The sequence below is a fragment of the Macaca thibetana genome, chromosome 4, assembly GCF_024542745.1.
Source record: "Macaca thibetana thibetana isolate TM-01 chromosome 4, ASM2454274v1, whole genome shotgun sequence".
Taxonomy (NCBI): Eukaryota; Metazoa; Chordata; class Mammalia; order Primates; family Cercopithecidae; genus Macaca; species Macaca thibetana.
Window position 1 is genome coordinate 14,837,488 of NC_065581.1, and position 288,358 is coordinate 15,125,845.

Here is a 288,358-nt window from a genome sequence, read left to right on the forward strand (position 1 = left end):
TCATGGGGAAGAAATTCCGAGTTCTCTAAATAAGTTAATCAAGGAACACATGTTTTCAACTGTTTTATAGCCTCACATGGGTTATTATTCAACACCCCAGGCCTCTCCACTATACCATGTTTTTTTTTTTTTTTTGTTTTGTTTTTTTTTTTTTGAGATGGAGTTTTGCCCTTATTGCCCAGGCTAGAGTGCAATGGCACAATCTCGGCTCACCACAACCTCCGCCTCCCGGGTTCAAGCGATTCTCCGGCCTCAGCCTCCTGAGTAGCTGGGATTACAGGCATACACCACCGCTAATTTTGTATTTGTAGTAGAAACAGGGTTTCTCCATGTTGTTCGGGCTGGTCTCGAACTCCCAACTTCAGGTGACCCACCCACCTTGGCCTCCCAAAGTGCTGGGATTACAGGCGTGAGCCACCACACCTGGTGCTTTTTTGGCTTCTTATCTACATTACACCAACATCTACATTACACTCATAACCTGCAATCTGTATCACATCAGTAACTTACTGCTGGACCTCTGTAACTGTTGGCTTCATCCTAATGTTTAATAATTCAGGTATGGTCTGCTTGCTGTGTTTGGTTTTGAGGGCTACCATAATAAAATACCGCAGACTGGTGGCCGGACACAGAAATGTATTCTCTCACAGTTCTGGAAGCTGGAAGTCCAAGAGGTGTCAGCAGAGTTGGTGTCTCCCAGGGCCTCCCTCCTTGGCTTGCAGATGGCGGCTTCCACTGTGAGTCTTCCCTCCGTGAGTGTCTGTGTCCTCATCTCCCCTTTTTACATGAACACAGTCATGGTGGATTACGGATCACCCATAGGACTTCATTTTAACTTAACTACCTCTTTAAAGATGAAATACAGCTCACGCCTGTAATCCCAGCACTTTGGGAGGCCAAGGCGGGTAGATCACCTGAGGTCAGGAGCTCAAGACCAACCTGACCAACATGGCGAAACCCCATCTCTAGTAAAAATACAAAAATTAGCCAGGCACAGTGGTAGGCACCTGTGATCCCAGCTACTCGGGAGGCTGAGACATGAGAATAACTTGAAACCAGGAGGCAGAGGTTGCAGTGAGCCGAGATTGCGCCATTGCACTCTCACCTGGGCAACAGAGCAAGACTCCGTATCAAAAAAAAAAAAAAAATAATAATAATACAGTCACATTCTGAGGAACTGGAGGTTAGTTAGGGCTTTAACATATGAATTTAGCAGGGGACAAAATTCAGCTCAGAACCTGCTTTTCCTGTAGCATCACCAGGTCAACATTTACATACATGAGTGTGCGCACACATACACGTGCACACACACTTTACATTATTCTCTGACTTGCTAAGAATTTCCAATTCCAACTACTGTGTCGGAGCCAGGGAGGGAAGAACTCCGTATGTCATGGCTCAGAACAGTCTCTCTGGTGTAACCCAATTTCTCCCAGTAAGTGCCCAGTTTTGCAGGGTGTCTCCTCTCTCTCCAGGACTCAGCCAACTCCCTTTCTGTAGGTGTAGAGGGAAGCATGGCGTCCTGGCAGCAGTGGCAGGAAGGCCTCAGGCCTCGCTCTCGCTCCTTGCTGTGTCCCCTGCCTGCACCTGGGCGTCGGCCTCTGTCCTCACTGCTGTTGTTGCTGAAGCACCAAGGCCAGTGTGATTCTGCGTGTCTTCTCTGAGTGAGTTATCACCCACTTATTGCTCCAGGGACCTTGGCCTTCCCTCCTGCTGACCGCCTGGTCCACGTGAGCTCTCCCTAGCCCCACAGGTGCCACAGGGTCAGGCTTCATCTCCCTATTGATGCCAACTCCAGCAGCCACCTTCTAGCCTCACATGCAGGAAGACTCTGCCCTTCCCCTATGAAGTCCCTCAGTGGGCTCACCCAGCCCACATCTCAGCTACCGTCCCACCAAACAGTATGGCAGCAGCGTGGAACCACCGCACAAGGCTCTCCTCACTGACACATCACGTCCTCTTTTCTTCTCTGTGGGGCAGCCTCGCCTCAGCCTGGGGACACCATCAGTGGTGTGTGTGGGGGGGTCTCCTTTCATTCTCTGAATGTGGAGTGGGAGCACGGCCCCTCAGCGTCAACTTCCTGCAGCTTACCCGAAATGTGTTACCCGCATCTCACACGTCCCCCCACCGGCGCCACTCTGCAACCCCCACCAGCGCCCACCTTCAGCAAGAGACTGGAACTCTGAGGAAGAAACGAAGAACATACCTATTCCCTTTCTCTCTCTCTCCTCAGTCCTTCCTCTCTCAACTAGAACGGTTTTCCATGTCCAGCGGTACAGAGGACTTCCTCATGTCGGATTCTCCGTTCTGCACATCATGGTGTAAGATAATAACACACAGTGCTCAGACCTCCAGGGTCTGCTTTTCACAGGCAGATGGAAACTTATTGGAATTGGGGAAATACTTTTCTTTCTTAGCAAAGCATGGACTGGAAGATTCTCTCACTTTGCACATAACAATTCTAACATGACACCCAAAGCTTAGCCAGGATTTTCTTCTGAGTAGCCGCCTCCTTCTCCCCCGCTGAATTGATGGATTCAGCTCCAGGACAACCTGATACAAAAGTACACAAATACACTGTATGATTCCTGTTGCACAAGCAACTGTGAAACAAATATTCCAGTACATGGCTGGGCCTGGGGGCTCATGCCTGTAATCCCAGCACTTTGGGAGGCCAAGGCGGGCAGATGACGAGGTCAGGAGTTTGAGACCAGCCTGGCCAACATAGCGAAACCCCGTCTCTACTAAAAACACAAAAAATTAGCTGGGCGTGGTGGCAGGTGCCTGTAATCCCAGCTACTTGGGAGGCTGACGCAGGAGAATCGCTTGAAGCCGGGAGGCAGAGGTTGCAGATTGCGTGACTGTACTCCAGCCCAGGAGACAGTGTGACACTCTGTCTAAAACAAAAAAAAAAATTCCAGTATATCCCCCAGAGTAGGTCAGTTTGTAAAAGGGCATTTAATTTATCTGGCTAGCACTATTTTCCTTAGGCAATTGGGGAGGCAATGGAGAAAAATATCAAATGCATTCATTAATAATTCATTGGTAGGAGTCTTTCTCTGGTTCCTAACCAGAAACCTTTCGTATCCAAAGAGCAAAGGCAATGACAATGACAGCCGTTATCTTCCCAGGAACATGAGGGCACCCACCATCCTTACTGTTGACTTATATATCTCATTTGGGATCTCATCACTAAGGGTTGTGAAAACTGGCAGAAGAAAACTCTCAGAAAACTTTCAGTATAAGAGGATTGAATTGGCTGGTTCCCTGACTCATTACAGCAGAACGCAAAACGTGAATTCAAAGCAATAGAAATGGTGGCTCAGATGGAAACTAGAGTCAGGCTGCTTGACTGCCTGTCTCGACTCTCCCTCTTCCTTTGTAACTCCAACCAAGTCGCTAAATCTCCCTGTGTCTTGTTTCCCCATCTATACAATGGGAGTTATAAAAGGGCACAGTGGTGTTGGGAAACGAACAAGAATTTATTCACATAAAGTGCTAGACCTGTGTGACACATAGTAAGTAGACTCTTAGTAAATATTAGCTGTTATTATTACTATCAGGTTGTAGGAAAGTAGTTACTATGAGTAATATTAATAGCTAAGATTTATGGAGTGCTTAGCTAGGCAATGTTATAAGTTCCTTACATATGTAACAGCGGCAAAAAATTACTATTAGAAAAATATTTGTAAAGCCTTTTTTTCCATCCCCTCTTATGTCTGCTTACCTCCACTTCCACTAGTAAAATTCTGACTTGATTCCCTTGGCATTTTCCCATATCCTCAGTTCACAGGCCTTAATTCACAGACTGGGGAAAAATACTGTAAGCCTGAGAGGCAAGATATATATTTGCAATGGAGAGAACCTCTGGCAGAAACAAACAAACAAAAATAGCTCCAAGAAAGCATGGCAGGTGAGCGTAAGAAGTCTGCTGTTGGGATGAAGAGTGAGTGCACTGAGGAGAGTTTTTCAAGTATACTCTGTTAGAAGTGAGGGGTGGGCGAGTTGAAGCCAAGAAATTTTCTAAAGCTTAGTATTTCTTAGGCATATGCTATTGAAATTTTCTTAAGAAACCACAGTAGGCCAGGTGCAGTGGCTCACGCCTGTAATCCCAGCACTTTGGGAGGCTGAGGCAGGTGGATGGCCTGAGGTCAGGAGTTCGAGACCAGCCTGGCCAAAATAGTGAAACCCCGTCTTTACTAAAAATACAAAAATTAGCTAGGCATGGTGGTGGGCACCTGTAATCCCAGCTACTAGGGAGGCTGAGGCAAGAGAATCTCTTGAACCCGGGAGGCAGAGCTTGCAATGAGCCGTGATCCGCCATTGCACTCCAGCGAGGGCAACAAGAGCGAAACTCTGTCTCAAAAAAAAAAAAAAAAAAAAAAAAAAGAAACCACAGTAAACACTTGAATTACTTTCCACTAAGCTTCCTTGTGAATTTGTTCTTTTCTCTGGAAGTGACTTTAAGCTAAGACGGGACCACATGGGACCTGACTTTATGCAGGTTATACATCCATTCTTTCATTTTTTCCCACCACAATCCTAGGCGTTGGAAACTATTATTATCCCTCATTTGATGAGAAAACTGAAGCTCAGGGTGATAACTTGCCCACAGTCACACAGAAAGTACCGAGCCCGAATGTGAATCTAAGTAGTCTGACCTGGGAACCTGCACACTGACCACTGTGCTAACCCTTTCTGCCTACTTCTTAATAATCCATGCTTCCGAAATTCTCCTTAGTAATTATTGTCTGAGGAAACTAATGCCACGTTTCCTCCCAAGTCATTAAAAGGTCTCCTTTCAATAAAAATAAAAATCAAGCTAAGTGCAAGTGGCACACACCTGTAATCCCAGGTACTGAGGAGGCTGAAGCAGGAGGATCCTTGAGCCCTGAGAGTTTGAGGCTGTGATGCACTGGGATCACAACTGTGAATATCCACTGCACTCCAGCCTAGGTAATACATCAAGACCACCATTGCTAAAACAAATACACAAATAAAAAGACAAATCCAAGTGTATACATTAGTTTGTTGTGTGTATATAACTTTAATTTAATTAAACATTTACATTGTTTAAAATTCAAAAGGTACAAATACTATATATCAAAGTCTCCTACCTAACCTTGTCCCTCCAACCATCTGGTTCTCTTTCCCAGAGGCAAACAATGTTATCAGCTTCTATTATATATTTTCAGATAAAAGCGTTACAAGCAAATGCATTATTGCTCTCTCCTTTTTAAAATGCTAACGTTACATACTCAATATTGTCCACTTTGGTTGTTTTCATTTATCAGCATCTTGGAAATCACTTCATGTTGGCATGTAAGAAGTGTCCTCATTTTTTCTGTATAGCTAAAAAAATTCATTAAGATGCAGCAGCATTTATTTAACAAGTTCCCTAATTGTTGGACAATTAGAATATTTCTAACTTTACCCTATTATAAGTGATATGATGATAAATACTCTTGTACCTAATGTCATTTTGCATATGCTAGTATATCCATAATATAAATTCCTAGAAACAGAAGTGCTGGGTCAAAGGCCATGCACATATGTATTTTTAAATAGATGCTCCCAAATTGCCCTACATAGATTATTTTAAACAAAATACACTCCTAGTGGCAATGTATGAGGTTGTGTATTTTCTCACAGCCTCTCCAACATAAGGGATTATTAAACTTTTTGGTCTTTGCCCATCTGACAGATGAAAATAGAAAATCCATTACTTCTCTTTCTCAAGACATGTGAGTTTGAACTACAGCTTGCTGTCCACAAACCTCTTTATTCATTCATTTAAATAGTACAAGGCATTTGCCACATACAAGGCTCAGTCCTAGGCATCCCTTTGCCCTATAAAGCAGAAACTTTGTCCAAAATCATACGTGGCTTAAGATTCCTTCAGATGGCTGGGATTTGAGTAACTCCTGATCTCTTCACTGTGGAATAAGAGAATATTCTTACTGGGGTTTTAGAAGAACAAATAATATTCCTGTCCTAATTCTCTTCCCAGCCCCCACTCAGCTTCAAGTAGGACCAATTAAAAGACTCAGAATCAGACAGATGGAGATCAAAATATCTGCTTTATTTCTGATAAAGCCGATTGGAGTCTGAAGCTTAGAGCTGGAAACGGATGGGTTTTCTAATATCTGCCCCCACCATGAAAGGAAACCATGATTAAACTCACATACCAGTCACAGAAGGCCTAGTCAAGTGCAAGCTCCTCTGAAGCCAGGGCCACTTACTGTAGGGCCACAGAGGGGACTTGGTTTCCTGAGGACAGCCACACCCAGCAGGAACCTGCAGGAGGGAAACCCTCGGTCCGCCCAACCAGAGCAGCCGCTGGGGAGATGCCGACAAAAGGCCAGGAAAGTATCTTCCCCATAGCTTTCCCCTCCCCAAGCAAGGAGGCTCCCACCCCTCTATGCAAATGTAAGGAGAGGGGGATAAGAATGTTCTACTGAGCTGGGCCCGGTGGCTCAAGCCTGTAATCTCAGCACTTTGGGAGGCCGAGGTGTGCAGATCACTTGAGGCCAGGAGTTTGAGACGCCAGGCCAATATGGTGAAACTCCATCTCTACTAAAATACAAAAAATTAGCTGGGTATGATGGCAGGCACCTGTAATCCTAGCTACTTGGGAGGCTGAGTCAGGAGAATCACTTGAACCTGGGAGGCGGAGGTTGCAGTGAGTCGAGATCATGCCACTGCACTCCAGCCTGGGCAACGAGAGTGAAACTCCACTTCACACACAAAAAAAGAACACTGAGGTCTGCCTTTGAAGGATAAAGTTATAAAGAAAATGGGATATTTCTGGAAGGAAAAAAATGTTAATCTAAGAAGAATAAAGAATTTATTCATTCATAAGCTTCCACCATATCTGTACAAAACTCTAGAAAATAAAAGTATCATAATTGATTTAACCATTCTCCAACTGTTGGGCAAATATATTTTCAGAGCTACTATTTAAATAATTCTATAAGAAACAAGGCCGGGCGCGGTGGCGCAAGCCTGTAATCCCAGCACTTTGGGAGGCCGAGACGGGCGGATCACGAGGTCAGGAGATTGAGACCATCCTGGCTAACCTGGTGAAACCCCGTCTCTACTAAAAAATACAAAAACCTAGCCAGGCGTGGTGGCGGGCGCCTGTAGTTCCAGCTACTCGGGAGGCTGAGGCAGGAGAATGGCATGAACCCGAGAGGCAGAGCTTGCAGTGAGCTGAGATCCAGCCACTGCACTCCAGCCCGGGCAAGAGAGTGAGACTCCGTCTCAAAAACAAAAAAAAAAAGAAACATCTTTATTTTGTTCTAATATGTTGAGTGATTTTCTAGGAAGGATTCTCAGAAGTGGAATTATTGAATTAAACAATAGGAATACATTTATTTATTTATTTACTCATTTATTTTTCTAGATAGATCTCACTTTGTAGCCCAGGCTTCAGTGCAGTGGTACAATCATGGCTCACTGCAGCCTTGACTTCCTGGGCTCAGGTGATCCTCCCACCTCAGTCTTCCGAGTAGCTGAGACTACAGGTGTGCACCACCATGTCTGGCTAGTTTTTATGGGTTTTTTTTTGTTTGTTTTAGAGATGGGTTCTTGCTATGTTGCCCAGGTTGGTCTCAAATTCCTGAGCTCAAGCAACCAGCCTGCCTAGGCCTCCCAAAGTGCTGGAATTACAGGCATGAGCCACCATGCCTGGCAAATACTTTCATTTAAAAAAAAAAAAAAAAGAATTCATTCATTCATTCAACAAACAGAGATTAAGGATTTACTTCATGCCAGGCTCTGTGCTAGGATCCGGATAAATAAAACTCAGATCTCCCCTTGCATAGAATTGATATTGTAGACGAGAGATAACCACATTAAATAAGCCATCCTTAAGCTCTAACAGAACCCTGGAAAGAAGGCAGAGAAGACTTCGCAGGGAGGGGGCCTTAAGTGCTGCTCGGAAGGATGAGTGGGGCAGGGCAGGGGGTCCCCTTGTGCAGAATGTTATTTTGCAGACAGGGTTCGCAGGCAGGGCATGAGGGGAAAACCAGATTGGGGAGAAAATCAGCTGCAAAAGTAGGGAAGGGAGCCAGGCTGTGCTTGGGGCATGGGAAATATTTCTGCGTGGATGGAGACCTGTGCAAAGGGGAGGAAGGAGCACAGGTAATGTGAGATGAGGCTGGGAAGATATTCTGAGCCCGATGAGAAGCTTGATCCTTAGGCCATGAGTTGGGGTGCCTGAATGCTTTTTAAGCAAAATTGACATGATCTGATTTGCTTCAGAAAGATCATCCTGGCAGCAAATGAGGAGGATAGATTGGAAAGACAGAAACAGAGAGAAATTGAAGGCAAGAGTTAACATGCTGGCCCAGGAGAAAGCAGTGAAGGGACAAAATTAGCACCAGGGAAAGAAAAAGCTAAGAGATTCAGCAGACTTTTTTTTTTTTTTTTTTTTTTTTTTGACACGGAGTTTCGCTCCTGTGGCCCAGGCTGGAGTGCAATAGCTCGATCTCGGCTCGCTGTAACCCCTGCCTCCTGGGCTCAAGAGACTCTCCTGCCTCACTCTCCCGAGTAGCTGGGATTACAGGCATGTACCACCACGTCCGGCTAATTTTGTATTTTTAGCAGAGACGGGTTTCACCATGTTGGTCAGGCCGGTCTCAAACTCCTGACCTCAGGTGATCCGCCTGCCTCGGCCTCCCAAAGTGTTGAGATTACAGGCGTGAGCCACTGTGCCCGGCATCAACAGACATTTTGCAGGTAGAATGAATGGTCCAGGTGCAGTGATTGACTAGATGTAGAGGGTGAGTGCGAGATAGGCAAGGGCAAACGGTGTTCTGTCTGAAGGTGGGGTTAAAACTGAGACTGGGAAGAAAACGGCAGGCAGATTTGGAGGGAGAAGAAAATGAATTCAGTTTGGGGCACGTTGTGATACAGTTGCCTGAGAGATGCCTAATAGGATGTGTCCAGCAGGTGCCTGGAAGTAAGAGTGTGAGCTCCGGAGACAAGTCAGGGTGCAATCAGCTTGGTGGTTATCGGGATAGGACTGTAGGGGCAGCCTTGGGGATACTGTAAACACAGTTTGCTGCGAAAGCAATGAACCATTGCAGAGAAATGGAATAGTGCAGGAGAGCCAAACAGGCAATGAGTCTCTGGAACAAACATGAGCTTGAAGCAGGAAATTTCAACGGCAGGGGTGAGAGGGCATGGGAGCCAAGGAAGAGGAAGAACCCTTCAGCTAACCATGGATGGGATAAAATTCTCCCCACTCCTCAACGCCATGCTGCACCCTTAGAATGTTTAGGCAGTTCTCTCCCCTGTGCTTGCTTGTCCTATGATATTCACCTCCGCTGCAACTGATAATCACTCAGGAGAGAGCTCCAGCTTCCTCCTGCTTATGTGTCTGGAAGAAATTTCTCCTCCTTTGCCATAGAAAGAGGAGCAAGAGAGCAGGATATGTGTTTGGGAACACACTTTCCCCCAAAACCTTGCAAAAATCTCCACATTTATTAGCATCATAGGGAAATCTAATCTTTTAGTCTACGGGTTTCTCTCTCGCTCTATCTATCAGCAACCCCTGCCAGGATCCTTCTTGCCCATGCCATCTGCTCCCATCAACAGCCTGGCCACCCTCTATGTTCACCTTTCTTTAGCCATCAGATCTTGGCACAAGCTAATCCACATGCCTGGAACATCATCGTTCCTTTCCATAAAATTTCTATTGATTTCTTCAAAATCTTGTTTATGTCTTACCCAGTGTCTGATGTTTTCCTTCATTCTCCGAGTATGAACTCAACACATGGCTCACATCCACCGTCCGTCGACAATAGATGCGTTATCTCTCTTTTTTTTTTAAATAGAAATCATATCGTTTGTCATAATTATTCAGAAAAATAAGCAGATTTTTCTAGATAACCATCTGCCTGTAAGCATCAATATTTTATTTAATTCATTCAACTGACCGATATTTATGGAGCATTGACTTGTTATGTATGTCCCATGACAGAGAATATTAAAAAATGAAAGTCAATAAAGAGAAAGCATTCATTACATGGGCCAAGAAACTAACTCGGGCCTCCTTTAGGGGATACAGAATTTATATGTGAACAACTCCCACTGCTTTGCTTGATAGATCTGGCTAAAGTAGATTAGCCCCTCCCTTGCCTTCTCTCCTGTACAGAAAGGAATGAACAAAGTCTAAAATATTGTGTTGGACTTGACAGCATCATTTTGGACATTCTGGTTTAAAATAATTACTCTTTCCCCCTCCCCTGCTTTTTTTAAATGAGAAGAGCCATATGTTTCTTGTGAAAAGTTGGGAGAAAATATTTCTAATCGCCATGGTCATACCATCCAAAAACCAACCACCGCTAACATGTGTGTATCTCTTTCCAGGCTTTTACCCAGCCAGTTTTAGGGAGTTTTGCCTTAATAAAAATGTATTCTATTGAACATAAAATTTTATAGCATGCTCTTTTACAAGTTAATATGATCGTATAAACATTTTTTTAGTGAGCATTCTTTGTGGAACAATGACTCTGTGCCAGGGTGACCTGGGACTTTTTTCTTCCCATCTGCCTCCCAATCCTCCACCATATCTCTACAGTCAAAGGAGAAATCACGGGCCCCCAGTCTTTCCTCACTTCTTTGGCCCCTCCCACCCCATGCAGGGGAGCAGAGGAGCTCACATCATCCCCTGCTGTGACCACAGAAGCTTGAAAGAGCTAAAACGTGGTAGATCCTCAGCAAATGACTGGGGCTGTTAAATTTTTAGGGCTGAAGAATGGATGAAGGGACAAGAACACCCTTATTTCATAGAAAGGAGTTCAAGGGAGCAGAGTATGGCAACAGGAAGTTTTAGACACTGAAACAGGAAGAAATAAAGAAGTTGTGGAAAGTGAAAAGAAATGTCCACTGATGTGGAGGGCATTGATGTGTAACATCCTCTGACTAGCGAGGGGTGTCCATTTCCCTCCCTGGTCACATGCAAAAGGTGGCAAGAGTCTCTTGTAGCCCACACTGTACAAAGTGAAAAGGAACACCTCTCTGAAGGCTATAAGCCAAGGGAAGACAGCTATACTATGCTCCATCTCAAAGGCCCACAAGTTTCCAGTTTCCATTTCCAGAGAATCCTTGGAGACAGATTCTGTGCGACAGAAAAGGGCCCTTTGGTGTGGGTTGTATTTGTAATGCAGTGATACCTCCCAGGACTCCCAGTGATAGCGGAGGAAAACACATCCCTGCTGCCTGTTCAGGGTGTTGTCTCACCTTCATGCACCTAAGGAAGGTACAGGCTGCTTTTTTGGAAGGGTGAAAGGTGGCCGGGCACAGTGGCTCATGCCTGAAATCCCAGCACTTTGGGAGACCCAGGCAGGCGGATCACCTGAGGTCAGGAGTTCAAGATCAGCCTGGCTAACATGGTGAAACCCTATCTCTACTAAAAACACAAAAATTAGCCGGGCGTGATGATACATGCCTGTAATCCCAGCTACTCAGGAGGCTGAGGCAGGAGAATGGATTGAATCTGGGAGACGGAGGTTGCAGTGAGCCAAGATCACCCCTGCACTCCAGCCTGGGTGACAGAGCAAGACTCCATCTCAAAAACAAAAAACAAACAACAACAACAACAACAACAACAACAAAAAACCACGAAAGGTGAAGAGTACTTGCCCTGATACAAAATGGCAATGGCTGTAGAATACTACAAAATGGCCACAGAATACTACATAGTGAAACATCCGCTTGTTCTTCCTTAACCTCCGATGCAATGACTCCCTATCTTGTCTGTGCATTGGAATCACCTGAGTAGCTTCCAAAACTACCAATGCCTGTGTGTCCTCCACCCACCCAACCCCCAGCTCACCCCACCTCCCCACCTCACCCCACTCCCATGTCCAAGGATTATTATTTAATCCATTTTGTGAGTGGCCTGAGTTTAAAAATTAATGAAAGATGTCTGGAGGATGCTAATATATGTCAGAAAAGTATGGGAACCACTGCTTTAATGTCAGGTCCTCAGAAATTACTTCTCCTTATAGGCAGTCTATTGCCATTGCCTGGGCCAGCTCAGCTCCACAATGTTAATCTGGTATGTTCTGGAAAAGCTTTCTAGAATATATCCAAAATAAGGGAAAATGAATTCAGAACAATGCAAGCAAAGTTCATGAACTGTAGAATCCTTTTTTTTTTTTTTTTAAATAAAAAGCTCCAAGATCTCAATAGCTCTGATTCCCAGATAAGTGAAGTTTCATATTTTTATAACTGTGATGGATAATGTGTGTTTATATATGCATATGCTTCTAGATATTTAGCCAAAAACTGATGCATTCAAACAAGAGTGTTGCCTGTTTCCCCAGGGCAGACATCATCATATCTTGAATCTGTCACCATGTGACATCTTAAAGAGAAACTTTACATCCCTTGAGTTCCCAGTAAATGTTCAGAGCGTTCTTAACACTCTTGATGTAGCTAATGGGCCAAGGAGCAGTCACAGCTCCTCTGTGACAGGGCACTGCTTGTGGAAGCAGAGCCTGGGGTCATTCTTGGAGATACCAAGTGAAATCTCTTCCCAATTAAATTGTTTAAGATGAGGATTGTTGCCTGTTCCCCAGGGAGTGCTGTGACTATTAGAGACCTGAAAGCAATGAATTCGTCGCTCAACAGTCATTTAGATAAGAAAACAATTATTTTCATCATTCTAAGCAGGAAGCTGCCCAGAACCAGAACAGGTTCTCTGAGCATCCTTGAGAGACCTGGACCAGGGAGAGAGCTGGTCCTCACGGCTCCTGGCTGATGCAATCTGAGGACATTCCCCAGAAAACATACTCCTCACTTCTCAGTTTAAAAAAATAAAAGTTAAGAAAACATCATCCTACTTTGACTTAAGAGACGCAAGACAGATCCAGCTCATGATACCTCAGCTCAGCATGCGGCAAAGGCCAGAGGCCCTGAGCGCATGGGTCCCACCATTGGAGAAGGATATTCTGTTGGTACCACTGCCACAGCACACAAGGAAAACCAAAGCATTCTTGCCCTATGCTTTGTCTTTTTTTTTTTTTTTAACCTTCTTTAAAAGCCTTTTTCCTCGTCTATCAGAGTCCTTCATAGAGACTCTTGAGTGATGTATTTAATGAACAGAGCACAGAATCCAGTCTCAGTTGGGTTTCACTTCAGTATGCTACAAGGGATCCCCCAAAACTCTTTATCAAGAAATAACTTGGCTGGGCACAGTGGCTCCTGCCTGTAATCCTAGCACTTTGGGAGGCTGAGGTGGGCGGATCACTTGAGGTCAGGAGTTTGAGACTAGTCTGATCAACATGGAGAAACCCCATCTCTACTAAAAATACAAAATTAGCTGGGCATGGTGGCACATGCCTGTAATCCCAGCTACTTGGGAGAGGCAGGAGAATAGCTTGAAACCAGGAGGCTGAGGTTGTGGTGAGTGGAGATCGCACCATTGCACTCCAGCCTGGGCAACAAGAGCAAAGCTCCACTTCAAAAAAAAAAAAAAAAAAAAAAAAAAGAACTTAAAACAAACATTTAATGCATGTGCATTCATTTTGATCTTAAAAGAAATATATCATTGAAGAGATAGATAAGTTGATGGGAGAGAGAATTGTATTAAAAAAGGAACCAATAACAGGGTATTACAAGACTCCAGAGAATCACAAGTGTAGTGGCATCATGACACACATTGCACCTGTGGCCTACCTTCTGTGTATAGATGGTTCTGAGTCTTTTTTGTAGAAAGAAGCAGTCCTCTGGCCATTTTCCTTCCTGACCCCACTATCCCAAAGTCCTTTCTTATTGTGGCATTAAAGACCACTGTGTCCTCTGAATGTCCTTGATGTCCAGGACAGTGCCCTCTCCCCAGCTCCTTGGATGTTTCTCTCCTGTCCTGCTCAGGGCTGCTTCATTCTCCAGTGCTGGGCTCCCTGGACTCTGCCCTTGGCCCTTTTCTCAGACGCCTTCCCTAGGGACCTCATACACTTCCATTGTGTCAACTGTTCTCTGTCAATTGATGGTTTCCAGGTGCATTTCTCTCGCCTAGGTGCACATCCCATTGTTTCCTGGACGCAGACTAGCCATCGTAGAGATTCCTCAGACTCAACATGTACAAAACAAAATCCCCCATCCTGGCCCCTAAATCTCCCTTACGTTCCGTGTCTTGCAACTGTCATCTATCCTTTCAGCCAAGCCATAAACGTGTCCCTTCTCAAATCCTTCAGCTCACTCCCTACATTCAAGATGGTTATTACCAAGTTCCAGGCAGAAAGAAAAAGAGGGACGAGGCAATTAAGGCACCTCCAGATGAGTAAGCCCCCTTTAAAAGTTTCCAGAAGCCCAGCACGTCATTTAGGCCATATCTCATTAGCCCCTTTGCAAGGGTGTCTGGAAAACTTAGGGTTTTGGCTGGGCCCTTTAATCCCTCCAATAACACATAAGGTCTATCCACAAAGAGAAAGGAGCCACCATATGCCATTCTAGTGACTATTAGAAAGGCAAGATAGAAATCAGGGGCACCCATTCTACTTTCTTAATAATTTTTAAGTTCATCTCCTAACGTACTTGGTTCAGGCTGTCATTATTTTTCTGATGGGTTACTTCAGTCACCTCTTTATTAAACATCTTGTCCATCACCTGTGCCCCTCAGCTGTTCTCCATGCTGCTGCTCCATTCTGCCATCATTATATTTTGTAAATGTGAAAATGGTCCGGCCAGTCCTTTCCTAAAATCTTTCAGAGGTTCTCCTTTTGCCTTCAAGAAAAAGACCAGACTGCTTTGCAGGGCTTTGAGCCCTTCCCGATCTGGCTCAAAAGCACTTCTGAGCCCTCTCTCTCCTCTCCTCTCCCAAGCTCCAGGTACTCTGATCACTCTTGTATCCCAGAACATCTCAGTCCTCTCGGTGCCACCCCATCTTCATAAGTGCTGTCTCTCTGTCTGCAATTCAGACATTTTCATGTGTAATCAACAATTTAAGATTCAAGGAAGTGCCCCACAGCAAGACCACCTGTTCATAGAGTGAGAAATAGTCAGCAAAATATGTTCTTTGTTACTCATGTATAAATATCGCTCTTTAAAACACAACAGACCTGCCTCCTCTGTCTCCAGAAATAACCTCAAGATACATATTGTGGGAAACCAAAATATGCCACCCCAGACTATGAAGCATTGTTGCGCTGAAGGCAATTTAAAAACTGATACAGGAAATCTCTCTGCTCTCCCTGTATTTACCAAAATGCAAAAGATATACTGCACCCTCTCCTATCAGGGAGAAGGCAACTTTGGGCCCTTATTGGCCTGGAGAGGAATCTACATTAACAAGCTTTACTAGTGAGCCTTTATCTGACAGTTACTGCCCTCCTCCAATTTGCCACCAGCCTCTAGAGACTCAAAGTTCTTTTCTTTGTCTTGTTTTTAAAATTTTACTGTTTATTGTTGAAGATGCTATACAAGCTGGAATCCAAAGCCATCTCTTTAAGAGCTACTCATTTTCTGGGTATGTGAAATACACATGTTAATAAGCTGTTTGGTTTTCACTTGTTAATCTGTCTTTTGTAACAGGGGTCCATTCCAACTAAGCAGCTCTGAGGATTGGAGAAAAAATTATTTTTCTCCCTCTACACTATCAAGGAAGAAAGGTGTGTGAGACTTTTACCCATCACTTCCTCAATAGTATAATTAGTCCTATGAGCCCAAACTTCCACATGTCTCATAAAAGAAGAGAGAAAATACAATCTCTCACTTGAGAAGTCCACCTTGTCAGCCAAGGCACCCCTAGGTAGATGAAAGCAGACCAAGGAAAAAGTGAAGAATGATGAAATAAAAAGTGAATAATGATGAAAGAGAAGCGGTACCCTAGTTGCATATCATCTCCTACAAAATGTATTCACCAGCCTAGATTCCAACCTCACACGTGGGGCTGGTGGGCAAGAACAGAGAGAATCAAGAAAAAACAAAAGGAGAGCTGAAGCCGAGGTGATGATGCTCTTCCTAGATTTTTCCAAATGAAGCAGCTAACCTGCAAACACAATTAAAAAAAAAAAAAAAAAATCACAGGGTTACCGCTGGGTAGACACGGATGAAGGTAACACAGGTGATATGTTTATAATGCCCTGAGCACAGATCCTCTGGCTATTTGGAGACCCCTGTGGGAAAAGGTACCCTGAGTCTCTTTTGCCATCTGTCGACTAGCTCCTTCCTGGGAGCCTTCCGTGGGCCTTGTTCATGACACTTCAATGTTGTCCTCTTCACTCTAAATAAATGCTACTGGCAGGGAGTTGGCCTATCACCCGACCTGGTACTAACACTTGGCTGCATCTTTCAGCACACGCGTCACCAGGAATGAGGTTGGTAAATGTGTCAAGTGTCCTAGAGAGAGAAATATAATAATCACCAAGGCTGTCCAATGAATGAAACTGCTAAGAACACACATCAGCTGTCTGTCAATTTATGTTACTGTTGCTCTGCAGGAAAATTCTTTTTAGAGATGTTAGCAGGAAAAAAAGAAAAAAACTATGCCTTTGGGGATCTGGGTTTTCTAGTGACACTTCCCCTTGACCAGTTACTGATTCTTCACTCCATACCTTTACACACACACACACACACACACACACAAAATCCATATTTTAGGCACAAATTGTTAAAGAGCAATATAAGACAAGTCAGGAAAATTCTAAAATTCTTCTCCACTGCAACCCAAAGCAATTTTTTGTGAGAGAGATTGGATCTATTAGGAAGGGAAAATAAAATAAGGATTTGAAGAAAAAGGAGGCTGAGTCACACAAAGCGCCAGCATTTTAACCATCCCTGATGTTTGTACAGCCTTTGCAGTCATGGATGGCAGTAGTCATCTGGAGCACCTAAGAAACTGGCCATCAAGACTACAATAATTGGAAAAATCTGGGATAAGGGTTATCCTCCAAACACCGCCCAGCAGAGACCACGGATACGTTGGTGCAGCCCCAGAGCTGCCCATCCCTTTGTACCAATTATTAAAGCCCAGTGATAGCTTGAAGCTGGCCAGCTTCAATTGGCCAAAGGTACTGGCTGTGTTGCTGGCTTTCCATCCCTCTTTTCTTCTATCACCGTTAGTTCTCCAATGTTCATGGATATATAACACGGCAGAGAAGTCCAGCATCTTTGAGAGCACTAGTGGGCCACTGCATTGTAGGGGAAAAAATATTTCTTTGGTCACCCTTCACTGGGTTGATGACTGAGACCCCTGTACCAAAAGACAGATAAACAAAAGAAAAGCAGATAAATGTATGTATAGGTTTTACATGACATGGGAGCCTTCATAAGGAAATGAAGGTCCAAAGAAGCAAGGAAACCTGGTATTTATTATGCTAGGTTTAAGAAAGAAATGGATAGTTATGGAGAAGTATGATTGAACAAAGGGGGTCTGACCTCATGGTAATAACTGTGGGGAAGTTAGGAAGGCCTGTTTGTTCAGAGTCTTCCTGTGTCCCTGTCTTCAGAGATAAGGACATTCCTTTCCTCCAGGTACAGGGAGGGCACCTCTCAAATAAGGAGGGTCTTATGACCTGCTTAGGTGAAGGTCAGAGAATCCCTCACAGGTTTTAGGACCTGCTTCAGGGGAGAAGGGCAGTGGGAAAGGTGAGAGTGACTTTCCTGCTTCTGCTGTTTTCTCAAATGCAAAGGTACCATGTTTTGTAGTAGTGTGTCCTGAACCTCAGCATTATCTAGCACACAATTGGCTCATTTGTCATCTCTTTAATTGTAATGATGCGTTTATGCCTACAAAGGTAACTCTTCAGTCCACTATTATTTGCTTGGAGGCTTTTTGCTTAGTAGTAAGGACTTGGATCCATCTTCATTAATCTTTGGATATGGCAAGGCTGTGGATGAAACTACCAATGAAGAGAACCTGGAGTAAGTTACACCGCAGTCAGTGGCAGAGTTAATTATGCATGCAGTTAACAGCAATTTTGGAACAAAACCAGGTATAAATCAATAAAATACAATAGATCTTGAATTTTTTCTCTCCTCTGCAAGCTATTCTCTGCTGCTTAGAGAGGAATTTTTATAGAAATGAAGTTCTCTAGAGATTGCGTATATTTGGGAGAAAAATATGAAGAAAAAGAGAAAAGCTATCACAGTTAGGTGTTTCTTAATTTTCAAGTTTCACTTTTGTGTCTCACACACTTTTAACCCAATAAAGGTGAATTAGATGAATGCCACCATGCTGGGGTCCTGCCTGTGTCTGTTCTGAAGCTGAGGCACCTGTTGAGGCACCTGTGGAAGACCACCATCTCTTGATTCCTAGCTTAAAGCAGGCAGCCCAGTGGTGAGTGAAAGGCAGGGTAGGGGAAGACTAGACCCCATAAGTTCTTGGTTGGAAAGGACCCCTCTTACAAAAGACAAGAGAAAAACAAACAGAAGTTTATTACCATGTATATGTCACATATTACCATGTATATTTCACAAATACCCAGAAAATGAGTAATTCTCAAAGAGGTGGCTTTGAATTCCAGCTTATATAGCATTTTCACAACAAATAGTGAACTTTTTTTGTTTCTTTTTTGAGACAGTGTCTTGCTCTGTCACTCAGGCTGGAGTACAGTGGCACAATCATAGCTCACTGCTCTCAGCCTCCTGAACTCAAGCGATCCTCTCTCCTCAGCCTCCTGAGTAGCTGAGGCTACTGGCATGCACCCACCCTGATAGATGTTTTTTATTTTTTAGGGATGGGGTCTTGCTATATTGCACAAGCCAGTATTGAACCCTGGGTTCAGGCAATCCCCCCACCTTAGCCTCCTGAGTAACTGGGTGTGACTACAGGTGTGAACCACCATGCCTGCCTAATTTGTTTTTTTTGAGACAGGGTCTTGCTGTGTTGCCCAGGCGAGTCCCAAACTCCTGACCTGAAGCCATACTCCCACCTGAGCCTCCCAAACTGTTGGGATTACAGACATGAGCCACCGTGCCTGGCTACAAAATTTGTAAAGAAGTGGCAAGACAAAAGCAAAGGACTTTGAATCTCGATTGGGTGGTAACTTGGAGAGGGGCAAATAACTACCAGTTAAAGGCTCATTTGTAAAGCTTGTTAATGTAGATTCCTCTGGTTACATCTCCAGGCCAATAAGAGTACAAAGTTGTCTTCAGTGGTTAACCTTTGTTCTCTTTGGGAGGAGGGGTGGCCAGGATACCTTTTGTCTTTGTAAATCTATGTCCTGCTTTTAGGCAAACAGAGGGAAGATAGAGAGCTTTCCTGCATTTGCTTCTTACTGCCTTCAGCTCAACAATCCTTCAGATATTGGAGAAGCATAATCCAGTCCCCTACAGCAGCTAACTGGAAGCAGAGAAAGTGGCTTGAATCATAATTTTTCTCCCTTTTTCCTACTCAGTGGCAAGCAACTGACTATTCTCTTAATCTCTGTGTCTCTCAGAAAGGTGATAATCTGCTCACTAAAACCTGTGGTTTTAGCTGTTGCTTTAAAGCAAATATTTCGTGGATGAAGGAAAAATGTGGAATTATGTTCACCACACATTGTCCTTGATTTTCCTCTGAAATTATGGGAAGGAGAGTAGATATGGCATTGCATCTACATCATTTAAGAACTTTATATATCTATTTGTTTTCTAGTGTGAGCTGCACAAACTTCCCCAGGGAGCCATTTATTAATACTTCATTCACCACAGAGAATACAAACAAAGCAGGCCAAAGTTTTCATATCTGATGCAACTTCTTTTAGGGTTGGACCAAGCGCTGATGTGTACCTCCAGGGAGTCTCACAGTTAAAACCACTGAGGAGGACCCAGTGAGGAGAAAGCCCTTCCTTTTTGCCTCCAGCCTTATATCTTTCCTTTGAAATCCCTGGGTCTTTCTTTCATTCGGCTGGCTGCTACTCATCACACTTAAATTAGAAAACCAAAGGAGAAGGGAGGGTATGGAACTTTTGTGCAGAAGGACCTACAACACTTGGGGGACAGATGGATGTTGGAAGAAAATAATCACATGCCTTTTTTTTTTTCTTCTTGAAATCAAGTCTCGCTTGGCCGCCCAGGCTGGAGGGGAGTGGTGCAACCACAGCTCACTGCAGCCTTGACCTCCAAGGTACAGGTGATCCTCCCTGAGTAGCTGGGGATACAGGCGTGCACAACCACACCCAACTAATTTTTGCATTTTTCATTAAGATGGAGTTTTGCCATGTTGCCCAGGCTGGTCTGGAACTGAGGATGGGGAAAGAAGACTCAGGGACCATACTCAGGAACAGTAGTCTTAGCTCTTTGGAAATTGCCAGAGCTGATTTGCTTACTTGCACAATCCAAAGAGAAGCATTTGATGCGTTTATATCCCCATCTCCTCTGACATGACTGTGAGAAGTTACATAAAGACTTCTGAGATGACTGGACACCGATTACGGTGCTACCAATGTTTTCCACAAAAGCATTGGGTTTGGCCGTAGTTATTCTGATAAAAAAGCTGAGACATGGAGAAATATCACCACTGTACAAAAGGTCATTTTATCCTTGACGTCCCCAGTCTTCCCAGTGAGAAAGAACAGCAGTAATCATTCATAGTGAGTCTCGTTTTTACTCAGCTACATCTTACCAGGCCTTCTTGAAACTGACGTGGACTCTCAGCATGGAAAGTTCCAGACTCAGGGTTTGTTTTCAAAAGAAACCAGATCTGCAGGCTAAGTAATGAAGTGTTAGGCCACAAAATACATTACCTCCCAGGAAAGCCCCTTAAACTCGGGCAAAATTCTCTCTTTTTTTACTCACAGTATTTCACCAGAAATTGAAATTGTTAAAAAGTCTGTAACCAGTGACACCACAGGAATGGCCCTTGGTCCAGTTCTTGGTCAACCTCGGACAAACACCAGTGTGGACAGAAAAGAAAAAAAAAATGCACAAACTGCATTCACCTATCTGCCAGGCCAGGTGAATAATGGGGTTTTTGTCATTGTTTCCATGTATTTGGCAGATGGTTATACCGTCATTTCTTTTCCTTTTAAAAGCTAATTCCAAGTTTTATCTCTCTAGCATCCTGTCACCTAAGGAAGCATGAAGACTTAAGGTGGAAGAGGAATTCAGCACCGATTGGTTTTCCTTTCCAATTGGTTTATTTTAATGCAATTGATAATAACCAAAGACTTAAAAAGCCAAAAAGAAACTAATTTCTAAATGATCTCATCTTTCCACCTTGAAGACATATAACTTAATTGGAGACTCTCCAACAGCACCACACATTTGTTAACATTCCTGCATTTCCTCTATTGATTACCATAGGTCTTCCATTAATAGGAAATGGGTGAGCCAGGACATCACACTTTAATTTTTATATCATAATAGCTTGTGGTGAGGATTAAGAGGAGGCCCATTTAGGAAAGGAATCACCCTAGGAAGGGACAATTAGGAAAAGAGAAAAAAAAGAATTCTCTTGCTGACCTTATCCCTATTAATTGCGGGAAGTTCTTTCTCTTTCTCTCTCTCTTTTCAATTTTTTTTATTTTTTATTTTTTTTAGGGAGATGGGATCTTGCTATGTTGCTCAGCTGGTCTTGAACTCCTGGGCTCAAGCAATCTTCCTGCCTCAGCCTCCTAAAGTGCTGAGATTACAGGCATGAGCCACCACGGCCAGCTTCTTTCTCTGTCTCCCCCAGCCTCTCTCTCTCACTCTCTCTCTCCTCAAGAGCTAACAAAACTAGTAAACAGAAAAGCTAAAGAAACTTAAGCTGCTTGTGAATATTCACTGAGGAAGGCTCCTGTCAACAAGGCACATGACAAGAGCTGGAGGTTTCCCCTCTTCACCTAGGTTGACCAAGGGGGACATGAAGGAGCCCATGCAAGCTCAGCCTGAGCACCTACCCATGGAAGGACAGCAGCCTCCAGGGCAAGGTCAGGCAGGAGAGGCCCCAGTCAGATTTCGATATTGAGAAGTACAACCATTTTGTGCTGTTTAAAAATACGGATGTGTAAAACCAGAGCATAGTCATTCTTTGACATGCTGTGTGATTTTTTTCTACACAAATCAGAGCTTTAAAAGCCTTGGAGGGGATAAATGGAATCACAGGGCGAGTACAACAGGATACGGTGAGTCATTTCAACTTCCTGCTAAACATGAACCCTACAAAAGCTTGATGTGTCTCAGATTTTTGCTGGGGGGTTTCCTCCTCGATTCAACCTCAGATTTCTATGGCTTGCTCCTTCCTTCATTTTATTTCTTTCTATGCATCACATTTGTCCTAGATCCTTCTAGGTCTATAAATAACGTCATTGTGTCATGCTGGCCACTGGGTTTTAAATGTCAGCATTCTGCGCACAGCCTTACCCCATGAGATAACATAGTTTTTCTAACTGCATTCCTATAGCACTGAACTAACTGAGGTGTTCAGCTGCTAAAAATTTTCTTAAATGGTGACATTTTCATAACCCCAGGGTTAGGGGATGGGATTAAGTTAATGGATATAATTTTCTCAATGTTAGGCTTTTCTCCAGTAGACTTTTTTTTTTCTTCCAGGTTTGTAGCTCTTGTGACTTCTTAGATTAAACAATGAACAAAAAGAAAAATGAAAAAGGAATGTTTGTTTGTCTGTGACACAAAGAGGCAAGAATAGGATTTTTTTATAGTTCTGAATTAAATTTATTCTGCTTCTGATCCCCACCTGCCTGGCTGGTAGGAAATTCAGTCTCAATCATTATTGAGGCTTCTTTTTCCCGCCATGCCACTGTGAGTGCTATGTGGTACCAGGACTTGAATAAGCAAGGAGGGAAGGAATGTACCAGAAGGTTGAGCTGTGGGGGCTGCCACTGTGGCCAACACTCCCTCTCTCTTTGCTTCTGTTTAGCACTGGTTGTCTGGCAAGATCTGGACATCCTACTCTGAAAGAATTCAGGGAGCCCCCATGTAGTCACTGTCCACAGATACACCCATGGGACCCTCACCCTAACCCTATGGGCAACCTGCCACAATCCTCAGGAGGCACTTAGCACAAGAGGGACTGTCTGGGAGGAAAAACTTTTCCTCTACCCTCTTAGGTTCGGTGATTGGGGATGTGCAAACTAAACTGGCAAAAGATAGATTAGGACAAGAAAAAAAAACATTATAATTGTATATGTACACACTGGAATTCACAAAGACTCAAGGAGTCTCAAGGAGACAGTTAGAATTCGGGGCTTATACGCTATCCTGTTAGGGGAAGGGGAGGGGCAGAGGGGCACTTCTGGGAAAACAAATGACTTCTTAGAAGCGGAGAAGAAATGGCACTTAGGGAAAAGCAAATGACTTTTTAGAAAGATAAATGTGCCCATAGGAGAATAAAAGGGAAATATGATCTTTTTGTAACAATATCTGTTTGATTGTGGTACCAATTTCTCATTTCTAAGAAGAGAAGATTAGAATTGCTTCCAAGGAGGGGATTTATAACAACTGAGTTCTTTTGGGAGGCTCTGCTTTTAGGTAGATAAGAGATTTCATGAACTCAAATGCCTTCAGCTCAAAATAATTTTTTTATGCCACTTGGCTTATTCTAGACCCCTTCAGGGCCCAGGACCTCCCATGTTTAGAAATCCCAAAGCCAGTCCTGCCCTTAATTTCATGGACTCTCCCACTCCTCACCCACCAACCCAATTCAGTTTCTCAACTGTAAACATTTTATTTCATCCCCCTCCTTTCCTAGAAGGCCCAGTGTAATCCTACTCAAAGGGCCTTTACAACAAATATCAGGTGGAATTGTCTTCTGGGTACCAACAAGTCATGCTTTGGTCTTATAAGACAAGACTTGGTTTCTCAGGAATGGAGAAGGTGAAAATACAACAGGGAGAACAAAAATACATATCTCAATAAACTGCCTCTCAAAAATATCAATGGAATGACTTAAAAACATAATGATTCTACTTTGGATGTATGTATTTTTCTATTGTCATGTTTCATTGCATGCCCGCACATCCCTTTCAGTCTCAACCATTGTTGAGGCTTCTTTCCCACCTCCATGGCTTTGCTAGAATTGCTGGTAAAATTATTTTACATTTATGGCCAGGCACGGTGGCTCACGCCTGTAATCCCAGCACTTTGGGAGGCCAAGGCAGGCGGATCACCTGAGGTCAGGAGTTTGAGACCAGCCTGGCCAACACGGTGAAACCCCTGCCTCTACTAAAAATACAAAAATTAGCTGGGCGTGATGATGCATGCCTGTAATCCCAGCTACTCAGGAGACTGAGGGAGGAGAATTGGGAGGCAGAGGTTGCAGTGAGCCGAGATCATGCCACTGCACTCCAGCCTAGGCAACACAGTGAGACTCTGTCAAAAAAAAAAAAAAATTTACGTCTGTGATAGTCTGCCAAGAACACCTGATTTTCAAGTTCTATCCCCTGAACAAGTTGCAAACTCTGATATTGTATATGTGAAAATACCTAGGGCCCCGCCAAGCACATGGTTGGTGTAGAACAATGGCCTGTTGATTCTGAATAATACCATCTTATTCAATGGGGGGGAAGGAAAAGAGAGATTGAAATGTGCCTTGGGGAAGAGGGACCACATGCCAAGAAAAGGTGTGATCATGGCCCCCTTAAAACTGAGGTCAGAAGATTTATCAGAGGATAGAAAGATTGCCAGATGAAAAACAAGATGTCCAGTTAAATTGGAATTTCAGAGAAATAATCACATTTTAAAATATAAGTATATATTATATGATATTTGGGACATACTTACACTAAAAAACTTTCATGGTTTATTTGGTCAAATCTAACTGAGTAGCCTATATTTTCATTTGCTAAATCTGGCAACCCTAATTACAGGACCCTTCTACAGTATCAGCTTAAACCATTGATAACGTGGATACTGCGCCTGACAGACAGCACCAGATTTGAAAGGGTGCCCTCAAGTAGACACGAAAGTGGGTATGTCAAATAACATAGCACATCACGTCAATATTGCTGCTGGCTTCCAGCCCTGCATCGCTTCTCTCTGCAGCAAGCTGGAGCTGGCACTGTTTTGGTAGCAATGGTTGCCGTGCGCTGGGCAGCAGGCGGCAAGGCATCCTGCAGGACCAGGGAGTCCTTGGCTGGGAACATTCTGTTTCCTTCACAGGTTCCTCTTCAACCTCCAGTCCAAGGCCCAATCCTGGGCCCCTGCTCTCCTTTCTTCACACTTTCTCTAAGAGAACATTTTTCCAGGCTCACACTTTCTTTCAATCATCACCTCTAAGCGGGTTTAGTCTCCAGGGGTTCAGGCAGCAGCCCCACTGTTGAGCTCCACTTGGGTTTCTCATCATGTTCTTAAACTCAAACAGGCAAAAGTAAACTCATAACCCTCCCTCCAGACCAGCAGCCCCTCCTCGTGTCTTTGGGTAGCCCTAGTCTCTATTAGCCCAACCCCTGGTGGCACCTTTGACATCACTTTCTCTTCCCATAACAAATCAGTCTCCATAGTCTCAGCAGTTTTTGTTGTTATTGTTTTATTTTCATGATATTGAAAATAAACAACGCCCTCAAATCCAGGCTTTATCTCTCCAAATCTGTCTTGTTATTGTCATTCCCCTGCTGAAAAGTTTCCATGGCTTCCAGCTTCCTGCAAGGGTAAATAGAAACTTTTTTTCCTGTCTTTCATGGCCCTCCATAATAAAGGCCTGCTCTGCCTAGAAACTTCGGTTCCTACTATTTCCCAACACATTTCCTCTTCCATAGCAAAGCTCCCGACCTCTGTCTCAGGAATCCATGAATCCCATGAATTCCATTTCCATCTCCACTGCCCCTTTCCCCATGGAGAATGTGCTTGCCTCCAGCTGTCTAAATCCTTCCCATCCTTTAGAGACAAGGGCAATTTCCTTTTATATTGTGGAGATTTCCTTGTCTAATCCAGCCTGCTGGGATCTCTTTCTACAGCATTTACCTTACAACAAAGGACTGTAAGGATACAACGACGAAATTTTCTTTGTTTGATTAAGAGGATGGAAGAGGCTGCCCCCTTCACCAAGATCCTGACTTTCCTCTCTTTGCACAATATTTTTGGTATCTTCTTGGAGTGGAGCAACTGAGTCAGGAGGAAGATTTTCCAGCTCCACAGGCAAAGTCCGCTCTAGACACAGACTTCCAGTATCTCCCAGCATCTGGGTCTCCAAATGCAGTGACACATATACTCAGCAAAAGGCTTCGAGGAGCTCACGTTTCTCTCCAAAATGAAAACAATGAGAAAAATCTAAATTGTATTGCATTATGATAAAAATGTTCCCCAGTGTTAATTTAATGCATAGGCAGTGCTTACAGTTCTTCAGTGAAACTTTTTTTTTTTTTTAAGGCTACTATTGTTGTAGCCTTTGGCACTGGTCAATGCTATGAGTCAACCCTTTGAGGAAGTTGTGGCATCTTGGTTTGTGATTTATCCGGTGCTGCCTAGTTAATATCCTGACTTCTCCCAGCTTCCACCTCTGTTTGTCCAGTGGTTTCTATCAGTTCAGAAACATGAGGCACCAGGGCAGGACCGCATTCTCCAGTGAATCCATTTCAGATACCATCATTAAAGCCCATCGTGAATAAAGCCATGGTTGGCCTAAATCCAGTCTTCATTTCTGAAATTTGGTAAGGACCATCTTCTTCATAAGAGTTCTAATGCTTTCAAATTGCATAAATATCCAGATGGAACAAATAAAGACATTGATTCTAAATGGCCATTTCCCCCTTGATATTGATGGGCTAGGAATAACAAGAATGATTCATGGAATCAGATGAAATCAAATTCTGTTTGGAAGGTGGGTAAGGTAAAAACTGTATATATAAAAAATATATAAGAGGCCAATCGCCAGCAATGTCATTTTAATCATATCCTGGGACCTTGCTCTAATTAGCAAGGTAATTTCTGTATAAGGCAAACTCAGAACAGACCCTTTCCAAGGATGGTCATTGATTGAAGTAACTCCGGGTACAGGGTGGAAGGAAGCAGAGACCAGAGGAAGGAAAGCCAATTAGAAAACTATGGCAACAGTTCAGGTGAGGTCGTGAGGACCTGAAATAAAATGGTGAGAGCAGGAAGAAAAGGACATCCTTAAGAAGCATTAAGTCTGAGCATGTCTAATGAACTGAACAGTGGCTGGCAGAAGCCATTTGTTTAAGGAGATGATGCACGGCAGAAGGAAGTAAGAGAAAGAGAGGTATGCACTTACTCAATGGGGGTGATGTCTGCAAGAAGGTGCTTATTGTGTTTGTACGAGATGTTGGACCCTGACCTGGCCCCATGGATTTATGTCCAAATTCTGCTGAAACTTGGCTGAAAGAGGAGCTGTGAGACACAGGAGCCCAGACATGCTGCTTTGTGCCCAGTGATGAAATGTAACCCAGGCCGGGCGCGGTGGCTCAAGCCTGTAATCCCAGCACTTTGGGAGGCCGAGACGGGCGGATCACGAGGTCAGGAGTTCGAGACCACCCTGGCTAACACGGTGAAACCCCGTCTCTACTAAAAATACAAAAAACTAGCCAGGCGAGGTGGCGGGCGCCTGTAGTCCCGGCTACTCGGGAGGCTGAGGCAGGAGAATGGCGTAAAAACCCGGGAGGCAGAGCTTGCAGTGAGCTGAGATCCGGCCACTGCACTCCAGCCTGGGCGACACAGCGAGACTCCGTCTCAAAAAAAAAAAAAAAAAAGAAATGTAACCCAAAAGAGAGGCGAGCCATGTTCTCCCCTCTCTTCTTGCCCAGGACCGAGTGTGGCTCAGTTCAGGGATGTGAGTGAGGACTGAGGCATCAAGTGGGCCTGGGAAGCAGGAGCCAGCAGGCTTTTGGCAGAAGCCCAAGGGTCATCCCAGGGAATACAAGCAGCAGAGGAGCCCAGCAGTGGATCTGGAGGGCAGGGACAGCACAGGGGCCCGAGCCAAAGAACAGGAGCAAGACCCCAGGGACTCACAGCGATAAATGGCTGAGGTTCTGAGTGATGGGGGAGGGGCCTGGCCAGTGAAATGTGAGTTCTGACAGTGCATTTGACCTCATCTGTACCCACAAGCTGGCAATGCCTGGAAGCATTTGTGTTGCAAATAGACACACACCTGCACTGATCACATTACATTACAATCCGCAGTTTACATAACTTTCTTCCTCGCTACTCCCTGAGCCTCGCAAGCACTAAAGACACATGCCATTCATCTCTGTGTCTCAGAACAGAGCACAGGGCAGGTAGTAGGTGCTCAGTCAGTGGTGGCCTGTAAACAGATGAAATACCAAAAGGAAACTCATCACCCAGTCCCCTAATACTAAAAAGACAGCATTACTATGAAACTCCAGCATGAGAAGCAAAAATCAATAGCATGCTTCCTGTGGAAACCAGGCTTCCCAGAGTAACACTACGGCCCAGAAGACCCTGGTCTCTTCAGGTACTGCTGGCAAGTTGCTCTATTTCTCCACTCCTGGCAAAACAGAGATGCTTTTAAACTTAATAAAATAGACTTTCGGCCAAAAATAGCAAGCAAAATCAGAGAAGCCAAAAAATTAAAAATAAAACATTATTTTCCTTTCTCTAAGCAGGGGATGGCAGAGGGGGAGGGGAAGCATGTTAATTAGCTATTCTGGTGACCACATATTTAAGTAACAGCCAAACTTACATACGCGTCCAACCAGCTTCAATTCCGTGATCTGAGAGGTGCTGCTCTCCAGAACCTCTTGGGCCAGGAAGAGGTGACTAGAGATTTGATCAAAACACAGGCACTGGCCGGGCATGGTGGCTCACACCTATAATCTCAGCCTTTGGGAGGCCAAGGGATCACTTGAGGTCAGGAGTTCGACACCAGCCTGGCCAACATGGTGAAACCCCATCTGTACTAAAAATACAAACATTAGCAGGGCGTGGTGGTGTGCACCTGTAATCCCAGCTGCTCGGGAGTCTGAGGCAGGAAAATTGCTTGAACCTGGGAGGCGAAGGTTGCAGTGAGCCAAAATGGTGCCACTGTTCTCCAGCCTAAGCAACAGAGCAAGATTCCATCTCAAAAAAACTAAACTAAAATAAAACGCGGGTCCTAGAGGCAGAGGAAGGAGCTCCGATGGAAGTGCTGCTACAGAAAAGTCACCTGGAAGTCCACAGAGCCACCAATTAGATTTGCTGCCCAAACTCCACAAAAGCAAAGTTTGATGAGACAGCGAGGAGGAAATAGCCCAAAGAGGCCACTCCTTCCTGCAGAGGTCAACCAGCCGCTCTGAATTAAGAACTCTGGAGTCAGTGACACAACGCAATATGACACCTTTCCAGCTGATGGAGTGCAGAGCAATTTTAGTGTGGATTCAGAGGCTTCTCCCTGGTCGGGTTGCCCAGCAGGAGTCACAACATAGAATAATCCCATTAAGTTCCAGCGGCTGCACCCCATCCCCTGTGATTTACGGTCATGCCGGGGCCTTACCCTTACCAGTGCAACCAAATTTAAACCCACTCTTGTTGATGATTCTGCAATTCTGCATGAGTGCAACCTGGGAGTGGGAGGAAGGAAGGAGCAGCGACTTAAAGAGATGCTTGGATTTATGATCCAAGATCTGAGTTGTCCTTCCCCCTACCCTTTTTCTTCTGCCAGAGCCATTGATTTTTTTTTTTTTTTTTTCTTTTGAGACGGAGTCTCACTCTGTCACCCAGGCTGGAATGCAGTGGCCGGATCTTAGCTCACTGCAAGCTCCACCTCCCGGGTTTACGCCATTCTCCTGCCTCAGCCTCCCGAGTAGCTGGGACTACAGGCGCCCGCCACCACGCCCGCCTAGTTTTTTTGGAATTTTTTTAGTAAAGACGGGGTTTCACCGTGTTAGCCAGGATGGTCTCGATCTCCTGACCTCGTGATCCACCCGTCTCCTCCTCCCAAAGTGCTGGGATTACAGGCTTGAGCCACCACGCCCGGCCTTAACTGCTCTAAAAGACGCCCACACTTTAGAGCTCAATCCTCTTTGGCTCCTCCCACTACTGATGAGAAAGAACAGAACCACTCCCAGACCGAGGCAGGCAACTTTTCCAGCATCGCGGCCTCAGCCGCTGGCCAGGATCGGAGGGAGCTCTTTATAGCTCTGGAGAGAATTGTTTCCAAAGCCAAACATAAGGAATATCCATTATAATGTTTAAAAGAATTTCAAAACAAGTGTTTGGCATTCCAGCTTACTTTTCTAGTCTCCGCACTTGAGGAAAAAGAAAAAAAAAAATCTTGTATTTCCAAACACTAAATTATGTGGCTTTTGACTTTGAAAATGGCCTGGTGATATTTTTTCCTAGAATCTATGTGGTACAGCAAATGGTCTATCTGCCCATCACAACTACTCTAAAACATTCAAGAGTTGCTCAATATTAAGCTGAGATGAGACAAAGATAAGACATGAAAATCAATTTCAGGTCTAACAGAGACGGGCTTAATAAGACTGATATGGTATAAAAGCGTACGAATTTTTCACTCCCCTACTGAGAACATATTTTCCAACATGAATCCTGCCTTCCAGGACAATCCAGCCCAGTCTGAGATAATGCATGTGTAAAAAAGAATGGAATAGGAAACAGAGACAAGTGAAGGTGGCTATAGAAGTTGAGAATACAGGCCGGGCGCGGTGGCTCATGCCTGTAATCCCAGCACTTTCGGAGGCCGAGGGGTGGGGGCGTATCACCTGAGGTCAGAAGTTCGAGACCATCCTGACCAACATGGTGAAACCCGGTCTCTACTAAAAATACAAAAAAAAAAATCTGTGGTTGTGGATGCCTTTAATCCCAGCTACTTGGGAGGCTGAGGTAAGAAAATCGCTTGAACCCGAGAGGTGGAGGTTACAGTGAGCCGAGATCGCGCCATTGCACTCCAGCCTGGTTGACAAGAGAGAGACTTCATCTCAAAAAGAAAAAAAAAAACAAAAAACCCAGTTCAGAAGACAGACATGCTTCTTGATGGAGAGAGGGAGATGGACAGGAAGCTGCTCTATTTGCAAGAACAACTGAGAAGCTTCATGGGAAAGGGAAATGGAGCTGTCTATTTGGATACTTAGAACAACTGATGCCTTTACGAAGCTCCTCAGACAGCTGTACAGGGTCAACACCAACAGCCAGCAGAGCCCCGGATGAGAAACTTCCCAGCTAACTCCTTCTGGACCACAGCCATCTTCCTAAGAAGGGGGAGATGAGCTAAAAACCGGGTCAGTCAAAGCTCTGTCACTGTCCCAGTGCAGGCTGTGACCTGGTGTGGGGGGAAAGAATTGCAATCCCCACCCACTCACTCTAATCCACAGTCTGATGGAGAGGAACAGGATAAAAGTCACACAGGTTCCTCATTCATGAGGCCTTCTCGAGGCAGACAGAATCCCAACTATAGTAGCCAGACCAACAGTGTGGCGTCTGTTGTGGGGAGCTGTGGTGGTGCCTCCATGGCCATCACAGCCATTTTCAAACACTAAGGGACTCCCTATTGGTCCTCACCCAGAGGGAAAGCCTGGCAGGACTAGAGAGATCCAGCAGGGCTGGGGGAGAGTCAGGGGGCTGCTACGGTTCCTGCGACTGGGACAGTTTGACACAGTGGGACCAGGACGGCTTGGAGAAACCCACTACTCTACTAAGGGCTGTAAGAGGACATGGCATTCAGGCTGGGCCTCAAGGAGGAGAATGTGGACATCTGGCTGAAAGAGAGGCATGCACCAAAAGGTTTCACACAAAGGCACTCAGTGACAAAAATAAAATACAGAAGAAAAGGTGCATTTCCAGGAATGAAAACTGGATAGAGCACAGATCCACATAAGCATCCACATTGTTTTTCGCCTTCCCTCTTGCAACTTTTCCATATCTTATATCAGCTCAGGGACAGAGCCATGAGCTCCCTCCAAATTTTTTCCACATCCCAGCTCTCTGTGGTTCATTCATCGTATGTTTTTTTAAGCCATGATGTGCTTAAGATTTTAGGAATGAATGGAGCTGCACTCACCCAGCCGTGCTGACTGCTTGTTATTGCCTCTATCCTGTTCAGTGTTCTAATTCTATTTATTTTCACTTTTATTTTATTTTATTTTATTTTTTTTTGAGACGGAGTCTCGCTCTGTCACCCAGGCTGGAGTGCAGTGGCCGGATCTCAGCTCACTGCAAGCTCCGCCTCCCGGGTTCATGCCATTCTCCTGCCTCAGCCTCCCGAGTAGCTGGGACTACAGGCGCCCGCCACCTCGCCCGGCTAGCTTTTTGTATTTTTTAGTAGAGACGGGGTTTCACCCTGTTAGCCAGGATGGTCTTGATCTCCTGACCTTGTGATCCGCCCGTCTCGGCCTCCCAAAGTGCTGGGATTACAGGCTTGAGCCACCGCGCCCGGCCTCACTTTTATTTTTTTGAGACAGAGTCTCACTTTGTCACCCAGGCTGGAGTGCAGTAAGGCTCCCTGCAACCCCTGCCTCCCAGGTTCAAGTGATTCTCCTGCCTCAGCCTCCTGAGTAGCTGGGATCACAGGTGCCTGCCACCATGCCTGGCTAACTTTTTTTTTTTGTATTTTCAGTATAGAAACGGGGTTTCGCCACGTTTGCTAGGCTGGTCTCGAACTCCTGACCTCAAGTGATCTGCTCACCTTGATTGTTCTAATTTTAAATTCCCCGCCACACACACTCACGTTTCATTTCTCCCTCCTCTGACATTAGTTCGCCTGAGTTATGGAAGTCAGGGGACTTATCTCCTGACAAGGCTGGGTGGTGAGTTAGGAGAAGGAAGATCATGGGTCTTTGGCCTGAAGTAAGGGCTTCCCTCTGGGATAAGGCAGGAGTTGGAGGCCGCAGGTGCAAGGAAGGAAGCCAAGGTCAATGTCACATCTCACTATTCAGAGTGTGGTCTGGGGCCAGCAGCATCGGCATCATCTGGGGGTTTGTTAAAATGCAGCATCTCAGGCCCAGCTCTAGAGCAACCAAATAAGAATATGCATTTGAAGAACATCCTAGCAAACAGGTCTCATTGGTATTAGCTGATATCTACGATATTATCTATATTATCTAACAGATAACCGACACGTGCTGCACACTGGGGTGTCTCTCTATCTATGTCATCTCTTTTAATCCTCAGAACAACCCGACACAGACAGTCTGATCCTCCTTTTTACAGAAAAGCAACTGTGGCTCAGAGAGGTTAACTATTTGCCCAAGACCACACAGCTACCTTTCAGCAAAGCATAGAGTTTAGCCGAATCTGGCTGATTCCAAAGTCACTGTCGTTTCCACCACATGTCTGAAGTCCTGTGCTCAGTGGAGAAAAGAAAATTCTAGCAATAAGCCCTCACCACCCAGCAAGTCAGTGACGTCAGTCAGTATCCTGACTGAACATATGCATGCAGATAGGCAGTTACTTGAATATTTTTCAGCAGGTTACAAGCCCAGTGGGTTGGGAACCAGCAGTGAGGATCCATTTCTGAGGGCCACAGGAGGACTGCCATGAACCAGGCTGTACCCCTGTCCTAGGACATCTGTAACACTCAGCAGGGACCCTAGGAACAGGCAGACCTGGCCAGCCCCACACTGGGAGAAAGGCTCCAGCCCAGCAGCCAGTTCTGAACCCAATGCAGTGCACAAGTCTGGGGCTGCATGCCAGATGGCAGAGCATCAAATTGCAGTTTCTTTTTTTTTTTTTTTTTTTTTTTAGAGGGAGATGGGGTCTTACTATGTTGCCCAGCCTGGTCTTGGAATTCCTGGGCTCAAGCAATCATCCTACCTCAACCTCTCAATGTGCTGGGTTTACATGTGTGAGCCACCACACCTGGCCTAAGTTAAAGTTGTTTTTCTTTTGAAACGGAGTCTGTCTCTGTCACCCAAGCTAGAGTGCAGTGGCGTGATCTCTTCTCACTGCAAGCTCCGCCTCCTGGGTTCATGCCATTCTCCTGCCTCAGCCTCCTGAGTAGCTGGGACTACAGGCACCCGCCACCGGGCCCGGCTAATTTTTTGTATTTTTAGTAGAGACGGGGTTTCACTGTGTTAGCCAGGATGGTCTTGATCTCCTGACCTTATGATCTGCCTGCCTCAGCTTCCCAAAGTGCTGGGAATACAGGCGTGAGCCACCGCGCCCAGCCTAGTTAAAGTTTCTTAAATCCTTCCCACCTAAGGGGCCTGGGAGAAAGAAGCTGCTGTTGAGAAGACCCTCCTGAGGACAGGACACTGACTGAAGTCATTGCCTTGCTGGGTAGTGAGGGGTTTGCGATGTCATGAGTAGCTTTTGCTGTGTGGCGAGGAACTGTCCCAGCATCTGCTGTCACGGGCTGGGAAGACCAGGTAAGAGTTGACATGCCCTGCTAGGGATGAACCCAAGGTGCTGTGGGTGACCCCACCCAATATCTTCTCCATGGAATCCAAGAGCCTTGTCAAGTTCCTGCAAATACACAGTCTTAGTTTCAAATCGAGGCCTTCCATCCATATCTGCTTGTTTCAAGGAAAGGTTGCTGCCCAACTATTTCTTCATTTCTAATAGGCACCTAGAAAGCAACAGAGGGATGGTAGAAAGCCACATGACAGCCATTTGGCAAAGCTTTTCAGAATTGCTTTTCTATTTTTCTGTTTTGTAGGCTCTGGGGTTCCATTGAGACTTCCACAATCAAGCAAGGATCCCATTTCTTAACATTTTGCAAGTCTTTTTTACGAATGCCAAAAAAACACGCCTAGGGCAGAGCCACTGACTTTCTGAGCTCTGTTTACTAAAGCACAGATTGTGACAGCCCCGGAGCTGGTTGTTCCCGTCCAATCTGTCCTTCACATTGTTACCAAATCTGGCTTCTTAAATCAGGCCTGTCACCCTGTTGTTCCCTTGCTGAAGGGTTTCTATCACTGGTGGGAGCAAGTCCAACCTCGGGTTTGCATTGGCACCCTTTCATCAGGGGGCCTGCTTCACCCCTGGAGCTTGGGATGTGCTGTCCATCCCCCAGGGCAGGGAGTAGCCAAGCCCAGTTCCTTCGTGCCACTGGGCCTTCCTACCGCAGTTGTTTCCACCAACTGTGCTCCCTTAGGCAGCACGGTGGTGAAACCAAGCCAAGGCCAAAGTTATATGGCAACAGTTCCACGAACTGTGTGTCCTCTGCCCAGCTGCAGGTGTTGCATAGAGGTTAGGTGAGGTGGTGTGCTGGTAAATGTTTAACAAGTGGCTCTCTGGGAGAGAAAATGTGTACATGAGTAGATATAAACACATAGGTTTAGTCTAAACTTTACTGCTATATAATACACACAATCTGGTAAATTCTACACAGCCAATTGATTCTCATGTATGCTTTCATTGATTTTTATTTATTTTTATTTTTAAATATTATAATAACCAGAGACAGGGTCTCACTATGTTGCCCAGGCTGGTCTCGAACTCCTGACCCATCCTCCTGCCTTGGCCTCTCAGAGTGCTTTGATTACAGGCATGAGTCACCATACCCAGCTACTTCCATTGATTTTTGACAAACTCTCTTCTCTGTAGTCAACCAATGTGGCAATTGATGACCAAGTATAGTTCCGGGATGGCTGTTGGTTGCTATTTTCATTTATGCAAACAAAAGGAAAGTGAAACAACTGAGATCTGTGTCGGAATTCCACTCATTCGTCAATGATAGGAACAACTCCTTTACAGAATCAGATACCGTTGTCAAAGACTGGAGGAAGATTGTCTCAATTTTTTTTGTGTCATTCACAAGGTAATGGCTATTGATAGGCAGACTTTAAAGTTTTATCTCTATGTTTAATATTATCTCCCTCACTTCCTTAAGTCTAGACCAAGGGTTCCGTAAAATTTGACTCTTACGAGCCAGATAGTAAATACTGTTAACATTGTGAGCCATTCGGTCTCTGTCACAACTACTCAACGGGACCATTGTAGTGCCAAATCAGCCGTGGACAACACGAACACAAAAGAGTGTCCCTGCTATGTCCCAATAAAACTTTTTATGAAAGCAAGTGGGGGCCCAGATTTGGCCCACAAGCTGTAGTTCCCAACCCCTTGTCTAGACAACGGATGAGACAATAAATCCAGCCCTGATTTGTAGCGTTTGTTTACAAATCAGTTGCTGTGGTTATTTCAAGCTAACAATGCAAAGTCACTGGACGAGGAGTATGGGGAGATGATGTTCACCAGCTTGTAGATACCTAATGTCATATTTCCACCGGGGTGAGTTTCCTAGGGCTGCCATCACAAGGTGCCACAAACCAAGTGCCTTAAACAACAGAAATTCATTGTTCCATGGTTCAGGAGACTGCAAGTCCAAGACGAAGGTGTGGGCAAGGGGGGCTCCTTCTGTGAACCTCGAGGGAAAATCTGTTCCCTGCGTCTCTCCTAGCTCCTGATGGTTTGCTGCCATGTTGGGCGATTCTTGGCTTCTGCTGCATCGCCCCAATCTCCGCCTTCATCTTCACATGACATCCTCCCTGTGTGCGTATTTCTCTGTGCCCAAACTTCCTCTTTTTATAAGGACACCAGTAATATTGGACTAGGGCCCCACCCTAATGACCTCATCTAAACTAAACTAATTATATCTTCAACAATCCTCTTTCCAGATAAGGTCACGTTCTGAGATACTGGGGGTGAGGACTTCAACATATGAATTTGTGGAGGGAGGGGACACAAGTCAACCTATAAGATCACCATACAGTGACAACAGTCATAAAGAGCTTCTAGAGCATAGATAATAAAAAACAGCAAAACAGGCCGGGTGCGGTGGCTCACGCCTGTAATCCCAGCACTTTGGGAGGCTGAGGCGGGAGGCTCATGAGGTCAGGAGTTTGATACCAGCCTGGCCAACATGGTGAAATGCTGTCTGTACTAAAAATACAAAAATTAGCTGGGCATGGTGGCGGGCACCTGTAATTCCAGCTACTTGGGGAGGCTGAGGCAGGAGAATCATTTGCATCTGGAAAGCAGAGGTTGCAGTGAGTTGAGATTGCACCACTGCACTCCAGCCTGGGCAACAGGTAAGACTCTGTCTCAAAGAAAAAAAACAAAAAAGAAAGAAAGAAAAGTAAAGAAAAAAATAGCAAAACACCTGAGAAGTGATGACTTTTGAGTATTTATTATATTTATTTTAATCTAATTTATTTAGTTATAAGTTCACTTATTTAGTTTTATTATTTATTTAGTTATAAGTTCATGTTAGGCATATATATATATATTTGTTTGTTTTTTGAGATGTGTTCTCACTCTGTCACCCAGGCAGGAGTGCAGTGGTGCAGTTTTGGCACACTGCAACTTCTGCCTCCGCCTCCACCTCCCAGGGTCAAGTGATCCTCCCATCACATGTGCCTGTGACATGAACCACAGGCACATGTCACCAGGGCAGGCTAATTTTTGTATTTTTAGTAGAGATGGAGTTTCATCATGTTGCTCAGGCTCATCTCAAACTCCTGACCTCAAGTGATCCATCTGCCTCAGCCTCCCAGAGTGCTGGGATTACAAGCATGAGCCACCACACCCAGGCTATAGTTTAATTTATAATAATAGGTGTGTTTAACAACTGGCTCACAAAATTCTAATCAACTGTCTTAAGCCAAAATGCGTTGCCTTCAGCACACTCCTGGTTTAAGAGGATATGCGCTATCGCAGAGCTCCCCAGGGAAGTAGGGTCCTGATATAGTTTGGTTGTGCCCCCACCCAAATCTCAACTTGAATTGTATCTCCCAGAATCCCCACAAGTTGTGGGAAGGACCAAGGGGGAGGTCATTGAATCATGGGGGCTGGCCTTTCCCGTGCTGTTCTTGTGATAGTGAATAAGTTTCACGAAATCTGATGGGTTGATCAGGGGTTTTCTCTTTTGCTTCTTCCTCATTTTATCTTGCTGCTGCCATATATATAAGAGGTGCCTTTCACGTCCCATCATGATTCTGAGGCCTCCCCAGCCATGTGGAACTGTAAGTCCAATTAAACCTCTTTTTCTTCCCAGTATTGGGTGTGTCTTTATCAGCAGCATGAAAACAAACTAATACACGTCCCTTCCAGGGGTCGGAGACAAGAGGAATCAACCCATGGTCCTGAATTCCTCCCCTCCTGTGGGATCCCTGTGAGGCAAGATGTGTCCATCTCACCCAGTTTCCCCACCCTTCTGGCCCGCTGCAGTTACCTGAGAGCCTCCATCTCACTGGGCCAAACCTAATTCCTCTGCTCCAAAGAAAAGGGGACAATTTCTTTTTGTGCTAAGCAGGAGGATATCAGGCTTCACACTAGAGCCCATCCTTACTCATTGTTCTGTGGTTCTCAGTCTCCCTCCAAGGCCAAGTAGAACCCTTCGATCTCCTAGTATCTTCTTCAATAAAGCCAATCCACACAAGTCTATGCCTTCACTGAATGCCTATAGAATCTATTCCCATATGGCATCATATTATCCTCTAGCTGACTTCTGCATGAATCTCCTCCTTCTCTACTAAATTTATAAAATATTTGGAAAGAGAGACTGTGTTCTTTGCTATCTCTCTCTGTCCAGCCCAAAACTAGCCAGATAAAACCACGGGTTTAATAAATGCTTGTTGTTTGCATAGAGAATAGCAGATAGTAATCAAAAGCAATTTCGTCCTAGGCCCAGGTTAGAAAGAATCAGGCTTTGTTCCAGAGGAGGGCTCTGGAAAACTCAAGTAAAACTCAAGTATAGTAATCATTTCTGCTCACGAGTTTTAGCATGTCTGAAGAGGAAAGAACAGCTCAGACCAAGGAGAGGGCTCACCAAGGATGGCTTCTCCGTGTCCCCTAACTGTGCCTCATGGGGATATGTCCAAGGTGGGGACAATGGCCAGGAACCCATGAAGAATAAGGAATCCCCTGTGTGTTACTTAGGCTAATGCTGTCTGTCATAATGAGCACACTCCAAATTCTTAGGGGCTTCACAAGATACAGAGTTATTTAGTTTCGCTCACATCAATGGTAGAAACTGGTGGTTGGGGACAGAGGGAAGGAGGAGAATGGGGAAGGGAAACTCAGTTCACACAACCATGGTGAACAGAGCTGACAGAAGCTCTGCCATCTTCTACACATAGTCCCCATGCCCTGGCCCTGGGGGCTGAGGTCATTTGGCATTCCTGGAAAGAGAAAACATGTAGGAAGGTTCTGGGGCCAGGACTAGAGGTGGCATCATCATTTCTGCCCACATTCCATTGACTAGAACTCGCTTTCATGGCCCTACCTCGATCTAGATGGGCTGAGAAAGCAACAACTTTATTGTGGGAAGGGAGCACAAATCACCAATGGCAGCTGCCCTCTCTGCCACTTCTCAGGTCCAAGAAAAAAACCCAACAATGGGACTTCCTGGCTTTGATCCTCCCTCTTCTCCTCAGGAAGGTCCATGCCTGCATGCCAAAACAACCTATGCCACCATGCAAAGCAAAGATTTTGTCACTCAGTAAGCCCTGCTTCCCATGCCTAACATCCAGATTCCAGACCTTAAAATCCTTGCTATCCCTTCTCTTGTAAAGGTTCCCTTTTCTGCATCTAAGCTCCAAGCTATGTAACCTTCCTTTATCTGCACCTTCATCACAGAGCCTAGGTATTCCATATAAATGAGTCTGGCCAGGACTTCCCACAATCCCCAACAAGGTGTCTTAGTCCCTTTCCATCACTATACAGGAATATTGAGGCTGGGTAATTTAGAAAGAAAAGAGGTTTATTTGCCTCACGGTTCTGCAGACTGCACAAGAAGCATGGTGCCAGCCTCTGCTTCTGGTGAGGACCTCAGGAAGTTTCCATTTATGGCAGAAGACAAAGGGGGACTAGCAACACATGGCAAGAGACAAAGGAAGAGAGAAGGGAGGAAATGCCAGGCTTAATTTCTAACAACCAGATCTCCTGGGAACTAATAGAGCAAAAACTCACTCAATACCAGGAGGACAGCATCAAGCCATTCATGAGGGATTTGCCCCCATGACCCAACACCTTCTACCAGGCCCCATCTCCAACATCACACATCACATTTTAACTTGAGATTTGGAGGGGACAAACATCCAGATTATATTACAAGGATAAACCAAGTCAGAAGCTTAATCCACCTGCTGTGTAGAATTTGGCTTGGGCATCCAAAAAGGGTGGATAGTTAAACCCTAGCAGAGCTGTAAATCATTCACAAGAATTGTTCTAAGCCAGGGAAGAATATCACTTGGCTGGAAAAGGTCAGTCAATACATGAAAATGGACCTGATATCTCAAATTCCTTTCAGCTCCGAGGGAGTCCAGTTCCAGTTGCTAGGTCCTAGTTCTGTGTGGCTGGAACACCCTTCAGTTGCTCTGTCCAAGTGAAATGGCTGAAGTCCTACTTGTCCTGTGGTCTTCTACCTTCAAATGGTTTTCAGTTTTACTAAGCGGGAAGCAAACATCACTAAGGTTGGCAGTCATTTTTGTGTTTCAGTAGGCTCAGTCTCTAAAGAACGCTCAGGAACGGCCAGGCACAGTGGCTCATGCCTGTAATCCTAGCAGTTTGGGAGGCCAAGGTGGGTGAATCACCTGAGGTCAGGAGTTTGAGATCAGCCTGGCCAACATGTTGAAACTCAGTATCTCCTAAAAATACAAAAATTAGCCAAACATGGTGGTTGGCACCTGTAATCCCAGCTACTTGGGAGGCTGAGGCAGGAGAATCGCTTGAACCCAGGAGGTGGAGGTTGCAGTGAAATGAGATCACGCTGTTGCACTCTAGCCTGGGCAACAAGAGCAAAACTCCATCAAAAAACAAACAAAAAAAAAGAGAATACTCAGGAAACCCGTTCTACAGACTCAGAAATGCCAAAAACTATAAGATATTTAAGGGCATTCTCCAAGCTTCTGTATCTCAGAAAGGGACGCAGGGACACCCAGTTTCCATTTTCTAGACTCGGGTAGAAATTTGACTGTTTTCAGTCTGGAAATCTACCAGAAGTAGCCATTGTTTGACTGCAAAACATGTCCCACTATGAGTTACCAAAAATGCCACACTCTGAAATTTTTTATTTGTTTATGAGCCATGAAATGAGAGTTAGAAAAACAGCTAAAATGGGTGGGCACATCAATTGAGTAAGTTCCCCAAAAAATGCCAAGTTAGAAGATAAAAGACCCAGAACATAACTCAGACTGATACGTGAAATGAGAGGAGAGATAATAAAATACTAAACTTAAAGACAACATTCATATGTGGAAAGAGGTGGAGCTAAATTGAGACAACTATTGTATCATGGCCCTTGAAGGAAAACAGCAAATAAAAAGAAATATTCTCACACCACCTCAAACAAATTTACATGATGTTAAGAATGTTGGGCCCCTGTAGCCCCAGCTACTCCGGAAGCTGAGGCAGGAGAATGATGTGAACCTGGGAGGTGGAGCTTGCAGTGAGCCGAGATCGCACCACTGCACTCCGGCCTGGGCGACAAGAGCCAGACTCCGTCTCAAAAAAAGAAAAGCCGGGCACAGTGGCTCACACCTGTAATCCCAGCACTTTGGGAGGCCAAGGTGGGGGATCATGAGGTCAGGAGATCGAGACAATCCTGGCTAACATGGTGAAATCCCGTCTCTACCAAAAAATACAAAAAACTAGCCGGGCGTGGTGGCAGGCGCCTGTAGTCCCAGCTACTTGGGAGGCTGAGAGAATGGCGTGAACCCGGGAGGCAGAGCTTGCAGTGAGCCGAGATCGTGCCACTGCACGCCAGCCTGGGCCACAGGTGAGACTCCATCTCAAAAAAAAAAAAAAAAAAAAAAAAAAAAAAAAGAATGTTGGGCTTGACAAATTTTAACCCTGGGATTTAGAAACTTTAATATATTTCAACTAATTTTATAGTAGAAGGGGAAAAAGAAAATAACGGAATGAGGAAGATTTATAAGAAAAACATACCAATTTTAAAGATGTTCTATTTAGCAAAAGAAGTGATGGAATACTAACAACCAATAAAAAGTGGATGGATCATCCAGGTCCTTGGGAAAGCAGAGATGAAACATTTATTAGCTGAACAGCACGCAACAGCCTTAGATGAGACCACTGCATGGGAGACAAATGGCCTCCCTTCTGGTAGACTCTCCTCTTTCTTCCCAGGAGAATACCCAAAGTAAAACGTATGCCTCGGGCATCTGAAATGCCTCCTACTATGGCTTTAATCATGTAAAGCTCTCAAAATAAAACCTAAAGGGAAAAACACACGTCAAGCAACTTAACATTCAGCCTATGTTTAAGAAATAAAACCAAATAAAATAAGAAGTAAAACTCCATACTCCAAAGTGTGCATCTGGGACAATCTATATTGTGAAAGCGAGGTTGTAATGGAAACTGCAAATATCATTAGCTGCAGAGCTGCCAGCAGACTCTTCCCCAGCAATGGCCATGCAGCCACAACCCAGCAAGGGTCCCCTGATGGCCCATTGATGGGATTCTCACAAGACACTGAACCCTTGATTGAACTAACTAGGAATAGTTGTTCCCTTCGAAGAGGGGAGTTTAAAAAAAGATGTTTCTGCAAGCTCCGCCTCCCAGGTTCACGCCATTCTCCTGCCTAAGCATCCTGAGTAGCTGGGACTACAGGCGCCTGCCACCACGCCCAGCCAATTTTTTGTATTTTTAGTAGAGATGGGTTTTCACCATGTTAGCCAGGATGGTCTCAATCTCCTGACCTCGTGATCCGCCTGCCTCGGCCTCCTAAAGTGCTGGGATTACAGGTGTGAGCCACCGCGCCTGGCCTAGAATCTTTTCTATATTGGAGAAGGAGAGCAAGAGCACACTGCCATGGTGGTCACCCTGGATGGACTCCAATAACCTACTTCTTTTTATATTCACCACCTTGTGTAGATCCCTCCCACATTGACTCTGGACTTGGCCACATGACTTGCCTTGGCCAGTGAAACTTGACAAGAATGACACAAGAAGAGGCTTATCCTTCTGGAATGCTTGTTTTAGAGGCCTGGGCCACCAAGTGAAGAGGTCTCTCTATCCTACTGGTAAGTTCACGTGGAGTGATAAACACATAATAGCAGCTCTTCCAGCATCCTGGAGGAGGCACCAGACATTTGCTGAGTGAAACCCGTGGAACATAATAGCTAATCAGCTGTGCTCAGCCCAGATAGCAGAACTGGGAGAAATCATAATTTGTGACTGTTAAGCTACCATGTTTGAGGTAGTGTATGATGCTGAAATCGATAACAGGTTTTGTATTTACCAATAAGAGGACTTCTTGTCAAATGCTTTGACCGTGGAGATCAGTTGGACTTTAGCGCAAAACTAATAATCACTATTGACTAGGAGTGTGATTTGGGGTGGTTTATTTAACCTGTCTTCATCTTTTTAGTGATAAAGTGGGTTCCTTTCGGTTGCTCCTTCACCTTAGCATTCATGCTTTTTCCTTCTAGGGATGCCAGTTGTACCATAGCTCCAGAGGTTGGACCAAGGAACCTTAGAAAAGCCATTGTGTGTTCTATCACCTGGCCACACACACACACACACACACACACACACACACACATAATGGTTTAGGGCTAGTCTTTTTTTTGGGGGGGACGGAGTTTCACTCGTTGCTCAGGCTGGAGTGCAATGGTGCCATCTCAGCTCACCGCAGCCTCCACCTCGCAGGTTCAAGTGATTCTCCTGCCTCAGCCTCCTGAGTAGCTGGGATTACAGGCATGCACCACCACGGTGAGCTAATTTTGTTTCTGGGGTTTCTCCATGTTGGTCAAGCTGGTCTTGAACTCCTTACCTCAGGTGATCCGCCCGCCTCGGCCTCCCAAAGTGCTGGGATTACAGGCGTGAGCCACCGCGCCCAGCCATGGCTAGTCTTACGACCTAACCCAGTCTGATCAGAATGAATCTCAGGACTTCAGCTGAAACTGTAAAAGAGATTTCTTATTCTAGAAGCCAGCCTGAGGATGAAGCCAACACACACCACAAGGAATATTCAATAGAAAGAAATCAAAGGAAAAAGAACCTGAACCCGGATCCAAATGCTCCTAAGTGAGGACCTACCTTGAACTCTTTCAGTTATGTGAGCCAACAAATTGTCTTTATTGTTTAAATTAGTTCAAGGCAAGATTTGTTACCTACAACCTAAAGTATCTGAACTGAGATCAGCCTGGCCAACATGGGAAAACCCTGTCTCTACTAAAAATACAAAAAAATTAGCTGGGTGTGGTGGCATGCACCTGTAATCCCAGTTACTTGGGAGGCTGAGGCAGGAGAATCACTTGAACCCACGAGGTGGAGGCTGCGGTGAGCTGAGATGGCGCCACTGCACTCCAGCCTGGACAACAAGAGTGAAACTCCATCTCAAAAAAAATAAATAAAAAATAAAGTGAAGAGGTTGGATGAAACTTTGTCTGGAGTCCTCCCCTGGCTCTTTTCTGGGCCTGCAGCCCTCCCAGACTGCTGCTATGGTCTGAGTATTCATGTCCCCCTGAAATTCATATGTTGAAATCTTAACCCCCAAGGTGATGGTACTTTGAGGTGACACCTTTGGGAGGTGATTAGGTCAGGAGGGTAGAACCCTCATGAATGGAATTACTGCCCTTATAAAAGAGACCCAAGGGAACCCATTTGTTTCTTCTACCATGTGAGGACAAAGCAAGACGGTACCATCTATGAACCAGGAAATCGTCCCTTACCAGACACTAAATCTGCCAGCACATTGATCATGGAATTCTCAGCCTCCAGAACTGTGAGAAATACATTTCTATTATTTATAGGCAGTTTATGATATTTTGTTACAGCAGCCTGAATGAAGTAAGACAAGCCTCTGTAGCCTCCGGCAAGAATGACCGCAGCACCCACTTGGTCTACATATAACTTTGCACACCTTTCTCTTCCTTGTTATCATGCCCCATTTTTGTTAAACATAAAGATTGATTCATAAAGTTAACATCAGCTATCAGCACATGCCTAACAATATCAACATCTTCCATTTATTGGGTGCCTACTCGGTGCCAAGTTAGGTGTTTCATATATTGTTTCCAATCCTCACAACCCACATGTACCAAATGGTAGTAAAAACAAAGGCAAAGTTTCAATATCGTACTAAATGGGAAAAAGCTGAAAGCATTCTCCTTGAAAACCAGCACAATACAAGGATGCCTTCTCTTACCACTCCCATTCAACAAAGTATTCAAAGTTCTGGCCAGGGCAATCAGGCAAGACAAAGAAATAAATGATATTCAAACAGGAAGAGAGGAGGTCAAATGGTCTCTGTTTGCAGATGACATTATCCTATATCTAGAAAACCCCATCATCTCAGCTCAAAGATTTCTTAAGCTGATAAGGAATTGTGGCAAAATCTCAGGGTACAAAATCAATGTGCAAAAATCACAAGCATTCCTATACACCAACGATAGACAAGCAGAGAGTCAAATCATGAATAAACTCCTATTCACAATTGATACAAAGAGAACAAAATAAATAGGATTACAGTTAACAAGGAATGTGAAGGATCTCTTCAAGGAGAACTACAAACCACAGCTCAAGGAAGTCAGAGAAGACAAAAACAAATGGAAAAACATTCCACGCTCAAGGATAGGAAGAATCAATATCATGAAACTGGCCATACTGCCCAAAGTAATTTATGGATTCAATGCTATTCCCATTAAACTACCATTGACATTTTTCACTGAATTAGAAAAAAAACTGCTTTAAAATTCATATGGAGCCATAAAAGAGCCTATATAGCCAAGACAATCCTAAGCAAAAAGAACAAAACTAAAGACATCACACTACCCTACTTCAAACTATACTACAAGGCTACAGTAACCAAAACAGCAGGGTACTGGTACAAAAACAGATATGCAGACCAATGGAACAGAATAGAGATCTCAGAAACAATATCACACACTACAACCATCTGATTTTCGACAAGCCTGACAAAAACAAGCATTGGGGAAAAGATTCCTTATTTAGCAAGTGGTGCTGGGAGAACTGGCTAGCCATATGCAGAGAATTGAAACTGGACCCCTCCCTTACACCTTATACAAAAATTAACTCAAGATGGCTTAAAGACTTAAATGCAAAACCCAAAACTATAAAAATCCTAGAATAATATCTAGGCAATACCATTCAGGATGTAGGCATGGGCAAAGATTTCATGAGGAAAATGTCAAAAGCAATTGCAACAAAAGCAAAAATTGACAAATGGGATCTAATTAAAGAGCTTCTGCACAGCAAACTATCATCAGAGTGAACAGACAACCTACAGAATGGGAGAAATTTTTGCAATCTATCCATCTGACAAAGGTCTAATATCCAGAGTTTACAAGGAACTTAAACAAATTTATAAGAAAAAAACAACCCCATTAAAAAGTGAGCAAAGGGCTGGGCACAGTGGCTCACGCCTGTAATCCCAGCACTTTGGGAGGCTGAGGCAGGCAGATCACCTGAGGTCAGGAGTCCAAGACCAACCTGGCCAACATGGTGAAACCCCATCTCTACAAAAATACAAAAATTAGCTGGGTGTGGTGGCGGGTGCCTAAAATCCCAGCTACTCAGTAGGCTGAGGTGGGAGAATCGCTTGAACCCAGGAGGCAGAGGTTGCAGTGAGCCAAGATCACACCATTGCACTCCAGCCTGGGCAACAGAGCAAGACTTCATCTCAGAAAAAAAAAAAAAAAGTGGGCAAAGGACATGAACAGACACTTCTCAAAAGATGACATGTATGTGGCCAAAAAACATGAAAAAAACAACATCACTGGTCATTAGAGAAATGCAAATCAAAACCACAATGAGGACCCTCTCGTACCAGTCAGAATGGCAATTATTAAACAGTCAAGAAACAACAGATGCTGGTGAGGCTGTGGAGAAATAGGAACACTTTCACACTATTGGTGGGAATGCAAATTAGTTCAATAATTGTGGAAGACAGTGTGGCAATTCCTCAAAGACCTAGAACCAGAAATACCATTTGACCCAGTAATTATTATAAGTGAGAACCTGCAGTGTTTGGTTCCCATTACTGCTATTTCCATTATTGGGATAATATACCTAAAGGAATATAAATCATTCTATTATAAAGATATATGCATGTGTATGTTCATTGCAGCACTATTCACAATAGTAAACACATGGAATCAACCCAAATATTCATCAATGATAGACTGGATAAAGAAAATGTGGTACATATACACCATGGAATACTATGCAGCCATGAAAAGGAATGAGATCATGTCCTTTGCAGGGACATGGATGAAGCTTGAAGCCATCATCCACAGCAAACTGACACAGGAACAGAAAACCAAACACCACGGGTTCTCACTTATAAGTGGGAGCTGAACAATGAGAGCACATGGACACAGGGATGGAACAAAACACACTGGGGCCTGTGGGTGAGGAGCTGGGGGAGTGAGAGCTTCAAGATAAATAGCTAGTGCATGCTGGGCTTAATACCTAAGTGATGGGTTGATAGGTGCAGTAAACCACCGTGACACACGTTTACCTATGTAACAAACCTGCATATCCTGCACATATATCCTGGAACTTAAAATTAAATTAAATTAAATTAAATTAAGTAATAATAAAGGCAAATTTTGAGCCACCCCCTCCCTTTTCAGTCCTCCAGATCCTTGCCTCTGTTTTCCAGTAGTCCTCCTCTCCAAACATCTCTGAGAATCTCATGTTGTGCCTCCTAAGGCATTATGGTAAGAATTTGTTCCTAGTTCCACCGATGTGAGATTCTCAATCCTTCTCCTCTTGTGGCTTTCTATGATTCCTCAAAACTCCCAAACTGGAAACTACTCCCAATGCCCATCAGCAATAGAATACATGAAAATATTGTGGGATATTTACTCTATGGAATCCTGCGCTGCAATGAGAGTGAATGAATGATACCTACCCACAGCCACATTTGCAAAAGAAGTAAGATGCAAAAGAAAGTACAGGAATGATTCCACTTGTATAAAGATCAAAATCTGGTAAAATGTACCCAAAGCTTTTTAGATGTTAAGAAAGGGGCGACCTTGGGGAGGAATGACAGGGAGGAGGCAAAAGTAGTACTTCCGGGGTGCTGGTCACAGTTCGATACTTAACCCTGGTCAGGGATTAGGTTCAGTTTATAAATGTTTATTGAACTGGACACTTAGGGCTTGTGAGTTTTCCTGTTCTTTCTCATATTCCAATACAGAAGTCTTAAAAGGAGTAAAGGAGATGTGCCATCCTGATGTCTGGGCTGCAGTGCTTGGCTGCTGCTATCCTGAGTTCTTCTGCAGGCCCACCAGTGTCAGAATCTACAGAGCTTTCATTCCAGGGCCAACACTGCATGTGGGGGACCTATCAACCTATGTCCACAGCGGTTCTGGTATCCTGTGCCGTCTCTGCTGCTGCTACTTTCAGGAAGCCTCATGTTCCGTGCTGCTTATCTCCTGGCCTTATCTCTTTCCATCCAGTACGGAGAAGCCTTTTTTCTTTTTCCTTTTTTTTTTTTTTTTTTTTTTTTTTTTGAGACGGAGTCTCGCTCTGTCGCCCAGGCTGGAGTGCAGTGGCGCAATCTCGGCTCACTGCAAGCTCCGCCTCCCGGGTTCACACCATTTTCCTGCCTCAGCCTCCCGAGTAGCTGGGACTATAGGCACCCGCCACCCGCCCGGCTAATCTTTTTTTTTTTTTTTTTTTTTTTTTTTTTTTTTGTATTTTTAGTAGAGACGGGATTTCACCGTGTTAGCCAGGATGGTCTCCATCTCCTGACCTCGTGATCTGCCCGACTTGGCCTCCCAAAGTGCTGGGATTACAGGCGTGAGCCACGGCACCCGGCAGGTGTGCCTTTTAATCTCAGAGGCCTTTTTAATCTCAGAGGCCCAGCTCTTTTGATACAAGGGTTGGGTGAGGGTGGGGCACCTCTCACGCTACTGTAACTTCAGTTTTACTGCCCAGCTCTCTGAGAACGTATTTCCCAGGAGAGTTTATTATATTTCCAGTAATAAAGAGCTCTGTTTTCATCAGGCTTCTCCTGCCTGGGATGTGTTAGCACTCTGGCAGGGAGTTAGTTCAATGAGGGCCATATGGTATTATGGTTAGGGGCATGGCTCTGGATCACTGCCTCTCAGTCCTTGCTCTGCCACTTCCTGGCTGTGGGTGAGTTCGTTAAATTCTCTGTGTCTAAGTTTCCTAATTCAAAAAAAAAAAGAGGCCTTCTTTATAGGGATTGGAAAGATTGGGAGTATATTACATGTTAATTGCTTAGAACAGAGTCTGGCATATGGTCAGGTTTCAACCAATCTTAGCAACAGTGATTATTTGTCCCTACCTGTAACCTGCTTTTATCTCTTGTCCTGCCCTGAAGCCCATTAGCCGTGCCTGTTCATTCCCGAACCCTGGTTGAGGGCAGAGTTCGTGTTCTCGTCCAATATTCCATGCCTGTTAGAGAGGTTTTATCTATGCAAAGCACACAACCCCCATAAGTGGGCCACCTAACTCTAAATACTGGCATAGCCACGTCTTAAGTCTGAGCTGGCCAGGATACCATCAAACCCCCGGAAGCCCTGTGAAATAGGAAATGTGAGGCCCATGTTGCAAATGTGGAAACTGAAGCTCAGAGAGGTGGAGCAACTTGCCCAGACTGATGTGGCAGGTACATAGCTGAGCTGGATTCAAGGTCAGCTTTCGCTGACTCTAAAACCCAGGTCCTTCCCATTAGGCCACAGCATCCTCTCAGGCACCAGGCACTGTGGATGACAAGGAAAGAAGAGGCACTATTCACTTGACATAAATTGTAACCTAGCACAGGAGGGAAGACATAGACACAAATCAAGAGTTAAACATCGGCAAGGCCACAGATTATTAGGCCTACACAGGCCAAAGCTTTGAAGAGAGCTGCCTTCAACCAAACGACTGAGGTTAGATATTTTATTCTTTAAAATGAAGTTACCAGAGAACAATTCTTAGAGGAAACAGAACGAGCAAAGTTAGTCAATGGGTCCAAAGGGTCACAATTGGGATTACGGGGCTAGAAAGGATGGACAAGCCAAGGATCAGAAGTCAGGCAAAAGCAGAGCCAAATAGACTCTGCCAGGCACTGAGCAAAGCACTTTACACATCCATGTCTGTGTTGGAGTCCCCACAACTACCCTCAGATTCAATGATTTGCTGCAAGGACTCACAGAACTCAAAAAAGCTGTAGTAAATGTTACCATTTACTCCAGAGAAAGGACGCAGATTTAAATCATCAAAGGTAAAAGGTATAGGCCAGGTGTGGTGGCTCACACCTGTAATCCCAGCACTCTGGAAGGCCGAGGTGGGTGGATCACCTGAGGTCAGGAGTTCGAGACCAGCCTGGCCAACATGGTGAAATGGTGAAAACCCATCTCTACTAAAAATACAAAATTAGTCGGACGTGGTGGCACAATCTTGTAATCCCAGCTACCCAGGAGGCTGAGGCAGGAGAATCGCTTGAGCCTGGGAGGTGGAGGTTGCAGTGAGCCGAGATCATGCCATTGCACTCCAGTCTGGCAACAAGAGTGAAACTCCATCTCAAAAAAAAACAGAAAGAAAGAGAGAGGGAGAGAGAGAAGGGAAGGAAGGAAGGAAGGAAGGAAGGAAGGAAGGAAGGAAGGAAGGAAGGGAGGGAGGGAGGGAGGGAGGGAGGGAGGGAGGGAGGGAGGGAAGGAGGAAAAGAGAAGGAAAAAAAAGTTATACCAAAGTAAGTTTAGAGTTAGAGATCAAGCTGGTTAATGACCTACAGGACAATAAAACTATAAGCATTGAGGTTATCTTTTCTACCAATAAAAAACCATTTGTGTCTCTAATAAACAAAAATCCTGTAAGTTAACATGTAACTTCACAGCATCTGAGCCCTAATCAACAGTAAACAGAATTCAGTGAAAAGTACATTCTCTTGAAAATCAAATAATCTGTGAATGAGTTTGTTAGACAAGACCCCAGGGTGACATCAAAAGTTTTAGATAATTTTTCTTGATAATTGTTATGGTTTGAATGTCCCCCAAAATTCGTGTGTTCAAACTAATCACCAACGTGATAGTATTAAGAGGTAGGCTGATTTAGGAGATGATTAAGCCATGAGGGTACAACATTTCACGAGTGAGATTAGCAACCTTATAAAACGGCTGGAGGAACTAGCTGGGCCCTTTTTGTTCTTCCATTCCTTTCACCAGGTGAGGACACAGCATTCATCGCCTCCAGAGGTTGCAGCAACAAGGTGCTATCTTAGAAGCAGAAATTGGGTCCTCACAGGACAATGAAACTGTCCAGGACTTGATCTTGGACTTCCCAGCCTCCAGAACTATGAGACATACATTGCTGTTGTTATAAATTGCCCGGTCTCAGGTATTTTGTTATAACAGCAAATAGACTAAGACAATAATAGATAGGGTTTTTTTAATGTAAAAATAGTTGAGAGTCTTATATCAACAAATCACAATTCAATTGATATCTTCAGATTGTCCACTTTAGGTCTAAAGCAATTTGCAAGCAACTATTTTGTCATTTCCCTAGCTTACCTGATAGATTTTTGCATTACAAACAGAATTGCATATTCTGTACTATAAGAATATTGTTAAAATGCAACATATCTAAAAGGCTATTTCCAAAGCAAATAGAGGCATCAACTGCCAGGGAAAAACAGGGATTATCAAAGAATATCAGTTAAAGCTCTACCAAAAATAGAGCTCTTCAAAAATACTAATCCCCTAGTATTACGGTTAACTATTTGTTTAAACACACTTAATCCATCAAAGATACTGTTTTGATTGAGTCACTTGTCTTTATGAATAAATGGTAATGGGCTTGAATTTCCACAATACTTTTTACTCTTTAATTTAGAGTCCAATAATTGAGGTTTTTTGAAAATCCTGCAGAGGCTGTTCTGAAGTTTGTTTTTGCACTGTGCATGAAAAAAAAAATAGTTTGATAAGAATCTCAGTAGTGGCAATCAAGTTTGGAGAGCAGGCTTAGGAAAGAGTATTTTAACTACTTATTAACTTTTAAAATATTGTGAACACTTTAGAAGCATCTATTTACATAAAATCAATGCAGTAATTAGAGATTATTCTTATCTCTTCATTAAGATAAGTCTCCTGAGAATCTCTATTCATCACTTAGTGCAAGTCCCTCATCTGACTTCATCTGAAACACCTGGAAGATGCTTTAAAAATAGATTGGGATAACTCAGCCCACCCCTGAGATTCTGATGCAGCAGAGAGAGCCCAGGAACATCTACTGAAAAGCTGCCAAAGACTATGATGCACGCCAGATATGAGGACCCCTAACCAGGAGGGACACTTTCTTCTGCTGGACTATCTCATATGACAGTGCATCCTCAGGATCACTGGCTCCCAGGTCTGAAAAATAACTTCGCAAACATGTAGCTTGATATAGAAGTTCTATATGTCCTATAATTCTGACTTTTAAGTAAAGTGGACTGGACTTAGCCCCCAGATCGTTCTAACTAATGAACAATGTATTTTAACCTTGCAATTCACAGCAGGAACCCAGGTTCAGTCAACCCTGTCCAGTGCTAGAAACTGAAGCCAAAGCTAAGGGTTGGCAAGCCTTGGACAACAGGTCAAATCTATCTTTCTGCCTGTTCTTGTAAATAAAGTTTTATTGGAACACAGACATGCTTATTCATTTTGAGATTATCTATGACTGCTTATACACTACAAGGGCAAAGTTAGGTAGTTCGAAGAGAGACAATATGGCCCACAGAGCCTAAAATATTATCTGGCCGTGGCCTAAATCTTCACTTAAATGAATGAATACATTATTTTTCTTTACAATTAAATATAAAGAACTTCAATCCAAAATGCAGCTCTTACAGTTCAATAAAAAGACAGTGCAATTTTTCAAATGAGCAAAAAATTTGAAGCCAATCTTCATCAGAGAAGATATATGAATGGCAAATAAGGACATGAAAAGAAGCTCAACATCATGAGTTATCAAGAAAACATGCATTAAGACTGGGCGCAGTGGCTCATGCCTGTAATTCCAGCACTTTGGGAAGCCAAGGCAGGTAGATCACCTGAGATCAGGAGTTCGAGACCAGGCTGGCCAACACGGCAAAACCCCATCTCTACTAAAAATACAAAACAAAAAATAAAAATTTGCTGGATGTGGTGGCATGTGCCTATAATCCCAGCTACTTACGAGGCTGAGGCAGGAGAATTGCTTGAATCCAGGAGGCGGAGGTTGCAATGAGCCAAGATCATGCCATTCCACTCCAGTCTGGGCAACAGAGTGAGACTCTGTCTCAAAAAAAAAAAAAAAAAAAAAGGAAGAAAATGTGCATTAAAACTACATGCTTACTAGAATGGCCAAAAGTAAAAAGACTGATCATGCCAAACACTGAGAAGGGTGCAGGGCAACTAGGACTCCCATATATTGGTGAAGGGATTACACAATGGTACAACCACTTTTTTGTTTTTTGTGTTTTTTGAGACAGAGTCTCGCTCTGTCACCCAGGCCGGAGTGCAGTGGTATGATCTCCGCTCACTGCAACCTCTGCCTCCAGGGTTCAAGAGATTCTCCTGCCTCAGCCTCAAGTAGCTGGGATTACAGGTATGTGCCACCATGCCTGGCTAATTTTTGTATTTTTAGTAGAGAAGAGATTGAAACCATGTTGGCCAGGCTGGTCCCATACTCCTGACCTCAAATGATCTGCCCACTTCAGCCTCCCAGAGTTCTGGGACTCCTGGCGTGAGCCACCATGCCCAGCCAGTACAACCACTTTGGAAAACAGGTTATTTCTTAAAAAGTTAAACATAAATCTACTATACAACCCTGCCACTCACCATGAAATATTTACCTGTAAGAAATGAAAGTGTATGTCTATACAATGGCTTGTACACAAACATTCATAGCAGTTTTTTGTTGTTTTGTTTTGTGGGTTTTTGTTTTTGTTTGTTTTCCTGTAGAGATGGGATCTCACTATGTTGCCCAGGCTGGTCTCCATACTCCTGGGCTCAAGTGATCCTCCCACCTCAGCTTCCCAAAGTACTAGGATTATAGGCATGAGCCACCATGCCCATCCACAGCTTTATTTTTAATAAAAACTGAGAACAACCCAATGTTCATCAATAGAAGAATGGATAAACTGTGGAATATCCACACCATGGCATACTATGTGTAATAAAAATGAATGAACTATTGTATATGCAACAACATGGGTGAATCTCAAAATGATTATGCTAAGCAGAACAAGAAAATACAAAGTACATTCTAAAAAGGCAAAACTATGGAGACAAGAATCAAAGCAGCGATAGCCAGGAACTGGGAGTAGAAGAAGGAGACTGACAGTTCAGTATCAGATAACTTTCTGGGGCCATGTGTGGTGGCTCACGCCTGTAATCCCAGCACTTTGGGAGGCTGAGGTGGGTGAAACACTTGAGGTCAGGAGTTCGAGACCAGCCTGACCAACATGGTGAAATCCCGCCTCTACTAAAAATACAAAAATTAGCCAGGTGTGGTGGCACATGCCTGTAATCCCAGGTACTTGGCAGGCTGGGGCAGGAAAGCTGCTTGAACCTAGGAGGTAGAGGTTGCAGTGAGCCGAAATCACACCACTGCACTCCAGCCTGGGCAACAGAGTGAGATTGTCTCAAAAAAAAGAACTTTCTGGAGTGACAAAAATGTTCTATACCTTAACAGTGGTGGTGCTTACACAGCTGTATGTTTGTCAACATTTATCCAACTCTTCTCTTGAAAGGGATGGATTTTTCTGTATGTAAATTATACCAAAATACACCTGATTTATAAAAGCACACAAAAGCCGGTTGGAAAGGACTCCCATCAGCCAAATCTAGGACAATTTAAACATCAAAATAAATAATAACAGTAATGAATAATAAGCCACTGAGTGAAAAAACATTCTCTGAGTCCATGCTGATATAAATACAGAAAGAAAGAAAGGAGAGGAGAAAGTTCATGTTAACAGGAAATGCCAGCTGATAAATGTGAATAATAAAATTAGAAAAACAAGCATTTGGTTATTACTGTAATAATGATTAACTCATTCAAGAATCATCAAGCCAGGGCCCGGCATGGTGGCTCCCAAAGCTTTGGGAGGCCAAGGTAGGAGGATCACTTGAGCCCAGGAACTAGAGACCAGCCTGGATAACAAAGTGAGACACCATCTCTACAAAAAATATGTTTAAAAATTAGTCAGGCATGGTCGTGCACACCTGTAGTCTCAGCTACTCAAGAGGCCGATGTGAGAGGATCATCTTGTAGCTTGAGTTCAAGGCTGCAGTGAGCTACAGTGAGCCACGTTCACGCCACTGAATTCTGCTAGGTGACAGTAACAACAACAAAATATAAATGGATGCTAAAAATAATGGATAATAGTTTGCTGAGAAACAGAATACTTGCATAGTCTCAAATTATCTCCCCGCATGGTACTTATTAACTGCGAAGGGAAAAATAATTTTACAATAGAGAAACCTGGTAGACGAATATTTAACAAAGTGATCAAAATCTATCCTCTATAATGAGACAAACAGACATCATAAGTCTTCTGTATAAAACACTGAGAAGTGCTTTAAATCTTTGATATAAAACATGACCCTGGCAGGGCATAGTGGCTCATGCCTATAATCCCAGCACTCTGGAAGGCTGAGGGGGACGGATCACCTGAGGTCAGGAGTTCAAGACCAGCCTGGCCAACACAGTGAAACACTGGCTCTACTAAAAATACAAAAATTAGCTGGGTGTAGTGGCAGGTGCCTGTAATCCCAGCTACTCAGGGGGCTGAGACAGGAGAATCACCTGAACCTGGGAGGCGGAAGCTGCAGTGAACGGAGATCACGCTGCTACACTCCAGCCTAGGTAACAGAGCGAGATATCATCTCAAAAAAATAAAAGAGAATGATGATGGAGCACATGTGGTAAATTTTAATATTAGGCAATCTGAATAGAGGGTAGATAGAAATTCTTTCTACTGTTCCTACAACTGTTCTATAAACCTGAAATTAGTTCAAAATATAGATGTTTAGGAAATAAATTAACTGAACCTGATTCATGGATGTATTATGATTTTATCCTTGTATAGACCTGACACAAATTAGGTACATTCTATGGCACAGCTAATTTAGGGAAATTAAAGGGAAAAAAGTACATTCAGGAAAAGGTGAGCACAGGGATGAAGACGCCATCTCCACATCCCTCGGCTGCTTCATTAACAGCCCGTTATTTTACAGCGAGGCCAGTGACACCTTGTCTATGCTTAAGTTTTCCCCACAACACAAGCAAAGTATGATGAACAGTATGATGAGGTACTAGTTCCACAGTACCATGGGAATTAGCTAGAGATTTCTTACCTGTTCCTTCATGTAACCTTTTGGCTTTTTGTTCCTGTCCTCTATTTATGAAAGAAGTAAAATGATAAGAAAGCATGCACACTTTGTGATAGTGGATTAGCAGGTCACAAGCAGGCCTGGCTGCCCTCCTTCCAGGACATCCGAGTTTCACCTTGGAAATTACAATGATGGATCTGTCCCCTTCCCGATCTAACATTTTAATATCCTTATCTAGACTTTAGACATCAGTGTCCAGATATCCTATGAGTGGAGTCTCCAGCACCTACAGAAGTGGCTCCCTGTGTCCTTGTGGCTCCCCAAATGTCACTGCTCTTCCCCAGCAAGAATTTGGCCATGGCTTGATCCGAAGCAGCTGCTGCATGGCGCAACAGTGCAGAACAGTTTGGGACAGGAAGTGAAAGATACCACATCCTCTTGAAACTGTGGGGAAATTTTATTAGGCCTCGTATCATGGCTTCACATTGTTAGGAAGTGGCAGTTGGACTCTCCTCTTCCTCAGGAGTTTGGATGAGGCATTGGTCACTGTAGTGTCTGCCCCTTGACTTTCATCTGGAGAAGAATGCCAATGCCTACCCCAGTGATTGACCAGAAAACTCCTTAGACAATCACTCTGAAGGCTTCTAGAAAGTGATAATCGTGAACATGTATTGAAGGCTTGCTATGCCTTCTGTCTGTGCACTTAAAACACTTAGAATTTGAGAATCCTGGAGCTACTTAAAAGTGGCCTTGGAGCCTGATATGGTTTGGCTCTGCGTCTCCACCCAAATCTCACGTCGAACTATAATATCCAGTGTTGGAGGAGGGGCCTGGTGGGAGGTGACTGGATCATGGGGGTGGATTTCCCCTTTGCTGTTCTTGTGATGGTGAATTAGTTCTCACGAGGTCTGGTTGTTTAAGCATGTAGCATCTCTCCTTCTCTCTCTTCCTCCTGCTCTGGCTGTAGAAGACGTGCCTGCTTCCCTTTCCCCTTCTGCCATGACTGCAAGTTTCCTGAGGCCTCCCCAGTCATGCTCTCTGTACAACCTATGGAACCATGAGCCAATTAAACCTCTTTTCTTTATAAATTACCCAGTTTTAGGTATTTCTTCATAGCAGTGCAAGAACAGACTAATAAAGAGCCCATTTCACCCAATCAGACAATGTAGTTGCAGACAAAACATACACACTAGCAAATATCCTTGCAGTTCAAGGCCATGAATTTAAGAAGTCAGATGTACGGTAGTGATCGTAAGTGCAGGAGGCACAGGAAAAGCTGTGATTATGGAAATCTTAGGACTGCCCTCCTATACCCAAAGATAGAGGAAGCTGAGGAACCCTGTCCCCAAAACCTTAATTTCCAGAACAAGCCCTCCACCTGATGAAGCAGGAATTAACAGGCAACAAAGATAAAAGGGGAGATGGGTTCAGCGTCTTAGGGCTAGGGAAGGAGAGGAGCAGGTGGCAAGTTGAGAGGGAAGGTTTAATAACATGAGATTGCCTCGGTTCAACAAAGAAGCTCCTAATCTCGTGGCTGAGTCTCTACACATGTGAGTTTTTAATCAGAGGCCCCAAAACAGTAATCAATCTGTAGCTTCCACCAACACAAATGAGATGCATGGGAAGGAAGGAAGTAGGAAAGAAGTGTTGCTTTGTTTTTGGTTTGTTTGGGGCTTTTTTCTTTTCTCCTCTGGTCCACCTAAATCTGTTTGTGTGCTTAGCCCATTGCCTGAGGTATTGTTTGCACTGTCTTTCTCCTCTAGCCTCCCCAGCTACCATTCCCTTCATCTCACATCCAGAGCTCTGGCTTTGGGTTCGATAGGAAGATGGCAACCAACATCATGTACCCTAGATCAGACATAAGGAGTAGAGCCTGTTTGGCAAGCCACCAAGTTTGGCTCTCTCGGAGGTTCTGCAAAGGGAGATAAAAGGTGCCTTTTGCAGTGAAATGTTTGTGGACTTTGTATCAAATCCATGGTGCAGACATCTCTGCGGAGCAGCCGGACACAAAGCAGAATCCCCAGTCCAGCTTGCTGCCAAGCCCCACCTCCCACAGTGCAGCCCAGGACGGTGCAGCCCTGGCCTTCGGTACTCACCAGAGCAGAAGAGAGCTGCCAGGGGGTCGGGACATGGGAGCTGTTACCTCCCCACACACAGTGGTCAGGCAGGTGGTATGTAACAGAGGTCCACAGGCATGGCCTGCCACCATTGCCTGCAGGCCTTCCGCTTTACATTAGCCCACACGCTGGTGATTGGCCAGTCCACGCAGTTTGGGGGTCCCCTGGTTTTTAGCCTGCATTGACTTATAAAATAATCTTCCTCATTTCTGAAGTTAACAGACTCCCTCTGGAATGCCCACAGGTTCCTGCAACCACACAGTCTGGGGGTAAACCCTTCCCAAGACCAAGTCTGTAGGAAGTTCTAAGGTTAGAAGTGGGTCACTGAGAGAAAACATCAATTTCAATTACAGCTCTAGGCTCCCTGAGACCTTGTGACAAGCCACTTAAGGCAGGACTGAGTTTGACTCTGAGGCACCTCCAGTAGTGAAGCTCCTTTGCCTCAAAGACCAGCACAACATCACGCTTCCCAGTCATCTGACACTGGCTTCTCTGTCCCCTCCTGTTTCCACCCACTAACAGATCAGGCCAGGTCTAGGCAAACCCCAAAATCATTTTCCTTCCCAGTCTGTGGGTTCCTGAAGTCACCAAGATTAGACTAACTCATTCATCTTGCTCAGATGAAGACACTGTCACCCTGTTAAATTGCAAAGACTTTACCCGTTCTTGTTTTGCAAGAGTTAATTTTTCAGGAAGAGTTTACTTTTGCCCAGCAAAAACCTGAGGAAATGACAATGGGATAGGTACATTTGTTAAGGAAGCAGAGGAAAGGGAACTTTGGAAAGAGGAGTGAGGCAGGGTGATGACAGGATAACAGGGAAACAGGATAAAAGAAGAGGAAGATCAAAGCTGAATTGGGGTGAGGAGATGACACAGCTAAGGATACACTGTTTGCCTCTTACAATTTTTGCTGGAGTCAAACTTTAAAAGTTGAATAGCCTCCCGACAGCTGCTATATTTCTCTTCCCTTTGCTTGAAGTAGGATTTGGAAGGAAGTTATTCGTCTTTGTGCTCTGAATAAAGCATATTAAATAATATGTCTGTGAGTCTCAAAGACCTTGAACAACCTCAGATGGACTCTAAAGCAGCCCTTATTCCTTCCTTCTGCAGGTTCAGAATTGTAGTCACTTCCCAGGGCAAAGGTGACCCTCTGGGTGGCCTCCACCCTCATTCTAATTAGTATCAGCCAGCCTTTCGGAAGGGGAACGTGGAATAGAGAGATAAGAACCGTCGTGTATGGCAAAACCATCTGCCTTGATTAAGAAAACAATTCTATTTACAATAGCATCGAAAAGAACTGAATACTTAACCAAAGAGGCAAAAGGTTTACATACTGAAAACTACAAAATGTTGCTGAAAGAAACTAAAGAAGACAAAAATAAATGAAAAAACAACCCTTGTTAATGATTGTAAGATTTAATACTGTTAAGATGTCAATACTACCCAAAGTGATCTGTAGATTTAATGCAATCCCAATCAAAATCCCAATGGCATTTTTTGCAAACACAGAAAATTTCATCCTAAAATTTATATGGAATCTCAAGGGACCACCAATAGCCAAAACAATCTTGAAAAAGAACAAAGTTGGAGGTCTCACAAATCCTGATTTCAAAACGTATTACAATACCATAATAATAAAAAACAGCATGCTACTGGCAAAGGGACAGACCAGTAGAATAGAACAGAGAATTCAGAAATAAACCTTTGCATATACAGTTAAGTGATTTTTTGGGAAGACTGTCCAATAGGGAAAGGACAACAATGGGCACTGGGAAAACTGAATATACACGTACCATATACAAAAAAAATTAACTCAAAATGGGTCAAAGGCCTACATGTATGACCTAAAGCTGTAAAACTCTTAGAAGAAAACAAACAAAAAACCTTCAGAGTTGGATTTGGCAATGATTTCCTGAATATGACACCAACGGCAAAGGCAACAAAAGAAAAAACATACAAATAGAACTTCATCAAAATTAAGAATTTTTTTCAATCAGAAACCACTATCAACAAAGTAAAATGGTCACCCACAGAATGGGAGAAAATATTTGCAAATCACATACTGCATAAGTGTTTAATACATATCTAAAATATAGAGAGAATGCCTAAAACGCAACAATCCCAAAAAAATCTATTAAAAATGGGCAAAGGACTTGAACATTTTCCCAAAGTAGATATACAAATGTGGTCATCTCTTTATATGTTTCTGAGCTTCTGAAAAGATGCTCAACATCGTTAGTCATTAAGGAAATGCAAATCAAAACCACAATTAAATATCATCCTATACCAATTAAGATGTCTACTATAAAAGAGAAAAAAAATAAAATAAAACAGAAAATAAGTATTGGTGAGGATGTGGAGAAATTAGAACCCTAGTGTCTTGCTAGTGGGAATGTAAAATGACCAGCCTGGGCAACATGGCAAAACCCTGTCTCTACAAAAGTCACAAAAAATTAGCCAAGGCTTGTGCCTGTAATCCCAGCACTGTGGGAAGCCAAGGCAGGCAGATCATCTGAGGTCAGGAGTTTGAGACCAGCCTGGCCAACATGGTGAAAACCCATCTCTACTAAAAATACAAAAATTAGCCGGGCATGGTGGTGGGCGCCTGTAATCCCAGCTACTCAGGAGGCTGAGGTGGAAGGATCGCTTGAGCTCAGGAGGCGGAGGTTGTAGTGAGCCGAGATTGTGCCACTGCACTCCAGCCTAGGTGACCCTGTCTCAAACAAAAAAAAAAAAAAGAGAGAGAAAGAAATTTACTATAAGCAAACCCTCCAAACCTATAATAGCTCCCTTTACAGTTTTATCAACTTGACTTAATCCAAATCTCAACTCTAACTGATTTTCAACCCCTTCTACAATTCATCTCATTTTATCTTTTACTGGTCCTTAGTCAGTGCATACCCTCTGGTCCAACCAAGATGCTGTTCCCTGGGTCATTCCTCTGACTCTTCCAATTACCAGTGACACCCTCTCAACCCATTCAACCTTTCTACTCTTCCTTCGAGACCTAGCTCGTGTCCCCACCTTCTGCACACAGACTACACCAACTATTGGAACCTACGTTCTCTCCCAGTTCTCTGAGGTCCAACCATGCTATTGCCTGAACACTGTAATTTAGTGCTTTCTTTGTTGGGCTAACATCACCTGAACCCTCTTTACATGCAGAGCACCAGGCTAGAGACTAGATTAGATCCATCAAACACTGCTCTTCAGCTGACTCATTCATAAATCCTGCTCTGACTACCAGATGGTCAGTTTCTTAAGGATGAGACCGGGAATATCTTTTCATGCCTCTGCACAAGACATAGTGCTAGGGCCAATATAAAGGATTCATTGCTTTCCTTGCAAATTTAGTAACAGGGTAGATATAACAGGGGAAAAAAAAAACTTTAAAATCTTAGAATTTGAACAAAAGTTCAAGAGTTCAAGAGTTTGAGCAAAAGCATTTATTTATGCAAAATTCTTCCTGGTACTCCTCCCTCCTCCCCACCAAAAATCCCTTAAAGTAGGTAATATAAGGGGAGAAGTATGAAATTAAGATAGGTGCTTTGGAGAAAATAGTGCTTTGGAGTTTGTCATATTCCATTTGACAGTCTATCTGTAGGCAGAATGTTGACAGTTTTGGCAAAGGAAGACAGTTTGAGGACAGAAAAGATGAGCTGAGAATCCTTCCTTGCAATTTAGATCACCATACTTCAATTTCATCCCTTGCAACAGTAACTAGACATGCTGTTGTCAATCCAGCCATCCACCAACAAGCTTGCAGAAGCATCTTCACAATTCAAAAGCCACACCCCAGACCCAGTGGGCCTCTGCTTCTCCCATACTCCATTTGGGAACATTTGATTGAACTTGAGATTTCCTAGCAGACTGGTACCCTTGTGTCAGTTCCAGCGAGTTCATACATTAAGTAGAGTCTGAGTAAATATAATTATGTGTGATTTAAGATTTCTTTTTTCAGCTAGGCACAGTGGCTCATGCCTGCAATCCCAGCACTTTGGGAGGCCAAGGCTGACAGATCAACTAAGGTCAGGAGTTTGAGACCAGCCTGACCAACATGATGAAACCCTGTCTCTACTAAAAATACAAAATTAGCCAGGTGTGGTGGCGCATGCCTGTAATCCCAGCTACTGGGGAGGCTGAGGCACGAGAATCCCTTGAACTCAGTAGGCAGAGGTTGCAGTGAGTCAAGATCACGCCATTGCACTCCAGCCTGGGCAACAAGAGGGAAATTCCGTCTCAAAGAAAAAAAAAGAGAGAGATTTCTGTTTTCAAAAGGAACCAACTCATGAAAATTTCATAGAAAGGAAATATGAAATCAAGGGCAGGATGTAAAAATGTGAAGAATCATAGAAGCAAACGTGTTAAGTGGGAACTTCCTAAAGGGTTCTTACTTTCTCTGGTTATGTATTCTACTTATCACCAAAATTGAGACTAACAAGCTTCTGTTTTCCTTAGCAGATCTCCTGAACGATGAAACCAAAGGAGGCAGTGTTCAGCCAGTTCCTTCTGGAAGCTGCTCTGGGCACATTTACCTCTCTCCAACCCACCTCAAAGGACAGCAAATACTGGATCAATCCCGAAGGGTCTGGCAGCAACAAAAGGTGTTGACTACTCCAATGAAAGGGCTACTTAGCCGGAGCGCTGTGCACACAGAGGTGTTTCTCCCCCAGCTCCTGCTGGCCAGCACCCATGCTGTGTCAGACCCTTCAAACAAGCCCATTATATCCCCAGGAAAGAGGCGGGGCAGGCCCAGGTGGGAAAGAACCCATGTTTAGACATCCACAATCCATCAAGCCAAAGGGAAAGCAAAGAAAATATTTAAACGACCGCTAAACCAGGGCAGCTGGGCCAGGAGACAAACAGCTGAGGTGAGCTGAGGGCTCTGAGGGGCTTTCTACACCCCAAGAGCTGCTGGAAGATTAACTTTCCTTTTCTGTCTTCCCTCCTTCAGAGTCCTGCCTCACTGACAGGCTCTGCGAGGCCTTCTGGAAGCAGTTGTGCTGCTCATATTAGGTTTGTACAAACCTCAGAGCTGTGTGCACTGCAGAAAGGCCAATGATCTGAAGGTGAAAAACAGATTTAGGCCATTTTTACAGCAAAGCCAGCTTCCATGGCTTCTAATTTATCTTCCAGAATGAACATTCTTTCTTTTTTTTAATTAGAGACTGGGGTCTCACTATGTTGGCCAGACTAGTTTTGATCTCCCAGCCTCAAGCAATCCTCCCACCTCAGCCTCCCAAAGTCCTAGAGTGACAGGTGTGAGTCACCGTGCCCAGACACGTTCATATTTTAGTTTCTAAAGATCAGTGAACTTTTCAACCATCAAGATCCCTTTTAAGTCAAATAATATCCTCAACAATCACATGATAATAAATGTATTTTAATTTCCTTGGGTGGAGAAAGCACATGGCCACAAAAGGCCACTGTCAATTACATAATTCTTTCATCATAAATATGCACGATTTCACAACAGCCTTTACAGATATTTGAAAAACTTCGTAGAAGACATTATAATCCCAGCACTTTGGGAGGCTGAGGCGTGTGGATTACCTGACGTCAGGAGTTTGAGATCAGCCTTGCCAAGATGGTGAAACCCCATCTCTACTTAAAAATACAAAAATTGGCTGGGCGTGGTGGTGCATGCCAGTAATCTCAGTTACCGGGGAGGCTGAGGCAGGAGAATTGCTTGAATCTGGGAGGCGGAAGTTGCCATGAGGCGAGATTACGCCACTGCACTCCAGCCTGGGCGACAGAGCAAGACTCCATCTCAAAAAAAAAAGAAAAAAGGAAGACGTTATTTTTTTTGCCACCTTCCACCTTATGCCCCATCAGTGTCACTTCTCTGTCCCTTTGTCCCTCTTTGAGGATTCAATCTCACAGGTTATCCTGGGGCCAGGCCTCAGAAATCCCAAAATACATTGTCACAGCAGACAGAGGCTTAAAGGAGGGGAATATTATCTCACCCGCTACCCATCTCCACTTTCTGGATCCCTCCTCTCTTTCTAAAAGCAGAGACCAGAAGTACAGCAGACACCGGAGCTGGAAGGGTTGGAGGAGTCTGTCCAAATGCACACAGTTTCCCAATGCCCACCACAGGAGGCGACTGCTGAAAGTCCTTGGAGATGAGGTTTGGGTTTTCAATGTTATTTTCTCGAGAACAGAGTAACCAACTGAAATCTGAGATTCTCCATTTAGAAAACTAGGAATCGCTTGTGATATTTGGGGGAAAGCAGTTTGGAATCATCTACTGAAAAAACTAAAGCTTTGAGCTGGATGTGAGGCACCCTAGCAGGGTAAGGAAAGATAAAAAATAAATAAAAATTTAAAAGTTCTGGCCAGGCGCAGTGGCTCACACCTGTAATCCCAGCACTTCGGGAGGCCAAGACAGGCAGATTACTTGAGGTTAGGAGTTCAAGACCAGCCTGGCCAACATGGTGAAACCCCGTCTCTACCAAAAATTAAAAAATTAGCCGGGTGTGGTGGCATGTGCCTGTAAACTCAGCTCTTGAGAGGCTGAGGTATGAGAATCGTTTGAACCTGGGAGGCAGAGGTTGCAGTGAGTCGAGATCACACCACTGCACTCCAGGCTGGGTGACAGAGTGAGACTCCGTCTCAAAAAAAAAAAAAAAAAGTTTCTTTTTTTCTCCAAAACCAAGCAATCTTTTTTACATCTACTAAATCAAATGTCAGTTATTGCAATAAAGCGGTTGAAAATTCAGGCTTTTGTGCAGTCTTAAACAGGCAATCAATTAATATTTAAAGAATGAATGAGAAAGAAATAGCTATGGCCACTGCCCAGATGACAACATAGGGATGCCCAAGCTTCTCCCCACAGTCTGTTCCTCCCTGCGTCAGGGACACCAGGGCCTGGGACAAATTTGGTCTGGAGGTTGAGGTGCGTCAGGGCCACGCCCACGCTCACTTCCCATCTTTCACCCGGGCAGATCCCAAAGCACTTGTCGAGCCACGCTGATGGATAGGCCTCGAATGGCCTTGTTTGCCGCCAGGGTGAGGCGCAGCAGCTGTTTAACAGCCCCGTGAGTGACCCTGGTCAGCACTTTCAAGGCAGGAAGCACAGAAGAATAGAGTGTCCACTTAAAGCTACCACAAAAGCGGTGGGAGGAGGAACTTCCTTCCCTTGTAAACAGGCCAGCAGGCTGGTCACTCTAATTACACACATACAAATGAGGGAGAAGAGGGAAGGCAGGATGAATGGAAGCAAAATTGCTCTCAAACAACCCTAGCGTGGCCCCTCGTTGCCCTAGAAAGCAATTGAAACCTGCGACCCCGTGCACCTGGAACACAGGACACAGTCAGGTAAAGTCTCCACCCTGAGGCTTGTGTGACAACATCCCAGCCTTTGCTGGTTTCCAGCTTTAGGAACCTTCAAGGCTTCCTTCGGTCATCCTCAGAGGCCTCAGCAGAGCCTAAAGCCTCTCCCTAAGCCCTGCTCCTGGATGCCCTACTCATCTATGACCCTCCGCTCCATGTCACTGTTGAAAGAAGGGGAGAAAAAATGGAAGCCAAATTCAAGTGGCCTCTCACCACCTCCTTTGACAGAGCTGACGTTTGTTTGAACAGGGCTGGGGTGGAAGGGTCCTGTGCAGAAACGCAGCTTCTGGTGCACGTATTCTACTTCTCTCATTCATCTGTTCCTTAGGGCACTCCTGACCCTGGTGCCTTTTCCAAGTCGGTTTAGTGAAATCATGTAAGATACCGGCCTATCACGTGCTGTGGTTTCTGAAGCAAGTCCACATTTTGCAAGACCGGAAGCATCTACAGTTTTTAAAATGCAAAGTATTTACAAAATTGTAAATACAAATTAGTTGTGGGAACTTGAAAGGGGCCCATACAAGTGAAGGATCCCAAAGCGTGTTTCATTCGCTTCCTGGTAAATCTGCAGCTGAGCATAAGGATGTACACGAGCGCCCTTCTCCTTGAGTTTCGGCTTTCTGACAAAGGGCCAAGTAAACTGACCCAAATACAAAGTGCGTTCTAGGGAACCGCTCACACTGTAAATGAGTCAGGAGGAACCGCCCTCTGAGTATCTTTCTTCTTTATTTTGCTTCCTCCCTCCCACCTAAATGCTGCAGATATTTACTGAGTCTGAGCCAGGGACTGCAGGAAGCTATCATGGGTCTGCGTTGCCTGGTTTGCAAATGAGTGCAGCCCTGTTAATGAGCTCCTGGCTGGAGCAGGCAGCCTACTCCTGAGTCACTCCCCAGGCAGGCATCGGACAAGCCTGCATCCCATGCCCACTGAATGCGCTGCACCAGACTACAAAAGAAAAGTTAACAGCAGCAGTCATCTGCCCTTTCCTTTATATGGGAACTAAAACTCCTGACTCAGGGGCCCTGGAACTTCTCGACCCTTAGCCACACCACAGCATACTGGGGTAATTCAGGGAAAAGAGCATGGGCTTAGGCCAAAAGACTTATGTTCTCAGCGTTGGTACTAACTGTGATGTGAGCAAGTCAGGAGGTCATTCTGGGCCTGGATTGCTTCACCTGCAGAAGCCCCAGAAATGGGGCTGCAGAACTGAGCGTCTCCGAGATCTGCTCTCGCCTGTGAATTCACGAGATTCCCGTCTTGGGACTGGCCCTATTTATCTGAGCCATCACATTCTTTATACAGCTGTCAAGGCCTGTGCCTCACCAGAGCCGGCCTCCCGGGCTCCCACTGTCCGATCACCCTTCTTGCCCCAAACAAGACCCCTAGTTGATCGAGTTGCAGACAACTTTGTAAGAAAATGGAAAAACAGGTGTCAGTGCAACAATTTTTGAAAGGGCATATTGAGACATGCCAGAGAGGCAAGGATTAAAGAATAGGAAAGGAAGAAAAAAAAACAAGAACACAAGTTTTTTTGAGGAACTTGTCTTAGTGGTGCCATGATGGTAATGTACAAAAAAATAGGAACACGAATGAGTCAACACACAAAGAGGTCAGTGCCGTGGCTGAGAGGAGGTGTCCCCAGACCTGCTCGAGGGGGATTTACTTCTACCCAGCCAGAGAGGCAGGCTCCTGAGAGGCCAGGCCAGCAAGGAAAGATGCCCAGGGCCCATGCCCAGCTCCTCTCTTCTCTCCAAAAGTACACCACACTCAGGTTGTTCCCAAAGCTCTGGGGCAAGTCTCCAATTGCCCCCAGATTCATACCCATACTTAACCTCTGCCTCTTAAATCACAAAGGGAAGAAGGTAAATTTCTGTTCATTTTTGCTCTAAGACTCTGAAGTTCATCTCCCTCAGCCCTAGTCCCTTTGTATCTCTTGGTTTCCTTTCCCCTCTTCCCCTCTATACCTGAATGATTCCTTCTGCTTTATGACGCCAGTAGGATTGCGATCTTCCTTTCCCACAGCCAGGGACATGTAAAACTATCCCTGTCCCCCCTCCTCTTACATATTCTTCAATGCTTTTGGCTCTGTTCTCGGGCTCACTCCAGCTCTCCCTCTCCTCACCCCACCCACCCATCTTAATGCAATCCCTTGCAGAGGAGGCTTCTCGAGGTGTTTAATAAACAGCATAGGTCATGACCTTGTCCTGAGGCCCCTTGTGACTGAGGTTTGTACAAATCTGATTTCATGGGCTGGTATTAAGTTGAGCCATACAAAATTGCCCTTATTCAACCATGTTGACGTCCAAAAAGAATGACAGTTTTGTAAGCCTCAATCTAATAAAAGAGCCTGGTATTCAAATATTAAAAACATATTATCTGACTTCCCACCTGCTCTCCTCCTAAATAGTACATATAAATTCAGAAGTGGGGGTGGGGGAAGAGAGCAGTGTGTTTTGTTTTCTGCAAAATGCAGTGTTTTTCAATTGGGGGCAAGTTTGCCCCAGCAGGGGATGTCTGGCAATGTCTGGAAGTATTTTTGGTTTTCACAGTGGAATGGGAGTGCTACCGGCACACAGGGGATAGAGGCCAGGAATGCTGCTACACATCCTACAACGCACAGGACAGTCCCCACTGCCACCGCCATGAATTCTGTATCCCAAATGTCAACAGCACCGCTGAGGTTGAGAAATCCTAGTGTCCAGCGCTACTGGGGACACAGAGCCTTAGCTATACAATGAGTACAGCTGCATTGAAAACAGAGCTCCAGCACACATCAGGGAGGGCAGTGCGTCAGCCTCTGTCCCGAGGCAGCTCAGCGCGCCAGCTTCCTGCCCCCCAGGCCCACCTCTGTTCTAGAAACCTCCCCCCCGCATGCCCCAGACCAGCCAACTCTCAAAAGGTTCTTCCTCCAGTTCTGCTCAGGAGCCTGACATGCTGGACATTGTCTGAGTATCCCAAACCCCTGCCCAGATCCCTGAGTTAAAAACTGGGCTCCATTCCCGAAACTCCTTGCAAGGGAAGGAAGGACACTCAACCGGTTCTTGCCGTCCACCAGCATGCAAAGCTCTCCACAGGCTGCTATAGTCAGGCTCTAAAGACCAAAGCCCACCCCTCCTAACCAGAAGGGAAAGCTCCCTCTGGCCAGCTGTGGCGGGCTCACGTTGCTTCCTGGAAGGGATTGAATGTCACTGCCGGTGATGGAGCAGGGAGTTTTAGAGGCTCTGTAGCACAGTATCACTTACCCACCCCAGCTGCTGCCACTGCTCCCCGTTAGGCAAAGAGCTCATCCAAAGAGCCTGAGCAAACACAGTTCATGTTCGCTGAACATGAGCTATGTTTGCCCTTAATATGCAACTGCCTGAGCTCTTTCCAGCTCTTTCTGCTGACAGAAAGTCTGTATGAGGCTGAGGCACAGTTACATTATTTGTGAACTTGAACCCAAAACACAACCACAAAAATCACCCACTCAAAGAAATGGAAGGAATATTGGGAATCATCTAAACGAGCCCAAATTAGAATTTCCAAAAATAACAGCATCAGAATATTTAGCTTCAAAAGATTCCTAATGAAAGAGACTACTTGAACTCCTTGGAAAACTCTCCTTGGCATCACACAATCCTCAGAGGCAAAGACGTCTCCCTGCTGTCCCACCCTGTCCTGATCCAGCTGCAACTCAACACTTGGCAATAAAACCGGGGGGGGGGGGAAGGGTGTGCTTCTGAAAATAAAACAGGAGACATATGATCCTGTTCCAACGCTTAGCCTGTTCTCTGCTTTTCGGAACTTAAAACCTGCCTGCCGTCCACCAAATGACACAGAGTGCTGGCAGATGGAGAAGAGAGAGAAGGCTAAATGTATTTTAATAGGACCATTAGGATTATGTCAAAAGGTGAGAAAAAAGCATTTGCCAGCCAAGAAAATAAGCATTGGTCTCAAAGAAATATAGTGTGTTCCATCTCTCCCCCATTCACTCCCTCTTTGCTTTTTTTATGAGAATCTGATTCAATAGGAGAGTCACTAGTCATGTGTAGCAGGCAAATGCATATTTTCGTAAGTCAAGCAACGTGGGCAGAAATATATGAAGGCAGAAAAAGAGTAGCACATTGGTATCGGGTAAGCCAAATGGGATCAGTCCAACTCTCAGACTAAAGCAGATTACAGAGTTATGACCTTACTCTTGACAAACAAACCAGTCATCCATATCTTCGACGCTATTGTTAATAAATAATCTCTTCTCTATGCTTCATAATACTGCCTATTAAGCCTTGGAAGTACACATAAAAGTTCAGAGCAGAGCAGAGATTTTCATCTGAACCAGAAAATGTTCAATTTCTGGTTACTTTCTCAGACCTAACTCAACACCATTGAAGGGTAGACAGGACTTCAGTTCACTCCTGATTTTAGCAGATACTGGTGATTTAGTTCTCTATCCCAGGGAAGAAGCAGTTTGCCTGATCTTTGGCTTCTATTTGGTCTTCCTGGTGATAACAATGAAAATAACCTACACTAGAATGGCTTTTTACCATTCACCAGGCAATTTAACACACATCGTCTCATGAACTCCTCAAGGTAAGAAGAAAACCTGTTATTTAAGTAAGCTTACTATTCCCATTTCACAGATAAGGAAATTTCCCAAGAAATTGATGGAGAGAACCTATCTGTAACTGGCTGGGCTAGCAGAAGTAACCTTAGCAATTCTTGTGAAGAAACAGAGCCCCTTTGAGGAAGGCAGAGCTGCAACTAAAACATAGCCATCTGGCCAGGCATGGTGGCTCATGTCTGTTATCCCAGCACTTTGGGAGGCCAATGTGAGTGAATCACCTGAGGTCAAGGGTTCTGGACCAGCCTGACCAACATGGTGAAACCCCATCTCTACTAAAAATACAAAAATTATCCAGGCATGGTGGTGCATGCCTGTAATCCCAGCTACTCGGGAGGCTGAGACAAGACAATCACTTGAACCCGGGAGGTGGAGGCTGCAGTGATCCAAGATCACACCACTGCACTCCAGCCTGGGCAATAGAGCAAAACTTGGTCTGGAAAATAAATAAATAAAATAAAAATAAAACATAGGCATCTGCCTCTGCCCAACATTCTTCAGTTCCATAAATCTTACATTGCCTGTGTAGTGATTTGCTCTAAAATACTTCACTATTAACAATGTGATAGTGTGTGTGTGTGTGTGTGTGTGAGAACTATAATCTATGCCCTAGAAATAGTTAGCATTTGATCTTTACCAATCACAAATCTCCCAAAGGTGCCACAAGAGTGCATTAAGAAAACCCAATGGGCTGGGTGCGGTGGCTCACGCCTGTAATCCCAGCACTTTGGGAGGCCGATGCAGGTGGATCACGATGTAGGAGTTCGAAACCACCCTGGCTAACATGGTGAAACCTCGTCTCTACTAAAAATACAAAAAATTAGCCGGGCGTGGTGGTGGGCACCTGTAGTCCCAGCTACTCAGGAGGCTGAGGCAGGAGAATGGCGTGAACCTGGGAGGCGGAGCTTGCAGTGAGAGGAGATCGTGCCACTGCACTCCAACCTGGGCGACAGAGCGAGACTCCGTCTCAAAAAAACAAAACAAAACAAACAAACAAAAAACACCCAATAAAGAGGCCGGGTACAGTGGCTCACACCTGTAATCTCAGCACTTTAAGAGGCGGGCAGATCACTTGAGGTCAGGAGTTTGAGACCAGCCTGGACAACATGATGAAACCCCATCGCTATTAAAAATATAAAAATTAGCCGGGCTTGGTAGCGCGTGCCTGTAATGCCAGCTACACAGGAGGCTGAGGCATGATAATCGCTTGAACCCAGGAGGCGGAGGTTGCAGTGAGCCAAGATCACGCCACTGCACTCCTAGGTGACAGAGCAAGACTCCATCTCACAAAAGAAAGAAAGAAAGAAAGAAAATCCACACCATAGGGTTCATTATTAGCATGAAAGCTTACACTTTGTTCTTCCTTTGTGAAGTGGTTGGAGTGCAATATATGGTTGAGAGAATAATTGCTCGGGTACTACCACCCCGTATGAATAAGGCATATGAATCCTGTAAGTCTTAATCCTAACATTTTAAAAGCAACATAGTGGGCCTTCAACCCTGCTGAGGCCTATACCACCCTATGCACAGGGAATATTGTCACCTGATTCCAAGACAGGGCAACAATGTCACTTCAGAATGAACCTATGAATGCAACGTGCTTGTTCCTGTGCCTGAGGACAAAGAGTGCCACTTCACCAACCTACAGGAACCTGCACGTCAATGTTTGGTCTAAGACTTGACTTTCAACCTGACCATGAGGCTGTGGAGAATGAGCTGCGTAACCTCCACCTGTCTTTTAATTGCCAGAGCCTGCCAACATTGACCAAATGAATCTGACAACTGCTAAAATGCCACAGCGATCAGTTTACAGCCAATATTAGGGACCTCCTATGTGCTCACAATGGCATAGGCTCCATGCAAGATGCAGAGACGGGTTACACAGGACACAACTCTGTAAGGCCTGGCAATCCAGGAGGGAGTTAAGACAGTAAGCCCAGAAGTTAAGCACAGGAGCTCCACACCCCAAGTGGAAGTGCAAAATCAAACGTTACAAGTGTTCAGAAGGCCTGGCGTGGTGGCTCACACCTGTAATCCCAGCACTTTGGGAGGCTGAGGCGGGTGGATCACCTGAGGTCAGGAGTTCAAGGCCAGCCTGGCCAACATGGTGAAACCCCATCTCTACTAAAAATACAAAAAATTAACCTGGGCATGGTGGCGGACACCTGAAATCCCAGCTACTCGGGAGTCTGAGGCAGGAGAATCACTTGAATCCAGGAGGTGGAGGTTGCAGTGAGCCGAGATCATGCCATTGTACTCCAGCTTGGGCAACGAGAGCGAAGCTCCGTCTCAGGGGAAAAAAAAAAAAGAAAGTGTCAGACAAGCAGGACATATGCCTGCCTCTGCTGATATTCCTGTCCCTGTTGCTCACCTGAACACTCTATGGCAAACTAGAGAAAGAGTAGGCCTGGGCTGCAAAAGAGAGGCAATCTTAGAGCTTTGGGAGGCTGAGGCAGGAGGATTGCTTGAGGCCAGGAGTTGGAGACCAGCCTGGGCAACATAGGAAGAACCACATCTCTACAAAAAAATAAGAAATTAGCCAGGCATGGTGGGGCACACCTGTGATCCCAGCTACTTGGGAGGGTGAGGTAGGAGGATCCCTTGAGCCCAGGAGGTCGAGGCTGCAGTGAGCTATGATCTCACCACTGCACTCCAGCCTGGGTGGCAGAGGGAGACCCTGTCTTAAAAATAAAAAGTAAATAAATAAACACAACAACAGAAATCTCCCAGCAGCAGAAGTTGGTGGTGAAAAAGATAAGAACAAAAGAGAAGAAACTGACATGAAATCTCCTCAAAAAAGGAGGGGTTAATGGGCAAGAGGATACTAGAATTGGAAAAGAATGAGGAACAATGGTCATCCACATACCACCTTCAAAATGTGTGCCACATCCAATTCTACCTGCCACTTTCATCTTTAAATCAATTCACATTTTATATTTAAATATTCTGATGTTAAGTACAAATTTTGACCACTAACGGTGAAGAGAAAACCAATGTCACTTGCCATAAACACAAGGCAGCCAGAAAAAAATATACAGTGGAGAAAATGTTCTAGATTCCAGCAAGCTCCTGAAGCCTGAGAGCCTGGGAATTGCTCCCTCTTTACTTACCAAAAGAACGATGATGAGGAAGAAGAAGAGGAAGACAATAGAAAAGGAGAAGAAGAATTGGTGTTAGAGAAGTGTTCAAGACATTTCAGGGCCAAGCTGAGGCTCTCTGACCTCATCAGTGGGCATAAAAGGGAATTGAAAGATACTGCCTTCTTGCTGTGCCATTTAGTATATTATTTAATACCCTGGTGTGACCTCTTGCAACCACCTCCTACTCCTATGTTAAGAGGTTCCTAGTTTCCCCCCAAGCTGGATGCTATCAAACAGAAAGACCCCAAGCTGTCTTCCGAGGACAGGTAATCCACCCCAAGCACTTGGAAAAGAAGGATACATCCTCTTCCACAATAACCACTGCACAGTTTCATTTTCTTGTAAAATGCAAGGGCCATTTAGAAATAATGATGTGTATTCTTTGAAATAAGTACCAGCTCAACTTTTGTTTTTTGTTTTTTATTTTTTTTGAGACGGAATCTCGCTCTGTCGCCCAGGCTGGAGTGCCGTCAGGCAATCTCAGCTCACTGCAAACTCCGCCTCCTGGGTTCACGCCATTCTCCTGCCTCAGCCTCCTAATTAGCTGGGACTACAGGTGCCCACCACCACTCCCGGCTAATTTTCTGTATTTTTCATAGAGATGGGGTTTCACCGTGTTAGCCAGGATGGTCTCCATCTCCTGACCTCGTGATCTGCCTGCCTCGGCCTCCCAAAGTGCTGGTATTACAGGTGTGAGTCACCACGCCCGGCCAGTACCAGGTCAACTATTAACCCCAGAAATCTCCCTTTAAGATGATCTCCAACCCTTTGCAGCTGTAAAATCCTTTAATAATACATCAACTGATTGCGTTATCAATTGGGGCAGGATAGGAGAAAGCCCTGTTGAAGTCCCATTCTTCAAAATATCTGAAAGCAGGGATTATCTAGGAGTTGACACTGGCAGGCAGTTGAGCAGGACAAAACCATAAAGGAAAAGTCAGCAGAAGAGGATGAAAGTTTACCTTCCGGGAATGGCCAGGGGCGGAACCCATAGCAGATCAGATATAAGATTCAAATCACAGCCTCCTGGAGGTACCAAGTGGCCCCAACCCTGGAAACTTAGCACTTGGCTTTAAAGCCTTACAATTCCCTGGTGCCAATACCAGATAAGAAAAAGGCTGACTGGCCCCTGGTTGGCCCAGTGAGTGGGTTAGAAGAGACACACCTAGAGTCACAAAGTTAGGTGTGCCTGACGAATTACTAACACATTGAATAGGCATACAGCTTGGCCCCACACCCCATCTTAAATCAACAATGAAAGACCTGCACACAGAGACTCAACCCCTCCCTCCAAAATGCCCTTTCCTTTCCTCCACAACTCCATCACCTGCTCTACAGATCTCAACTGAAGCCCTGAGTGACTAATACACAAATTGGTTAGGACCACGTGCATTTAAATGCTGTCACTCAGAGTAAGATATTCTGTTATTTATTCACCAAATCTTTTTGGGTTGCTTTTTGTTCTTTAGGTTTTTGTTTTGTTTTGTTTTGTTTTGTTTTGAGACAGAGTCTCTCTCCGTCACCTAGGCTGGAGTGCAGTGGCGTGATCTCAGCTCACTACAACCTCCGCCTTCCTGGTTCAAAAAATTCTCCTGCCTCAACCTTCCGAGTAGTTGTGACTATAGGAACCACCACGGGTGCGCCCGCCACCACACCCGGCTAATTTTTGTATTTTTAGTAGAGATGGGGTTTTACTACGTTGGCCAGGCTGGTCTTGAACTCCTGACCTCAGGTGATCCACCTGCCTCAGCCTCCCAAAGTGCTGGGATTACAGGCATAAGCCACCATACCAGGCCTTACCAAATCTTTTTGGCAGGTTACTGGGAGCCAGGGGCTGTGCTCTCTGTTGTCTGGTGTTCTCAAAGACTTCCCAAGCCACAGAGAGGTCTTGGTAAGGACACAGGTTGTTGGGGAAGAAAATCTTTTTACCTCTACCCTCCTAGATGACTGACTAGTGCCCTATGAACTAAACTGATAAAAGACAGATTCACGAGAGAAAAACCAACAGGAGTTTGTGAGCCTGTGCTTCTTCCTTACACATGAGAGCACCCAGTGAGGAGCAACTCACAGGCGTGGTTAGAATTTGGGGTCTACCGACCAGGCACCGTGGCTCACACCTGTAATCCTGGTACTTTGGGAGTGCCGGGTCAGGAGTTCAAGACCAGCCTGGCCAATATGGTAAAAGCCCGTCTCTACTAAAAATACAAAAATTAGCCAGGTGTGGTGATGGGCGCCTGTAGTCCCAGCTACTCAGGAGGCTGAGGCAGGAGAATCACTTGAACCCAGGAGGTAGAGGTTGCAATGAGCCAAGATTACACCACTGCACTCCAGCCTTGTCTCAAAAAAAAAAAAAAAGAAAAAAGAATTTGGGGTCTATGTACCTAACTTACTGGAGGAAGGGTTGGTGAGAGAGGGCACTAATGGAAAAGCAAATGACTATTGGAAGGAGAAATGGGCTTCTAGGAGAATGGATGAGAAATTTGAGAGTTTGGTGACAGTGTCTGTCTGGGTGTGGTGCTAAGTTCTAGACTCTAAGAAGAGATTAATGAGTTGCTCTTGGGGAGGGGATTCATGACAATTGAGTTCTTAAGAGGCTCTGCCTTTTGGAAGGTAAAAGATTTTGGGGGTACCGAGCACAGTGGCTCACACCTGTAATCCCCGCACTTTGGGAGGCTGAGGCAGCAGGATCATTTGAGGCTAGAAATTCAAGACTAGCCCAGGCAACATAGCAAGCCCCCATCTGATTTTTGTTTTGTTTTGTTCTGTTTTGTTTGTTTGTTTGTTTTACAGACAGAGTCTCGCTTGGTCGCCCAGGCTGGAGTGCCGTCGGGCGATCTCGGCTCACTGCAAGCTCCGCCTCCTGGGTTCACGCCATTCTCCTGCCTCAGCCTCCCGAGTAGCTGGGACTACAGGCGCCTGCCACCATGCCCGGCTAATTTTTTTGTATTTTTAGTATAGACGGGGTTTCACCGTGTTAGCCAGGATGGTTTCGATCTCCTGACCTCGTGATCCGCCCATCTCGGCCTCCCAAAGTGCTGGGATTACAGGCGTGAGCCACCGTGCCCGGCCTACAAGCCCCCATCTGTTAAAAGAAAAACTAGAAGAAGAAGAATGTACTTTAAATGTTCTAAAAGACTTTTTATTTATTTTTTTTTTTTTTTTAATAGATACAAGGTCTTGCTATGTTGCCCAGGCTGGTCTCAAACTCCTGGCCTCAAGTGATCTTTCCGCCTCAGCCTCTCAAAGTGCTGGGATTACAGGTGTGAGCCACCATGCCCAACCTAAAGTTTTTTTTTTTTTCTTTCAACCCCTCCAGCTCAATTCTTCTGTCAAAGTGGCATATTTGGGGTGGCATGCCCTAGTCCTCTCTCAGGCCAGGCCTGCCCCCTCCAGCCCTCACACAAACACCTCCCAGGCGCTCCAGAGGGCCTGCCAGCCACAGCACCCCAGAGAAACTTCAGGCTCACAGACAGGGCCCCCTGTCTTGGCTAGACCGAGGCAGGGGAGGCTGTAGGTGACTTCACCGGAGCTTCATGCACAGAATGTTGAACTCCTCTTTCCCTGAGACATGGTGTTATCCATGATAGGCCAGAGGGCCACTTGGCCAGGGCCAAACAGAGAATTTCCACTCTCCAGACTGTCAGGCTAACACCTTTTGCCAGCTTGAGATTAATAGGCTTTCAAAAAGAAAAAAAGAAAAGAAAAGAAAAAAAAACCAGAAGAGGCCATATGCATGCCTCCCACCCACCCACCCTAGGAAAAATGGAAGTCTTTTATTCTCCTTATGCCAAAATTTGTTTTGCTGAGAGAAGCTTCTTTTCACCAAAGCCTCCAGGCTCTTTACCAGCCAGGGTCAAACAAAGAAGCTCAGAGAGCCATGGAACAAATAAACCAAAACAGCCCACAGAGAACAAGGAAAGGAAAGCCTCCGTTTCCAAACGGAAGCCAACTTCCATCCAGCCTGTCTGGCTGAGCCTGGCCTGGCACAGCCCCTGAGGAAGGCAGCAAGGGCTGCACTCTCCTCTCTCAGCAGCCTCCGAGAGCCTTGTGAGTGTCAGCCTAAAGAATCCATCCAGAGAACGGGTCTTCTCTCTCCACCCCCCTTAAATTATTAACATCCACTTAAAAGAAAGGAGGCGGGAGTGGGGTGCAGGGTTTGCCCTCTTTTCAAATTGCTTGAGAAGGGAGTACTGCTTATCACAACAGGTGCACTGGCCACTCACAAAAAAACAGGCAGTGCAGCGCTGAAAGGCTGAGAAATTACTTGCTCTCTTTGTAATGGCTGCTACTACAGGCCATGCAAACCCTGCCTTGGAGAGAGATTGTGTTCTTGTTTTAAGAAGAAAGAAAGACAGAAAGAAAGACGAAAGAAAGAAAGAAAAAGAGAGAGAAAGAGAGAGAGAAAGAAAAAAGAAAAGAAAGAAAGAAAGAAAGAAAGAAAGAAAGAAAGAAAGAAAGAAAGAAGGAAGGAAGGAAGGAAGGAAGGAAGGAAGGAAGGAAGGAAGGAAGGAAGGAAGGAAGGAAGGAAGGAAGGAAGAAAGAAAGAAAGAAAGAAAGAAAGAAAGAAAGAAAGAAAAGAAAGAAGAAAGAAAGAAAGAAAGAAAGAAAGAAAGAAAGAAAGAAAGAAAGAAAGAAAGAAAGAAAGAAAGAAAGAAAGAAAGAAAGAAAGAAAGAAAGAAAGAAAGAAAGAAAGAAAGAGAAAGAAAGAAGGAAGGAAAGAAAGAGAAAGAAAGAAAGAGAGAGAGAGAGTAGTGAGTGGAAAAAAGTGTAAGGTTGCCACAAGGGCTAAGAGGAGGGGAGAACAGGGCTGAGGGTGGGAAGGACCAGAGAGGGAGGGCTTGATGTTCTGAGGCAATTTAGGAAAAGCAATGGGGCCTGGTGGCTGGACTTAAAAGGTGTGTGTGTGCGTGTTTGTGTGGTTTTTTGGCTTTTTGTTTTGTTTCGTTTTTTGAGACAGAGTCTTGATCTATCACTCCCGCTGGAGTGCAGTGGTGAGATCTCAGCTCACTGCAACCTCCACCTCCTGGGTTCAAACAATTCTCCTGCCTCAGCCTCCCTAGTAGCTGGGATTACGTGTGCCTACCGCCACGCCCGATTAATTTTTGTATTTTTAATAGAGATGGGGTTTCACCATGTTGGCCAAGCTGATCTCGAACCCCTGACCTCAGGTGATCTGCCCACCTTGGCCTCCCAAAGTACTGGGATTACAGACATGCACCACCATGCCCGGCCACAAAGGGCTGTCTTGAACTTTCCAGAAAACTCTGGGGGCATATCCCAGGCCTCTTCGGCAGGATGGGAGGGATACTTACACCCAGGCTTGCAAAACACACACATCAGGGTGACCAGAGAACGGTCATAAAGAAAGGATACTCCATGTATATTTTTGAAAATTAGATGAAAATATTGCTCAGAAACTGCATTGCATACCAGGGAGGATTTCAACCCCTGGGCAGTCACTCCTTAAGTGGGAGTGTGTCTTCAAAACTATATTCCTCAAATGACTCTTCAGCCAGGCAGATCACTTTTATGGTGTTGGCCAAGTGACCTTGAGCTTCTGAGTGTCCAAACCCTCTGACATTCTCATCCTGTGCTCCCAAACCTGCAGAGGGGACCCAGCCAGCTTCATGGGGACAAAGCAGTGAGGGAGTTGCTCTCCCCCAAGCCAAGTGCAGACTGACAGGGAAGATTTGGATTTTCTTGCCCTTGAGAACGTTGCCATGAGAATCCGGGAAAGGATTATTTGTTTTGCTTTAAAGTAAAAATAAGACAGTGGAAGTCATGGCCTAAGAACCCGTCCCCTTGCCAGTTCTGTCCCAACTAAGCAATCAGAAGATAGGGCCACCAGCCACAAAGCAACTTGGACGTTGGAGTTTTGCAATGATTCTCCTATTAAAAGAAACGACCTCGACCTGGCTGTAAGACATGGAAGGGCAGCCATGATAGATTATTAAGGTCAAAGAAAAAGCAGCAGCAGTGTGGCAAGCATGAATCCATTTTTGTTTACTATATATTGATCTTTTTTCTTTTAGTCTTGCAGTGAAATCTGAGAACCAAAACCCTCTAACTAAGCATATAGCTTTGGATGCTGAGGACTAAAATGACCCCACCACACCTCCCACAAACCCCTAGCTTACATGAACATGACTTGACTGTTCCATCGTCTTCATTAGCATGATTTTCCCCATTCCTGCAGACTCTAGTGGTAACTGTCGTGATTGTCCGTGACAGGAACTTCTAGAAGGCTCATTAACTCTTCCATGGAAAACAGAAAACAGATGGTATGAGGCCTAAAATGTTTGAGCCCCTCACCTCAGAATCCTCACCTCACTGTTTCCACCAATCCTGGACAATATCATCATGATCCTTACCCAATCCTAATCAAGCCTCCACACTGCAAAGACATGCCTTAAACTAAATTTCTGCTTCTCAATCCATTTCCACCTTGCCACCCCCTCCAGAGACACTGTCAGAGCTGTGACTGAGTGGCATCTCCCTGTCTACAGTAAACACAGGCTGTGCTGGGGACATTGGGAGACCCAGCATTCCACTGAAGGGGCCCTGTGAAGAGTCTTTTTGTTTAACTTTATTTTTTCTAAACTCCCCTTATGCCTAAAAGCAGAACCTCCCAAAATAATTCATCTATCAGCCAGTCATAGTGGCTCACACCTGTAATCCAAGCACTTTGAGAGGCCCAGGCAGGTGGATCACCTGAGGTCAGGAGTTTGAGAACAGCCTGGCCAACATGGTAAAACCTCATCTCTACTAAGAATACAAACAAAATTAGCCAGGTATGGTGGCAGGCACCTGTGATTCCAGCACTTTAGGAAGCTGAGGCAAGTGGATCATCTGAGATCAGGAGTTCTAGACCAGTCTGGCCAATGTGGTGAAACCCTGTCTCTACTAAAAATAGAAAAAAAAAAATTAGCTGGGCATGGTGGTGGGCACATGTAGTCCCAGCTACTCGGAAGCCTGAGGCAGGAAAATCGCTTGAACCCAGGAGGCAGAGGTTGCAGTGAGCCAAGATCACACCACTGCACTCCAGCCTGGGTGATAGAGCAGGACTCTATCTCAAAAAAAAAAAAAAAAAAAAAGAGTAAACTTTGACATCCAAAGGGGTGTATACCCAGGTCTTCATAAATTCTCATATTCAGTTTCTCCCATGAAACTTCTCCTGTCTGTCTAAGAACAATGTTCATCACATCTCCTCACTGCATTGGCGGCACTAGTGGTTGCATTTTTTTCTAGGGCCTTTTTTTTTTTTGGCCTTTTTTCTTTTTAAATTATTAGACTTTATCTTTTTCTTTTATTATTTTTAAATATTAACATGATAATTGTACATATTTATGGAGTACAATGTGATACTAACATAATTGTACATATTTATGGAGTACAATGTGATATTTCACAAACTGTGTACAACGGGTAATGATTGAATGAGAGTAATTAGTATATCCATTACATCAAACATTTATCATCTTTTTGTGTTGGAAACATTCAAAAATCTGCTCTTCATGGTGGCTCATGCCTGTAATCCCAGCACTTTGGGAGGCCGAGGCAGGAGGACAGCTTGAGGCCAGGAGTTTGAGACTAGCCTGGATAACATAGCGAGATTCTGCCTCTTCTTTTTAGCCAAGGTGGTGTCTCACACCTGTAGTCCTAGCTACTTTGGAGGCTGAGATGGGAGGAACACTTGAGCCTAGGAGTTCAAGGTTGCAGTGAGCTGTGGTCATGCCGCTATGCTCCAGCTTGGGCAACAGACAGACATCTTGTCTCAAAAAATAATAATAATAATAATAATTTTTTAAAATCTGTCATTCTAAATATTTGAAAATATAAAATAAATTTTTGCTAATTATAATCACTCTACAGTGCTAAAGAACACTAGAACTTATTTTTCCTGTCCAGCTATAATGTTATATCCATTAACCAATCTCTGGCTACTCGCTCTTTCCCTTTACCCTTCCCTGCCTCTAGTAACCATTATTCTATTCTATTTCTATGTGATCAACTTTTTTAGCTCCCACATGTGAGTGAGAACATGTGTGGTCCTTATCTTCCTGTGCCTGGCTTATTTCACTTAATGGAATGTCCTCCAAGCTCATTGATGTTGCTGCGAATCACAGAACTTTGTTCTTTTTATGGCTACGTAGTATTCCATTGTACATTATAGCACATATTCTTTATCCATTCATATGTTGGTGGACACTTAGGTTGATTCCATATCTTGGCTATTGACAATAGTGCAGCAATAAACATGGAAGTGCAGATGACTCTCTGACATACTGATTTCGTTTCCTTTGCATATACTCCCAGGAGTGTAATTGCTGGTCATATGGTAGTTTTCTGTTTTGGGATTTTTGAGGAATCTCCATATTGTTTTCAATAATGGCTGACCTAATTTACATTCCCACCAACAGTGGAAACAAAGAGTTCCTTTTTCTATGTGTCCTTGCCAGCATTTGTTATTTTTTTGTGTTTTTTATATTAGTCATTCTAACAGCAATGAGATGATACCTCGTTGTGGTTTTGATTTGCATTTCCTTAATGATAAGTAATGCTGAGCATTTTTTCATATACCTGTTGGCTGTGTGTATGTCTTCTTTTGAGAGATGTCTAATCAGCTTATTTGCTCTTTTTTTTTTTTTTTTTTTTTTTTTTTTTTTTTTTTTTTTTTGAGATGGAGTCTGGCTCTGTCGCCCAGGCTGGAGTGCAGTGGCGGGATCTCGACTCACTGCAAGCTCCGCCTCCTGGGTTCACGCCATTCTCCTGCCTCAGCCTCCCGAGTAGCTGGGATTACAGGCGCCCGCCACCACGCCCGGCTAGTTTTTTTGTATTTTTTAGTAGAGACGGGGTTTCACCATGTTAACCAGGATGGTCTCGATCTCCTTGACCTCGTGATCCGCCCGTCTCGCCCATGTTTTTTAATTAGATTTTTTTTTTTTTGCTGTTGAGTTGTTGGAGTTCTTTGTAAAAACTGGATACCAATCCCTTGTCAGATGAATGCTTTGCAAATATTTTCTCCCATTCTACAGATTGTCTCTTCACTCTGTTGATGGTTTCCTTTGCTGTGCAGAAGCTTTTCATTTTATATAATCCATTTGTCTATTTTTGCTTTTGTTGTCTGTGCTGTTTTTTTTTTTTTTTTTTTTTTTTTTAAGACGGAGTCTTGCTCTGTCACCAGGCTGGAGTGCAGTGGCACGATCTTGGCTCTCAGCAGTCTTCGGCTCCCGGTTCCAAGCGATTCTCTTGCCTCAGCCTCCCGAGTAGCTGGGACTACAGGCGCCTGCCACCACGCCCAGCTAATTTTTGTATTTTTAGTGGAGACGAGGTTTCACCATGTTGGCCAGGATGGTCTCAATGTCTTGCCCCATGATCTGCCCACCTCAGCCTCCCAAAGTGCTGGGATTATAGGCGGGAGCCACCGTGCCTGGCCTTGTTTTGTTTTCAGCTCCAAGAATTCACCTGGATTGTTGTCTGTGCTTTGGAGGTCTTCTTTGCCCAGGCCAATATCTTAAAACATTTCACCTATGTTTTCTTCTACTAATTTCATAGATTGGGGTCTTCCATTAGACTTTATCCTTTAGGACTGTTTTATTTATAGAAAAATTGAGGACACAGTAAAGAGAATTTCATCTATCCCCCATGCCCACCACACACCCAGTTTCCCCTACTATTAACATCTTGCATTAGTATGGTACATTCATTACAACTAATGAACCAATACTGATACATTATTATTAACTAAAGTCCATACTTTATTCAGACTTCCTTAGTTTTAACCAAATGTCCTTTATGTCCTTTTTCTGTTCCAGAATCCCACATAGGAAATCATATTTAATACACACACACATACACACACATACTTTTTTTTTTTTTTTTTTTTTTTTTTTTTTTTGAGGCAGGGAGGCAGGGTCTCAGTCTATCACCCAGGCTGGACTGCATTAGTGCAATCACAGCTCACTGCAGCCTCGACCTCCCAGGCTCAAGCAATCCTCCCACCTCAGCCTCCTGAGTAGTTGGGACCACAGGCACATGCCACCACATCCGGCTCATTTCTGTATTTTTCGTAGAGACAGGGTTTTGCCATGTTGCCCAGGTTGGTCTCAAACTCCTGGACGCAAGCAGTCTTCCTGCCTCAGCCTCCCAAAGTGCTGGGATTACAGGCGTGAACCACGATGCCCAGCAACCACATTACAATTAATTGCTGTGTCTCCTTAGGCTCTTCTTGGCTGTGAAAATACATGAGACCTTCCTTGTTTCTGATGACGTTGGGATTTTTATACTGGTCGGATATTATGTAAGATGTGCCCCTGTAGGAATTTTCTGTTTTTCTCATAATTAGACTAGGGTTATGAGTTTTAAGGAGGAAGATCCCTGAGGTAAACTGCCATTTTTGTCGTACCATATTAAGGACACAGACGGTTAGCCTGATATCTCACTGCTGATGCTGATTCTGATCACCTGGCTGAAGTTATACTTGACAGATTTTTCCAAAGGTACTCTTTTTTCTGCCTTTCTATAACTGTCCTCTTTGGAAAGAAGTCACTATGAGCTGGTCACACTTAAGGAGTAGGGAGTTCAGCTCCCCCTCATTGATGGCAGGGTATGTATATAAATTATTTGGAATTTTTCTGCACAGGAGATTTGGCCCTTCATCCCCATTTATTAATTTACTTAGTTATTCATTTATGTTCATAAGGACTCATGGATATTTACTTTATATGTTGGATTATAATTCAATATTGCTTTATTTACTTTGCATCTCAAATCGCTGCAACTTTCACCACTGGGAGCTCTTTCATTTGGCCCCTGTGACCCTTTGACCTACCCCTCAATATCGTGAGGACCCAGGGAGTTTTTGGTTTTGGGTGTTTTTGGTTCTGTTTTGTTGAGCACCGCCTTACTTGCAGGCACTAAAATATGTTCCATCTCATCTTGTGTATTTCCTGCCCCAGTCATAGAATCAGTCATTTCTACAGGGAGCTCCAGGGTCATTTTTTACAAAGAATTTGAGTTTCCATCACAAAACAAAAGAGTTACAGTGCAGACAAGGCCAGTAGAAATAAAGCAGAATTGAGAGGCTGATGAAAGCTGGGTGGGTGATCCATCTGCTGGGCACCCTCATTAGGCCGACTTTTTGCTGCCCACACCCCACCCTTAGACTGGTGGCAAATGTGATTCAAGTTCATGCCTCAATTTTTTTTTTTTTTTTTTTTTTTTTTTTGAGATGAAGTTTTGCTCTTTTTGCCCAGGCTGGAGTGCAATGGCGCTATCTCGGCTCACCGCAACCTCTGCCTCCCAGGTTCAAGCGATTATCTTGCCTCAGCCTCCCGAGTAGCTGGGATTACAGGCATGCACCACCACCCCAGCTAATTTTGTGTTTTTAGAAGAGACGGGGTTTCTCCATGTCGGTCAGGCTGGTCTTGAACTGCCGACCTCAGGTGATCCGCCCGCCTCGGCGTCCCAAAGTGCTGGGATTACAGGCGTGAGTGACCACATCCGGCCATGCCTCAATTTTTATCTTGGAAGATTGTATCATTTTTCTGATTCATGCATTTGTGCAGAATTATTTTTTAAATGTATGCCTCAGTAAAATAACATGTTATATGTCATTGTCCTTCTAGAATTGTTTGGGAATAGTTAAAACCACAAATGTTAAATTCAGAGACACAAAAGAGACTCGACATCCCAGTCATGCTAGCTGACTGCACTCACCCAGCTGAAGTTCTTGTGGTACCACGCCTCTCCTATAAGCAATTCTACAAGCCCCAGCAGATATTTTCCGTTTCTCATTTATCCCATCTCCAAGTTCAAAGCTACTTTCCAGATTGGATGGGTTTTAAAATTTTTTTAGCATCAGAGACCTTTTTTTCATATGAAATCATCACATAGAGAATTTTAACACATGGAAGTGATAAAAGTGATATTTACTTAATAGGCATCTGTTTAAGAAACTTAGTGATATTTAATATAAAGTCAATAAGAACAATGGTGTTTTTGTTTTCTTTTGTTTTGTTTTTTGAGTCGGAGTCTCGCCTATGGCCCAGGCTGGAGTGCAGTGGCGCGATCTCGGCTCACTGCAAGCTCCGCCTCCTGGGTTCACGCCATTCTTGTGCCTCAGCCTCCTGAGCAGCTGGGACTACAGGCGCCCGCCACCATGCCCAGCTAATTTTTTGTATTTTTAGTAGAGATGGGGTTTCACTGTTTTAGCCAGGACGGTCTCGGTCTCCTGACCTCGTGATCCACCCGCCTGGGCCTCCCAAAGTGCTGGGATTACAGGCTTGAGCCGCTGCGCCGGGTAAGAACAATGGTGTTTCAGTGAAAATAAAAGGTTTCAACTGAGAGTTATGGAAGACAATAGCAGTCTTCTAGCAACCTTATTATCCAATTTATTTCCGTATGTTGTTTTAGTTATACAATCTCCAGAAATTTTTGACTAACAAAGATTGGACACATCATTTGCAACTGCTTCCCAGGTCATCTTACAATCTCAAGATATTTATTCTTCTATTAAACAGAGGATACAGAAGAAGCTGTATTATAAGGTCTGTACAAAAATTCATTAATCAATAGCAAATAATAAAATATTGGTAACTTCCAATTTTTTAAATATTTGGCATTGTGTATGTATCATTTTTCAGCACATATTTTTCACAGTTATTATTTTTAAATGAAACATTATAAAACACTTGTGGAAGCGCCTTCATCAGAATATAAGGTTTATAAAACATTGCTAGGATCTGGGCAATTATATTTTCCATTAAGTACCCTGTTCCAGATAAGTGAACTATTTAGCTGTACTAATATTAATTCTTCTTCCTCTTTTTTTTCTTTTTTTTGAGACAGAGTCTCTCTCTGTTGCCAGGCTGAAGTGCAGTGGTGCGATCTCAGCTCACTGCAAACTCCTCCTCCCAGGTTCAAGCCATTCTCCTGCCTCAGCCTCCCAAGTAGGCTGGGACTACAGGCAAGCGCCACCACGCCCAGCTAATTTTTGTATTTTTAGTAGAGATGGGGTTTCACCATGTTGGCCAGTATGATCTCGATCTCTTGACCTTGTGATCCACCTGCCTTGGCCTCCCAAAGTATTGGGATTACAGGTGTGAGCCACCATGCCTGGCCATATTAATTTTTTTGACTTATCATTACATAGCCCATTTCCTCTGGACTCTATTAGGGGCAACTGAATTCTTGCTAAAGAATTAATGACTGATATCCTAGAGTTGGCTTCCTAATTACATATGTATTTTAATAAAGAGCTGTGAATTTTTAAAGAAGCCCTAAGAGGAGAATTTCAGACCGTAAGGCAGTATAGTAGGAGACATTTTTTAGAAGACAGACTTTTTCCTATTGTGACGTAATATTTCACAATATTTCAGCAATAATTGTTATAATAATACAAATAATTAAGAAATATAAGACCAGGTACAGTGGCTCACACCTGTAATCCCAGCACTTTGGGAGGCTGAGGTGGGTGGATTTGTTGAGTTCAGGAGTTCAAGACTGGCCTGGGCAACATGGCAAAACCCTGTCTCTACCGGGGCGTCCCACAAAAAAAAATCTGTAGCACTTGCTTGTAGTCTCAGGTATTCGGGAGGCTGAGGTGGGAGGATCACCCAAGACGGAGTTTGAGGCTGCAGGGAGCTATGATTCGCCACTGCACTCCAGTCTGGGTGACACAGTGAGACTCTGTCTCAAAAAAGAAAAGAAATATAATACTATGAACCAGTTTCTATTGTAAATTGTTAGTGCCTCGCATATACTAACTCAGTTAATTTAATCATCATAACAAACCTATGAGGTAGATACTATTATCATCCACATTTCACAGAAATTAAAGCAACTGAGGTTCAAAGAGGTTAAAAACCTTTCCCAGGTTGCACAGCTTGTAATTGGCAAAGCTAGGCTCTAAACGTAGCCATTCTGGCTCCAAAGTCCATGCTGTTAAACAGTATACTGCCTCTGGATACCATAATTTCTATAGTCAGTAGACCTGGAGCATACTTACTATTAATTTCTACAGATATTGATTACGTATCTGTTCTTGGCCAGGTTCTATCTCAAACAGATGGTAGAGGAGTGCAGTATTGCACTGTCGCATGCGCATTCAAAGGCTCACGCTCAAAGCCCTGTACAATGTCTTCCTTTTTCAGCCTCAAACATCCTACTGCAACCCACGCGTATCAGTCACAGGGGCTTGTGGGCCATTCCTCAACATACCTTTGTGCTCTCCTGCCTCTAAGTGTTTGTTCAAGCTGCTACTAATAGGTCCCTACTACTCTGGTGAAATTCTTTCATAAGGCCCAGACCTAGTCCTACCTTCTCATAAAGTTTCCTGAGCCCCAGCCAGGCGCAGTGGCACATGCCTGTAATCCCAGCACCTTGGGAGGCTGAGGCGGGCAGATCACCTGAGGTCAGGAGTTTGAGACCAGCCTGACCAGTATGGTGAAACCCCGTCTCTACTAAAAATACAAAAATTAGGCCGGGAGTGGTGGCTCACCTTTGTAACCCTAGCACTTTGAGAGGCCGAGGCAGGTGTATTACCTGAGCTCAGGAGTTCAAGACCAGCCTGGGCAACAATGGTGAAACCCTGTCTCTACTAAAATACAAAAAATTAGCCAGGCATTGCAGCGTGCGCCTGTAGTACCAGCTACTCGGGAGGCTGAGGCAGGAGAATTGCTTGAACACAGGAGGCGGAGGTTGCAGTGAGCCGATTGTGCCACCGCATTCCAGCCCGGGCAATAGAGCGAGACTCCGTCTCAAAAAAAAAAAAAAAAAAAAAAAAAAAAAAAAAAAAAAAATTAGCCAGGCATGGTGGCAGGTGCCTGTAATCCCAGCTACTCAGGAGGCTGAGGCAGGAGAATCGCTTGAACCCAGGACATGGAGGTTGCAGTGAGCTGAGATCATGCCACTGCACTCCAACCTGAGTGACAGAGTGAGACTCCGTCTCAAAAAAAAAAAAAAAAAAAAAAAAAGTTTTCTGAGCCCCTTGATGAAATTTCTCTCTCCTTCCCTTGTACTTATATATATTGTCTCTGTACATCTATTATAGCTGCCCATGGACAATGAGCTTCTTAAAAAAAGATAGTATGTCTTTTTTATCTTCTACATCTCCAGCACTAGCACATATAACAGAACATGCTCTAATATAGTGAGAGCTCTAAAATTGTCTGCTAAGATGGATAAACAACATAAATTGGGTGCCCACTGGGAACCTAACATATCTTAGGAAGATACACTTCCACTTTTAAAGGAGATGATGGCCTAATCGAAGAGCCACAGAGAAAAGAACAAGCACAAAGTACACTGATAGGCAGCGAGATAAGGCTGTCCCGTTGCTGAAACATAGCAACCAGACACAGAAGAGCGGGGATTTAGTCCTGGCTACAGTGCAAACTGTGCACTTGAGCAAGTAGTTTTATTCTTCTGAGCCTCAGTAAAAAGAGGACCTACGGTGTGCAGGTTTTTCGCAGTTCTAATAGCTATGATGAGCCTACAGATTAGCAATTGCCAAGAATGCTTTCTGAAGAGCGTGGTAGAGTTCAGGACAGGCTACCCCAAAATATGGCACCTTGACGTTTGAGAAAATAGCAGAAGGAGGAAGGTCCCTCTCACCTTATCCCCACTGCCCTTCTCCCCTGAAGTACATCATGAGACCCTCATTCAAGAGGTATCCCTGCTGTATCCTGAAGAAAAGAACATCCTTGTCTCTGAAAACACAAGGACATGGAGAAGAATCTAACTAACAGGCCTGCCTAAGTTCCCCCCAGTTTATTACCCCTTTGTCCAATCATATTTCTGCAAGACCATCTACTTCATCTAATCTAAGCATAACAATATGCAAGATTACGTTTCTTGGAGTCTTCATTTCTAAGGTTCCTGTATCACGTAAAACTTTATTATTATTTTTTTTAAATAGAGACGGGGTCTCACCATGTTGCCCAGGCTGGTCTTCTGTTCCTGGGCTCAAGTGATCCTCCCACTTCAGCCTCCCAAAGTGCTGGGATTTCAGGCATGAGCCACTTCACCCAGGCATGTAATACTGACATCAAATAAATTTGTATGCTTTTCTCCTATTAATCTGTCTTTTATTATATTCTAAGGGCCTCAGTCATGAACCTAGCAATGGGTAAGAAAAAGAAAACTTTCCTCTACTGTGAGTACATCCTACAAGAGAGACGTGGAAAGCTCCAACTCCTGAAACGAAGGTGCCTTTGGAAGCAACTAATTATCATACAAAATGAAATCAATAAAATATGAACACATACTCTATTGGGAAAGTGTTGAAGTCACAAAGTATTATAAGGACAGATCAAGTGGAGAGGGGAAAGTCTAGATGGAGCCCAAAAGGCAAGCTGGGAAGGAAGCAATAATTAGGGTTTACCCATCCATGAACCTGGCCACAGTCACACCATCATTAGAATGACACACTCAAGCACAGAGCGCAAGTGCCAAATTTGCCCTTCGCTTAGCCTGAAGTCTCCCTAAGAGCCTCCCAGCTACTTTCACTCTGATTCCCTGAAAACTGAACAACATTCTAATTACTAGTTTTGCTTTCCAGCTTCTGGTGTAATGAGACAGAGAAAATTTTTCTTCCTTAGCAGCTGGAATAAGACTTCCTCTTAGGGACAGTCCTATATTTACCAGGAAGAAATCCACTGATTAGCCAGATGGGTTGAGGAATGAGATTCCAAGCAATAAACAATAACGCCGATCTGCTTTCTCGGGAAGTCCCAACACCTTAGGGTCTTTTATTTTGTGAGCATTTCAGTGGGTTTGAGCAGGTAAACTTCACTATGAGTATGGTCACAATTAAATTGCTCTGCATAATGAAAATGTAAAGAATTTTAAAATTACAGAAAAGGGTCAGGTGCGGTGGTTCATGCCTGTAATCCCAGCACTTTGGGAGGCTAAGGCAGGTGAATCACCTGAGGTCTAGGGTTCAAGATCAGCCTGGCCAACACGATGAAACTCTGTCTCTCCTAAAAATAAAAAAATTAGCCAGCGTGGTGGTGGGTGCCTGTAATCCCAGCTACTTGGGAGGCTAAGTCAGGAAAATCGCTTGAACCCAGGAGGAGGAGGTTGCAGTGAGCCAAGATAGTGCCATTGCACTCTAGCCTGGGCGACAAGACCAAAACTCTGTCTCAAAAAGAAACTTACAGGAAAGTCAGGAAGGGGGTGCAGAGCAGAGGGAAGGAAAAGAACAGGCAAAGAGATTAGGCACTGGGTGGAATGGAAGGGGCTTTGAAGAGAACAGAAATATTGAATGCATTTTAGGCTGTTTGCTGTTGAGATTTGATATAAGTCCCCATCTGTATCTCCCCTACACAGCACATTCACTAAAGCATCTGCTGCTCTTTTAAAGAACCTGTGGAGAGGCCAGGCGTGTTGGCACACGCCAGCACTTTGGGAGGCTGAGGTGGGTGGATCACCTGACATCAGGAGTTGGACACCAGCCTGGCCAACATGGTAAAACCCCATCTCTACTAAAAATACAAAAATCAGTTGGATGTGGTGGCACGAGCCTGTAATCCCAGCTACTCTGGAGGCTGAGGCAGGAGAATCTCTTGAACCCAGGAGGCAGAGGCTGCAGTGAGCCGAGAGCACGCCACTGCACTCCAGCCTGGGCAACAGAGCAAGACTCTGTCTCAAAAAAAAAAAAAGAAAAAGCAAAACAAGAACCTGAGGAGGTTCTAAGTTCTACATTCAGATATGGAGCCATAGAATCAGAGCAGAGGGGGACAGTTGACGTCCAGGTTTCATCAGGAGGAGAGAAGCCAAGGCAAAGATCTCCTGGGCAGTCATCATACATACAGCCCCATCATAAAATAAGACCTCAGCTTTCTGGGACATTAATCACCCTGTTGGGAGTTAGGCAAGATTGCATCAGTCCTCAGAGGATGATCACCCCTGGGAAAGTCATAAAACAAACTGAACTCACCTGGCTGGGGAGCAGGCAGAGAAACTCAAAGGCTTTATCAACAGCAGTGCAGTATCATTCTTCATCACCTAGAAGGCTCCAGCCGTCTACAAGTCCATCAACCCACCCCAGACCTCCTCAGTCACGATCTTGGTAAACTGGATTACAAGACTGACAGACGATTGCAAATGTTCAAAATTTTTATATTCCCCCAACACTATTGTTCTCATAAAACTTCTCCATCTTACTCAAAACAGGCCACGCCCTGCAGCTTTCCAACAGGTGTTAAATTGGCTGAACAATCCCCCTACTGTCAAAAATAACACAAAAGGAGGGGGATCAGACAAGAAAAATGGACAATCAGCCCCCAGAAGTCACCTGGGCATCCAAGAGCCTGCTCTCTTGTTTTGCAGGTACACAGGAACATGAGGCTGAGCACAGTGGCTCATGTCTGCAATCCTGGCACTCTGGAAGGCAAAGGCGGGTGGATCACTTGAGGTCAGGAGTTCAACACCTGCCTGGCCAACATGGCGAAACCCCATCTCTACTAAAAACACAAAAATGAGCCAGGCGTAGTAATCCCAGCTACTCAGGAGGCTGAGGCATAAGAATTGCTTGAACCCAGGAGGCAGAGGTTGCAGTGAACCAAGATCACACCACTGCACTTCAGCCTGGGAGACAGAGTGAGACTCCATCAGAAAGAAAGAAAGAAAGAAGGAAGGGAGGAAGGAAGGAAGGAAGGAAGGAAGGAAGGAAGGAAGGAAGGAAGGAAGGAAGGAAGGAAGGAAGGAAGGAAGGAAGGAAAGGGAAAGGAAAGGAAAGAGAGATAAGGAAGGAAGGAAGGGAAGGAGAGAGAGGGAGGGAGGAGAGGGAGGAAGGAGAGGGAGGGAGGGAGGAAGGAGACGGAGGGAGGAAGGAAGGAGAGGGAGGGAGGAAGGGAGGAAGGAAGGAAGGAAGGAAGGAAGGAAGGAAGGAAGGAAGGAAGGAAAGGAAAAGAAAAGAAAAGAAAAGAAAAAAGAGATCAGAGATGGAAGCCCCATCTGCTGCACATGCTCACATCCTGTCCCATCTAAATTACTAACTACTTTAAGGGATTAAGTAAAATGGCACATAGGAGGGAGGAAAGGCTAAGAGAAGACGAGGCATCTGGCTTTCTGTGTCTCCTTGGTGCGGGAAGACCACACCAATGCCAGCCAGCAGCAACAGCAGCTGTGAAGAGAGAAGCCACCTTCAAGGAAATGCAATAGGAGAGAGAGAGAAGGGAAACATAAATCAAAAAAAAAAATCCCCAGTAAGGATCAGATACCACTTTTCTGAGCATGCACACATCCTCTGCCCAAATTCCTATGAACTAATCTGAAATACAAGTCATAATAATGTAAACCAGGTGTTTTAACTTCCGACCATAATGGCTGGCAAGACCATCAATGTACAATAATAACAACAACAACAACATCTGAAGTGCATCTGTGTTTAAACACATAACAAGTATATTTTTCTTTCTTTTCCAAGTAGGTGTCTGTTCTGCATTTATATTGGGATAGTGTCAAGGAGACTAGGGACTGAGATCCTTTCTAGAAACAGCTCTTCTGGCTTTGAGAGTAACACTGGTGTTTTGTTTTTTTGTTTTAAAAAAACACACACACTGATGACAGGAGATGTTGTTTCACAGAGGGAACTGGAAGGCTTCAGTAGTAGGAGATACAAACACTCAGAGGTCACCCCAGCAAACATAAAAACTAGAAACTTGGGTCCAGGTGTGGTGTCTCACGCCTGTAATCCCAACACTTTGGGAGGCCGAGGCGGGCAGATCACCTGAGGTCAGGAGTTGGAGACCAGCCTGGCCAACATGACACAACCCTGTCTCTACTAAAAATACAAAAATTAGCCAGGCGTGGTGGCGCCTGCCAGTAGTTCCAGCTACTCAGGAGGCTGAGGCAGGAGAATCACTTGAACCCGGGAGGCAAAGGCTGTAGTGAGCCAAGATTGCACCACTGCATTCCAGCCCGGGTGATAGAGTGAGACTCCATCTCAAAAAAAAAAAAAAAAGGCCGGGTGCGGTGGCTCAAGCCTGTAATCCCAGCACTTTGGGAGGCCGAGACGGGTGGATCACGAGGTCAGGAGATCGAGACCATCCTGGCTAACACGGTGAAACCCCATCTCTACTAAAAATTACAAAAAACTAGCCGGGCGAGGTGGCGGGCGCCTGTAGTCCCAGCTACTCGGGAGGCTGAGGCAGGAGAATGGCGTAAACCCGGGAGGTGGAGCTTGCAGTGAGCTGAGATCCGGCCACTGCACCCCAGCCTGGGCGACAGAGCAAGACTCCGTCTCAAAAAAAAAAAAAAAAAAAAACGACTCACGTTATCCCACAGCCCAGGGAGAGGGAGGCTTAAGGAGGTATTTCTTGATAGGGGTGTTACTGGCATTTGGACCAGAACAATGTTTTGTCGGATGAGACTGAACTAAGCATTGTTAGCAACTCCGGCCTCAGCCTAGGAAATGTCCATCATGCACTTGGACATTGTGACATCCAAAACGAAACAAAAACACACAAAAAAAAACAGAACCATCTTCCACACATTTCCAAATGCCCTCTTGGGGAGTACCATGCCTGAAAGAGAAGTGGAACCAGATGTCCCAAGGGCAACTTTCAAGGTTGGGAATAGCTGTGCTCCAGGGTAGAAAAAAAGAGAGAGAAGGGACCAGGCACGGTGGCTCACACCTATAATCCCAGGACTTTGGGAGGTCCAGGCAGGTGGATCATGAGGTCAAGAGATCGAGACTATCCTGGCTAACATGGTGAAACCCTGTCTCTACTAAGAAGTAAATACAAGAAACTAGCCAGGCGTAGTGGCACACGCCTCTAGTCCCAGCTACTCGAGAGGCTGAGGCGGGAGAATCACTTGAACCCGGGAGGCAGAAGTTGCAGTGAGCCAAGATCGCGCCACTGCACTCCAACCTGGTGACACAGCAAGACTCCATCTCAAAAAAAAAAAAAAAAAAAAAAAAAGAGGGAAAGAGCTTTACAGACATCAAAAATAACTTAGGTTTGACCTAGGCAGAAACCTTTTGGGGGTCAGTTGTAAAACACTAAAGCAAATTGCCCAAGAAGGGATGTAGACTTTTGAGAGTTAAGAGGTGTATATGTGTTTATGTGTGTTAATAAGTAAAATAACCATCATCTCAAACAGCTTAAGCACAACTGCACTCAGACATAAGAGGGCAGATGAAATGACTGCTTGGGCTCTGGATTCTACCTGGAGAATTGGTAGTGAAGGATCTAAAGGACTAGAATTAATGTCCCATAGTCCATTAAAAAAATATCATTACTGACAGACACAATTACATATTCATCATTCAGTCTTTTTTTTTTTTTGGAGACAGAGTCTTGCTCTGTTGCCCAGGCTGGAGTGCAGTGGTGTGATCTTGGCTCACTGTAACCTCCACCTCCCAGGTTCAAGCAATTCTTATGCCTCCTGAGTAGCTGGGAGTACAGGTGTGTGCCACTACACCTGGATAATTTTTGTGGTTTTAGTAGAGACAGGGTTTTACCATGAACTCTTGGCCTCAAGTGATCCACCCGGCTCGGCGTCCCAAAGTGCTGGGATTACAGGCATGAGCCACTGTGCCCAGCCCAATTACACATTAATTTTAATGAGGCATGGTCACATGTTAATAGTAGTTATGGTCATTTTAAAATGAACACGGGCCGGGCACAGTGGCTCATGCTTGTAATCCCAGCACTTTGGGAGGCCGAGGAGGGAAGATCACCTGAGGTCAGGAGTTCAAGACCAACCTGACCAATATGGTGAAACCCCATCTCTACTAAAATACAAAAATTATCATGGCATGATGGTGGGTGCCTGTAATCCCAGATACTCAGGAGGCTGAGTCAAGAGAATCACTTAAACCCAGGAGGCGGAGGTTGCAGTGAGCCGAGATCATGCCATTGCACTCCAACCTGGGTGACTGAGCAAGATTCCATCTCCAAAAAACAGAAAAAATTGAACACGAATGCATAGACAATACGTCATTACAGCACGCAAATGGACTACAATCCTGCAAACAGACATGCAGCAGTGCTGGACCTGCCTCAGGGAATCTAGCTTTGCAGCCTGCTCCTTTGCCCACAACAGCCCTCACCTCCTATTGATTTCCTTCCACGCAGGCCAAGCCACAGTTCCCTTTGATAAGAATAACCAATAGCCTTCTAAATTTCCCCAGAAACATGGTGGGTTGAATTTTCAGTTGGATTTTCCACAGCTATAAGGAGAAAATTAATGTAGGATCCAACCCGGTCTTATTCTGCCTACTCACCCACTCCATCCCGACCTGACACTTTAATCAACTCGGTGTGTTTAAAAATAAATTTGATTGTATCAGGGAAGAGAAGTTGCTCAGAGCTCTGTGGCCACCCACAGCAGAATCTTGAAGGCATGCCTCATTTTTCAGGAGTTTGGTTGTTTCATGTGTTTTTTCTCCATTTTATTCCAGTCCCCAAAACAAAGATTTGGAGGAGGGTAAGTACCTTGGCAATGGCCAAGGGGGTTTTCTTCCTAGCTCCTTCACCACCTGCCAGTTTGTACATTTGGACCAGTGTTTACCTTTCTCAAGGTTTCTGTAATGTAGTACAATAGACATAATAAAACCTTGCTTGCTTGCTTTGTGAGGTTGTGATAAAGAGATTGAAAGAGCTTGTGTAAGGACTGGGCACGGTGGCTCATGCCTGTAATCGCAGCACTTAGGGAGGCAGAGGCAGGTGGATCACTTGAGCCTAGGAGTTCAAGACCAGCCTCAGCAACACAGTGAGACCCTGTCTCTAGGAAAACTAAAAAAATTAGGCAGGCATGGTGGCACACACCTGTAGTCCTAGCTACTCAGGGGGCTGAGGTGGGAGGATTGCTTGAGTCCAGGTAGTCAAGGCTGCAGTGAGCCATGATGTTGCCACTACACTCCAGCCTGGGCAACAGATGAGACCCTGTCTCAAAAAAGAAATTTTTTCTTTTTTTTTTTCTTTTGAGACAGAGTCTCACTCTGTCATTCAGGCTGGAGTGCAGTGGTGCGATCTCGGCTCACCGCAACCTCCGCCTCCTGTATTCAAGCAATTCTCCTGCCTCAGCCTCCTGAGTAGCTGGGATCACAGGCACCCACCACCGCGCCCGGCTAATTTTTGTATTTTTAGTAGAGATGGGGTTTCACCACATTGGTCAGGCTGGTCTCTATCTCCTGACCTCGTGATCCACCTACCTTGGCCTCCCAAAGTGCTGGGATTACAGGCATGAGACACCGCGCCTGGCCAAAAGAGAAATTTTAAAAAGAGCTCGTGTACAAGAAAGATGATGCTGCTCACTGTGAATCTGGGGCATAGCAGTGAGACGGCAGGGACACTGAGCCCCACAATTCTGCCAGGGCCCTCACCAGTAGGTGAAACCAGGTAGTGGGTTTGGGGGAGTTTGAGATCTTAGGGGCAATATACAAATTCTGATCTAAACCCTCCCACGTTTATCAAGCACCCATTACATATATTCAGCCAGAGCCAGAGCAATGATTGGGTGCAAATCTCATGCTCGCCTCTAAATATTTCCAATTTGAGGCACTCTGCCGGGTGCAATTTGGGTTGCTTAATCTGACCATTCGGGGATCCCCAGAACATCATAACACTGTTGCTTCTGGGATACTAGTTGTTCTGATCATTTCTATGACTGCACAGACTGCACTGAGGAAGGAATGCAGATTTCTCATTTTCAAGATAATAAAACTGAGGCCCAGATTAGCAAAGAATCTCATTTCTCAAATAAGAAAGCTTCCTACTGAAAGTCGCCTCCTTTATACATCCTCAAATGAGTAGGTGATATTTGAATGCCAAATGATACCACAAGACAGATTAGCATTGATTTAAATGCTGCTATCTGACAGATCTGGCCATCAGTCATCACCTGATATCTCAGGAGAGTCGTCCTTCAGAAAAGGACTGGGGAACGGCATGACCAGAATTTACAGCTGAACCAACTCTGCCTCAGAGCTGTCCTTTACACAGCTGCTTGGGCAGCATCAGAATCACCTGAAGGGTTTGCTGGGCCCATTCCTGGAGGTCCTAATGGAGTAGGTCTAAGGTGAGGAGTGAGTTTGCATTTCTAACCAGTTTTTGCTGGTGCTAAGGTTGATGCTAAAGCTGCAGATTGTCATGGAGCCAGTGCCATATTTTGAGAACTCCATGCTAAAGCAAAGAGGGGCCCTACACATTTAATTTACAGACATTTTAAGACAACTGGTCATTACAATCATAAGCCACTTATGTGGTGCTCCGGGCTGAACTGTGCATCTCTTCCCTACTCCCAAAATTCGTATGTTGAAGCCCTAACTCCCAGTATCTCCGAATGTGGCTATATTTGGAGCTAGGGTCTTTAAGAAGATAATCAAGTTAAAATTAGGTCAACAGGGATGGCCCTAATCTTATCTGACTGGTGTCCTTATGAGACGAGGAGATTAGCACTCAGACTGGCACACAGAGAAGACCATGCGAGGACGTGGGAGAAGATGTCACCTGTGAGCCAAGGAGAGCGGCCACAGAAGAAACCTACCAGGCTGACACTTTGATCTCGGACTTCTAGTCTTAAGAACTGTGAAGAAATAAACCTGTTGTTTAAATCACCAGTCTGTGGTTCTTTGTTTTGGTAGCCCTTGCAAATGAATACACATGGAGAAGCAAGACGGTGTAAAGGAAAATAGTATCTATTTTGCTAGGAACCAAGAGATGTGGGTTCTAGTCTCAGCCCTGCTGTGAAGCAGATGAAATTTCTCCTCTCCACTCCTCAGACTTCCCACCTCCTCCAGTCAAGGATCTCTTCTGTCAAGTGGGAGTAGTGACCCAAGCCCTTTCTGACGCACGAGGGTTTGTGAAGCTCAAACGTGAGAACTTATAAGAAAGTGGTTTTGGCCACGCCCCGTGGCTCACACCTGTTATCCCAGCACTTTGAGAGGCTGAGGCAGGTGGATCACCTGAGGTCAGGAGTTCGAGACCAGGCTGGCCAACATGGTGAAACCTCATCTCTAATAAAAATACAAAAATTAGCCAGGTGTGGTAGTGTGCACCTGTAATCTCAGCTACTAGGGAGGCTGAGGCAGGATAATTGCTTGAACCTGGGAGGCAGAGGTTGCAGTGAGCCGAGATCACACCACTCCACTCCAGCCTGGGTGACACAACGAGACTTCATCTCAAAAAAAAAAAAAAAGTGGTTTTTAAATTGTGAATTTCTTTGCTTTTGGTTCTGAACAACTAGAAGATTTGGATAAAATACAAAAATAATCTGTTCAGATGCACTGGGAAGCTATGGAATTCTCCAGAAGCACCGGGATCCAGAAAGAACGGAAGCTCCTGGAGGGAGCCAACACTTCATTTGCTGGTTTTTCAAGCAGTTTTGAGCTAGAGGCTAAAATCAATGCAGAGCTTTTGGCAATCCCTCAGGTCTAGGCAAACAAAAAATGGAGCTGTGGCTGTCAGGGCAACGGAGAGGTGGGGCCAAAATGCCGGATAGGAGAGGGATGTGGAGAAGGAATCCTGAGGCTCCTCACTGGTTTCCCCTCCAGTCATTGGTTAATTCCTAAGCTATGTTTAGAGGTTTAGCAAGAAGCTAAGAGGGCTTACCAAAAGCAGCTGAAAAGGCGAGTAAAGCTTTGAAGTCTCAAGGTGATGGGGAGACAAAAATCGGAGTTTGGGACCGCTGTGGTTTGAATGTTTGTCCCACAAAACTCAGGTTGAAATTTAATCCCCAGTGTGGCAGTATTGAGAGGTGAGGCCTTTAAGAAGTGACTGGGGGCTGGGTGCCATGGCTTTGGCCAGTAATCCCAGCATTGGGAGGCCAAGGCAGGCGGATCACTTGAGGTCAAGAGTTCAAGACCAGTCTGGCCAACATGGTGAAACCCTGTCTCTACCAAAAAATACAAAAATTAGCCAGGCGTGGTGGCACACGCCTATAATCCCAGCTACTTGGATGGCTGGGATGGGAGGATTGTTCGAACCTGGGAGGTGGAAGTTGCAGTGAGCCAAGGTTGTACTATTGCCCTCCAGCCTGGGCAATAGAGTGAGACCCTGTCTCCAAATAAAAAATAAATTTAATTACATTTCTTTAAAAAAAGGTGATGGGGTCATGAGGGCTCTGCCCTGAGAAATACATTAATCTATTCACGGACTAATGGACTAATGGGCAATCATGGAAATGGGACTGGTGGCTTTATAAGAAGAGGAAGAGAAACCAGACCTAGCACACTCAGCCCCCTTACCACGTGATGCCCAGCAACTCCTCCAGACTCTGCAGAGTCCCCATAGCAAGAAGGCCCTCACCAGATGCAGCCCCTTTACCTTGGACTTCCCAGCATCCATAACTATAAGAATGAATTCCTTTTCTTTATAAATTACTAAGTTTCAGATATTCTGTTATAAACAACAGAAAATGGACTAAGACAGGAATCTTTAACTGAATACAATGTATATTTAGGACACTCTGCTTAGAACTTGAGTTAGAGAAATACCAACAGAGGAAATAGATATTTTATCAAAACAAGCATTTAAAAATTTAAGAATCTGCGATCTTCTAAAGCAAAGGTTCTTCAGCTGGGGTCTTTAGACTCCTCAAGGTGCCCATAGATAGAATTCAAGGTAGTCAAAAGTTGGGGAAAATATATTTTTATATATTTTATATATTTTTATTTTCACTAGAATCTAACTGAAATTTAGCATTTTCTTCTATTATGAATGTAGGCAATAAACTACAGTAGTATGAGCAGTAACTGACTTTGTCATCAATAAAAATCACCTATGATTGTTATAGACATCACAAAACATCATTTCTACATACTACTACTTTGAAATTATTGTAAGTATTAGATCTGCCACTAGGTCTTATTGTTTCAGGCACTAATAGAAAAGCACATATATTACTATATGGCAAATCTGGTCTTTAAAAATATTTTTAAATGCACTTTAATTAGTTTCCTCTGTTATTTAAAATGTTTTATCTTATACACTTGATGACATTATTTGTTTGTTTTTGAGACAGTCTCACTCTGTCACTCACGTTGAAGTGCAGTGGCGCGATCTCAGCTCACTGCAACCTCTGCCTCCCAGGTTCAAGTGGTTCTCCTGCCTCAGCCTCCCAAGTGGCTGGGATTGCAGGCATGAGCCACCACACCTGGCTAACTTTTGTATTTTTAGTAGAGACGGGGTTTCATGTTGGCCAAGCTGGTCTTGAACTCCTGACCTCAAGTGATCCGCTCACTTCGGCCTCCCAAATTGCTGGGATTACAGGCGTGACCCACCATGCCTGGCCGTCCATAGTATTTATGTTTTAAAAATGCTTGGTCAGGCGAGATGGCAGTTATCCTGGGTCATGTATGCCTCATTCATACGTTGCAAATATTGCAGTCTGAGATTCACTGCCACTGAGGGGAGTGAAGGGGAGGGTTTGTGCCCATGCTTGGGGTGAAATCAAGCGAATGGCAGCTGCCTACAGAGTCAGGTTTCAGGACAACAAAGAGGGTAGAGCTGTGGCGTTGGGACAGATGGTGGTTGAGGTGGCTAGTGACAAGTAGGACAGATTTGTGGAACATGTGGGCATTCCCTGGAGATTCCCGCTGCGATGTGGGGAAGGGAACCTGGTAGAAGTCTTGCTTCCTGCCGTCCAGTACAGTGCGGCTCGTGCTGGGATGATCTGGGTTTAAGAAGGAAGTGTGACCTTGTTTTGTAGGTCTGAGATGGTTGCCCCTCAGGGCTGGCTGCTCTGTGGCATTCTGTCACTTGCCTCTCCCCTCTGCCAGTGCCCACCTTTTGCAGTGAAACCGACATTGCAAAATTGTAACTGAGACAGTGAAAGAGATCTGACCTAACCAACTCCATCTTGCTTCTTCCCTCCAAGCCAACCAACAAGGAATGAACCTTGTTTATTCTTGGGTGTAGGCTGAACTAACTTTGGGAAGAACTTAGTTTATAGTTTAAAACAAAGATGGGCTGGGCACGGCAGCTCACGCCTGTAATCCCAGCACTTTGGGAGGCTGAGGCAGGTGGATTACTTAAGGTCAAGAGTTTGAGACCAGCCTGGCCAATATGGTGAAACCCCCGCCTCTACTAAAAATACAAAAATTGGCCGCACGTGGTGGTGCCTGCCTGTAATCTCAGCTACTCAGGAGGCTGAAGCAGGAGAATCACTTGAACCTGGTGGGTGGAGGTTGCAGTGAGCCAAGATTGCGCCACTGCATTCTAGCCTGGGCAGCACAGTGAGACTCTGCATCAAAAACAAACAAACATGGTAACAGCCCTTTCCCGAAACAAGCCTTCTTGCCTGGGGACTAGATTGCCTTTGTAGGACTAACAAATTAGCCACAAGATTAGAAACAATGGCTTAGGAGTCATGCAGCTGGAGGCTACAAAATTCTGACCCTCTATAAACTGCTCCAAAAATCAGTGCTTGAGATATTTTGCAGACCCTGCACTTGACGGATCAGCTGGCACCACCCAGATGGATAAACTGGTTCACCTGACCTTGTGGCCCCCACCCAGGAACTCAGCGCAAGAGGACAGCTTCAGGTCCCTATGATTTCATCTCTGACCTGAGCGATCAGCACTCCTGGCTCACTGGCTTCTCCCCATCAACCAAGTTGTCCTTAAAAACTCTCATCCCGGAATGCTCAGGGACACTGATTTGAGTAATAACAGCACTCTGGTATTCACACAGCTGGCTGTGTGTGAATTACTCTTTCTCTATTGCAATTCCCCTGTCTTGATAAATCAGCTCTGTCTAGGCACCAAGCAAGATGAACCCACTGGGTGGTTACAGTGGGTTGGGAGTCCTCGTGGTGGGTGTGGCAGTCACTTGGCTGGCTTGAAGTCTACCCACTCCATGTTTTGATTCTGTGTGGTAGCATGTTCTGTGACATCCTATTAGAGAAGTGGAGACAGCAGGGAGAGGCAGAGAGGCACAGGTAAGGTGAGAGAGAGAAGTTAAAAAGAGGCTCTAAAGAGGGGCTTTTACATTTTATTATATTATATGTTATTATATTTATATATTAATATTATAATGGTAATATATTACTGCTATTTATTATTACTATTATTGGCATTATAAATGCTTTGGTAAAGACCGAATGTATTTGCAAATCTTATTTTGGTCTGAGCTGGGGCTCTCTCATCTAAGCACACGGGCTAAATCAGATCAACCATTTTCTTTTTTTTTTTTTTGAGACGGAGTCTCGCTCTGTCGCCCAGGCTGGAGTGCAGTGGCCAGATCTCAGCTCACTGCAAGCTCCGCCTCCCGGGTTCACGCCATTCTCCTGCCTCAGCCTCCCAAGTAGCTGGGACTACAGGCACCCGCCACCTCGCCCGGCTAGTTTTTTGTACTTTTTAGTAGAGACGGGGTTTCACCGTATTAACCAGGATGGTCTCGATCTCCTGACCTCGTGATCTGCCCGTCTCGGCCTTGCAAAGTGCTGGGATTACAGGCTTGAGCCACCGCGCCCAGCCAGATCAACCGTTTTCAATCTGTCTGCCTCTCAGTCCTGGAGTTCCGAGGTGTTTCCCGAGGACCTCAAAGGAGGAAGCTCAATAAGCCTTTAACCAGAGGAATTTCCCTTTCCTGACTTTCACAGAAGATTGCATTGTTTTTTTTGTGTTTTGTTTTGGTTTTTTTTGAGATGGAGTCTTGCTGTGTCACCCAAAGTGGAGTGCAGTGGCTGGGTCTCAGCTCACTGCAACCTCTGCCTCCTAGGTTCAAGTGATTCCCTCACCTCAACCTCTCAAGCAGCTGGGATTACAGGTGTGCACCACCATGCCCAGCTAAGTTTTGTATTTTTTAGTAGAAACGGGGTTTCATCATGTTGGCTAGGCGGATCTCAAACTCCTGACCACAGATGATCTGCCCACCTCGGCCTTTTTTGTTTGTTTTCGGTTTTTTGTTTTTTGAGACAGAGTCTCGCTCTGTCACCAGGCTGGAGTGCAGTGGCGCGATTTCTGCTCACTGAAATCTCTGCCTCCAGGGTTCAAGCGATTCTCCTGCCTCAGCCTCTTGAGTAGCTGGGATTACAGGCACGTGCCACTACACCCAGTAATTTTTTTTGTATTTTTAGTAGAGATGGGGTTTCACCATGTTGGCCAGGATAGGCACCTTGACCTTTGTTCTTCTTCTTCTTCCTCCTCCTTCTTCCTCCTCCTCCTTCTTCCTCCTCCTCCTTCTTCCTCTTTGATAACATATTGGAAGGCTCAAAAAATGTAAGTGGCCTGGGCTTCTCTCCATCTTTGCAAGGCCCTGTCATCCTGGATATGGACAACACTACTCCCTCTGGGAAGGATGGCTTTGAGGAGGGATGTGGTGGTGAGACCAGATATGAGTCTGATGTTGGGGTTCAGGTGTGGGGTGGTAGGAATGGACCATGAGGATACTGAGGGCATGAAGAGGGGGCAATTCTGAGAGCCACCCCAAAGCCAGATGGGTGGGTAGGTCTGGGAGGATGCATTTTGCCTGGTTTTCCTCATAAATCCGGCATGTTCCTAGACTGCTTACCCTGGCCTTGGGTTGTTATGTGTTCATAAAAGGTCAGTTCTTCTCCCATCCCCAAATAGCACATATAATACATACACACAAATAACACATAGATCCTTAAGCCAAATAGAGATGACTTTTGCATTATTTTGTACTGTTATGGTTTAATTTACTCATGTAATACTTGTAAACATGGCTATCAATTTCTGTGTATTTGGAAATTAGGAATTAGTGTCTTATTGAATGTAGAGGAGCGTATCTTCATTTGTGAGAAAAAAATTTAATTTTTTTTTTTGCGGGGTGGGGGATGGAGTCTCGTTCTTGTTGCCCAGGCTGGAGTGCAATGGCGTGATATCGGCTCACTGGAACCTCTGCCTCCGGGGGTTCAAGTGGTTCTCCTGCCTCAGCCTCCCCGGTAGCTGAGATTACAGGCATGTGCCACTGCACCTGGCTAATTTTGCATTTTTAGTAGAGATGGGGTTTCTCCATGTCAGTCAGGCTGGTCTCAAACTCCCAATCTCAGATGATCTGCCCACTTCAGCCTCCCAAAGTGCTGGGGTTACAAGCATGAGCCACCACACCTGGCCAAAAATGTAATCTTAACACAACTTTTATATCCAGAAACTGACATAAAGGGACAGTAAAAAGATATTGCTTTTATTCTATTTTTAATACATTTTTGGGATCTTTTTTGATCAGTTGATTTTTTTCCTGATATAAATTACACATATGCATATACATATATTTTAGCACTCAAACTGAAGCCACCTCAAGGTACAACAGAGAAGCTGAAATTTTAGAGTGGATAAGCACTTTGCTTTGAATTGATGGATTAATTATCCTGATGTTCGAATCAGGTCAGGTTGGTGGGGACAAGGAGGGAGTGGTATGATGTTGGAACAGCCCAGTGTATGCCCATCAATGAGACACTGGTTAGATAACATTTAGGCCAGGTGTGGTGGCTCACACCTGTAATCCCAGCACTTTCTGAGGCCATACGCGGGAGGATTACTTGAGTCCAGGAGTTTGAGACCAGCCATCGCAACACAATGAGATCTGGTCTCTATTTTTAAAAACCCAAAAATTTAAAAAAAAAAAAACAAAAAACCCGTAGCATTCTTCAACATGAGGTTTCCCAAACAAGGTAGGCTGAAAATTGGAAACATCTGCTTTTGATAGCTGACGCTTGTCCTGGTGGCTATTCAGAGAAGGTACTTTCCACAAAAGGCATACCGAGGAGGAGGAAAGGGGAAATGAGAGAGGGAAATAGCATTAAAAGTCTAAAGCAAGGGACCTGGCTTAACCAATTATTCCTAAATTAGGAGCCTAAAACAAAAACCTGGTTTTACAATCATCTTCTCTTGATCCTTTAAGCTAACTGATGAATACAATCATTCTTGCTTATTTTGGGGCTTTTGATTCTCTCATTTTGATGGCATCTGTTTTAAATTCTCCCTTTATTCAATTTCAGTAAAATAAAATTACCTTAAAAAATTGATTTTGAGAATTTGAAAAGTTGACCAATTCAGTTTTGACTTAATTTCTTTAATTCAGAGCTTAAGCTTTTTTTTTTTTTTTTTTTTTTTTAAAGACAGGGTCTCCCTCTGTCCCCCAGGCTGGAGTGCAGTGGCACAATCTCAGCTCACTGCAACCATCGCCTCAGCGGTCCTCCTACCTCAGCCTCCCAAGTGGCTGGGATTATATGCACATGCCACCACAGCCCAACTAATTTTTTTTTTTTTTTTGAGGCGGAGTTTCGCCCAGGCTGGAGTGCAATGGCGCGCTCGGCTTACCGCAACCTCTGCCTCCCAGGTTCAAGCGATTCTCCTACCTCAGCCTCCCAAGTAGCTGGGATTACAGGCATGCGCCACCACACCCGGCTAAGTTTGTATTTTTAGTAGAGACAGGGTTTGTCCATGTTGGTCAGGCTGGTCTCAAACTCCCGACCTCAGGTGATCCACCCACCTCGGCCTCCTAAAGAACTGGGATTACAGGCACGAGCCACTGTGCCCAGCCAGGATCAGTTTCCTTTCCCCACCAGAATGTCCAAGCCCAACCTCCTGAAGATTAAGGGAAGCTTTTTCCAGAAAAACACATCTGCAGCAACTTGTTTCCACCTACAAAGAAGACAAACTTCAAGGTCCTTAGTTCTGGGTGTCTCAAACTTCTCCACTTCTGAAAAGGATCATTGCTTCACCATTGTTTAACTAAAGGCCCCTGTAAAGTAGTCTGTCCTCAAGGTGAAATAAAGCCCCCACACCAGAGAAATAGAAACAAAGTAACACAAAGACATCAAAACAACTAGTTAAACTTCTTTTGCTGTAGTCATTGTTGTTGTTATTCAGAGACAATGTATCACTCTGTTGCCCAGGCTGGAGTGCAGTGGCACAATCATGGCTCACTGCAGCCTGGAACTCCTGGGCTCAAGTGATTCCCCTGCCTCAGTCTCTAGAGTAGCGAGGACTACAGGCACACCCCACCACACCCAGCTGATTTTTGTATTTCTTAAGACATAGGGTCTTATTTAGGTTGGTGCAAAAAAATTGTGATTTTTGCCATTAAAATACTTGGCTGTAAAATACTTTGCCATAAAATATTTTGTTGCCCAGGCTGGTCTCAAACTCCTGACCTCAAGCAATCCTCCTGCCTCCAGCTCCCAAAGCACTGGGATTACAGGCATAAGCCACTGCACCCAGCTGTAGTTAAACTTTTTAAATGCATTTTCCCCCTACTTTCAGCCGCTGATGTTTCACAAAACAAGCCTTGGCCAATAAGCACATGAAAAGATGCTCAACATCATTAATCATTAGGGAAATGCAAACTGAAACCACAATGAGATAACACCTCTCACCCATTAGGAGATCTACCTTCAACAAAACTCAAAACATGAGTGTTGATAAGGATGTGGAGAACCTAGAACCCTTATGTATTGCTAGTAGGAATGTAGAGTGGAATAGCTGCTATGGAAAATCGTATGATGGTTCTTCCAAACAATTAAACATAGAATTACCATCTGATCCAGCAATTTCACTCCTGGGTATACAGTATACCCAAAGCAATTTAAAGCAGAGACTCAAAGAGATATTTCTACACTTATGTACCTAACAGAATTACTCACAATGGGCTAGCCACGGTGGCTCATGCTTGTAATCTCAGCACTTTGGGAGGCCAAGGTGGGCAGATCACCAGAGGTCAGGAGTTTGAGACCAGCCTGGCCAACATGGTGAAACCCCATCTCTACTAAAAATACAAAATTACTGGGCACGGTGGTGGGCGCCTGTCATCCCAGCTACTCAGGAAGCTGAGGCAGGAGAATCACTTGAATCCAGGAGGCGGAGGTTACACTGAGCTGAGATCGTGCTGTTGCACTCCAGCCTGGGCAAAAAGAGCTAAACTCTGTATTTAAAAAAAAAAAAAAAAAAAAAAAAAAAAAAGAATTATTCACAATGGCCAAGAGGTAGAAGCAACCCACGTGTCCATCCACCGATGAACAGATTAACAAAAGAGGTTACAACCATGCAATGGAATATTAAAAAAAGAAATCCTGGGCCGGCTCGGTGGCTCACGCCTAAAATCCCAGCACTTTGGGAGGCCCAGACATGCAGATCATGAGGTCAGGAGATTGAGCATCCTGGCTAACACGGTGAAACCACGTCTCTACTAAAAAGACAAAAAAAAAAAAAAATTAGCCGGGCGTGCTGGTGGGTGCCTGTTGTACCAGTTACTCAGGAGGCTGAGGCAGGAGAATTGCTGGAACCCTGGAGACGGAGGTTGCACTGAGTCGAGATGGCGCCACTGCACTCCAGCCTGGGCAAGAGAGCAAGTCTCCATCTCAAAAAAAAAAAAAAAAAAAAAACCGGTAAATTTTATGTTATGTGTATTTTAAATAAATAAATAGTGGGCCGGGCGCTGTGGCTCAAGCCTGTAATTCCAGCACTTTGGGAGGCCGAGACGGGCGGATCACGAGGTCAGGAGATCGAGACCATCCTGGCTAACCCGGTGAAACCCCGTCTCTACTAAAAAATACAAAAAACTAACCGGGAGAGGTGGCGGGCGCCTGTAGTCCCAGCTACTCGGGAGGCTGAGGCAGGAGAATGGCGTGAACCCAGGAAGCGGAGCTTGCAGTGAGCCGAGATCTGGCCACTGCACTCCAGCCTGGGTGACAGAGCGAGACTCCGTCTCAAAAAAATAAATAAATAAAATAAAATAAAATAAAATAAAATAAAAAATAAATAAATAGTGGGGGAACTGCCTTGGGGCCCAGTCTTAGCCAGAACACCTCACAGCACACACATCCACACTCTCCATAGGAGGTGAGGTTTGAAGAGACCTTCAGTCACTATACTAGGGAGACTCTGAAGGCATAGAATAGGGGCGAGGTCCAGTTATCTCAGGTAAGGATACGTGGGGAAGTGATGAGCACAATAAACCATATAAATCTTTGCTGTCCAACAGAACTTTCTGTGAAGACAAACATGTTCTCAGCAATCTTCAATTCCAGGGCCACTCACCGGGCACTGAGCACTCAAAATGTGGCAAATGTGATGGAGGTGTTGTGTTTTTAATTTCATTTCATTTTAATTATTTTATTTTATTTTTATTTATTTTTTTGAGACAGAGTCTCACTCTGTTGCCCAGACTGGAGTGCAGTGGTGTGATCTTAGCTCACCGCAACCTCCGCCTACCAGGCTCAAGCGATTCTCCTGCCCCAGCCTCCCGAGTAGCTAGGATTATAGGCTCACGCCACTACTGCCCGGCCAACATTTTAATTATTTTAAATGGAAGCAGCCACATGTGCCTGGTGGTTATCATGTGGGCAACACAGGGCTGGACAGTTACAGACAGCAGGCCCTGTCTGGAGCACACAGCAGTGCTGTTGGCTCAGCAGCCACAGTGGTGGCTGCCCTCTTGGGAGAAGGCGCCTACTGCCCCCAGGGCTCCACCATCACGGGGTGACTCCACTCTCCTCTGCTCATGCCTCCAGGAACAAACCACATCCAAACTTTTCCTTACTCTTGGCTTTTTCTCTCTTTTGCTCACTGTTGCCTTTGGAAGATCCTTTTGTTTGAATATCATCTATATAGCTGGCCCAGTCAGTGTCCCCCAGAATCTATTCAAATATGTCTAAGCACTTAGAAACTCAACACCTCATAAAGCATCCTCAGTCTCTAGAGCAATCCTCCTGCCTCAATCTCTAGAGGAGCTGATACTACTCTAGACTACTTTTTTTTTTTTTTTTTTGAGACAACAGTGTCACTCTGTTGCCGAGGCTGGAGTGCAGTGGCACGATCTAGGCTCACTGGAACCTCCGCCTCCCATGTTCAAGTGATTCTCCCGCCTCAGCCTCCTGAGTAGCTGGGATTACAGGCGCGCGACACCACACCCAGCTAATCTTTGTATTTTTAGTAGAGACAGAGTTTCACCATGTTGGCCAGGCTGGTCTCAAACTCTGACCTCAAGTGATCCGCCCACCTCGGCCTCCCAGAGTGCTGGGATTACAAGCGTGAGCCACCGGGCCCAGCCATGAAAGCTATTTTAAACTTCCAAAGATTATACTGTCCATTGATAATGGGAGCGCCTAAGTGCCCTGGTGTTATGGCCCCAGTCAGCACGCCATCTAAATGCTGAAGATAATAATCTTGCTTCTAATAGGAACCCCTTGAAAAGGAACCCTGTTCAATGCAGTGTTGCATTAAATGGAATGGCTTTTGAATAGGCGAGGCTCTATTTCTTTATGAAGAAAATCTCTCTGTGAAGCACCGTCTCCCTGCAGTGACATATTCGTGTATTCAACCGGATGCTTCACTGGTTTTTTGTGTGTGTAAGCTGAAGCTGAAAATATTTTACTAAATATAAATATCTCTATATGGTTATAGGTGATTTTCTGCCTATTTTCTCCCTTTTATCCATTTCCTCTTTCTTGTCGAGTTCTCACACCTACCATTCAGGGGATATCTCTTCTTTTTTTATAGCTTGTCTAGCTTTCAGTATTTGTCAAAGACCTAGTGTAACCACTGGACCTTTTGTGGGTTTTTTTGTGTTTGTTTTGTTTTTGTTTTTGTTTTTGAGATGGAGTCTCACCCTGTTGCCCAAGCTGGAGTGCAGTGGTGCGATCTTGGCTCACTGCAAACTCTGACTCCCAGATTCACGCCATTCTCCTGCCTCAGCCTCCCAAGTAGCTGGGACTACAGGTGCCCCTCACCATGCCAGACTAATTTTTTGTATTTTTAGTAGAGACAGGGTTTCGCCATGTTAGCAGGATGGTCTCGATTTCCTGGCCTTGTGATCCACCCACCTTGGCCTCCCAAAGTGCTGGGATTACAGGCGTGAGCCACTGCACCCAGCCAACCACTGGATTTTCTTAATGGTTTGAGAATCCCTTCAAAAATCTCCAATAATAATAAGCACCATTAGCTGGGCATCCTGGGCACCAGGCAGTAGGTTAAAAATGTACATTTATATGCCTGATATTATTCCATTTGTAATCAAGATGTATTTGTAGATGAGAAGTTGTGTCCAAATCATCAGTTATCAGTCAAATATGTTGGGGCTCAGGAAACAGTACCCCAAATTTGGTGCTTTGACCTGGAGAACTAAACAAATAGTTTCAAGGTCTCTCTGACCTCGTTCAGCCCTGTTCCTCCATACTCTGCCTCTCTCAAAGCACAGAAGGAAGCTGTTCTCTGAAGTCGCCTTATCTACCTAGAAACTAGACCCCCAAAGAGAAACACAATTGCCTTCAACACCTTCCCAGAAATTTCATTATCCAGAGAAAATTAAAACTTATATCACAGAGGAGGAGACTAAACATTACAAACCACACCTGGAAGCCAGACTAACTTCATCCCAAACTGTTTTTAGGTTCCATTCCATTCCCAAAGAGAACTATGTATTAACTATTGTCTACACACTGGGGGCATTTATTCCCCCTAAAAAGTCATTTGCTACACCTTAAATTATTACACACCCCCAGCTTCCCTTCTCCTATGAAGATGGGTATAGAAGCATCTAGACCTCATGGGGTTATTGGGTAATCATTCTGCAATTCCCCCGTGCTAGGCATGTTAAACAAACCTATAGGCCTTTTCTCCTATTAATCTGTCTGTTGTTAGTTCATTTTCAGTGAACCTTCAGAGTACAGAGGAGAAGCTTTTCCTTGGCCCCTACATCAGTCAAATAATAAGGCAAAGCAAAGAGATTTGCAGAAAGAAGTCAGATCGTGTTTTAATACTTCTTCTTTTTTTTTTTTTTTTTTTTTTTTCCTGAGACGGAATCTCGCTCTGTCACCCAGGCTAGAGTACAGTGGTGCGATCTCGGCTCACTGCAAGCTCCACCTCCCGGGTTCACGCCATTCTCCTGCCTCAGCCTCCCGAGTAGCTGGGACTACAGGCACCCGCCACCATGCTCGGCTAATTTTTTGTATTTTCAGTAGAGACGGGGTTTGGCAGTGTTAGCCAGGATGGTCTCGATCTCCTGACCTCATGATCCACCTGCCTCAGCCTCCCAAAGTGCTGGGATTACAGGCGTGAGCCACCACGCCGGGCCTCGTGTTTTAATACTTCTAAGAGTTTCAGTTGTAAGAGAGAAACATTCTGTGAGAAAGGATGCAGATTTAAGTTCAAATGTCCTTTGGAATTAGATGAAAAAGACATTTCTATCACCTTAGGAGCCAAAGAAATACAAAATACAATGTAATGACCTCTGTGGACATGTCAGGCTTCTTCAAGTACACCATGGATGTCCACCATGTGGGAGCACCTTGAGTCAGGGTCCCTGCCATGCACTGTTCCTAGGGCTCTACGTGCCCCATCAGGATGTACAGCAGGAATGCTCGCAGGGTGCCCGCTGAACTCTCCCACCTTCATCAGTCAAGTCTGAGAACATATTCCCAAACTTGCTCTAAGCACACAACAGTTTGTGTAATGGGTCAACACCTTTCAATCCTAGGAAGATTTAGAATCTAGTATAAGAATCTAGTATAAAAATTGCGGGCGGGAGCTGTGGCTCATGCCAGTGATCCCAGCACTCTGGGAGGCCAAGGCTGGTGGATCACTTGAGGTCAGGAATTTGAGACCAGCCTGGCCAACATGGTGAAACCCCATCTCTACTAAAAATACAAAATTAGCCGGGTATAGTGGTGCGCCTGTAATCCCAGCTAGTCGGGAGGCTGTGGCAGGAGAATTGCTTGAACCCAGGAGGCAGAGGTTGTAGTGAGCTGAGATTATGCCACTGCCCTCCAGCCTGGACAACAGAGCAAGACTCTGTCTAAAAAAAATCAAAAAATAAAATTAAAGGCAAATATTTTTGTGTTAGGAACTCAGCTGATACATTTGGTGTTTTAAAACTTTACAATGTTTAAGATAATATAGCCAATTAGAATAACAGTTCAGCTTTATAATTCCAGTTCAGAATGTGTAGTTGATAAGTGATTTAGGCTTATGATGTTAAGTTGAAATCTTACCAAGTGCTTATACACTACTGAAACATTTAAAAAGCACTTAAGGTCCACAATATTTATATGTTTATTATATTTGTAAAAACTACTTAAATGCTTAAAAACTTTGTCAGATCATTTAGGTACTGAAAAAGGAAATATAATGTGTTAAATTTATAAGTGCAGTTTAAAATACATAAAGGAGTTCAATTAACTAAGTTTATGAATTGGAACAAACATAATTCAAAGTCCCCTTAAACTTGATTGTTGAAACATGCTAGTATGATAGCTAGAATAGGATTCTTAAATTCAACTTAAAACATAAGAAGGATCTAGATTTTTGAATTTCTAACTGCAGTCAATAAAATGGTTTGGGGTTTTTTCTTTTCTTTTTCTTTTTTTTTTTAATAATTTGTTTTCTAGAGACAGGGTATCTCTCTCCCAGGCAGGAGCGCAGGTGTGCAATCCTAGCTCACGTATCCTCAACCTCCCGGGGCTCAAAGATCTCACCTTAGCATCCTGAGTAGTTGGTACTACAAGCAAGCACCACTATGCCCTACTAAATCTTTTCTTTAGGGAGCTTTCCAGTGAAGACTGGAAAGCCTGCTAGACAAATTTTAAAAGAACTGAGGCCAGGCATAGTGGCTCACACCTGTAATCCCAGCACTTTGGGAGGCTGAGGTGGGCAGATCGCGAGGTCAGGAGATCGAGACCACCCTGGCTAACACGGTGAAACCCCATCTCTACTAAAACTATAAAAAATTTGCTGGGCATGGTGGCACATGCCTGTAATCCCTGCTACTCCGGAGGCTGAGGCAAAAGAATCACTTGAACCCGGGAGGTGGAGGTTCGGAGGTTGCAGTGAGCTGAGATCACATCACTGCACCCCAGCCCAGGCAACAGAGCAAGACTGTCTCAAAAAAAAAAAAAAAAAAAAAAAAAAACAAAAAACTGAAAGATTCCATCTAATTTTTTTTTTTTTTTTTTTTTTTTAATAGAGATAAGGTCTCCTATGTTGCCCAGGCTGGTTTCAAACTTCTGGGCTTAAGTGATCTTCCCACCTTGGCCTCCCAAAATGCTGGGATTACAAGCATAAGCCACTATACCCATCCAATAAAATGTTAATTCCTAAAATTGAAATAAATTTCAGAATTGCCTTTAGTATGGGAGAAAAAAAAAGTAGCCATTGAGGGTATCCAAAAACTTCAATATAAGAGATCAGGCTTGGGGGCCTCCTCCTGACCTCTAAGAATGAGTCCTGGCCGGGCGCGGTGGCTCACGCCGGTAATCCCAGCACTTTGGGAGGCCGAGGCGGGCGGATCACAAGGTCAGGAGATCGAGACCATCCTGGCTAACACGGTGAAACCCCGTCTCTACTAAAAATACAAAAAATTAGCCGGGCGTGGTACAGGGCGTCTGTAGTCCCAGCTACTTGGGAGGCTGAGGCAGGAGAATGGCGTGAACCTGGGAGGCGGAGCTTGCAGTGAGCCGAGATCGCCCCACTGCACTCCAGCCTGGGTGAAAGAGCAAGACTTCGTCTAAAAAAAAAAAAAAAAAAAGAGTCCTAAGGACCCCCAGACCCTACTCCAACAGCATGAGGACTCCTGTTACCACAGCAACTGCCCCATGGCATCACTGTCCATGCCAGAATCCTCCTCCTCGCATCCTGGGAGGGCTCTCGGCGGGAGTGTGAGAGAGAGCTTCCCGGCAGGGGCACATCAAGGGTTCCCAGTGCCTTTCCTAGAAGCGAAATTCCTTCCCCGGGGCTCATGGACCAAAAGGTTTCCTAAAGCCTGGGGGATTCCTAAGGCACCTAGAGATGAGGGAGACTACAGACATAGCTGAGTTTACATACTTGCCTGGCACATTGCAGGGCCTCAGTAAAAGTGTATTTATTAAACGTACGCAAGAGCTAAAAGCTCCTTTGCCAATGCCCAATAAATGTTAAAGACAATACAGAAATCTGACTCACACGATGGTTATTGACACACAGAATATTGGAAAGGCCATAGTGCCGTCATGTGGATCTTTGTAAGGGTTAATGGCTGCTTCTTTGAATCTCAGTGTAGCAGCTGCAGATGACATCAGATTTTCTGCCACATTGGCTTAAATCAACACAATGAATCCATCAAGGGGAAGGCCAAGGCACCATTTGGGGCTTACAAGGAAGGACTGGGCAGAGGTGTTCAAACAAATGAGATTTCCCCTGCTGTATGAGGACATCTAAAATGTGACCATTTTAGACATTTTCATAAAACAGTAACTGCCTTCCTCGCTGAGAAAAAGACACCACAGGACAAACGTCAAGAGGCACAGATGACTACATCTCAGCCCAGTGTTGGGTGAGACAGAATGTTAGGAATTTGCTTAATTAGTAAGCAACAATTAATACAATTAGTTTGTATTAATTTGTATAACAAATACACATGAACTTCCTAGCTGTCTTTGTTCTCCCAGGTCCTCTCATCAGGTGAAAGAACTGCCACATCACACATGGTTGCAATTATCACATTCCTAATAGAACACACATTCTGGAATATTCAACAGTCTTTTTATGAAAGACACCCAAAGCCTAAGAAACAATCACAGTCTTCAGAATTGCAGCGTGAACAATCCTGACACATTGATTCTTCATTTAAACACACTCAGGAACAGCCAACAAATGGCACGTGTTGTCTATCTGTGCTCTCTGCAAATATATGTATGCTAGCGTCACCTAATGTGTCATCACATTTACCCTTTGTCTCAGCAGTCCTACTGGCCAAAACCCTAGGGAAAGAATGGCAAATTGGAAATGCAATCTGCAGCGTTCCTTTCCAGAACATCTTGGGACAGGTATTTTCTTAGTAGTTCTGGGCTCATCATATTCAATTAATTCCCCACAGCCAACGATTTCATTTTCCGTAATAACTCAGAAGAGACCAACAAACTGATGCAATTCCATCTCCTTCCCTATCTACCACCTGCAAAGCTTTCGCCCGCTGTAGTCAGCAGCCATTCCCCAGGCTTCCAAAAGTGTGAACAGCCCAAGGGTGGGTCCCAGGGGCAGGAGGGAAAGCCACGGAGAAACAGAGGCCAGGCAGTGGGGGAAAAAAATCGCATTTCTTTTGCAGAGAGTAAAACAGATACCCAGGTGGTAAACATAACTTCCAATTACTTGCCTTAAACCAACCCTGAAATGTGAAGTTCTCATATTTCCTTAGCCGGCAACAGGCAGAAGATCCAGTCTGTAAATAACAAGGACTTTAGACTATACATTTAGGGCTTTTAAGGGAAGCTCCAGGCGAGTCCCAGCATTTCCTCAGGTAGGCTTCAGTGTGGCATACTCTGCAGTCCTCATGAATCACCCTGCCTGGCTGGACCAGATTAAGGACTAGATTCCTCAGAGTGTGAAACTACAGTCACCTGAGTCGCTTGTTAAAAATGCAACTTCCTAGGAGTCACCTGAGTTGTCTGTTAAAAATGCAAATTCCAGGCAGGGTGCGGTGGCTCACACCTGTAATCCCAGCACTTTGGGAGGCTGAGGCGGGCGGATCACAAGGTCAGGAGATCGAGACCATCCTGGTGAACACGGCGAAACCCTGTTTCTACTAAAAATACAAAAAATTAGCCGGGTGTGGTGGCGGGCACCTGTAGTCCCAGCTACTTGGGAGGCTGAGGCAGGAGAATGGTGTGAACCTGGGAGGCGGAGGTTGCAGTGAGCCGAGATCGCACCACTGCACTCCAGCCTGGGCGACAGAGCCAGACTTTGTCTCAAAAAAAAAAAAAAAAAAAAAAAAAAAAAAAAAAGCAAATTCCTGGGCCTTATCCCAGACCTACTGAGTCAGACTCTCAGAGTGATCTGCATTTTTAACTAGTGCCCTCTAATGAGGCTCATGCACAGTAAAAATTTGAAACTTTGAGGCTGGGTGCAGTGGTTCATGCCTGTAATCCCAGCACTTTGGGAGGCCAAGGTGGGAGGCTCACTTTAGGCCAGGAGTTCCAGACCAGCCTAGGAAACATAGCTCCAGAGCCATTCAGCGACTCCATGTTGAATGGGACTGGGTAAAATAAGGCTGAGACCTAGTGGGCTGCATTTCCAGGAGGCTAGGCATTCTTAGTCACAGGATGAGATGGGAGGTCATCAGGACTGGTATCACAAGATGCCAAGTTTATTTGAGGGTCTTGCTCTGTTGCTCAGACTTGAGCCTGGGAATTTACCTCTTTTTTTAATTCAAAAAAATTTTAAAACACTCAGCTAGTTTAAAAATTTTTTTTAATTTTAAAAATCTAATTTTTTAAAGATCCTGCTGATAAAAAAAGATGCAGTAAAGAAAACCGCCAACCCCACCAAAACAAAAATGCCAACAAAAGTGATCTCTGGTTATCCTCACTGCTCATTACATGCTAATTATAAAGCATTAGTATGCTGAAAGACACTCCCACCAACACCATGATAGTTTACAAATGCCATGGCAATGTCTGGAAATTACCCTATATGGTTTAAAAGAGGGAGGAACCCTTAGTTCCAGGAACTGCCCACCCCTTTCCCAGAAATCTCATTATTAATCCACCTATTGTTTAGCATATAATCAAGAAATAACCATAAGTGTACTCAGTTGAGCAACCCATACCATTGCTCTGTCTGTGGAGTAGCTAGTCTTTTGTTTCTCTACTTCTCTAATAAACTTGCTTTCACTTTACTGCATGAGCTCGCCCCAAATTCTTTCTTGCACAAGATCCATAAACCCTCTGTTGGGATCTGGATTCGGACCCCTTTCTGGTAATAATAGCAAGGCTCCACCTCTACAAAAAATTTTAAAACTAGCGAGTATGGTGGCACACATGTAATCCCAGCTCCCTGGAGGCTCACGTGGGAGGATGACTTGAGCCTAGGAGTTCGAGGTTACAGCAAGCTATATGCACACAAGTACACTCCAGTCTGAGTGACAGAGCAAGACTCTGTCTCAAAAAAAATAAATAAATAAATTGAAAACTACTGATAAAATATATAACCGTAGCGCAATGATCACAGAGTTCTCCCAAGTGAGGAACCAAGACACCCATTGTTTTCACCTGTGGGAGTGCATCGTTATATGCCCCGGGAACACAGGATGGAGACTCAGTGGTCTCAAACTTGAAGGTAAATACAGATTCTCAACCAGTACAGTGGGCTCCAGTAGCCTGAGGTGGACCCTGCACTTCTAACAAGCTCCCAGGTGCTGTCCATGCACTACCATGCCTTGAGTACGGCTGGAGGTTTGGGTGGATTCATTTACAATCCCAACAGCCTGGGTTAAATAAGGTGCAGGAGGAAGTCCCTCAGGCTTAAAAGTCCCTCTTACCCAGGGCCTATCTAGCAAAGTATTTCCAACACCAAACTACCTTTTCAAATGCAAATACTCCCACAGAAGGGTAAAGCTTTAGAGTGACTTATTTTTTTATCGGGTGGCTATCTTCCTAGCTAAATTCAGCTCCACCCAGAAGGTGGAAGTTTTAACTATTGGGGAGGAGACGAAAGTAAGCAGGTTTGAATGGGATCTGTCCCAAGGGTCTTGGAGAGAACTAGGGCAATGGGGCGGCGGTGGGGGTGGGGGTGAGGGAGGAGGGGTGGAGTTTGCTCCCTTAAGAGAAAAGCCCGCAGGTGTGAGAGAGCTGTTGGGTGGAAGGAAGTAAAAGTCAAATTTGCTCAATTGCAACATTAAAAATCCTAACTGAGTGCCTGTTGTGTGCCAAGCACTGGGCTAGGGCTCAGGGATGTTCACATGAACAAGACATATGAGCAGTACTGCCGCTGCAGGAGCTGGAGGCCCAGCAAGTGAGCCTACAGCACTGGGAGTGAAAATTACCCCCAGGCAGCATTGCCAGCTTTTGGCACAGTGCCATCGGTTGCCAGTGCCGTTGGTTGCCTAGGCCATGGTAAAGTAGAATCTTTGTCAATACTGGAATGCTTAAAAACAGTGCGGGATATCAAGCTCCCGATACACTAAAATGCACAAGAGTCAGCCTGGATTGCTGTCCACTTGACTCTCACTGCCAAAGCCTTTGAAAATTTCAATCACTACCTGCTAGCTAATGCTGTGGGTTCTGCAGACTCCCTGTTAGTCACTGGAGGTGATCACATGTCTAGTCCTTCTTAATAAAATTTTGTACATGGAATTCTCCATAGAATGATGACTATAAGTTTAAAACAATTTATTTAGACCATTAACATTAAAATTTTTAACTAAGAAAAAGTCATGTAGGAGAAACAGAATTTCCCTCTATCCTCTTTGGTTCAGTGACTGGCGCCTGTGAGTCAAACTGACAAAAGACAGATTAACAGAAGACAAGACATAATTTTTATTGATGTTATGGTTACATGCACAGAGGTTTCACAAAAAAGAAGTAGAAATCCAAAGAAGCATTTACACACAGGGTCATATATACCATTCTAGCAAAGAGTGACAAACTGTGGGAACTGACTAGACAAAGGAAAAGGGGTTTGGACTACTAGAGATGATAAGTTGTGGGAAAGTGACTAGGAAATATATAGAGGAAACTAATAGAAGATTAAGATTATTTTAGTAAGGTATGTTTATGTAGATTCGTCTTGTTGTCGACTCTCCATTGCTGATGATGAGAGTTGTGCTCCTTTTCCTGGTGCAAGGAAAGCACTTTCTCTTGAGAAAGTTATGCCCTGCTCTTAGGCAGATATGGGGAGGGCAGAGAGCTCTTCCTGTGTCTGCTGTTTCTCACTTGTCTTCAGCTCAAGATCATCAATATACCAAAGTAGCATATGTTGCTGTGGCATATTTTGGGCCCCTTCAGAATCAAGCCTCAGGAACCCCTCCCATGTGGATAGGCTATAAACTCATTACATTCTTACTCTCTGTTCATGTAAGGTAGGAGGTCTTTAAAATATTCCAACCAACTCACAAATGCTGAGTACCTACAATTTCACCAGGAGCCCATTTCTAGAATCCATCAACCTAACAACAAGCCACTGATTTCAGCAACAGAACACCATCTCCAACATTCACTATGCTAATTAGAAAAGAAATTGCCATCGGCATAAACTCATATCAGAGCCTTGGAGAAGCAGACTCAGAAGTGTGGGCTGGAAGTCCCAGCTAGAGGGTTCTGCCTAGCCCACGTATTAAAGGGCCTCACACAGCATTCAGATTGACCTCACTCAAGCCCCAGGGATGTGTTTCCCCATCATCCTGCCTAATTCCCTCACAGGACAACTGCATCCCAGCACCATTAACATCTGTGAATTTTGCCACTGCCAACATCTGCAACAGACCCTCCTTCAAAGTGCTGAGAAGACTTGAAAAGCAGAAGCTTTAAGTGAAGGTAAAATTCCAAATTATTTGTCAAAAACTCCCTCTCAGGCTGCATAAATGCCATAGATTCTTGCATAACAAAGCATCATTTCTTGCTTCTCTCTGTTCCAATTAGTGATTCCAAAGCTACTCATAAGTTAGCACAGTTTTCCAAATATTGCACATGACAGCCGAGAACAATTCGACAATATTAAACAACTCATATTACTCTAAATTTACAAACATATATTTGTAGGAGTATGAATACCATGATACTAATTCAGTGATACTAATTCTTTAATATTGGCAACTGGATGGACATAGAATGCCAGAATTGCAAATAGTTTTATTTTTATGAAAACATTGAGTAAGATGTAATTAAACTTACAAACAAAGAAAATAAAAATATTGTCTCTATTTAAATTATTTTTATTTTTATTTATTTATTTTGAGACAGAATATCTGTCACCCAGGCTGGAGTGCAGTGGCACGATCTTGGCTCACTGCAACCTCTGCCTGCCTAGTTCAGGTGATTCTCATGCCTCAGCCTCCTGAGTAGTTGGGACTACAGGTGCATACCACCATGCCTGGCTAATTTGTGTATTTTTAGTAGAAAGGGGGTTTCACACCGGGCATGGTGGCTCACGCCTGTAATCCCAGCACTTTGGGAGGCCGAGGCGGGTGGATCACGAGGTCAAGAGATCGAGACCATCCTGGCTAAAACGGTGAAACCCCGTCTCTACTAAAAACTACAAAAAAATTAGCCGGGAATGGTGGCGGGTGCCTGTAGTCCCAGCTACTCGGGAGGCTGAGGCAGGAGAATGGCGTGGACCCGGGAGGTGGAACTTGCAGTGAGCCAAGATCGCACTACTGCGCTCCAGCCTGGGCGACAGAGTGAGACTCCATCTCAAAAAAAAGAAGAAAAAAAAGAAACGGGGTATCACCATTTGGCCAGGCTGGTCTTGAACTCCTGACCTCAGGTGATCCACCCTCCTTGGCCTCCCAAAGTGCTGAGATTACAAATGTGAACCACCACACCCAGCCTGAAGTATTTTTATTTTGAAATCTTTACACATTTTAATTATAATTCGTATTTTACCTTTTGCTTTTGCAAATTTTGAATTTTTAGAAAACAATTTGAAAACATGTGAAAAATAATTTTGATTTTTCACTTTTTAACATTTACAGCTGAGCCTTGAACAATGCAGAACTTAGGAGCGCCAACTGCTCATGCAGTTGAAAATCCATGTAAAACTTTTGACTCCCCACAAATTTAACTCCTAATAGCTTGCGGTTGACTGGAAGCCTTAACAATAACATCAACAGTCAATTAACACATATTTTGTATATGTATTATATACTGTATTCTTATAATACAGTAAGCTAGAGAAAAGAAAATGTTATCAAGAAAATCACAGGAAGAGAAAATATATCTACTGCTTACTAGTGGAAGTGGATTATCATAAAGGTCTTCATCATCATCTTCACATTGAGTAGGCTGAGGAGGGGGAGGAGGAAGAAAAGGAAGGGTTGGTCTTGCTTTCTCATGGGTGGCAGAGGGTGCGAGAAAATCCCACATATGAGTGGATCTATGCAGTTCAAACCCATGTGATTCAAGGGTCAACTGTAATTTCATTAGATTTTGTAATTAAAGTACACTCAATTTGTTAAAAATCAACTGAGTGTGACGGCATACACCCGTAGTCCCAGCTGCTAGGGAGGCTGAGGTAGGAGGATCACTCCAGCCCAGGAGTCTAATGCCAGCCCGGGCAACATAGAGAGTGAGACCCCATCTCTAAAAAAAATTGTTAAAGATCACTAAAATCCATAAAGCACAATTATGTAAAAATTGTGAATATAACAAAATAATGATTTTGATTAAACAAAAATAAGAAAAATAAATGTTATGAAATATTGAACTCATGGTTGCTAGGAGATTGAGGGAGATTGCTAGGAGATTGAGGGGTAAGAGAGGAATTAAGAGATGTTAGTCAAGGTGGTCAAAGTTTCAATTAGACAGGAAGAATAAGTTATCGAGATTATGGTACAACATGGTGACTATGGTTGATAACAACACATTATATACTTAAAAATTCCTGAGAGATCTTAAATGTTCTCAGGCCAAAAAAATTGTTTAAGTACCAAGTGATCAATATGTTATGCTTAATTTAATCATCTGACAATGTGTACATAGATCAAAACATCACATTGTAGACCCTAAATATATACAATTTTTTACTTGTCAATTATATCTTAATAAGGTTGATGAATTATGTACTTTTTTTTTTTTTTTTTTTTTTTTTTGAGACAGAGTCTCACTCTGTCGCCCAGGCTGGAGTGCAGTGGCCCAATCTCGGCTCACTGCAAGCTCCGCCTCCCGGGTTCATGCCATTCTCCTGCCTCAGCCTCCTGAGTAGCTGGGACTACAGGCGCCCGCGACCACGCCCGGCTAGTTTTTTTTTGTATTTTTAGTAGAGACGGGGTTTCACCGTGTTAGCCAGGATGGTCTCGATCTCCTGACCTCGTGATCCACCCGCCTCGGTCTCCCAAAGTGCTGGGATTACAGGCTTGAGCCACCGCGCCCGGCCCGGCCATGTACATCTTAATTGCTGATCCAAACACCTCATACCAATTAGAAGAACACTCTTTCATGGCAATAATAATTCAATTCAGTTGGCTTTGATATAGTGCCAACTTTTAGTCATATAAAAACCACAGATTTACACAGATTTTTAGATTTGTTAATGACAATATATTTGACAAGGTGGAGGGCAAAAAATTATTTAGCAGTTTGCAACTTCTAAATATTTAGATACATTGGCCGGGCTGCGGTGGCTTACGCCTGTAATCCCAACACTTTGGGAGGCTGGGGTGGGTGGATCACGAGGTCAGGAGATCCAGACCATTCTGGCCAACATGGTGAAACCCTGTCTCTACTAAAACACAAAAAATTGGCTGGGCATGGTGGCACATACCTGTGGTCCCAGCTACTCAGGAGGCTGAGGCGGGAGAATCGCTTGAACCCAGGAGGCAGAAGTTGCAGTGAGCTGAGATGGAGCCATTGCACTCCAGCCTGGGCGACAGAGCAAGACTCTGTCTTGAGAAAAAAAAAAAAAAAAAGTAAAAGAAAAAAGAAAAAAGCTATCTGTGCCTTGGACTTAACTGCAACAAAATATCCTCTATCTTAATCTGTTCCTGGTGCTATAACAAAATACCTAGACTGGGTAATTTATAAACAACAGAAATGTATTTCTCACAGTTCTGGAGGCTGGGAGGTTCAAGATCACTGTGAGAGACAGGACTAGCTGGATTTCCTAGGCTGACTAAGAATCCCTAAGCCTAGCTGGGAAGGTGACCGCATCCACCTTTAAACACCAGGCTTGCAACTTAGCTCACACCCGGCCAATCAGAGAGTTCACTAAAATGCTAATTGGGCAAAAACAGGAGGTAAAGAAATAGCCAATCATCTATTGCCTGAGAGCACAGCGGGAGGGACAAGGATCGGGATATAAACGCAGGCATTCCAGCTGGCAAGGGCTACCCTCTCTCTCTGGGTCCTCCCCCTTTGTACAGGAGCTCTGTTTTCACTCTATTTCACTCTATTAAATCTTGCAACTGCATTCTTCTGGTCCGTGTTTGTTACAGCTCGAGCTGAGCTTTCGCTCCCCATCCACCACTGTTGTTTGCCGCTGTCACGGACCGGCCTCTGACTTCCACCCCTCCGGATCCCGCAGGGGGTCGCTGTGCTCCTGATCCAGAGAGGCACCCATTGCCACTCCCCATCGGGCTAAAGGCTTGTTATTTTTCTTGCATGGCTAAGTGCCTGGGTTTGTCCTAAAGGAGCTGAACACTAGTCACTGGGTTCCACGGTTCTCTTCCGTGACCCAGGGCTTCTAATAGAGCTATAACACTCACCGCTGGCCCAAGATTCCATTCCTTGGAATCCATGAGGCCAAGAACCCCAGGTCAGAGAACACCAAGCTTGCCAATATCTTGGAAGTGGCCCGCCGCCATTGTGGAAGGGGCCCGCCACCATCTTGCGAGCTCTGGGAGCAGGACCCTCTGTAACAACCACACCAGCAGATTTGATGAAGGCTCATGCTCTGCTTCCAAGATGGCACCTTACTGCTGCATCCTCACATAGCAGAAGGGGAAATGGAACAAATGCTATGTCCCCATATGGCAGAAAAGACGGAAGAACAAAAGGGATGAACTTGCTCCCTTAAGCCCTTTTATAAAGGTACTAAACCTGTCCTTGACAGCAAAGTCCTCATAGCGTAACCACCTCCCAAACGGCTCACCTCTTATACCCAAAAGAATTAAAAGCAGTGTCTCGAAGAGATATTTGTACACCCATGTTCTTTTTTTTTTTTTTTTTTTTTTTTTGGAGACAGGGTCTCAAAAAGTACAGTGGTGCAATCTCGGCTTGCTGCAACCCCTGCCTCCTGGGTTCAAGTGATTCTCCTGCCTCAGCCCCCCGAGTAGCACATACCACTATGCCCCGCTAATTTTTATATTTTTAGTAGAGACAGGGTTTTGCCATGTTGGCCCGGCTGGTCTTGAACTCCTGACCTCAGGTAATCTGCCTGCCTCGACCTCCCAAAGTGCTGAGATTACAGGCGTGAGCCACCACACCCAGCTGTACACTCATGTTCTAACAGCATTAATCACAACAGCCAAAAGGTGGGAGCAACACAAGTGTCCACTGACAGATGACAGTGGATAAACAAAATGTGATCTATACGTACAACAGAATATTATTCCACCTTAAAAAGGAAGGAAATTCTGCTACATGCTACAACATGGGTGAATCTTCCGGACATTATGCTAAGTAAAATAATCCAGCCACAAAAAGACAACTATGGTATGATTCTACTTATAACAGGTAATTAGAATAGTCAAGTTCCAGAAAGTAGAATGGTGATTGCCAGGGGCTGGGGAGAGGGTGAATGGAGATTTGTTGTTTAATGGTATAGAGTTTCAGTTTTCCAAGATGTAAAGAGTTGTGGAGATTGGTTGCATAACAATGTGAATGTACTTAACACTACTGAACTATACCTTTAAAAATAATTAGGCTGGGCTTGGTGGCTCATGCCTGTGATCCCAGCACTTTGGGAGGCCGAGGCGGGTGGATCACTTGAGGTCAGGAGTTCAAGACCAGCCTGGCCAACATGATAAAACCCCATTTTTAAGTTCGACCTAAAGGTTTTTCTGTACATAGTGAACCATAACAAGTGGAGGTGTAAACAGACCGTAGCCTACACTTGTGACAAACATCAAGTTTTGGCCAATCAAATGTAACCAACTGTTCGAACCATGCTCAAATAATGCAATCCAGCAGTTTCTGTACCTCGCTTCCATTTTCTGTACGTCACTTTCCTTTTCCTGTCCATAAATCATCTTCCACCACGTGGCTGCACTGGAGTCTCTGAGCCTGCTCTGGCTGGGAAGGCTGCCTGATTGACAAATCGTTCATTGCTCAATTAAACTCCTTTAAATTTAATTCAGCTGAAGTTTTTCTTTTATCAAGAGAAAGGGGGAGGTTGATGAGCTTGTCAATTTCTCTAAACTTCTCAGAGCCTGAGAAATCATCCAACTTTCATATCCATTTCAGTGATGCTAGCTCAAATAACATATTTCCCCCACACTTTTTTCCATAATGAGAATGGGAAAGTAAATTTTCCTTGAAGTAAATTCTTTTTTTCTTTCTTTCTTTTTTTTTTTTTTTTTTTTTTTTTTCGTTTGAGATGGGGTCTCACTCTGTTACCCAGGCTGGAGTGCAGTGGCAAGATCTGGGCTCACTGCAACCTCAGCCTCCCGGGTTCAAGCAATTCTCCTGCCTCAGCCTCCTGAGTAGCTGGGATTACAGGTGCACACCACCATACCCAGCTAATTTTTTGTGTGTTTTTAGTAGTGTAGCAGGACAAGCTGCAGACAAAACCCCTCACACCGAGTTAAAGAAGGAAGGGCTTTATTCAGCCGGGAGCTTCGGCAAGACTCAAGTCTCCAAAAACCGAGCTCCCCGAGTGAGCAATTCCTGTCCCTTTTAAGGGCTCACAACTCTAAGGGGGTCTGCGTGAGAGGGTCATGATTGATTGAGCAAGCAGTGGGTACGTGACTGGGGGCTGCATGCACCGGTAATTAGAACGGAACAGAACAGGACAGGGATTTTCACAGTGCTTTTCTATACAATGCCTGTGATCTATAGATAACATAACCGATTAGGTCAGGGGTCGATCTTTAACTACCAGGCCCAGGGTGTGGCGCTGGGCTGTCTGACTGTGGATTTCATTTCTGCCTTTTAGTTTTTACTTCTTTCTTTGGAGGCAGAAATTGGGCATAAGGCAATATGAGGGGTGGTCCCCTCCCTTAGTAAAGATGGGGTTTCACCATGTTGGCCGGCTGGTTTCAAACTCCTGACTTCAAGTGATCTACCCAAAGTGCAGGGATTACAGGTGTGAGTCACTGCGCCCAGTCTGAAGTAAATACTTTTGATTTCCAAGCAAATTTTGTTGGCATACAGGTTTGCCAAGCCATTCTCTGCTAAGTCAATTCTCATTTCTCTGTGTTACTCATCACTATCGAAATTGTTGTAAATAACTCATATTTATTGAACGATTAACATACCAACACTGTTAAGAATTTATATTTGTATCTCATTTGATCTTCTTAATAACTGTATGAAGTTATTTTACGGATGAGGAAACTGGGGCTCTAGACAGTAGTTATATACCCATGCTCATAAGTGGCAGAACTAGGATTTAAACCTGGGTCATCTATATTCGCTGTTCAGGGCTGATGTAACAAATTACCACAAACTGAATGGCTTTAAATAACAGAAATTAATTCTGTCACAGTTCTGGAGGCTGGATGTTTTCGGTCAAGGTATCAACAGGGTTGGTTCCTTCTGGAGGCTCTGAGGACTCTGTTCCATGCCTCTCTCCCAGCTTCTGGTGGTTGCTGGCCACGTTGGCATTCCCTGGCTTGTAGACACATTGCACCAATCTCGGTCTCCATTTTCACGAGGTATTCTCCTCTCTATGTGTTTCTCTTTGCCTCTGTGTCTTTTCTTCTAAGGACACAAGTGATTGAATTTACGGCCCATTCTAAGTCAATATGACCTCATTGTTTTTTATTATTTATTTATTTATTTATTTGAGATGCAGTTACGCTCTTGTTGCCCAGGCTGCAGTGCAATGGTGCGATCTTGGCTCACCACAACCTCCACCTCTGGGTTCAAGCGATTCTCCTGCCTCAGCCTCCCTAGTAGCTGGGATTACAGGCATGTGCCACTACGCCTGGCTACTAAGAGATGGGGTTTCTCCATGTTGATCAGGCTGAACTCCAACTCCCGACCTCAGGTGATCTGCCCACCTTGGCTTCCAAAAGTGCTAGGATTACAGGTATGAGCCATCGTGCCTGGCCTTTATTTTCTTTTTAGACTTTTCTTTTTTATTTATATTTATTTTTTTGAGACAGGGTATTGTTCTGTCACTCATGCTGGAATGTCGTGGCAAGATCATAGCTCACTGCAGCCTTAACTTCCCAGGCTCAAGCCATCCTCCCACCTCAGCCTCCCGAGTAGCTAGGACTATAGGTGTGTACCACCACATGTGGCTAATTTTGTTTTTGTTTTTGTTTTTTTAGTAGAGATGAGGTTTGCTATGTTGCCTTTGGACTACTGACACCAAGCGGTCTTCTCACTTTGGCCTCCCACAAATGCTGAGATTACAGGGGTAAGCCACCACACCCAGCCAACCTCATTATTCTTATAGTGGTAAAATATGTATTTAAAAGTTTGCCATTTTGACCTTTTTTTTTTTTTTTTTTTGAGACGGAGTCTCGCTCTGTCCCCCAGACTGGAGTGCAGTGGCGCGACCTTGGCTGACTGCAAGCTCTGCCTCCCGCGTTCACACCATTCTCCTGCCTCAGCCTCCTGAGTAGCTGGGACTACAGGCGCCTGCCACCACTCCCAGCTAATTTTTTGTATTTTTAGTAGAGACGGGGTTTCACGGTGGTCTCAATCTCCTGACCTTGTGATCTGCCTGCCTCAGCCTCCCAAAGTGCTGGGATTACAGGTGTGAGCCACTGCGCCCGGCCCAACCATTTTTAAATGTAGACAACAGTGGCACTGATTACATTCCCAAAGTTGTGCAACTATCACCACTGTCTCCAAAACCTTTTCATCACCCCAAATAGAAACACTGTACACATTAAGCAATAACATCCTATTGCCCTGATTCCCTAGCCCCTGGTAACCTCTATTCTACTTTCTTTCTCTATGAATTTGCCCATCCTGGGAACCTCATAGAACTGGAGTCATATAATACTTGTCTTTTGGGGTCCAGCTTCTTTCTTTCTTTTTTTTTTTAAGTTTTGCTGTTGTCGCCCAGGCTGGAGTGCAGTGGCGGCTCACTGCAACCTTCACCTCCTGAGTTCAGGAGATTCTCATGCCTCAGCCTCCCAAATAGCTGGGATTACAGGCGCCTGCCACCATGCCCAGCTAATTTTTGTGTTTTTAGTAGAGATGGGATTTCACCAGGTTGGCCAGGCTGGTCTTAAACTCCTAACCTCAGGTGATCCGCCTGCCTCGGCCTCCCAAAGTGCTGGCATTACAGGCATGAGCCATGGCGCCCACCCGCTTATTTCAAATAGCATAATGTTTTCCAGGCTCATCCATGTTTGGGCATGTATCAGAATCACATTCCTTTTCGTTGCAGAATAGCATTCTGCAGCCTGGATATAGACATTTTGTTTGTCCATTCATCTGCTAGTGGACACTTGGGTTGCTTCTACCTTTTGGCTACTGTGAATATCACTGTTATGAACACTGGTGTACAAATATCTGTGTGAATCCTTACTTTCAGTTCTTTGGGGCATACCCCCTAGGACTGGAATCGTTGAATCACACGGTAATTTTATGTTGAACTCTTTAGGAACCACCATACTGTTTTCCACAGCAGCTGCACCATTTTACATTCCCACCAGCAACACAAGCTTTCCAGTTTCTCTACACCCTTGCCAACGCTTGTTTTCTGGTTTTTAATTTTTTTTGTTTGTTTACATTTTTTTGTAGAGATAGGGTCCCTTATGTTGCACAGGCTGGTCTCAAACCTCTGGCTTCAAGCAATCCTTCCACCTTGGCCGCCCAATGTGCTGGGATTATAAGCATGAGCCACCATGCCTGACCCATACTCTATAATAATTTAACAAGAAGAAATAGGGCTGAGTGTGGTGCCTCATACCTGTAATCCCAGCACTTTGGGAGGCTGAGGCAGAAGGATCTCTTGAAGTCAGTGGTTCGAGACCAGCTTGGGCAACATAGTGAGACCCCATGTCCACACACACAGAAATATGATGGTGGCCCTTGCCTGTGCCCTTAGCTACTTGGGAGGCTGAGGCAGGAGCATCACTTGAGTCAAGGAGTTCAAGTCTGCTGTGAGCTATGATCGTGCCACTGTACCCCAGCCTGGGAGACAGAGTGAGACCCTGTCTCTAAAAATAAATAAAAATAAAATAATTAAATTATTATAGAGTATGATTTCATTTTAATTTAACTAATTGCCTCTACAAAGACCCTATTTCCAAATATGATGGTGGAGTTTCGCTCTTGTTGCCCAGGCTGGAGTGCAATGGCACGATCTCAGCTCACCACAACCTCCGCCTCCCAGGTTCAAGCAATTCTCCTGCCTCAGCCTCCCAAGTAGCTGAGATTACAGGTGCATGCCACCACACCCAGATAATTTTGTATTTTTAGTAGAGATGAGGTTTCTCCATGTTGGTCAGGCTGGTCTCGAACTCCCAACCTCAGGTGATCCGCCTGCCTCAGCCTCCCAAAGTGCTGGGATTACAGGCGTGAGCCACAATGCCTGGCCCACAATTCCCATTCTTATAACATTCTCCTTTACCCAACTCATGACCTATTTATTCTTCATGACTGAGCTCAGAATTACCACGGGCCTTGGAACTTTAACTACGCAGTCCTCCCTTTCTGGATAAGGTTACTCTCCATATTTCTATTTTAATTTTCATCACGTTCTATTATAACTTACTTGAGAACTTTAGGTCAGGAGTTTTGTTTTACTCATATCAGTATTTCTTTTTTTTTTGAGACAGAGTCTTGCTCTGTTGCCCAGGCTCAAGTGCGGTGGTGCAATCTTGGCTCACAGCAACCTCTGCCTCCCGGGTTCAAGCGATTGTCCAGCCTCAGCCTCCCGAGCAAGTGGGACTACAGGTGCGCACCACCATGCCCAGCTGATTTTTGCTTTTTTAGTGGAGATGGGGTTTCACTATGTTGGCCGGGCTGGTCTCAAACTCCTGTCCTCGTGATCCGCCCTTTTCGGCCTCCCACAGTGCTGGGATTACAGGCATGAGCCATAGTGCCTGGCTCATCTCAGTTATTTCTAGGCTGAACTCACAGTGGCTGCGTAACAAATGTTTATCAGTTTATAAATTGTTCTTTCCAATGCCTGGCCGCCCCCTATCCTTTCTTGAGCTCATTTCATCTACCTGGAAGTTATCTTTCATCTCAGCTCAGGGAACTCACAAATTTATAAGCCAATATTTTTGCATTCTCAAATATTTTCAAATCTCATAGAAATACTAGGCATTTTAACAGTAGTGACCTCACGTTGAATTCTCTTTTCAGGAATGATGTGGAATGTGTCCCTGTGCTTTTCCACAAAGCAAAGATTACCTTTATCTCTGGAACCTATCCTCCTACCCAACCATTCACATGTTATTGTCTGAAAGCCCACCTTTGTCCTTGAAGTGTGCTCTCAAGTAGCTTAAAGGAAACCACTCTTCAGAAAGAAAAATAAATTATAAGACCAAAACAGCAATTCAAAGACCCTGACATTCTCAGTAAAGTATATTGATCAACTCTGCTAACCATAGCTGGGTAATCTCCAGAAAATGGAAATAAGAAAATGGAAATATCAATAGGAAAATAGACACTGGTACCTTAGAAAGGCACCGTGGAGCCATGGCAGGTGCACAGGGAAGGTGAAGGAACACTTCTGCACTCAGGAGTAGCCAGAGCCTTCATTGGGCATTTTGGATATTTATGCTGATAGGTTTGCCAAGTGGTCAAGGACTGGTTTAGAGTGAATTGTGTCCCCATCCCCAAACAACAGCAGGTTGTCACAGGTGTAAAAAGGTGTAGTACTCACTAAAGACTCACTACTAGAATGTAAGTAGTACGTCCCTGAACTGAACTTTTTTTTTTTTTTTTTTTTTTTTTTTTGAGATGGAGTCTTGCTCTGTCGCCCAGGCTGGAGTGCAGTGGCCTGATCTCAGCTCACTGCAAGCTCCGCCTCCCGGGTTCACGCCATTCTCCTGCTCAGCTTCCCCAGTAGCTGGGACTACAGGCGCCCGCCACCTCGCCCGGCTAATTTTTTTTGTAGTTTTAGTAGAGACGGGGTTTCACCGTGTTAGCCAGGATGGTCTCGATCTCCTGACCTCGTGATCCGCCCGCCTCAGCCTCCCAAAGTGCTGGGATTACAAGTGTGAGCCACCGCGCCTGGCAAGAACAATGGTGTTTTAGGGAAAATAAAATGTTTCAACTGAGAGTTACGGAAGACAATAGGTGTTCTGCCTGCCTCCACCTCCCAAAGTGTTGGGATAACAGGCGTGAGCCACCGCGCCCAGGCCCTGAACTGAGCTGCTTTGGTGAGAGAGAGCGAGCAAGAATGATTGAAAAGAGTGACTGGTACTTTGTTTGGATAAATACTTCTTCGTTTGTTTGTTTGCTTGTTTGAGACGCAGTCTCGCTCAGTCGCCAGGCTGGAGTGCAGTGGCGCAATCTCGGCTCACTGCAACCTCTGCCTCCTGGGTTCAAGCGATTCTCCTGCCTCCGCCTCCCGAGTAGCTGGGACTACTGGCACGTGCAACTGCATCCAGTTAATTTTTGTATTTTTAGTAGAGACAGGGTTTCACCATGTTGGCCAGGATGGTCTCGATTTCTTGATCTCGTGATTCACCCACCTCGGCCTCCCAAAGTGCTGGGAGGATAAATACTTCTTAAGTTTAGCCTGAAGCCTGAATACTTCTTAAATTACATTTAGCCTCCTTACATAGTTCGGTTCAGCCGAAAGTTTTCTCTATACACAGTGAGCTGTTACCTACTGCTCCTATAAACAAACTGTAACCTACTCTAATAAGAAGTAATGGAGTCAGCCAATCGCAGCAACTGAGTCTCAGCCAATCACAGCAGCCGAGTGTTGGCCAATCACAGGCAGCCAGCTGTTCATACTGTATTCACATAAGGCAAAAGCAGGGCTGTAACCAACCAATCTGGCTGTTTCTGTACCTCGCTTCTGTTTTCTGTAGGGCACTTCGGTTTTTCTGTCCATAAATGCTGTCTGACCATGTGGCAGCCCAGAGTCTCTCTGAACCTATTCTGATTCTGGGAGCTGCCTGATTCACAAATCGTTCTTTGCTCAATTAAACTCTTCAGTTTGTTTGTCTAGGGTTTTATTTTAATGCTTTTCCACAGCTACGCCGCTTTTGCTACATCCTTCTCTTTTGCTTTTCTGCACTTGCAATTTCAGCCACCTGAGTTTTCTCTAGAATCAAGATTTTTCAAGGCATCCAAGAATGACTACATTAAAATGAAGTAGGAAGACACAACAAAAGGAAAAAATCGGTCAAAAACTTTTCATATTTCCTGGCAACTCAGGCCTTTAATCTCAGCACTTTGGCAGGAGCCCAGGAGTTTGAGACCAGCCTGGACAACAAAGTGAGACCCCATCTCTTTTTTCTGAGATGGAATTTCCCTCGTTCCCCAGGCTGGAGTGCAATGACACAATCCCGGCTCACCGCAACCTCCGCCTCCCAGGTTCAAGCGATTCTCCTGCCTCAGCCTCCCGGGTAGCTGGGATTACAAGTGTATGCCACCACGCCTGGCTATTTTTTGTATTTAGTAGAGACAGGGTTTTACCATGTTGGTCAGGCTGGTCTGGAACTCCTGACCTCAGGTGATCCAACCGCCTCAGCCTCCCAAAGTGCTGGGATTACAGGGGTGAGCCACCATGCCCGGCTGTGAGACCCTATCTCTTAAAAAAACAAAACAAAACAAAACAAAACAAAAAACTGGTTATGGTGGTGCACACTTATGGAGGCTGCAGCAGGAGGATCCTTTGAAGCCTGGGAGATGGAGGCCGCCATGAGCTCTGATTGTGCCAGGGCACTGCAGCCTGATTGACAGAGCAAGACCTTGTCTCAAAAAAATGGAAAACTTTCACTACTTCACAAAACTGAATAGCAGAAACTTAAAATGGTTTTGGTGGTAATAGCATATGTATGTTACCTCTGAATTAAATGTTCCTGGTAAGTGACTTAATTGTGATATGAATATTGAATGTTTTGTTAAGTAGAAACCAAAGTCCAGGCACAGTGGCTCACTTCTGTAATCCCAGCATTTTGGGAGGCTGAAGCAGGAGGATCACTTGAGCCCAGGAGTTCGAGACCAGCCTGAGCAACACAGCAAGATCCTGTCCCTATTAAAAAAAAAAAAAAAGTTCAAAGATTAGCCAGGTGTGATGGTACATGCCTGTAGTCTCAGTTACTCAGGAGGCTGAGGTGGGAGGATTGCTTGAGCCTGGGAGTTCAAGGCTGCAATGAGCTATGGTCACAGCACTGCCTTCCAGCCTGGGTAACAGAGTAAGACTCTGCCTCCAAAAAATAAAAATAAAAATAAAAAATAAGCCAAATACCTAACACTTTCTGAACTTGAGCAAGTGTCTGAGGAGTGGCTGCAGACCTGGAAGAAGGAAAAAGGAGGTGTGAGCATTTGGGGAGCAGTGAGTAGATCATTTCTGGTTTCAGAGGGACAAATTAGAGTGATTTCTTATAACGCAAGTTTTTTATAAAAGACAACAGAAAAATCTGATCCAGCTGTTTTACCCAAATGACTGGATCAACATTTGAACTGGAGCCAAACTGACTCACAGTAACCTGAGACAGAGGCCGCCAGCTAGTTGATATATCTCCCCTAGAATCATGTGGTGCTCCAAAATCGTAAAAGTTTGAGGGCCTATACATAAATACTCTCCCCCGCCAAAATTTGACCAAAATAAAAAGAGTAGTCCTAAAAGACACTTAACTTTGGGAATCCTTTGCCAAAGACCCAAAAGTCCTTTGATTTCACCTGATGACCCCTGGACAGTGAGAAGGGAACTTAGCCCAGAACGGAGGTGTGAACATGAATAGAATTGCAACACCCTGACTAGGTCTGCATGACTTTGGGCAAATCCCCCAAGTAAACTCCCAGTCTGCAAAATAAGTCAGTAAATAAATAAACAGTAGATAAGAATAGGACCTAGCAGGAAGAAGAATGAATTAATGCTTGTTAAGCACCTTGGAAATGCAAAGCATTATTTAAATACAAAATAAAGTGCAGGATAACAAGTTCACTTTGGCTTCAGGGAGAAGGACTGTCAGCTGCAGGAGCCATTAAAAGTCACAGGCTATAAAACAGGCACTAATGTGGGCTTTGCCCTGCAGAATCATATAACCTTGCCTGAAATTAGCAGGTTATCCCAGTTCTGGACTGATCATATGAACACAGTCCATCCGTAGCCAGAAAAGCCCAGACAACTCCAAATAGAGCTCTGCCTGACCTTCAGAGTTTGCCTACTCTCACTCCTGCAGCAATCGCGGTCACTCCCTAGGTACCCACGTGGTCCCAAGTGCTCCTTGTGTGTGACATCATTCCAGTGGGACAGCCCAGTAACAGAGGTTTCATGATCCCCAGGAATCTAAAACGTAGACCAGTTCAGTAACTTGCCCAACATCAAACAACTAGTTAAGGGCAGAGGCAGAAACGGAAGGTCTGGCTCGGCTCAGCTGCCTTTCTGTGACAATGAAAAAGCCTTCATCGCTGACCCTCATTCCTGACTAGTCCACTCTGGTCACCTCAAAACACCAATGCAGCATACATTGCGTTATTTGAGCACTTGGTGTGAACTCCTGCCAAAAAAGCAAAAGAGTCAGTGTTCTTTATTTCCATATTTCCTTCTGAGATTTTTGTTTGTTTCCTTGAAAGTCTCTTGACTAGACTTTAGGGGAGGGGGTCTAGGGTGAACAGATAACTATTTTGTGCTCTATAATGTCATCCTTTATTTCAAATCCTACGGGGAGTGTATTCGAAAAGGGGAACAAAATGTTCCTGAAGTCAGTTTGAAATGTTAGCAGGTTACGGATGAGTTCCTCCGATCAGGTGGATAGAAAGGAACATATCCCCAGCTCATTTGGAAACTACAGATAAAATTCAGAACAGGTCAGAAGTGTCCTTCAGGCTGCCCCTGGGACTTCTGAGGGCTTCTTGCCTCTGTATTCAAAGCATGGATAGATTCAAACTTTGGAGATTCTATCCTTGCACAGGACTGCGGTGGGGGCATCTTCAGGAGAGTGTGCCCCTCAAGGAGCTGGTGAGAGAGATCCCCTTTCCCCCTTGAAAGGGAGTGGGTGTGAGAAGTTCGGAGGAGGCATCTTCAGGAGCTGAAGTTGTATTGAAACATCGATGCCAAGTATTTTTAAAGAAATGGAGGCTGCATCTGTGGGAAAATACAGCCATTTGTTGATTACCTGGAAAGGGGATAATGTAAAAGGATTAGGTGACCTAAAAAGCAGCTGGGCCAGGTGAGGGCAGATGGCAGAGGAGTTCACGGCCCTTGGGGAGGACAATGAAAACCTAGAGGACAGACAAAACCAAAGATGGGGGAGGTTGGTGCTGAGTGGCTTGGGAGAGGAACAGAAGAGCGAAATGAATCCCAACTGGCAGGGCTAAAATGTAACACCTGCTACGGTAACCAAAAAAAAAAAAAAAAAAAAACCAGAAGAAGAAGCAATTTTAGACACCACAACAAATAGAGAAGTATATCTATAACAAGCAAAGACACAACTATAGAAACCCCCCCATCCCCATTCGCCACCATCCCTATCAGCCGAGCTAATGGTGGAAGAAGCAGCAACACTATCAGGCTAAGAATGCTCTGTGCCAGACCCTGTGCTGAGGGCTTTACCTCTATCCTATGGTTGAAACTTCTGGCAGCCTTGCTACATAGGAATTGCTGTTAAAGCCTCTAACAGCCTCGAATCCATATGAGTATGCAGCAACCTCAACTGTTTGTTTGTTTGTTTTTAGATGGAGTCTTGCTCTGTTGCCCAGGCTAGAGTGCAGTGGTGCGATCTTGGCTCACTGCAACCTCTGTCCCCCAGGTTAAAGCGATTCTCCTGTCTCAGCCTCCCAAGTAGTTGTATTACAGGCATGCACCACCACGCCTGGCTAATTTTTGTGTTTTTGGTTTCACCGTGTTGACCAGGCTGGTCTTGAACTCCTGACCTCAGGTGATCCACCAGCCTCGGCCTCCCAAACTGCTGGGATTACAGGCGAGAGCCACTACACCCAGCCAGCAACCTCAATTCTTGCCTTCTCAGAAGAAAGAATTAGACCAAGGGGCATAAGGCAGAGGGAAAGACAGAGGCAAATTTTAGAGCAGGAGGGAAACTTTATTAAAAAGTTTTAGAGCAGGAACAAAAGGAAGTAAAGTACACTTGGAAAAGGGCCAATCAGGTGACTTGAGAGATTCAAGTGCATGGTTTGCCCTTTGACTTGGTTTTTTTTTTTTTTTGAGATGGAGTCTTGCTTTGTTGCCCGGGCTGGAGTGCAGTCAGTGGTGCAATCTCGGCTTGCTGCAAGCCCCGCCTCCCGGGTTCATGCCGTTCTCCTGCCTCAGCCTCCCCAGTAGCTGGGACTACAGGCACCCGCCACCATGCCTGGCTAATTTTTTGTATTTTTAGTAGAGATGGGGTTTCACTGTGTTAGCCAGGATGGTCTCGATCTCCTGACCTCATGATCCACCTGCCTCAGCCTCCCAAAGTGCTGGGATTACAGGCGTGAGCCACCGCGCCCGGCTGATTTGGGGTTTTGTATGTTGGCATGCTTCCAGGGTTGGCATTACTTCTCCCCTGATTCTTCCCTTGGGGTGGGCTGTGCAGATGCACAGTGGCCTGCCAGCCCTTGGGAGGGGCCACATGTGCAGTGTGTTTATTGAATTGTGCGCATGTTCACTTGAGGTGTCTTTCCCTTACCAGTCGAGCGTTCCTAGAGGGAGGTCATATACCTTATCGGGGGAAGGGCTGTCAACTGCAGAAGTCGACTAGGGATGCTCAAATGGTAAGTTAAACTCTGCTACTTGGCCTCTTAGTACATACGCTTGAGCCCACTCACCGATCTCCTGAGATCTTATTGGGAAGCTGTTCCCAATAAGTTTCAGGTGTTCCCTATCTATTGGGAGACTGCCTTTCCTTGGCACTGGCTGTGACCCATTATTATTATTATTATTATTATTGTTATTTTGAGATAGAGTTTTGCTCATGTTGCCCAGGCTGGAGTGTGATGGTGCAACCTTGGCTAACGGCAACCTCCACCTCCCAGGTGATTCTCATGCCTCACCCTCCTGAGTAGCTGGGATTACAGGCGTGCACCACCACACCCAGCTAATTTTTGTATTTTTAGTAGAGTTGGGGTTTCACCATGTTGGCCAGGATCTTGATCTATTGACCTTGTGATCTGTCCACCTCAGCCTCCCAAAGTTCTGGGATTACAGGCGTGAGCCACCACGTCCAGCCCCATTATTATTTTAAAGAGACAGTTTAACAAACGCCTGACCATCACCTGATGGTCTCCCAGTGTTCCTGTTTGGGGGAGCCCTCTCCTGCCCTGCTCATGTCTGCCTAACTACCTACTGCAACATTCCTATATCAGTTTTACAGATAAGCAAACTGATATTTGGAGGAGAAGAGTCTGAAATAGGAGCCAGTCAGTGAAGCACCAGCACAAGGAAGAAGTAGATGTGGAGGAGAGGAAAGGCATGTAAATGTCCAATCACAGGGAAAGCAGAAGACACAGAAATATCTAGACAGAAGGGCATGGAAACAAAAGGAATGCTTGTCAGGGACGGCTTCCATGCCTCAGCCAAGCAGCCCCTGGGCTCTGATCCCCTACAGGGGATGGTTCTCAACCACAGAAAGCTGTCATGAAATTAGCTCACCCTGAAATGATGCTTAATTGTTCTGCAGAAACATTGGCATGTCCCAGCCAGGAGCAAGAGAGTTTATTGTCAGATGACTCAATGGGGTAAAGAGGACTCCAGAGGAGCAGCAGAGCAAGACAGGGGCAAAGGGAAAAGGCCAAAAGAACAGACTAATGTGTGTATGTCTTTTTAAAAATTGGATAAAATATCCAATTACTCTTGCCCAAATTATTATTTGGAGGTTAGTAACACGGTGGGGATCCCAGACCCGGCCCAAGATGTAAACCCCAGGGTAGTGGTGCCGACATGTGCTGCGCGGTACTGGGACTCTGTAGTGAGGGGCCAAAACAACGCCTGGCTATTCAGCTTCTACCTGCGAGTGCCACTGCATGCAAATTTCACTGTGCAAAGGAAGTCAGGGGACCAAAGCTTGACAGTTGTGGGGCAGGGGAAGTATAATCTTTCCCCCAGAGAGGAGCAATATAAATCATAAGAACAATTACAGACTTTCCCAAAAGGTAGACAGTGGGGGAGATTCAAATCATGATACATTGTGCGTGTATGTGTGTATATATATATGTTTGTGTGTACGTGTGTGTGTGTGTGTGTCTGTGTATAGTCATGTGTGATTTTAAAATGGGAATACATTCTGAGAAATGTGTCATTAGACAATTTTGTCCTTGGGTGAACATCTCGGTGTACTTACACAAATGTAGATGACATAGCCTACTGCACACTTAGGCGAGATGGTGCAGCCTATTACTCCCAGGCCACACACCTGCACAGCATATTCCTGTACAGAATACTGTAGGCAACTGGAACACAATGGTAGGTATTTGCGTATCTAAACATGGAAAGACAATGCATTACACCAGGACATTACCAGAGCTACCACATCATTAGATAAAAGGAATTTTTCAGCTCCATTATAATCCTATGGGACCACCATTGTATATGGGGTCTCTAGTTGATCAAAACGTTGTTATGCAGCACATGACTATGTATACATATAATTTTAATTATTTCTGTTTATTTTAAATGTTTATTTTTAGCTGAGTCATTGAAGAGTTTCTAACTTACAACATGACACTTCACTCCCAAAAACATGAGCCCTTCCAGGAACAAGGAGGTCCTCCTGCATGACCACAGCACAGTGACCATGTTGGGAAGCTTAGCACCCACACAGCACTGCTACACAGCCCATATTTAAGGTTCCCCAAGTGTCCCAAGAATGATCTTTAGAGCTGGCCCAGGGCCTTTTAGGCGAGAGGACAGTCCCAAAGTCCCACACATTTTTTCTTGCTGTTTTCTACATACTCAAATAAATGAAGGTTCCCTTGTCAACAATTAACTGGATGAGAAAAGGCAAATTAACATGCCATTAAAAACAGAAAAAAAAGGCTGGGCACGGTGGCTCATGCCTGTAATCCCAGCACTTTGGGAGGCTGAGACAGGTGGATCACCTGAGGTCAGGAGTTCGAGACCAGCCTGACCAACGTGGTGAAACCCCATCTCTACTAAAAATACAAAAATTAGCTGGATGTGGTGGCATGCACCTGTATTCCCACCTACTCTGGTGACTAAGGTAGGAGAATCGGTTGAGCCCAGGAGGTGGAGGTTGCAGTGAGCTGAGATCGTGCCATTGCACTCCAACCTGGGCAACAAGAGCAAGACTCTCTCTCTCCAAAAAAAAAAAAAAAAAAAAGAAAGAAAGAAAAAAAGACACAAGAGTTTTTAAAATGGTAATTTATAATTTATCAAGCTATACATGCTGATACGTCAATTTCTAACAGATATAGATGAACATATTCCTACTGTCTAGGTAGGTGTGTTCAGTTTTGTAACTGAAACAAGCCCAGTTACTAAGACGTGAATGGGAAGTATTTTTACATTTTCTTTTGACTCTAAAATCTGTGGTCTGTGATTCTTCAAAAATATCCACCTATTGAGAATGTGGACTCTGTTTAGGTTAAGCTATGAATCGTGTCTCAATCACTTCTTCATCCCCAGTAATTATTACTATAGCTGGCACATAGAAACTCAATGGAGCCAGCCACGGTGACTCACACCTGTAATCCCAGCACTTTGGGAGGCCAAGGTGGACGGATCACCTGAGGTCAGGAGTTTGAGACCAGCCTGGCCAACATGGTGAAACCCCATCTCTATTAAAAATACAAAAATTAGCCAGGTGTGGTGACAGACGCCTGTAATCCCAACTACTTGGGAGGCTGAAGTAGGAGAATCACGTGAACCTGGGAGGCAGAGGTTGCAGTAAAATGAGATCACACCACTGCACTCCAGCCTGGGCAACAGAGCAAGACCCGTCTCAAAAAAAAAAAAAAAAAAAAAGAAAGAAAGAAAGGAAAAAGAAACTCAGTGAACTACTAGGTGAATGGATGAATGAACACTTTCTTGAGTCCTCAAGGCAGTCCTCCTTCCCTGCCCTATCTCTGTTAGTTTGCAGGTATGATTCTGTGTCTTGTCACGGTTTTGCTGCAAACATATATATATATATATATATTTGTGTGTGTGTGTGTGTGTGTGTGTGTGTATGCAGTTTAAAAAAGGCACAGAGAAAGAGGACCACAACTTGGAAAATCAGTCCTAGTTTGGCAGAGGCATGATACTATTGGAATCACAACAAATCTTAATCACTTCAGGTCTTAACTGTTAATACATTATATCAAGAGGCAGGGAACCAAGAGTGAGTGTAATTATTTGCCCTGCACACCTCCATCCCTTCTTCAAAACAGAAACCTTGTGTTAGGCAGCTGGTGGTGAAAGCTATGGCAGCTCTAAACCCTTCTTTTTAAAACAAACAAAAAAAAAGTCTACTTGGTTTCCTTTTGGGCTTAAGGGAAACCCTTGCTCTGGGAGGCTGCCCAGCTAGGCAAGAGAAAAAATAAAATACCTTCTCTCAATGTGAGAAGAATGCCTTCTATTGGAAAGGCTCCTCAAACATCCTTGGGTCAGGGTCTGCCTTTGGTCAAAAGTGACTTTTTATTGATTAGGTGAAGAGGGAGAAAGAGGCACTGGGGCTTTTTGTCAAAGGCATCTTGAGTCTTGTATCAGTTTATCCTTTGAAGAATCGCACCGTGTCATTACCTATAAATAAATCACAAATAATATGGATCAAATATCTCAAAGCTACTAAAGGTATACCACACCTGAGTGTGACTGTGTATAAAAAAGAAAAAAAAAATTATTTTTTGATCCAAACAAAAATACCCTGCTAATATGTTGTGAGCTGACAACTGAAATTCATTACAGACATATAGCCCTATATAGGGGTTTTAATTCATTCTTTTCATTTCCTTTTTTTTTTTTTTTTGAGACAGTCTTACTCTGTTGCCCAGGCTGGAGTGCAGTGGTGTGATCTTGGCTCACTGCAACCTCCACCTCCTGGGTTCAAGCGATTCTTGTGCCTCAGCCAACCGAGTAGCTAGAATTACAGGCGTGCACCACCTCACCTGGCTAATTTTTGTATTTTTAGTAAAGACGGGATTTCACCATGTTGACCAGGCTGGTCTCGAACTCCTGGGCTCAAGGACTGAGATTACAGGTATGAGCCACCATGCCCAGCCCTAAATTTCTTTCTAATTAAGTAACATCTAAATGCATGAACACACACACACACACTCACACAAACACACAATTCTTTTTTTTCTTTTTCTTAAAAATCCTCAGTTACTGCAACCTCAAACTTCTGGGCTCATGTGATCTTCCCACCTCAGTCTCCCAAAGTGCTAAGATAACAGGTGTGAGCCACAGCACCCAGCTTGGCAAAAATATTTCGAAAAACTCAGTCTTGAAAGTCCTCTGGATTTCCCCGCTCTAATCCTTCTGCCTTTCTAGATGCTCGTCACAGGTCTTGTGGGTTGCTCTAGTTCTTTCTCTTTTGTGTATGCATAAATAATGGAGAAATGAAATCCAGACCACATGTGCTATTCTGTCCCTCACTTTATTCTCTTCATGTGTCTTAGAGATCTTTCTTCCCTCAAGAAAATTGAAAGGTGACCCGGGCCAGTGGTTTGTAACTGGGCTGCCCAAAGCCCTAAGGATTCTGCAGAGGGGACCTCGAAGGCTGCCCCAGGAGCAAAAAGGAGCTCCAGGGACCCCACAAAAGGAATAAGAATTGATCCAGTTCAATTCCTTTGTCTTTGTCTTCTACTAAGAGATAAAGATTCCTGAGAAGAGTTAGACATGTATACTTGGGTTTCACTGGCATTTGTTTTCTTGAGAGCAATTTTAGGGCAAAGGTGGAGAGTAACATGGAATTGCCTCCATTTCCCCAAAATGATCAGTCTGAAGAAAGCAAGAATTAGGAAAGGTCAGAGATAGAAACAGACTCTGCTCCACGAAGGACAATAACCCATGTATTCATCTCAGGTCTTGTGTATGGCTATGTATAACATCTGTGCAACCAGGAAATCACTACCCATGTACATTTGCAGTCTTCTCTGGTTTTCCTCTAAGTCCTGGATTCTAGATCTTTCTGTACTCCTTAAAAGAAGCTTTGGGCTTAGGAGCAGCAGTACAGAAAGACCTAGAATTTCTTTGGAAATGTCTTCCCAGACATTGTATTCATGTCCAGGAAGAATGGAACAAACTCTGACCAGACAGGCCTGCTTCAGTCTAAAGGAAACTTCCTTTTGCGGCCAGGTAAACTGACCATCTGGAAAATCTTTGGATCAAACAGAAGCATAATAAAAACCATTCTTAAAACACTAATATGCGCCGGGCGCAGTGACTCACGCCTGTAATCCCAGCACTTTGGGAGGCCGAGGCGGGTGGATCACGAGGTCAGGAGATCGAGACCATCCTGGCTAACACGGTGAAACCCCGTCTCTACTAAAAATACAAAAAATTAGCCGGGTGTGGTTGTGCGTGCCTGTAGTCCCAGCTATTCGGAGGCTGAGGCAGGAGAATGATGTGAACCCAGGAGGCAGAGCTTGCAGTGAGCCGAGATCGCGCCACCGCACTCCAGCCTAGGCAACAAAGTGAGACTCCATCTTAAAAAAAAAACAAAAAAAACCAAAAACCACTAATATGCAAGCCTGCCCCAGAAGCAAAGCTTCTTCCCTAAGTGTCAGAGTGCCTGGTTATTTGCAAAGGCAAGTGGCTGGAGGGTGATATCCCCAGTCGGAAACCCTAGCAAGTCACTGAGTTCTTCTAAAGCTCCAAGTCTTCATCTATGTAATTGGGATAATAACTACTGATCTCATAAGGTCACTGTCAGGAGTAAATGAGTGAAGATGTCTAACTTCTAGTGTAGTGCCTGACATGTACTGTTAAGGTTGAATTCTGTGCCCCTTTATTAGCCCATTCTCATGTTGCTACAAAGAACTATTTAGACTGGGTAATTTACCAAGAAAAGAGGTCAAGAGTATAGTGAACCATGATTGCACCACTGTACTCCAGCCTGGGTGACAGATTAAGACCCTATCTCAAAAAAAAAAAAAAAAAATTATAAATTAACCAAGCATGATGGCACATACGTATAGTCCTAGCTACTTCAGAGGCAGAAATGGAAGGACAGCTTGAGGCCAAGGGTTCAAGACCAGCCTGGGCAACATTAGCAAGCCTCTGTCTCTAAATAAATAAATAGAATCATCATATAATCCAGCAATTGAAGCAGGATCTTGAAGAGATATTTGCACACCCATGTTCACAACAGCACTGTTCACAATAGCCAAGAGGTAGAAGTAGCCCAAACATCCATCTATGGATGAACAGATAAAGCAGATGTGGTCTATACATACAATGGAATATTATTCGGCCTTAAAAAGAAGGAAATCCTGTCCTAGGCTACAACATGGATGAACATTGAGGACATTATCCTAGGTGAAATAATTCAGAACAAAAAGACAAATATTGCATGATTCCACTTACATGAGGTCCCTGGAGTAGTCAAACCATGGAAACAGAAAGTAGGATGGTGGTCAGGGTAGTGGGAGAGGGAATGGAGAGTTGTTCAATGGATATAGAGTTCCAATTTTGCAGGATAAAAAAGTTCTACAGACCTATTACAAGAGAATGTGAATATAATTAGCACTAGTGAACTTAAAAATGGTGAAGAGGGTAAATTTTTTTTTTTTTTTTGAGACGGAGTTTCACTCTTGTAGCCCAGGCTAGAGTGCAATGGCACGATCTTGGCTCTCCACAACCTCCGCCTCCTGAGTTCAAGCGATTCTCCTGCCTCAGCCTCCCGAGTAGCTGGAACTACAGTCATGCGCCACCACACCCAGCTAATTTTGTATTTTTAGTAGAGATGGGGTTTCTCCATGTTGGTCAGACGGGTCTTCAACTCCCGACCTCAGGTGATCCACCCACCTCAGCCTCCCAAAGTGCTGGGATTATAGGTGTGAGCCACCGCACCTGGCTGAAGAGGGTAAATTTTATATTGGGTGTTTTTTTACAACTTCGAATATATGTGTAGATATATAAATGAACATATCTCATAAAATATGTATATAAATGCATATATTTATGTTCTATTATTCCAGCATGATTCCTTTACAATACTATTGCATATAACAATGTAATAAAAATTATGCCAGGTGTGGTGGCAGCACTTTGGGAGGGAGACCAAGGCGGGCAGATCACTTGAGGTCAGGAATTCGAGACCAGCCTGGCCAACATGGTGAAACCCCATCTCTACTAAAAATACAAAAATTAGCTGGGCATGGTGGCACACATCTGTAATCCCAGCTACTCGGGAGGCTGAAGCACAAGACTTGCTTGAACCCGGGAGGCAGAGGTTGTGGTGAGCCAAGATCGCACTACTGCACTCCAGCCTGGGTGACAGAGTGAGACTCGGTCTCAGAAAAAAAAAAAAAAAAAAAAAGGAAAATTATTAGAGGTTTGCTATTTAACCTTTTTAACTTAACCAAATCAGGATTTTAATAAATTATAACATTTAATGTCTATTGATAAATAAAATAGTTTATATATTTTAAATGTATATGTATTTGTATTTATTTATACTGTGAACAGTCAATTCTTCTTTCAGTAAGTGATTAAAAAGATATATAACCTAGCCAGGCGCGGTGGCTCAAGCCTGTAATCCCAGCACTTTGGGAGGCCGAGACGGGCGGATCACGAGGTCAGGAGATCGAGACCATCCTGGCTAACACGGTGAAACCCCGTCTCTACTAAAAAATACGAAAAACTAGCCAGGCGAGGTGGCAGGCGCCTGTAGTCCCAGCTACTCGGGAGGCTGAGGCAGGAGAATGGCGTGAACCCGGGAGGCGGAGCTTGCAATGAGCTGAGATCTGGCCACTGCACTCCAGCCTGGGCGACAGAGCCAGACCCCGTCTCAAAAAAAAAAAAAAAAAAAAAACAAAAAAAAAAACCAGATATATAACCTGTAAGAAATTGAACATTCTGATCCTGTTTTCATAACAATATTAGCTAATATTCATTGAAAACTGACTCTGTTTCTTTCTTTTTTTTTTTTTCTGAGACAGTGTCTTGCTCTGTCGCCCAGGCTGGAGTGCAGTGGTGCGATCTCGGTTCACTGCAAGCTCCACCTTCCGGGTTCACGCCATTCTCCTGCCTCAGCCTCCCGAGTAGCTGGGACTACAGGTGCCCGCCACTACACCTGGCTAATTTTTTGTATTTTTAGTAGAGACGGGGTTTCACCGTGTTAGCCAGGATGGTCTTGATCTCCTGACCTCGTGATCCACCTGCCTTGGCCTCCCAAAGTGCTGGGATTACAGGCGTGAGCCACTGCGCCCGGCCTATGACTCTGTTTCAGGTACTATTCGTGGTGTGTGTGTGTGTGTGAGTGCGTGTGTGTGCGAGCGCGCGTGTGTGTTTTGTTTTTTGAGACAAGGTCTTACTCTGTCACCCAGGCTGGAGTGCAGTTGTACAATCATGACTCACTGTAGCTTCAACCTCCCCAGGCTCAAGTGATCCTCCCATGTCAACTTCCCAAGTAGCTGAGACTATAGGCAGGCACCACCATGCCTGTCTAATTTTTGTGTTTTTAGTAGAGATGGGGTTTTGCCATGTTGCCCAGGTTGGTCTCGAACTCCTGGGCTCAAGCGATCTACCCACCACTGCCTCCCAAAGTGCTGGGATTACAGGAGTGAGCCGCTGCACTCAGCCAAAAGGAGGTTCTGGAAGGCCATTCCTGTCTGTGTGATTCTGTGAAAAGACTTCAAGAACTATGTTCCTGCACACACCTCCATAAAAGTAGCCATCTATATACATGTGTACATACATGTGTAAGTACAAGGTGACATACATAAAGACGTAAGAAGTGGGGTCAGCAATCACATGTTTAAAGGAGCTGAGAAGTAGAGCAGAGAGAGCCTGGATTTTAGAGCCAGACTTCTGTTTTCTATTTGCTAGTGAGGGGGAGACTGAGCAGAGTGATAACACACACACACACACACACACACACACACACGCACACACCCCCTAAACAAAGCGGACCCTTCCTGAGAATAGGATAATGATAATGATGACAGACGAGGATAATGACGCACAAATCCACCAGCAGTGCTGGATTCGCCCGTTCTGAGTGTCTTGCCCACAGAAGTGTACACATTTTTCTAACTACCTTCCAAGATCTTTACCCAAGAGAACTTGACAGCTTTGTTGGCCTCTGTCCCTGCAAGGAGCTCAAACAAGCAGCTCTCCATCCCTCCCTGTCATGTGGCAGAAGATTTTTGCCTCACTCCTCCAACCGAGGGCTTCCTGCAGACTGCTAGGAAAACCGTCTCAGAGAAGTCAGCGGAGGGCCTGTTTACCAAGCAACACTGCACAGCCCATGCAAGGACTCCTTTGAGAAATGGGAAACTGTCAGGATGGTGGATAGAATGAACTCCATTTCCCATTATTGTTTTCAAATAAATGGAGTCCAGTTTGCTTCCACTATAATCCAGGCATAACATTTATATGAGAACATAAAATACTACACAGCTGTAAGTAAAACAATATGTGTGTTCCTGAATAATAGTGATACCACTTGCCAGTAAGACTATATTTTGACCAAATAAAAGATGACCTAAATTTGACTCAGTGGGATGGGATTTACTCCATGATCGCTTCTTGAAAATAAAGGGATAGAGAGAGGGGGCTTTCATGAGGGTAGAAGGAAATGGACAAGGAGGACAAGAGAAAAACAGGATGGAAAGTTAGATGCCCATCAATGAGTTTGAAAGCGTACTTTGTACAAAGAATAAAGAGTTTGATTTCACACGTCTAGTGAATTCCTCCCAAATAAAACCTTATTTTATATCAGACACCCACATTGCAGAGTCCCACATATGCTGACATCCAACTCTCCAGTCTACAGTGATTTTTATGCATTCCTCCACTCCCTCTTTCATTCATATGTATGATGGTCGCACAAATATGTATTGTGGACTTAATATGTAACAGGCTCTCTGGTAGGATGGGAAACAGACCCTGCCCTGAGCCAGTTTACAACCCTGTGGGGAAGGCACCAAGGGAACAGGCTATTTCAATCTAGTGATAAGTGTCATGACGGGAGAAACCTCAACACAGTGTCCTCAGAATCTGCAGAGGCAGCGCAAGGGATCCCAAGGCTGCACATAAGAGGATGCTACATGACCAGAGGAACCAAACTTGATAACGCTGAAACTGGATTCAGAAGAAAGAGTAAATCCCAGCACTTTGGGAGGCCAAGGCAGGAGGATTGCTTATGGCCAGGAGTTCAAGACCAGCCTGGGCAACATAGCGAGACCCTATCTCTACAAAAAGAAAAGAGAAGGGAAGGGAAGGGGAGGGGAGGGGAGGGGAGAAAAGGAAAGGAGAGGAGAGGAGAGGAGAGGAGAGGAGGCTGGGCGTGGTGGCTCACGCCTGTAATCCCAGCACTTTGGGAGGCAGAGGCGGGCAGATCACCAGGTCAGGATATCAAGACCATCCTGGCTAACACAGTGAAACCCTGTCTCTACTAAAAATACAAAAAATTAGCCAGGTGTGGCAGCATTCGCCTGTAGTCGGAGCTACTTGGGAGGCTGAGGCAGGAGAATGGCGTGAATCCGGGAGGCGGATGTTGCAGTGAGCCGAGATTGGGTGACAGAGCAGGGATTCCAGCCTGGGTGACAAAGCAAGACTCTGTCTCAAAAAAAAAAAAAAAAAAAAAAAAAGAGGACTGGCAGGGCACAGTGGCTCACACCTGTAATTCCAACACTTTGGGAGGCCGAGGCGAGCAGATCACCTGAGGTCAGGAGTTCGAGACCAGCCTGGCCAACATGGTGAAACCCCGTTGCTATTAAAAATACAAAAATTATCCGAGTATGGCGGTACATACCTGTAATCCCAGCTACTCAGGAGGCTGAGGCAGAAGAATCACTTGAACCCGGGAGGCAGAGGTTGCAGTGACCCGAGATCATGCCACTACACTCCAGCCTGGGCAACAGAATGAGACTCCATCTCAAAATAAATAAATAAATAAAAATTTTAAAATTTAAATAAATAATTAGCTTGGCATGGTGGCATGCAGCTGTAGTTCCAGCCACTCTGGAGGCTGAGGTGGAAAGATTGCTTGAGCCCAGGAGGCAGAGGTTGCAGTGAACTGAGATTGCACCACTGCACTCCAGCCTGGGCAACAGAGTGAGACAAAAACCAAAAAGAAAAGAAAAAAGAAAAGTAGAGCACTGCCACATGGCAATTCCAGCCAAGGAAGGGGGAACACAGAGGGGAAAACACAGCGTTTCCCTTTAATAGCTCTGCCCAGTTGTTGTACACTTCACTACTCCCCACAGGCTACTGGCTACAACTTAGTCACATAACAACACCTGGCTTCCAGAAAGCCGGAAATATAGTTCTTATTCAGGGCAGCCAGGAGCACAGATAAACACTTGTATGACATGGAAGCAAGGGAAACATACATTGGGAGCAAACCAACCCTCTCTGCCACAGCGTACGAGCCCTCCTCTTCCTCTTGTCCTGTCTGAGATAGACAGAGACATAAAGGGTTTTCCAGGAACCCCCTGGAGAACAGGATACACATCGTATGCATGCACACACAAACCCAAATGCAATACAACAATTAACCATAAGTTTTTCATTAAAACAAAAAGATAAAGAATGAAAACTTACAGCAGAAGACTCAAAGCTGTAGCAAAGAGGCTGGAGCAGGCTCTCTCTGCAGGTACAGACCTAAAGGGGGATGCAGAGGGGTATTAGCTAAGAAAAATGTAAAGGTAGATGGAGCCCCCATCACCTTCCCTTCTCCTGAGTTCTCCCCCACCGTGACATTCTCCCCTTATCACCAACTCTTCCACTGGATCAAAACATGCTCAGACATTGATCTGCTAACAAAACAGCATGAGCACACCATTGGGATGTACAAGCATTTCTGGAAGTGTCAAAGGAACCAAACTCCTCCCAGCTCGAAGATTGATTAGCTAAATAAACTTGAGCTAGATGTATATTCTCTTTGTGTATCAATTTCCTCCAAATCCAATGAAGACTAAACAATACTTGCCTTACCTTCTTCATAGGCTTGTGGAGGGAACCAGGGAAATGGGATATCTGGGTATTAGTTTTCTATTTCTGTATAACAAATCACCACACACTCTGTGGCTTAAAACAATAGCTATTTATTTATTTATTTTTATTTATTTATTTGAGACAGGGTCTCGCTCTGTTGCCCAAACTAAAGTGCAGTGGCATGATCTTGGCTCACTACAACCTCTGCCTCTTGGGCTCAAACAATCCTCCCACCTCAGCATCCCAAGTAGCTGAGACTACAGGCATGTGCCACCACGCCAGGCTAATTTTTGCAGCGATAGGATTTCGCCATGTTGCCCAGCCTTGTCTCGAACTCCTGAGCTCAAACAATCTGCCCGCCTTGGCCTCCCAAAGTGCTGGGATTATAAGTGTGAGCCACCGGCTAAAACAATACCCATTTATGATCTTATTGTTTCCATAGGTCAGAAATCCGGGCATAGAGTGACTAGATTCTGCGTTCAGGGTCTCACGGGCTGAAACCAAGGTGTCAACTGGGGCCGCGTTCTTAGCTGGGACTTGGATACTCTTCCAAGCTGAGGTTGGCAGAATTCATTTCCTTGTGAGTGTAGGACTGAGGGCCCCTTTTTCCTTCAAGCCATTGGCAGGAATGGCTCTCAGCTCCTAGTGACTGTCTGCAGTTCCTAGCCATGTGGATGTTGCAAGGTAGCTCCTCATTCTGTCTTCTTTACCTGTGTAAGTTGATTATGTTCCAAGCAACACTCCTTCGGGGGAATCTGTTTGCACTGGCTGAGGGTCAGGCATGGTGGCTCACGCCTGGAATCCCAGCACTTTGGGAGGCCAAGGCGGGAGGCTCACTTGAGCCCAGGAGTTTGAGACCAGCCTAGGCTACATATCTGAACCCTTTTCCTTTCTCTGGTACATTTCCTATTCACCAAAAAGACGAGATGGCCTCATGACAGGAGTAAGGACTTTGGAGTCCGGTAAATGTGGATTCAGAATTTCTCTCCAGCTTTTCCTAACTGAATGTTACTCAGCCTCTCTAACTCATGACTTCCTCCTCTGTACATTTGGGAAAACACCAACCACACAGGGATGTTGGGGGATGAAACGACATAGGATTCACGGGAATTCAATGATACCACATTCATAGCATATGGCAGGTGTGGGCTCCAGGTCCTTCCCCCTTTCCCATCTTCTATTCCACATCATTAACTCCCTTTCTTTCTCCCTCCCACCCTATCTTCCTTCCTTCCTCCATTTCAAAGAACAGCTAAAACTGGTGATGCAGAAATGACTACAGTAAAGCTGACCCTAAAACAACACAGAGGTTAGGGGCACTGACCCCACACACATTCAAAAACCCATGTCTAACTTTGTTTTGGAAGGCTTTTTTTCTTTGAGATAGGATCTGGCTCTATTGCCCAGGCTGGAGTACAGTGGCATGATCTTGGCTCACTGCAACCTATGTCTTCTGAGCTCAAACCATCCTTCCACCTCAGCCTCTCGAGTAACTGAGACCACATGTGCACGCCACAATGCCCCGCTAATTTTTGCATGTTTTTGTAGAGATGGAGTTTAACCATGTTCTCCAGGCTGGTCTCGAACTCCTAAGCTCAAGTCATCTGCCCACCTCAGCCTCCCAGTGTGCTGAGATTCTAGGTGTAAGCCATGACACCCAGCCCCATGCATAACTTTTTTTTTTTTTTTTGACGGAGTCTCGCTCTTGTCCCCTAGACTGGAGTGCAGTGACGAGATCTCATCTCACTGCAACCTCCGCCTCCCGGGTTCAAGCGATTCTCCTGCCTCAGTCTCCCCAGTAGCTGGGATTACAGGCCCCCGCTACTGTATCCGGCTAACATTTGTATTTTTAGTAGAGACAGGGTTTCACCATAATGGTCAGGCTGGTCTCAAACGCCTGACCTCATGATCCACCCACCTCAGCCTCCCAAAGTGTTGGGATTACAGGCGTGAACTACCACGCCCGGCCCATGCATAACTTTTGACTCTCCAAAAAACTGAACTACTAAGAGCCTACTGTTGACTGGAAGCCTTACCTACCAATAACATAAACAGCCAATTAACATATATTTTTGCATGTTGTATGCATTATACACTGTATTCGTACAATAAAGTAAGTTAGAGAAAAGAAAATGTTATTAAGAAAATCACAAGGAAGAGAAAATGTATTTACTGTTCATTAAGTGGAATTGGATCATCATGAAGGTCTTCTTCCTCATCATCTTCATGTTGAGTAGGAGAAGAGGAAGGGTCTTGATGTCTCAGGGTGGCAGAGGCAAAAGAGATAGAGGAGGTGGGAGGGGAGGTAGGAGAGGCAGGGTAACTTTTATTGAAAACAAATCCATGTATAAGCAGACCTGTGCATTTCAAACCTGTGTTGTTCAAGGTTCAACTGTGTATTACATTGGAAGATAACTACCTTATAATTGCACCCAAACCCATTCCACTTGAATGCCAACATTACAAGAACTCTGGTAAATGGGGTTTTGATACTAACCAATCATTTCCAGATGGAACTATTAGCATGATAATCCTGTTCTCTCGTTGTCCTGATACCATTTTTTATGCTTTTCTTGAAAAATGTACTTGGACTGCGTTCTCACATAGTTACTACACTCTAACAGATTTATGCTCCTTAGAAGAATGGGTCTAGTCATGAAAGTGTTCCAAATCTGTCTCTTACAGAGATGCTCAGGATAAAAGAAAGATTAGTGGTCAAAAGTAATGTAACTGAAATGCGGAGGCTGCCCCGGGGGAAATGTTAAGGGCTGCCTGGCACAAGCTAGCACCTTCTGGCAAACTTCTCAAAGTGCTGAAATAGAAGGCTCAAGAGTCACCTGCTTAAGTAATGGTCTCCAAGGCAAAATATCAGGAGTCCTGTTCAGCCGCCACAATGAGCTATTATATGTATGTGACACCCATGTAACATGAGAATTATACCAGTCACGAGGTTGCTTTTTTTTTCAATGCATAAAGCATGATTCTAACTCGTTGTTTTTTGCAAACATGTTGATCATGTGAGAAGGGTTTCAGAAGCAAGACTCGTTTATTCAACATTTCTAGGCTCAAGAAATCACCAATACATTGATGCAAACACCGGTTCTGGAGAAGAGAATTGTCAATAGGGGCCTCCAGCCCTCCCCTCCGTCGCTGAGATGCCTTCTTCATTGTGGTGCTGTTAGGGAGGGTTCCAGGGAATGGGTAACATATCCACTGAGTTCTAACAATCAACGGAGAGTCCAGCAGCTCAGGCAGATCATGCCAAAGTCAAGCCCCCTTCAGTAAAATGGCCCATCTATAAATCATTAGAGATTGTGGGTGCCAAGAAAGCTACTGGATTAGTTCAGCATAATAGGCAGAAAGCTTGCATTTGCCAAATGCTTTACAACCATTTTTTATGAAGTATTACACATAATACCCTGGGAGATAAATGAACAATATAATTACCATTTTATAACTAAGGAAGCAAACACCCAATGGAGGTGCTCTGGGAGTTAGTAGCAAACTAATGCTAGAATCCCTTGACCAAACTCCCTGGGTCAACATTTTTTGTTTTTGTTTTCGTTTTTGCTCTGTCACCCAGGCTGGAGGGCAGTGGTGTTATTATAGCTCACTGCAAGCTCAACCAACCTCCCACACTCAAGCAATCCTCCCACCTCAGCCTCTCAAATAGCTGGGACCATAGCCATGCACCACCATGCCCCACTACTTTTTAAATTTTTTGTAGAAACAAGGTCTCACTATGTTGCCCAGGTTGGTCTTGAACCCCTGGGCTCAGGCAATTCTCCCACCTCTGTCTCCCAAAGTGTTGGGATTACAGACGTGTGTCACCATGCCTGGAAACATTCTTTCTAGTAAACTACTTTGCCTCATATAAGCATGTCCTTACATTGACTTAAAACAAGGGTATACATTTAAAATCTAGGTGCAGTGGTGTGTACCTGTTATCCCAGCAACTCAGGAGACTGAGGAAGGAGGATTGCTTGAATCTAGAAGTTTAAGTCCAGCCTGGGCAACATAGCAAGATCCCATCTCTAAAATATATATATATATAAATATATATGTTATATATATAATTTTATATTTTTTTCTTTTCTTTTCTTTTTTTTTTTTTTTTTTTTGGTGGCAGAGCTTTGTTCTTGTTGTCCAGGCTGGAGTGCAATGGTACGATCTCAGCTCACCGCAACCTCTGCCTCCCGGGTTCAACTCATTCTCCTGCCTCAGCCTCCCAAGTATCTGAGATTACAGGCATGTGCCACCACGCCCGGCTAATTTTTGTATTTTTAGTAGAGAGGGGTTTCACCATGTTGGCCAGGCTGGTCTTGAACTCCTGACCTCAGGCAATCTGCCCGCCTCAGCCTCCCAAAGTGCTGGGGTTACAGGCGTGAGCCACCGCACCCGGCCAAATTTTTTTTTATTTTAAAAATATCAAAGTTTAAAATCTGAGCCTGAGCAAAATCCATCTTCATGAATTGCACCTTAGGCCTTAACAGGAGAAAGTCTACTTCCTGCTATGATACAGAACTAATTGATTGATACCAAGTGTATTAGGGTACAGTCACAATTGTTATAATAAGGGGAACTTATTAATAAGGGGAAGTATTTAAGTCCCCGAAGCACAGGGACTTAAATACTTAAATACTGTCACATATAATAGTCCAGAGGTGCACTGACCAAAGCTGGCGGGGCAGCTCTACCATCCTTCACGTGTGACTCAGAAGTTGTATCCACCCACCTTCACTCACATCCCATTGGTCAGAACAGGCACTTGGCCCCAAACAAGACCAAAAATGTAGTCTGGTTGTATAGCCAAATACCTGGCAAAAATTTAGGAGTTGTATAAGGAAGGAAAGAGTGGATATTGACCAACAAAGAGTAGTCATTGTCTCACTACACGTAAGAGGCAAAGATTTCCAATCCTCAGATTCGGTGTTCACCTTCCCTGCTCCAATGGGGAAAACTTGACAGAGCAATGCCAACCCTGAGAGAATAGGAGGGAACTGGGTGTCAAACAGGCATGATATTAGGACCCAGGTGGGCTGCCTGATGATACCTGCTCTGTCAGATGTTAGCTGTGAGATCTCAGACAAGTCATTGAAATGCAGCATCTCAGTTTCCTCATCTGTAAAATAAACAACTTGATAGATGAGATTACCTCTACATCTTACATGTAATGATGTCAGGGTCAACAGTATAACAGGGTTGACTTTGAAACATACCATATCCCCTCAAGTTAACCAATAAATAACCAGAACTCATATCACCTGTTTTTAGTCTTAAATGGAATGTATATAATGGATCTATCTTGTGAAAATAATTGCATGGGCCGGGCGCGGTGGCTCAAGCCTGTAATCCCAGCACTTTGGGAGGCCGAGACGGGCGGATCACGAGGTCAGGAGATCAAGACCATCCTGGCTAACACGGTGAAACCCCGTCTTTACTAAAAAATACAAAAAACTAGCCGGGCGAGGTGGCGGGCGCCGGTAGTCCCAGCTACTCGGCAGGCTGAGGCAGGAGAATGGCGTAAACCCGGGAGGCGGAGCTTGCAGTGAGCTGAGATCCGGCCACTGCACTCCAGCCTGGGCTACAGAGCAAGACTCCATCTCCAAAAAAAAAAAAAAAAAAAAAAAAAATTATAAAAAAGAAAATAATTGCATGATTTAGTATGTAGATAAGTCTTGTGTGTTTCTAAAGCTTTTGTCATACAGAAATATTTACCAGTCCTACCCACAAGTTAAAAACAAACAAAAGCTGAAGTTTTCTTATACAAACTTTCAACCACTTTCAATAAGAAATGGGGCCGGGCGCGGTGGCTCAAGCCTGTAATCCCAGCACTTTGGGAGGCCGAGGCGGGCGGATCACAAGGTCAGGAGATCGAGACCACAGTGAAACCCCGTCTCTACTAAAAATACAAATTAGCCGGGCGCGGTGGCGGGCGCCTGTAGTCCTAGCTACTCAGGAGGCTGAGGCAGGAGAATGGCGTGAACCCAGGAGGCGGAGCTTGCAGTGAGCCGAGATCGCGCCACTGCACTCCAGCCTGGGCAACAGCGTGAGACTCCGTCTCAAAAAAAAAAAAAAAAAAAAAAAAAAAAGAAATGGGAATACAGGTTGAGTATCTCTTACCCAAAATGCTTGGGACCAGAAGGATTTTGGATTTTTATTTTTTTCAGATTTTGGGGTATTTATATATACATAATGAGATATCTTGGGAATGTAACCCAAGTCTAAACACAAAATTTATTTATGTTTCATATACACCTTGTACACATAACCTAAAGGTAATTTTACACAATATTTTTAATAATTTTATGCATAAAACAAAATTTATATTAAGCAATTAATATGTGGAATTTTCCACCTGTGGCATCATGTTGGCATACAAAAGTTTTAGATTTTGGACCATCTCAGATTTTGGATTTTCAGATTAGAGATGCTCAACCTGTATCTGTACAATTCTAGTGAATCGCTATTCAATCTTATCTATAAGCCTATATTACCATGAATATCTGACCAAAGGTTAATAAGGATATTAAGTACTTTCAAATGCACTAATCTTCATGGTTAGGGCAAATATTTTTTTAATACTTTTGTTTTAACACAGAGTCTTGCCCGGTCACCCAGGCTGGAGTGCAGTGGTGAGATCATAGCTCACTGAAGCCTCAACCTCATATGCTCAAGCAATCCTCCCACTTCAGCTTCCCAAGTAGCTGGGATCACAGGTGTGCACCACCAAGTCTGGATAGTTATTTATTTATTTATTTATTTATTTTGTAAAGATGCATTCTCACTATGTTGCCCAGCTGGTCTCGAATTCCTGGGCCCAAGTGATCCTCCCACCTCAGCCTCCCGGAGTGAAGGGATTACAGGCCTGAGCTGCTGTGCCTGGCTACAAATACATTTTACACACACTTTCCCCTGCTATGATTATGCAAATATCTCTCATCAGCATGGGAAGTATGGAGGTCTGACTTCTAGAAATAGGAGATAACTGAACCCGAATTCCCTAAGAGCCTATGAACATTTTAAAACATATTCCCAAGGGTCGAGTCTCATCATCCTTGAGTGTCATTCAAGGCTACTTTTATTGAATACATCAGATGATGAAGCTGATAGTAGAAACAAACCAATAAAGCTGTTGTTCTTTTTTGTTGTTGTTGTTGAGACGGAGTCTCGCTCTATTGGCAGGCTGGAGTTCAGTGGCACGATCTCGGCTCACTGCAACCTCTACCTCCTGGATTCAAGCAATTCTGCCTCAGCCTCCCTAGTGGCTGGGACTACAGACGCACGCCACCACGCCTGGCTAATTTTTGTATTTTTAGTAGAGACGGGGTTTCACCATGTTGGCCAGGATGGTCTCGATCTCTTGACCTTGTGATCCGCCCGCCTCGGCCTCCCAAAGTGCTGGGATTACAGGGGTGAGCCACCGCACCCAGCCAGCTGTTGTTCTTATGTAAATAATAAACTGGTTCTGAAAGTATTCCTGAATGTAGTCATGTTAAATTTTAAAAAATGATATATCGCTTCTCGGCATTTTGGCTAGGATACGTGCAAAGGAAATGATATGTTGCCTTTCAAGATGATTACTTTTGAAGGCAAAATGTATAAATGTTGTTCTCTTTAATTTAGCTATGTTTGTAGAAGTCTCACTGCTTTATAAATAGATAATAATTGTGTATTGTGTGAAATGAGTGCTTTCCTAGTGCCAGCCATTTTGCTAGACACTTTGGTGGGAATTTATCATCTCAATCTCACAAAAGTCTGTCTCCATCCCCTGTGCAGAATCTGAAAGTTGTCTGCCGGAGATCCATTCTTTCCTTATTCCTTAGAAGAGAGTCCCTATTTTATGTGAAACTTCAAGGCGCCCAACTGAAGCACTAATTTAACTATTTATCTTTTATTTATCTATTTGTTTATTTTGAGATGGAGTTTCGCTCTTGTTGCCCAGGCTGGAGTGCAATGGTGCAATCTCAGCTCACCACAACCTCTGCCTCCCGGGCTCAAGTGATTCTCCTGCTTCAGCCTCCCGAGTAGCTGGGATACATCCCACATACACACCACCACACCTGGCTAATTTTTGTATTTTTAATAGAGATGGGGTTTCATCATGTTGGTCAGGCTGGCCTCGAACTCCTGACCTCAGGTGATCCACCCGCCTCAGCCTCCCAAAGTGCTGGGATTACAGGTGTGAGTCACTGAGCCCAGCCCTAAAGCACTAATTGACCAGCTCACCTGGTGATTAGCAGTGGCCAATAGGATGGAAACAGAAGTTGTTGAGTGACACCTCCAGAAGAGAAGAGACACAGATTGATGACATGCATGCCCTCTTTGCCCTTTCCCATTTTTCTGCTGCCTGGAGTATGGATGAGATGGTTTGAGCTCCAACTGTCATCTTGTAATTTGTGGATGGAGATTACAAACTAAAGGTAGCAGAGGTAAAAGAAACCTGGGTCTCTGGTATGATCAAGGAGCTGCCAACCTAGCCCCTGGCTGTCTACCACCAGAATTATTTCATACAAGAGAAAAATTAACTTATGTGACTAAACCACTATTCTTTGGGATGTTTTGTTCTATGTTGTTTAACCTAATTATAACCGAGACACCTTCCTTCATCTTACATAGAGGCCAGGCATGGTGGCTTATGCCTGTAATCCCAACACTCTGGGGGGCCATGGTGGGAGGATCACTTGAGGCCAGGTGTTTGAGACCAGGCTGGGCAACATAGCGAGACCTCGTCTCTACTAAAAACAAAAACAAACAATCAAAAAAAGATTAGCCAAGTGTGGCGATGCCTGCCTGTGGTCTCAGCTACCCAGGAGGCTGAGACAGGAGCGTTGTTTGAGCCCACGAGTCTGAGGCTACAGTGAGCTGTGATCCTTTCTCTGCATTCCAGCCTGGGCAACAGAGTGAGACCCTGTCTCAAAAAAGAGACAGTGTTGAGACTTACATATAAGAGAATTGAGAATTTAGTAGCTTGTCTGAGGTCCAATAGCCAGTGGAGAGCCTGGATTCAACCCAGGCAATCTGACTACAGAAACTCCTATTTCTCAGGGCCCACATATACATTAGTTTACTAATTAAGAAAGAAATTCACAGTATTTGTCCATTCACTTCCATTTAGCCCCAGTACAATGCTATAAAAATCACAGAAGTGGTTGAAGGTAAAGTAAGGTAGACTGTCTTAAAATCCAAGGTACTGGGTCTATGGATTACTGACTAAGTATATCATTTACCCGTTATTTAAGTTCATGAAATTGATGTAAAGACTATTATTCAATGCTAAAAGTCCACTCCTCTTGCACAACAAATTTCAGAAATGACTTATCAGTAGGCCAAGAATGTCCTCAGACCACAAAACTAAGTCCCTGTATCCCCCTCCAAGGATATGCATGGCTCTATGGATGAAGCCATGTTGCCAGTCCAAGCCTTCTTCACAACAGGATAATTCTCAATTTCCTGGATGGTGTGACTGATGGGGAAAGGAAGACATAAGTCAGCTGTGATATGCTCAAGATATTCTGCACCTGCGATTAAATAATGGTCATGCGTGTAAGAGCTATATTCCATTCACAACAGAATAGCAGGGAAGCACTGTGTTCCATGTGAAACCACATTCTCCCATGACTTTAGATGAAAGCCAGGAGCAGCCAAAGGCTCATGTATGCTTTCAGTGCCCAACCAAAAGGAAATTCTACAGTAACCACCACATTTCATTTTGCTGATTAGAATAAACCCCAAACAGTTTCATTAAAATCAAGGCCTGTAATTGCATGGAGAAAATGGCCAGATTGCAATATGGGCTATTCTGTCCTCCCAGACATACACAGTGATAATTGGCATAGGCCACCACCTAATCACCAGAGTCAACCAGATCATGAAATCACTGAAAGAGACAATGACAAGTTCACAGCTCAGTGCAGAAAGACCAAAACTCAGGGGCCTGCTCCTACAAAAACAGAGTAATCACTAACCAAATACCACGGAAACTCAGTCAGGGTCTGGGGAATCATGGAAGCTACACAGCTACATTTTTTTTCTTTAGGAGGTTTGAATTGCCTTTTTTTTTTTTTTTTTTGAGATGGGGTCTTGCTCTGTCACCCGGGCTGGAGTGCAGTGGCATGATCTTGGCTCACCGCAACCTCTGCCTCCTGGGTTCAAAGGATCATCCCACCTCCTCCTCCCAAGTATCTGGGAATACAGATGCCCACACCACCCCCAGCTAATTTTTGCATTTTTAGTAGAGACAGTGTTTCACCATGTTGGCCAGGATGGTCTTGAACTCCTGACCTCAAGTAATCTGCCCACCGGAGCCTCCCAAGGTGCTGGGATTACAGGTGCGAGCCACCATGCCCAGCCTGAACTGCATTTCTAAACCCTTGTGCTGGGCATCCGTTTTGTCCTCCTAGATCACCCTTCTCTACACAAAAGGCTGATCTATAAGGATGACATCAAACAGCTCTGCTGTCCCTGGGTTCTGGTAGGGTTTGGCAAACAGGGAGCCCCAGCAGATGATGGAGGGAGAGAGGAGAGTCAGGTCAGAGTGTGGGTTCTACTGAGTCATCGTGAGCTGGCTGAGCCTCTCAAATGGGGTCCATGGCTCCTGTCAGGCATTCCTCCCTCTAGAGCTATCTAGCTCTCTCCAGGCTCCAGTGTCTCTCCCCTTCCTCACTCCATCCACCCTCACAATGGTAACACTGCCCACCACGATCTACCCTGGCTCTCCACAGGACTTCCAACACCCTGCCCTGCCCCAACTTCATAAACTCTCCTCAAATGACCCAGTTGGAATATGCCCTTCATTTCCTGTCAGAGCCCTAACATGACTTCTGAGCAGATGCAAACACATATATGGAAATTGAGAGACCGCTGGACTGAGGGTGAGTGAACCTTCAGGGATTCCAGCAGCATTCCACCACGCTCGTCTGTGTGGCAGGATGAGATACCCAGTTTATCTGCTCTTGACCTTCTATTGGATAAAACGAAGGACTGAGGCCAGGTGCAGTGGCTCATGCAGGTAATCCCAGCACTTTGGGAGGCCGAGGTGGGTGGATCACTTGAGATCAGGAGTTCTAGACCAGCCTGGCCAACATGGTGAAACCCCGTCTCTAATAAAAACACAAAAATTAGGCTGGGTGCAGTGGCTCACGCCTATAATCCTAGCACATTGGGAGGCTGAGGCAGACGGATCACTTGAGGTCAGGAGTTTGAAACCAGATTGGCCATCATAGTGAAACCCCATCTCTACTAAAAATACAAAGAATTAGCTGGGCATAGTGGTGCACACCTGTAACCCCATCTAAATCGGGAGGCTGATGCAGGAGAATCGCTTGAACCCAGGAGGCGGAGGTTGCTGTGAGCCAAGATCGCGCCACTGCACTCCAGCTTGGGCAACAGAGTGTTTAAAATAAAAAGAAAAGGCCGGGCGCAGTGGCTCAAGCCTGTAATCCCAGCACTTTGGGAGGCCGAGACGGGCGGATCACGAGGTCAGGAGATCGAGATCATCCTGGCTAACACGGTGAAACTCCGTCTCTACTAAAAAATACAAAAACTAGCCGGGCGAGGTGGCGGGCGCCTGTAGTCCCAGCTACTCGGGAGGCTGAGGCAGGAGAATGGCGTGAACCCGGGAGGCGGAGCTTGCAGTGAGCTGAGATCCGGCCACTGCAGTCCAGCCTGGGCGACAGCGCGAGACTCCGTCTCAAAAAAAAAAAAAAAAGTAAAGAAAAAAAAATTAAGGCCGGGCGCAGTGGCTCACGCCTGTAATCCCAGCACTTTGGGAGGCCGAGGCGGGCGGATCACAAGGTCAGGAGATCGAGACCACGGTGAAACCCCGTCTCTACTAAAAATACAAAAAATTAGCCGGGCGTGGTGGCAGGCGCCTGTAGTCCCAGCTACTCAGGAGGCTGAGGCAGGAGAATGGCGGGAACCCGGGAGGCGGAGCTTGCAGTGAGCCGAGATCGCGCCACTGCACTCCAGCCTGGGCGACAGAGCGAGACTCCGTCTCAAAAAAAAAAAAAAAAAAAGAGAAAAAAAATTAAAACAAAACAAAGGTCTGAAATCATCTCGACAATCTCATCGAATGTAAAATCATTCTACAGACCTTTACCTTCCCTACCCTTCCTCCTTTCTCTTCCTCATGACTTCTCCTTTCACACACAGCTTCCTCCCCCATGAACACCACACATCCCAATGGCAACCCAGGGACAGTACAGAACACTTAGGGTTAGAAACGAAACAAATAAAATCACTTTTTTTCTCCTCACACATCTTAATCTCAGAGCCACTACAAAAATTAGACTCCTCACCAAATTCTACTTGAAATTTTAATATGAATATAAAACTATTTGGCAATATGATAATTGGCATAAATTAGAACTTCATAGTTAAACAGAACAGTTGAACAGTTCAGGTTAAAATTGCTTTTGAAAGAAAATAAAATTACTTTTGAATATTGAGGTGCCCAAGGTTAAAAAACTATAAATGGGTCCTTGGTCAGCTAATTCCAAAACAATACACCCCAGACTTCTGTTAACACTTAATTAACACAAAACTAAAACAAAATGCAGAACAGTGTTGGAATCTGGGGTCCAGAAAAGAATTCAGCCAATTTACGGTTGTCAACCACTTAATGCAACTTGAGCCTGGGACAAAACAGAATTCTAAACCTTCTCCCATTTCCAATTATGTAAACCGCAAAATCAGCTGCTGCCACAAGTATGCATAAATGTAATCCCCAACTTTCCAAGTTAAACCTAGGTCTACCCTTAAAGGATGCAGCGAAGGCTGTGACCTCAGAATGGGGTGGAAATGGGCAAAGACAAGAGTCAAGGGTGAGCTTTCACTCTGCAGCTTTCTGCAGACTATGGGCATATTACAGGAGTTCCCTAGACCACTGTTTCTTCATTCATGAAGTGGAAATAGAAATGCCTACCTACTCCACCAATTCCACTTCTGGTTATATATCCAAAAGAATTGGCCGGGCGTGGTGGCTCACGCTTATAATCCCAGCACTTTGGGAGGCTGGGGTGGGAGGATCACGAGGTCAGGAGATCAAGACCATCCTGGCTAACATGGTGAAACCCCGTCTCTACTAAAAATACAAAAAAAATTAGCCGGGTGTGGTGGCGGGTGCCTGTAGTCCCCGCTACTCAGGAGGCTGAGGCAGGAAAATGGTGTGAACCCAGGAGGCAGAGCTGTCAGTAAGCCAAGATCGCACCACCACACTCCAGCCTGGACCACAGAGTGAGACTCCGTCTCAAAAAAAAAAGGAATTGAGGCCGGGTGTGGTGGCTCACACCTGTAATCCCAGCACTTTGGGAGGCCGAGGCGGGCAAATCACAAGGTCAGGAGTTCAAGACTGGCATGGCCAACATGGTGAAACCCTGTCTCTACTAAAAATACAAAAATTCACCAGGCATGGTGCTGGGCACCTATAATCCCTGCTACTTAGGAGGCTGAGGCAGGAGAATTACTTGAACCTGAGAAGCGGAGGTTGCAGTGAGCTGAGATCGCGCCACTGCACTCCAGCCTGGGCGAGAGAGCGAGACTCTGTATCAAAAAGAAAAAAGAAGAAGAATTGAAAGTAGGGTCTCAAAGAGGTCCTTACATACCCATTTATGTTCATAACAGCAGCATTAACAACAGCCAAAAGATGGAAACAACTCCTGTGTTCACCGGTGACTGAATAGATAACAAAATGCACTATATCCATACCATCGAATATTATTCTGCCTTAAAAAAGGAAGGAAATCCTGTCGCATGCTCCAACATGAATCAACTTTGAGGACAAATACGGTATGATTTCACTTACATGAGGTCCCTAGGGTAGTTCAATTTATAGGGAGAGAAAGTAGAATGGTGGCTGTCAGGAACCAGGGGAGGAGCCAATGGAGAGTTATTCAATGGAAGAGTGCGGCCATAGAAAAAGTACAAGATAGGCTGGGCGTGGTGGCTCACACCTGTAATCCCAGCACTTGGGGAGGCCAAGGCGGGTGGATCACGAGGTCAGGAGATCGAGACCATCCTGGCTAACACGGTGAAACTCCATCTCTACTAAAAATACAAAAAAAAAATTAGCCAGGCCTGGTGGCGGGCGCCTGTAGTCCCAGCTACTCGGGAGGCTGAGGCAGGAGAATGTCGTGAACCTGGGAGAGAGAGCTTGCAGTGAGCCGAGATCGTGCCACCGCACTCCAGTCTGGGAGACACAGTGAGAATCCGTCTAAAAAAAAAAAAAGAAGAAAAGTACAAGATAGTGTCTTTTGCGGGAACATAGGTAAAGTTGGAGGCTATTATTCTTTGCAAACTAATATAGGAACAGAAAACCAAATATTACACATTCTCATTTGTAAGTGGGAGCTAAATGAAGAAAACTCATGAATGCAAAGAAGGGCACAACAGAAACTAGAGTCTCCTTGAGGGTGGTGAGTGGGAGGAGGCAGAGGAGCAGAAAAAAAATTTAAAACAAAACTATGAGGACTAGTACCCGGATGATGAAATAATCTGTACAACAAACACCCATGACGTGAGTTTCCCTATATAACAAACTGCCCATGTACCCCCGAACCTAAAATACAAGTTAAAAAAAACAAAACGAGTTTCATTTTGGGAAGATGAAAAAGTCCCGTAGATCTTTTTCACTATAATGTGAATATACTTAATACTACTGAACTGTACAGTGAAAAATGGTTAAGATGAGTAGGCCGGGCATGGTGGCTCATGCCTGTAAAACCAGCACTTTGGGAGGCCGAAGTGGGTGGATCACCTGAGATCAGGAGTTCAAGACCAGCCTGGCCAACATGGTGAAACCCTGTCTCTACTAAAACTATTTTTAAAATTAGCCGGCGTGGTAGTGGGTGTCTGTAATCCCAGCTACTCAGGAGGCTGAGGCCGGAGAATTGCTTGAACCCAGGAGATGCACGTTGCAGTGAGCCAACATGGTTCCACTGCACTCCAGCCTGGGTGACAGAATGAGACTCTGTCTCGAAAAAAAAGAAAAAGAAATGGTTAAGATGGTAAATTTCATGTTGCTTCTTACTACAATTTTTTAAATGGCTACCTTATTTAATCTCTGTGAGAATTAAATGATAGTGAGTGCAAATGCCTGACACACAATAGATGCTTGGTAAATGTAATGTTCTTTTCCCTCTTCTTCTGAATGGCTTGGGAATTATCACAAACATTAAAGAGACTTCTAGCATCCAAAGCGTATTGATATGGGTAGAAAGGGAGGATACGACCTCAATTCATTTGCTTTGCCTCTCTCCTCCCTTTTCAACCCTGTGAATCAGGCCAGATCACCACCCACTATGGTTTGAATGTTTGTGTCCCCTCCAAAATTTCTGTTGAAACTTAAATCTGCAATGCACAATATTAAGAGGTGGAGCCTTTAGGAGGTGATTCCATACGATGGAATACTGTATGGAATATTCCCTCTCTGCCTTCATGAATGGGATTAGTGACTCTCTGAAAGGGCTGATGGGAACAGCGTCCGTTCCCTTTGGAGGATGCAGCAACAAGGGGCCACCCTGAAGGCAGAGACCAGCCCTCACCAGACACCAAGTGTTGGTGCCTCAATCTTGGACTTCCCAACCTCTAGAACTGAAAGAAATACATTTCTATTGTTTACAAAGTACCTGGCCTTAGTATTTTGATACAGTAGCATAAATGGACTAAGACACCAAACCAACTCAAGGCTCAGGCTAACAACTCTGGATACAGTGTGCCACCAACTTGGGAAGTACTTGGCATCTCTCACCTAATGTCCCAGAGCTGATTGTTGGGACCCCAGCAGCCCACCCAGTCTCCCTTTGCTCCAAAAAGAACAGCCCTGACACAATCCTTTCTGCGTGCTTCCTGTATGTGTTAAAAGGTAACAGTATATCCATGCGTTTACAAAACCGATAGCAGACACCACTGATGAACCAGGCACTGCTCTAGGCACATGGAGTATGGCAAAAAATAAGAGAGACAGGCCAGGCATGGTGGCTCACACCTGTAATCCCAGCACTTTGGAAGGCCGAGGTGGGCGGATCACCTGAGGTCAGGAGTTCAAGACAAGCCTGACCAACATGTTGAAACCCCATCTCTACTAAAAATACAAAAAAAAAAAAAAAAAATTAGTCAGGCTTGGCGGCGGGCGCCTGTAGTCCCAGCTACTTGGGAGGCTGAGACAGTAGAAATGCTTGAACCCAGGAGGCAAAGGTTGCAGTGAGCCAAGATCGCGCCACTGCACTCCAGCCTGGGCAACAGAGCGAGACTCTGTCTTCAAAAAAAAAAAAGGCCAAGCGCAGTGACTCACACCTGTAATCCAGCACTTTGGGAGGCCGAGGCGGGCAGATCACAAGGTCAGGAGATCGAGACCATCTTGGCTAACACAGTGAAACCCCATCTCTACTAAAAGTACAGAAAAATTAGCCAGGCGTGGTGGTGGGCACCTGTAGTCCCAGCTACTCGGGAGGCCGAGGCAGGAGAATGGCGTGAGCCTGGGAGGCAGAGCTTGCAGTGAGCCAAGATCGTGCCACTGCACTCCAGCCTGGATGACAGAGCGAGACTCCATCTCAAAAAAAAAAAAAAGTGGCCGGGCGCGGTGGCTCAAGCCTGTAATCCCAGCACTTTGGGAGGCTGAGACGGGCAGATCACGAGGTCAGGAGATCGAGACCATCCTAGCTAATGCAGTGAAACCCCGTCTCTACTAAAAAATACAAAAAAAACCAGCCGGGTGAGGTGGCGGGCACCTGTAGTCCCAGCTACTGGGGAGGCTGAGGCAGGAGAATGGCGTAAACCCGGGAGGCGGAGCTTGCAGTGAGCTGAGATCCGGCCACTGCACTCCAGCCTGGGCGACAGAGTGAGACTCTGTCTCAAAAAAAAAAAAAAAAAAAAAAAAAAAGTAATTTCTGGCACTTCTCAAAATTTGATTTTAGAGTCCATGGGTTTTGTCATTGTTCTGAGTCTTTTTGAGGGGGAGACAAGGAAAACTGCTTGATCACTAGTGGTAATGATGCCTAACAGCCAAAAATAACTGCAAGGAAACACCTTAGACACGAAAATCTATGTGTGATTATGCAATAAACAAATCTCTATTAGCTGTAGCAGATACAAACTACACATCTTCAACAGAACAAGAAACTATCAAATCAATAATAATATGAACTGTGGTTAACTACCTAACTCTAGAAAAGGAGAAGGAAATTTTTCCTTACCTTTTGACATTCTATATTTCAAAGCAGTGTATGAAGAGAATACTGGACAGAGAATCCAGATCCGTATTCTACACCAGTGTTGTCCAAAAGAAATACTAGTTTGGTGCAAAAGTAATTGTGATTTTACCTTGAAATGTAATGGTGCAAAAACACTTAAGCACCAGACTTATAGAATGAGAGCCCCGTATGTTTTTTTTTTTTTTTTTTTTTTTTTTTTTGAGACGGAGTCTCACTCTGTTGCTGAGGCTGGAGTGCAGTGACACCATGTCGGCTCACCGCAACCTCTGTCTCCTGGGTTCAAGCAATTCTCCTGCCTCAGCCTCCCAAGTAGCTGGGATTACAGGTGTCTGCCACCACGCCTGGGTAGTTTTTATATATTTTTAGTAGAGACGGGGTTTCATCATGTTGGCCAGGCTGGTCTCGAACTCCTGACCTCAGGTGATCCACCCACCTGGGCCTCCCAAAGTGCTGGGATTACAAGCGTGAGCCACCTCGCCCAGCCTGTTTAATTGTTTCATTTTGTTTTTGAGACAAAGTTTTACTCTTGTTGCCCAGGCTGGAGTGCAATGGTGCAATCTCAGCTCAGTGCAACCTCCACTTCCCAGGTTCAAGCGATTTTCTGCCTCAGCCTCCTGGGTAGCTGGGATCACAGACCCGTGCCACCATGCCTGGCTAATTTTTGTATTTTTAGTAGAAACGGGGTTTCACCATGTTGGCCAAGCTTATCTTGAACTCCTGACCTCAGGTGATCCTCCTGCCTCAGCCTCCCAAAGTGCTGGGATTACAGACGTGAGCCACGGTGCCCAGCCCCTATATGTCATTTTAAATATTCTAATAACCACGCTAAAATGAATGAAGAGCAACAGCATATCAAAATACTATCATTTCAACATGTAATCAATGTGGAAATTACTGAGATATTTTACATTTTCTCATACATGGAGCAAAAGATTCTTCAAAATGCAACTTATATTTTACACTTGCATCACACGTCAGTTAGGAGCAGGCGCGTTTCAAATGCTCCATAGCCATGTGTGTCTGGTGGCTACTGAGCACTAGACCCTGATCCTTTGACAGCTAGTGATGTGACTCTGGATTTAACCAAGGTCCTCAGTGGTTCCTCAGTTCTCTCACCTTTGAATTGAGAGAGGGAAATAATCAGCCAAAGTTCTTTCTACCTTAAATTCTATGGTGTCCATAATTTATGTAACAGCGGAAGACAGCCATCCCCCCATCCAGTTCCAAATGTAATCCATGATCTTTATTAATAGCAGGCTACTTTTTTATATAAAATGGATACATCCCTATTGTACAAAAAAATTTGAAAAACACCCAAAAAAGTATAAAAAACAAGATAAAATAATCCATAATCTACCCAAATATTTCTACTGTTACTATGTTGACTAATTAAGCCAGGCGTCGTGGCTCTAGCCTGTAGTCCCAGCTACTCTGGAGGCTGAGGCAGGAGGATAGCTTAAGCCCAGGAGTATGAGTCCAGCCTGGGCAACATAGCAAGACTCCCCGTCTCTAAAAAGAAAAACAAAGGGGAAAAAAATCTAACTATGTTGATGCAATTCCTTTCTAATTTTTTTTTTTTTTTTTTTTTTTTTTTGAGTCTTGCTCTTGTTACCCAGGCTAGAGTGCAGTGGTGCGATCTTGGCTCACCACAACCTTCACCTCCCGGGTTCAAGAGATTCTCCTGCCTCAGCCTCTCAAGTAGCTGGGATTACAGGCATGCGCCACCACACCCAGCTAATTTTTTATTTTTAGTAGAGATGGGGTTTCTCCTTGTTGGCCAGGCTGGTCTTGAACTCCTGACCTCAGGTGATCTGCCCACTTTGGCCTCCCAAAGTGCTGGAATTATAGGCATGAGCCACCACACCCGGCTCTGATTTTTTTAAAACTCAATAAACAGCTGAAACTTTGGGGAGAAATTAATGTATTGCTATCCTCTCCCTTACATATACTAGGGATTTAAAAATAAAAGTCATATAATTCAGTTTTCAAGAAGACAGGTCTACCTTGTTTATACTTTTAACATGAAAAGAATTCAAATGATTTTCTTTCAAAATCAGTTCATTAGAGGAGTCTTTCTGTCTTTTATCCCTCATTTAATTTCTGTAGACTTTTGTTTATTTCCATGATGTGTTATCTTGGGAGTCTTTGGTTTCTGTCCATTTTCTCTCCTTTCCCCTCATCTGTATTCAAGGTCACCTGTTTCTACACACCCGTTTGGGGGCCCCACAAACTTATTACTGCTGCTGGTCAAGTCACAGAGGCAGTACTCTCCCGGAGAGACAATTTCCTTGGCAGTGCCAGAGTCTCTCGTTAGGATAAAAATAACCAGGCAGTCTCCAGCTCAGCTTGGCTATTAAGGGTTGCGATTATTTGGGATCAGCACCCCAGGGCAATGGTAAAATTTACTCTAAATTGCTTCCGCCAACGTTTTTGAAGGTTCTTTTCTAACCCAGCAATTAGTCAAAACCAAGACACTAAAATAACTTTAGAATACTTAGTGTATTTATCTGTGGGAGTTGTTTGGATTTTAGAGAGGGATGAGAGAGGAAGATAGGGCTTTATCCCTCTTTAAAAGCCTCCCGTTCGTTTCCTTTCCTTGTTCCTCATTTCTGATTCCTTTTTATCATTCAAAACGAGGGCTGGGTTTTGGATGTATGTGTGTGGTATGTGTTTTTAAGCACACAGCCGGAAGAGGAGAGGAAATGGAATGAGAGGTGAAATGGTAACCACCCAGCATCAGGCACTAGATCTCCTTCTGTCCGAAACATGGGCCACCAAAAACCAGTGAGCTAGTGCCACTACCGGAGCCCATCAGGACATGCCCACTCTTTGATATGCTAATCAGTAGCTGTGGGTTGGTTGGAGCCGGCTGGAAAGCAGAGGCTTTCAGATGGCTGACTCGTTACAAAGCTGCAAACTTCAAAGCCCAGTTTAGAAGGTCCTGTTCTCATATGGCAGAATAAGTTTGCTTTTTACCATGCTGAAGAGAAAATCCCAACAAATGAGAGTGGAATCTTAAACAATGAAGCAGGCCCAACTCAAAATAAGGAACCAATCAGCAACATGGTTTCTATCTGTTCTTAGGACTTTAAACATTTCCAGATGATCGCATGCATCTGATTAGGGTCCCTGGAGCCCCTCTCTTCTATCAGGGCCCGCTGGAAGGGGGAACAGGAGGTTCCAAGGCTAGAGTCCCAGATTCAGACTCACTGGCAGGTAACACTCTACCCTGAACAACGTCGTGCTGGTTTCTAGCAGAAAGGATAGCAGAGGGTAAGACTTCACGTGATGCAATTCTTATCTTTTAGCAGCAAATAGGTGATTTGCAAAATTCTCTTACCTTTTTTGACTCAGCACAGAAATTGCGGTACCTCACCAGGGTTGGCCTTTTTATAATGTGGGCTGGGTGCAGTGGCTCACACTGTAATCTCACCACTTTGGGAGTCCAAGGCGGGAGGATCGCTTGAGGTCAGAAGTTCCAGGCCAACATGGTGAAACCCCGTCTCTACAAAAAATACAAAAGTTAGCCGGGCATGATGGCGGGAGCCTGTAATCCCAGCTACTGGGGAGGCTGAGGCAGCAGAATCACTTGAACCCGGGAGGCAGAGGTTGCAGTGACCTGAGATCGCACCACTACACTCCAGCCTGAGTGACAGAGCAAGACGATGTTTCAGAAAAAAAAAAAGAAAAAAGAAGGATACAACTCCTATTAGATTACAGCCCCGCCCTCGTGACTTCGTTTAACCTTAATTACCTCCTTATAGGCCCCGGTTCCAAATACAATCACAGTGGGGGTTAGAGATTGAAGGAGATCAGAATATGCTACCCCATAATATGCCACATTGGCATATGGCAACTGAGAATCCACAGATGCAGAAACAAGCTTTCTCAGAACTTCCCTTACCGAACTAAAAACAGCAACTTCTAGGAAATAAAGCTGCTGTAAATCCCCTCTTCAGGTCATATCTACTCCCAGAAGGGAGAACACGAATAAAAGCTACCCCCAATCCCTTCTTCAGGGGTTTTATGGTCCTGAAGGAGACGGAAAGATCGCTCATACCTGTATAAACAATCATTATCACAAACTTTATCTCTCATTTGCTCTCCTAAAAACCCATTTGTCTTTCCTAAAGAAACCTATTTGTTCCTCACATAAAAGCTTTTGCTCTTCCTCCCTTTCCCCTGCTAAGTTAGATGTATAAGCCTCTAACCATTTAACCATTTAAAGAACCATCTACTTCTTTTGTGAGCATATACCTTTTCTCTGCTGTTAATATGTCTTCTGTCAGTTTAATTTGCAGGCCCAGAGATCCTGAACATAAGAGGGTAGAGAAAATTTTTTCTCCCCTATAATCTTCAACCTATGAATGGGGGCTAGGGGAGGGGGAGAATAGGACAGAATTCTGTTTATCGTAGTATTCAAGTGTCCTCAGTTAACCAAACCCCTTATACACACACACCTTTGAAAAACAAATGTGGCAAGCTATGGGCAGAGCTGTGTCCATGAAGAGAGAATAGGAAAGAAAGGAGAAGGTGGGTGATGAACTACTGTGTGAACCAGATGGTGGCATCCTCCCTCATAGTTTTACCTGGAGGCACCACTACCTCCAGGCTTATTAGCTCTCCGGTTTCATCTTAAAAGGACTGTCTTTTCCACTGGCTAACGGTATTTGTGTTGACCTGTGTGAGTTAGGGGGTGGTGTAGAAGGTTGACAAAGGGTCGTCATTGTGACAGGCGCTCGAACCAGAGTGACTCCATGTTGAATAGGGGCTGAGACCTACTGGGCTGCATTCCCGGGAGATTAGGCATTCTTTTTTTTCTTTTTTTTTTTTTTTTTTTTTTGAGACAGTCTCACTCTTGTTGCCCAGGCTGGAGTGCAATGACGTGATCTGGGCTCACTGCAACCTCCACCTCCCGGGTTCAAGCAATTCTCCTGCCTCAGCCTCCCGAGTAGCTGGGATTATAGGTGCCCGCCACCACACCTGACTAATTTTTGTATTTTTAGTAGGGATGGGGTTTCACCATGTTAGCCAGGCTGGTCTCCAACTCCTGCCCTCAGGTGATCTGCCCGCCTCAGCCTCCCAAAGTGCTGGGATTACAGGCGTGAGCCACTGCGTCCAGCCGAAGTTAGGCATTCTTAGTCACAGGATGAGATAGGAGGTCGACACAAGATATAGGTCATAAAGACCTTGCTGATAAAACAGGTGACGGTAAAGAAGCTGGCCACAACCCACCCAAACCAAGATGGTGACGAAAGTGACCTCTGGTCATCCTCACTGCTCATTATATGCTAATTATAAGGTATTAGCATGCTAAAAGACACTCCCACCAGCACCATGACAGTTTACAAATGCCATGGTAACATCAGGAAATTATCCTATATGGTCTAAAAAGGGGAGGAACCCTAAGTTCCGGGAATTGCCCACCCCTTTCCTGGATACTTCATGAATAATCCATCCCTTGTTTAGCATATAATTAAGAAATAACTAGAAGTGTACTCAGTTGAGCAGCCCATGCCACTGCTCTGCCACTGGAGTAGCCATTCTTTTATTCCTTTACGTTCCTAATAAGCTTGCTTTCACGTTACTCTATGGATATTCCCCGAGTTCTTTCTTGTGTGAGATCCAAAAACCCTCTCTTGGGGTCTGAATGAGGACAACTTTCCGGTAACATTGTGGCTTGAACGTAACCCTGCATTTCACCTGGGTACTTCCTAGGCTTCAGTCCATCCGGAGGGGCTGGGAGGCAGCCCCGCAAGTGAGTTGCAGGAGAGTTGGCAGAGGCCCCTGGGAGAGAACTAATCCTAAAACAGAACTTCATCTTAGGACAAAACCTCATGGTGCCCTACTTGCAGATAAACCTTGGACCTAATTTGCAAGGACTCTAGTCTAAGTTACAAGCAAAAAAGGCAAAGTGAAAAACCAAAAGGCCTGTTTACTAAATCTCTGAGGGACCTTTGAGAGCCCTGTTTGCGGAAGAGAGTATCATAAAGGAAGGAGAATGGCCGGGCGCGGTGGCTCACGCCTGTAATGCCAGCACTTTGAGATGCCAAGGCAGATGAATCAGAAGTCAGGAGTTCAAAACCAGCCTGGCCAACATGGTGAAACCCGGTCTCTACTAAAAACATTTTTTTTTTTTTTTTTTTTTTTTGTGGCGGAGTTTCACTCTTGTTGCCCAGGCTGGAGTGCAATGGTACGATCTCGGCTCACCGCAACCTCTGCCTCCCAGGTCCAAGCAATTCTCCTGCCTCAGCCTCCCTAGTAGCTGGGATTATAGGCATGTGCCACCAGGCCCAGCTAATTTTGTATTTTTAGTAGAGACGGGGTTTCTCCATGTTGGTCAGGCTGGTCTCGAACTCCTGACCTCAGGTGATCCACCCGCTTTGGCCTCCCAAAGTGCTGGGATTACAGGCGTGAGCCACCGCACCCGGCCTTAAAAATATATTTTTAAAAAATTAGCCGGGCGTGGTCCCAGCTACTCGGGAGGCTGAGGCAGAAGAATCGCTTGAACCTGGGAGGCGGAGGTTCCAGTGAGCCAAGATCGTGCCATTGTACTCCAGCCTGGGCAACAAGAGCAAAACTCCATCTCAAAAAAATAAAAATAAAAATAATGAAATAATAAAGGTTGGCCGGGCGTGGTGGCTCAAGCCTGTAATCCCAGCACTTTGGGAGGCCGAGACGGGCGGATCACGAGGTCAGGAGATCGAGACCATCCTGGCTAACACGGTGAAACCCCATCTCTACTAAAAAATACAAAAAACTAGCCGGGCGAGGTGGCGGGCGCCTGTAGTCCCAGCTACTCCGGAGGCTGAGGCAGGAGAATGGCGTGAACCCAGGAGGCGGAGTTTGCAGTGAGCCGAGATCCGGCCACTGCAGTCCAGCCTGGGCGACAGAGCGAGACTCCGTCTCAAAAAAAAAAAAAAAAAAGAAAAAAAAAGAAATAATAAAGGTAGGAGAAGTTACACTATCCACTTCCCACCCACTCCCATGTGCCTGTCACACAAACACACAACACACACACATTTTCCCTCACTCCTTTGCAAGCAGTTCAAGACAGCTTTGCCCTCCAGGGACCCAGCTGCTCCAGAGGTACCAGCCGGCTGTAATTCCAGCGACTTTGTCTCCACCTGGCACTGCACAAAATGGTGACATTGGCAGTGACCGAAAATATCTCCCGCCCCTCAGGGGACTGATGCAGCGGACAAAAAAAATGGCCATATACAGCAAGATTAACTGCATTAAAAATATGCATGGAAAAAAATAATGGAAGGAAATACTGCAAATTTTCCTATACAGAATTAATAGCCTAAATCATTGCCTCCTTTGAGAGTTACATAAATTTCACTCGGACACCCTCTCCCACCTCCAGAATGAAGTCTTGGATCCTCCCCCTTCGAGGCTTGGGCTTCTCCATCTGAGGCTCTCATTTCCTGTCCCCCGCTCCACCCTCAGTCCCACGGACAACTCATCTCCCTCAGCTGTTCTTTTCCCTGCACGTTCCCGATTTCTTACGAACCATTGACACAGGACTTTGTGTGTCACAGGCTTCGCGGAGGAGTGGCACTTGATGGAGGGCAGAGAAGGGTGCCCATTTCATCACAGCACTTAAAATTCCTCCAGCCACCCCCGCCCTAGTACCCTTCTCACCCACCCACATCTGCACAGCCCCAGGCTGCCACCTGTCACCCTGCGGCCAGCCCCCTCCCATTCCCTCAAACCCCTCCTTTACCTCACTTCTCCCCTCCTTCCTCCATCACCACCCACGAATTCCTATTCATTTGTAATGCAGAGTGTTTCAGGGCCTCCATCCACCAGGCCTGGGGAAGAGCCTCCCCTTTGCATTTCACCAAAGAAGCAGCCAGTCAAGGTATTTTACCCAACAAAAGGCTACTTACTCCAGAGAGGAATTCTGCCACTCCCTGAGGGGAAGCAGCTGTCGTGGTTTAAAATAGTATTTTTACCTCTATTACAACGATTTTCCAAACTTTCCCCACAAGCATGTATTAATTTCAAAGAAATGTGAAAAGTTTACATAACTGGAGGCCAGTGGGGCAATTTTTACCCCCAGGGGACATTTGGCAATGTCTGGAGATATTTTTGATTGTCACAGCTGGGGGTAGAAGGCAGCACTACAGGTGGGAAATGGAGGCCACGCATGCCTCTAAACATTCTGCAATGAACAGGATAGCCCCCCCACAACCCGCTACAAAGAATTATGGGGCCCCCAGGCTGGGCGCGGTGGCTCACACATGTAATCCCAGGACTTTGGGAGGCCGAGGCGGGCGGATCACAAGGTCAGCAGATCAAGACCATCCTGGCTAACACGGTGAAACCCCATCTCTACTGAAAATACAAAAAATTAGCCGGGTGTGGTGGTGGCAGGCACCTGTAGTCCCAGCTACTTGGGAGGCTGAGGCAGGAAAATTGCTTGAACCTGGGAGGCAGAGGGCCGAGAATGAGCCATTGCACTCCAGCCTGGGTAACAACAGCAAAATTCTGCCCCCCAAAAAAATAAAAATTAAAAAAAAATCCAAATAATTAATCATGTTATTGGTGTACTAAGTACATTTTTCTATTGTTTGTTTGTTTGTTTTGAGATAGAGTCTCACTCTGTCACCCAGGCTGGAGTGCAATGGTATGATCTCGGCTCACTGCAACCTCCGCCTCCCAGGTTCAAGCTATTCTCCTGCCTCAGGCTCCCAAGTAGCTGGAACTACAGGCATGTGCCACCATACCTGGCTAATTTTTTGTATTGTTAGTAGAGACAGGGTTTCACCATATTGGCCAGACTGGTCTCAAACTCCTGACCTCAAATGATCCACCTACCTCGGCCTCCCAAAGTGCTGGGATTACAGGCATGAGTCACCATGCCAGGCCATGGTTTTTTTTTTGAGATAGAGTCTTGCTCTGTTGCCCAGGCTGGAGTGCAGTGGCATGATCTCACCTCGTTCTCCCAAAGAGCTGGGATTACAGGTGTGAACCACTGTGCCCGGCAATAGCAGCTTTCTTTGTAGTAGCCAAAAACTGGAAACCACCCGATGTCCTTTGATAAGTAAGTGATTATAAAACAGCTTTGTTAGATCCACATTATGCAACATCACTCAGCAATAGAAATAATGAACTATCACTACAGCCAACACCCTGGATGGATCTCCAGAGAATCTGGGTGACAAAAGTCAATCCCAAAAGATTACATACTGTATGATTTCATTGACATAACCTTCTTGAAATGACAAAATTATAGAGATGGAGAACAGATTAGTGGTTGCCAGGGGTTAAAGAAGACATAAGGGCAAGAGAGAAGCAGGCGTGGCTACACAAAGGCAACAGGAAGGATCTTCTGGAGATATAAATGTTTTCTTTCTTGACTGTGGTAATGTTGATATCATGGTTATCATATTTTAGTATAGTTTTGCAGGGTATACTATTAAGGGAAACTAGGCAAAAGGTATAGGAGATTTCTCTGTCTTATTTCTTACAACTCCATGTGAATCTATAATGATCTCAAAATAAAAAGCTTAATTTTATATATATATTTTTAGATAGAAAGATAAGGCCGGGTGCGGTGGCTTATACCTGTAATCCCAGAACTTTGGGTGGCCAAGGCAGGAGGATTGCTGGAGCCCAGGAGTTCCAGATCAGCCTGGGCATTATAGTGAGACTCCATCTCTGCAAAAAATTAAAAATTAGCTGAGTGTGGGGGCGCATGCCTGTAGTCCCAGTTACTTGGGAGGCTGAGGCAGGAGGATCACTTGAGCCCAGAAATTTGTGGCTGCAGTGAATTATGGTCATACCACTGTATTCCAGCCTGGGTGACAGAGTGAGACCTTGTCTCAAAAATAAATAAATAAATAAATAAAAGAGAAAGATAGATAAACAGGTAAATAGGAGGAAGGCACTTTAAGCTATTCAGACAGCCAAAGTTTCAAAGAAAGGCCCTAATATGAGCTCTAGGAAAAGACAAAAATGCAGGCACAGATGGGCTACCCTTAAGGCTACCATGTACCCATTCACTGGAAGAGGCAACCCTAAAATGTGATCAGGTGACAAGTGGCCCCACGGCCCTGAGGAGCAGGCACTCTAACCCATGTAAAATAAACTGGAGACATGGAAATTGTAATGTGAGGAGAGTGTGGAACCCAGGGATGTTGTAATGACAAGCACAGAGAGCGGGGAGTTTCCATGGAGTCTGGAAAGCTGGAGGGCAAAGCACTGGGTGTTTTCCAGCACTGACCAGAGCAGAATACGGCTGGCCAATGTAAACATCCAGTCCACTGGGCAAACATACTCCTCACTGAAGGAGGATGTTTCACGGGGACAGCCACCATGTGATAAAAATATACCCTCTAGGAAATCCAATTTCCGTTGCCCAGAGTCCTAAACTCATCAAGCAACCTTCTGATCTTAATTTGATTTTTGATGGTTTCCTTGCTGGAAGAGAAGGCGCTAACAGTATCCAGTCTGCTACATGATTGTGTTTTCCTCCCTTATCACCCCCCCCATGGTTTTTGGCATTGGGTGTTTTGTTCTAAATTGTTTTCTCTCTCAGGCGTGATAGTATTTTCCCTCTAACAAGAATATAAACCCCCCCAAGCAAAGGGATAGAGTCGACAAACATGTATTAAGCTCCTCCTGTGTGCTTGGAACTGTGCAAGAATCAAAGGCAAGATGCCAGCAGATGGGATTCCTGCCCTCAGTGAGTGCTGGTTTCCTGGGGCTCCTGTACCCCCTGGGCTGGCAGTCATGATGGTATGGCCAAGATTGTGGGGTCCAGAATCAAACCAATGGAGTCCACATTCTGGCTCCAGCGTTTCCTACCTGCATGACTTTGAGCAATTTACCCAATCTCTCTGACCTTCAGTGTTCTCATCTCTAAAGTGCAAATGATACCTCACAACATGGTTGTAAGGATTAAATGAGTTAATTTGGACACAATTAAGTACCAGACACACAGTAAGCATTCATTAGATGGGAAGTCTTGTTACTCTGATGATCATTCTCATAACCAGGAGGTCTCAGATTTCTCAGTCCTTTGGGATGCCACTTCCTCTACTGCCTATAAACCAAAAAGTGTCTGAGACAGATCTCAATCCATTTAGAGGTTTATTTTGCCAACATTGAGGATGTGCCTGGGGAAAAGAAGCAAGTTATGGTAGGACGTGAGGCCTGTGCTTTTTCCAAAAAGTTTTTAAACTTCAGTATTTAAAGGGGAAAGAGTGGACAGAAGGGGAAGGAGGAAAATAAAGGGGAAAAAAGAAAGTGGGGAGGGTAGGAGGTGAGGTGGTTGTATCTTGTGAGGCTTTGATTGGTGCTCTCAAAATCCACATTTTACATGTGAAAAAAAAGAAGAGTGAGGAGAGTCAATTATGCATTCATGTCATGCTTCATTTTACATAAGATAAAGTAAGCATACCAGCCTGGGCAACGTGGCAAAACTCCAACTCTACAAAAAAAAAAAAAAAAAAAAAAAAAATTAGCCAGGTGTAGTACACATACCTATAGACCAGCTTCTTGGGAGGCTGAGATGGGAGGATCACTTGAGCCCAGGAAGTTGAGGCTGCAGTGAGCCATGATCACACCACTGTACTCCAGTCTGGGCAACAGAGTGAGACCTTGTTTCAAAACAAATAATAAATAACAAAGTAAGCATAGAGCAGAGGGAGAAATCAAATATGCATTTGTCTCAGGATAGGTGGAGGGATGGTTTCTAGTCTTGTTTTTGTCCCATACCCATGAAGACAGGCTATTAATTTATTTACATTGTCAGGATGAGATTCAATAGAACAGAACTCTGTTTCAGGGTTAGTTTACTGGGGGAATATGCATTCTGAGAGATTTGGGTGTCCACAAGGAATTTCCTTTTGAGCAATTTGTGAGGAAGGCCTCATGGGGAGCAGACAGGTGGCCTTCTATCATTGCAGCTAGATAACTGTTTGGGAACAAAAAGGAAGGTGATTTTTTGCATGACTCAGTTCCCAAGCTTAACTTTCCCTTTGGCATAGTGAGTCTGGGGTCCCAAGATTTTATCCTCCTTTCACATACCCAACTAACTTGTTTGGCCATGCAAGGTCCAATTATTTACCAAGTTCCCCTCTCCCAGCATCTAGGAACCCCGGGGAGTGCAGAGAAGCTCTATAAATCTGCCTTGGCTGTCACTTGCCACAAACCAGCAACTGGCTCAAGCCCATTGCCCTTCAGACCCATGATAGGCATCTTCAGACCAGCTTCTCCTACTCCACCGTGGCCACCTCCACCAGCCCCAAGAGTGGGCCAAGGCCTCCCTCCTTCCCACACAGTGCTGCCTGAGGCCAGGCCTTCACATTCATCACTTGGCCTTCGGAAGGCTTGGGGATAACCGAAGAAGCTCAGCCCAGAAAATTCTGAACATGTTTCAGGGTCTTGGCTCACCATCCTGTTTCAGGGACTGCCTCTCTAAAAAAGAAACCATGAAGGGTCCAGGCCTCATATCATTTGAGGCCCACAGAGAAGAAAAAAAGAAAAGTGTCCTGATTTGTTTTGTTTTGCTTTAAATGGAAACTTAATCTCAAACACGCAACTCTGCCCACCAAGAAGAGAGTCCTGTTCAATTTGTGTGTAAAGTTGAGCCACACACCTCAAATTTCCACATAGCCCAAATCTCTTTGCTTTACCTTTACATTTGCAGGTCTGTGAGATCCTGATATTGAGGGAGTTGGGACCATGGGGCCTCCCTGCAGCAAAAATACACTGTTGTCACCACTTCAATGGAAGTCTGAATCCATCTGTAAACACAGGGGCTTGAAAACTCTTGAGGACCTTATTGACCAAGGCACCCTATTAAGTATATTTACATTTATTTTGCATAGCGTAAGGCACCATAGCTGAATTGAGGGGAAAAAATCCTATCATATTTCCACCGAGTATCTAAACACAGCTTCATCAGAAGAAATTCCAGTCTGACCTCCCGAATTCCTTAAAAAAGAAAAGAAATGAAAACATTGAAGAGAAATAGAGCAAAGACCATCCAGACCCTCATTTGCACCATGCGTGGTGGCTCATGCCTGTCATCCCAGCACTTTGGGAGGTCAAAGCAGGCAGATCACTGCAGCCCAGGCATTGGAGACCAGCCTGGGCAACATGGTGAGACAACTGTTCCTACAAAAAATTTAAAACATTAGCTGAGTGTGGCAGCACACGCCTGTGGTCCCAGCTACTCAGGAGGCTGAGGTGGGAGGATCACTTGAGCCTGGGAGGTGAGGCTACAGGAAGCTATAATTGTGCCACTGCACTCCAGCCAGGGCAACAGAGCAAGACCTTGTCTCAAAAAAATGAAATGAGGCCGGGCGCGGTGGCTCAAGCCTGTAATCCCAGCATTTTGGGAGGCCGAGACGGGCGGATCACGAGGTCAGGAGATCGAGACCATCCTGGCTAACACAGTGAAACCCCGTCTCTACTAAAAAAACACACACACACACACAAAAACTAGCCGGGCGAGGTGGCAGGCACCTGTAGTCCCAACTACTCGGGAGGCTGAGGCAGGAGAATGGCGTAAACCCGGGAGGCAGAGCTTGCAGTGAGCTGAGATCCGGCCACTGCACTCCAGCCTGGGCGACAGAGCAAGACTCCGTCCCCCCAAAAAAAAAAGAAAGAAAGAAAGAAATGAAATTAAATTAAATGAAATAAAATAAAATAAAATAATCATTCTCCTTCCCTCCTGTAACTGCTCAATGGGTTCACCTTCCCCACTGCCTAGAAGAGCCAACTTATCAAGTCAGGGGAACTGCAATAGAGAAAGAGTAATTCATTCAGAGCCAGGTGTGCGGGAGACTGGAGTTTTATTATTACTCAAAACAGTCTCCCTGAGTATTTTAAGGACAACTTGGTGGGTTGGGGGAAGTTGGTGAGCCGAGAGTGCTGATTGGTCAGAGATGGAATCAGAGGGAATTGAAGCTGTCCTCTTGCCCTGAGTTGGTTCCTGGGAGGAGGCCACAAGATCAGATGAGCCAGTTTATTGATCTGGGTGGGGCCAGCTGATCCATCAAGTGCAGGGTCTCCAAAATATCTCAAGCACTGATCTTAGGAGCAGTTTAGGGAGGGTCAGAATCTTGTAGCCTCCAGCAGCAAGACTCCTAAACCATAATTTCTAATCTTGTGGCTACTGTGAGTCCTACAAAGGCAATCTAGTCCCCAGGCAAGAAGGAGGTCTGCTTTGGGAAAGGGCTGTTATTGTCTTTGTTTGTTTGTTTGTTTGTTTGAGACGGAGTCTCACTCTGTTACCCCGGCTGGAGTGCAGTGGCACGATCTCGGCTCACCGCAAGCTGTCTCCCAGGTTCACGCCATTCTCCTGCCTCAGCCTCCTGAGTAGCTTGGACCACAGGCGCCTGCCACCACACCCGGCTAGTTTTTTGCCGGGTTAGAGACGGGGTTTCACCTTGTTAGCAGGATGGTCTTGATCTCCTGACCTCGTGACGCCCGACTTGGCCTCCCAAATGCTGGGATTACAGGCGCAAGCCACTGCGCCTGGCCTGTCTTTGTTTTAAAAAACTATAAACTAGAGGCTGGATGGGGTGGCTCACGCCTGTAATCCCAACAATTTGGGAGGTCAAGGCGGGTGGATCACCTGAGGTCAAGGAGTTTGAGACCAGCCTGGCCAACATGGTAAAACCCCATCTCTACTAAAAATACAAAAGTTAGCTGGGCATGGTGGCAGTCACCTGTAGTCTCAGCTACCCGAGAGGCTGAGGCAGGAGAATCGCTTGAACCCGGGAGACCGAGGTTGCAGTGAGCTGAGATCGCGCCACTGCACTCCAGCCTGGGCGACAGAGTGAGACTCTGTCTCAAACAAACAAAAAACACTATAAGCTATAAACTAAGTTTCTTCCAAAGTTTGTTCAGCCTACACCCAGGAATGAACATGGACAGCTTGGAGGTTAGAGGCAAGATGGAATTGATTAAATTAGATCTCTTTCATTGTCTCAGCCATAATTTTGCAGAGGTGGTTTCTTTTTTTTTTTTGAGACGGAGTCTCGCTCTGTCGCCGGGGCTGGAGCGCAGTGGCCGGGTCTTGGCTCACTGCAAGCTCCGCCTCCCGGGTTTACGCCATTCTCCTGCCTCAGCCTCCTGTGTAGCTGGGACTACAGGCGCCCGCCACCTCGCCCGGCTAGTTTTTTGTATTTTTTTAGTAGAGACGGGGTTTCACCGTGTTCGCCAGGATGGTCTCGATCTCCTGACCTCGTGATCCGCCCGTCTCGGCCTCCCAAAGTGCTGGGATTACAGGCTTGAGCCACCGCGCCCGGCCGCAGAGGTGGTTTCACCCCCAGTTCTCTGCCCCAGGACTTGTCCCTGGAGCTACTCCTTTCTCCTGCTTAAGTTGTTTAAGTTGTTTATCCCCTTGCTAGGTTAAATCAGCCAAGGCTCTACTCATCAGCCTGAATAGGCCAGCCAGGCCAGCAGAAGGAACAAAATCTTCCCCTAAAAGTTCAGGGGAAAGGTTGGACACACGGTAGCTCACGCCTGTAATCCCAGCACTTTGGGAGGATCACAAGGTCAGGAGATTGAGACCATCCTGACTAACACGGTGAAACCCCATCTCTACTAAAAATAGAAAAATTAGCCGGGCATGGTGGTGGGTGCCTGTAGTCCCAGCTACTTGGGAGGCTGAGGCAGGAGAATGGCATGAACCTAGGAGGCGGAGCTTGCAGTGAGCCGAGATCGCGCCACTGCACTCCAGCCTCGGGGACAGAGCGAGACTCTGTCTCAAAAAAAAAAAAAAAAAAAAAAAAAAAAAAAAAAGGCCGGGCGCGGTGGCTCAAGCCTGTAATCCCAGCACTTTGGGAGGCCGAGACGGGCGGATCACGAGGTCAGGAGATCGAGACCATCCTGGCTAACACGGTGAAACCCCGTCTCTACTAAAAAATACAAAAAACTAGCCAGGCGAGGTGGCGGGCGCCTGTAGTCCCAGCTACTCGGGAGCCTGAGGCAGGAGAATGGCGTGAACCCGGGAGGCGGAGCTTGCAGTGAGCTGAGATCCGGCCACAGCACTCCAGCCTGGGCGACAGAGCGAGACTCTGTCTCAAAAAAAAAAAAAAAAAAAGTTCAGGAGAAAGTTGTGTAGATGCATGCTTCCATTTGTCAGTCATTGTTTCTCCCAATTTGTAGCTTACCTAGTGAGAGGCAGTTTTTCCCAACAGTTATCATTAAACAGGTGACTCTCTCATGTCAACTACACATTTGCCCTTGAACTTGGCCAACAACTCACCTAGTTTGGTTATTTTATTTTATTTTACAAAAGAAAAGTCAAAGTGTTCAGAAGAGAAGAAAAGGAGAATAAGAAGAAAGAGGAAGTAGAGATGAAAAGAAAGAAGATAAGGAAAAGTGAGAAGGGAGAGAGAAAGAACATGACTGAACATTTTCTGTGCAGCAAAGGAAGCTCCACCAGCCGTTAAAGAGGTCGTTAAAGACAGTCTGTTCATTTTCCCTGCACATTCTGGGGATCCCAAAATAAGATCCATGGGAGATGACATTACACTTTTTCAAAACACCTTTCTGAGAACACCTCCCACAACGTGTCAAAACAAATGAAATTCTACATCTCTGCTTATAAATATTTTCCCCCAGCAACAAATGAAAGCTGTGATTCTACAGATACTTCATGGCTTCCTGTTCCTTAGAAGGGGTGTAGATAAGACCTACAGTGTGACTGCAGAGCCATTTGCGGCAGCATCATTTTTATACTGTGAGTGAGCACACATTTACATAATTCCATTCAACAAATACTGATTGAATATACATAGTATTATATAAATATGTATCAATACCTATGAGAACTAAATTAAGAGAAGCTAGTCAGAACCAGGCAGTGTGTGGGAGCCTCCCTCAATTCCTGCAGCAGGGTTGGGCTGCCTGACTTTGGGGAACAGATGCTATCTGAGTACTGGGGCATTATTCACCTAGAACTCCCCTGTGTCCGTCCCCAATCCCATAGCACGGTGGATACATAAAATCTGTGCTCATGCATTAGATCAGCATGAATTACCACTGCAAATACATATAAGATGCAGGAATTGCATCTTTACTTCCAAACATATTTGTTATGAAAGACTCAGAGATTGGGGAAACCAGGGGATAATGTTAGCATTTCTTAGGAAGGTTTCGAGTTGCATCTGCTGCTTGAATACTTAGGCTGAGTGAGTCGCCTTAAGGATATTAATAAGGGCCGGGCGCGGTGGCTCAAGCCTGTAATCCCAGCACTTTGGGAGGCCGAGACGGGCGGATCACGAGGTCAGGAGATCGAGACCATCCTGGGTAACACAGTGAAACCCCGTCTCTACTAAAAATACAAAAACTTAGCTGGGCGAGGTGGCAGGCGCCTGTAGTCCCAGCTACTCGGGAGGCTGAGGCAGGAGAATGGCGTGAACCCGGGAGGCGGAGCTTGCAGTGAGCTGAGATCCGGCCACTGCACTCCAGCCTGGGTGACAGAGCGAGACTCCGTCTCAAAAAAAAAAAAAAAAAAAAAAAAAAAAGATATTAATAAATACCTTTTGAAACTCAACGAATTTTGTACAGAAGAAGACACCTATGAATTTATTTATTTCTGGATCTTCACTGAAGGAAAAATTAAAACTATTTTTTATTAGTCAGCTCTGGCTCCCATAAGAACACACCACAGCATGGATGGTGTAAACAGCAGAAATGTATTTTCTTCCAGCTCTCCTGTTCCTGGCTTGCAAGATGGGGGCCTTCTCTCTACGTCTTCACGTGGCCCTTCCTGTGCACACAGGAATTCCTGGTATCCCTGCCTCTTCTTTTTGTTTTGGAGACAAGGTCTCTGTCACACAGGCTGGAGTGCAATGGCACAATCATAGCTCACTGCTGCCTCAATCTCCGAAACTCTAGCGATCCTCTCACCTCAATCAGTCTCGCAAGTAGCTGTGAGAAAAATTAACTGGGCTAATTTTTCTTTCGAATTTTTTGTAAAGATGGAGATCTTGCTATGTTGCCCAGGCTGTTCTCCACCTCCTGAGCTCAAGCTAGCCTTCCCATCCTGGCCTTTTAAAGTGCTGGGATTACAGGCGTACGCCAGCATACCCCTCTCTTCCAGCGTACAAGGACACCAATCAGTCCTATCAGATTAAGAACATACCCTTGTGATCTCATTTAACCTTAACTACCTCCTTAAAGGCACTATCTCCAAACACAGTCACACTGAGAGCTAGAGTTCCAATGTATGAATTTTGGTAGAGGGGTAAATATGCTCCAAAGTGCAGTGGCACGATCTTGGCTCACTGCAACCTCCACCTCCTGGGTTCAAGCGATTCAGCCTCAGTCTCCCAAGTAGCTGGGACTACAGGCATGTGCCACCATGCCCGGCTAAGTTTTTGTATTTTTAGTAGAGACGGGGTTTCACTATGTTGGCCAGGTTGGTCTGGAACTCTTGACCTCAGGTGTTTTGCCCACCTCAGCCCCACGAAGTGCTGGGATTACAGGTATGACCCACCGCACCCGGCCCAAAGTTCTTTTGAAGTGGCTTCATTTTCTGGGGTAAATACCCAGGGTTCGTCATCTCGCACCAAGAAAATTTAGGACATGCACATACTTTAGGAGTTTAGGAGTGGAGGTTTAATAGGCAAAATAAAGAGAAAGGAGAACAGCTCTCTATCTAGTGAAAGAGAAGGGCTTCTGAAAGGGAAAGACCAGCTAGTGGTAGATGCCCCAGATTTTATAGGCAGGCTTGAGGAGGCGGTGTCTGATTTCCTTAGGGCCCACAGATTGGTTCGATCAGGTGTGACGTTTACATAGCACAGGGAAGGCTGGCCGCCCCACCCTAATCTTATTATGCAAATGAACTTTCCACTTGACCAGCGCCATCTCATCTGCTCCTTACTGTACACAAGGCTGGCAGAGACAGAAGGGAAGATGGCGCCATCATTTTGAGCATGATTGGCTCAACTGCCAGCATCTGTGTCTGCAACTCGATTTTTATAGGCTGCTGTTTGTTAGAAAATGATTTGGGGGCTGCTTTTCATTAAAAAGGGAAACCTTACCAAGGACTTCTGTACCTTCACTAACTTCTTAACCCCTATATCACTTTCAGGTTGAATGCAGTGGTTCACGTCTATAATCCCAGCACTTTGGGAGGCCCACGTGGGTGGATTGCTTGAGCTCAGGAGTTCAAGACCAGCCTAGGCAAACATAGCGAAACACTGTCTCTCCTTTTATTTTTATTTTTATTTTTTAGATGGAGTCTTACTGTGTCACCTAGGCTGGAGTGCAGTGGCACAATCTTGGCTCACTGCAATGTCTGTGAGGTTCAAGAGATTCTCTTGCCTCGTGCCTCCTGAATAGCTGGGATTACAGGCACCCACCACCATGCCCAGCTAATTTTTGTATTTTCAGGAGAGACAGGGTTTCACCATGTTGGCCAGGCTGGTCTCGAACTCCTGACCTCAAGTGATCCGCCCGCCTTGGCCCCATAAAATGTTGGGAATATAGGTGTGAGCCACTGCGCCAGACCGTCTCTACTTTTTTTCTTTTTTTCTGATAATTCCTCTTTTTAATTATTGTTTAGCTTAACGGTAGCCTCATTGTCACATCAGGATTATACATTGTTACAGGGAAGAAGAATACATTCTTAAATGTCTCCAATTATTATTCTGCCATTTTTTTTTCTTTTTTTTTATTGTTATTATACTTTAAGTTCTAGGGTACATGTGCATAAGGTGCAGGTTTGTTACATATGTATACTTGTGCCATGTTGGTGCGTCTCTACTTTTTTAAGAAAAGAAACAAAGTGCTTTTAACTAAAAATATTGACTATTAAATCAAACAAAAAATATTGACTATTTCAAATATCTACCAGAGCTAAAATCTAGAAACAGACAAGTTTAGAAATGTTGAAGTTGAGGATGATAAGCACAGAATGATTAACGCATGTGCTGCTATTCTCCTTGTCGGGGGTCGTTGGGGACAGTTTTTATTCACTTTCTTCCCCTACCTCTCCACACCCATCCCCATTACTCTATATGGGCTCTTTCAACTTCTCAAAACCAAAGTTCATTCATTCTAGGCTATAAGTGCTCTAAGAGCAGAGGGCATTTCTTTCTTTTTTTCCTTTTTTTTTTTTAAACTAGGAAGAGCCACCATTGAAGCATCAAAAAGCAAGGTTGCTATGAACGCTTGGCCGCCACAAGCCAGCACAGGGCATTTCTGTTTAACTCCATATAGAGTCAGGCACATATGAGCAGCTCAATAAACACCTGCTAGAAGAATGAATGGCTCCATTCCTTATAAACATGGAATTGGAAGGAGTAAGTTAGGAGAAGGGCGTCAGCGACTGGAGGCCAGGCTGAGACGGGCCCTTCTCTCATTTTTCCCAGTCCCCTACCTTCCTGACAGCCAAGGATCTCAACTCTGTACCGCTGCCATAGTGGCCTCAGGAGAGGAGACATGAAGCCCAAGTCAAGTCTCTGAGCATCACATGCTTGGAGAATGTTGACCCATGAACTGAGAGAAAGTACAACCCAGCTACCCTTCGGTTCCCATGGCCACACACCCAAGAATTGCCAGGGTCCAGGTCAAGGGAGAAGGTAATTATGCCAGAGGTCACAAGTGACAACCAACAAGTAATTACTGAGTACCTGCTCTTTGGTCAGTCAGTAAATATTTATTAATTACGTATTTTACACCAAATACAGTACTTGGCACTGCAGATGCAAAAGATGAATAAGATGCTCTTGCTCTCTAGGGATGAATATGTGGGCGCCAAGGGGAGTTGCAGAGCCCACTGCACTACTGTGTCAGGCTTCTGCTTAGCCCTGACAAGCTCACGTCATGACTGGCAGTTCCTCAGTGTCTGTAAGTAAAGGCCTATCCAGTGTGTGTTCTCTTGAGCAAAACAAAAAGTTTTTCATTTAAACTCTATTTTGCCAGCCGTGATGGCTCACGCCTGTAATCCCAACATTTTGGGAGGCCAAGTTGGGTGGATCGTTTGAGCCCAGGAGTTCGAGACCAGCCTGGGCAACACAGCAAGAACCCATCTCTACAAAAAAATTTAAAACTAAAATTTAGCCAGGTGTAGTGATGCATGCCTGTGGTCCCAGCTACACGGGAGGCTGAAGTGAGAGGATCTCTCGAGCCCAGCAGGTCGAGGCTGCAGTGAGCCATGATCATGCCACTGCACTCCAGCCTGGGCAATAGAATGAGACACTGTCTCCAAAAATTAAAAATAAAAATTAAATTAAAAATCATCCTTTAAATGGTGGTAGAGGCCAGGCACGTTGGCTCATGCCTGTAGTCCCAGCACTTTGGGAGGCCAAGGCAGGCGGATCACCTGAGGTTGGGAGTTCAAGATCAGCCTGACCAACATGGAGAAACCCTGTCTCTACTAAAAATTCAAATTAGCCAGGCACAGTGGCATGTGCCTGTCATCCCAGCTACTCGGGAGACTGAGGCAGGAGAATCGCTTGAACCCGGGAGGTGGCGGTTGCTGTGAGCTGAGATAGCGCTATTGCACTCCAGCCTGGGCAACAAAAGTGAAACTCCGTCTCAAATAAATAAATAAATAAATAAATAAATAAATAAATAAAATGTGGTAGAATTGCTGGAACGCGGGAGTCAGAGGTTGCAGTGAGCCAAGATCGCGCCACTACACTCTGGCCGAGGGAACAGAACGAGACTCTATCTCAAAAAATAAAAATAAAAATAAAGATAAATAAATATAAAAATAAACTCTATTTTTTCCTTTTTTCCTTTTTTTTTTTTTTTTAAATGACTGTCCATCAGTTTGCCTGGCCCAAGAGGTATAGGCCTGGACTGCAGCACAATGAGCCAGAGGAACGCCTGTACTGGATATCCGACTCAGAGTGACATTTTCACAACTCTGGTCATGAGGCTTGAGGTGACAAACTGCAAGGTCAGGATGACTGCTCCCAGATAAGAGTCTGCCCCCGGTGAGCAACCATCAGGCAGCTGACAGGGAGCACAGAGCGGGGATTATGTACTCGAGTGACAGCCTGGCGTGGTGACCTGGCCTCCTGCCAGGGCCAACCTCCCTGTTGGCTAAATGACCCAGGGCATTCTCCCCCACAGCAGCAGAATCTGCCAGAGCCTCCTTAACTGGCCTGCTTGCTCCTACCACCACCCTGCGCATGAGATTATGCTGGGCATGACATAGTGATGACACCGTTGCTTGCTCTATCGCCAAACGGGCCAAAGTCAAAATCACAGAAGTCACTTGGGTAAGGCAGAAACACACAGACACTGCCACAGAGCCAGCAGACTCTCCCAGCAACCCCAACTCAGGGAGGTGAGCCTTCCTGAAGCAAAGAGTTGCAGCACAGTGCAGTAAATACCAGGTTCAGCTAAGCGAAGCTGCCAGCATCAGATCATTTTTGCCTACAAAAACAAAACTTTCATGTGGTCCAGCAGTCACTGACTCTTACATTACATAGCATATCCTCTATGCCAGGCAAAATTCTTTTTTTCTCTTTTTTCTTTTTTAAAGAAAGGGTCTCACTGCATTGCCCAGGCTGGAGTGCAATGGCACGATCATAGCTCAGTGCAGCCTCCACCTCCTGGACTCAAATGATCCTCCTGCCTCAGCCTCTGGAGTAGCTGGGACTACAGGTGCACGCTGCCATACCTGGCTCAGGCAAGGTTCTAATCTCTCCACACACAAACTCACCTCATTTATATAACAACCCCATGAGGAGGGTACGCGATTATGCCCGTTTTACAGACAAGGCTGAGGAAGTGGCTGCCAGTCAGTGGCGACAATTCAAATGCAGGCACCAGAATCCACACTCTCCATCCCTACGCTGTCCTGCCTCTGCCGGAAGTGTGCAGAGTTCACGGAAATCACAGAGTAAGGGCCAAGATGTTCAAAAAGGCTTCCAGAAGGAAGTCAGGCCTGAGGAATCTGTACCCTCTGATGCCTGACAGTGACCAAAGGCCTTCATCTCATTTGAGCATGGTCAAGTTTGACTCAAGTTACACGGTGGCTCCTCGCCTCCAGACAGGGAGCTGTCCCCAAGGGTTCAAGTCCCTCCACACAAATTCACTTCAGGTTCACATTATCTTTATTTGTATTTATTTATTTTGAGACAGGGTCTCATTCTGCCACCCAGGCTGGAGAGCAGTTGAGTAATCACCATTCACTGCAGCCTTGACCTCCCAGGCTCAAGCCTCCCACCTCAACCTCCCGAGAAGCTGGGACTGCTGGTGCGTTCCACTGTGCTCGGCTAATTTTTGTATTTTTTGTAGAGTTGGGGGGTCTCACTATGTCAAGTGAACTTGACACTTGACATGGTCTTGAACTTCTGGGCTCGAGCGATCCTCCTGTCTTAGCCTCCCAAACTGCTGGGATTACAGGAGTGGCCCAGGTTCACTTTATAAACATCTGTTGCATAAACAGATCTGAGTAAGGAGAAAAAGAATGAATGAGCAAAACCAGAGTGCAAATTTGTTCATTAACATAGAAAAAGAAATGCGGGAATGACTGGAATCCCCAGGTATGTGGAGTTGGGGGGCACTGAGCTTTCCAATTACATTACCTGGCGCATATTTCGCAAAAACCCCATGGGGGAAATATTGTCATTGAATTTTACAAATGAGGAAGCCCACTGGGAGAGGTGACTGAAGCCAACTGCCCCCAAATTCTGTAGTCGGCAGGGCCAAGATTCTGACCACCCTGTTTTCACACCCGCTTCTGCCTTCCAAGCTGCTGTGCACTTTCCGCTCCCAGCAGGAAAATTAGCTTAGGAAATCCAATTAAGACGATCCCACCGCTGGCAGAGTACAGGCCCAGTTTACAAGGAGCCAGGAGGTCTTTGGGAATAGCTTCTGGCTGTGAGCGCCCGATTCTCCCTCCTCCACCACGCAGCCGTCCAGCTGCCAACCAGAAGAGAACACGTAACTGGACAGTCAGGGTATGCCTGCCCTGGTCGCTGCTGGAGAAACTGGAGACTGTCACTCTCTCACTCCGGCACCTTTTCCAATATTCTTTATCAGCCACCAAAGGCTACTGCCATTACAACATTACCGCATGATGGGCATATTACAATTTCCTAGATTACATCTTATCTGACGTTAGTTACATTTTAGGGTTGTTGCTTCCTGGCACTTTAATTTTAAAAGTAAGCTATCTCCAAATCACAGAGGAGGATGAGTTACAGCTACTTCTATCCATTTTCTGAGGCTCGTTTACAGAAACTAACCTTTTCTTCCACGGGCCTAGATTTCAGGGTGCACTCTGTGCTGGTTCTATAACCTTCTAGCCATTAACTGTAATAAGGAATGATAATGCTCTTTATCTCAATTATTTTGTTTTCTATTTTTGGTGGTTGGCATGAGAGGAAGTGCAGGCAGAATCTGATTGTGTAAAATTGTCATCTTGATAGCAGTGCCCTTTTGCAAGACATGGGTCATCAAGCTCCTAAAAATTTTTTTTTTCTTTTCTTTTTGAGATAGGGTCTCGCTCTGTCACCCAGGCTGGAATGCAGTAGTGCCATCATGGCTCACTGCGGCCTCAAACTCCCAGGCTCAAACTGTCCTCCCACCTCAGTTTCCCAAGCGGCTGGGACCACCGGCATGCACCACCAGGCCTGGCTAATTTTTTGTAGAGACAAGGGTCTTACTTTGTTGCCCAAGCTGGTCTTGAAGCCCTGAGCTCAAGTGATCCTCCTGCCTCAGCTTCCCAAAGTGCTGAGATTACAGGCATGAGCCACCTTGCCTGGCAGGACTATTTTTTCATATCATTATTAACTTTAACTACAGGGATTAGGTATCATATAAACAGATACCAAAGATATAACTCGGTGCAACATTACCCTATAATCATCAAGGGTTAATAAGTATAAAGAGGAAAGAACGTGGCCAGGCACAGTGGCTCACACCTGTAATCCCAGCACTTTGGGAAGTCAAGGTGAGTGGATCACCTGAGGTCAGGAGTGCAAGACCAGCCTGACTGACATGGTGAAACCTCATCTCTACTAAAAATACAAAGTTAGCTGGACATAGTGGCACATGCCTGTAGTCCCAGCTACTCTGGAGGCTGAGGCGGGAGAATCGCTTGAACCCAGGAGGCAGAGGTTGCCGTGAGCCGAGATGGAAGCACTGCACTCCAGCCTTGTTTCACTCAATAAGAGTGAAACTGCATTAAAAAAAAAAAAAAAAAAGAAAGAAAAAAGAAAAAGAAAAAGGAAAAAACAAAAAAAGAACGTGTTTTTACAAAATATAACTTACCACATTGTGTACCCTACCACTGATGAGACAAAGAAAAACCTCAAATGGAGTATTTGAGGAGTGGATGGGCACTGAAATCACTGTCTATTTGACTTTCCTCCACTGCCAGATGGCAACAGTCAATAGCGTAAGGAGGAAAGGAGATGGAGACTTCACTCACTTCCTCAGGAAATCCACTCCCTTCTAGGGCATGGCAAACTACAAAGGAAAAAGAACAAAGCTAGGAAATGGGAAAGTTGTGGCCCAGGCTGGAGTGCAATGGTATGATCTCAGCTCACTGCAACCTCTGCATCCTAGGCTCAAACAATTGTCCTGCCTCAGCTTCCCGAGTAGCTGGGACTACTGGTGCACACCACCACGCCTGGCTAATTTTTGTAGTTTTTGTAGAGACAGGATTTCGCCATGTTGACCAGGCTGGTCTCCAACTCCTGTCCTCAAGTAATCCGTCCTCCTCAGCCTCCCAAAGTGTTGGGATTACAGACATGAGCCACCACAGTCGGCTTTTGTGGGGTTTTTTGTTTTTTTTTTGGGGGGGGGTTGGTTTGGTTCTGTTTTGTGACAAAGTCTTACTATGTTGCCCAGGCTGACCTTGAACTCTTGGGCTCAGGGGATCATCCTGCCTCAGCCTCCAGAGTAGCTGGGACTACAGGCTCATCACAATGCGCAGCTTTTTCTGTTATTTAATGTCTTCAGGTTTTTGTGGCTGAATTTGGATGAAGGGATTGAAGGCTAAAAATTATAAAGTATAGGCAGGGCCCAGTGGCTCACACCTGTAATCCTAGCACTTTGGAAGGCAGAGGCAGGCAGATCATGAGGTCAGGAGTTTGAGACCAGCCTGGCCAATATAGTGAAACCCTGTCTCTACTGAAAATACAAAAATTAGTCGGGTGTGGTGGTAAGCGCCTGTAATCCCAGCTACTCCGGAGGCTAAGGCAGAAGAATCGCTTGAACCCGGGAGATGGAGGTTTCAGTGAGCCAAGATCACGCCACTGCACTCCAGCTGGGCGACAGAGGGACACTCTGTCTCAAAAAACAAACAAAAACAAACAAACAAACAAAACAGATAAAGTCTCACTCTGCCACCCAGGCTGGAGTGCAATGGTGCGCTTGGGGTTCACTGCAGCCTGTGCCTTCCGAGTTCAAGTGATTCTCCTCCCTCAGTCTCCCAAGTAGCTGGGATTACAGGCGCTCACCACCAGGCCCAGCTAATTTTTGTATTTTTAGTACAGATGGGGTTTCACCATGTTGGTCAGGCTAGTCTCAAACTCCTGACCTCAAGTGATCTGCCTGCCTCAGCCTCCCAAAGTGCTGAGATTACAGGCGTGAGCCACTGCGCCCGGGAGGGGGAAAAAATCCTTTTATTTGCAAAGAGAATAGGTGCAGTGCCTTTGATCAGGCAATGTTATCTAGCTAGAATGTAAAGACACTGTTTTTCAACATGTTTCTTTTTAGAGTTATCTTCTCCGTATAGCAAGTGATAGAAAATTTCCATTTTTATTGGCAAAAAGAAGGGTCCTTTTATTTTTTAATCTTAAAATTTTTCAAAACAAAAAACAGAAAGAATAGTACAATGAATAACCATGTCCTCACCAGAGATTCAACCATTCTTTACAATTTCATCTGTAATTTGTTTTTTGTCCAACAACTTAAAACTAAATTACAGACATTGTGACACTTTTCTCCTGAAATACCTCAACATGCAATTTCAGAAAACAATAATATTCTTCCACAAAATCATTATCCATTATCACACATAATAAGATAAATAATCCCCTCATGCTGTCTAACCCATGTTCAATTAGGAAGGTGGTTTTTGTTAAATAAATTCACTTTAAAAATGTGAGATGATTGAAAGAAGAAAACATTAGGTAAATAATAGTAAATAATAATATAGGTTATATATGGATATGGGCAAAAGTCTGATGATGGCAGGTTTTAGAAAACTCTAGCTTGAGGCTGGGCACAGTGGCTCATGCCTGTAATCCCAGCACTTTGGGAGGCCGAGGTGGGTGGATCACCTGAGACTGGGAGTTTGAGACCAGCCTGACGAACATGGTGAAACCCCATCTCTACTAAAAATACAAAAATTAGCCAGGCGTGGTGGTGGGCCCCTGTAATCCCAGCTACTCAGGAGGTTGGGGCAGGAGAATCACTTGAACGTGGGAGGCAGAGGTTGCAGTGAGCAGAGATCATGCCATTGCACTCCAGCCTGGGTGACAAGAGTGAAACTCCGTCTCAAAAAAAAAAAAAGAGGCTAGCACCAGAGAATGCTTTCAAGGTTTCAACACCATGATCTAGCCTAAGCTGCAATTAGTATCCCAGCTTAAAAACTAATACCTGGGAGGCCGGGTGCGGTGGCTCACGCCTGTAATCCCAGCACTTTGAGAGGCTGAGGTGGGTGGATCATTTGAGGTCAGGAGTTCGAGGCCAGTTTGGCCAACATGGTGAAAGCCTGATCTGTACTAAAAACACAAAAATTAGCTGGGCGTTGTAGTGCCCAACCGTAAGCCCAGCTACTTGGGAGACGGGCAGGAAAATCACTTGAACCCAGGAGGCAGAAGTTGCAGTGAGCCGAGATAGCACTACTGTACTCCAGCGTGGGTGACAGAGCAAGACTCTGTCTTGAAAAAACAAACAAGGCCGGGCGCGGTGGCTCAAGCCTGTAATCCCAGCACTTTGGGAGGCCGAGACGGGCGGATCACAAGGTCAGGAGATGGAGACCATCCTGGCTAACACAGTGAAACCCCGTCTCTACTAAAATACAAAAAAAATTAGCCAGGCAAGGTGGCGGGCACCTGTACTCCCAGCTACTCGGGAGGCTGAGGCAGGAGAATGGCGTGAACCCGGGAGGCGGGGCTTGCAGTGAGCTGAGATCCAGCCACTGCACTCCAGCCTGGGCAACAGAGCCAGACTCCATCTCAAAAAAAAAAAAAAAGAAAAAAAAGAAAAAAAAAAAAGAAAAAACAAACAAATAAATACCTGGGAAAGGTAGAGATGATAAAACATGCAATCTAGGCTGTGTAGGAAAAGGAAATAGAACAGGAAAGATGCTAAGAGATTGGGAGAAACTTAAGTGGGCCGAGAAATATAAGTCATCTCTTGATCAAAAAATAAGTGTGTTGGGAAGAACAGTGATAAAGTGAAGTTAGGAATAAAAAGAGAGGCCGGGCGCGGTGGCTCAAGCCTGTAATCCCAGCACTTTGGGAGGCCGAGACAGGCGGATCACGAGGTCAGGAGATCGAGACCGTCCTGGATAACACGGTGAAACCCCGTCTCTACTAAAAAATACAAAAAACTAGCCGGGCGAGGTGGCGGGCGCCTGTAGTCCCAGCTACTCCGGAGGCTGAGGCAGGAGAATGGCGTGAACCCGGGAGGCGGAGCTTGCAGTGAGCTGAGATCCGGCCACTGCCCTCCAGCCTGGGTGACAGAGCGAGACTCCGTCTCAAAAAAAAAAAAAAAAAAAAAGAGAATAACATGTCTCCAAATGTAGGATGGGGTTGCAACCTGATAAGGCCATCTGAAATTGAAAATTTCTTTAAGTTGAAAGTGTGTTTTCAACTTGGGATATTTTCAATTTACAATGGGCTTCTCCAGAGGTAACCCCATCATAAGTCAAGGAAAATAGTGAATGCATATGGCTTTCACACCACTGTAAAGTCATAAGTCCAACCACCATAAGTCAGGGACATCTGTATACATGAGCATAATTAGAGGTTATCTCTGGGAGGTATGGCAAGGGGCAATTTGTCCTCTCTGCGGTATCGGTCTCAACTTTACAAGCTATAGAATCAGGCTGCCTCGTTTGAATGCTGGTTATGCCACTATCAGCTGTGGACCCTTGAACTGATTACTTGAAATCTCTTTGTCTCAGTTAACTCGCCTATAAAACGAGAGGAAACAGTAGTTTCTACCCTGTAATACACTATAACCCTTTCCTAACACATCAGTGATAAGCATGACCTAAAAAATTCAGTGGCATAAAAGGTGGGTTTGTGTTAAGGCAAGGTTAATGAAAAACAGGATTTTTGGTCAGTCTGTTTTGTCACAAAAAGCACAAAAGTAAAGATAAACCTACACTGTGCACAACTGATGAGAAACAATGCCCTCACCATCTCTCTCCTGTTCCTCTACCCTCAGCTGCGGGGAAGGGACAGGAGTGGGAGGAAGAAGTGACACCGGTGGGCAGAATAGGAGAGCACAGCCTCTGGAAATTAAATTTGAAAGTTGGTGGGAGGCCGGGTGCAGTGGCTCACACCTGTAATCCCAGCACTTTGGAAGACCAAGGCAGGTGGATTACCTGAGGTCAGGAGTTCAAGACCAGCCTGGCCAACATGGGGAAACCCCCTCTCTACTGAAAACACAAAAATTACCCTGATGTGGTAGGGGGCACCTGTAATCCCAGCTACGTGGGAGGCTGAGGCAGGAGAATTACTTGAACTCAGGGAGATAGAAGTTGCTGTGAGCCAAGATCGTGCCATTGCACTCCAACCTGGGTGACAAGAGCACAACTTCATCTCAAAAAAAAAAAAGTTGTTAAGAAGTGGGAAAGGGAGGGGCTAGGATCAAGGTTAACCTCAGAACTGTGGATTATAAAGGGCCTTCCTCTTGAAAAGAACAGGAATTTATTCAGCTCCCATATGAGAAGGAGAGCAGGCAGAGGCCGGGAGATAATTACCAATAGCCAATCGTGTTTTATGGGATATTGATTTATCACTTGGTTTTACTATACATGTCAAGTGCTGAGAACAGACCCTGGCGCATCAAAAGCACTCAATAAATGTGCACTATCATTTTTATTATCGCCTGCCTCTCTTTCATTTCCACTCTCTCTCCCTATTTCAGGCTCGTGTTACAACTTGGCTGGTTTATGTTAGCTCTTCCTAACTGGTCTCCTGTCCTGGGCAGAGAATTCCAAGAAGCCACCAGGAATTCATCCACACTTCTACATTTCAGAGTGCCTGCCACATCCCAGCCTAGAAGAACGTAGAGGTTCTTCAATATGCTTGTGAAGGAGTGCAGGGAACTTCGCCTCACATTTGGCTCCCTGGTATAACAAGTATTTTGAATTACACGTCCTTAGAGATCAGTGGATGCCACGAGAGACTTTTCCCCTATCTACACTAAGTCCAGCAGACCCACTAAGGAGAGCAATTTGTGTCCTTCCTTCCTCTTAATCCTCTACCTCTCCCAAAGCACATAATGAAGTTCCTTTATCTGCCTAAAGTCCAGACCTACCAGAGAACAAAGCAAAGACCTCTCGTAGCTTCCCTGAGTTTTCATTAGCTGAACCCTTATTGCAGGAAGGCAGGCAGAAGTCTGTCAACAAACCTAGATGGACTTTTGTCACAAACCATTGTCTGCTCTGCAGGCTCAAAAGACTTTGTCCCAAGACCATTTTATGTTCTTCGAGCCCATTCAATTCCCTAAAAATCAGTTACTACCCCTAAAATCCTCCATACCTCCCCATCTTCCTTTTCCCTAAGAAGTAGGGTAGATAAGCATCTGTACCCCATTGGGATACTGGGCAATCACTCTGTGACTCTGCCCATGCACACGGTAGTAATGCATCTGTATGCCTTTTCTTTTATTAACCTGCATTTTTGTGAGTTGAATTTTCAGCAAAACTTCCAAGGGTGACTTCAGCCTTGAAAGTTTCAGTGAAGCCGGGTGCGGTGGCTCATGCCTGTAATCCCAGCACTTTGGGAGGCCGAGGCGGGCAGATCACGAGGTCAGGAGATCAAGACCATCCTGGCTAACACGGTGAAACCCCGTCTCTACTAAAAGCACAAAAAATTAGCTGGGCGTGGTGGCGGGCGCCTGTAGTCCCAGCTACTCGGGAGGCTGAGGCAGGAGAATGGCGTGAACTCAGGAGGCGAAGCTTGCAGTGAGCCGAGATCATGCCACTGCACTCCAGCCTGGGCGACAGAGCGAGACTCCATCTCAAAAAAAAAAGTAAGTTTCGGTGAAAAATTCACCCCTATACTTGATACTATAGTACCCTGCCATGCTGACCACAGCCAACCAGACGATGGTCGACATATGACATAAAGGCTAGTCAGCTGCCCTGATGTTATCTGCACAGCATGCACACTCGATATTAGCCTTTGATTGGCTGGTCACATCATATTCTGCAATTTAGAGAATTCAGATGCAAGATACAGGAAAGACCAGCTGACACAAAAGAAACAGAGGCAAACAACACAGAGACAAGGCAATAAACAGAACTCCTAGGGTAGGAGAAGTCATGAATAAATAGAAAATACCACTTCTTCCCCTCCTCTTCTCTGGTCACTACTGAACCCCAAACATAAATGAAGGCCTTTAACACCTTGGCCATGGGAGCCCTCTCTGGTCCTACTCCCAATATTGTCTTGGGCAACGCTCTACAAATCCAATGATTTTCTCTTTAAGTGTCTTTCTTCCTCCAGTATAGTCTTAACGCTTCTTAAATCTAGGAATCCCAGAGTCACAAAACTTTAAAGCTGGAAGCGGTCTTCTAGATATCACGCCTCTCACGTATCTTAATTGACTTTCCACTGTTAATGGCCTTTCAGGTTGCCTTTTGGAAATAACTATCAAAAGTCCTGTGAGTACATACCTTTGCACCCAGGAATTCTACTTCTAGTAATTTATTCCGTGGAAAGTAATCAGACAAACATCCAAAAAAATGACGAAATAGAATTTTTTTTTTTATTTTTAATTTTTATTTATATATTTTTTTGAGATGGAGTCTCTGTCACCCAGGTTGGAGTGCAGTGGCACGATCTTGGCTCACTGCAACCTCTGCCTCCCGGATTCAAGCGATTCTTTCTCCTGCCTCATTCTCCTGAGTAGCTGGGATTACAGGTGTGCACCACCACGCCCAGCTGATTTTTGTCTTTGTAGTAGAGACAGGGTTTCACCATGTTGACCAAGCTGGTCTTGAACTGCTGAACTCAAGTGACCAGACTGCCTCAGCCTCCCAAAGTGCTGGGATTACAGGTATGAGCCACTGTGTCCAGCCAAAATGACATAATAGAATATTAATTGCAGCATGCTTCAAAATAGCAAAAGTTAAAAAATTGCTTACATGTGTAACAATAAGAGATTGGTTAAATAATTGTTGCTATCTACAACCATTAGGTGAAACACTAACACGTTATGAAAATCAGAACAGGCCGGGCGCGGTGGCTCAAGCCTGTAATCCCAGCACTTTGGAGGCCGAGACGGGCAGATCACGAGGTCAGGAGATGGAGACCATCCTGGCTAACACGGTGAAACCCCGTCTCTACTAAAAAATACAAAAAACTAGCCGGGCGAGGTGGCAGGCGCCTGTAGTCCCAGCTACTCGGGAGGCTGAGGCAGGAGAATGGCGTGAACCTGGGAGGCGGAGCTTGCAGTGAGCTGAGATCCGGCCACTGCCCTCCAGCCTGGGTGACAGAGCGAGACTCCGTCTCAAAAAAAAAAAAAAAAAAAAAAAAAAAAGAAAATCAGAACAGAGGCCAAACACAGTGGTTCACACCTGTAATCCCAGCACTTTGGGAGGCTAAGGCAGGTGGATTGCTTGAGGTCAGGAGTTCAAGACCTGCCTGGCCAACATGGTGAAACCCCATCTCCACTAAAAATACAAAAATTAGCTGGGTATGGTGGTGCGTGTCTGTAGTCCCAGCTACTCAGGAGGCTGAGGCAGGAGAATCACTTGAACCCATGAGGCAGAGGTTACAGTGAGCCAAGATCACGCCATTGCACTCCAGCCTGGGTGATAGAGTGAGACTCCATCTCTATCAATCAATCAATCAATTAAATTGGAATAGACATTATAAATTTAACATGGAAACATGTTCTTGCCATCTTCATAAGTAAAAATGTTGGGTCAAAAAATGAGGTTTAATGTTCTGATTGTATTTATTAGAAAGCATATTTTAAATATGTTTACATAAACAGAAAAAAACCTGAAAAGATTTTATAGAACTTATCTCTAAGTGGTAGAAATATAAGTGACTGCATTTTGCTTCGTTTTTTGCTTGTCCGTAACTTTTTTTTTTTTTTTTTTTTTTTTTTTTGAGGCAGAGTCTCGCTCTGTTGCCCAAGCTGGAGTGCAGTGGCGCGATCTCGGCTCACTGCAAGCTCCGCCTCCCGGGTTCCCACCATTCTCCTGCCTCAGCTACCATGCCCAGCTAATTTTTTTGTATTTTTAGTGGAGATGGGGTTTCATTGTGTTAGCCAGGATGGTCTCGATCTCCTGACCTCGTGATCCGCCCGTCTCGGCCTCCCAAAGTGCTGGGATTACAGGCTTGAGCCACCGCGCCCGGCCTTGTCCGTAACTTCTAAATGTCTGCATTAAACATATATTTTTGAAAAATAAAACAAAAATCCTACCAAAGGCCCAGATCAGGTGGTGTCCCATCTATAAACTGTTGAGAAAAGCCCCTCCAGAATGCATCCCCCACTCTGAATGTAGACACATTTACATCTGTTTCCAACGCCAACACACACTCACAGCGGTGACCCTGAGAACACAGCTGCCTTCGCTCCACAGTAGCAGGTGCAGTGTTTCAACACTGTGGTGGTTCATATATTACAGTAGCCCCCAAAAAGATTTTCCCACACCCCAACATCTGTGAAGATGATCTTAGTTGGGAAAAGGGCCTTGGCAGCTATAATTAAGACGGGATCGTCCTGGATCATCTGGATGGGCCCTAAACCCAATGACAAGCGTCCTTGTAAGAGACAAAAGAAGAGAGGCGCACGGACAGAGGAGAAGGCCATGTGAAGATGGAGGCAGAGAGTGGCAGAGTGATGCAGCCCCCAGCCAAAGCCATTGGAGGCACCAAACGCTGGGAGAGGCCAGGAAAGACTCTCCCCTAGAGTCTTCTGATAGATGGTGGCCCCACTAACACCTTGATTTTGAACTTCTGACCTCCCAAACTGTGAGAAAATAAATTTCTGTTGTTTTAAGTCATCAAGTTTGTGGTCATTTGTTAGGGCACATACAGAAAATGAATACAGACATAGTAGGCACTTGGTCAATACTGGTGGGAGGAAAAAAAATTGCTTAAATGACTGTGTCCTTAGTTCTTCTAGTTTTGATTCAGAAAGAAAGAATGTCTCATTAAAATATTTTTCGATTAGGTGGTGTGGTGGTATGTGCCTATGGTCCCAACTACTTGGGAGGCTGAGGCAGGAGGATCACTTGAGCACAAAGGATGCAGTGAGCTGTGACCACACCATTGCACTCTAGCCTAGGCAACAGAACAAGATCCTGTCTTTTTTTTCTTTTTTTTCAGACGGAGTTTTCCTCTTATTGCCCAGGCTGGAATGCAATGGCGTGATCTTGGCTCACCACAACCTCCACCTCCCAGATTCAAGCGATTCTCCTGCCTCAGCCTCCTGAGTAGCTGGGATTATAGGCATGCACCACCAAGCCCAGCTAATTTTGTATTTTTAGTAGAGATGGGGTTTCTCCGTGTAGGTCAGGCTGGTCTCAAACTCCCAACCTCAGGCGATCCACCCACCTTGGCCTCCTAAAGTGCTGAGATTACAGGTGTCAGCCACCGTGCCCGGCCAAGACCCTGTCTTTAAAAAAAAAAAAAAAAAAAAGTTTAAGAAAGCAAAAAATACTTTTCTAAACCTTAGTTTCTTATGATCAAATTTGAATTATTCCACCCATCAAAATGGCAGTTTACTTGGTGATCCATTAGGCTTGATTTGAAATAAGAAATAAAAGTAATCGACTCTCTCTTACATTGTCTTCAGGGAGACAAAGTTCAGCCACACTTTCTCAAATGCTAAGCTCCTTATTTTACCCAGAGCGTGAGTTCAGTATTCACGGCCTTGCACAGACTTCACCAAACACTGACAGTAAGAGTTTTAAAAGGACAATGACAGGGTTGAAAGTTGAAAAATTTGAACTACTTTTCTCCTCTATCTATTCTTAAAAATCCATATCATTTTCTTTCTGGGAACCAACTCAGTTCTAATCCGCACGCACATGCCTGTCCATGAAAGGCATAATTTGGCCTCATGTGTTTGCTTTTTGTTTTGCTTTCGAATCAAATGCTTCAGTGCTTTGATAACTAAAAATGAAAGAGGAGAGAAAATGTGTTTTTCTTCAGGCTTTAAAAAAAAAAAAAAATCAGTGTTGAACCCTCAAGGGATTATCGTGTAAAATATGATGTAAAGAAGCTGGAGTGAAGGCCGGGCGCGGTGGCTCACGCCTGTAATCCCAGCTCTCAGGGAGGCAGAGGCGGGAGGATAGCTTGAGCCCAGGAGTTCGAGACCTGCCTAGGTAATATAGCGAGACCCCGTTCTCCACAAAAAGGAAAAAAAAAAAAAAAAAAAGAAGCTGGAGTGGAGTGGGGACGGGGCTGGAGAGAAGGGGATGGTGAAATCTCATCCATTGCTTGTAGAATAATGTATGCCCAGGGTGACAGGGTGCGCCAGCCCCTGAGGTCACCTCTCATCCGTGTGGTCTACAACCATGTAGGGTTCCAAAGGTAAGCCCCAGTGTGGATTCCAGCGTGAGGAAAGGATGTATAGGAAGAATCTAAGTGTGAGTGGATGCAGGGCTCATGCAGACCAAGATATGGGTTTGCCTGTCCTGCTCTCAACGCTTCTGCCAAGACTACTATCCGTGGACTCACAGAATGCCTTATGCACCATCACGGAATTCCACACAGCGTTGCCTCTGACGTAGGTACTGGCTTTATGGGTAAGGAAGTGGCAGTGGAGGCCGGGCGCAGTGGCTTGTGCCTGTAATCCCAGCACTTTGGGAGGCCGAGGCGGGCGGATCATGAGGTCAGGAGATCGAGACCATCTTGGCTAACACGGTGAAATCCCATCTCTACTAAAAATACAAAAAATTAGCCGGGCGTAGTGGCGGACGCCTATAGTCCCAGCTACTCGGGAGGCTGAGGCAGGAGAATGGCGTGAACCCGGGAGGCGGAGCTTGCAGTGAGCCGAGACCGCGCCACTGCACTCCAGCCTGGGCGACAGAGCAAGACTTCGACTCAAAAAAAAAAAAAAAAAAAAAAAAAAAAGGCCGGGCGCGGTGGCTCAAGCCTGTAATCCCAGCACTTTGGGAGGCCGAGACGGGCGGATCACGAGGTCAGGAGATCGAGACCATCCTGGCTAACACGGCGAAACCCCGTCTCTACTAAAAAATACAAAAAAAAAAAACTAGGCGGGCGAGGTGGCGGGCGCCTATAGTCCCAGCTACTCGGGAGTCAGAGGCAGGAGAATGGCGTGAACCCGGGAGGTGGAGCTTGCAGTGAGCTGAGATCTGGCCACTGCACTCCAGCCTGGGCGACAGAGTGAGACTCCGTCTCAAAAAAAAAAAAAAAAAAAAAAAAAAAAAAAGAAGTGGTGTGGGCTCATGCTCATGGAATTCACTGGTCTTACCATGTTCCCCATCATCCTGAAGCAGCTGGATTGATAGAACGGTGGAATGGCCTTTTGAAGTCACAAATTACAACACCAACTAAGTGAGAAGTCAGATGTGAAGAAAGTCAGATCTGCCCAAGCCTCTGCACCCCCTCTCTCATCCAAAGATGCTCTGTGACTTCAGACCAGGCTCAGCTTCCTTCTTCCTGACACTTGCCTTTCACAAGCCAACTTCTCCAGGATCCTGTCGCTCTGAAGCCTGCACTGCGACGAGGGCTAGTCTACTGAGGACCTGGGTGAACGTCTGAATGAGAGGCTGCTAGAAGCCTGTTTTCCTGGGCTTCGGCTACCAGTGCAAGCTTACTAAATGACAGAGCAGGTTCTTTTCTTCCCTTTGGCCTTCTCACATCAGGGAGCAAGGGGAAAGATCTAGGAAAAAGGGAAGCCTGTGACTCTAGGGCCAGCTAGCGATGAAGGAGTGCCTGCAATCAGGGGTTAGCTAGGCTGCTCAAGGGGATATGGACCAGACCGATCACTAGATTTGATCTGATGAAAAGAGAATGCCAGGGGATGGGATGGATTATTCTTATTTCTTCTGAGACATAAATTGCATTTTAATCCTAGTGGCCTTTCTTGTTTTGTTTTACTTTGTTTTTCAGACAGTCTCGCTGTGTCGCCCAGGCTGGAGTGCAATGGTGCAATCTTGGCTCACTGCAACCTCCACCTCCTGGGTTCAAGTGATTCTCCTGCCTCAGCCTCCCAATCCCAATCCCAAGTAGCTGGGATTACAGGTGCCCACCAACACGTCCAGCTAATGTTTCTATTTTTAGTAGAGATGGGGTTTCACCATGTTGGCCAGGCTGGTCTCGAATTTCTGACCTCAAGGGATCCACCCACCTTGGCCTCCCAAAGTGCTGGGATTACAGGAGTTTCGCTCTTCTTGCCCAGGCTGGAGTGCAATGGCGCCATCTTGGCTCACCACAACCTCCGCCTCCCAGGTTCAAGCAATTCTCCTGCCTCAGCCTCCTGAGTAGCTGGGATTACAGACATGCACCACTTTGCCCAGATAATTTTGTATTTTTAGTAGAGATGGGGTTTCTCCATGTTGAGTCTGGTCTCGAACTCCTGACCTCAGGTGATCCACCCGCCTCGGCCTCCCAAAGTGCTGGGATTACAGGCGTGAGCCAACGTGCCCGGCAATTGATTGATTTTAAGACAGGGTCTTGCTCTGTCGCCCAGCCTGGAGTGTGGAGTGCAGTGGCACCATTATAGCTTACTGCAGTCTTGACCTCCTGGATTCAAGCCATCCTCCACCTCAGCCTCCAGAGTAGCTGCGACCGCAGGTGCATGCCACAAGGCCCAGCTAATTCCTGGTGGCCTTCAATGGCTAAAAAGAAAACAAGACTAACATGGGCATTTTGGCCAGTAGCCAGAATAAGAATTTTTTTTTTTAACAAAACAGGTCTTAAAATGCTCTTTAAAATCATAAAATCACATTAAAACATAGCCTTACTATGCACTTATGATTTTAATAAATAAATGGCTTTGAAAAATATTTCTCATAATTAGAAAATTGAAATATACTTTTCAATTTGCTACCCTAGAAGGAAACGCGATGCTGCAGGACTGCTATCAGTATTACAAGTCAACTGGAGTTACTTAAAAGGACAACATATTGTTGACTGATTTGATGAAACGGTGTAATAGATCAGGAAAAGAAGGAATAACCAAATCCACCAGGAACACAACTTTTGTCCAGAAATGAAGAAGCAGCTGGGCGTGGTGGCTCATGCCTGTAATCCCAGCACTTTGGGAGGCTGAGGCGGGTGGATCACCTGAGGTCAGGAGTTCGAGACCAGCCTGGACAACACGGTGAAACCCTGTCTCTACTAAAAACACAAAAATTAGTGGGGCCTGCTGGTGCATGTCTGTAATCCCAGCTACTCAGGAGGCTGAGGGAGGAGAATCGCTTAAACCCAGGAGACAGAGGTTGCAGTGAGCCAAGATCATGCCATTGCACTCCAGCCTGGGCAACAGAGCTAGACTTCCTGTCTCAAAAAAAAAAAAAAAAACAAAAAAAAACCAAACCAACAAATTAGACAGATTAAATTAGCCCTCACGCGGTGCAGCAGGAATCTGGTGACAACTGACATCCTGGAAGAGTGGCAGGCACACTGCAAGGTCTGAATTGTAACTGGATGTGGCCTAATATTTTCTTCCATGGGACATTGAATACAAAATACATGGTGTAAACAAATAAGAAAACAGAACTTATTTTACAGAGTTTGTTTTGATCATTCCTTACACCCATAGTTTCTCTTATGAACTTTTTTCAGCAGATGAAATTTAGCCAAATCTGATTATGTCTGGTCCTTACTTAACTTAAAACGGCCCATAGGGCTCCAGTGTTCCTGCCCCTGTTCACCTCTCCAGCCTCAGCCCTCACCTCACCACCTGCCCGGCCCCATCCCATTATACGCCCCCTCTTATCCTGCTGGCCCACTTGCAGTTCCTGTCTTGTCTCTGGACCTTCACAAATGCCGTCCCTGAAATACCCTCCCTCTCCCTACCCCTGTCTGCCACCTCCCCTCCCGCTGACACATCATTCAGGTCTCAGCACAAATGTGAAACGCCCTTTTCCAGCGCTCTAAATAGCATGTTGTGTATCCCCCACCAAAAAAGTGCTCAGCTTTTTTAGGTGGCCTTGGAGGAGACATCAGCTATATGTTTCACCATGCGGACCCAGGGGCTGAGGGAAGTTGATTTTTGAAGAGAGAGGGAGATTGAAAGAAAGAGAGGAACTGAAGGAAGCCAATGCATGGAAAAGTTCAGAGGCAAAGGATCAGTCATGCTCTGACGATAGGTGTCCCTCGTTCTTGTGTTGCAAGGAGCTCCAAGATGCTTGCCATATATCCACACTCCTGCTAAAGCTGGGCTTCTGCTACTTGGTGGCCAAGGAGTCCCGTGACTATGTTTCTACCAGGGCTGCGAGCTCTGTGAATATAGTGGCACTGTCTGGACAGGTCACATCTGTATGTTGAACAAATGGATGAACAATATAGGCCTGCCGGGCATGGTGGCTCACACCTGTAATCCCAGAACTTTGGGAGGCTGAAGTGGGCAGATCACCTGAGCTCAGGAGTTTGAGACCAGCCTGGCCAACATCGTGAAACCCTGTCTCTACCAAAATTACAAAAATTTTGTAATTTTTGTACACCTGGATGTGGTGGCAGGCACCTATAGTTCCAGCTATTTGGGAGGCAGAGGCAGGAAAATCACTTGAACCCGGGAGGCAGAGGTTGCAGTGAGCCAAGATCACACCATTGCACTCCAGCCTGGGTGTCAAGAGTGAAACTCCATCTCGAAAAAAAAAAAAAATCATATATATATATATATACACACACACACACACCCCCCCCAAAGGTCTCAGAATCCTCAGAACTCATGGAAAATATTGCTGGGAAAGAGTCCTGGATTGGAAGTCAAAGTCCTGTGTAATGATTTTGGCCCTATCACTAAATAACTGTGACCATAGACAATTTATTGAACCTCTTAGAGCCTCTATTTGGTCCTGGAGAGACCATAACATCACATAACAGCGTGACATAACATTAAATGGTTGGAACACAATACAAAGACACTTATATTATTTCATGTGTGTTCCCTATACTTTGTAAATCTTTTATCTGAAACAAATTGTATATGTTAATTCATTTTTTCATGAGATAACCAGTGTTACCTCACCTAGCAACTATTATTCCATTAAAAACAAAACATTGAAAAACCCGGCATTTCAATTATACTATACCCTCTTCCCATAGACAAATGATGTACAGTTTTTGTTAGACTTCCTGAAATACAGGCATACCTCAGATACAGTGTGAGTTCAGTTCCAGACCACTGCAGTAAGCAAGTCACATGAAGATTTTGGTTTCTCAGCGTATATAAAAGTTATGTTTTCACTATACTGTAGTCTCTTAAGTGTAAGATGGCATTATGTATAAATAAATAATGTACATACCTTAATTTTAAAACACCTTATTGCTTAAAAATGCTACTATGATCTAAGCCTTCAGCAAACCATAATGTTTTTGCTGGGGAAGAGTCTCATCTTGATGCTGATGGCTGCTAACTCATTAGGGTTGTGGCTGCTGAAGTTTAGGGAGGCTGTGGCAATTTCTAAAAATCAGACATCAATGAAGTTTGCAGCACCAATTTACTCTTCATTTTATGTAAGATTTATCTATACCATGAGATGCTGTTTGATAGCATTTTACCCATAGAACTTCTTTCAAAATTGGAGTCAATCCTCTCAAATTCTGCTGCTGCTTTATCAATTAAGTTTATGTAGTATTGTAAGTCGTTTGTTGTCATTCCAACAATGTTCACATCATCTTCACCAGGAGAAGATTTTACCTCAAGAAAATTCCATTCTTGGCCAGACACGGTGGCTCATGCCTGTAATCCCAACACTTTGAGAGGTGGAAGCGGATGGATCACAAGGTTAGGAATTCGAGACCAGCCTGGCCAACGTGGCACAACCCCTTCTCTACTAAAAACACAAAAATTAGCTGGGCATGGTAGTGGACGCCTGTAATCCCAGCTGCTCAGGAGGCTGAGGCAGGAGAATCACTTGAACCCAGAAGGCAGAGGTTGCAGTGAGCCGAGATCGTGCCATTGCACTCCAGCCTGGGCAACAAGAGCAAGATTCCATCTAAAAAAAAAAAAAAAATTCCATTCTTGGCCACGGTGGCTGACAACTGTAATCCCAGCACTTTGGGAGGCCGAGGCAGGCAGATCACCTGAGGTCAAGTGTTCAAGACCAGCCTGGCCAACATGGTGAAACCCCGTCTCCACAAAAATACAAAAATTAGCCGGGCATGATGGTGGGTGCCTGTAGTCCCAGCTACTCGGTAAGCTGGGGTGGTAGAACCGCTTGAACCTGGGAGGTGGAGGTTGCAGTTAGCTGAGATCGCACCATTGCACTCCAACCTGCGTGACAGAGTGGACTCAGTCTCAAAAAAAAAAAAGAAAAAAAAAAAAGGAAAATCCCATTCTTTTCTCATCCTTTTTTTTTTTTTTTTTTTTTTTTTTTGAGACGGAGTCTTGCTTTGTCACCCAGGCTGGAGTGCAGTGGCCGGATCTCAGCTCACTGCAAGCTCCGCCTCCCGGGTTTACGCCATTCTCCTGCCTCAGCCTCCCGAGTAGCTGGGACTACAGGCGCCCACCACCTCACCCGGCTAGTTTTTTGTATTTTTAGTAGAGACGGGGTTTCACCATATTAGCCAGGATGGTCTCGATCTCCTGACCTCGTGATCCGCCCATCTCGGCCTCCCAAAGTGCTGGGATTACAGGCTTGAGCCACCGCGCCCGGCCTCTTTTCTCATCCTTAAAAGTCAACTCCTCAGCCATTCGAGTTTGATGAGATGGCAGCAATTCAGTCACATCTCAGGCTCCACTTCTATTTTTCTTGCTGTTTCTTTTCTTTTCTTTTTTTGAGACAGAGTTTTACTCTTGTTGCCCAGGCTGGAGTACAATGGCGCGATCTTGGCTCACTGCAACCTCCGCCTCCCAGCTTCTAGCCATTCTCCTGCCTCAGCTTCCCAAGGCATGCACCACAATGCCTGGCTAATTTTTTGTATTTTTAGTAAAGACAGGGGTCTCACCATGTTGGCCAGGCTGGTCTCAAACCCCTGACCTCAGGTGATCCATCTACCTCAGCCTCCCAATAGGATTACAGGCGTGAGCCATCGCACCCAGCCTTCTCGTGCTGTTTCTACTACATCTGCAGTTCCTTCCTCCACTAAAATCTTGAACCCTTCAAAGTCATCCATGAGGGTTGGAATCAACCTCTTTCAAACTCCTATTAATGTTAATATTTTGACCTCTTCCCATGAATCATGAATGTTCTTAATTGGCATCTAGAATGGTGAATCCTTTCCTGAGAGGAATCATTATCTATGATTTTATAGCCATACCCTTACAAAATGTATTTTTTAAATCATAAGACTTGAAAGTTGAAATTACTCCTTGATCCACGGTCTGCAGAATGGATGCTGTATTAGCGGGCACAAAAAAGACATGAATCTCCTTGTATGTCTCCCTCAGACCTCAGACCTCTTGGATGACCAGGTGCATCGTCAATAAACAGTAATATTTTGAATTTTTTTTTTTTTTTTCCTGAGCAGTACGTCTCAACAGTGGGCTTAAAATATTCAGTAAACCATGCCATAAACAGATGTACTGTCATCCAGGCTTTGTTGTTTCATTTATACAACACAGGCAGAGTAGCTTCAACATAATTCTTAAGGGCCCTAGGATTTTTGGAATGGTAAATGAGTAGCAGGTTTAAACGTAAAGTCACCAGCTGCATCAGCCTCTAACGAGAGAGTCAGCCCATCCTTTGAAGCTTTGAAGTTAGGCACTGCTCTCTAGCTAAGAAAGTCTTAGATGGCATCTTCTTCTTCTTCTTCTTTTTTTTTTTGAGACTCAGGAGTTGATTTTAAGGATGAGAAAAAAAATGGGATTTTCCTTTTTTTTTTTTTTCTTTTTACCTTTTTTTTTTTTTTTTTTTTTTTTTTTTTTGAGACGGAGTCTCGCTCTATTACCCAGGCTGGAGTGCAGTGGCGCAATCTCAGCTCACTGCAACCTCTGCCTCCCGGATTCAAGTGATTCTCCTGTCTCAGCCTCTTGAGTAGCTGGGATTACAGGCAGCCACCACCACACCTGGCAAATTTTTGTATTTTTAGTAGAGACGGGGTTTCACTATGTTGGCCAGGCTGGTCTTCAACTCCTGACCTCAACTGATCTGCCTGCCTCAGCCTCCCAAAGTGCCAGGATTACACACATGAGCCACCATGCCCAGTCCTTTATTTTACTTTATTTTTTATTTATTTATTTATTTATTTATTTATATTTTCTTTTCTTTCTTTATTTTTTTGAGATGGAGTCCCACTCGGTCGCCTAGGCTGGAGTGCAGTGGCGTGATCTCGGCTCACTGTAACCTCCACCTCCCAGGTTCAAGCGATTCTCCTGCCTCAGCCTCCTGAGTAAGCTGGGATTATAGACGCCTGCCACCACGCCCAGCTAATTTTTTTTAAAATTTTTAGTAGAGATGGGGTTTCACCATCTTGGCCAGGATGGTCTCGAGCTCCTGACCTCATGATCCACCCACATCGGCCTCCCAAAGTGCTGGGATTACAGGTGTGAGCCACCGTGCCCAGCCTATTTATTTATTTATTTATTTATTTTTTTTAGTGATAGCCAAGATTTTACTATTTATTTATTTATTTATTTATTTTTATTTTTATTTTTTGAGACGGAGTCTCGCTCTGTAGCCCAGGCTGGAGTGCAGTGGCCGGATCTCAGCTCACTGCAAGCTCCGCCTCCCGGGTTCACGCTATTCTCCGGCCTCAGCCTCCCGAGTAGCTGGGACTATAGGCGCCCGCCACCTCGCCCGGCTAGTTTTTTGTATTTCTTAGTAGAGACGGGGTTTCACCGTGTTAGCCAGGATGGTCTCCATCTCCTGACCTCGTGATCCACCCGTCTCGGCCTCCCAAAGTGCTGGGATTACAGGCTTGAGCCACCGCGCCCGGCAAGATTTTACTTTTTAATCTTCTTCTAATACAAAGCTATTGTGCCTACATTGAAAACTTGCTATTGGCTGGGCGAGGCGGCTCACGCCTGCAATCCCAGCACTTTGGGAGGCTGAGGCAGGCAGATCACCTGAGGTCAGGAGTTCAAGACCAGTCCGACCAGGCCAGGCGCAGTGGCTCAAGCCTGTAATCCCAGCACTTTGGGAGGCCGAGACGGGCGGATCAGAAGGTCAGGACATCGAGACCATCCTGGCTAACACTGTGAAACCCTGTCTCTACTAAAAATACAAAAAACTAGCCGGGCGAGATGGCGGGCGTATGTAGTCCCAGCTACTCGGGAGGCTGAGGCAGGAGAATGGCCTAAACCCGGGAGGCAGAGCTTGCAGTGAGCTGAGATCCGGCCACTGCACTCCAGCCTGGGCGACAGAGCAAGACTCCGTCTCAAAAAATAAAATAAAATAAAATAAAATACAAAAATTAGCCAGGCGTGCTGGCACATGCCTATAATCCCAGCTACTCAGGAGGCTGAGGCAGGAGAATCGCTTGAACCCCGGAGGTGGAGGTTGGGGTGAACCTAGACCATGCCATTGCACTCCAGCCTGGGCAACAAGAGTGAGAGAAAAAAAAAAAAGGCCAGCCTGACCAACATGGTGAAACCCTGACTCTACTAAAAATACAAAATTAGCCAGGCATGGTGGCACATGCCTGTAAGCCCAGCTACTCAGGAGGCTAAGGGAGGAGAATTGCTTGAACCCAGGAGGCGGAGGTTGCAGTGAGCCGAGATTGTGCAGTTGCACTCCAGCTTGGGCTGCAGAGTGAGACTCCATCAAAACAAACAAACAACAACAACAACAAAAAGAAACAAGCAAACAAACTAAAAGAAGATCACTGAGCATAGATCATCATAACAGACATAGTAATAATGAAACAGTTTGAAATATTCCAAGAATTACCAAAATGTGACACAGAGACAGGAAGTAAGCAGATGCTGTTGGAAAAAATGGCACAGATAGACTTTCTTGAAGCAGGGTTGCCATGAACCTTCAATTTGTTTAAAAAAAAAAAAAAAAGAGAGAGAGAGAGAGAGAGAGATCTGCAAAACAATGCACTAAGACAAAGCGCAATAAAAAGAAGTATGCCGTATTGAAAAAAGCCTGAGGACTCCCATTACTATATTCAGGGAGGCTGAGCCCTCTGGGTATCCCAGGTGGAAAACACTCTACTGGATGACTGATAAGCTCTAAAATTCAATTATTCTGATGACTTCACAGATGCCTGCAAATCAGTACAAATATATGACCTAAAGGAAACAGGCTTTACACATAGAAAGAAGTTAAAAAGAAAAATAGCTGCTTTAAGTTTGGAGCAGCTTGAGGGTTAAATACCACTTTCAAATATATCGCCCTTGTGGTGATGCTAGCATCTGCAGGCCAGTAAACTCTTGCCTCCACCTAATAATTGACTAATAACATTTATCGAGTGTCTCCTGTATGCATACTAAATACTTTTCAGTGATTGTCTCAATTTCCACCGACCCCTGCTAGAGCCTTATATGTTGGTATCTTAGTCTGTTCAGGCTGCTATGACAAAAATACTATAGACTGGGTGGTTCAAATAACATTCTCCCCTCCTCCCCTCCGCCCCCTCACAGTTCTGAAGGCTGGGAGTACAAGATAAAGTGCCACTAGATTCAGTATCTGGTGAGGGCTTGTTTTTGGTTCGTAGATTGCCATCTTCTTGCTAAAACCTCAAATAGCAGAAGGAGCAAGGGGTTCTCCAGGGTGTTTCCTTTTTAACAAATACTGTAGATTCACGGGATACGTGTGCACATTTGCTACATGGGTATATTGCAATAATGTGTTCTGGTAGGTGTTGAGCTTCTAGAGGATCCATTACACAGATAGTGACCACATGGCACCCAATAGGTAGTTTTTCAATCCTTGACCCCCTCCCACAGAGGGTCTACTTTATATGGACACTGTCTTAGTCTGTTCTGCTGCTATCACAATGGACCTTAGACTGGGTAACTTAGAAACAAAAGAAATGTATTGCTCTCATTTCTGAAGCCTGGGAAGTCCAAGATCAAGGTACCAGCAGATTCCATGTCTGGCGAGGACCTTCTTACAGGTTCATAGATGGCGTCTCCTGCTGTGTCTTCATACGGCAGAAGGAATGAAGAAGCTCCCTCAGGTTTCTTTTATAAGGGCACTAATCTCATTCACGAGGGCTCCACCTTTATGACCAAGTCACATCCCAAAGCTCTACTTCTTATTACTGCATTGGAGTTTAGGTTTCAACATACAAATTTGGGTGAGGGGGGCCACAAATATTCAAACCATAGCAGGCATTAATCTTATTCATGAGAGCTCTGTCTTGTAGCCTAATCAGCTACCAAAGCTCCATCTCCTCATATCATTCCATTAGGGGTTATGATTTCAACATATGAATTTTGGTAGGGACAAAAACAGTCATTCTATAGCAGGTAGCTACTAATATTACATCACCCCATCCTTCAGATGAGAAAATCCAGGTTCAGAGAATAGAGCTGAAACTATATCCAGACTATCTGACTCCAGTCCTGAGCCCCTAACCTTTATGCTACACTGCTTCTTGATATCCCCATGGGCCATTAAATGGCACTGCTTGAAATAAAAGCAATGGCCAACCACTGTGGCTCACATCTGTAATCCCAGCACTTTCGGAGGCCGAGGCAGGAGAATCACCTGAGGTCAGGAGATCGAGGGCAGCCTGGCCAACATGGTGAAACCCTATTTCTACTAAAAATACAAAAATTAGCCCAGTGTGGTGGTGGGCTCCTGTAGTCTCAGTTACTCGGGAGGCTAAGGCAGGGAGAATTGCTTGAAGCCGGGAGATAGAGGTTGCAGTGAGCCGAGATTGCACCACTGCACTCCAGCCTGGATGACACAGTGATACTCTGTCTCAAATAAATAAATAAATAAATAAAATAAAATAAGACCAATGGCATTTGTATTAATTTCCTAAGGTTAGCCGGGCACGGTGGCTCATGCCTGTAATCCCTGCACTTTGGGAGGCCGAGGCAGGTGGATCACCTGAGGTCGGGAGTTTGAGATGAGCCTGGTCAACATGATGAAACCCTGTCTCTACTAAAAATACAAAAAATTAGCTGAGTGTGGTGGCGCACACCTGTAACCCCAGCTACTCGGGAGGCTGAGGCAGGAAAATCGCTTGAACCTGGGAGGCGGAGGTTGCAGTGAACCAAGACTGCACTATTGCACTCCAGCCTGGGCAAAGAGCAAAAAAACTTCGTTTCAAAAAAATAAAAAAATGTCCTAGGGTTATCACAGAACTTACCTCAAATTTAAATCTATTCCCATAGTTCAGGAGGCCAGGAAGTCCAAAATTAAGGTGACAGGAGGGTTGGTTTCTTTTGGAGGCTTTGATAGAGAATCCATTCCATGCCTGTCTTCTGCTTCTCATGGTTATTGGCAATCCGTGTTTTGGCTTGTAGCTGCCTCACTCCAATCCCTGCCTTTGTGGTCACATTGTATTCTTATTTATGTGTCCTTTTGTCTTCTGTCTCTCTCTCTCTCTTTTTTTTTTTTAAATGGAGTCTCACTCTGTCACCCAGGCTGGAGTGCAGTGGTGTGATCTCGGCTCACTGCAACCTCTGCCTCCCAGGTTCAAGTGATTCTCCTGCCTCAGCCTCCCGAGTAGCTGGGATTACAGGTGCCCACCACCACGCCCAGCTAATTTTTCTGTTTTTCGTAGAGACGGGATTTTGCCATGTTGGCAAGACTGTCCCCAACTCCTGACCTCAAGTGATCCACCCACCTCAGCCTACCAGAATGCTGGGATTACAGGTGTGAGCCACCAAGCCCAGCCATCTGTGATTCTTTATTGGAATCTGATAACTCTTATGTCCCAAAATTTAACCCACATGAGATTTACCATTCCCATTACATAGCTATGATCCATTTTAAAACACAAACAAAAAACAGGGAACTGAGAAAATATTAAGAGATGATAGAAGACATATCAGCAGCATTTATTCAGCTAACAATTACTTAGCACTCTTGGGGGCCAAGCATTGTGCCACGTGCCAGTCAAAAAACAAGAGACTTAGAGCCTGCCCTGGAGGAAGCCACAGTGAAATGAGAGAAGTGCCCTCAGGTGCCTACAAAGGCACAGAGAAAGAAGCAGTGAGTGCTCCCCAGGGGGGCCAGGGAGAGCTTCCACAAAGCAGGTGACATTTGAGCTGAGTCCTGAAAGATGAGTGGGAGCACACCCGGGAGGGAGCCTGGGAAGGGCATTTCAGGCAAAGGACAAAGCAGAACAGAGCATCCAATGCTGGACCAGGTTGCTAAATTCAGCAAACAGTGAGTTTTTTTGTTTTTTTGTGTTTTTTTGAGACAGTCTCACTCTGTCACCCAGGCTACAGTGCAGTGGCTCAATCTCGGTTCACTGCAACCTCCACATCCTGGTTCAAGCAATTCTCATGCCTCAGCCTCCTGAGTAGCTGGGATTACAGGCAAGTGCCACCATGTCTGGTTAATTTTTGTATTTTTAGTAGAGATGGGGTTTTGCCATGTTGGCCAGACTGGTCTCCAACTCCTGACCTCAGGTGATCCGCCCACCTCGGCCTCCCAAATTGCTGGGATTACAGGTATGAGCCACTGCGCCTGGCCGCTTTTTTTTTTTTTTTTTTTTTTTGAGACAGAGTGTTATTCTGTTTCCCTGGCTAAGTGAAGTGGTGGCTCACTGTAGCCTCAACTTCCCAGGTTCAAGAGATCCTCCCACCTTGGCCTTCTGAGTAGCTGGGACCACAGGCAGGCACCACCACATCCTGTTATTTTTGGTAGAGATGGGGTCTCACTATGTTGCCCAGTCTTTCTGAAACTCTTGGACTCAAGATCCTCCCACCTCAGCCTTCCAAATTATTGGGATTACAGACATGAGCCACCATGCCCAGCTTAGGACCCATTTTTATTCCGTCAGTCTCTGCCCAAAAACTTTCAGCGATTTTTCATTGTTTAAGACGTGTAACCCAAACCCTTCATTTCATAATCCTGGTGGTCTGTCACCCAGCTCAAATCATGACTTCCTGGTACAAAGCTTGTGCTGCAGTCCATGTCTCCCCGATCTGTCCCTTATAGAGAGTGAACGCTCACTCCTGCCACAGCTGTCACATGGAGGGACTCTCCCCTCTAGGCCCCTCAGCCTACAAAATTCCAACCATTCTTGGAAACTTGCTCATTTGCTGTACTTCCATAAGTTGAACATCTAAAGGTAATTCTTCAGGGTCAAAAACTGGGCCTTCCCATATTAAGAGGCATCCCGAGAACGATGACATCACATGTCCTTCTAAGGAATCGAACACTAGTGATTGGGGACTCCAGCAAGAAGATGTTTTGTCTCTGAGATGAGTAATGAGGAGAAAATGGGGTAACTATGGCATTACGAGGATAAGGGTCTATTATTCCTTATCCACAACGCTGAAATTCAAGAAGCTCCCCAAACCACTTATTACATAACTTATTATGTAACTCATTGCATGTCAAGGCCTGACCTGGCCTGAACTGACATGAGCCTATTTATAGACATTGTCTCATTCCATGCCCATATCTATCCTTTGGCTTCAGAAATAGTAAGATGCTTGATTGCACAATACTGCAGAAGAGTCCACCAGGGGAGGCAGGTAACACCCTGAGTCCTGAAACCCGTGTGGCTCCAAGGATTTCAGATATGGAACTATGGGCCGGTGGTGACTATGATCCTGTTTTTTTGTTTGTTTGTTTGTTTGTGTGTTTGTTTGTTTGTTTTGAGGCGGAGTCTGGCTCTGTCGCCCAGGCTGGAGTGCAGTGGCCGGAACTCAGCTCACTGCAAGCTCTGCCTTCCGGGTTCACGCCATTCTCCTGCCTCAGCCTCCCGAGTAGCTGGGACTACAGGCGCCCGCCACCGCGCCCGGCTAGTTGTTTTTTTGTTTGTTTGTTTGTTTGTTTGAGACGGAGTCTCGCTCTGTTGCCCAGGCTGGAGTGCAGTGGCGCGATCTCGGCTCACTGCAAGCTCCGCCTCCCGGGTTCACCCCATTCTCCTGCCTCAGCCTCCTGAGTAGCTGGGACTACAGGCGCCCGCCACCACGCCCGGCTAATTTTTTGTATTTTTAGCAGAGATGGGGTTTCACCGTGGTCTCGATCTCCTGACCTTGTGATCCGCCCGCCTCAGCCTCCCAAAGTGCTGGGATTACAGGCGTGAGCCACCGCGCCCGGCCCCGGCTAGTTTTTTTGTATTTTTTTTTTTTTAGTAGAGACGGGGTTTCACCGTGTTAGCCAGGATGGTCTCGATCTCCTGACCTCGTGATCCGCCCGTCTCGGCCTCCCAAAGTGCTGGGATTACAGGCTTGAGCCACCGCGCCGGCCTATGATCCTGTTTTTAATGTTCATGTTCATGTTCCCCAGTGCTGCATTTATTCTTAGCTTGAGTTCATTTGTGGGATCAGCCTGATCATGGTCACTGAAAAATCTTTGTCAGAGGCAGTTGGGATAACCAGTCGTAGGCAAATGAAACAAGAAAAGTCAGCCAGAGACCAGATGCCAGCATGTGGCCTAATTCCTCCCTCAGTCTCAGTCTTACCACCACGGCCCATCAGAGGTGCCACCTCCTGGCCCTGCCTCACACATCTCCACCCCCAGACATCTTGGGTCTACAGATACCTTAAGAGCCCTGGAAGCACTATTGAAGCTTGCCGGATGTGGTGGCTCATGCTTGTAATCCCAGCACTTTGGGAGGCAGAGGCGGGTGGATCAGTTGAGCTTAGGAATTTGAGACCAGCATGGGGAACGTGGCAAAACTCCATCACCATGAAAAATACAAAAATTAGCCAGGTACAGTGGCATGAGCCTGTAGTCACAGCTACTTGGAAGGCTGAGGTGGGAGGATCCATTGAGCCTCAGAGTCAGAGGGTGCAATGAGTCGAGATGGTGCCATTGCTCTCCAGCCTGGGCGGCATGAGTGAAACCCTGTCTCAACACACATACACACGCATACATACACGCATGCATGCACGCACTTCCCTTTTTTAGAGACAGGATCTCATTCACTCAGTCACCCAGACTGGAATGCAGTGCTGCAATAACAGCTCACTGCAGCCTTGAACTCCTGGGCTCAAGTGACCTCAGCTTCCCAAAGTGCTGGGATTACAGGCATAAGCCACCACACCTAGCCTACATGTGGGGTTTTGGAAGGCAGATCTGGGCCTGTCCACCAACTCTTCTACCAATAAGATGCTTGCCTGGGAACAATCTAACTCATTCTCACTTGCCTCATCATTTAAATGGTTATAATTATAATAATTGCTTCTGACATTACTTTTCACGGTCAAATAATAGAATGGATATGGTAGTCCCATGTAAGTAGTAAGATGATATACAAATGTCATAATATTTTTATTTTTTATGAGTCCATATAGAGAAGAGATTTTTTTTTTTAAGGTCAGAATATTACTTATACTGGAATACTTATTTGTTAGGGTAATACTTCTCAAATATACTTTCTTTGTTTCTTCCTTTTTTTGGAGGAAGAATCACACTCAGTCACCCAGGCTGGAGTGCAGTGGCGCGATCCAGGCTCACTGCAGCCTTCACCTCCTGGGTTCAAGCGATTCTTCTGCTTCAGTCTCTCGGGTAGCTGGGATTACAGGCAAGCGCTACCACATCTGGCTAATTATTTTGTATTTTTAGTGGAGACAAAGTCTCACCATGTTGCCCAGGCTGGTCTTGAACTCCTGCGCTCAGGCAATCCGCCCACCTCAGCCTCCCAAAGTCCTGGGATTACAGGCATGAGCCACCGTGCCCAGCCCTTACTTTTTTTTTTTTAATATTTAAAATAAAAATTTTTTCCAATATAGAGACAGGGTCTCCCTGTGTTGCCCAGGCTGGTCTCAAACTCCTGGGCTCAAGCAATTCTCCCATCTCGGCCTCCCAAACTGCTGGGATTCCAGGCATGAGCCAGTACACCCAGCTGCAAATGTATTATTACATTAATGTTTCAAAAGATACTCTGCTATTACAATTCAGCAATGAGAGCCTTTTTTCCACTTTTCAGGAAAAAATAAAATCAACGACAGAATTTTCTAAGATTTACCAGCATTTACCAGATTTACCAGAATTTCCTAGATTTACCATCAGTTAGGTTTTTCTATTGGGGTTGGATTCTACTTGTCTTTTAAGAAACGTATGAGTCGGATGAGATTTGATAAAAATTAAGTACTCAGCCAGGCGTGAACCCACTCACTATCGACTGTCACAAGAACACCAAGGGGGTGATCTCCCCCATGATCCAATCACCTCCCACCAGGTCCCTCCCTCGACATGTGGGTTTTCAATTCAAGACGAGATTTGGGTGAGGACACAAAGCCAAACCATATCACAAGCATTTGCAATAAAATTCCAACTAAATCAGAGACTTTGAAACCTACATGTAAAGGTCTTTCTTACGTGAGTGCCAAGAAAGTAGGGTTGTGCAATTCTTGGGTGGATTTAGGAAATGCTTCATGGAAAAAAATTACACCAAGGCCAAGTCTTAGAAAATGTGAGCAAGACAATTCACCTATCTCCCCATTTCAGGGTTCACTATGGTAAGGTGACGCTAGGGCTTGGATGCACCCAAGGAGATGTTCTTGAACAGGATTTAAGGACCAGATTTAGCTTTAACATTCAAGGTTTCCTGAGTAGAAATCCCATTACTGTAGAGCCCAGCAGTCTGAGTTATAGCCAGACTGTAACAGAGAGTGGATGGAGGAAGATTAATTAAGGCAGTTGGGTTTGAAAGGACAAATGAATCTGACATAGCAACATGACAAATGTGTGTGAGCCCAACACTAATTAGCAATAAAAAAATACTTATCTTCTAAATACACAAAGCACATATTTTCAGTGACAACTCATTCTACTCCTAATCCCCACATAAACATGTAGGTCAAAGAATGCCTGGGTCAAATTGGTGCTTTCATCCCCTGTATCCACATGGGCGTCACTAACCAGCCCTCGAGTGAGGGGAAGATAGTCCATCTGGGCCCATTTGGAGAAAATGCTCATTTGCCAAAAGGCAGATTTACTCTAAGGACCACCTCTCCACTCATAAAGCTCTCTGCAAATGTGCAAAGAATTTAAAGGCAAGCTAGTATTTATATACTTACTCCTCTGCATTTTTGCCCTTTCAGTTTTAAGGTAGAATGGCTTGTTTCATCCCTCTTTTGGAGACCAAAGAGTTTATACTCAATCTGGACTAAACTAAACAGGCCTTCTTCTGGGAAAAGGTCTGAGGGAGCCCCCAACTCTGGATCTACGCAATCAGTTAACGAATTAATTATTCAGAAATTCTTCTCTGTCACTGTGAGGTTGTGTGTGCTAGTTCTTCCTCAGGAAGGACCTCCCTTACCACCTTAACACAGTGAATAACCCCTCGCCCACATTCTCTGCTCCTGCCCACATTCTCTGCCCACATTCTCTGCTCCTGCTTTATTTTTCTTCATAGCATTGATCATTTCCTAACTTTATAGTGTAAATATATTTTTTTGATTCCTATCTTCACCTCTATTATGAAAGCTCCCCTTGATGGAGACTTTGAGAGTTGTATTTAATTCTGTCAACCCAGTGCATAGAATAATGCTTGGCATGTGATAGGCACTCAATAAATACTTGCAAAATGAGTGAGTGAGTGAGTGAGTGAATGAATGAAGTCGAATAAATGAGGCTGAGACTGCTTAAAGTTCATCCCAGGCCAATTCCCTCACCGTTGAGAACTAAGTGCAATGGTGGTCTTCAGAAGGAGGTTTTTCTGGGAGGATGCACCCCTCATTGTGTGAGGAGCTACTAGCCCTTGGCCAGAGTGTCAGATAAACATAAGAAAAATTAAATAGAGTGTGAAGCTCTCAGCGGCTTGGAAGAGTGTCCTATAAATAGGGAGGAGGAAGAAGGCCTTGGAGGTTAGGGATGACTCAGACAGTTTTGTCAGGACATGATTTTCAACTTTCCACCCACGGACACTTTGGGTTGGTTAGAGAATTATTGCTAAATCCTGACAATGTGTGCCTACAGTGTGATTTCTGTTCTCTTTCTCTCCGTTCCCCTCTCACTGACCTTTTTCTCTCTACCGCCATGCACATTGTTTCTGGGAAGTCTGTGAGGAATCCACCATCAAGAACCTGTAAGCTACTGTAGTTAAACTTTGAATGCTGTCCGTTCCCAGCGTCATTTCCCCTTCCCTTTCCCGCAGGCCCTGGTGTCTGTTGATCATTGAGGGTCAATGCCGGGGCTGAGGTATATGATACAGAGTAAGCCGATCAGCCTATTCCTTTCGCCTAGCCAGAGACTGGGTTAGGTCAACAAGCAGACATTGCTGGGCACTTTAGGAAGGAAGTTTCCCAGTCTTTGAGTGACCCCTTTGTCAACACATATGAGTAGGGGAGCATGTAGTCCAGGACTTACCGGCAGCCATCTTGTGACCCTGAGATGAGCAGGGATGGAGCAGAGCCACCAAAGGCAGAGAGGAGAGAATGAGAGAAACAGGATCTCGGAGACATCCCTGAGCTACAAGAAGCCTGCCCTAGCTCTGGGTTTTCCAGTGGATGCAAGCCAGTATATGCCATTCATCATTCATCCATCCATTCATTCATTCATTCATTCATTCATTCATTTATTTAGAGAAGGAGTCTCGCTCTGTTGCCCAGGTTTGAGTGTAGTGGCGCGATCTCGGCTCACTGCAAGCTCCGCCTCCTGGGTTCAAGAGATTCTCCTGCCTCAGCCTCCTGAGTAGCTGTGATTACAGGCGCATGCCACCATGCCAGGCTAATTTTTTTGTATTTTTAATAGAGATGGGGATTCACTGTGTTAGCCAGGATGGTCTCAGTTCCTCACTTCATGATCCACCCGCCTCGGCCTCCCAAAGTGCTGGGATTACAGGGGTGAGCCACCGCACCCAGCTCATTCATTTCTTTATTTAGAGACGAAGTCTTGTTCTGTCACCCAGGCTGGAATGCAGTGACGTTGGCTCACTGCAGCCTCCACTTCCTGGGTTCAAGCAATTCTCCCACCTCAGCCACCCCAGTAGCTGGGACTATAGGCGTGCACCACCACGCCTAGATAATTTTTGTATTTTTAGTAGAGATGGGGTTTCACCATGTTGGCCAGGCTGGTCTCAAACTCTTGGCTTCAGGCGATACGCCCGCTTTGTCCTCCCAAAGTGCTGGAATTACAGGCGGGCGTGAACCACTGTGCACGGTTATGTTCCATTTATTGTGTAAATCAATTTGAGCTGTTGTTAAAACCGAAAGCTGCCTAACTGATACATTGGTTCGGATTCTTCTTCCCAACTTAAAGTGAATTAAAGGAGTTTGTCTCTTTTTTTTTTAAGTTTAATATATTTCATTTCAAATGTCAATATATATATTTGAGGCCACATTGCAAATATGGATTCTAATAGTGCAATACCTCCTTGTTGAGCCAACTTTAAATTCCTTTAACTTTTGCGGTTCACCGATAAATCATAGCAGAGGATCATGAGAATAAAGATCTGCCACTTTCACTTTTAACCATGTAAAATTAGGAAATTTTATTAATAAAAGGTATTTGTGAAAAATCATACATGCATGAAGAGTCTTATTATGATATAACAGTGAATACATAATTCTAGCCACCACCAGAATATAACAAAAATTGTGTAGTGAAAATAAAATTCACGGTAACACTACCAAAAAAAATTTCTGGGTTCAGTTGGATTTCTGGAGCATTGGAGACAGTTGGCGTTTACTTAGGGTTGGTCCCATTCCTGAAAGCTTCAGGAAATGCTGGAGACGGAGCCTGGGGTTCTGTTTTACTGTGCCGAGTTGTGTCTCTACCCTGGTGAGCTGTAAGTTCCATTATTGAGACCTGCCTCATAAAATAACACTTGGTTTTTTTTCTTCTTTTTTTTTTTTTTTTTTTTTTTTTTGCCCAGGCTGGAGTGCAGTAGCACAATCTCAGCTCACTGCAACCTCTACCTCCTGGGTTCAAGCGATTCTCCTGCTTCAGCCCCCCGAGTAGCTGGGATTGCAGGCATGCAACATCATGCCCAACTAATTTTTGTATTTTTAGAAGAGATGAGGTTTCACCATGTTGGCCAGGCTGGTCTTGAACTCTTGGCCGCAAGCAATCTGCCCACCTTGGTCTCTCAAAGAGTGCTGGGATTACAGGTGTGACCCACCATGCCCGGCCTTGGCTTTGGTTTTGGTTTTGACCATGCCACAGCGGTAGTGATGGTGGGGTGGGGAGGATGCCTGATTTTTAATTCTTATGCTGGTGCTTTCTTGTGTGGATAGTTGTGCAATTTGGTGTTCCTGCAAGGAGGGGGTGATTGCTGGAGGGATCTATTTGGCCATCTTGCTCCACCTCCCTTAGAGGAGTTTGTCTTAATAAATAAACGCAGAAGATAAACATTGTTTGATTTTCCCAGATTTTATTGTGGATAAACTATTTTAATTTAATTATTTGTTTGGAATGAAATCTTGTACACTTGCATATTAGGGAATCAGAAAGAGATCTGGAACTTTGAAACTGAAATGCTTCACTCATAAACTGATAATCAGATATCTTAGACCAAAATCTTCTTCAATATTAATTGGCATACGAAATACCCTTTGAAAAAGGCTATATAGAGAAGCTGAATGTGTCTAGCGATTAAGACAGCATTTATTTATACTCTTATGCTGGTTTATATATACCCTTATACTGGTTGAAATGTTTTTAATTGATTAGACACATGGAATATCTGAGATAGAAGGGATATCAGGCAATGAGGTACAGCAGTTAAGAACAAGGTTAACTTGCCCAAGTTCTATCTTAACTTCATTTTCGTAGGTCTTGTTGGTGCTGATATGATTTGGGTCTGTGTTGCCACCCAAATCTCATGTCAAATTGTAATCCTCAATGTTGGAGGAGAGGTCTGGTGGGAGGTGACTGGATCATGGGGGCATGGATTTCCCCCTTGTTGCTCTCGCGATAGTGAGTGAGTTCTCGTGAGATCTGGTTGTTCAAAAGTGTGTAGCACCTCCAGCCCCTCTCTTCCTCCTGTTCTGACCATGTGAAGATGTGCCTGCTTCCCTTTCCCCTTCCGCCATGATTGTGATTGTAAGTTTCCTGAGGCCTCCCCAGTCATGCTTTCTGTACAGCCTGTGGCACCATGAGCCAATTAAACCTCTTTTCTTTATACATTACTCAGTCTCAGGTATTTTTTTATAGCAGTGTGAGAAGGGACTAATACAGTGGCCTATCCAACATTCATATCCCTCCTTCCTCTCTCCTAGTGGAGCCCTGATTTCATTCTCCATGCCACTAGAGAAAGCTACCTATTTCTCTGGTGCCAGGAATGAGTCTTGATTTATCTAAACCAATCAAAGCAGGCTTATCCTCCTTTTCAGTTATTGAAACGTATCAGTCCAGGAAGACACACACAGGAGGATTTTCCCAAGAGTCTCTAGGACAGTTCCTCTACGAGAATTTCCAGAAGTAATTCCCTCTCTTAGGCTTGCCATGGAAAAGAAAGCAAAGAACCCTGACTACTGTTGACAGCCACTCCTCAACCATGAGGTGACCTAGGCTCAGGACGCAGTCCACACTGCCTATGGCAGAGCAGAAAGATGGAAAGAGCCTGAAGTCCTTCTTACAGACCAACCATCCACCAACTTTAAAGCCTATTCTGCCTTTGGATTTCCTGTGAGCTATGTGAGCCAATAAATGTCCTTCTCATTTAAGCCAGTTTGAGTTGGGTTTTCCGTTACTTGTAGCCAAAAACAACCTCACTTTTAGGCTCTTTAAATCCTATCTCTTAGGTATGTTGGGAGGAATAAATTTGATATGAAGTGCTTAGCATAATGCCTGCATCATATAAGTGCTTAATCAATGGGCACTCTGATTATCTAACTACTCACGTTATAGATTATTTGCCCAAGTTAACATAGACTTCCTCTGAATGGTCTGTGGATTAGTCTAAATGCATCAAACCAGAGAGAGGACCAGGGCAAAAGTCAGGTCATTGAATCAGGAAGGCTGATGACACAAGGACCAAGATCCTAGAGGCAGAAAAATTTCAAAGCCGGAACAAAAGGCTAGTTAGATAGGGTTGGTAGCAGATACCTTGAAGGTGTAGCAGGAATAGGCCAGGGCGGATCTCCCAGTCACCAGGCTCCCACATGGCAATTTCACCCTGTCCTAATGGGCCCTGGCTGGGGTCCTAAATGGAAGACCATGTGACACAGCATGTTAGTGGCAGAATCTAATTAAATACTGAGATCTTACTCAGTCCAGTACCCTTTCCACTACACCAAATTTAATTCCATTGCATGGGCATTTGTTTTTATTACATTCAGAGGACTCCTCATAAGTTACCTGAAATCACAGAATGCAAGAGGCAAAGTACTCACTCCCCACTTCAAAGTAAGTTTAGTGACTCTCCTTGGGTAGAGGGAGATGAGCTGGGACTTTACTATCTACTTTGTGTGTGTTATGGTTGAAGTCTTTACAAAGCATGATGTTTCTTTTTATACACGAAGGAAACTGGATCTTTAGTTTAATAAGCATTCAGTAGTCCCTGCTTCTGCCCCTTCTAATCAGGACAAGTGGTTGACAAGTATTTATTCCTTTTTTCACACACACACAAGCACACATGCAAATACAGACTTTCTGTCCAAAGCCCAGGCAGTATTTCTAGACGCAGCCCTTTGGGTGTAACATGCTTTCCCAGTCCTTCCCTCTTCATGCACTTTTCCTCGCCTTTCTGGAGAGCCATAGCACTCTAGGGCAGATATGCAAAACTTCAGCTCAAACAGACCAAGTGCTGAACTGTCCCAAAGCACACTCAGCAGGGGAGGGTGACCCTGCTGCACTCATAGAAAGCTCCAGAAGAAACACGCTCATCTCTCTCTGCACTCCTTCTTCTGTTGAACAAGGCCCTGGGTACATTCCACACACTGACATTATGGCCACAGGGCCAGCCCTGTTCACTGTGGGGATGTTGGAGGGAAGGTGGTCTTGTATCCCTATCCTGGGCCCTTTTCCTCGACTGATGGGACATTTTCCCACCCGTCCGCTCCCACCAACACACCATCCTACTTGGTATTTCCTGGCCTCCCCCATTTTCCTCTCAGCTTTTCACGCCCTGCTGTCTGGAAAGAACCTAATGTGTTCAATCCCGCAGAGTTGCAAATGGTAAATCAGAAGGAAAATAGCGAGAACAAATTGTATACCTTGGCACTGAGTGTCTCTGGGGGAAAAAATACAACCAGACCCAGTCACCAACCACAGTACAAGATTGTGATGGGAATCATGCAAGTTTCCTGACATACACAGTGTCTTAATTTCTACGAGTAAGACTTATTCCCAGACCTTGGTGGCACGCTGGTGACAGGAAGTCTCCCTAGAAAGGTCACACATAAGCGGTCTCATATGAACCCTAAGAAATAATCCTGGAGTCTAGGATTCTTGTGAGGGTTAACTGAGGTAATTCATGAAAAAAAAAAAAAATGTCCCAAAGCAGGCTACCCAAAGTCAAGTTCATAATTTCATCCCCCAGCCAACTGGGTAATTCTCCTGGTTTGGTTTGGCCTCCCAGAGTGCTAGGGGGATTACAGGCATAAGCCACCGTGCCCAGCCACTGAGAACATTTTTAATAGCCAGAAGCCATAACTTTAGCACCATTTTGCCTTCGGAAGTAACCCAAATTGAAACATTAGCTACACACACACAAGTTTTTATCTCTTTTCTTTTTCTTTTTTCTTTTTTTTTTTGAGATGGAGTCTCACTCTGTTGCCTAGGCTAGAGTGCAGTGGCATGATCTCAGCTCACTGCAGCCTCTGCCTCCGAGGTTCCAGCAATTCTCCTGCCTCAGCCTCCAGAGTAGCTATGATTACAGGCGCGCACCACCATGCCTGGCTGACTTTTGTGTTTTTAGTAGAGGCGAGGTTTCACCATGTTGGCCAGGCTGGTCTCGAACTCTTGACCTCAGGTGATCTGCCCACCTTGGCCTCCCAAAATGCTAGGATTACAGGCATGAGCCACCGCACCCAGTCTCTATATCTCTTTTCAATGTAAGTACACGGGGAAGCAGAAACCCTTGGTTGGTCTGAGTCAACTGGGCAGCTCGCTGACAAAGAAAGCTTTATTTCCTGGGTTAATGGTACCAGCCCCTCCCAGCAATGGGAAGATGCCAGTAGGGGAGGGCATTCCCCACAGGCAAAGCCTCAGGCGCTATTTTGAGCAGGCCTTCTAGAGGCTGAGTCTGGACCTGAGATCGCTGAAGGTTTCTGCTTACTCTGAAAGATGATCTAACTAACCTAAGATAAGCGCCAGGTGTCTGTGGTCCACATTTCCTCACTGCGCTTTCTCTGCCTGGAACCGGCCAGGGGACGCTGATGGTTCAGTAACTGCAGAAAAGCCAGCTTTAAGACTCTTAATTACTAGTTGAAATAACATGGTACACCGGCTTTGGTAACATGATATATTTTATTAGGTTTGTTCATACACATGACAAAGAGAAGCTGAGGTTTATGTGCCTAAAATATACCTATTAGGCCCTGTGATTTGGAATTATTGGGGGACAGGGGCGGGGGACACTAGTGACTTTCTAATGTCCATCTTTTCAAGGCCTGAGGGTGGCTGACAGGCACAGCAAAGAGATGTTCTCATGCGAGAGCCTGCCAGGTCATCCAGTGTGTTGAGATTTTCACTAACTCATACCAAACCTGCCCGCATCCCCATGCTGATTTACGGGACTGACCTGTGATGAGTTTGGGTGTCCCATAATAAAATGTCACCTGATGATATACGAGGGTAAATAACAACTCGTGATTTTTGATATTCAGAAACACTTATCCTTTCCCGAAACAGGAAGATGGCTGTGCTTTCCTACGGCTCTGGAGCCGCCGGGCTTCTAAGCTCTTTTGTGTCTTTGAACATTTTTGTCTGAGAACTTGGCAGCAGAAGGCCTGGCTTCAATGGGAGAACCTGGGAGCCCAAGTGCACAGACTTCCCGAAACAGGGAAACAAAGAGAGCTGAGGCCTACACGGCTTGGCTGGCTTTCTACATCAATGGAGGTGTTTGCGGGCTGATCGCAAGGGCAATGAAAAAGCCTCAGACCCCGGAGTGCCAGCTTCCTAGGGCTGCTGTAACAAAGTACCAAAACTGGGTGCTTTAAAGCCATAGGAAATCATTCTATTACAGTTCTGAAGACAAGAAGTCACAAATCAAGGTGTCAGCAGGGCTCCTCGCATTCTGAAGGCTCTGAGCCAGCGGTCCCCAACCTTTCTGGCACCAGCGACCAGTTTTGTGGAAGACAATTTTTCCATGGATGGAGGGTGGGGGTGGTTTCAGGATGATTCAAGCACATTACATTTACTGTGCATGTTATTTCTATTATTATTACATTGCAATATAATATATAATGAAATAATTATATGACTCACCATAATGTAGAATCAGTGGGAGCCCTGAGCTTGTTTTCCTGCAACTAGATGGTCCCATCTAGGGGTAATGAGAGACAGTGACAGGTCATCAGACATTAGATTCTCACAAGGAACGCGCAACCGACATCCCTCGCATGCACCATTCACAATAGGGTTCACACTCATAGAGTATCCAATGTTGCTGCTGATCTGACAGGAGGCAGAGCTCAGGTGGTAACATGGGCCATGGGGGGCGGCTGTAAATACAGATGAAGCTTCGCTCCGCTGCCCGCCACTCACCTCCTGCTGTGTGGCCCAGTTCCTAATAGGCCATGGACCAGGGCTTGGGGACCCCTGCCGTAGGGGAGTGGCTGCTCCATGCTTTTCCCTTGCCTCCTGGTATTGCTGGCCATCCTTCACCATGCCTCACTTTTGACACATGGCTCCCAGCTCTGTCTCTGTTGTCACATGGCCTTCTCCCTGTATGTCTTCACATTGTCTTCCCTCTGTGCCCATCCCTTCCCATGTCTCTTCTTATAAGGACACCAGTTGCATTGGACTAGGGGACCCATCCACATTAGTATGACTTCATCTTACCTAATTACATCTGCAACAACCCTAGTTCCAAACAAGGTCACATTCTGAGTTACTGGGGGTCAAGACTATGTCTTAGTCTGCTCAGGCTGCCATAACAAAATACCATAGGCCAGGTGGTTTAAACAGCAGAAGTTTGTTTTCTCATAGTTCTGGAGGCTGGGAAGCCCAAGATCAAGGTGTCAGCAGGGTCAATTTCAGAGAGAGTAAGAAAGCATGAGAGAGAGTGCTCAAACGTCTCTTCTTACAAGGGCACTGCTCTGGCTGGGCACAGTGGCTCACGTCTGTAATCCCAGCACTTTGGGAGGCCGAGGTGGAAGGATTACCTGAGGTCAGGAGTTCAAGACCAGCCTGGCCAACATGGTGAAATCCCATCTCTACTAAAAATGTAAAAATTAGCCACGTGTGGTGGCAGTCACCTGTAATCCCAGCTACTCGGGAGGCTGAGGCAGGAGAATCACTTGGACCCGGGAGGAGGAGTCTACAATGAGCTGAGATCTTACCACTGCATTCTAGCCTGGGTGACAGAGTAAGACTCCATCTCAAAACACAACAAAAAACAAGGGCACTGCTCCCAGCATGAGGGCCCCACCCTTATGACCTCATCTAAGCCTAATTATCTCCCAAAGGCCCCACCTCCAAATGACATCACACTGGGGGTTAAGGCTTCAATATGGGGATTTTGGAAGGATGCAAACATTTGGTTCATAACAGACTTCAACATATCTTTTGGGGGACAGCCACACACCCACCCAAGGAGATACAGGGCAGTCAACAGGGACAGAGGTGCCAGGTCTACCAGCTACATCCTCCAGTGACAGGAGACAATGGGAGGAGAGACCCAACTGTTCCCACAGGATTAGACATCCCCAAATTAGTCCTCCAATGACTTGGCCATTTGATACTGAAATCTGCATGAGGCACTTCCCAAACAACCTTCACATAGGTGGAGAGGGTTAGTCAGGGTGGTCATTTGCCCTCCTCCCTTAGAAAACAAAAGCTGGCTAGTTAGCAGAGAGTTCTCTTGCGGGTAATGCTGGCCAGGCCAGGAAGTGGTCCTAAAAGCCAGCACAGTTCCCCTGATTGGAAAAAGCCTGGGAGGGCACAGCCCAGCTGGGACTCAGCCTAACTGATGTCTCTTCTCGGCTCCCACATCAGTGCCACAGACAGGTTTAGTAGGAACCGTCCTTTGCCCACTCATGTTACTCATGCATATACTGTCTGTGGAGGGGACACCCACGTTTCCATATCTTTTTTTTTTTTTTTTGAGACGGAGTCTCGCTCTGTCGCCCAGGCTGGAGTGCAGTGGCCGGATCTCAGCTCACTGCAAGCTCCGCCTCCCGGGTTCACGCTATTCTCCTGCCTCAGCCTCTGGAGTAGCTGGGACTACAGGTGCCCGCCACCTCGCCCGGCTAATTTTTTTGTATTTTTAGTAGAGACGGGGTTTCACCGTGTTAGCCAGGATGGTCTCGATCTCCTGACCTCGTGATCCGCCCGTCTCGGCCTCCCAAAGTGCTGGGATTACAGGCTTGAGCCACTGTGCCCGGCTGTTTCCACTTCTTAATGGCGGTCCCTGTCCTTTACCCCAGCCTCCCAGATCACAGGATGAGACTGAAGGCTGACAACTTTCTCCAAAAATGGGCTCCTTTGGCCACGTCTCCTCTGCAGCCCTATTCTGCCCTTCTTTCCCCACAGGGTCCTCGGTTTGGAAACACTGTGCTCTACCAGTATTAATAATACATAGAGAGAGCCCATCTCGAAGCAGCTCCAAGGGCTTCACAGGCATTATCTAATTAGCCCTCATCACATCCCAGTGAGGCTTAGCAAAAGCCCTTCTCCAGCAAAACCATAAGGGAAGACTGCACACAGCGTCAAAGTGGCTAAGAGACAGAGGCATCCTCAGGTTGTCCGGGAGGGCAGAGGACCCAGCACTTACCCTGGAGGTAGGCGAAGATCACTTGAGCACAGGAGTTCGAATCCAACCTGGGCAACATAGTGAGACACCATCGCAAAAAAAAAAAAAAATTATTTTAAAAGATTCCTTACCTCGAGATTCATAGCTAGTAAATTTCAATCACACTCCACCCTAGATGTTCTGACTCAGAGATAGTGGTCTTTCCAGTTCACCAGGGCCACTCCATTCTCTTGTAATGATTTCAGAAGCATAGCCATGAGTATTTGCCGATTGGCAGCCACTCTTGCTGTGTCAGACATCACTGCTGGTCACTGATACAGCTCCCCTCTCCTTCCAGGCATGCAGGAGGTCTGATTTTCTGCTCCACTTAAAGTCGGGCATGGCATCTCACTTGCTTGCACCAAAGAAATGTGGGCAGAACTCACGTGTGTCATTTCCAGGTAGAAACATTTGACTGCTGGCCTCTCCAGCTTTCTTCCCCTGCTGTGCAGTAATAGTGAAAGCTTATATTGAGATGGAGCCTCTGGCAGCCTGGTGTCCGGAGTGACACCATGAACTGAGCTTTCCTGTTGACCTGCATCAAAGATGAGCTAAAAGTGTCTATACGGTTTTAAACTACTGAGATGTTGAATTTGTTTATTACTGCAGCATAACCTATTCTGTCCTGATGGATACATTACCCAGAATTTCTTCATTCAGTCTCTTTTTGTTTGATGAGACCCTGTCACCCAGGCTAGAGTGCAGTGGCATGATCTCAGCTCATTGCAACCTCTGCCTCCTCGGTTCAAGCGATTCTCCTGCCTCAGCCTCTCAGGTAGCTGGGACTACAGGGGCATGCCACTACGCCCAGCTAATTTTTGTATTTTTAGTAGAGACGGGGTTTTGCCATGTTGACCAGGCTGGTCTCCAACTCCTGACCTCAAATGATCCACCCACCTCGGGCCTCCCAAAGTGCTGTATTACATGCATGAACCACGGCGCCTGACCTCTCATTAAGCCTTGAGCAGGAATAAATCTATCCTAGCTCTGAGGGATAGACCCTAATTGGCATATATCAATCAATTTAAAGTTACCTCCTCCTCTGCCGCAGCGATTGGTTGATGTATGGATAATAATCTAGACCCAAACCAATTAACTCGTAGTATTTGCTTAGAGTAGTTCAGGGATGAGCCAATCAGTGTTAAAGTACAAACTGTTGGATGATTATGGAGAGCAGCGCTTTCTCCCCTTTCAGGGTAAGACCCGGTTGCTGCAGGTGATAATCTCGCAGAGGAAGGAAGCCTGCTGAAAACAAAGGTGAATCACAGGCGGTGGAGGGGGGTGGGGGCAATCTGCAAATTGTAGACACACAGAGCCCTGCCTGAAGCCCACAGTCAGCTGTGGACCTGTCAGAAAGGAACCAGTAATGACCCTTAATTCTCTAAGCCAGACTGAAGTGAGATTCTGTTACTTGAAATTTAATTTTTTATTTTATTTTATTTATTTTGAGACAGGGTCTTGCTCTGTCACTCAGGCTGGAGTGCATGGTACTATCTCTGCTCACTTGTACCCTCGACCTCCCAGGCCCAAGCGATCCTCCTGTTTCAGCCTCCTGGGTAGCTGGGACAACAGGTGCGTGCCGTCATACCTGGATAATTTTTGAATTTGTTGTAGAGACGAGGTTTCACCATGTTGCCCAGGCTGCTCTAGAACTCCTGGGCTCAAGTGATCTTCCCACCTCAGCCTCCCAAAGTGCTGGGGTTACAGGCGTGAGCCTACTTAAAATTTAAAAAACAATCCGCCAGGCGTGGTGGCTTATGCCTGTAATGTCAGCACTTCGGGAGGCTGAGGCAGGCGGATCACCTGAGGTCAGGAGTTTGAGACCAGCCTGGCCAACATGGTGAAACCCCATCTCTACCGAAAATACAAAAATTAGCCAGGCATAGTGCTGGGTGCCTGTAATCCCAGCTACTTGGAAGGCTGAGGCAGGAGACTTGTTTGACCCCAGGAGGCAGAGGTTGCAGTGAGCCAAGATTGCGTCACTGTACTCCAGCTTGAGTGACAGAGCAAGACTGTGTCTCAAAAAAAAACAAAACAAAAAACAAACAAACAAACAAACAAAAAAGCCGGGCATGGTGGCAGGTGCCTGTAATCCCAGCTACTAGGGAGACTGAGGAAGGACAATTGCTTGAACCCGGGAGGCGGAGGTTGCAGTGAGCCCAGATAGTGCCGCTGCACTCCAGCCTGGGGGATAGAGCAAGACACTGTCTCCAAAAATAAAAATAAAAAATAAAAACAACCTTCACTGATCGTTTTAAACAACTCCTGCCTCAGAATACTAACCTGCTGACATAGAGATATAAATCTGTATGTATTTCTATAATCAGTGCTCCATCTTTTTGGGGCTTGACACTTTGAATTTTGTTAGGATGCAAATATTTGTAAGAAAGGCAACAGAAATGAATTTTAGAGTCAGAAAGGAATCGTTAAAACATCCGATCTAACTGCCTCATTTTATAAATGAGGGACTCAGGCGCAGAAAGGTAAAGTCACTTACACTGGGCAATATGCACTCTGTTTCCTACTGACCTCTGACCCCACGGACTTAAATTGTGCTGTGTCAGAGTTGTCCTGGGCTTAAAAGGAGATAACATACATTGAGCTTCCAGCACAGTGGCTGACATAATGTTGATAATCAACAATTGCTGACTTCTTTTTATCAGTCACTCACATTTTAGTATAGAAGTGGGGGGAAGTGGGATGATAAATAACAGGCACTCCTTTCATGGGCTGTTATAGTGAAAGAACGCACCTTGAGCAGAGAAGCAGCCAGGACTTGGCTACTCGGAGAGGCTGAGGCAGGAGAATCGCTTAAACCTGGGAGGCAGAGGTTGCGGTAAACCGAGATCACACCATTGCACTCCAGCCTGTCAACAAGAGCAAAACCATCTCAAAAAAAAAAAAAAAAAAAAAGGAAAAAGAAATACCTAGTGGAGATTGCTCAGGGGACCAGTGGTCCCGGTGAACCTGCAAGGACAATGGCCCATGACATTTGAGTGGCTGCAGTAACAGAGATCCATGTCCGCCGGACTATAAAAGCCTGGGAGACAGACACACGCTGCAGGGCATGTGCAATGACTGACTTAGATCCTTGCTCCAGCCCTGACCCAATAACTGCAGCAAGAATGGAGCATCTGACTGAGCACAGTGGCTCACGCCTGTAATCTCAGCACTTTGGGAGGCCAAGGCAAGTGGATCACTTGAGGTCAGGAGTTCAAGACCAGCCTGGCCAACATGGTGAAATCCCCGTCTCCACTCAAAATACAAAAATTAGCTGGGCGTGGTAGTGCATGTCTGTAATCTCAGCTACTGGGGAGGCAGAACAATTGCTTGAACCCAGGGGGCCGAGGTTGAAGTGAACCTAGATCATGCCACAGCACTCCAGCCTGGGCAACAGAGTGAGACTCCATCTCAAAAAAAAAAAAATTAAAGAATGGAGCATTTACCTCCCGGGAGCAAGCGGGAGACAGCCCAGAGGGAGGAGGAAGATTTAGTCAAAGGGAACCCCAGGCCACCAGAACCAACCGTGCTCGTTTAGTGTTTTGTTAAAAGCCAGCCCTGGAGAATGCTTTTCTTGTTTGTTTTGGGTTCTGGTGTTCTTAAGTCTTGTTTAAATGAGATAACAAATGTAAGCCACTCCACCCTGTCCTGACACAAAATGAACACAAAATAAATGGCAACTGTCTTTCCCTGCTCTTTTTTTTTTTTTTTTTTTTTTTTGGTAGACAGGGTCTTGCTTTGTCACCCAGGCTGAAGTGCAGTGGTGCAAACATGGCTCACTGCCGCCTTCACCTCCTGAGCTCCCAGCAACTCAGGAGGCTGAGGCAGGAGAATCGCTTGAAACCAGGAGGCAGAGGTTGCAGCGAGCCGAGATCGCACTATTGCATTCCAGCCTGGGGGACAGAGTGAGACTCTGTCTCTAAATAAAGAAATAAATAAAAATAGAATCTTTCGGCAGGCATGGTGGCTCCTGCCTGTAATCCCAGCACTTTGGGAGGCTGAGACCGGCAGATCACCTGAGGCTTCACCTCCTAAGCACCTCCCCATATCAACCTTCCAAGTATCTAGAACCACAAGCATGCACCACCACGAGCAGTTAATTTTTGCATTTTTTGGTAGAGATGAAGTCTCACTTTGTTGCCCAGGCTGATCTCAAACTCCTGGGCTCAAGCAATTCTCCCATCTTGGTCTTCCAAAGTACTAGGATTACAGGTGTTAGCCACCAAGCCCAGCCTCCCTTGCTTTTGTTCAAAGTAGTGACTCTCACCTAAAATTCAGTTGGACCACATATACTCATCCAAAAAGCATAGGCTTCTGTGTAGATTTAGAAATTGCAAGATATGCCCTCATCTTATCAGCTGTACAGTTGTAGGTTATCTCCTGTTCTCTTTATTTATTAACTGAAGATAACATAACCCCTACTGTACGCTACGCACCCCACAGTGCTGTGTGCGAGGATTAAGTGAGATCATGGAAAGGGGAGGGGTTTTATCAGATGCTAAAGAACTGTACACCTTCAAAATTCTTATTATTCCAACGGTTCTCTTAAGTTGGTGATTAGAAACTGACAAGCTCCTTCCAAATGAAGCCATAGTCTCCTGACTTCACGACCTCAAAGAACAAGGCAGCAGCCCTCTCTTTCTCTAACCTATTTATTTATTTATTTGTTTAGGTAGAGACATGATCTTGCCATGCTGCTCAGGCTTGTCTTGAAAGTCTGGCCTCAGGTGCAGTGGTGTGATCGTAGCTCACTGCAGCCTTGAATGTCTGTGCTCAAGCAATCCCCCCACCCCCCCTCCCAAATAGTGAAGACCACAGGCATGCACCACCATGCCCGGCTAATTTGTATTTTTAATGTTTTAATTTTTTATTTTTTTTACCAATGGGGGTCTCATCACGTTGCCCAGGCTGGTCTTGAACTCCTGGTCTCAAGCGATTCTCCACCCTCAGCTTCCCAGAGTGCTGCAATTACAGGCAGGAGCCACCACCACGCCTGGCCACAAACACAGTTTTTGAAGAGACAAATTTATGGGATTTATCTGATCACCACTTTGCTCAAGCAAATCATTTTTCCAATCTATATTCAGTAGCAGCTGCGGCAACTGCAAAATGACTTACTGTTCATAACACTTTGCTTTGGCGACAGGAAGGAAATTAGACAAACTGTAAAGGTCTCCATATTTCATTCCGTATTTATGTAAAAACCCAAAACACAATAATGCTTTGCAGTTGTTCCTGATGTCAGACGGGCCAGAGGGTTATGGAGTGAAGGAATTGGCAAAGCCAGCAAGTTGGTGACCAGAGGACAGCTCCAGAGAGGGTTACCAAGCACAAAGGGCAGGGGGAGCTGGACAAAGGGCCAGTCATAGGTCAGGGTGGCCATCATCCTACCCTCACACCACCTATGTCCATACACAGACACCCACTGTCCACTCTTCCCTCTCAGCTCCTTCTCTTAGGAAAGGTTCTATTTTTATTTATTTTCCTTTTGACATGGAGTTTCGCTCTTGTTGCCCAGGCTAGAGTGTAATGGCAAAATCTCGGCTCACTGCAACCTCCACCTCCCAGGTTCAAGTGATTCTGCCTGAGCCTCCCAAGTAGCTGGGATTACAGGCATGCGCCACCACACCTGGCTAATTTTGTATTTTTAGTAGAGATGGGGTTTCTCCATCTTGGTCAGGCTGGTCTCGAACTCCTGGCCTCAGGTGACCTGCCCGTCTCAGCCTCCCAAAGTGCTGGGATTACAGGCATGTGCCACTGTGTGGGCTGAAAGATTCTATTTTTATTTATTTCTTTATTTAGAGACAGAGTCTCAGTCTATCCCTCAGGCCGGAGTGCAATGGTGCGATCTTGGCTCCCTGCAACCTCTGCGTCCTGGTTTCAAGCGATTCTCCTGCCTCAGCCTCCTGAGTAGCTGGGATTACAGGCCTGTGCCACCACGCCCAGCTAATTTTTATATTTTTCGTAGAGACGGGGTTTTGCCATGTTGGCCAGGCTGGTCTTGAACTCCTGACCTCAAGTTATCCACCCACCTCAGCCTCCCAAAGTGCTGGGATTATAGATGTGAGCCACCACGCCCAGCCAACTCTTAGGAAAGATTCTGACAGAAGTCATTTAAGCCTCAAAGTGGGTGTAAGACACTCCACTGCCTCTCTCTAGAGGTATTTCCATTTTAACTATTATCACTGTTTAAATACAGATGTGTCCAATCTTTTGACTTCACTGGGCTACACCGGAAGAAGAATTGTCTTGGGCCACACATAAAATACACTAACGATAGCTGATGAGCTTAAAAATAAATTGCAACAAAATCTCATAATGTTGTAAGAAAATTTACGAATTTGTGTTGGGCCGCATTCGAAGCCATTCTGGGCCACATGCGGCCTGCGGGCTGTGGATTGGACAAGCCTTGTTTAAAACCTTTAGTACAAAATTCAAAATTCAAGCCCTCTGGCCAAGCATGGTGCCTCATGTCTGCAATACCAACAGCATGTTGGGAGGCCAAGGCGGGAGGATTGCTTGAGCCCGGGAGTTCAAGGCTGCAGTGAGCCGTGATCATGCCACCGACCTGGGGAACAAAGCAAGACCGTATCTTAAAAAAAAAAAATTCAAGCCCCCTAATGTAAGAAAGCACTCCTGGCCAGGCACAGCGGCTCGTGCCTGTAATTCTAGCACTCTGGGAGGCCGAGCCCGGCAGACTGCCTGAGCTCTGGAGTTTGAGACCAGCCTGAACAACACAGTGAAGCACCGTCTCTACTAAAACACACACACAAAAAATTAGCTGGACCTGCGACTGTAGTCCCAACTCCTCGGGAGGCTGAGGCAGGAGAATTGCTTGAACCCGGGAGGCGGAGATTGCAGTGATCAAGATCATGCCACTGCACTCCAGCCTGGGTGGCAAACAGAGCGAGACTCTGTCTGTTTAAAAAAAAAAAAGAAAAGAAAAGAAAAAAGAAAGAAATAAGGCACTCCAGTTTGCTTCTCCTGCCAGTTCATCATTACTCCACCAACTCCATGTTGCAGTCACACTCGATGTGCCACGCATGTGGTGACCAACAGTTCTGCACCCTGACTGCAGTGGTAGTTACCAATGTCTGTTTCATGGTATTGATGTTGTAACGTAGTTATGCAAGATGCCACATTGGGAGAGGAGGGCTGATGGGTGCCCGGCACCTCCCTGTACATATATTTTTTACAACTTCCTGTGACTCTACCATTATTTCAAAATAAAACGATTGGCTGGGTGTGGTGGCCCAAGTCTGCAATCCCAGCACTTTGGGAGGCTGAGGTGGGCAGATCACCCGAGCCCAGAAGTTCAAAACCAGTCTGGGCAACATGGCAAAACTCTGTCTCTACAGAAAATACAAAAATTAGTCACGTGTGGTGGTACGTGCCTGTAGTCCCAGCTACTTGTAAATTACAGGTCGAAGTCGAGGCTGCAGTGAGCTGAGATCATGCCACTGCACTCCAGCCTGGTGAGAGAAAGACCTCGTCTCAAAAAAAAAAAAAAAATTATTATTATTATTAAAACGTGCCAGGTCTCTTATATCTTTCTCTCTTTTCTGAGAACACTATCATTCTCATATATACCTTCTAGACCTTCTTCATTCTTCAAAATCAGCTTGCTCATCACGGTTCAACACCAAATAGGCACTGAATTAAATAAAATAATAAATAATAAAATAAATAAAAAATAAATGTTTGATGAATGGGCAAATGAATGGTCCCTGTTATTTATGGGATAAAGAATTAATAAAGCAGCAAAGGCTGGGTACAGTGGCTCATGCCTGTAATCCCAGCACTTTGGGAGGCTGAGGCAGGTGGACCACGGGGTCAAGAGATCAAGACTATCCCAGCCAACATGGTGAAACCCCGTCTCTACTAAAAATAAAAAATTAGCTAGGCATAGTGGCACGTGCCTATAATATCAGATACTCAGGAGACTGAGGCAGGAGAATTGCTTGAACCAGGGAGTCGGAGGTTGCAGTGAGCCGAGATCACGTCACTGCACTCCAGCCTGGTGACAGAGCAAGACTCTGTCTCAAAAATAAAATAAAATAATAAAATAAAAATAAATAGCTGGGCGCAGTGGCTCATGCCTGTAATCCCAGCACTTTGGGAGGCCGAGGTGCGCAGATCACCTGACGTCAGGAGTTCAAGACCAGCCTGACCAATATGATGAAACCCTGTCTCTACTAAAAATACAAAACTTAGCGAGGTGTGGTGGCAGGTGCCTGTAATCCCAGCTACTTGGGAGGTTGAGACAGGAGAATGGCTTGAACCCGGGAGGCAGAGGTTGCAGAGAGCCAAGATGGCGCCATTGCACTCCAGGCTGAGCAATAAGAGCAAAACTCCGCCTCTAAATAAATAAATTAATTAACCAGCACAATTTAGCAGTTAAAAGCATGAGCTCAGAAGTCAGGCTGCCTGACTTCAATCCCAGTTCTATACTCTCTGTGTTTCTGAGCACCTCTGAGCTTCGTTTCCTCATCTTGGGTAGGAATAGTATGCACACTGTAGGATGGTTGTGAGAATTCAGTGAGTGAATACACATAAAGTGCTTACAACACTGCCTGGGCACAAAGTAAGCTCTTAAAATTGGGCTTTTATTATATCTGGGATGGCGTTTCTGACCTGTCTCCAAACATATCACTATCCCCCATGTTCCCATATGTACCCAAAACATCCTGTGCTACTCCTCCACCCACCCCCACACCTCCATCTTGCTGCCAGCATCATCTTATCATACTGTGTCCTGGTTATCTACTGCTATGTAAAAGACTACTGCAAGAGTAGTGGCTTAAAACAACGATACCATTTATTTTGCTCAAGAATCAACAGTTTGGGCAGGCTCTCTGAGAATGGCTTTTCTTTGCTCTAGATCATATCAGACCAAGTGGCTCAAAGGCTGGGAGATGGATCTAAAGCCATATTCGCTCACATGCCGGTGCTTGATGCAGGCTATCAGTTGAGACCTTACCTGGGGCTTCTGACCAGAAGACAGACACACAGCCTCTTCGTGTATCCTGGGCTCTCTCATGACATGATGGCTGAGCTCCAAGGGCAAATGTCTGAACAGAAAAAGAGCGAAGTACAAGCCATATCACCTTTTATGACCTAGCCTCAGAAACCACCTGGTGTTACTTCCTCTACTATCTATTCATCAAGGAAGTCACAAAGGTCCTCCCAAGTTCACAGTAAGAAGAAATAAACTCCAACTCTCTCTTTTTTTTTTTTTTGAGACAGCGTCTCACTCTGTTGCCCAGGCTAGAGTACAGTGGCATGATCTCAGCTCACTGCAACCTCCAATTCCTGGTTCAAACTATTCTCCTGCCTCAGACTCCTGAGTAGGTGGGATTATAGGCAGCCGTCCTCGCGCCTGGCTAATTTTTGTATTTTTTTTTAGTAGAGACGGGGTTTCACCATGTCATCCAGGCTGGTCTCGAACTCCTGACCTCAGGCGATCCAACTGCCTCAGCCTCCCAAAGTGCTGGGACTGCAGGTGTGAGCCACTGCACCTGGCTGAACTCTTGATGAGGGAGTAGCAAGGTTCTGGTAATGTGGGACCAAAGATATTACCGTACTAACCATGTGTTTTACTTTCTGTATCTTGATGCTTTGAGATCTGGGGTCTTGCTGACTCTAAAGGGACTACTGCTCCCAGGATTAGCCAATTCCTAGAGACAATAAACAAGCTCAAGTTCTAAATCCTCAGGATAGAATTCAAGACCCCTCCAATTAGGCCTCAGTCTAACTTTCTGACTTCCCTCTCTCTAGCCCCTCTACAAACTACTCCAACCGTTTAGCCAATTTCCCGTTCTCCAAAGACACCTCGCAATTACTCTTTACTAGATCTCTTGCTCATCTTTCAAAGTCCAACCTGAGCCCCCACTCCTCCGTGCTCCTCTGCGAAGCCATTCCCATTCACAGGGATGCATGTCCTTTCTGAACCCTGTCTCACAGCATTCATCCTCTGCACCAGTCCCTTTATTGCTTGGTTATACAACAGATCTACCTATGTTGTAATTAGATTCCGAAGATTAAAGCTCTAAGGAACTTTAAGAGATTATTTTGTTCAACACCCTTAATTTGAAGTGAGGAAACCAGGCCTGAGCGATTACTGACCCAAGGTCCCAGCACTCATTAATGGCAGAGGAAGGAACAGAAGCCACAAACCCATTTCTGCTCTCTTCTCTTTCCTTAACACCAGGTTGCCTCTATTTTAAATGTATTAGTCTTGTCCCCAGCAGAGTTTTGAAGCTATATCAGGGCAGGCAAGGACTATATCTCAAGTCACTTGTATCCTGACAACATCCAGCAATGTCGTAGTAAATTTATGTTGAAACCATAAAAATGTTTCTAGTTCATTCCTTTACCCACTAGGACACTAGGAACTGACACTCTTTCTTTTTTTCTTTTCTTTTTTTTTTTTTTTTTGAGAGAGAGTCTCACTCTGAAGTCCAGTGGCGTGATCTCAGCTCACTGCAACCCCTGCCTCCGGGGTTCAAGAGATTCTCATGTCTCAGCCTCCCAGGTAGCTGGGACTACAGGCGCACACCACCACACTGGACTAATTTTTGTATTTTTAGTAGAGACAGGGTTTCACCATGTTGGCCAGGCTGGTCTCGAACTCCTGGCCTCAAGTGATCCGCCAGCCTCGGCCTCCCAAAGTGCTGGGATTACAGGCATGAGCCACTGCACCCAGCCTTGAAATTTTTTTTCTTTTTCTCTTTTTTTTTTTTTTTTTTTTTTGAGATGGAGTCTCGCTCTTGTCCCCAGGCTGGAGTGCAATGGCACAATCTCATCTCACTGCAACCTCCATTTCCTGGGTTCAAGCGATTCTCCCTGCCCCAGCCTCCCAAGTAGCTGGGACTACAGGTGCCCACCACCACATCCAGTTAATTTTTTGTATTTTTATTAGAGACGGGGCTTTGCCATGTTGGCCAGGCTGGTCTCGAACTCCTGATCTCAGGCGATCTGCCCGCCTTGACCTCCCAAAGTGTTGGGATTACAGGCGTGAGCCACCATGCCTGGCCGAAATTTTTCTTAAAACATTTTTCTCCTCTTTTAATACAGAATACCTTTCTTATGAGTTTTCTAAAAGTACATTAAGCAAACCAAAACAAGAGGAGGTGGGGAATATACTTGAAGAAACTTAGCCAATTCAATTTTTGCAACCTCAGAAGCATGCTCCATTTATTTCTTGGACCTAAGTGTGGTCCCACCATAAATTGAACCAGATACACTTGCTCTAATGTTATCTCAACTTTGCAGGCAGATTGTAACCCAGGGTTGGTTTAGTTCATCTATTTCCTAGTCCATTAATCCATTGCTCTTGCTGTCTCAGCCGTGCGGGCATTCTTTCAGTTGGAACATACAGAGGCTGCTTTCTCCTCCAAAAGCTCAAAAGCAACAAAGCAAGAATGAGAGAAAAAGCAAGAAAGCAAGAAACTGAGAAAAAGCAAGAAAGCAAAAAAGCAAGAAAGAGAAAAGCAAGCAAACACAGCTTTCATCTCTTCCCTTATAGAAACAGAGCCCCTTGAGAGTGCCCGCAGGATCTACTTAGGTTATTTTGCAAATGTCCCATTAGCTGGGGCATAATACAGCTCTCCTCCAGCAGAAAAGCTCCACTTTCTGGGAGTCTGTTCCCTCCTCAGCCTAATGGATTCTGTCAGGGGCAGGATGTGGCTTTTGCCATCATGGGCCATAAAATCCAGGAGTAATGGCTGCAGTGATGGGGGCCTCCTGCCGGCCCATCAGCACTGGAGTTTGATGGTGAGGAGGAGAGAAAGGAAAAGTGGGAAAAGTTCTGAATGCTCAATAACTTTTCAGCGGTAAGATGAGGGAGAAAGAGATCTACAGCCATAATTGCAGAAGCGTCTTGCAAAATGTAATTAAAACTTAGGCAGAAACGAACACTAGAAACAAGTGTCATTCATCAACTTAAACCGCCAACTAAGGTAAACACTGCCACAAACTCAGGAAAAGAAAGGGAGGAGAGTGGAACGAGGGGTGATCACTCTAGATATCAAACAAATCAAATTACCCTGAAGGCCCTACCAGACACATGCATTCATCATTGGTTATCCCAGCTGCACACCTGTATGGAGAGGAGAACTTGGCGAGCTCAAATTGACTCTGGCTGGCAAACTGGGAAAGCAGAAGGGACAGGGCGGCAGGCCAAGGGGAACCCAACCCGGAAGTGGCCACGTGGCACCCACGGCTCTGCACCGGCCAGGTGGAAGGAGGACCGTGTAAGATTCATGCGAGGGCGTGCAATCATCCCCAGCTTTCCAGTCTTGCGTCTTGTTTTCTGGAGCCTATGTAGCTGGACAAACCTGCTGAGCTGCAACGTGAAGCAACTTTCCCTGGGAGGTGGAAGGCTTCAGGGTGAATCCAAGCCAGTTCCAGGGATGACAGAGTGGGAAAGCAAGTTGAGCTTTCAAATCCTTTATGTGGCTGGTTTTCTTCCCTCCTGAGATTCAGCATTTAGTAGGAGGGAGACGGCATAGGGTGGGGTAGGGACAAAGTGAGCCGCTGACTTTGTTTCCCAGGGCACAGGCTTTGTACACCCACAAGTCCCCAGGGCTGGTCACAAGCTGAAACCTTACTCCAGAGAGAGGAGGCTGGAGGGCAGCTCAGCCACCCAGGCTGGGAGCTATTTGCACTTGATGAGCAATTTCAAGTGGGAACCATCTGAGTGTGTGCCTGTGTGAATGCCAGAGTGCATTTAGAGGGAACAAATGATTTATTATTGGGGCCTCGAAAAAGTTGCTTTCAAAAAGAGAGGGAGCCTCTTATTCCCCTCCTTATCATTAAAACCTTAAAGGGGTAGAATCCATTTGGTCTCTTAAGCCAGGCTGGAAGGGAGTCACAGCTAATCAAGCAGCCCGCTCAGCTCCTCCAGCCCTTCTTTGAGTACAACAATATGTATAAACTGGCAAAAGGGACTGCAGACTACTTTGATGTTAAACAAAGAGGAAAACCTCCAAAACAGGGTAAAAATTGTATCTCTGTTTAACTCTTCCATGTCCTTTCTTCAGCACAAATTTAAGACACTTACAGCTAGACTCCAGGGAGAGTTACATAATGAATAATTATCATTTCAGATACTTAGATCCAAGTATTTTGTAGCAAGAGAAAACGTCCAGTGTCCTCTTCTGAATTACTTTCTCTGATTAAGATTTTTTTGTTTGTTTGTTTTGTTGTTGTTTTTGTTTTTGAGATGGAATGTCACTCTTGTTGCCCAGGCTGGAGTGCAGTGGCACGATCTCGACTCACTGCAACCTCCACCTCCCAGGTTCAAGCAATTCTCCTGCCTCAGCCTCCCAAGTAGCTGGGATTACAGGCACCTGCCACCAAGCCCAGCTATAATTAAGTATTACTTCGCTAATAACAAATACTGTGCTCTGGCCAGGCACTGTGGCTCACACATGTAATCCTAGCACTTCAGAAGGCTGAGGTGGGAGGATCACCTGAGCCCAGGAATTTGAGATCAGCCTGGGCAACACAGTAAGACCCTGTCTCTACAAAAATAGAAAAAATTAACCGGGCATGGTGGTGCACACCTGTCATTCTAGCTACTTGGAAGGTTGAGGCAGGAGGATCACTTGAGTCCAAGAAGTCAGAGGCTACAGTGACCTGTGGTCGTGCCACTGCACTCCAGCATGGGTGAAAGAGGGAGACCCTATCCCCAAAATAAATACATAAATAAAATACTGTTTTTTGAGCAGTTTCTGGGGCCTGATGCTACAAGAAGAGCTCTATGGTAACCACCTCATTTAATCCTTCAATAACCCTGTGAGATCCATATTGTTGTCTCACTTTAAAACTAGAGGAATAGACAAGTTAAGGGACGTGCCTAATATGTCCCAGCCTATGATAGAGAAGTGTTCTTTTTTTTTTTTTTTTTAGACTGAGTTTTGCTGTGTCTCCCAAGCTAGCGTGTAGTGGAGCGATCTCGGCTCACTGCAACTTCTGCCTCCCGGGTTCAAGCGATTCTCCTGCCTCAGTCCTCTGAGTAGCTGGGATTACAGGTGCACACCACCATGCCCAGCTAATTTTTGTATTTTTAGTAGAGATGGGGTTTCACCATGTTGGTCAGGCTGGTCTTGAACTTCTGACCTCAGGTGATCTGCCCACCTTGGCCTCCCAAAGTGCTGGGATTACTGTGATGAGCCATTGTGCCCAGCCTAGAGAAGTGTTCTAGTGTTCTTTTTAAATTTCTAAATCATTTGAAATGGATCTTTTTTTTTTTTAGACAGAGTTTCGCTCTTGTTGCCCAGGTTGGAGTGCAATGGCACGATCTCGGCTCACTGCAACCTCCACTTCCCAGGTTCAAGTGATTTTCTTGCCTCAGCCTCCCGAGTAGCTGGGATTACAGGAGTGCGCCACCACGCCCAGCTAGTTTTCTATTTTTAGTAGGGACAGGGTTTCTCCATGTTGGTCAGGCTGGTCTCGAACGCCCAACCTCAGGTGATCTGCCCACCTCGGTGTCCCAAAGTGCTGGGATTACAGAAGTGAGCCATCACGCCCTGCCAAAATGGAATTTTTCTAAAATATATTGTATGCTTCTGGCTTACAAAAGATAAAATTCCTAGGAAATGTCCAGAGGAAATGATCCCTGGGCAGGTTGGAATTCCAGCCTTTAGGTCCTCAGGGATGCCAGGGAAGGAGAATCTGTTGTGAACGAAGCCCACAAATTGCTGCCTATGTGGGGAAGAGGAGCGTGTGTCAGGGTCAGCCGGACAGAAGGAGAAGTCAGAGGAGTTGGAGGTTGGAGATTTGGTGAAGTAAAAGAGAGCATTAGGAAGATTTTCAATCACTATAGATTGAAAACCAGCCATGGTTCAAGAAGGAAGACCTCGTAAGATTCTGCCATACATATTGTCCCATTTCTCCTTGGTAATGACGGGGTTCAGGACACGCTATCACAAAAGATGGCACCTTGGCACAGCAGAGGCAGAAGCGTCACTCTGTCTTTCCCCTTGCCCTCCCTGCTGGAGCAGATCATAGACCTTCACTCCAGAGGTGCTCTCCCTACACCTGGAGGAAAGCAGCTTCCTTAGCAACGTAGGAGCACAGAGAAAAATCTGGACAAACAGGATCTGCTAGACGCCCCCAGTTTGTCACCATTAGATTCTACCCACATCGTTCAATCACATTTCTCCACAACCATCCACTCTTCATCAAACCTAAGCACACAAATACACAGGTTTCCCTGTTTCTTTGGGTTTTCATTTCTGAAAGCTACTGTGTTTCATAAAACTTTAAATAAGCTTGTGGGGCCAGGCACAGTGACCCATGCCCATAATCCCAGCACGCCAGGAGGCCAAGGCAGGAGAATCGCTTGAGGCCAGGAGTTCAAGACCAGCCTAGGCAACATGGCAAGACCCCATTGCTACCAAAAAAAAAAAAAAAATTAAAACTTAGCCAGGCATGGTGGTGCATGCCTGTGGTCCTAGCTATTTGGGAGGCTGAGGTGAGAGAACTGCTTGAGCACAGACATTCAGGACTCCAGTGAGCTATGATCTCACCACTGCACTCCAGCCAGGTGACAAAATGAGACCCTGTCTCTTTCTCTTTTTTTTTTTTCTGAGATGGAGTCTCACTCTGTCACCTAGGCTGGAGTGCAGTGGCACAATCTCGGTTCACTGCAACCTCTACCTCCAGGGTTCAAGCGATTCTCCTACCTCAGCCTCCTGAGTAGCTGGAACTATAGGCATGCACCACTATGCCTGGCTAATTTGTATATTTTTAGTAGAGACAGAGTTTCACCATATTGGCCAGACTGGTCTCGAACTCCTGACCTCAGGTGATCCATCTGCCTCGGCCTCCCAAAGTGCTGGGATTACAGGCGTGAACCACCACACCCAGTGACCCTGTCTCCAGAATAAATAAATAAATAAATAAATAAATAAATAAATAAATATAAAATAAATTTGTGGCCGGGTGCGGTGGCTCACGCCTGTAATCCCAGCACTTTGGGAGGCCAAGGCAGATGGATCACCTGAGGTCAGGAGTTCAAGACCAGCCTGGCCAATATGGTGAAACCCCATCTCTGCTAAAAATACAACAATTAGCCGGACATAATGGCAGGCACCTGTAATCCCAGCTACTGGGGAGGCAGAGACAGGAGAACCACTTGAACCTGGGAGGCGGAGGTTGCAGTGAGTTGAGATTGTGCCATTGCACTCCAGCCTGGGCAACAAAGAGTGAAACTCCATCTAAAAAAATAAAAAATAGAAATAAATTTGTATGCTTTTATTTTCTTAATCTGTCTTTTATTATAAGGATCTCAGCCATGAACCTAGTAATAAGTGAGAAAAGTTATGTTTTCTTTTTTTTTTTTTTTTTTTTTTTTTTTTTTGAGACGGACTCTCGCTCTGCCGCCCAGGCTGGAGTGCAGTGGCCGGATCTCAGCTCACTGCAAGCTCCGCCTCCTGGGTTCACGCCATTCTCCTGCCTCAGCCTCCCGAGTAGTTGGGACTACAGGCGCCTGCCACCGCGCCCGGCTAGTTTTTTGTATTTTTTAGTAGAGACGGGGTTTCACCGTGTTAGCCAGGATGGTCTCGATCTCCTGGCCTCGTGATCCGCCCATCTCGGCCTCCCAAAGTGCTGGGATTACAGGCTTGAGCCACCGCGCCCGGCCGAAAAGTTATGTTTTCAAACCCTACAGTAATGAATAGTAAAATTACCTCTCAAACAAAACAAAGCAAATTATTAATTATTTTACTGACGTATAATATTTGTACATATTATGAGGTACGTGTAATATTTTGTTACATGCATAGGATGTATAATGATCAAGTCATAGTATTTAAGATATCCATTACCTGGTATATTTATCATTTCTACATGTTGAGAACGTTGTGAGTCCTCTCTTCTAGCTATTTTGAAATATCAAATATGTTGTTGTTATTGATAGTCACACCATTCTGCTATCAAACATTAGATCTTATTCCTTCTAACCGTATGTACTCATTAACCAATCAAACTCTCTCATATTCCCCATCCCCTTTATACCCTTCCCCACCTCTAGTGTCTATCACTTCTACTCTCTATGAAACAATGGTTTTTTTTTTTTTTTTTTGAGATGGGGTCTCACTCTGTCACCCAGGCTGGAGTGCAGTGGCACAATCTCCGCTCACTGCACTGCAGTCTTGACCTCCCCAGCTCAGGCTATCCTCCTGCCTCAGCCCCTCAGGTAGCTGGGACTACAGGCGTGAGCCACCATGCACAACTAATTTTGTGTATTTTTTGTAGAGATGGGGTTTTGCCATGTTGCCCAAGCTGGTCTCAAACTCCTGAGCTCAGGCAATCTGCCTGCCTCAGCCACCCAAAGTGCTGGGATTATGGGCATGAGCCACCGTGCCCAGCCTTGAAACAAATTTTTGAAAAATGAAAATGTGTATGCAGGAGACTGGAGTGGGAGGATCGTTTGAATGCAGGAGTTCGAGGGCCAAGCCTAAGCAACATAGTAAGAACTCCCCTAATTCTTTTAAAAAAAGAAAAAAAGAAAAAAAACCCGGCCGGGCGCGGTGGCTCAAGCCTGTAATCCCAGCACTTTGGGAGGCCGAGACGGGCGAATCACGAGGTCAGGAGATCGAGACCATCCTGGTTAACACGGTGAAACCTCGTCTCTACTAAAAATACAAAAAACTAGCCGGGCGAGGTGGCGGGCGCCTGTAGTCCCAGCTACTCGGGAGACTGAGGCAGGAGAATGGCGTAAACCTGGGAGGCGGAGCTTGCAGTGAGCTGAGATCCGGCCACTGTACTCCAACCTGGGCGGCAGAGCGAGACTCCGTCTCAAAAAAAAAAAAAAAAAAGAAAAAAAAAAGAAAAAAAACCCTGTATGAACCAAAACATGAATCGTGGTGATGGCTGACTGATGTTAACCTTATTCTCCTTCCTTATTGCACTAGAGCTCCATTTTAACTCACACCAAAACATTGCGTTGGATGCCCAACTTTCAGGCTAAGTATGGATCATATCCAAAGAGCCTGCGTGGGGTAAGACATAGCCTGACTCCCAGATACTATCATTCACATTTACAATAAAATGCAAGGATCATCACATTATTTCGTTGTATTCAAACTGTGTGTCCATAAACCTGAGAAATGGGGATGGGGGAGGGGTGGAGTCAGAAAGAACTGATTTGTGGCTGGGCACAGTGGCTCACACCTGTAATCTCAACACTTTGAGAGGCCAAGAAGGGGGAACACCTGAGGTCAGGAGTTCAAGGCCAACCCAGCCAATGTAATGAAACCCCATCTCTACTAAAGATACAAAAAAAATTAGCCGGGCGTGGTGGCGGGCACCCGTAATCCCAACTACTTGGGAGGCTGAGGCAGGAGAATCGCTTGAACCCAGGAGGTGGAGGTTGCAGTGAGCCGAGATCACGCCATTGCACTCTAGCCTGGACAACAAGAGTGAAACTACATCTCAACAAAAAAAAAAAGGCCAGGCACGGTGGCTCAAGCCTGTAATCCCAGCACTTTGGGAGGACGAGACGAGTGGATCACGAGGTCAGGAGATCGAGACCATCCTGGCTAACACGGTGAAACCCCGTCTCTACTAAAAAATACAAAAAACTAGCCGGGCTAGGTGGCGGGCGCCTGTAGTCCCAGCTACTCGGGAGGCTGAGGCAGGAGAATGGCGTAAACCCGGGAGGCAGAGCTTGCAGTGAGCTGAGATCCGGCTACTGCATTCCAGCCTGGGCAACAGAGCGAGACTCCGTCTCAACAACAAAAAACAAACAAACAAAAAAAAACTGATCTGTAATCCTAGCTTACTAGCAGAGTCACTTTGGACACTTTAATCTCCCAGCCTCAGTTTCTCTTTCTGTAACACGGAACTAAGGATACCCACCTCACAGGACTATCATGAGAGTCAATAACTCCTGGAGAGCCCTTTCAGGGCTTACTGTATGAACACACTAAATGAACAGATGCATGTTTTGCCCGCGTTTACAACATAACACCTTTGCCTCCTAGCCTCTTACACTGTCAAATTGAACTTTATTAAGCACTGATTGTTAAACCATAAAATTCATGGTGAGATGGATCTGTTCTGGACACCATTTTAAGGACTATGGCAATTACCAAAGTGCTCAGATAAATTCACTGTGAGTTGGTGCCACAGCATGAGACGATATTGGAACGAAGCTACCGTGCAGAGAATTAAAATGGGTTGAGCAGCCAATTAAATGTGTGCACTTCATACTTTCACAGGCCTTATCTCACTCAATTAATAGGATGGCATCATAAGGTTGATATATTTTTTTTTAATTTATTTATTATTATTATACTTTAAGTTGTAGGGTACATGTGCATAACGTGCAGGTTTGTTACATATGTATACTTGTGCCATGTTGGTGTGCTGCACCCATCAACTTGTCATTTATATCAGGTATAACTCCCAATGCAATCCCTCCCCCCTCCCCCCTCCCCATGACAGGCCCCTGTGTGAGATGTTCCCCTTCCTGAGTCCAAGTGATCTCATTGTTCAGTTCCCACCTATGAGTGAGAACATGCGGTGTTTGGTTTTCTGTTCTTGTGATAGTTTGCTAAGAATGATGGTTTCCAGCTGCATCCATGTCCCTACAAAAGACACAAACTCATCCTTTTTGATGGCTGCATAGTATTCCATGGTGTATATGTGCCACATTTTCTTAATCCAATCTGTCACTGATGGACATTTGGGTTGATTCCAAGTCTTTGCTATTGTGAATAGTGCTGCAATAAACATACGAGTGCATGTGTCTTTATAGCAGCATAATTTATAATCCTTTGGGTATATACCCAGTAATGGGATGGCTGGGTCATATGGTACATCTAGTTCTAGATCCTTGAGGAATCGCCATACTGTTTTCCATAATGGTTGAACTAGTTACAATCCCACCAAGGTTGATATTTTTATTCCCATTGTACGGAAAGCTTCAACAACCCCCAAAGTCACAGAACCAACAGTCGGCACAGCTGGGATTCACATCCACATCTCATTGACACCAAAAACCCTGCTTTATATATTGCTTCATGTTGTTACCTAGTTTCATAATGAATTTAGATACTGGAATTATATTAAGAGTACCCACAACATTATTTAAGGCTGGACAGTTTCAGGTAAATTTTTCAATGGTTTACGATCCATGGATGAGTGATTCTGAATATTACTGGTGAAATGCAATTTCTCTCTCCATCTGTCTTCCTCTTTCTGTTTCTGTCTTTCTCCATCCCTTCGCCCTGACCCCCGCCACGACTTCATAGTATCCTCATCAATGTAAAGATGAGATTGTAAATCCAAGATTTTTTTTTTTTTTTCTATTTAATGTACTAGGTAAAGAGAGAGGCCAAGAGAGAGAGGGAGAGAAATTACAAAGACATATTCCTTAACCTCAAGAGTTTACCCTTGAGATTTGTACTGAAAACATTTACTCTAAGGCTAAAGTAGTACTTTCATGTCTCTGCTGGTACTTTAGCCAGAGTTTCCGAACCAGTGTGCCAAGATCATGGGTCCTGGTGAGGACACTGATCCCTTCAGACATCAGGGCAGCCAGAGCTGGGGTGACCTCAGTTCCTGGTCTGTCACCTCCAGCCAACAGCAGCCCTTACCAATCTTATCATACCTATATGGACCTCCCTGGGAGAACAATTAGGAAGCTCTGTCTCAAGTTGGGAGGCAAGCTTTGGGCAGAAAAGCCATGTGGCAGAGGTATCCCTTGAAACACTCCCCAGAAGACCCAAGGTGTCCAGATACGTTTCTTCTCTAGGAGAAATATGGCATAGAAGAGTCCAAAAATTGGCCGGGCATGGTGGCCCACACCTATAATCCCAGCACTTTGGGAGGCCGAGGCGGGCAGATCACTTGAGGTCAGGACACAAAAAATTAGCCAGGTGTGGTAGCACATGCCTGCAATCTCAGCTACTTGGGAGGCTGAGGTACAAGAATCGCTTGAACCCTGGAGGCAGAGGTTGCAGTGAGCCAAGATCGTGCCATTGCACTCCAGCCTGGGCAACAGAGTGAGACTATGTCTCAAATGAAAAATTTAAAAAAAAAAAAAAAGAGTCCAGGCCGGGCGCAGTGGCACACTTTGGGAGGCCGAGGCAGGCAGATCATGAGGTCAGGAGTTCAAGACCAGCCAGGCCAATATGGTGAAACCCCGTCTCTATTAAAAATACAAAAATTAGCCGGTCCTGGTGTTGTGTGCCTGTAATCCCAGCTACTCAGGAGGCTGAAGCAGGGGAATCTCTTGAACCCAGGAGGCAGAGGATGCAATGAGCCAAGATCACGCTATTGCACTCCAGGCTGGGCAACAGAGCGGGACTCCATCTTAAAAAAAAAAAAAAAAAAAAAAAAGTCCAAAAATCTAGACCTGGAACTGTCACTAAACTCCCTGTATGTTCCTTCCCCTCCCAGAGTAGGCCTTGACTCTCTACAGCCCTCTACCATTCTAACTTCCTGGTTAGAAAAAAATATATCTATCACTTAGAAATGAAGGTGCAGCTCAAAGGAAGAAATATGGCAGCATTTGCAGCATGAGAGTCAGTCATTTTATTTTTTCGTTTAAAGTGAATTTTCATTTAGTTCGACTCCAACCATCCTGATGGAACCACAGTTTGGCTGAAGGGTAAAACGATGTGTGCACTGGAGTGACTCGTGTAGACATGACCTAATTCTCAGCCGCCCCACCAATATTTTATTCTTCAGCACTGACCTACTAGACAACTGGCATTTGACATTGCTGTTGCTGATGCATGCAAGTATGCCTCAGCCCCTTCCTGGAAGCTGTGGCATCCTTATCTCCATCTGCATGGAGCCCCAGGGACTTTCCAGGGAGAGGCTGCTATTTTGGGGAGTCAGCACAAGAACTAACTTGCTATTTTGTCTTCAGACCACAAATACCTATTATTTGAGCAACCATTTCTATGATAACCAGGTTACCCTAACTCTCTAAGCCTCAGTTTCCTCTTCTGTAAGATAGGAATAACAGCCAGGTGCAGTGGCTCACTCCTGTAATCCCAGCCCTTTGGGAAGCCGAGGTGGGTGGATTACCTGAGGTCAGGAGTTCAAGACCAGCCTGGCCAACATGGTGAAACCCCATCTCCACTAAAAATACAAAAATTAGCCAGGTGTGGTGGCATGTGCCTGTAACCCCAAGTACTCGGGAGGCTGAGGCAGGAGAATCGCTTGAACCCAGGAGGCGGAGGTTGCAGTGAGCCGAGATCAAACCATTGCACTTCAGCCTGGGCGACAGAGCAATACTCCATCTCCATCTCCAATACTTCATCTCCAAAAAAAAAAAAGATAGGAATAACAATATCCACGTCAGAGGACAGTTGTGATGATTAAATGAGAAAATGTATATAAAGTGTTTGACACAGGCCAATCACCTCCTTCCCTTCCTGGCCTTGTTCATAGCCTTCTCCATAGATGATACCGAGTGAGGAGTCCCAAGAGGCGGAAAAACCTGTGCTGAGAGGACGAGCAGGCAAAGAATCCTAGACAAGGTCTAGATGGCTCACGCCTGTAATCCCAGCACTTTGGGAGGCCAAGATGGGTGGATCTCTTGAGGTCAGGAATTTGAGACTAGCCTGGCCAACATGGTGAAACCCCGCCTCTACTAAAAATACAAAAATTAGCTGGTATGGTGCCTGTGCCTGTAATCCAGCTACTTGGGAGGCAGAGGCAGGAGAATTGCTTGACCCAGGAGGTGGAGGTTGCAGTGAGCTGAGATCCCACCACTGCATTCCAGCCTGGGCAACAGAGGAAGACTCTGTCTCAAAAATAATAATAATAATAATTAATTAATTTAAAAAAGAATATTTAAAAAATTAACTAATTTTTAAAAAACATTAAAAAAAAAAAGAATCCTAGACAAGAAAGAGTCCATTTCAAGGTCACAGTCTTTTCCTGGAATGAGTCGGTAACTGGAGGTAAAACACTCCAGGAAGAGCAGAATCGAGCTAAACAATAAGCTACTAAGCCTGCAGCTCTTAGACAGATGTGGACTTGTGAATGTAAATCTAACAATTTTGACATATAAATTTTTTTTTTTTTTTTTTTTTTTGAGACGGAGTCTCGCTGTGTCACCCAGGCTGGAGTGCAGTGGCCGGATCTCAGCTCACTGCAAGCTCTGCCTCCCGGGTTTATGCCATTCTCCTGCCTCAGCCTCCCGAGTAGCTGGGACTACAGATGCCCGCCACCTCGCCCGGCTAATTTTTTGTATTTTTTCAGTAGAGACGGGGTTTCACCGTGTTAGCCAGGATGGTCTTGATCTCCTGACCTCGTGATCCACCCGTCTTGACCTCCCAAAGTGCTGGAATTACAGGCTTGAGCCACCACTCCCGGCTATAAAATTTTTTTTTAATTCCACAAATTAAAAGTAGGGCCAGGTGTGGTGGCTCATGCCGGTAATCCCAGTGCTTTGGGAGGCTGAGGTGGGAGGATGGCTTAGCTCAGGAGGTCAAGACCAGCCTGGGCAGCATAGCAAGACCCATCTTTTCAAAAAGTAAGAAATTAACCAGGTGTGGTGGCATATGCCTGTAATCCCAGCTACCTAGGAGGCTGAGATAGGAGGATCACTTGAGCCCAGAAATTTGAGTCTGCAGTAAGCCATGATCACACCACTGTACTCCAGTCTGGACAACAAAGCAATACCCTTTCTCAAAAGAAAAAAAATTAAAAGTAGATTGACACCATTTGTGAGAACATTAGTGTTATCCCCACAGGTGGCAATGAATAATTTGCTCCACTGGAGGTATATGTCCCTTTGACTCCAGTAGAAAACACACAGCAAACTAGAGCTCGGGGACCCCAGAAGTGAATTTGGGCTTATGGGTAATATACAATACGCACTTTTATAACTACAGAATGGGCTGGCATTTGCTGTTACCACTTTATACATATGTGCTTGTCTCTTTCTAAGTCACTAAAACCAATGTTTATACTGTTTATACTGCATATATATCAAGAAACATAAAGGTGCTCATTTTATTTGACCCATTCATTCTTTTTTTTTTTTTTTAAGACAGAGTCTCACTCTGTCACCCAGGCTGGAGTGCAATGGTGTGATCTCAGCTCAATGCAACCTCCACCTCCCGGGTTCAAGCGATTCTCCTGCCTCAGCCTCCCAAGTAGCTGGGGTTACAGGCATGTGCCATCACACCTGGCTAATTTTTCTTGTGTTTTTAGCAGAGACAGGGTTTCACGACGTTGGCCAGAATGGTCTCGAACCCCTGACCTCATGATCAACCCGCCTCAGCCTCCCAAAGTGCATAACCCACCATGCCCAGCCCCATTCATTGTATATCTGGAGATTTTTCCTAAGGCAATAATTCAGTGGCTTAAGCTAGAAACCTGGACATTATTGTCAGGACACTGCCACAGGCAAGAGCAGATGGTGACAAAGTGAGCCATGGTACGGCCACTCAGATGAATACACAGCCATTAAAAACAATGTTTTCTGTAATCCACGTTATAGCATGGGAAATGCCTATAATATAATATTAACTGAAAAGGGACAAAACATTAAATATAAGGACGATTACATCTCTACTTCTTAAAATCAGCAAACATAAAATAAAAATACAACAGGGAACTATGCCAAAACATCAAGAGTGATTTTCTTTGGGTGGAGAGCTTTCCTTCTTTTAACTTTTTCTTTCTTTCTTTCTTTCTTTCTTTCTTTCTTTCTTTCTTTCTTTCTTTCTTTTTTCTTTCTTTCTTTCTTTCTTTCTTCTTTCCTTCCTTCCTTCCTTCCTTCCTTCCTTCCTTCCTTCTTTCTCTTTCCTTCCTTCCTTCCTTCTTTCCTTCCTTCCTTCCTTCTTTCCTTCCTTCCTTCTTTCCTTCCTTCTTTCTTTCTTTCCTTCCTTCCTTCCTTCCTTCCTTCCTTCCTTCCTTCCTTTCTTTCCTTCTTTCCTTCTTTCTTTCTTTTTTTTTTGAGGTGAAGTCTTGCTCTGTCACCCAGGCTGGAGTGCAGTGGCGCAATCTCAGCTCACTGCAACCTCTGCCTCCCAGGTTCAAGTGATTCTCCTGTCTCAGCCTCTGGAGTAGCTGGGAGTACAGGCATCTGCCACCACGTCTGGCTAATTTTTGTATTTTTTGTATTTAGTAGAGATGGCGTTTCACCATGTTGGTCAGGCTGGTCTCAAACTCCTGACCTCAGGTGATCTGCCTGCCTCAGCCTCCCAAAGTACTGGAATTACAGGTGTGAGCCATCATGCCTGGCCTCTTCTTTTAACTTTTTCTAAATTTTCTGGTTTTTAAAATTGAGGTATTATTTATATACAGAAAAGTGCACAGATCTTAAGTGTACAATGAATTTTAACAAATATGTACAACAATATCCCAAATCAAATTCTCTAAGGCCCCTTTCTTATTGATCCACTTCTGAGCACACAGGCAACCATTATTCTTATTTCTGTCTCCTTACATTAGTTTTGTCTGTTCTTGAACTTTATATAAATGGAATCAAGTGTGTAATCTTTTGTGTGTGACTTCTTTCACTCAAAATGTTTTTATGATTCATCCAAGTTGTTGAATTTCTTTTTATTATTGACTAGTATTGTATTGTATGGACACCACACATTTTGTTCATCAAAACCATCATTTCATTTGGGTTGCTTCCAATGTTTTGTTATGAGAATAAAGCTGCAATGAACATTCTTGTAGAGAGAGAGATATATATATTTATATATTTCTTTTGAGTAAATAAGAGGGGAAATCCTAGATTATTTTACATATATATATATATGAACGAAACTGTCAATAATTTTCCAAACTGGTTGTACCATTTTGTACCACAATTAGCAAAGTATGACTATGAGAGTTCCAGCTGTTCCACATAATCTCCAGCATTTGGTATTGCTGCCTTTGAAATTTTTGCTGTTCTAATGGGGGTGTGATAGCACCTTGCTCTTTTTTTTTTTTTTTTTTTTTTTGAGACAAGATCTCTCTCTATCACATGGGCTGGAGTACAATGGTGCAATCTCAGCTCACTGCAACACTTTGGGAGGCCGAGGCAGGTGGATCATTTGAGGTCAGAAGTTTCCTTCTGTCAACTCAGCTGGAGTGCAGTGGCATGATCTTGGCTCACTGCAACCTCCACCTCCCAGGTTCAAGAGACTCTTGTGCCTCAGCCTCCCAAGGAACTGGGACTACAGGCACCTGCCACCATGCCTGGCTGATTTTTTTTTTTTTTAAAGTAGAGACAAGGTTTCTGTATGTTGACCAGGATGGTCTTGAACTCCTGCCCTTGGTCTCCCAAAGTGCTGGAATTACAGGCGTGAGCCACCATGCCTGGCCAAAATTTTTGAGTCCATAGCTTTCTTGGAAGTGGCTGGGTACCAGGGCTTGCTCTGCTCTGTAATCTCACATTTCTCGTTTTCTGTGTTGAAGATCGCACCTTCCTGGTGTCTGGGCTTCCACAGCTGCTTCTTTTTGAAGTAAGCATCAGTGAGCTGTTTTGGGATTTTCACATTGCTGATATCAATTCTTGAGGAGGTGGCAACAACAAATTTCTGGTGTGCTCTTCCCAGAGGAACTCAATTGAGAATGAGAGGTTCAGTTACAAGTAACAAGCCAGTGCCCAGTCGCTTCGGGAAAACCACTGTCTTGCCTTTGCAGTGCCCAGTGAGGATGCGCAGAGTGGTCCTGGGAGAGATGCTGGCCCCGTTTTCTCACGTGCTAGCTGGAGGGGCTTGTGCCCTGGTTCAACAGCTCCCCAGGCTTATCATCAAGAGGACGGTACCTAGGCATTTTGCAAATCTTAACCACCCGGGTACCATCATTCTTGTCACCAGCAACTGGTTTATTAACAGTGAGAACAATCCTCTTGCTTTTCAACCCCGGATTTAGCAGTTGAGTACCTCCTCTTGTACATGGTCTTTCTGGAATACACAGCAGATTGGGAATATCTGCCAATTCCTCTGATGAGGACAGGATTTCGTCTGTGGTGGGGCTTCTTCTTGTTGGGTTTTTTAGCCTTAGAGTCAGGTTACCCTTTTTCACCTTGCCACCTGCATCAACCTTCTTGCCTTCAGGTTTCATCTCCTTAGTATCGGGCTTCTCATCTTTTTCTTGCAAGATGTGAGAGAGAGCTAAGGCCCTGGCTTCCCATCTATAATGAATCCAACATATTTTTATGTACTTATTTCTCATTGTTATGCCTTCTTTTGTGAAATGCCTGTCCAACTCTTCTTTAATATTTAGTCCTGAGTCCCATAGGCAAGCCCTGGTCCCCAGCCACCTCCAAGTCTTCATTTCAGGTCCTTTGGACCCAAGGTGAGCATTGGGGTGGGCTTCCAAAAGAAATCGAGAGCTCTTACTAAAAGTAGGGTGAATGGATCTGGATGTCCCAAAGTAATAAATGCCTACTACATTTTCTTTCTCTCCCAAGCCTCCATTCTGCTCCATCTTGATCTATCAAGACCCCGCCCATCCTCTCAAGGCCAAATCTAAACTCAGGCCTCTTCCAAAGAATTTGTCCAAATCCCCTCCTTCCTCTTCACCACCACCACCAGAGTAATTTGTTGTATTATCTCATATGGCAATTCTCTCACTCTGTGTATTAGTCAGGGTTCTCCAGAGAGACAGAACCAATAGGAGGCATATATAAGGGAGCTTGTATTAGGGAGAATTGGCTCGCATGATTACAAGGCAAAGTCACCACAATAGGACATCTGCAAGCTAGGGGAAGAGAGAAGCTGGTAATGTGGCTCAGTCCAAGTCCAAAAGTCTCAAAACTAGAAAAGTCACCAGTGCAGCTCTCAGTCTGAGGCTGAAAGCCTGAGAGCCCTTAGGAGGCTCCCAGAGTCTGAGTCCAGTACCAAGAAGCCTGGAATCTGATGTACACAGGTAGTAGGAGCAGAAGCAAGTGTCTGGCACTGGAAGAGAGAAAGAGCTGGAAGAATCAACAAGCAAGCTAATCCGCCTTCTTCTGTCTGCTTTGTTCTAGCTGTGCTGGCAGCCCATCGGATGGTGCCCTGTCTGCAACATTGAGGGTGGGTCTTCCTCTCCCAGTCCCCTGACTTAAGTATCAATCTCCTCTGGCAACACCCTCACAGACACATCCAGGAATGACACTTTACCAGCCATCTAGGCATCCCTCAATCCAATATTAATATAACACACCTAATATTAATTCAGTACACTCTGCGATTTACTTTCAGGATTTGTGACTCTGGGTCTCATTGACCCTACCACATAATAACTTTTTAAAGATCAGAGTCAGTCTTTTTTTTTTTTTTTGAGACAGAGTCTCGTCCTGTCGCCCAGGCTAGAGTGCAATGACACGATCTCAGCTCACTGCAACCTCCCTCTCCCACATTCAAGTGATTCTCCTGCCTCAGCCTCCCAAGTAGTTGGGATTACAGGTGTGCACCACCATGCCCTGCTAATTTTTTTTTCTTTTTTTGTTGTGTCTTTAGTAGAGATGGGGTTTCACCATGTTGGCCAGGTTGGTCTCAAACTCCTGACCTCGTGATCCACCTACTTCGGCCTCCCAAAGTGCTGAGATTACAGGTGTGAGCCACTACGCCTGGCCCAGAGTCAGTCTTGCAGTAACTTGACCTAGTATCACATGCATAGCAAACTACACATTCCTTCATGCATTCATTCAACAAATATTTATTGAGCATCTTTTTTGCACCAAGGCTGATGCTAGAGAATGGCATGCAATGATGAACAAGATAGGCACATCCCTGCCCTTGTGAAGCTTGTAATAGTATGAAGGATATAGATAGGAAAATAGTCAATAACAGCACAAAGTGATAAGTACTCAAATTGGAGGAGTACAGAATAATACAAGAGCATATAGGAACAATGCTGAGACCTGAAAGATGAAGAGCCAAGTGAAGACTTCAAAAAATTGTATTAAATGTAAGTGATTTAAATTAAAAATTACCAAACATACAAGGAATGGTGAACATAATCAGTCAAGCAAAAATGGGGAGGAATTAAAAGTAACTCTCACCCATTCTAGAGATATGCATCATTTGATTTGCCTCTGACATGCTTAGGAATTTTTTTTTTTTTTTTTTGAGATGGAGTCTTACTCTGTCACCCAGGCTGGAGTGCAGTGGCCCAATCTGGGTTTATTGCACCTCCGCCTCCCAGATTCAAGTGATTCTCCTGCCTCAGCCTCCCAAGTGGCTGGGACTCAGGCACCTGCCACCACATCCAGCTAATTTTTGTATTTTTAGTAGAGACGGGGTTTCACCATTTTGGCCAGACTGGTCTTGAACTTCTGACTTCAAGTGATCCTCCCGTCTCAGCCTCCCAAAGTGCTGAGATTACAGGCGTGAGCCACCGCCCCCAACCAGATTGTTTTTTAAAAGCACGAGGGAGATGTTTTGGAAGGTAAAAAGCCAGAGGCTCCCGCCGGGAGAGGGAACCAGTGCATGAGCCTTCCAGATGAGGCTGTGCAAGCATTTTGCTGGTGTGCAAAATGTAGTGATTCAGGAGGAGGAGGGAGGATGGAAGGAAAAAAGTTGAAAAAGCAGTTATGAATTGTGAAAAAAAAAAGATGGTGTTTATTTCTAAATGACAACTCTTTATCTTCCTACCCCAGGCCTATTTGTTGACAAGCCATTCTGTCAAAATCTGTTGGTCAAGGAAAGGGAGACCCACGTGCATGTGGTACATTAGGCCTTGATCTTGTCTCTGTTGGAATCCAAGAGGCTCTCCCGTAAGCAATCAGCTTCCTAATGGGCACTAGGCACCTCCGGGAATGGGAATTTGACCAGGCTTGTCAAAATCGCCAGACACAAGCAGAATCTTTCTCCTTTTCCTGTTTCTACCACAGGAGAGGAGCAACTCCAGGGGCCATGCCAGTCCTTCAAGGACAAGAGCTAAAACTACCGTGAAAGCTGCTCAGACATTAGCAGGGCACACACATAAATCCATCACATCTATTTTTTAAATCTGGATGAATAAAACAGACACAGGCTGGGCACACAGTGTATCTTGGAGCTGTGGGAACAGCTTATGGTGTAACTCAATAGAGTGAAGGATTCTCACTCTGCCTCTCTCTCTCTCTTTCAAAACCCTATCACCAACCAGCAGTGAATTAAAATTGCCTGAGAAATCAAGCAGGTGGTAATGGCCTCTCTGTCAGATAAGTTATCCGAGGACAGACTTTTTTCTGAGGCAGTTACGCTGCCTTCCTCAGCTCCGTGATGCAGAAACCCACAGAGATTAATGTCAGCTGCATCGTGGATACAGTGACACCCTAAAAAGAAGAGGTGTGGATGACTAGGGGAATGCCCAGAGAACCCTGGGGTGGGGAGAGGCCAGGGGAGGGTCACGGGGGCTCCCTTGGACCCAAGGCCACCGTGATGAAGACTTGGTCATGTGCCTTTAGCTTCCTGGGGAGGGCTGTGACAGCCAGAAGCCACAACATGAATTTTGCTGACTCCTGTTTAGTACTAAAGCGAGGAGGAGCTGGGGCGGGGAACTGGGGAGAGGAGGTGGAGGAAGAGTCCAGTGCAGTCATCACACAATCAGCAGAACGAGTCGTTATGGGTTTGACAAATGTGGGAAGATTAGAAAAGATCTCGGGCTAAAAACAAATATCTTCCCATTTTCTTTACAAAATTCCCAGCCCCTCTCGCCCCACACACTTACATACCCCCACCCCAACTAATCTGTCTTGAAGATAAACATGCTTTCTTTAAACTCTAAAACCTGTCTTCCATTAATGCTGGTTTGGAGAGTGAAGCTTTCCCTGCTGACTGATTACAGAAAATTGCTTATTTAAAGAAACCTGGAATCTCTCTTGCAGACAATGCCTTCCATTCCGGACATCATTTTAGAGACTTGCACACAAACAAGAGAGATTAGCAAGCACCTTGAGACAATCCAGGTACAAGGGGAAGAGTATAGAGCTGGTTCACACAAGTGCACCCTGACTCACATGGACACAAACACACAGCCCAACCCACTGCACCACATAGGACACAGCTGCATTTGGGCCTCTAATTACTTTACTGTCTAATTCATGCTAACACAGCAATTAGTGATAACGCTCAAAACACTCATACACATTAGCTTGACGACATTTAATTATGACATTAGATGTATCGCACTTCAGGAGATATGTAACTCAGCAAGGAATAAGAAATCTATATGGATGGCCCATTTAAACCACCGTGAAATAAAAATAGAGGAAAGTCATGAAATCCTCACTTTGTCATTAAAAGAAAATGTTTAACGGGTGCGTTTTTATGTGAAATATGCCATTTCCAGATGCTGATTGGAAATCTGGTCTCGCTGGCTCAGAAAACATGATTAGGTTTTTATGTTTAAAAAGAAAGGAAGCGGCCGGGCGCGGTGGCTCAAGCCTGTAATCCCAGCACTTTGGGAGGCCGAGGCAGGTGGATCACGAGGTCAGGAGATCGAGACCATCCTGGCTAACATGGTGAAACCCCGTCTCTACTAAAAATACAAAAAACTAGCCGGGCGTGGTGGCGGGCGCCTGTAGTCCCAGCTACTCAGGGGGTTGAGGCAGGGGAATGGCGTGAACCTGGGAGGCGGAGCTTGCAGTGAGCAGAGATCGCGCCACTGCACTCCAGCCTGGGTGACACAGCGCAAGACTCCGTCTCAAAAAAAAAAAAAAAAAAAAAAAAAAGGAAGCGAGGAAGGAAGGAGGGAAGGAGGGAAGGAAGGAAGGGAGGGAGGGAAGGAAAGAAGGAAGGAAGGAAGGGGGAAGGAAGGAAGGAAGGAAGAAAGGAAGGAAGGAAGGAAGGAAGGGAGGGAGGGAGGGAGGGAGGGAGGGAAGGAAGGAAAGGAAACGGGGAAGGGGTAGCTTGGCTCTTGATTATTGCTTGATGGCTCTGTGTATCCATTCTCATTTTCAGCACCTTAGACATCAGCAGAAGATATAGGGGAAATGGGACATTTTTTGCTGGGATGCCCCTTAAGATGTGCCATTTGCTATCGGTTTACATGGGGCCTGTTCATGAGACATGATTAATAGTTCAGCAGCACTGCCAAAAAGCACATAAATCTGGCCATCCACAGTGTAATTGACACACTGCTTGTCTCGCAGATCCCTACAGCACTTGCTTATCCCAGTCTAATCCCCCAGTGGGTATTCGAAGCAGCTGATTATGCAATGCACAGTTGCTGACACTACAGTTTGGGGGTCTTTTCCTTATAGCACCCAATTAACTGCAACACAAAGCCCTACTCCCCTTGATCAACCTTGACCAGGTGTTAAGTACCAGCTGAATGAACACAGGCGACAGCACAAATGCCACTGGAGCATCCCGGCCTAAACAGAGCGGGCATTGAGGAACCTCCATCTACGCATTCTGCATCAAGTTGCCTTTGCTTTAGACTTGCCAAGCACCCTAGCTTTGGTTCCTCACACCCAGATCATAGCAATCTGCCACCGAACCCTGCAAGGTTACCACTGTGAGCTCCACCTGTCTTCTCCCCGACCCGTCTCACCCTCTCTTCCAGCTCATTCAACATCTCTCTTTTCCAAATCAAAATCCAGCAGCTCCTCGCATTGACTTGCTGTGGGAACTTGAAAACCTCAGCCCTGCTCTCTAGTCCTCTGATTTCTCCATTTCTATGAAAATTTTAAAAACAAAAACAACACTGACTTAGCAGAGCAGCAACTGGGAAGATTAAAGATTACATAATAAACAAGTTGTAAAGCCCTTTGAAAGCACAAAATGCTGTAGGAGTAATTATTATCATTGTTATTAATCACCTCGGTTCATCACATAGAGTAAACATGCAATAATAAAGAGGGGACCTAAATGCAGTATCAGCAGCAAGACCCATTTCTTACAACGCTATTTGCTTGGATTCCATTACAGTTATAAAATTTTGCGCTCATCTAGCACTTTTTGTCTGAGAATGTCAAAGTGCTGCACAAGCACAGGCTCTAATTACACTAATCCTTGCAACACACAGGGAGCAGCAGAGAGAGGCCACCTCCAGTCGTGTAACTGGCCATCTAAACACATCCTATCCTGATCTAGGGAGGTCTCCCTGCTGAGGGTTGCATCTAGAAACTTCCAAAATCTGACATTCCTAGATGAGTCATATATACACATATATATATACACACACACACATATATATAATGTACACATACACACACATATTTTTAAAGCACAAGTAATTAATGTCAGGCATAATACACAAAGGTTTCAATATATTCTTCTGTGTGGGGATTATGTATTCAGCGTCTTGCTAGTAACCACATATACCTTGATCCTGCCATTTGGGTTTTTTTTTTCGTTTTGTTTTGAGACGGAGTCTCACTCTCTCGCCCAGGCTGGAGTGCAGTGGCGCAATCTCGGCTCACTGCAAGCTCCGCCTCCGGGGTTCACGCCATTCCCCTGCCTCAACCCCCTGAGTAGCTGGGACTACAGGCTCCTGCCACTATGCTCAGCTAATTTTTTTTTTTTTTTTTTTTTTTTTTTTAAGTAGAGACGGGGTTTCACCATGTTAGACAGGATGGTCTCGACTTCCTGACCTCAGGATCCACCCGCCTCGGCCTCCCAAAGAGCTGGCATTACATGCGTGAGCCACCACGCCCAGCTTTGTTTTGTTTTGTTTTTTTGAGATGGAGTGTTGCTCTGCTGTCTGGGCCAGAATGCAATGGCGTGATCTTGGCTCACTGCAACCTCCACCTCCTGGGTTCAAGTGATTTTCATGCCTTAGCTTCCTGAGTAGCTGGGATTACAGGCACCTGCCATCATGCCTGGCTAATTTTTGTATTTTTAGTAGAGACGGGGTTTCACCGTGTTGGCCAGGCTGGTCTCAAACTCCTAAACTCAAGCGATCTGCCCAACCCAACCTTCCAAAGTGCTGGAATTACAGTCGTGAGCCACTGTGCCCAGCAGATCCTGCCATTTTGGCCCATGGTTTGTGTGTTTTCCATCAAACAGAGCCTGAGAGAAAGTCTTCCGTGCCTTACTGTTTGTAACATTGCCAGCCTGGAAGTTCTCATACAGTGATGATTACTAATGATAGTAAATAAGTTTATACAGAAAAACACAATGAAAACACTCTATGTCGTCAACATCTTGTCCCTGTGCCAGTGTCCTGCTCGTCTGGGACGAAAAGCCCCAGCTGTAGATCATTCTCATACAATATTACAGTATTGCCAAAACTTTGTTATAGGTTTTGGTGTAAGGAGATGGACAGTTTTGACTGTAATAATAATTCTGTCCTACCACTAATAAGAGAAGAACAAATTCCATTCTGGGGAATTTGCATCTTTCCAATGGAAGAAGCATGATGCAGTAGTCTCCAAAGTAGGATTCCTAAACCCCAGACTGTGTGCAAGATGACCCACTGAGACCCACAAAGGGCATAGTTAGACCTCTATTTTATTTACTGTATTCTATTTTACTTTGTAAAAACAATAATTACATTAATTTTAGTAATGCGTTATACAATTTGAGAGTAAAACTAGTAAGTATACAAACACTGAGAATTCCCAACTGGGCAAGCAAAAACATTTGAAGAGTTAAAAAAAAAAAAAAAAAAAGAAATGAGAAATATTTTCATAGTGAAAGACAGGTGTATTTAGGTTAGACTCTACTGACTCTACTTCTTCATATTAGAAATGTTTCTGGGCTCAGTGGTTCATGTCTATAATCCCAGCACTTTGGAAAGCCGAGGCAGGTAGATCACCTGAGGTCAGTAGTTCGAGACCAGCCTGGGCAACATGATGAAACCCCGTGTCGACTAAAAATACAAAAATTAGCTGAGTGCAGAGTGCACACCTGTAAGTCCCAGCTACTCAAAAGGCTGAGGTAGGAGGATTGCTTCAGCCCATGAGGTTGAGGCTACAGTGAGATATGATCACACCGCTGTACTCCAGCTGGTGACAGAGCTAGGCCCCTGTCTCAAAAAGGAAAGAAAGACAGAAAGAGAGAGGAAGGAAGGAAGGAAGGAAGGAAGGAAGGAAGGAAGGAAGGAAGGAAGGAAGGAAGGAAGGAAGGAAGGAAGGAAGGAAAGAAGGAGGGAAGGAAGGAAGGAAGGACAAATGTTATTGAGCCAGGGTCAGGCATAGTGGCTCATATCTATAGTCTCAGCACTTTGGGAGGCTGAGGCAGGCAGATCTCCTAAGGCCAGGAGTTCGAGACCAGCCTGGGCACATTGCTAGATCTTCATCTCTCCAAAAAAAAAAAAAAGAAGAAGAAAGAAAGAAAAAGAGAGAGAGTGCCACACACATTTATCTATAAAGATTTGTTAAAGTCCCTAAAACCAAAGAGGATTTGTCAGGCTGGGCCATGATTTCAGCCCTCATTCACACAACAATTAGAAATAATATTGGGCTCCCCATGTAGTTCTGACCACGTTTAATTGTGACCAAAGTGGGCTATGAAACATTTCCAGAAATCAAAGAACCTTAGCCCAAAGTAATACTGCCTCCCAGGTTCAAGTGATACGCATGTCTCAGCCTCCCCAGTAGCTGGGATTACAGACGTGCACCACCATGCCCAACTAATTTTTTTATATTGTTAGTAGAGGCGGGGGTCTCACCGTGTTGGCCAGGCTGGTCTTGAACTCCTGACCTCAGGTGATCCGCCCTGCCTCAGCCTCCCAAAGTACTGGGATTACAGGCATGAGCCACCGCACACGGACTAAAATAGCAAACTTTATATTATATATATTTTACCATAATTTAAAAAATTGTTTTAGTGGCCACATTAGGAATAATTACAAACGGGCTGGGCGTGGTGGCTTACGCTTATAATCCCAGCACTTTGGCAGGCTGAGGCAGGTAGATCATTTGAGGTCAGGAGTTCGAGACCAGCCTGACCAACATGGTGAAACCCCGTCTCTACTAAAAATACAAAGAAAAAAAAAATTAGCTGGGCGTGATGGCGCACACCTGTAATCGCAGCTACTCAGAGGCTGAGGCAGGAGAATCACTTGAACTCTGGAGGCGGAGGTTGCAGTGAGCCAAGACTGCACCATTGCATTCCAGCCTAAGCGACAGAGCAAGACTCTGTTTCAAAAGAAAAAAAAATTATTACAAATGGGGGTAATTCATGTTAATAATATATCTCCCTTGGCCCAATATATTCAAAATATCATTTCAACATGCAATCAATATAATTATTGATGTTGTTATTATTGATAATCACATGCCTGTAGTCCCAGTTACCTGGGAGGCTGACGCAGGAGGACCACTTGAGCCTATGAGTTCTGATCTGTCACACACGATGCCAATGGGGTGTCTGCACTAAGTTCAGCATCACTATGGTAGCCTCCAGGTTGCCTAAGGAGGGGTGAACCAGCCCAGGTCAGAAGTGGAGCAGGCCAAAACTCCTATGCTGATTAGTAGTGGGAGTGAGTAGCAACTGCACTCTAGACTGGGCAATATAGCCAGACCCTGTCTCTATTAAAAATAAAAAAGTTTTAAATACATATATTTTGGTCAGGTGCAGTGAATCACACCTATAATCCCAGCACTTTGGGAGTTCAAGGCAGGTGGATCACTTCAGCCCAGGAGTTCAAGACCAGCCTAGACAACACTGCAAAACCCCGTATCTACAAAAAATACAAAAATTAGCCAAGCACGGTCGTGCGTGCCTGTGGTCCCAGCTACTTGTGAGGCTGAGGTGGGAGAATCGCTTGAGCCCAGGAGGTTGAGGCTGCAGTGAGCTATGATTGTGCCACTGCACTCCAGCCGGGGCAACACAGCAAGACCCTGTCTCAAATATATACATATCTATATCTCCACATATACACACACATACACATTCTTTTTCTCATACTATGTCTTCGAATTCCAGTGTGCATTTTACACTAACAGCACATCTCAAATATGACTAGCTACATTGCAAGGGCTCAGTAGCCACCAGTCACATGTGGCTACTGAACTGGACAGTGTTACTCCAGAGGAAAAAGAGATCTGTGGAGAAAAAATGAAAACTGCAGCATCATTGGAGCCCTGGTCTGTCTGCCGGGGGAGCCCTTTCAAAAAATACAACCAAAGGAAAGGGAAGGTCATGTCTCTATTGGTGAGACCAAAAGAATCACTGGAAACCTAGAACTGCAGGAAAAAGTGTTCGATAACGTGAAGAGCAGGATAATAACAATAGTTAATTGTGTTTTAAAAATTTGCCATGGTTGGGCACAGTGCCTCACCTATAATCCCAGCACCTTGGGAGGCCGAGGCAAGCAGATCTGTTGAGCTCAGGAGTTGAAGACCAGCCTGGGCAACATGGTAAAATCCCCATCTCTTCAAAAAATACAATAATTAGCTGGGCATGGTGGCGCACACCTGTAGTCCCAGCTACTAGGAAGGCTGAGGTGGGAGGATCACTTGAGCCCAGGAAGTGGAGGTTGCAGTAAGCCAAGATTATACCACTGCACTCCAGCCTGGGCGGTAGAGCCAGCCAGACCTTATCTCAGAAAAAAAAAAAAAAAATTGACCATGTGCCAAGTACTATTCTTTCTCACAGCCCTGTGGAGGAGACTTGCTGGTGCTAGCCTCATTTTACAGATGAAGAGACAAGCACAGAGAGAGGGAGTAAACCACACAAAGACACACAGAGGGTAGATGGCAGAGCTGGGGTCTTACAGTGGCTCACGCCTGTAATCCCAGCATTTTGGGAGGCGAGGTGGGCGGATCACTTGAGGTCAGGGGTTCTAGACCAGCCTGGCCAACGTGATGAAATCCCGTCTCTACTAAAAATACAAAAAATTAGCCGGGCGTGGTGGTGGCACCTGTAATCCCAGCTACCCAGGAGGCTGAGGCAGGAGAATTGCTTGGTCCCAGGGGGCAGAGGTTCCAGGAGGCAGAGGTTGCAGTGAGCTGAGGTCACACCCCTGCACTCCAGCCTGGGTGACAAAGCGAAACTCCATCTCAAAATAAAATAAAATAAAATATGACAGAGCTGAGATTAAAACCCAGGCAGGCAGTAGCTCCAGAGCCCTGGCCACGAACCACCCTGCTATTGTCTTGCCCTGAGTGTGCCACATTCTCCAGACATACTCCCGAGGCTGAGGAAGAAGGGGGATGGTGATGGCCCAAGGGAACATCAGGGTGCTGAAACTGTCCGCATAGAGTTGGGAAGAATTGCATGCCAGGTCTGGACAGACCTATAATAGAGTTATAGGCAGGGCACGGTGGCTCACGCCTGTAATCCCAGAACTTTGGGAGACCGATACAGGCAGATCACTTGAGGTCAGGAGTTTGAGACCAGAATGGCCAATATGGTGAAACCCCATCTCTAATAAAAATACAAAAATTAGCTGGGCATGGTGGCTCATGCCTGTAGTCCCAGCTACTTGGGAGGCTGAGACAGGAGAATCACTTGAACCCAGGAGGCAGAGGTTGCAGTGAGCCGAGGTCGCACCACTGCATTCCAGCCTGGGTGTCACAGCGAGACTCTGTCTCAAAAAAAAAAAAAAAAAAGGAAGAAGTAGAGTTATTATAAAGCATTAATCAGGCTGCACTGCGGCCCACTTCCTTGCTGCTAAAACTCACATAGCACTAGGTAGTGACCATTTGCATCCCCCTTGTTCCTAGAGACAGGATCTCTGATATTAGGGTCATACGGCTTTTGTTTAAGGATGACTTAAGATATTTTTCAGACCCAGAATTCCAGCAACCAGTTCGAAGACCCCCACAGAGGAATGGGATCAGCATGAGAATACAGCTTCTTCCTCTCCCTCTTCCTTGATTTTACACTGCACACTCCCATCAATCAACCATCTCCACACTTTGGCCCACTCCAAAACCCTTGCCCCAGACTCCTTGGCTAGATGGTTTCCTCTATTTCCATTTGGCGGCCCTACCATTAACCCTCTTTCTCTGCTGCAACTGGGTGTCTCAGCATGTTGACCCGCTGTGTGCTTTGGGTAACAAACGTATTACAATTACAGTACCGCTTCCTGGCACATGGCAGGTACAGTGTCAACATTTAGAAGGAGCAGAGGTGCACGAGGAGAGAGAGAATCCATCAACACAACAGCACCAGGAGCAGCACACACAGCGCGTCAAGGGGTCTGGGCAATGGTGTGCCATAACGACACCTGAGGGCAGCCCACCAAGGAAATGCTGGTGGCCCTAGAAGACCAGCCCAACATGGCAGGAACACATCGCAGGCCCTAGCATGGTCCAAGCAATAGCAGCAAGCAAGATAATAAGCAAACAAGGCAGCATCACTAGAGATGCTGATGGCAAGGAACAGGTGCCAGCAGGGGTTACAGGCAAGGCACTCACCAAGGAAAAGAAGGACAGAGAATATCCAAGAGGAATGGCTGTGAGGCAAGGCAGAGTGACTGCACTGGCAGAATTTACTCTGTCACCACCAGCCAGCAAGACCCGCAGATGCTCAGTTTAGTCAGGTGAACGGACACCAATTGCAGCTTAGGCTAGATCGTAGTGTTGAAAACTTGGTGCTAGTCTCGCTCTTTTTTTTTTTAGATGGAGCTTCACTGTTGTTGCCCAGGCTGGAGTGATCTCTGCTCACTGCAACCTCCACCTCCCGGGTTCAAGCGATTCTCCTGCCTCAGCCTCCCGAGTAGCTGGGATTACAAGTGCACACCACCATATCTGGCTAATTTTTGTATTTTTAGTAAAGACGGGGTTTCACCACATTGGCCAGGCTGGTCTCAAACTCCTGACCTCAGGTGATCTGCCTGCCTCAGCCTCCCAAAGTGCTGGGATTACAGGCGTGAGCTACCATGCCTGGCCTGTGCTTGCCTCTCTTGATACTAAAAGTTTTTCTCCTAGAAAACTGAACAGCTGGACAATGAAATCCAAGACTTGTCTGGAAAAGACCAGGATAAATGGAATTTGGCCTAAAAAGTAAGTTCACTTGGCATTTCTATCTCCCTCTGTGCTCTGTTCTGAAGTGCCACGAATTAAAAAAATAAGAAGAAGAAGGAGTTCCCTGTGTCATGATATTTCCCTATAGAATAAAGACTAGTGTGAAATAATGTTTATTTCAGGACATAGTGACGCCTCAGCTGGAGAACTTAAGACACCAAGTTTCCAGATGCCGGGTAATGGAAATCAGGTCAGGCAGTTAATAAACAGCACAGGAATAAACAGCTTAATTTATCCTTCAAAGAGAGAAGACCCAGCCAGGCCTGGGTACAGTATCTATATTGCTGGGGCGAAATTGCACTTCTGATTATCATGTCACTGCTATACAAACGCCCAGCCTCCCATCGAGCTGGCGTTTCAGAGGTGAGCCGTTCCCTATTCCGTCCCAATTGTCAACTGCTCCTGTCATCGCCGAGCTCACGCTGAGCCACTACTGAGCTTGACAGACAATACCAATAGCAACAACAAAAAGCCCTGCCTGGAAAATTATTGTTTTTATACACAATACAGATCATTCAGTAGACAGTTTCCAAAACATCCACCCACCCACGAACATGGTCTCTAGTCCTACCCCCCGAGATCCAAGCATACCCCGAGGGTGCACAGTCCTTTACCAGGCCACTGTGGTCTTAGACCGACATCATGATTAGTAGTATGCTTGCTTCTATTAGTGTCAGTAGAGAATAAGAAGAACGGCAGGGGAGAACGAATCCACAGAGTCCCAAGTACAGAAATTAAAGCTGGTATGCTTTTAAATTCATTGTATTACTCAAATAAATACACATGATGATGGAAAATTCAGAAAGCCCAGATGGGAGGCAGACACAGTGGCGCATGCCTATAATCCCAGCACTTTGGAAGGCTGAGGCAGGAGGATCGCTTGGGGCCAGGAGTTCAAGAACAGCATGTGCAACATAGCGAGACCTCGTACTAGAAAAAACTTTTAAAGTTAGCCAGGGCCGAGCATGGTAGCTCATGCCTGTCATCCCAGCACTTTGGGAGGTCAAAGCAGGCAGATCATTTGAGCTCAGGAGTTTGAGACCAGCCTGAGCAACATAGTAAGACCCCGTCCCTAGAAAAAATATAAAAGTTAGCCAGGTATGTGGTGTGTACCTGTAGCCCCAGCTACTAGGGAGGCTGAGGTGGGAGGTTGGGTTGAGCTTGGGAGGCAGAAGTTGCATTGAACTGAGATCACACCATTGCACTCCAGCCTGGGTGACAGAGCCAAACCCTGTCTCAAATACATACATACATACATACATACATACATACATACATACATACATAAATAAATAAATAATGTTTTTAAGAAAATAGCCAGGCATTGTGGCATGCACCTGCTGTAGTCCCAGCTGCTCGGGAGGCTGAGACAACAGGATACTTGAGCTCAGGAATTCAAGGTAACAGTGAGCTATGATGGTGCCATCACACCCCAGCCTGGGCAACAGAGGGACCCTTTCTCAAAACAATAATAATAATAAACACAGATGGAGGCGAATATGTTTCCAGGTAAGGAAACCAATATATATTTCTGCATAATTTTATTTCAAAAGATAAGTTAACAAGATCCAGCTTTTTGATGATTACTAAAAAGTTCATTCATACAACGAAGAACAAAAATTAATCAGCCCAAACTATCTCCCTATGAACTTATTAAGAGCAACTGTGTCTAGTGCGATAGATTCCACTGGAGTTTTCCTGGAGGTTTTATATCCACATGTACAAAATGGAAGGTTCCCCCAGAGACCTCACTCACATAATCCTGATTTTAGATGCTCAAAGCAAATAGGATAGGAAAACCAAGGAGAGGCAGTTGAAAGTAAAGGAATTGGGGATGTTAGTATCCAGGCTGGGTACCAAAAATCCAGGGCCCCTTGCTCCTTGCCATTGGTTCCTACCCTGTAGGACACAGATCCCTATGGGTTAATTGCAATGAGGTTGCAAATCCATACTCAGTAGTTTCTAGCAATAAGATAATTAAAAGTATAACGACTATCACATGAGGCTCATTAAACTCTTTGATATTAACAAGGGGTCCTCACCCTCGTAAAGTTTGAGGCCATTACTCTAGCCTGTCTTTGACTCTTAAGGCTTGAGTGCTTAAGTTATCTCCCATCTAGGTCCTATACATCCTCACTCAGAGTATGTGGTCAGGAGCCTTCACTCTCCAGGGCGCCTCAGACACCTCACTTCTCTTTTGTTTTTAATTTAATTTAATTTTTTTTTTTTACAAAAAATAGAGACAGAGGTCTCACTATGTTGCCCAGGTTAGTCACAAACTTCTGGGCTCAAGCCATCCTCCCATCTCAGCCTCCCAAAGTGCTGGGATTACAGGCATTGGACCCAGTCCACCTCACTTCTCAATGCAAGGCCTCAGTTTCCCCTTAACACCATCATCAGTCCCAATGATGGCAGTAAAGGGTACACACAGAATAGCCAGCCCACAAAGGTCATTTTAGGAGTAGTGGGATAATATGTGCCCATTCCCTAGAGACATTCATTTCAAAAAAGAATGTTACCTTAATGATGTTGAGTTTTCTCAAGAGCTCCAATTACGGCCCACCACTCCAATTAGCACATCACTTGCTAAATATGTATCCAAACTGATTTTCTAATCACAGAAAAGCTATTGCAAGTCAACTAAATGGATAATTTCTCACATGGAATTAGGTTCTCAAGATTTATGGGGTCTTTCTGGTTTTTTTGTTTGTTTGTTTGTTTGTTTTTTGAGGCTAAGTTTTGCTCTTGTTGCCCAGGCTGGAGTGCAATGGTGCGATCTCGGCTCACCACAACCTCCACCTCCCAGGTTCAAGCTATTCTCCTGCCTCAGCCTCCTGAGTAGCTGGGATTACAGGCCCCTGCCACCACACCCAGCTAATTTTTGTATTTTTAGTAGAGATGGGGTTTTGCCATGTTGACCAGGCTGGTCTAGAACTGCTGACCTCACGTGATCCGCCTGCCTCGACCTCCCAAAGTGCTGGGATTACAGGCGTGAGTCACTGTGCCTGGCCAAGATTTATGTCTTCTATTTCCATGTCTGTCATCAGAGTCTTATCTTCTTGTCCAGTCTCAGATTCTCAAGATGCAAAAATGGATTAAAAATTCACTCCATTGAGAATGTTTGCAATTTTTTAGGGATGCTATAAACACAAATATGTTTATATTATCAGGTTTATGTCATATCACAATGTCAAATTTTGTAGATGATGTAAAATAAACACTTGAAAAAGAACTAAAATATTTATTTAAAATATACCATATAAAATATATATTTTATTATTTTTCAACCTATAAAAGCTAATCATGTCAACTTAAGCTAGAAAATTGCTGGCCAAATAGTACATAGTATTTTGTCCCTGAGACATCAACCAGCAGAAAATTATAGAAAAGAATAAGATCTGATGTCAGAGACGTGGGTTCAAACCTCAGCTGTGTCACTCACAGACTTCCATATTGGGTTAACTTGTTTTCCTCATTTCTAAATAATAATAATCACAGGCCTGCAAAGAGGATTGAATGTAATAATGCAAGCAGAAGCAAAGATGCTGTGGAAATATTCTCTATTAGAGAGAATATTAGAAGGCTGAGGCAGAAGGATTGCTTGAGGCCAGTTCAAGGGCAGCCTGGGCAACATAGTGAGACCTTGTACTATGAAAACTTTAAAAGAAAGTCTGGGCCGGCCCATGTGTGAGCATGGTGGCTCACACCTGTAATCCCAGCACTTTGGGAGTACAGTCTAGCCAGCTAGTCAAGAACCAGAACTAACCTTAACTAGGGTGAGGTGTGGACAGCAGTGGATACACCCCCAATCCTACTGGAAATGTCTGTCAGCCTCTGCGCCCCTCTTACCATCAGGATGCCCCATTGAGAGAGACAAAACGTCGCTCCCCATGAAAAAGCTTGTACAAAAGATAGGTCTTCACCATAAATCCCTTAATGCTGGCTTAGCAGTTAACATGTGCTCAAATATTTTTTCATAAAAACCCACCATCAGAATCATATGATAGACTCAAAAACCTCACTGCTTAGTTCTTACCAGGATTGCCATCTCATATCTTGCAAACAAAAGAAAGAGAATAGCACATTTGTTCTAACAAAAGCATCCTTGTATCCCTCATCATTACCATTTGTCTTATTACCTACACCCTGCTTGCACTTGCTATGCCCACCAAGGTCACGGACATGACCCTTTGCCTGCCTCATTGTAACAGAGTTCACACCTGGGTGCTTTTCAGAGTTGTACAGAAGCAAAAAACAAACAAACAAACAAACAAAAAACTGTATCTAAGTAATATATTTTTAAAATATTAACACAAAACTCTGAATTTTAGAACATATAGAGGTCCTGAGGTCAAACATCTTCCCTCAACATATGTTATTACAATTCAAGTTAAAATCAAGTTGGGTTACTGGAGGTTACTATAGATCCAGCTTCCAACCAAAAGGAGCTTCTCATATGATGCTTTTCTATGCAGTGTTTTGTGGTTTTTTGGTTTGTTTGATTTTTGGTTTTGTATTCATTATTTAAGAGACAGAGTCTCATTCTGTTGCCCACATTGGAGTGCAGTGGTGCGATCACAGTTCACTGTAACCTCTAACTCTTGGTCTCAAGTGATCCTCCCACCTCAGCCTCAGAAAGAAAGATGTAATCATTATAAACATTCAAAAACAAGACAATTTTGTTCATAACCTCACCAACCAAAGATAGCCATTAGTATTTTGCCACAGATACTTACAGTCTTTTTCTTCCTATGCAAGAATATGCATTCTTTTTTTTTTTTTTTTTTTTTTTTTTTTTGAGACGGAGTCTCGCTTTGTCACCCAGGCCGGAGTGCAGTGGCCCGATCTCAGCTCACTGCAAGCTCCGCCTCCCGGGTTCATGCCATTCTCCTGCCTCAGCCTCCCGAGTAGCTGGGACTATAGGCGCCCGCCACCACGCCCGGCTAATTTTTTGTATTTTTAGTAGAGACGGGGTTTCACCGTGTTAGCCAGGATGGTCTCGATCTCCTGACCTCATGATCCGCCCGTCTCGGCCTCCCAAAGTGCTGGGATTACTGGCGTGAGCCACCGCGCCCGGCCAAGAATAGGCATTCTTTAACAACAATACAATCATATGCATATGTGTATTTAACCATTTTTGATTTTTTTTTTTTTTTTTTTTTTGAGACAAGGTCTGGCTCTGTTGCCCAGGCTGGAGTACAATGGCCCTATCTCAGCTCATTGCAACCTCTGCCTCCTAATCTCAAGTGAGCTGCCCACTTTGGCCTCCCAAAGTGCTGAGATTACAGGCGTGAGAGACCATGCCTGGCTTAACCTTTTTATTTTATTTTATGTTAATTAATTAATTAATTTCTTTATTTTATTTATTTATTTTTAAGACGGAGTCTCGCTCTGCCATCCAGGCTGGAGTACAGTGGCATGATCTCGGCTCACTGCAAGCTCCGCCTCCCGGGTTCATGCCATTCTCCTGCCTCAGCCTCCCAAGTAGCTGGAATTATAGGCACCTGCCACCATGCCTGGCCAAGCCCCATTCTTGTAGTGGAGGAGTGTCTGCATGGGCTCTTAGCATGTCCTATACCAAAAGAAATATGAGTCAGTTTTCTCTGACCAAGTTTTCCTCAGAACTATCTACATATACAAAAAAAACAAAATAAACCTCTAAATATAGTCCCAATAAATGTCCCATCCAATGTCTTAGAACTAGTTTTTAACATCATCCATAGGGACTTATTCTCTACGCAGGGGTGTCCAATCTTTTTACTTCCTTGGGCCACACTGGAAGAATAATTATCTCGGGCCACACATAAAATACACTAACGGCTGGGTGCAGTGGCTCACATCTATAATCCTAGCACTTTCAGAGGCTGAGGTGGGAGGATCACTTGAGGTCAGGAGTTCGAGACCAGCCTGGCCAACATGATGCAACCCCCATCTCTACTAAAAATATAAAATTAGCCGGCGTGGTGGTGGGCACCTGTAATCGCAGCTACTTGGGATGCTGAGGCAGGAGAATTGCTTGAACCCAGGAGGTGGAGGTTGCAGTGAACCAAGATCACGCCACTGCACTCCAGCCTAGGCAACAGAGCAATACTCCATCTCAAAAAAAAAAAAAAATTAATGACTTAATTTAATTTACTTTAATACATTAACACTAACAATAGCTTGTGAGCTTTTTAAAAAATCTCAAAAAAAACCCATAATTTTAAAATAATGTTTACAAATTTGTGTTGAGGCCCATTCAAAGCATTCCTGGGCCACATGCTGACCAGGCTGGTCTCAAACTCCTGACCTCAGGTGATCTGCCCGCCTCGACCTCCCAAAGTGCTGGGATTTATAGGCATGAGCCACTGCACCCAGTCCAAAAAGTTATTTTTAAAAGTATCAGGGATGGATGGCCAGGCGCAGTGGCTCAAGCCTGTAATCCCAGCACTTTGGGAGGCCGAGACGGGCGGATCACGAGGTCAGGAGATCGAGACCATCCTGGCTAACACAGTGAAACCCCGTCTCTACTAAAAAATACAAAAAAACTAGCCCGGCGAGGTGGCAGGCACCTGTAGTCCTGGCTACTCGGGAGGCTGAGGCAGGAGAATGGCGTAAACCCGGGAGACGGAGCTTGCAGTGAGCTGAGATCCGGCCACTGCACTCCAGCCTGGGCGACAGAGCGAGACTCCATCTCAAAAAAAAAAAAAAAAAGTATCAGGGCTGGGCACAGTGACTCACACCTCTAATCCCAGTACTTTGGGAGGCAGAGGCAGGCTGAGCACTTGAGCTCAGGAGTTTGAGACCAGCCTGGGCAACATAGTGAGACCCTGTCTCTACTAAATATACAAAAATTAGCCAGACATGGTGGCGGGCACCTTTAATCCAAGCTACTCAGGAGGCTGAGGCATGAGAATTGCCCGAACATGAAAGACGGAGGTTGCAGTGAACCAAGATCACGCCACTACACTCCAGCCTGGACAACACAGAGACCCTGTCTCAAAAAAAAAAAAAAAAAAGTACCACCCTGGCAATAACTTGATCATTTGGAAGATATTAGCCTTCCCATAAGAGCATAAATTTAATACAGAAAACATTGTCAGGCCGCGCACGGTGGCTCATGTCTATAATCCCAGCACTTTGGTAGGCAGAGGTGCCTTGGGAGGATCCCTTGAGCCCAGGAGTTCGAGACCAGCCTAGGCTACATGGCAAAACCCCATCTCTACAAAGAATACAAAAGGCCAGGTGTGGTGGCTCATGCCTATAATCCCAGCACTTTGGGAGGCCGAGGCAGGCAGATGACCTGAGGTTGGGAGTTCGAGACCAGCCTGACCAACGTGAAAAAACCCTGTCTCTACTAAAAATACAAAATTAGCTGGGCGTGGTGGCACATGCCTGTAATCCCAGCTACTCCGGAAGCTGAGGCAGGAGAATCGCTTGAACCTGGAAGGCGGAGGTTGCGGTGAACCGAGATTGCACCATTGCACTCCAGCCTGGACAACAAGGGCAAAAATTCCATCTCAAAAAATAAAAAAAGGATACAAAAAAAAATTAGCCGGGCATGGTGGCATGTGCCTGTAGTCCCAACTGCTTGGGAGGCTGAGGTGGTAAGATCACTTGAGCCAGGGGAGGTTGAGTCTGCACTGAGCCAAGATCATGTCACTACACTCCAGCCTGAGCAATAGAGTAAGAGCCGGTCTCAAAAAATAAATATAAGCAAAAAAATTAAAAAATTTAAAAATTAAAAAAAATTTAAAAATTAAAAAAAAATTTAAAAAAGAAGAAAGAAAGAAAAACTTTGTCATAGGGTGTCAGAATAAGTTACTACTGAGTGGCCACTGAACAGGGCCATGAGGGGGCTCACATTTGTGTTTATTTGAAATCACAGGCTAGCTGCCATGGCAAAACTCTGTGCTTGGAAAGAGAACTAGGGTCATAGCTTTGTGCAAACTGAGGTTGTCTTAGGAAAATGGGGACCACACAGCCCCTGAGTAGATACCATGTTCCCAATCCAGCTGGGTGCTGAGGAATCCTGAGTTAAACTATGAGCCCCTTAAGGGCAATGTTGGGACTCAGCAATACCCCAAATGGAGGCCTCAAAAGAGTTTCTCTTAGCTTCTCCTGCCTTCCTATCTCTAGCCCCTCATTCTCCCCCTGAGCTAGCCGTAGAAACTAGAATCTCTCTTCCTCAAAGTGGGTCATAGACACCAGAACCCCTTTTTCCCCAAACCAGCCATAAAACCTACAAATATTATTCTAATTTTCCCCTGCCTTTCTGTGTAAAAACTGGTCATAAAGAAATTATCTGGGCTGGGCGCAGTGGCTCATGTCTGTGATCCTAGCACTTCGGGAGGCCAAGGCAGGGAGATCACATGAGGTCAGGAGTTCGAGATCAGCCTGGCCAACATGGTGAAAACTTGTCTCTACTAAAAACACAAAAAATTAGCCGGGCGTGATGGTGCGTGCCTGTAATCCCAGCTACTCGGGAGGCTGAGGCAGGAGAATCCCTTGAACCTGGGAAGCAGAGGTTGCAGGGAGCTGAGATTGTGCCATTGCACTCCAGCCTGGACAACAAGAGCAAAACTCTGTCTCAGAAAAAAAAAAAAGAAAGAAAGAAAGACAGAAAACAAAAGAAATTATCTGATCTATCTTGTTTGACTGTAGGTCAAAAGACCCCCATTCCAGAGACAGCCAGGCCCCATTCCCACAAGGAAGGAATGCAGCACAGAGAGCCCAGGAAGAATCTAAACAGGCCCTGCTGGGCTTCCCCACTCAGTCTATTAGCATCAGATGAATTATAGTGATTTCTGGCCAATCATTATTTCGACATGGCTGTGCATACTTTGTTGAGGCCAAGCATAAAAATAGACAGTTTCGGCCAGGCGCAGTGACTCACGTCTGTAATCCTAGCACTTTGGGAGGTCGAGGCGGGTGGATCACCTGAGATCAGGAGTTCAAGATCAGCCTGGCCAACATGGTGAATTAGCCGGGCATGATGGTGGGTGCCTGTAATCCCAGCTACTCAGGAGGCTGAGGTAGGAGAATCGCTTGAACTTGGGATGCAAAGGTTGCAGTGAGCCGAGATCATGCCACTGCACTCCAGTCTAGGCAAATGAGCGAGACTCCGTCTAAAAAAAAAAAAAAAAAAAAAAAAGGCACTTTCCCCTGTATCTTTGGTTCTTCATTCTGAAGGCTCCTGTGTCATGAAGAACTATGATTAGATAAATTAGTGTGCCTTTTCTCCTATAAATTGGCCTTTTGTGAGTTGAGTTTTCAGCAAACCTTCAGAGGACAAAGAAGTGTTCCCTGCTTGTCCCTACAGCAAGATCTTACCCATCCTTGCAACCACTGTCCCTAGCACAGGGCCTAACACTGGATGAATGAATTAAAGCACCATTGCCGGGCGCGGTGGCTCAAGCCTGTAATCCCAGCACTTTGGGAGGCCGAGACGGGCGGATCACAAGGGCAGGAGATCGAGACCATCCTGGTTAACACAGTGAAACCCCGTCTCTACTAAAAAAAAATACAAAAACTAGCCGGGCGAGGTGGCGGACGCCTGTAGTCCCAACTACTCGGGAGGCTGAGGCAGGAGAATGGCGTGAACCCGGGAGGCGGAGCTTGCAGTGAGCTGAGATCCCGCCACTGCACTCCAGCTTGGGTGACAGAGCGAGACTCCGTCTCAAAAAAAAAAAAAAAAAAAAAAAAAAAAAAGCACCATCAAAAGTTTCACCTGCTGGAAGATGAGCTTCGCCACTGCTAAAAGATCTATCAGGACAACAATAGCCATCACAGCTGTTTCCCAAGACCTGAACTTGCCTCTGTCGATCAGGAAGGATTAGCCCTGGGAAAAACACTGGAACATTAGAATCCTTTCTTTGCATTCAACACTGCCTCCTCGTTTTTGCTGCTTTTCCTCCTTAGAATGCAGAGCCCTAATTTTGCCTGGGCCCCTTGTTGGGCCCAGAGTCCACTGAGGCCCGCCTGCACTGTGACGTTTGCTCACCAAAACAAAACCCTGTTTTCTCAGAACTTCATTAGCAGGGAAGGAACAGATACAGTCACACTTGTGTTTCAATTTCAGTTAACCCCTCTGAACCATAATTTCCTCATCTGTAAAATGAGGGTAATATTTCTTTCCAACATCAAGTTATGTAAACTACTTGACATAGGGCCTAACAGTACTTAATAAGCAGCAGCTAGTACTATTATAATTAAAGACCACAAAGGAATCCCAGCAATACAGATGGGTGAAGGAAACGAGAAGTCGAAGAAGCCTCTTTTAGAAATAGCTAAATCAGGTCAAGCATGGTGGCTCATGCCTGTAATCCCAGCACTTTGGGAGGCTTGAGGCAGGCAGATCACTTGAGGTCAGGAGTTCGAGACCACCCTGGCCAACATGATAAAACCCTATCTCTACTAAAAATACAAAAAGTAGCCAGGTGTGGTGATGAATGCTTGTAATTCCAGCTACTCAAGAGGCTGCGGCAGGAGAATCTCTTTTTTTTTTTTTTTGAGACGGAGTCTTGCTCTGTTGCCCAGGCTGGAGTGCAGTGGCCGGATCTCGGCTCACTGCAAGCTCCGCCTCCTGGGTTCACGCCATTCTCCTGCCTCAGCCTCCCGAGTAGCTGGGACTACAGGCGCCCGCCACCTCCCCCGGCTAGTTTTTTGTATTTTTTAGTAGAGACGGGGTTTCACCGTGTTAGCCAGGATGGTCTCGATCTCCTGACCTCGTGATCCACCCATCTCGGCCTCCCAAAGTGCTGGGATTACAGGCTTGAGCCACCGCGCCAGGCCTGGCAGGAGAATCTCTTGAACCCAGGAGGCAGAGGTTGCGGTGAGCTGAAATGGTACCACTACACTCCAGCCTGGACAACAGAGTGAGACTCCTCAAAAAAAAAAAAAAATAGCTAAGTCAGTAGATAGAAGAAATAAGACCTAGTGTTTGATAAATTAGTAGAGTGACTACAATAAATCTATTGTATATTTTTAAATAGCTAGCAGAGAATATTTCAAATGTGCCCAGTATAAAGAAAAGATAAATGTATGAGGTGATAGGTATTCCAATTACTCTAATTTGATTATTACACATTATATAAATGTATCAAAACATCACATGTACCTCACAAATATGTACATCTGTTAAGCATCAGTAAAAAACAATGGCTGGAGGCCAGGCGCAGTGGCTAATGCCTGTAATCCCAGCACTTTGGGAGGCCGAGGCAGGCAGATCGCCTGAGGTCAGGAGTTCAAGACCAGTCTGGTCAACATGGCGAAATTCCATCTCTACTAAAAATACAAAAATGAGGCGAGCGTACTGCTGTGTGCCTGTAGTCCCAGCTACTCGGGAGGCTGAGGCAGGAGGATTGCTTGAACCCAGGAGGTGAAGGTTACAGTGAGCTGAGATCACGCCACTGCATTCCAGCCTGGGCGACAGAGCAAGACTCCATCTCAAAAAAAAAAAAAAAAAAAAAAATGGCTGGGTGTGATGGCTCATAGCTCATGTCTCTAATCCCAGCACTTTAGGAGGCCAAGGTAGGAGGATCACTTGAGCCCAGGAGTTTGAGACCAGCCTGGGCAACATAGTGAGACCATCATCTCTTAGAAAAAAAGGAAAAAGAATAGCTGAGTCAGATCTTGATTTTTTTATCTAAGCCAATTAAAGTGATCATGACAGGATGGTGATAGATATAGCGAGTAGTCTGTGAGAAGGAAATCATATTTTTGAAGGGATGGCTAATGCTTTAAGTTCAAATTCAGTGTTTAGTGGAAAATTTTTCAAAAAAAGAGAAACCTAAGTCAACTTAACACAGTCTCTCTCTCTGTCTCTTATCTCTCTTTCTCTCTCTGTCTCTGTCTCACACACACACACACACACACACACACACACACACAGCTTTCCGGCATCCTTGAAGTCAATAAAATTGTGACCCTAATACATTAAGAAAAATGCCCTAAACCAGCCAAGAGTGAAAATAAACATGACTGAGCAATAAATTAGGATCTCCTTCACTCTCCTTCTACCTCCCACATACTTGGGTTTTGCATGGGGAAAAATACAGTCCATATGGAGGCTTTGGCGAGATCAGGACCCACCTCCCGCCCTCTGCACACATGCACGCCCTCCCCCAGGTGACTCCAGGCCCGTGCATCCAGGGGCACTGCATAAATATTAGCTGATGCAGATGGAATGAGCAGATGTCTGCAGTCCCCCCACCCCAGGCTGTGAGGGACAGCCAGTGAGGGTGAAGAGGAGACATAGAAGGAAACAGATGCCCTGGTTTCCAGCCCATTTTCCTGGTCCTTGAGTGGCAGTGGTAATGGTGGGAAGAAGTGCTATTCTGACATTTGATGACCCCCCTCCCCCTTGTGCCTTTTTCTATACCATAGCCCTCAGATCTAGGCAAAATATTGGAACCAAAGCAGATTGGAGTTCTAATCCTATCCATCCACACGACAAACAGGAAAGCCAGGGCCCAGAGGCTTCAAAAGACTTGACCAACCTCATATGCTAGCTTATTGCAGAACCAAAAACAGATTCTAAGTCTTCTCCCTTCCAGACCAGTTCTGCTTTTTCACATTCTCCTGCTCCCATTGTATGACTCAAGATTAATTATCCAACTTCTCATTAAACAGTATGTGCCAGGCATTGTGGTGGGCATTGGAAACAGTAAGATTCTCCGATAGTGATAATAAAATATCTCTCTGAAGATGCAAAAAAAAAAAAAAAAAAAAAAAAATTTCTCTGAGAGATTGTTACTGGTTAACATCAAACACCTACTATGTGCCAAGTTCAGTACTATGTGCCAGAAAAGAATAAAATGGATAAGACACTCTCCCTCCTCTCCTTGGGATTCTCCTGGTTTAGACTAGATTCTACTGAGATGGATAAACAGAGAGGAGACTCAGACCATGAATGAACATGGAATAAACACAGATAACAAATAGACACGATTAAATATTTAGATTATGTATTGGCCTGGGGTTAAGTGGATTAATGGAGTGATGAGTTGGGCAGAGTTATGGGATTTCCATGTTTAGACAGAGTGGATTAGGTCGTCTAGTGTATGGAAATGCAAATCGAAACTGCTATCATCAGCATTAACACCCTGTGTTCAGCTCTAGAGGTGCTTTTCTGTCAAAGGGCGGAAGGAGCAGGACAGACAATGTCTCACCATCTTTATGACATCCTGGTGAGTCAGAGAACCAACACTGTAATTCCCAGGCTCCTGGGGAGGAATCAGATCCAGGGCAGGGAGTGGGAAAGTCAAGAGCCTCTCAAATCCAGCCCTGGCTCCTGTTCACCTCCAGTCCAAATGCCTCCCTGGAGCACTTAGGCAATCCAAACAGGCACCAACATGATGATTCATTGTACTACAGCCCTTTTGATCTTTTCCTCAAAGGAAGAGACATTGTGAGTTACCTTGTAATTATTTCTCAAGTCCTTGAAACATGTCTGGGATTCCGTGTAGAGCATAAGTTTCTTAAGGGCAGGGACCCATTTTGAATGACCCCAGTCGCTTTGCAGCATAGCCAGGAAGCACTAAAGATGTAGCAGTTGTTCTCTACTTTCTTGCTGAGTGAGCAAACACTCTAAAGAGAAGCAACAGAAGAAAAAGATGGTTGTGCCACTGATCAGATGCAGTTCTCATTGCCCATTCATTTGCTACCCGCCCTGCACACATCCTGCCCCTAGGAAGCCTGATCCTGAAACAAGTCTCTACCCGGTCAGTGATTCATTGAGATGTCCCTGAAATCACTTGCTTGACTCCATGTCAACAGAAAGAAAAAGGGGCTATTCATGAATAAGAGTGAGAAGCGCCTGAAGATCTTGCCACTTTGTTTTTATGGAGAGGATGCCATAATCATATTCTCATGGGCATCCCACAGTGTTTCTTGTCAAAAAATAAGAGCTTAGGCCTAAGCTCTTGATTTCGGCTCCAAACGTGAGCTTACTCCCTCCATAATGTTCCTTCCAAACCTGACCCCCATTCACTAACCAGATAAATACGAAAGCAAAGTGCTGTGTATGTTTGTTTGTTTGTTTGTTTAATTATTAACCTCTTGTTTCATCATAGCATCATGTTGCTTGTGTGCTTTTTGGTTTGGTGGGGGGTTTTGAGACAGGATCTCACTCCATTGCCCAGGCTGGAGTGCAGTGGTGCAATCTCCACTCACTGCACCCTTGACCTCCAGGGCTCAAGCAATGCCCCCGCCTCAGCCTCCCACACACGTTCCACCACGCCCAGCTAATTTTTTTTGTTTTGTTTTTGTTTTGTTTTGTTTAAGTTTTTTTTAAAAGATGGGGTCTCCTTGTATTGCCTAAGCTGGTCTGAAATTCCTGGGCTCAAGTGACCCTCCTGCCTCCGCCTCCCAAAATGCTGAGATTACAGTGAGCCACCATGCTCAGCCCATGTTACTTCTTCACAGCATCATCAGACGTCTTGTCTGTCTTCCAGGCCTCTATTATGGATGAATGCTAATTTGCAAAGCAGTTCTAGGAGTGATAAAATCTGGGCATGGTGGAGTGCGGGGTAGATAGTGGAGAGCGGTGTGACTCCAGATCCTGACGCTGCATTAGACACATGACAATCTACATATATTAAATAGCCTAAAGGATCCATTCCACTAGGTAAACACATCTCAAAGCATCATGTGACACTCTCCTAATGCAATGGATCCTCACCTGGGCTTCCTGATTCCCGGGGGGTGACAAAGGTAGTGGTCTGCAAACTATATTTATTTTTTAATTTCTCAAATTAGAAAACCAGGATTTTGTTTCTAATGCCTTCAACTACCCCACATAACAAATTCTGGTTATTTCATGTAATGAATCCCTAAGAGGCCCTTTAATTTGACCCTCCTCCCATGGACCCTATGTTTTAAACGATCCTATCAATAAAACAAACAAAAACAAAACAACAGCAAAAGAAGCATCATGTTAAATGCTATAAATATATACAAGTTTTACTTGTCAGCTAAGATAAAGAAATAAATAAGTGGCATTCTATAATCATAATTTAAGAAGAAGTATTACAACCTTCTAAGGCAACCCTTCTAATTTACAAGCGAGAGAACCTGAGACCCTGAGATATTAAATAACCTACCTTTCAAACTAGGCTTTAGTGCCTCACTTCCCAAAGAGGCAACTGTTCTAGTCAATTGCAAAAGTCTACTTCAGCTCCATTCTTTTCACTGCGGCTCCCTTGCCTGTTACCTTCATTCCCACCATAAACTCTGCCTTATGAAATAAGGGGAGGAACCTACTTCTACTTGCTGGGGACTCACTGTTCCAATCTTACCATGAGTTCGGTTCAGACCAACGCTGCAGATGGTTGCCAGATATGGGCAAATACGCCCATGGTTTCTCTCCCTACTCCTGCCTCGTGCAGTCCTCCACCACGTCTCTTGTGGGGTGTCCTTCGTCACCACCCTCCCAGAATCTCACTTGGTTCCTGACCCTGGACCATCTGGCCCTCCCACCACTCCATCAGTTCCTGCCTATTCACCTGCCATTTCTCCCAGAGAGATGCTGCGTCCTCCGCCTTCATCTCTCCTCCAACCCCCTATGCCCCTACATCTGATTGTTTCCAAAGCACTAACTTGCCTCTGGTTCATCCTCTTCTGTGAGGTTCATCCTTTGCTTTCCTATTTATCTGGTTAGTGAATGGGGGTCAGGTTTGGGAGGAACATTATGGAGGCAGTAAGCTCATGTTTGGAGCTGAAACCAAGAGCTTAGGCCTAAGCTAACACTTAGGCCTAAACAGACACTAAATGTATCTGTTACCTCCCTTGTGTGTTGTTTGCTCAGTAAATGAGAACTAACACAGAGCCCTGCAGTTCTAAGGGAGTCTCAATCCTTGAAAAACTGACTTATATATTGCTGCCTTGGTGGGTCTACACAAGAAACTGTTAGTCCAAAATGACTTTGGCCTTCATTCACAGTAGGAGGGGGATATTTAAAAGGTAGGTGCTGGAAATCCCTCGAGAGTTAAAATATTCCTTGAAAATACAAACTGGCAGGCTGAATTCATTATTGTAGGGGTTTATTTTTTCTTTTAAAAGCAGAAAAACATTTTTCAATACTCATGTTATGTGCTTTAAACATTGTCCTGACATCTGTTATTTAAAAGCACAACAGGCCTGGAGCAGTGGCTCACCCCTGTAATTCCCGCACTTTGGGAGGCTGAGGTGGGCGGATCACTTGAGGTCAGGAGTTCAAAACCAGCCTGGCCAACATGCTGAAACCCCGTCTCAACTAAAAACACAAAAATCAGCCGGGTGTGGTGGCATGGGCCTGTAGTCCCAGCTACCAGGGAGGCTGAGGCAGGAGAATCGCTTGAACCCAGGAAGCAGAGGTTGCAGTGGGCCAAGATCACACCACTGCGTTCCAGCCTGGGCAACAGAGTGAGACTCTGTCAAAAAAAAAAAAAAAAAAAAAGCACAATAGAAGGCATGCTTTCAACTACAAACACAGATAAAATATGGAAACAGCTCTGTGTTTCCGGGTTATGGCCATGCTAAGCAATAGAGATTTGCGTGACTAAGCTTCTGCTATGCTGACATATGCAAAATCCACAAGCAATCAAATCATTCTTCTTAGTTTGGCAATGTTTAAATGAGAAACAGAGCCTTCACCTTGGGTCTGAAGACTTGTGGGCTCACCTGAGAACTCAATTTCACTCAATTTAATAGCAATTTTAAAACAGATTTATCTAAATATTAGGTCTCCTTAACTTACAGTGATGTGGGTAGTGATTTCTGATTATAGGAACAAACGGTCAGTAGAGATTAGACCAGGGCAATCCGGGCATAATTCACCTGAGATTTGGCACAAGTTGATATTTAAAACTCACCATTTACTTGCAAAAAACAAAACCTAGAACCTAATGAATATTTATCATGAAACTTACTTCACAGTAAGTTTTTTGTAGTGATATTTTTTATTTTCTGTTAAAATGTTAAATGAATCCTCAAACGTCTAGTCAGTTAAACACTACAGTGACAGCATCTGTTTTGTTATTTTCTATTATAATTATAGTGGATCAGGGTTCTAATCAAATCATTTTTCCCAAAATATCAATTACCTGCCATAAAATGGGCTCAGATTTTGAATTTCCTGAATCGGCCCTAATTGCAATCATTTAAATTTTTTTTTTTTTTCTTTTTCTGAGACAGAAAAAAAAACCCTAGGCTGGAGTGCAGTGGCGTGATCACAGCTCACTGCAGCCTCAACCTCCCTGGCCTCAGGTGATCCTCCCACCTCAGCCTCCTGAGGAGCTGGGACTACAGGCATGCGCCACAACAACCGGCTATTTTTTTTTTTTTTTCTGTATCAATGAAGTTTTGCCCATGTTGCCCAGGCTGGTCTTGAATTCCTGGGCTCAAGGGATCCACCCACATCTGCCTCCCAAAGTGCTGGGATTGTACGCACTAGCTACCATGCCTGGCCTAATTTTAAATTTTCTGTTGCCATTTTATAATAAATAATTGAAATATTCTGGAAATTGTTAGTTGTGTTTCTTCCAGGGCAGGGGGTTGGGAGGTGAAATCTAAGCATCCCTGAAACCTCGTGTTAGATTTGCACGTCTTGATGTTAGTGTAGGAAATACAGTCGCTGCTCAGGCCTGGAGAAAGAGTCGTAGTGGCCCACTCATGCCTGGATTATTTCACAGGATGAAAACACAGCCAAGCCCCTAGTCTCTCTGGTCCAGCCTGAACTTGAATCTGGACTTCCTTCATCTAGTATTTCCTCGTGTTGTAAAGAAGCTGCCGGCCATTGCTTCTGCTTCATTTCTGGAACTTAGTGTCTTTCCACTTGAGAGGAGTCACTGGCTAGCCAGACCTGATCCCCATTTCAGAGAGCTGGGCAGAAAACAAAGTGTGTCCTGCATCTAGATTGCTGGAGAATGAGCCTGTGCAGCTCCTGTCCTAGCCCTCCCTCCCTACCTCCTTAAGAACAGTCATAGTGGGCCAGGCACGGTGACTCACGCCTGTAATCCCAGCACTTTGGGAGGCCGAGGCTGGTGGATCACGAGGTCAAGAGGTCAAGACCATCCTGGCCAACATAGTGAAACCCCGTCTCTACTAAAAATACAAAAATTAGCTGGGCGTGGTGGTGCACGCCTGTAGTCCCAGCTACTCCAGGAGGCTGAGGCAGGAGAATCACTTGAACCCGGGAGGCGGAGGTTGCAGTGAGCCAAGATCACACCACTGCCCTCTAGCCTGGCGACAGAGCAAGACTCCGTCTCAAACAAAAAAAAAAAGAAGAGGAAAAAGAACAG

General features: G+C 45.1%; 1 long non-coding RNA gene and 1 other non-coding gene across 2 annotated transcripts; both read right to left on the minus strand.

Moving 5' to 3' along the window:
- Window positions 1-25,429: 25,429 nt before the first annotated feature.
- LOC126953741 (uncharacterized) lies at window positions 25,430-173,763 on the minus strand. Its single transcript, XR_007725339.1, has 4 exons — window positions 173,619-173,763; window positions 159,837-159,996; window positions 148,504-148,563; window positions 25,430-25,518 (listed from the first exon to the last, which is right to left on the minus strand). It is a non-coding gene; the product is annotated as an uncharacterized LOC126953741 (long non-coding RNA).
- LOC126954042 (U7 small nuclear RNA) lies at window positions 112,676-112,738 on the minus strand. Its single transcript, XR_007725495.1, has one exon. It is a non-coding gene; the product is annotated as a U7 small nuclear RNA (small nuclear RNA).
- Window positions 173,764-288,358: the final 114,595 nt, after the last annotated feature.